This window comes from Heteronotia binoei, chromosome 7 (genome assembly GCF_032191835.1).
Source record: "Heteronotia binoei isolate CCM8104 ecotype False Entrance Well chromosome 7, APGP_CSIRO_Hbin_v1, whole genome shotgun sequence".
Taxonomy (NCBI): domain Eukaryota; kingdom Metazoa; phylum Chordata; class Lepidosauria; order Squamata; family Gekkonidae; genus Heteronotia; species Heteronotia binoei.
In genome coordinates this window covers 85433462-85721819 of record NC_083229.1, presented here as the reverse complement: position 1 = coordinate 85721819, position 288358 = coordinate 85433462, and the positions used below count along the sequence as shown (strand labels likewise).

The 288358-nt window shown below is 42.8% G+C and overlaps 4 protein-coding genes across 6 annotated transcripts; 1 reads left to right on the top strand and 3 right to left on the bottom strand.

Moving 5' to 3' along the window:
* Positions 1–19762: 19762 nt before the first annotated feature.
* On the bottom strand, positions 19763–21110 carry LRRC30 (leucine rich repeat containing 30). Its single transcript, XM_060242981.1, has one exon. The coding sequence runs from the start codon at positions 20868–20870 to the stop codon at positions 19974–19976; it is 897 nt and encodes a 298-aa protein (XP_060098964.1). The 5' UTR covers positions 20871–21110; the 3' UTR covers positions 19763–19973.
* A 638-nt stretch (positions 21111–21748) lies between these two features.
* On the bottom strand, positions 21749–22602 carry LOC132575309 (protein FRG1-like). Its single transcript, XM_060243977.1, has one exon. The coding sequence runs from the start codon at positions 22593–22595 to the stop codon at positions 21816–21818; it is 780 nt and encodes a 259-aa protein (XP_060099960.1). The 5' UTR covers positions 22596–22602; the 3' UTR covers positions 21749–21815.
* Positions 22603–61762: 39160 nt separating this feature from the next.
* LAMA1 (laminin subunit alpha 1) lies at positions 61763–229541 on the top strand. The gene is made up of 63 exons (XM_060243976.1): positions 61763–61879; positions 89731–89901; positions 90380–90492; positions 93580–93822; positions 94978–95157; positions 98011–98100; positions 105692–105809; positions 107595–107773; positions 108943–109048; positions 116113–116273; positions 118489–118629; positions 121021–121191; positions 122147–122248; positions 122612–122823; positions 126914–127025; positions 133747–133857; positions 134988–135115; positions 135735–135821; positions 138530–138741; positions 139946–140052; positions 144870–145050; positions 145755–145891; positions 150602–150838; positions 152851–152994; positions 153460–153639; positions 155133–155318; positions 155827–155954; positions 157196–157316; positions 157419–157556; positions 158486–158607; positions 159045–159131; positions 163417–163610; positions 164139–164281; positions 164896–164994; positions 165546–165657; positions 165767–165929; positions 167846–168056; positions 168261–168377; positions 168457–168620; positions 169413–169551; positions 170014–170107; positions 170815–170931; positions 174910–175092; positions 175515–175669; positions 176720–176863; positions 185296–185429; positions 185697–185847; positions 186515–186639; positions 187986–188136; positions 189690–189834; positions 196847–196988; positions 198595–198709; positions 198904–199074; positions 207216–207367; positions 207868–208053; positions 210686–210848; positions 212508–212620; positions 215607–215796; positions 216092–216250; positions 216992–217145; positions 217645–217778; positions 228300–228522; positions 229043–229541. The coding sequence occupies exons 1-63, from the start codon at positions 61807–61809 to the stop codon at positions 229201–229203; spliced, it is 9282 nt and encodes a 3093-aa protein (XP_060099959.1). The 5' UTR covers positions 61763–61806; the 3' UTR covers positions 229204–229541.
* Positions 229542–234356: 4815 nt separating this feature from the next.
* ARHGAP28 (Rho GTPase activating protein 28) lies at positions 234357–270772 on the bottom strand. 3 transcript variants are annotated; one of them, XM_060243973.1, is made up of 14 exons: positions 270559–270772; positions 260073–260290; positions 257428–257497; positions 255867–256024; positions 254099–254264; positions 253908–253999; positions 251205–251282; positions 243581–243743; positions 240374–240456; positions 239895–240092; positions 238252–238395; positions 236813–236937; positions 235403–235467; positions 234357–235259 (listed from the first exon to the last, which is right to left on the bottom strand). In XM_060243973.1, exons 1-14 carry the CDS (start codon positions 270725–270727, stop codon positions 235168–235170), a joined length of 1821 nt encoding a protein of 606 aa, XP_060099956.1. In that variant the 5' UTR covers positions 270728–270772; the 3' UTR covers positions 234357–235167. The 3 variants fall into 3 exon arrangements, with proteins under 3 accessions (XP_060099956.1, XP_060099957.1, XP_060099958.1); XM_060243974.1 differs by having other exon boundaries at positions 260088–260290; XM_060243975.1 differs by lacking the exon at positions 239895–240092.
* Between the last annotated feature and the right edge of the window lie 17586 nt (positions 270773–288358).

Here is a 288358-nt window from a genome sequence, read left to right as displayed (position 1 = left end):
GTGCCAGGTCCAGATTTTTTTGGGCGCAGTTAAACCGGCCATCCATTAGAAGATAGAGCTGGGTGTCATCAGCATATTGATGATACCCAAGGCTGTACCTCCGGGCAATCTGGGCAAGGGGGCACATGTAGATGTTAAACAACATCGGAGAGAGCGCTGCCCCCTGTGTCACCCCACAATCTAGCGAGTGCATCTGGGACAGTTCTCCCCCAATCACCACCCTTTGTCCCCAACCATCAAGGGAAGAGGAAAGCCATTGCAAAGCCAACCCCCAAATCCCTGCGTCGGTGAGGTGGTGGATCAGCAACCAATGGTCGACCGTATCGAATGCAGCTGATAGATCCAACAACATCAGTACTGCCATGCCGCCTCGATCCAGATGCCTCTGGAGGTCATCCACCAGGGCGACCAAGACTGTCTCCATCCCATGACCCAGGTGAAAACCAAACTGGTGAGGATCTAAGACGGAAGTGTCATCCAGAAAACTCTGCAACTGTAGCGCTTCTGCCCTCTTAATGATTTTATCCAAAAATGGTAAATTTGAGACCAGCTGATAATGCGCCAATTCGACCAGATCTGATGTCGCCTTTTTCAAGAGAGGGAGAACCACAGCCTAAGAAGTATTGGAAAATACCCTTCTGAGAGGGATCTATTTACGATGTCCCGTATAGGACATCTAAGCTACCTCTGGCAAGATTTAATTAGCCAGGAGAGACATGGGTCCAAATTGTAAGTTGTCGGGCGCACAGTAGAGAGGATTCCATCAACTTCCTCCAAGCTAAGTGTGTCGAAGAGATCCAGAACTGAACCAAAAGACAGGCACGGAGCCTCGAGTTCTTGTACTGTATCCAATGTGGCAGGAAGGTCGTGGCGGAGCAACATGATTTTATCTGCAAAACATTTCGCAAAAGCCTCACAACCAATCTCTAATTCCCTAGCATTTGGCTGCCTTGAGGCAATGTTGTAAGATTCCGAATTATCCTAAACAATTGTGCTGGGCGCAAATTTGCAGATACAATCTTGGCCACAAAGTAGTTCTTCTTTATGGCTTTGACTGCCATCTCATAGGACCTCATAAACTCTATAAGATGTTCTAGTTGCTTTGTCTTGAGTACGCCACCATTGCCTCTCTAACCATCTGAGCCCTTGTTTCATCTGTCACAGCTCCAGGGTATACCATGGAGCCAGCTTAACACGAGGGTGCAGAGGGCATCGAGGTGCAATCTTGTTGATGGCTCTGGATTGTTGGCCATGCCAAGACTCAACTAGATCATCAAGGGAATTGCCAGGAAGCCAGGGATCCTGCAGAGCCATTTGGAACCGCTCAGGTCCATCAGACTCCATGGGTTAGCCAAAATAGACTCTCCATCCTAAAGGGCTTGGAGTGGAGCATCCACATGAGCCTTGAGGGCAAAGTGGTCTGACCATGGCACCACCTCTGCAGTAATACCATCCACCAAAACCCCGGCTGCAAAGACCAAATCTAACATGTGCTCTGCCTGATGAGTGGGTGTTGTAACAAATTGGGAGAGTCCCAGTGTTGCCATGGATGACACTAGGTCCATCGCCTGACTGGAGGTCGCTTCATCGGTATGGACATTGAAATCACCCAGGATCAAAAGCCTTGGGTACTCCAATGCCCAGTCTGTTACAGCTTCCATCAGGGATAGTAAGGCGCTGGCCGGTGTCTTAGGCGGACGGTACACCAGCCAGATCGCCAACCCCTCCCCCACATCCCACACCAGACCGGCATATTCTATACCATTGATCATTGGGGTCAGGAGAGCCCGGAAGGAGTAATCCTCTCGTATGAATAGCGCCACCCCTCCCCCACCCGCTTGTCCGTGATTGGTGAAAGACTGAGTATCCTGGGGGAGCCATCTGGGAGAGAACTACAGTCTTCCCATCTCACACCCAGGACTTGGTCACGCAAGCCAGGTCCACATCCTGCTTCAGCAGGAACTCCATAAGAATTGAGGTCTTATTATTTATGGACCTGACATTACATAACACCAGTGATGGAGGCGAGCAATTCTGTTTGACCCCGCTACCTGTCACCGTCGGGATGGGACGCAGACTGGAAGGGGGCCGAGCACTATTTTGTCTTGGCCTTCTTCCTTTATAATTCTGCCTGCTCCCACCGTCATACCTTCCCTTCCCTAGGAGCACTGGAATCCCCAAGTCGGGCATCCTCACTGGTCTCCACTATAGCCTGAACCAACGTGGATATGTCCTCACTCATCACCCTATTTCAAATGTTAACCTTCTTAAATGTTAGAAGCAAGTGGAGGAGCAACAGGAAAAGTGTGGCCACCAATGCCACACATTTGAATAGCTGTGGAGTCAGGAGGCAGAGTGAGTGTAGAGGCAGATGGGGGACAGCGACCTCCCTTCTCCCCCAAACCTGTTCTCAGCCCTTGAAGGAAGTTCTCGGCCCTTGAAGGGGTTGTGGAAGGACAAAAAGCACCCATTAGAGGTCTCAAAAACAGCTTCTCGATTAGGCTTTCTCCTCAGCCCTGCCATATCCATGGGAAATGCTGGAAAGATGAGAACAAGTGGTGGGGGGATCTGGGAGAGCCAAGTTTGGACCTACCCACCCACCCCTGAGCCAGGACCCTGTCATCTGGGTCACTCAGGGCAGATTGCTCATCTTGGGCCACCTCACAGGGTTGGTGCGGGGGATGGGGCGGTGGAGGGGGAAGTCCAGTGTATGTCCTCAAGATCCTTAGAGGTAGGATGAGGGAAGACAGGAAACAGTGAAAAACTGATCATATCTGTGCTCAGCTGCTGAGGTTGGGCATACTGGTGTGCGTGTGTTGGAAAACTACATTATTTACTTACAAGGAAGATGACTCATCTCCTAACAGTGTTATATACACAAAAAGTAACTGATTTGTATGGAAATGTAAGATACCGCCAGTTTGGTGTAGTGGTTAAGTGCACATACTCTAATCTGGGAGAACCAGGTTTAATGCTTCACTCCTCCATGCACCTGTTGAGTGACCATGGGTCAGTCACAGTTCTTGAAAGGGCTGCTCTCTTGAGAGCAGTTTCTTGAAAGAGCTCTCTCAGCCCCACCCACCTACCTCACAAAGTTTCTTCTTCTTTCCACTCACCCTTGGAAAAAAAATAGTCTTGCATATGATTTATTGGGGCTTTTGTGGATTCCCAAGTTAATCAATTGATTTCATTCCTAAGAATTAATTGCTTTTGTTCATATTTTGAGTGATTAATGTATGCAAGACAGTCAGCACTCTTAGAATTCCTCAATACTGCAATGGTTAAGGATTAAGCTCCTTGAATAGCAGCAAAAGATTATATTAGTCTGTTCAGTTACATTCATGAGATAAAGTATAAACTGCAGGCCAGTCCTCTAAAAGACCCTAAGATTAATGTGTGCACATATACAGACAAGCAGGGATTCTTTAATTAATTGACTCCAAGGTTTTTGAAACATTTTGTAGTTTTGTTTTGGAATAAGACATATTAATACCACATTAAACTGTATTCTTAATATTTTTATTTCCTATATGGAAATGGATTAAGTGTGCATTGCAAGACAGACTTACTTGATTATGTGTATAGGGACAAAGCAGACGTCAATCAAAACTGAATTAATTTGCAATTGTGAGGAGATTATTCTTCTATCTTTACTTTCAGCATGATCAGGGATGGTCTCGCTCTATTTATAGGGCCATATAACAGCCTATTTTCACCAGGGGAGTGTGTTTACTTGCAAACAATTTAAGGACCTTCTAAAACTGTCCGACTAGTTAATTGGAACTGCTTCAGTGCACAAAAATATATCCCACTATTAAATGGATTGTAATTACTGTGAGTGCCCTCACCATATAGTTTGTTGGGGGCTGGATGATGAGCCACCTCTATGGGGGCTGGCATTACTGCTCATGAGTGCCTGGCAGCCAGGTGTTGGAAAGCATTCTAGGTCAGGAATGGGGAGTTTGGGGGAAACACTGCTTACTTGGATTCCCCATCACCCCTATTAAGAAACAGACTAGGAACTGGTAATAGGCCTTTCTAAATTTTTCTCATTCGCAGCTCATTTCCTATTAGCCATCACAATTAACTGAATGGCAAGCCTGCCTGGACAATTTTATGGGGTTTGAGAGGATCATAGTCCTTCAATATGGTTTTTTTTTTAATTATTGCATACTCTAAATAAAGCTGAGACTCTACTTTAAGCTATTCTCTATGTCCTGTGTTCATCATGATGTTTGCGGTCAAAGCCAGCAATGGGCTAAAACCCAACAAATCAGCAATGGAGCCATATGTGAACATGTTGCACATTTAATCCATGTGTGACGGAACTGGTCTGCTTTGACTTGCAGATCCTGGTCTGCCTACCCCTCTTTGATATTGCCAACTCTTGGAGGGGGTTACTTCTTCCTTCCACTAGAGTAACTTGTAGCTTCATTAGGGTTTGTAGAATCTTTCGGGCTCAAGTGCCGTGTTCTACTGGAGAAAGTTTTCCTTCCAGACGTTTCGTTCTCAGCTGCGGAGAACATCCTCAGTGGCGTTGCAGCCGGAGCAAGCGCTCTGACCTTCTTGGCTGCTGTGCGTTGAGTGGGGCTAGGGCTGCTGGAGAGCTGCTATTTCTAGGCTGGAGGGGGTGTGATGAAAGGGCAATTGGTTTGTGGATATGCCCATTGTTTGGTGGGGCTTCCTGGAAGGATAGTGATAAGGAAACTGGCTGTTGAATGCGACCATTGTTCTGTGTTAATTGCTGGGAGGGTTGGAAGGGGTTTGAAGATAAGGAAGATGGCTGTTGACTGTGCTGATTGTTCTGTGGAATTTGCTGGTTGTTCTGAGACTTTCTGCAATTTATAGTCTGTAGGGTGTTTTGCAGAGCTGGGTACCAAGATTGGTGGATGAAAATGCCTTCTTCCTTTCTGTTAAAATCGTGCTGGTGTTTGTAAATCTCAATAGCTTCTCTGTTCAGGCGGGTATGATAATGTGAGACCATAAAAAGGACTTCAGTTCTTTCAACGTGGATGACGCGGTCTCCTTCTTGAAGTGCATGTTCAGCTACAGCTGATTTTTCTGGCTGAAACAAGCGACAGTGTCTCTTGTGTTCGGTGAGACCGGTGTTAATACTGCATTGGGTAGTGCCAATGTAGACTGCACCACAGGAGCAGGGTATTTTGTAGACTTCAGGGGTTGAAAGTGGATCTCTCATATCTTTGGCCGAGCGCAGCATGTGGCGGATCTGTTGTGTGGGCTTGAAGACTGTGTCAACATTGTGGCGTTTGAGAATTTTGCCAATGCGGTCATTACCTCATTACCACAAGAGCCTCGTTACCACAGAGACCAATTACAACTTTGGTGGAACCCTAGAGAAATAGCCACATGCACAGACTGTTTTTCTCCCAACCTGGAGATCCCTCTTGAATTAAAACAGGGGTGTCAGACATGTAGCCAGAGGGCTGGATCAGGCCCCTGAAGGGCTCATATCAGGCCCATGAGCAACTCACTGTCATCTGCTTCCTTCTCTCTCTCTCTTGCTTCCTTCTGCATCACAGCTTGCTCTACCAGACTTGCTCAATTGTTTTCTTTACTGGCTGATCAACACATAGGGTTGCCAAGTCCAATTCAAGAAATATCTGGGGACATTGGGGGTGGAGCCAGGAGACTTTGGGGGTGGAGCCAGGAGACATTAGGGGTGCAGCCAAGATCAAGGCTGTGACAAGCATAATTGAACTCCAAAGGGAATTCTGGCCATCGCATTTAAAGGGACGGCACACCTTTTCAATTCCTTCCTTCCATAGGAAATCATGAAGGATAGGGGTACCTTCTTTTGGGGCTCATAGAATTGGACCCCCTGGTCCAATCTTTTTGAAACTTGGGGGGTATTTTGAGGAGAGGCACTAGATGCTATACTGAAAATTTGGTGCCTCTACCCCAAAAAACAGCCCCCCCCAGAGCCCCAGATACCCGCAGATCAATTCTCCATGATTTTCTATGGGAATAAATCTCTATAGGGAATAACAGAGTTCCCAGCAGACATTTCCCTTCCATCTCCCCGCTTTCTGACGACCCTGAAGCGGGGGGAGGGCCTCCAAACCGGGGAATACCCTGCCCGCACCTGGGGATTGGCAACCCTATCAACACATGAAGCAACTTGCATACAAAAACTCATGATGCCCATCCATTTCACGTTTTCAAAGCATTGACTATGAGATTTCTGTAATGAATGCCAATAAATCAAAAGAAATGCCAATAAATCTGTAAACTTAAATTGCAGTTTACAGACACATACCTGAACAACACCTGAATAGCATACTCAAGATTGCTGCAGATCAGACATTGTCTCCAGATTTTGATACAATAATTCAGAACAAGTGGTTTCAGTTATCAGAAATTGTTAAATAAACAAAATATTTCAAAAGTGATAATCTTTTAAGCATGTTTTAAGTTTTTTTAAAAAAATCTTTAATTGTGTTTGTCTGTGTCCTTTATAAATTTCAAATATTCACTACCTGGCATTACATTCTGAAACACATGGCCTGGTCTGACAAGGTCTCATTTATGTCAGATCTGGCCCTCATAACAAATGGGTTTGACACCCCTGCACTAGAGTGTTCAAGATGATGGTGGATCTTGGTAGTACATAGACTGAGAACCAATCTCCAAAGTAAAAAAATATTTATTGAATTTATTGGGGGAGGGACGGTGGCTCAGTGGTAGAGCATCTGCTTGGTAAGCAGAAGGTCCCAAGTTCAATCCCTGGCATCTCCAAAAAAGGGTCCAGGCAAATAGGTGTGAAAAACCTCAGCTTGAGACCATGGAGAGCTGCTGCCAGTCTGAGTAGACAATACTGACTTTGATGGACCAAGGGTCTGATTCAGTATAAGGCAGCTTCATATGTCCATCAGCAAACAGATTTCAAAACAAAATTGGTGATAAAAACAATTCCCTTTCCCTGTTCTAGGCATACCTTAACTGATGTTGGAGTAGAGCAGGCACTAATGATCTTAAAAAGTTACGTTCCTATCTACGTTCCATCACCTATGAGACCGCATGGTCAGAAAAAGATGGCTGCCTGCTAGCAGACCAGAGCACAGTGTCCTCTTCAGCCAAGCATCCCAAGCTAAAAGAGAGCAACTTCTCTTTGCAAGGAAGTTTTGTTAACCCCTTGTCTCCACTCACTTTACATCACTCCATCCATCCCTTTGACCCAGTCCACCCAGGTCGCAGGTCCTGGGAACCCTCCTTGAAGGCATTCTGGGAAATTTCCAGGAGTTACCTGGAGACTTCTTAGCATCAAATTCCTTAGCTGGATTCCCTACCAGGGCCATTAGCATATGTATAGATATTATCTAGCAGGCCATTGAACTGGGTCCCTGCCACTTTTTTTCCTCCAGAGGGGAAACCCCCCAGACTTTTAATGTAGAGCATTTTATTTTTTTTCCTACTGGAGCTCTTTTTGCTAATCTGTTGCAATCAGGATTTTCAAGATACTCGATCTGTATTGAGCCATTCCTACTGTGTGGTCCTTCAATGGGCTTATCAAGTGGGCTTATATTTGCCTAAAATTACACTACTAATGACCAACTACTATTAAACATGTTTTCATATCAGTAAGCGAGTTTCCAGGTAAATACAACTTCCTTTCTTCCACATATACATCTCTTCCTGTTTGTGGCCTCAGCCAAGGGGAGGGGTGAGGATGGTGTTGAAGACAAGGGGTTCCCCTTATCCAACATCCTTCTTGCTGCTCCCGTTGAAATAACACATGCACATACAGTTTTTCAGAAAAGTGGAATAAAATTGGCCACAACTTCTATTGGTTACAGCTGTAATACGTGTTGGCACAGCTTGGCATACTGGATCCTATTCTTCGACTGACCTGCATGCCAGTCGCTGATTCGCTGGTATGCGTCCCTTTCTGTTTCCATTAAACAAACAGAAACTGAAATAATTTAATCTTATACTTGTAGAAAGAGTAACATCTCATACCATGCCACAGCTAGATCCAGGCAGGCAGCTGTGTTGGTCTGAAGCAATAAAACAAAGTTGGAGTCCAGTAGCACCTTTAAGCCCAACAAAGTTTAATTCAGAATGTAAGCTTTCATGTGCATGCACATTTCATCAGATGATTAAATGGGGTACAATGAGAAGTGCTGCATATAGCTGGTGGGCAGTGGTTAAGCGTGCAAAGTAATACAAAGTTAGAATCCAACAGGAAAAATGTTGACATTAACAAATTGAAAGAGCACCAAGTTTGGTCTGGGTAGCATTATGCAGGATAACAACAAAGACAGTATATAACAAAGGCAATAAACATGTCAGAATTGAAGAATGATGGTGAGAGTTTCAAAGGCAATAAATGCAGAGTTCGTTAATTGCTCTATTTCTCCTCAAGCCTGGGTTAAACTGAGAACATGTTTTCTCAGAGGTGTTCCTGTCCACCTAATTTACTTTTTAACATGCAGCATACATTATAATCATCATTCCAGTTTGCCAATACAAAAAAAGAATACATTAGAATATAGTGGAAGATGGGTTTAGCATATGTAATAAGATAATCAATATCTCTTATTTAAGTTTGTCAATACAAAAAAGACATTATTCTTACACTATTCTAAAAGAGAAATATATTGGAATATTGTGGATGTATAGCTCTACTTGGTGAGAATGCGTCTAGCATATGTAATGAGATATGAAACCAATATCCCTGTTTTGTCCCAGGGAGGTGTTTGTTCCAAGTTTAATAATATTTTATAATTCATCAATTTCCCTTTCCATTCTGTTCTTGAAGTTCCTTTGCAGTAAAAAAAAAAAAACAGCTACCTTGAGGTCACCCATTGAATACTCTGGAAGGCTGAAGTGTTCTCCAACAGATTTCTCAATTTTGTAATTCCTGATGTCAGATTTGTGTCCATTTATCCTTTGGTGTAGGGTGTGTCCTGTTTGCCCTATGTAGAGAACTGAAGGGCATTGTTGGCATTTAATGGCATATATAATGTTGGAAGATGAACAAGTGAATGAGCCTGAGATGGTGTAGTTAATGATGTTAGGTCTAGTGATTATGTTGTCTGGGTGCATGTGGCAGCAAAGTTGGCATTTAGGTTCACTGCAAGCTCTGGTACCAGTGTCCATGCTCAAATGAAATGTTGTATTATTGTGGGTGATGAGTTGTTTGCCCCACAGCTAAAAATAGGAATTTCACAGTTAGAAAGAATAAACTTTCTACTGAGACACTGAGGTTCATTCTAATTTTGGAAGCATTTTATCTACAGGAAAAGATATTTCTGATCATTTTTAGTATGTATGTGCTGTAATGTACATTTACATTAATGGAGGCTGTATATAGCTTTAAAGGTGACCAATATTTCCACAGCTGTTTTATCACTATAAATACCTTTTCAATTTATGTACCGAAGAATTAGCAATCCAGATTTAGGATGCTCTGGACCTGGTGTCATCCATGGCAACACTAGGACTCTCTCAATGTGTAACAACTCCCACTCACCAGGCTGGACACATGCTGGACTTGATCTTTGCGGCGGGAGTGACAGTGGACTGTATTACTGCTGATGCAGTGCCATGGTCAGACACTATGCCCTGAAGGCCTGCATGAATGTTCCACTCCAACCCTGTTTGGGCGGTGAATGAATTTTAGCTCACCTGTGGAGCCAGATGGACCCTATGCGGCTTCAGGTGGCTCTTTGGGACCCTTGCCCCCCTGGCGACTCTCTAGATGAGCTAGTGGAGACCTGGCATAGCAGGCTCTCCATGGCCATCGATGATATCGCTCCCAGGCGCCCTCTGCATCTCCGTTCAAAGCTGGCGCTGTGGTATACCCTGGAGCTACGGCTAATGAAATGGAGGCTCAGATGGCTAGAGAGGCAGTGGCAGCATGCCCGCAACGAAGTGACAAGAACATCCTATAGGTCGTTTATGAGAACCTATAAGATGACAGTCAAGGCTGCTAAGAAAGTCTATCTTACGGCCATGATTGCATCTGCGAACTTGCGCCCAGCACAATTGTTTAGAACAATTTGGTCTTTAACTACCCTACCACAGGGTAAATCAAATGCTAAGGAAATGGATATTGGCTGTGAGGCTTTTGCGAGTTTTTTCACAGATAAGGTCTTGTCACTCCACCGTGACCTCCCTGCCACAGTTGAAACAGTAAATGAACTCAAGGCTCTGTGTACATCTTCTAGTCAGATTTTGGATTATTTCACTCCACTGAGCCTGGAGGAAGTTGACAGAAAGCTTTCTACTGTATGCTCCACCACTTGTAGTCTAGACCCATGTCCATCCTGGCTAATAAAAGCAGGCCAGGGAGAATTGTGGATTCCCTTGAGGGAAATTGTTAGTAGGTCCCTATCTGAAGGGACCTTCCCTCAACCTCTTAAGGAGGCAGTGGTCCGCCCTCTTTTAAAGAAACCATAATTGGACCCGGCTGTATTGGCAAACTATCGGCTAGTGTCAAACTTGCCTTTTCTGGGCAAGATTATTGAGAGGGCGGTAGCAGTGCAGCTACAGAGCTTTCTGGATGATGCTACTGTGCTTAACCCTTTTCAATCCGGGTTTCATCCAGGTCACGGACAGAGACGGTTCTGGTCGCCCTCACAGATGACCTCCAGAGGCATCTGGATAGAGGAGGTTCAGCAGTACTGACGCTTCTAGACCTGTCGGCTGTGTTTGACACAGTCAACCATCAGTTACTGACCCACTGCCTTGCTGACGCTGGGATACAGGGGTTGGCCTTACGGTGGCTTTCCTCCTTTCTACAGGGTTGGAGATAGAGGGTGGCGATAGGGAAGGAACTCTCCCGATGGCACTCACTTGTATGTGGTGTGTCACAGGAGGCGGTTCTCTCCCAATGTTGTTCAACATCTACATGTGACCCCTTGCCCAGATTGTCCAGAGGGTTGGGCTGGGATGCCATCAGTACGCAGATTGATTGAGTTGGAGTATGAATTGGAGTAAAGAGGGTTTAGAACTTAATTAGCTTAAGGGATTATTATTAGTTGATTGATTGAGGGACAAGGTTAAAGGTTTAGTATTAATCAGCCATTTAGGGGAGGTTAAATTGGCAGGGTTGATAAAGTGATTGAGGGGGGGCTCTTAGTTAGCAAGGGCAGTGGTGACAGAGACAGAACTAGCATAGGACTACTACAGGTTAACTGATACTGGTTGGAGGTGATTGTGGAGACCAGTGGGGGGATGACTGGCCTGGGGATTCCAGTACTCCTGGGGAGGGGAAGATATGACGGTGGGGACAGACAGAAATGCAATAAAAGGCGGTGGAGATGTGTGGGTGCTCGGCCCATCCCAAGGATGACAGGGGGTGGGGACAGGTTGAACTACCCACTTCCGTCATTGGTGTTATGCAATGCCAGGTCCATAAATAATAAGACCACGATCCTTCGGGACTTCCTGTGTGAACAGGATATGGACCTGGCATGCATGACTGAGACCTGGGTACGCGAAGGGGAGACGGTAGCTCTCTCCCAGATAGTCCCCCCAGGATACTCAGTCTTTCTCCAGTCACGGACTAGTGGGCGGGGGGGAGGAGTGGCATTATTCATATGGGAGGCTGACTCCTTCAGGGCGCTACCGGCGCCAGAGATCGACGGCATTGAATGTGCAGGTCTGAAGTGGGATGTGGGAGAGGGGTTGGCGATCTGGCTGGTGTACCGGTCGCCTAGCGCACCAGCCAGCACCTTACTGTCCCTGATGGAGGCCGCGACAGGCTGGGCGTTGGAACACCCAAGGCTTTTAATCCTGGGTGATTTCAACATCTATGCCGATGATGCGGACTCCAATTGGGCGATGGACCTAGTGTCATCCATGGCTACACTAGGACTCTCTCAATTTGTAGCCACACCCACTCACCAGGCCGGGCACATGCTGGATTTGATCTTTGCGTCGGGGGTTACAGTGACCCAAATTACTGCTGATGCGGTGCCATCGTCAGACCACTATGCTCTGAAGGCCTGCATGGATGTGGCACCCCAGACCTGTCTAGGCGACGAGCGTATTTTAGCTTCCCCAAGGAACCTAATGGACCCACTATGGTTCCAGAGGGAACTGAGGGATCCCTGGCCCCCTGGCGACTTGCTCGATGACATGGTTGAGCTATGGCAAAATCGGCTCACCATGGCCATTGATGAGATCGCTCCTCGGCGTCCTCTGCGCCCCCGTGAAAAGATGGCGCCGTAGTATAATGCGGATTTGCGATCAATGAAACGGAGGCTCAGACGACTAGAGAGGTGATGGCAGTGGACTCATGACAAAGCAACCAGAGCATCTTATAGAGAGTATATGAGATCCTATGAGATGGCAGTCAAGGCCACAAAGAAAATTTACTTTGTGGCCCAAATTGCATCCACGAATTCACACCCAGCACAATTATTTAGTATCATTCGGACTCTTACAACTCTGCCACAAGGCAGACCAAACTATAGGGAATTGGAAATAGGCTCTGAGGCTTTTGCAACATTCTTCACGGATAAAGTCTCATTGCTCCACCGTAACCTCCCTGCCACAATTGAAACAGGAAGTGAACTCAAGGCTCCGTGCCTGTTTTGGGGGTTGGCTTTAGGCAGTTTTGCAACACTCAGCTTGGAGGAAGTTGACAGAATCCTCGCAACTGCACATCCAACAACATGCGATTTGGACCCATGCCCATCCTGGCTGATTAAAGCTTGCTGGATGGAGCTTCAATATCTGTACGGGATATTGTAAATAGGTCCCTCTTGGATGGGCTTTTTCCAACACCTCTTAAAGAGGCAATAGTCCATCCCCTCTTGAAAAAACCAACATTAGACCCGGCTGAATTGGCGCATTATTGGCCTGTCTCAAATTTACCCTTTTTGGGTAAAATTATCGAGAGGTCAGTAGCGTTACAGTTGCAGAGCTTCCTGGAGGATGCTTCCGTCCTAGACCCACACCAGTCTGGCTTTTGCCCGGGCCATGGGACAGAGACGGTGCTGGTTGCCTTAGTAGATGATCTCCAGCGACAACTGGATTGAAGCGGGTCAGCAGTGCTGTTGTTGTTGGACCTGTCGGTGGCGTTCGACATGGTCGACTATCAGTTGCTGGTCCACCGCCTCGCCTTCTCTACTGTAGCCCCCCACTGGTGGAATCAACTCCCTGATGATGTTAGAGCCTTGCGGGACCTTGCCCAATTCTGCAGGGCTTGTAAAACAACACTTTTTCGTCTAGCCTTCAACTAAAGTACAGAGCTTTAGCACCAAAACTGTTTTAAAAATTTGTTTAATATTTAAAGTGCAATTGTTAATTTTAATTGATCTTACTGTAATTGTTTTTATTGCTTTATGGTTTTATTGTTCTACTGTGGATTTAATGTTGTTATTAGCTGCCCTGAGCCTGCTTTGGCGGGGAGGGAGGGATATGAATGCGAAAAACAAACAAACAAACAAATAAATAAATAAATGACACCCAGCTCTATCTGTTGATGGGTGGCCGGTCCGACTCCTCCCTGGAAGATCAGACCATGGCACTACAAGCTGTGGCAGGGTGGCTCAGTCTGAGTCAACTGAAATTGAATCCGATGAAGACAGAGGTCCTGTATCTAAGTCGTGGCAGTCCAGGAGTGGAGGTCTCATTACTGATCTTCAATGGAGCACCACTTGTGTTGGTGCTAAAGGTTAAAAGCCTAGGGGTATTCCTGGATTCCTTCTTAACAATGGAGGCCCAGGTGACAGCCACTGCCAACTCAGCCTTTTACCACCTGGGGCAGATAAGGCAGTTGGCCCCCTACCTCAAACACAATGACTTGGCAACAAGTGATCCATGCCACAATCACCTGGAGACTGGATTACTGTAACGCTCTCTACATGAGGCTGCCCTTGTCTCAAACCTGGAAGCTTCAACTAGTGGAGAATGCTGCAGCCAGGCTGTTAATGGGTCTCCCCTTATGGGAACACATTCAGCCTGTGCTGAAACCGCTGCACTGGCTGCCTATTGCATACTGGGTTCGTTTCAAGGTGCTGGTACTCACCTTTAAAGCCCTATATGACCAGGAACCTGTATACCTTCGTGATCTCCTTTCCCCACGTTCCCCAGAGAGCACTTCGGTCAGGGTCACAAAACCTGCTCTCAAAGAGGCCAGGCTTATGATGACCAGAGCCAGGGCCTTCTTTGTAGTAGCTCCAAGCTGGCGGAACAAGTTCCCTGAAGAGCTGAGGGCCCTGCGAGAGCTCACACAGTTCTACAGGGCCCGCAAGACAGTGCTCTTCCACCAAGCATTTTGCTAATTAGATCACAGGCTACAACAGACTTCGGAACATCTAGACCACCTCTAGCATGACCCTAAGAGCTGTTTTATATACAACATCCAGCTGGAACAGCAGAATAGTTAAATTTAATACAAAACAGAATAGGCAGCCATCCATTTTATTAAACAGATTACCATCAAGATCAATAATACCTCGAATGTTTTAAATAATTTTTATGGTTTTATGTTTTAATTGTATTTTGTGCTTCATGTGTTTCTTGTCCATACATGAATATGTAAACTGCCCTGAGCCTGCTTTGGCGTTGAGGGCGGGATATAAATAAATAAATAAACAAATAAATAAATAAAAATGCTATATAAAAATTTGCTTCTTTCTTTAATGCAATGTTGCTGCCTCAAAATCATGCACCTTTAAACCTTCCTCATGCCAGCAGTTATTTGTGCTCTCTGCCTTTTTATTCTTCCACATCTTTTACTTGAATGAGTAAATATTGATAAACACATTGGGATTATCTTTCCTGTATAAAGAAGGATTTGTCAAGAAATGGGATTTCAACACCCTAGACATTAGTTAGATCAAAACTTTTGAAATACGATGTTGGCTGATTATATGCCAAAGGGCACTAAACTTCCAAGAATCCAATCCTGTAAGTGGTTAGGCTGAAAACCACAGGAACAACTGAGTCAATGGGATTTAAACTTCACTGAGCAGAACTGTAGCCCATAAGGCAAAATATATCTAATTAAAATCTATGCTGCATTTTGCAGACTTCTGGGCAAATGTAACATCTATCATTTTGGAAATGAAAAACATTTCTATAAAATTTCTGATCTGGAGATAAATTTCCATTTGAACATACATTTCCCACCATTCATTCCAAACACATTTTTCTTAATTAAATATTCTTGCTATTTCTAGTTTTAGTGAACAGAAAGGTTTGAAAAACTCAGGAACTACACTGGTAGAAATGATTTGTTCAAAATGGAAAACAAACTGTATGATTAAATTTCATCACCATGCTTTCACTTAAACTGAAACTCAAACCCATGTGTGATTTAGCTCTTCTCCCTAATCCTAACACTTCCTACTCACTTTATGGTAAGGTAGATGGCACAGATTGGTGCACAAGGGAGTAGAAGAGCTGCCCACAGGAAAATGCAATGGTATAATATAGCTGTGTCATGCAGCCAGCATGACAGAGTCTGAAGCAGGATCCTAGTGATACAGAAAGGGGACTTTCCCCTTCCTTAAAAAGGCACTGGACCTTCACAGTGTCATTATCTGGATTGTCATTTAAGTATGTTTTGAAGAAAACAGGACTTTCAGTTCTAGTTCTTCATCTAGTTAAATTTTTTTACTGGAACAAGGGTGTTACCGTTGTTATTCAGCACCATCACCACTTTCAACATGCCTGTGTTCCACTTTATATTCTACTCCCTTCTCTATATGTGCATCTTACTAGTTTGCATTTATTTTCACCTTCTGTCTTGGGATCTTTTCTTTGTACCATATGTTGGTTTTCATTTGTGAAGTAGAATCCTAAATATTATGACAGTGCCAATTTATCTAAAACTTTCATACTATTTACCACGTGGCCCTATCATAGTTAAGCAACACCGCAGACTAATTACAGATAAATTGTAAAAAAAACTTTTCAGGTGGCTCATATCTCAGGCATAAAACATACTGAAATATCTCTAACACAGGACAATAATCAACTGCATACAAGGGCCACAATAAAGGCATTTAGCAAGGGTATTCATTTAATTATAGTCCTTGAATTTGGAGCTGTTTGTATACACACATACAAAATATCTATAATATTGCTTTTCTTTATGACATATTCAATGTATTATTAACTCAATGCTTATTTCAGAATATATAGAAACCTGAGTGCATTATATGTTTTGTAACAGGAGTAGTAATGGCCATGGCTCAGTGGTAGAGCATCTGCTTGGCATGCAGAAAGTCCCAGATTCAATCCCAGCATCCCCAGTTTAAAGGACAAGGTAATAGGTGATATGAAAGACCTCTGCCTGAGGTTCTGGAAAGCTGCTGCCAGTCTGAGTAGACAATACTGACTTTGATGGCTTGATGGTCTGATTCAGTATAAGGCAGTTTTATGGCCTAATTAAGTCCAATTAGTTCAGTGGGACAATTGGACATATGCTTTAATGTAATTACATCAATAGGACTGCAAAGTGTTTAACTCTGGCTGAACCCCAATATATAGCATGATTCAAACCCAGTTTTTTGGTGTTATATTAACCAAGTATTCAGCTGATATAGCAACAGCAGTACTTCTGTTGTCTGATATGTGGCACTGGGTTGGATCCAGCCTAAATCAGCAATTTCCATCAATTCCCCCTTCCCCCATCATGTCATTCCTCAAACCTCTGCTAATCCCCAAGAACAGCATTTCATGGAGATAAATGGACTGCAGCAGGAAGAGGGAAGCAGGAAAGTTCCAGTCTGCCACTGGAAAATCTAGTCTATATCCAACTCATTATTTATCTCTTTGTAGGTACTTTCCCTCAACTTCACACTTTTTCAGGAAGCAATCTTTCCTTAATTGTTCATGAGGAACCTGAAACTGCTGAAAAAGTGTATTTAGCGTTCTAAATTTTCTTCCTAAATAGTTACAAGTGAGATGCAAATCAAGTTTACATCCTCTAAAATCTGCACAGCCTGCTCACTCTTGAGGTATTGCATTAGCACAAAATTCTTAGGCATCATTCCCGGTTCTGCATCAGTACATCTGATATATGGGAACTGCTGACTGCACAGTTTCAAAGGCACGTTTCACAGATACACAAATTCCTGTTTCTGAAGTGAAGATGATATTTTTAATAGCTATCAAGATATTAACATTAATTTTGGTGCTTCTAGCACCATTCCACAGATCCTATCAGTTATATAGAAAAGAAAGCAAAAACAAGAAAATTTCATTTGCAATGACTGGCATTAGAATAGAATGATGAGGTGTTTGCTGCATTGCTTTTTTAATAGTGGAGGTATGTCCTTGAAAATTATCAATGGTAGAGGTATGTCCTTGAAAATGTATCATAATTTAAGAAAGGAAAGGCATATCACTTTTAAAAATTCTTGGAAATACTATTGTTATATTATGAAGATTCAACATGGTTCCATTTTGCTATTCATTAAGATCAGCTCAGATATCTGCTCATTGTTCTCCATGTGTAGAAACTGGCAGGTTATCCTGAGCAGGTTATTTTCACCAAATGGTATCTAAGTATCAGGGAACCAAATTCAGACTCTCTTCTAACAATTCCCTGGGTTTAAAGTGAATTGGACAAATGGGTCCCCATGAATAAAGTGCTCCAAGCATACTGGAGAACTGGCTAGTGGTTCTCTAGACTGGCTTTAAAAAAAATAGCAAAGGAACTTAGTAGTGGCAAGTAAAAGTTGTCTTTCCAGAGTATATGTCTAATGAGGTGCCCACCCACCCTACAGAGGAAAGACAGCCTACCTATTCAAATCTAAGCAGTGAAAAATGTGACATCACTAATTAATCTGCAAAAAAAGATGAAAGACAAGTAATTCACTAAGTGAAGGCAACCAGAAAAACTAACAAACCAAGAAAAAAGCCCACTATGAAGAACAAGAAACAAACTTTTCAGAAGCACAAAAAGATCAAACAAAACAAAACATTAAACCACAAAGAATCCAAAACAACTAAAACAATACCTCCCCCAAATGGCTCCTGAGTGACCAAATGTGCCCCTTACTAACCCTTCTCCAGGGGCAAAGGGTGGAGAAAAGACTAGCTAGTAGTAATAAATTAATCAGTTCAGTCTGTTGAGAGGCAACATCCAGGCAGGATTTGGCTGGAGTAATACAAGCATGGCTGCTCTCCTAAGGTAAAAGGAGCAGCTAGTGAAGCATACACATGACACAGAATGGACAATGTAATGGACAACTTCAATTTAGAATGTTGCTCCCCTCCAAGAAAGGCTATGTGATTGGCCATGGCAACTCGCCTGGTTGGTCTGAGGGCTAACACTGGGTGACACTATCTGACTGTACACTCCTATAATAACATGCATCCAAAGTTTCCTTTCAATTTATAGTTTTTCATGTCCCTTATTATTCAGATTCATATATTCCAAACTTTTCCTCACATCACCATCTCCCCAGGAAGATCAATTCCAGTGAAAAAAGAAACACATCCATAGCTAGCTTTCTATTTCTCCAGTGTGTATTTGACCAATTAAATAGGAGTGTGTCTGTATGAATTGGGGGGAGAGTTAAGTTGCCAACAAGCCTGCAATAAAATGTTCTTGTCCTTTTAATAAAAGATGAATGTATGTAAGTGGGCAGGTGAAGCTTTTCATGGCCTGAAGGTAAATAACCAGCTGGTAAATAACTCATTAATCTGCTGCTTAAAGGGAAAGAACATTATTTTCTCCAGGCAGTTGGCAACCACTTTCTACAAATTTTGGAGTAGCAGCCATGAAAAGTGAGTCTAGGAAGAATTACACAGACTAACACTTTTTACTTGCTGTCTATTTATACTATAATTATATCATAACAGAAAACTTTCATGAAGGACATTTATACAAGGACACTACATGAGACACGCTCTTATGATATCTGTTGGCGCCCAAAGGTTCAGAAAACAAGCATTTGATTTTGGAGTAGAGGCTCAAGCTTCATTGATTGAAGTGGTCTCTCCTGGTGGCAATATTTCTCTGGCTTATCTCTTTTATGCACTAGGACACTCAGAAAACTCTAATGCACAAACTGGCGAAATGAATGGGAGCTAGTAAGAGTGGAAAGCAGGGCTTGTGCCCTTGATCCTCTGTTAATACAACATGCAGTTCAAATTGCAGAGAAGTGTGGAGGGGTTATGAAGAAGGAGTGCAGTTGTTCCTCTAGTAATATTATCTGCATCATTATCATACAATTGTTATTGAGGCATGACCTCACTTCTCAAATAACCAAGTGTGAATTCAACATACTAGCAGCCAAATTTCTGTGATACACAATTTTTCAAAGTTTTGCAAAACATATGTTTATGTTTTAGAATGTTTAGTGGGCTGTATTGCAAACATCTGGAAGACTTCCTTCAGTGGTTGTAAACTTATTAATTCTTACTATCATATTTTTAAATAGCTTGCATTTCTAAGATCAAAAATATTTGAGAATTAATTATATTGAACCACTGCAATAATATAATACCTGGTATCTAGCACAAGAACAAGGCATGATAAATCCATTTGTGACTACAGCATTCTTTCTTCCTAGAAAGACTAGAAAACCACTTCAGTTTCTTGTTAACATTTTTAGTAGCAGTTGCTTTAGGTAGAAAATAGTGAGTAGTACTTAAAAGTGTCACAAACATCACAAAGAAAATTCATAGCACACAGAGTAAATTCTATGTATATTACTGCAGTTTGACTCATGGAAAAAGGTGCCCTGAAAAAGGTTATTGGCCCTAGATTAATCTGTTTACAACTGAATACAAATAAATGTACATCAGTGCTCCCCACCTACAAAGGATACCTCAACAGTCCTGAAACACAACATTTTTGAAAAAATAATTCATTGCACACTTAATACAAAGTCAATGTACTTGCTTTCAGAAAAGTTTATTGTAACTCTTTAATCTTCAAAATCTTGATTTTTGCAGTGAAAAAAAATACTGATTACAAGAATTCAATACTATGATGGAGGCACAGCTGCAGGGTCTATTGCAGATATACTGAAAGTTTAGAGGTGCTGATTTCTGTCTTTTAGATAGCTGAATAGCACATCCAGTCCCCCCTCTACCATCTCTGGCAGCGGTTTGGACAAGGGGTTGTGTGAAATATGGAGGCCTTTATCCACTGGATTCCAAGCAATTTTGGGCAGTCGTTGAAGCTGGTAAAGTTCATTGGGAAGCATTTGAATAGAATTGTAATCAACATTTAGAAGTTCAAGAGAAATGATAGAACAGATAGATCTCGGCAAAGCACGAAGGTTATTATAGTCAGCAATTAAGATCTGCAAGTTTACTAAAAACTGAATACTCTCTCCAATGTTTTCAAGTTTGTTGCAGCCCACGTGTAAAAAAACTAAATTCCTCAATGCAAAAACACTTAGGGGAATGTAGATGAACTGATTGTTGCTAAGATTCAGCTTTCTTAGGCTTGTTAGTTCTGTGATGCTTGAAGGGAGATGGGAGATACAGTTGTGTGAGAGACTCAATACTTCCAGCTTCCTGCAGTGTCCAAGTTCTGCTGGTATCTCAGTCAAGCAATTCATATTGACAAATAAAACCTTCATGTTCCTGAGCAGTCCAATCTCCTTAGGTAGAGACCTCAAGCGATTCCCATACAGATTCAGCACTGCCAGTCTGTCCAGTTTTCCCAAAGCTGAAGGAAGGGACACCAATTGGTTATGCGAGAGGTTTAGTTTCTGGACTTCTGGAAGTCCCCATAAAAAGTCAGGGACTCTTGTCATCCCCTTCATTATGAGGCTCAAATTGACATATTGTAGTCCATGCTTTAGTAAAGCTCTTGGGTCCTTTCCAGGGAGAAGAGCCTCTTCCCATGGAGGCAACTTCTGACTTCTTTTCAACAGCATCGAACTTTTCTTCCCCTGGCCCTTACAATTGTTTCCTCCCATACAGTTTCAGCCTTGCAGCTCCTGATGACTGGAAGTTTTGTTTCCTTGTCTTCCAAAACTACTATCTGACAAAAGGTTTCAGCTTTCCGTAGAGATCAAAATCAGCTCAAGTAGATACGCAAAGGCTTTGAAGAACACCTCCCCCCACCTGCACCTCCACTAAACAGCCACTGTGGTTGCTGGGAGAAAGTTTAACTTATCCAGGATGGGCTTCAAGATGTTTTCCTTGGTGTTACATGCTGTAATGACACGCTTGCTACTGGCGCTTCTGAACAAACCTGTTCCATTCAAGCTGAATGCCATAAGGCAGCTGTCACTGTCATTTTGTCTGGGCTTTATTGGATAGATACGCATCCTCATTGCAAAGAGGTCACTGCAATGCTGTATATAACTTTACCATGTCAGCTTTCTTGGATATCTGGTGCATGAGGTAGCAGAGGGACAATTAGGAAAAGTAACTATAAAAAAACATGGAGGGGGTGGCCCCCTCCCACTTCCAGCACTGTTTATTCAGCTGAGGAGCAACTTTCATATTCAGTGTCTATAGCACTTATTTATAAGGAGATGTAATTATTCATATAAACTTTTTTTACAATGAGAAAAACCTATGGAAATGTTTACAAAAGTGGTTTATTATATATCTCCATGCTGTTGAGGATGAACAACCAGCACAAACCATGACGTAGCCTCCACTTTATCCTTTGCTCACCTAAACTAACAGGAGCTGATTTATAAGTTTGTGGAAAGTGGAAGTTGATGATAGGGAGACAGTGGTTAGAGCATTGGACTAGGATCTGGGAGACTCAGGTTCAAATCCTTACTTGGACATGGAAATTTGCTGAGTGGTCTTGGGCCAGTCACTCTCTCTCATCTTAATTCAGAATATTCACACACATGCATGAGAGACACTAATAAAATAAGCAAAAAGAAGCTGTACTCTTTGGGCTATTTGCAGTATCGATCAGCTTTCAATTTTGATCTCCTGTCTAATAGGGCTTCATGAAAAGTGCCTTCTTTCCTAGCTTTTTTGAGAGCTTTACTGTCTTCCTGGCTTACTTTGAGTTTGCGGTCTTGAAAACTCTGAAATTTCTTCACATAGTTGATTTCACACTGCTTAACGTTTCCTTTGTCTTCTTCAGGAATGTCATCTTTTTGTTTGGCTTCTCTTTCCGCACATGTTCTGATCTTAATAATTTCCTCATCCCCTGCAGTTTTACTTTTGGCTTCTATATCACCTTCTTCATTACATCTGATAAAGCAGCTGTTAGCTGCTAACAGAGCAATTTTCCCCTCCTGAAAGACTGGTTCCCATTGCTCCCTTGAACCAATTGCTTCAGAACGTCCAATAACTAGTCCATCCGAATTGATACCAAAGTATTTGCCATAGCCTGATTTCAGTGCAATTCTTGTGTCTGACAGCTTCACAGCTGTAAATTGTTCGGGAGGACTAGGACCTTCATCCTTATGAGGTGCTCCAAGTGTAAAAAGGCCATTGCCAAGAGCGCTGATATAAGTTCCTTGTCCCATCTCAATTGCCACAGTTCCTGTGATTTCACCAAAATTTTTTACTGTCCACCAGCCTTCAACAATATCAAGTTGATCTTCTGCATTTTCTCCTCCTTTTCTTTTTTTGTCTTTGTTTTTCTTCTTATTCTTCAACTTCGTCCCCTTCAGAACCAATTTAGTCGACTTAACGCAAGAATATTCCGCCATGTCTGTATACATACGACAGAGCTGTGCCCTCATCTTAATTCACCTCACAGGGCAGTTGTTTTCAAGATAAAATGGAAAAGGAGATGATATTGTAAACCACTCTGAGGTCCCATTGGGGAGAAAAGTAGAGTATCAAGAAAATAAATGAATACTTTTTTTGGTGGCAGGAATGTTGACATTGAAGGGAGTACTTCCTAGCTGGGCCCAAACTTTAGGAAGTAAAGCTGAATTTTTTTTCCAGATGTATGAAATTGTTTTTGAACCCGAACACTCTGAAATTTCAGTACTGCTGCTATTTTTAAAAAGCTCATCATTAAATGACACCAGCAATGGGTTACTTTGGTACTTCTGGGCAACTCTTAAATCCTTGTAATAACTGGACAGCAAGGCTCAAAACAATCGGAACAATGCAAAGACTGTTTTAACCCATAAGAGTTACTGTACTGAGGTTATGAGGAACAATGACAAGGGAACAGAGAGAACAATAAGTAACATTAAGATTACTAACATATACCCTTTTTAAAGCAGATAAGCACACTGACTTAATGAGTTTCAGTGGAAAGGCTTACAAAAAAGGTCATATATGCACCACATATATCACCACTGCATCTCACATTCATAGCCAAGATTCATACCAAAGTCCTAATTGGTATTTACTAGGATGCCTGCTCACAGCATGAAGAAACAGAGCTGAGATCAGGATCCTGACAACTGGGTCATTATATGGTATCTTCAGCTGGCCTAAACTCACAAGGCCTAAACTACAGATATTCTCTGTCTTGTGTTGGATCCCTGAAATTGTTCGGCTAAAGGCTAAGTCTTCCTCTCTGGTGCCTGAAATCAATGAAGAAGCATTGTGTCTTCACATCACAACTCCTGGCACTGAAAGAACACTCTGCCATGAGAAAAACAGATTCATAGAATCCTGCTCATTATATATTTATTTACTTATGTAATTTATAATCTGATTTCTCACAGGGACTCAAGGCAGATTACAGATAGTAAACGTACAATCAATTTAAAATTGAGCACATCCCATTTATTTGAATGGGAGTATGGCGCACATGCTTCAAGCTTTTACATCAAAACTGCTTTGACTAGACAGCTGCTGTGAGAATCATGTCATGCTTAAAGTTCTGAATTATGACAATAACAGTTTTAAATATATGAACCATATACATTCAAATGCATTAATAGCTTATTTTGAACACATTAAAACAGGCCAAATTTTTGTGAAATTACATGGGCTGCTTCCACATGGGGACTTTCCTCTGGATGGAATGAAACAGAAGAAACCCCAATTTAAATAGAGCTTCTGTATGATGTCATGCTCATTCTGAGCATGGCTTGAGGTCCTCCTGGAGCTTTTCCTTTTAAACTGGATCAAAGGTAGGGTTGCTAACCTCCAGGTGGGCCTGAATATCTCCTGGAATTACAACTAGGAATGGGCGTGAACTATATGAAAGTTCATGATGAATTTTGGCCAATTTGTGATTGGTGAAGTAAAGTTTGTGGCAGGCTGTTAAAGGTGGTTCATAAATGGATACATTTCCAGACAGACTGTCTCCACTCAATCTAAATGTTTACCAAACTTCAAAGCTACATAACTTGGAGGGAATGTAGAGAAGCATCCGGCGGGGGGGTGGGGGTGGGGTCCCCTGTGACTTTAATGTCTCTAGCTTGTACAGGATCCATCTATACACTTAGGTCAAATGTCCACCTGTCATTTCCCCAGAAAAGTGCTCATGACACCATCGGGGGGGTTGTATCTTGGACCTTGTACATCCAATCCTCATCAAACTTGGAGGGAAGGTAGAGAAGAGTCAGCCGGAGATCCCTTGTGAGTTTGGTGTCTCTAGCACAACTGGGGAGGGGCATTCTAACAAGCCATGAGCTTCACAAACTGAACTGGTTTGTCCTTAAAAAATTGTGATTTGTGGCACAAACTCGGTGTGCCATGAGCCACACTGTACCACATATTTCTGGCTCATGCCCAATCCTAATTACAACTGATCTCCAGACTACAGAGATTAGTTTCCTTGGAGGAAATGGCTGCCTTCGATAACAGACTATGGCATTTTGCCATTCTGAGCTCTTTTCCCTCCCCAACCCTGACTTTCCTTGCCTCCATCCTGAAATACCCAGTTATTTCCCAACCTAATCACAGAGAAATCTCAAAGCAGGAAGTGCAGGGTGGCTGTAGGTGGTGTGTTCATGTGGAGCAGAGGGTATGGCTGCCTTTTAAATGGGGGAATTACGCTCTATGTTTGTTATCTTAACTATCTTGTGGTAAGAAAGTAGCATTCTGATCCTTCAGGATCATACTGCAGTACAGCAGTAACTTCTGGCCTACAGTTTGGTTTCCATTCCATTACTCTCAGCCACAGTTACTTGAGGGGCGAAAGGATGAAAAAAGAAAAGAAAATGAAATTTAATTGAGCAAATAAAATCTCTTTGTGGCTGTTATTAAATTTTAAACCATTGCATGTTTTGTAAATTGAAAGCCCCAAGATTTGATGCTCATTGCTCATCAGAATCTGAAAAAGCTGTGCTGCAAATCAATTTGACCTGAAGTGAAGAGAGAAGGGGGTGGGTTCAGCAAGATGCATCTCAGGTCCATTATAATAATGAATGCAAAAAAGAATCACCAAGCTAATTAAATCAAAGCAGCTTCAGGGGCTAAGTCCCAGATGCACGACTGCTGTACAAATTTTATTGATATAAAGCAAATTTTGCTATACCCAAGAAATGATAAAACTGAATCCAGTTAGAATCTCTTATGTCATATACATTTTATTGAATTACAGCTTAATCAAATGTACTGTCACATGAAAGGTAACATACCTCAGCTTTCTACTGAAGAAAGAAAACAAAAAATTGATACTTCCCTACTTAAACTATTAAGCTTTATTTTAAGGTGGGACATGGACACCAGAGAAGTGGAATGAAAATAAGTTTTCTAAAGGCATAGCTCTCTCTCTCTCTTTCTGCTCGGTATACTCAAATTTCTGCTCAGTATACTCAAACATTATCTGTTTATGGTGACTACATCACACTTAAGGGGAGTGAGAAACTGTTACTTGTCAGGATCTCATATCTGGTATTATTGTCTGACTATCTGGTACAGCAAAGCAAAACACAACACCTGCCTTTCAAAAAGTCCAATTATTCAGGACCTGCATACATGCTATATTTCTGGATTTAAATAAATTACTATATGTCAGGTCCTCATGCTGGACTGGACATATTTGCCTCTGTGGTCCAGCCATAGCAAAATATGCTGGCTAGTTTTCCAAATGACCCACTTTTCAGGATTTGCTGTTTTTATACAATGGAATCCTGCCACTTACAAGCTACTAAAATGATACATGGAATACATTTTTTTACATAAATAAAAAAGCAGCTGCATGTGAGGACATTAGGCTTCCCAAACCTCCCGCTCTGGCGGGAGACTTCTGGGTTCGCAGCCTCATCTCCCGCTCTTCAAAACTCTGGAAGCGGGGGTGGGGGTGGAGGGGGGGAGAACATACCTTTAGGCTTCATGTTGTAGAGCTCCTGAGCCGTTTGCAAAATGTCTGCCCCTTTAAGGCTGGGCAGGAAGCAGGAAGCAAAAAGGGCTTCTGAGAACGGCCCCTCCCTTTCTTTTGCTTTCATTTTCACAGGAAGTAGAGTTGTCCGGAGGAAGATCTGGTAAGTATGTGTGTGAGAGAGGGAGGGGGCAGGGGATTCCCTAGTTTGGAGGCCCTCCCCCCCTTTAGAAAGCGTGGGGGGGGAGGGAAATGTCTACTAGGCACTCTATTATTCCCTATGGAGAACGATTCCCACAGGGAATAATAGGAAATTGATCCGTGGGTATTGGGGGCTCTGGGGGGGCTATTTTTTGAGGTAGAGGCACCAAATTTATAGTATAGCATCTAGTGCCTCTCCCCAAAATACCCCCCAAGTTTCAAAATGATTGGACCAGAGGGTCCAATTCTATGAGCCCCAAAATATGGTGCCCCTATCCTTAATTATTTCCTAGGAAAGAAAGGCATTTTAAAAGGTGTGCTGTCTCTTTAAATGTGATGGCAAGAACTCCATCAATTGGAGTTCTTTGAATTGAATTGGAGTTCAATTATGCTTGTAACTTCCTTGTTCTTGGCTCCACCCCCAATGTCTCCTGGCTCCACCCCCAAAGTCCCCAGGTTTTTCTTTCATTGGACTTGGCAACCCTAGAGGACATGGCTTTCCTTTTCTTGTATTCACAGCAATAAGACCCCATTCCTAGATTAGGGCTGGTTTACACAAACATATTTACCACCTGTGGAGTGACAAATATAATAGGCCATTACAGATAATGCTTTCCTATGATCTCAAGACACAATTTTTTCCCAGTAAAGTCAGTTCACAATTCAGCTGAGAGTTATCAAGTGTATAATAATCTTTTGGAGGAATCTAATATTGTATAGGCATGTGGGAAACCATGCATAACTGAGGCTCATTCATTCTATTGAAAAACATAGTATTTGAAGCGATATAGAAGCTTTGATCTGTGATGGCTCATTTACACATGTAAGCTATCATTTGCAGTAATCAAGTGATAAAGTGTTCGATAGTTTCTTGCTCCAAAATAAAATGACTCTAGGACTGTCAGCAGCCTTGAGAAAAAAGTATATCTTTAAAAGTGTCCCTCTAAAAGTAGCATAACATGTGGAAACGGGCTGTTGAAGCTTTTCACGGCATGGAGATAACTTGGTAAATAACATCCTATTAAACTTCTAAGACATTTTTCTCCAGACTGTTGGCAGCCCTGGATGAATCTGAACTGTAGCTTGAAAGGGAAACAGAAAATGGTTGATGCTTTCCCTCCTCATGGTTTCCAAGATGCCTGCTGCTTCCTGATAAAGGTTTTGGAACAGCTGGATAGCTTTGGCACCTTTTGCTTCAGAGTAGGGGGCCTGTCATTTAAAACTAAGACTACTCAAAAAATTGTGCAGAAATTGGGGCACCATCTCTACATGCGTGGTGGGGTTATGAACAGGTATTTGCCTGTCAGTCACATATTTTTCATGTCCTTCCTCCTCTCAGTTTAGCCTAGTTAAGTTAGGATTACATATAGTTAGGGGCTCAAGATCATCCAGTGAGCTTCATGGTCAAAGGCCAACACTCTAGTCACTGCATCACACTGGCCTTCAATGTCACTGGCTCTGTGATAGGTTGCAAGATGCACCCTTAACATAGGATAAATGGAGCACTCTTTAAATTGGCTGCCCCTGCCTTTTGATTGCTGACTGACACTTGTGGGAGGAATTGCAGTGCAATGCCTCTGTAGAGAACAGATCGGAACTAAATTGGAAACTGAAGAGCTTGCTAAGAAGTTATATGGAAAGTAGACTTGTAATTATAAAAGGAAACACGAACAAAAATTTAAGAGGAATGGAATGCCCTTCTGCCCTTTTCTGTACTGTTTTCAGTGAGATTCATCCAATTTATAGATGAAAAGAAATGAGAAGATTTTGAAAAGCAAAGCCCACCAGGGTGGAAGAACTTAGTTTCAACTATTGCATCTCCAACTGGAATAGATTACTTGAAATCATATTTTAATGAGCAGTTCAGCTGGTTTTGTACATTAGTTAAATTTACCAACATTGCCTTTGCCTATTTGTATTAATTCCACTTTCTTATACATCATTCTCCAATAGCACAACATAAGGAGAAAGACTGAAATACAATGGGGCTCTCTGTGTTCTAAATCTCTTCATTTAGTTCAATTTTTAACATTTCTCCAGTGCTGATAATCACATAATGCCTTCTGGCATTGGTCAACAGAGTTATAGTTCCCTATGCTTCTACTGCTTATCTCTGCTGTTAGGATCCAAAAATTAATGTTTCACTTCTGCTTCCTCTTTATATGACTGAACTCACCATTCATTGTTTCTCAGGCTGTTCTGTTTTCTGACCCTGATATACCCCATAAAATGCATTAATAATATAATATACTATGTTATAGTTGGCACACAACATACACACAGACACAAGTAGGGGACCTATGAGATTTCCTGGGGGAGAGTCTCATTTCCTCATTCCTACTCTCTCTTGCTTTTCCCCAACAATGCCTGAAGCCTCTCCCCTTTGCTTCTTTCTGTCTTTTCTTTCTTCCCCCACAGCCTTTTTCCTGCTTCACCACCCACCACCTTTTTCTGTAACACTGCTTAGGATTTCATTGACCATCTCTCCCCCTTCCCCATGTGCCATGAACTAAGACTTGAAATATTCAGCAGTGTTGGTTGGAGGTTGCTAGGCAACCCCCAACATGGTCACTGAAATGTCACAAGGCACCCTGATAATGAAGCTCTGCTGTCCATCATAAATCAGTCACTAACTCAAGGCACCTTTCCCCAGTCACTAGAACAGGTGGTCATCTATCCACTACTTAAAAACCTTCACTAGAGAAAAAAGACATGGCCAGTTATCATCTGGCCTCTAATTTGCCTTTCCTTGGTAAAACAATAGATGGAGTACTAGCAGAACAACATTAGGTCTTCTTGAGTGACTAATCTGCTGTTGACCCCTTCTAGTCCAGCTACAGATTGGGGCGGATACAGTGCTGGTGGATTTAATTGATAACGTCTGTTTGAATGTGGATGACAGTCATGCTTCTCTTACACTTAGTGGATCTATCAGCATTGTTTGTCATGCTGGACCATGCCAACTTGTTGAGGTGTTGGAGGTAGAAGAATGAAGAAAGGTTAAAATGCTTGGGGCTCTTTTGCTTGGAGAAAAGTTGACTGAGGGGTGGCATGATAAGGTTTACAAGATTATGCAGGAGATAGAGAAGGTAGAGAAAGAAGTACTTTTCTCCCTTTCTCACAATATGAGAACTCATGGGCACTCAATGAAATTGCTGAGTAGGTTAGAATGGATAAAAGGAAATACTTCTTCAATCAAAGAGTGATTAACACATGGAATTCACTGCCACAGGAGATGGTGGTGGCTACAAGCATAGCAAGCTTCAAGAGGGGATTGGATAAACATATGGAGCAGAGGTCCATCAGTGGCTATTAGCCACAGCTTATTGTTGGAACTCTCTGTCTGGGGCAGTGATGCTCTGTATTCTTTGTGCTTGTGGGGAGCGAACAGTGGGAGGGCTTCTATACTTATACTTTATTTGATTTATATCCCGCCCTCCCCGCTGAAGCAGGCTCAGGGCGGCTCACAGTATAAAACCACAACAAACAATTAAAATCCATACATATTATAAAATTACACATTCAATAATTAAAACAATTGGAATAATTTGGTGCTAGTCTCTTAGATGTTATATAGTTTCAACGGCGACAGTATTTCTTCAATTTCCCTATGATGCAAGCCTCAGCGTTGGTTGAAAGCCAACTGGAAGAGAGTGGTCTTACAGGCCTTCTAGTGTCCTGGCCCCACTGGACTGCCTGATGGCACCTGGGTTTTTTTGGCCACTGTGTGACACAGAGTGTTGGACTGGATGGGCCATTGGCCTGATCTAACATGACTTCTCTTATGTTCTTATCCTGTAATCTGCCTTGAGTCTCAGCGAGAAAGGTGGACTATAAGTAAAGTAAATGCATATATAAAATTTAGTTTGAAATCTTGGCATTCTTATCTTAAAGAAACAGACACTGCTTCTATTGTTTTAGAGAGAGTTTAACACTACAATATAGTTCATATGTTTCTGCCAACCTGTGGCTTTGCCCCATGTGTAGATATTTTTGGTCCACAAGCTGAGACCATTGTTCAGAAATACATATAAGAGATTCAGAAATACATGTAAGGGAACACACAGGATTAAAAGTATCTTGTATCATAGAAAAGCTCCTTCTGAAAGGTGAAAACACTTCTGCTTGTTGAATAAATCTGCAGATCCAACATATTCTATACATTAAAAAACTACTCTCAAACCAACAATTGAAAGTGGAGAACTGACCATGGACAAAAATATGAAGACCATGGACAAAAATACGAAGAGAAAAAACATGGAACATTAGTTCTTTCCCAATGAAAGGAGTGAGAGAACTCAGCTGAATTGCTGGTTAAAATATTGTAGAGGCTAGCAATTGGCAAACCTGTTCAAGTCCAGTATCACTTAGATGTATTCATTATTTCCATTTAGAGTGAATAGACCATTGTTGTTCTTATTGAAGAAAATGCAAACTAAATAGTGTGTATTTCTTTTTATGTACTATTTTCACCCAGTAACTGTACCACCTTTTTTTACGAATTGCAATTTAAACTCTTGCTTTAGCAGTGCAAAGATCACCATCTAGTGGACATCTGAAGTTGATTTAATAAAAAAGTTTGCCTGCATTGTTACATGAAGATATTTAAATAAACTTCAAAGAAAATTGAGAGATTAGGCCGAGGAAGCAGAAATCTTATTTTAAAAACATCACTGCAATACAAGAAGTCATGAAATACAACCTTGCAAGAGTTCCCAAGATTGCAGCAATATGAAATGAAAGCTAAGTTACAGCTAGCTGGAGATATTTTTTTTCACATATGCAATGTTATGGTTGATGTATCCTTGTTTGATTACCATTACTTAGCTACTGAAAGCTAAGTGCATTATGGAGGAACTTCACTATACTATGAATAGGTCTGCCAAATTTTCTTATATATATATTTTCCTAGAGTGGAAGGGGTAGCCTCAGGAAAAGCATAAACATTTCCTTCTCACCTTGCTGTTTGTTATCTTTCCAGCTAATTATTTCCTCAGGCTGTAGTTTAAGTAACCCTTCCCTAAAGAACTTCTTGAGATAATCCTAGCAATCATGGTGACATGGTGCAAAGTAGGTTCACCATCAATAGTACATGGCACTACCAAGTTTTTACAGTGTGCGTCACTGATCATGACTAGCACTATCCTCCAAATTGGGTCACCTTTGTCTGCTGCCAATGGAGGCAGTAGGATGTAATATCAAACTGTATCAAAATTATGATAAACCTGCACAGGCTTTTCTGAAAGGATGGACTTATATTGCTTTCTAAACAGACATAAACTAGTATAGAGCTAGGATTGCCAATGGCTGGGGTGGGGGGGACAGGCCTGTAGCTATGGGAGGGCCAGGGAGGCAGGCCCCTTCATTTAATTCCCCTTCTTTCTGTAGGGTCCCTCCGTTGGAGGGCAGCCAGCGAGATCCTTCTTTCCCCACTGCTGAGCAGCTGCTTCTGAGAATGAAGTCAAGTGCCACAGCCACCGTGGAGCAGGCTCAGTCAACCAGTGCATGAAGGAAGCCCCCTCCCCCCAGCAGTGGGGGGGGAGCAGAGGAGTAGGCAGCAGTGGCAACTGAGAAGCCATGGGCAACCAAAAGCACCAAGGCACTGAAGGGCAGGCACCGACCCATGACAGAGATGTGTGAGCTGAGCCACCCCACAGATAGCTCTCTGCAAGGAGGCAGCAGGGACGGCTGTCCAGAGATATGAGCCTCTTGTGTGCCTGTGGGAGACTGTTTGCAGCAGGCTTTTGCTTGTGCCACTGGTGCCTGCTATGTCCTGATCAAAAAAGTGCCAAGGTAGCAGCCGGCTGAGGACCCCTCTCCAAAGCTGTCATGTTCCTTGGGGTGCTCTTTGTGTTTTGCCAGCAGGGAGGGAGTTATTTTGCTGTGGAGAAGGGGTTACTCGTGGCCCCCGGCCCCCTTCCAAACAAAAATATGTTCCTGTGCCCTCCCAAACTTTAAATTCTGGCTATGGCCCTGGAGGGGGGGGGGGAAGTTTAGTTCTTTTAATAGAGGTTGATCTTAAAAAGAGGGTGTATATATGGAAAACATTACAAATTTCTACAGCTAACAATGATCTTGGCTCCCTTAAAGATGAGCTTTTTAGTGAACTATGACACTGAATCTGATGGCATGCTTTAAGAAGACAAGACTATATAGCTGATTTAGTGTTTGAAAGTTTAAACATTTAGGAAAAGCAAGAGTCCTCAAGAATGTCAATACTCTATTTTAATGAAAAGAGGTGGGGTTTTCTGGGGGGTGTAAGTTTTTTACATCTACAACTAAAGAATATTTTTAATTAAAAATCACAGTCTAACAAAGAAACTATGTAGAAGATGAAGGATAATGAATTATCTTCCAGGAAAACCAACAGTTCAAATGCTGAGTCAGCAATAACAAGTCAAACATACCTGAGAAGTTTTTTGCTTGTCCAAACACAGTCTTATAAAAAACTTATCTTTTGAGACCAGTAATTAGGTTATGATTCCACATGTTTCTTGTTCTCAGAAATAGTCTTCTAATCAAAAGCCCTCTTTTACACAATAACACTAACTTCTTGAATAACTAAATCCTCCTAATTCAACCACAATTTATGCCAAAGAACATTTGCAAGTTTTCTTGTTAATCAGGTAAGGAGACAGTAAGTCCATGTTGTTAAACATTTGCAGCACACACACACAAGATTTGACCACCCTAATTGTATTGCATCTAGAGAGCTACCATAAGGCCCAAGACAATTATTCTCTCTGCCTGCTCCCCAATCCTGCCCAGATCCAAACCAAATGTAAGAAAACAAATTTGACTTGCTTTTAGCATGAAAGGGGTTGTCTGGCTTATTGTTTACCTAGCAAGTCATATTAAAGAACAAGAGACAGGTTTATCCAGGCACGTATATCACATCATTTTGTAGTAAATATAATCTAATCAAATCCAGGCTGCAATCATCTGCACACTTACCTAGGAATAAATGTCATGGAACACAGTGTGGCTTACTTCTGAGTAAACATGTATATGATTGCACTAAATCTGTAGAACACTTTGACCCATTTTAAGTCTACAGACTTCATTATATTCCCCCCTTTCGTTTTGTTTTGCCTAGCAGACAGGTAAAAGACCCTAAGGAACTCCAAAGCTTACTTACTGAGATTCTGCTTTGTTTTAGTTGGTCTTACTACCATATTGCCCTAACCTGGCTAGCCCAGGCTAGAACAATCTTGTCAGATCTCAGAAGCTAAGCAGGGTTGGCACTGATTGTACACATGAACGAATATCAGGGCTGCTATGCAAAGGCAGAAAATGGCAAACCACCTCTGAAATCCCTTGCCTTGAAAGCCCTTACGAGGGTCACTAAACGTTGGTTGGCTGCAACTTGACAACCAAACACGCATACACATATGCAAACTAACCTATTACTGTTCCTTATTTATTTCAGTTGTATAAGGTTCTTAAAGAGGAACAAGAAGGATCCCAACAGACATAAGCAATTAGTTGGATCCTGGCTATGCCCTTATGTGGGCATTGCCATTTTTGGGAAGCAAAGAGCAGCAGTCTATCACCTTTGGAGCTCTTTCAAAGGGTTAGGTTTCTAGTGCTGCATAAAAAGGTAAAGGTGCAAGCACCAGTCGGCAGACTTTTTACGGGGTGGTTTGCCATTGCCTTCCCCAGTCATCTACACTTTCTCCCCAACAAAGCTGGGTACTCATTCTACCGACCTCGGAAGAATAGAAGGCTGAGTCAACCTGGAGCTGGCTACCTGAACCAGCTTTCGCTGGGATCGAACTCAGGTCGTGAGCAGAGGGCTCTGACTGCAGTACTGCAGCTTTACCACTCCGCACCACGGGACTCGTACTAGTGCTGCATACCAGCATGTAATTCTGGTGTTTTGTCTGAAGAGGGCAATGTGTGTATTTTGTAGCTTCCTAGCCTATGGACATGTATCCCTGAAAAGCTGCTTTTCAAGTAGTGTAGATGAAGCTGCAAAATACATGCATTGCTCTTACCAGACAAAAATTTGGTTGCACATATTAAAAGGTTGTATGTTGAGCCTTTTCCTGCCATGCAAAATCATAGCACCAGGTTTTGTAACATTTTTTGGGAGATTTAATGCAGAAAAGAATATTGTTCTCCCAATATTCTGCCACTGGGGTATATGTATGGGGGGGATGCCATCCTTCCTCTTCTGGAAAGTACTAGCAAATAATTCATTTCTAAAGCATTGAGAGCACACAGGCCTCTAAGGAATTTTGTTCCCTCAGTCCTCCATCTTGGTGATTTCGCCTTGAGATTCATTTAGGCCAGAACTGCTCCTGACACTGGATACGAGGCTGTGATCATATGGGCAGGTTGCCATGACAATATCTCAGCTTTAAATAAGCTGCTTGAATTTGGAGCAGTTTCTGTCAATCAGGCAGCGCACCCCAATGGCCTATGGTTGGTCATTCACATTGCTAATGTGCCACAACCACAGACCCACAACTGGGTTGGTGGGGTTTTTAAATAAGTCCCGCTGTGCATGCACAAAAGCAGACAAGTGCACATGCACTCCTGGCTATGTTCTGTGGAGGCACTGAAGTGCATGTCAGAGTGGGGTTGAGAAAAAAAGGATGTGCTGGAAATGGAGTGGAACTGCTCATGCATTTCCATGGCATGCCCAGAAATCTGCCATGGAAGCGCCTCCCCAAGATAGCCACCAGAATTTGCCAGTAGCTATTTAATCCACATGGGAGTCATTTTAGAGCAATATAGGGATGAGTGGGGACAGCAGCCAGAGGGGAGGGATGGCTATGTCGGGCCAAACTGCTCATGTCGTGTGATCGCACCCTTTGTTTCCCTGACTCAGCCAAAGAGGATGAGGAATATGAGCAAGCATGAACAGTACAAATTTATCATAATGATGCCACTTTGGGCATCAGCCAAGTGTCCAGCATCACGTATTGTTCCATTCTTAAAGGTTTTTAAGAAGATTTCTTTAAAGTGCAACAACATTTTTACAAAACAGGCTTATATTAGCTGGAATTTGAAAGATCAGTCAACATACTTGATCTACTACATCTTTTCTATAGGCAAAAATCTTCCATCCCTCCTTGTCAACAATCCTTTGCTGAGGTATAAGTGTTTTTGTTTAATTAACTGTCTTACTAGTGAAATATTATATGAGTTCCAGTCCTCGGGTGATTATAGTTGCCTTTTGATTACAAACAGTTCCAAAATCTGATTTGCATACACTTTTATTTATTTCCTTTATTCTATACTTCATGCTCACAGACCAAGGGGTCATAAGCCAACAAATTCATTATGGTACATCTGCATATACTCTGTGGTTGGTTAAACTTTACAGCCCTCTGTATCATAGATTTGAAAGCCCACACTGCTGCTTGGGGAAACTTTAATCCTGCAGGAACTCTTAAACAGGTGTTAGCTCTGTTGTCTGAGAAGTTCTCTCTCCTGGTCTAAACGTTGCTAAATAAACACTGGGCGTAATTTTTGCTTCTTCCCAGAACCTGGAAATCTTACAGACATGTTCTGAACCTTGTTGGTCTCCTGTGAATGTATTGTAAAGATTGGGTTCCAGTGATAAATAAGTCTCCAAACTGAAGAAAGACAGATGAAACGTCTTGATATCTAGAACTGACATCTTTGGAAGGGCTTTTTTTAATTCCATGAACTAAATACTGGAATATTGTCACTCCTTTGTGATTGGAAAGACTGCTTTTAAACTGTCTTCTGTTAATTTTTTTTTGCTACATGCTATTTGAAGTTCTATGTGCAAGCTTTGTCAGAACACCACTAACCTAGTAACACTGTCTTGTTGTTTAAAATTTATGGTGACTTAGTGGTTTTTTTATTTACACATTTTGTGGCATAAGGCACAGGGCGAGCCAATGTTCATTGTCAGTGCGACTGTGTCTAGTGGTCCCTAAAATGGTGGCCTGTAGCAGCCAAGGGTTTGCGCATCTGGATTTGTTCCAGGGCTATTTTCACTTCCCGGTCTGCTCCTACCTTCTCCTTTGACAAACTTTTCTGTTTTCTTCATATGCTGTTACACATCTGAGCAAAAGGTGATTTCATAATATTGTTCAGAGGAATTCTTAAAATTTGGTTACCAGAAATGTCTATTTGAAATAACATTCTTACCCTCCTATGTCTGTGATTCTGGAAAAAGCATGTTGGTTGGGGAAGGTTAATCAAATACATTATTCCGTGGCAGGGCTTGATGTTTGAAAGTTATCTGAGAAAAATGCTTCATGATGATCAGTTGCTCCTCTGGTAGAACTGGCCATAGTACCGGGTGGTTGAAACACTTCTTGTGGTTTACTCATAGTGCTACTACACTGTCTTGAGTCTGAGAGTGGCCTCTTTATCCAAGGTTGGTGACGGACCTAGCTGCTTTCCCCACTGATGTTCATGATCAAATGAAACTTTACACACATTCTCATAGCTTACCCTTGTCTTATAATCTAATACCTGTTAAAAAAAGTTAATTCAATGAAAACCAAAGTCCAGTTTATCCCAGAGCCATGCTCTGGATTCTAAGGTTGAATATTAAGCTATTGTTTGAGGCCCCAAACAGGAGATGACTTAAAATCAGCAAAAGGTGTCCTCTTAGGTTGTTCAGCAGAGAAACTGTTTCTGCAGAGCAACCTAGAGTCTAAGTTCCAATTAGCTTGGCATGATCTAACACAGAGGCTAGTGCAGCAAAACGCTGGTGCAGATCAGCTGCATGTGCCCAAAAATCCACAGCTTTTAAAGGCTTCAGCATATCTCTTATCAAATAATATTGGGTCACAGCTGTTCCTTGATGTAAACAATTTTACAGCCAAGTGTAAACAATCAGAGTCCAGATTGTCCTCAGTTTACTTTCACCTTCAACCCACTTTGTAGCTAGGGTGGCCATAATGTCTGAAGGCCAGCCAGGGACACTTTTTTTGGGGGGGGGGGAGGTAGGGGTGCGCGCGCGCGAAGCGTGTGCGCCGCCGGAAACAGGAAGTGACGTCACTTCCGGTGACGTCACTTCCGGTGACATCATGCCGCCTGTCGGAAGCAGGAAGTGACATCACTTCCTGTGACATCATTTCCCCCGCGCCACCTGCCGGAAGCAGGAAGTGACATCACTTCCCCGCGCCACCTGCCGGAAGCAGGAAGTGACATCACTTCCTGTGACATCATTTCCCCCGCGCCACCTGCCGGAAGCAGGAAGTGACATCACTTCCTGTGACATCATTTCCCCCGCGCCACCTGCCGGAAGCAGGAAGTGACATCACTTCCTGTGACAGCACTTCCTGTGATGTCATTTCCCCCAAATATTACCACCCCCAAAATATACAACTTTAAAAAAAGAAGAAAAAGAAAAAAAGGCTCCAACAGCAATCCCTCTTGAGTCAGATTCACAGGAAAACAATCCACTATCCTTGATACCTGCTTGTGCTCACAAACATTTCAACAAGACTGTCCACAATATCAAAGGGTCTTGATCAACAAAGCAACCCTTATCTACAATCAAACTGAGATCACAACTAAAACCACCACTGCCAGTCTGTGCCCCGAAGCCCAGCCTGAAGGCAGGCGGATACAGGTCTAGAAAAGCAGGTCCTCCCCAAGCAGCACACAAAAAGAAAAAGGTGTTCAGGTGTCACTAAAATACTAAAAATTGCAAAAGAGAAAGGAAACCAAGTTCTCTTCATATTATTAAAGCGATGGAACGAGCTGTCAAGTCACAGCCAATTTGTTCCTTACCTTCTGTTGTGTGATGGAAGCGATCTACTGTTGTCTGTGGTTGCTAGTTTCCTGAATGGAGCTTATCTGGAAAAAAAAGAAACACACTGTCAGCAGTTTAAAATTACTTTGCATCTTGGCAGCTCTTCCAACACACCCAGGAGGTGGCTGCCTAGTGTCGTTTTTTTGGGGGGGGGTATCGCCATTAGCCCTAATCCCCAGTTTTGTTTTGTATTCATTTTATAATTACTATTACATTCTGGTCTTACATTAACATACGCCCGCACAGTGGAGCTTCTTGGACCTCGACTTCTCCCTGGACAAAGAACACGGCTGGTAGGATGGGACTTGCGTGCTGTGGGCCCAGGCGGTGGGCCTACAGGTGTGGGCCATCCCGACTCCCACGCTGGACGAAGGGCTGTGGTGTGGAAGGAGCGACACAGGTTTCAGTCTTTCGCTTTTTTACTGAATTTATACTTCTCTGATTTCCCTGAAGCCTTGAGGATATCTTTCTTCTCCTTAATAAAGTGATAAAATTGATCACAATCCATATTAAAATTCAATTTGACTTGCAGCTCTGCTTTCACCAGGTCTATGCTACAACGATTCCTGGTGTCCGTCCAGTGAGCTGACATGAGGCTGAATACCCTCTCCACAAAAGCGTTTGAGCATGGGATACTCAGGATCTTGCTTACAAGAAGTAAGAGGTTTTCGCACTTCTGAGACCGAGTTCCCATCTCAGAGAATATGGCCACCCACTTTTTATCCACAGTGATTTCTGGGTCAACACAGGCCACTTGCTCATCCAGCAGGCTCTTGGCATCAGTGTATTCACTGTATAGGTGATCCAGGTTTATTATTTTCTCCATTTTCAGCTGCTCAGCAGCACACCGCAGGTGGTCATAAGTCACACTTTTTTTAAGAGAAAATGGTGTCAAAGCACACAGGTGATTTTTCTCAGAGAAATCAAACTTTTCTTCCAGATATGTGGTGGTTCTTTCAAAGAACTTGAGGAAGTCCTGCTTCACTTTCCTTGCCTTCGAAGGTGGCATTTTGCGCAGCGCCTTATCTGTCTCCGTTCCAAAAAAGGAGTCAGCTTTGCGTTGCTTAAGGCTGTTTAGCAACCTGAGCATGGCCTCAAACAATTCAGGTGCTGTCAGTGCATCCCGCTCCAGAATCAGTACAGTCTCCTCAATAGGCGTCAGAGTGGTCTGGAGAAACATCATGTAAGTTTGCGATGTACTGTAGTCCTTTTCTCCAGACTCATCGTCAATGTGGCGCCATATCAGAGGAGGACAGTGATCTTCTCCCAGCTTTTGAAAGTATGCTTTAACGGCTGGCCAACACTTCAACATCTTGTTTATGGCAGGCAAGAAAGATAGCCATCTTGTGCGTACATGTCGAAGCAGGTGATCACCGTCCATCTCCAAGAAATCAAACATCTCCTGAAGTTCCTCTGAGCGTTTGGCAGAAACAGAAAAATGACCAAAAGCCTTCAGTATGAGAGACTCGATGTCGCAGGTGAGCATATCACATCCTTTTTTGGCAGCATTGTGCACAATGTGTGCAGGGCACCTGGCGGGCATGATGTCTTCACGGCCTCTACTCAGAAGTGTGTACACAGAATGGTATTTTCCAAAGTTTACATTCGCGCTGTCTGCTGAGTATGCAGACAGACGAGCTAAGTCCAGCTGGTATTTTGCCAAGACATCCAAAATCCTTCGTGTGACATTCTCTGCCGTTTCATTGGCATCTTCATAGAAATCAAGAAGACGATTTGAAATGCCGTCCTTCAAAGTGAAGTATTTAAGGCATAGGGGGAACATTTTCCTATTGCCATGATTTGATGCGTCGCTGGAAACGCTGTAGAAACAATGTGCTGTGTCAAGATCTAACAGAATCAGTTCTACAGAGTAAGGTGCCAAGACATCGCTTATCAAAGCTGCGCCCTTTGTTTTCCCACAGGTCATCTTGGTCACAGTCTCGGAATCAGAAAATGTGACTTTGCACAATTTGACACCGCAATCAAGAGACCGGTATGATAACCCATGCCTGTTCGTGTGGTATGCCCAGGTTAGTTCAGCAGCCGCAATTTTGGCCTGAGCAGCGGTGTCTTTTTGGTAGGCAAAAAAACTTGTGATGGATTTTGAAGTTCCAGCTTGGCTTGCCGCACTCCTGTGAGAGTCAGTGTCCTTATGAACTTTCAAATCATTCACTCCACCATGACCAATTCCTATCTCCTTAGAACACATTGTGCAGAATGCTTTGTTCTTGTCCTTTGTCTCTTTTAGCCAGGGGTAGGTGTTTTTCCATTCAGGATTGAACACAACCAAACGTTTGGGCTTCTTTTTTGGTGGTTCCTGGGGCTGGTGACCTTTGCCACCTCCAGCGCCTGATGTTGAAGCCATGGTCTGCTGTAAGGGCCTAGATGAAGAGGGCAGAAGAATCATAATTAACTCCTCGCCACTTCTGGAAGACGTGGGCCTTGGACTCCAAGCTGGGGAGAGAGGGCTTGTTCAGCCGGGGGCAGGATTAAACCCGTAGAGGCCCATAGGCAACTGAAATCTTGGGGTCTCCTCTCGCAAATTATCTCCAGTCCTAATGCATGGAGGCTGGGAGGGCAGCAAGCGGGGGGGGGGGAATGGGGGGTGAGGCAGCCTGGGGCATCTAAAGGCGTGGGGGCCCATAGGACGGTGCCTACTTGGCCTATGTGTTAATCCAGCCCTGCATGCAAGACTGCAATGAAGGGTATTGATGCAATAGGCATACACACACGTGTAATGGCAGTGTTTGTGCAATGGAAGAGGTAAAAGGGGGGGGGGGGGGCGCTGCCCAATGGGAGCCCCGTTCACACGTGCTTGGGGAACCCAAGCACAATGGGCGAGGCGCACACACGGAACCTGGTGCTGCTGCTGGCGCATGGAAGCAGGCCTGGGATTCAGGGTCAGGTCAGACGCCACTGCACCTCGGCAAATGGGGGGAAGGCCACTTACTGTAGTTTGTAGGGGAATCCTTTTCTCTTCTTCTCCCCTCTCTCTTCTCCCCTCTCTCTCTTCTTCTTCTTCTTCTCTCTCTCTCTCTCTCTCTCTCTGCAATGGGCAAGCAAAGCAGATCGAGTCCCGGTTAGGCCATCCCTCCACTGGAAATAATGAAGGATAGGGACACCTCCTTTTGGGGTACATAGAATTAGACCTCCTCTACCTCAAAAAACAGGCGCCTTCCCCAGAGACCTGCATATCAGCTCTTCATTATAGCGTATAGGAATCGGTCACCATAGGGAATAATGGAGAGCCCAGCTTTCTGATGACCCTGCTCTCCCCCGCTTTCTGATGACCCTGAAGCGGGGGAGAGGGCCTCCAAAACGGGGGATCCCCTGCCCCCACCTGGGGATTGGCAACCCTATCTCATGAGCCTTGGATAACACAGAAAGAGCCAGAAGTGCACAGTCAATGGCAGGGGGTGATTCCACAGTGCTGTAAGAAACAAAGCCAAATAAAAGATGTTGTTGCTAAAGGAAAACTGGTGCATGTTTGTTTGTCAAAGAGGATATAACATACTGTTTGAAGTACCACAAAGCCAAAGCTGAAAATAACACAAAAAGGGGAACAGGCAAGTATTTATGGACTTTGAGAATGGGAACATAACTGTCCAGTGAAGGAAGTACACTGAACTGATATTTACAGGTCCCACAGAAAAATGGTCTACAGTAACAGAACTCACTGCTGGGCAGAAAGGCAAAGACACTTGCAGGCCCTGAGATTTCAGTGGCATGAAAGAAGCCTACAGTGCTGTTTGCAAGATCTGAAGCACACACACACACCAGAAGAAGTCTGAGTACAGTCAAATGGGGTAGCAGAAAAGTATGTCCAGATCTTCAAAAGCATAAATGCAGATCTTCAGAAGTCTTCCAATGGGCACTCTTCGCAGTGGAGGATGGTAATGCATGGGATGGAGAAAGCAGAGAAATAAGTACTCTTCTCCCTTTCTCACAACACAAGAACTCGTGAGCATTCGATGAAATTGCTGAGCGGTCAGGTTAAAACAGATAAAGGGAAGTACTTCGTCATCCAAAGGGTGATTAACATGTGGAATTCACTGCCACAGGAGGTGGTGGCGGCTGCAAGCATAGCCAGCTTCAAGAGGACGTTAGATAAGAATATGGAGCAGAGGTCCATCAGTGGCTATTAGCCAGAGTGTGTGTGTGTGTATACAGTTCTTTTGGCCACTGTGTGACACAGAGTGTTGGACTGGATGGGCCACTGGCCTGATCCAACATGGCTTCTCTTATGTAGACATTTGCCTAAGACAGATGAGCTACAGAAGCATAACAATAGCGGAAGAAGCATTTGTTAAGGATCAGATGTGTTTGTGAAAGACTTAGGTTACAATGGTTGGCAATCCACTGGGAGGATTGGGGAGGACAGGGACAGGTGTGTAGTGTATCAAGAAATGTCATGCGACCCGACGGGGGGGGCAACTGGGCAGTCCCAGGAGCCCCAGCGCCGGGAGCCTGTCCCCGCCTATCTCCAGCTGTGGCGGGAAGTTCAACGGGGCTGGATTGGCCCAACCAACCCAGTAGGCTGTACCCGGGATTGTACATAAGCGGGACCCGGCCCGCGTGTTCTCTCTCTTGCAACGTGCTCCTAATAAACCATGTTGCCCTACTCTCGTCTCCGCTTCGAGTACGTTACACTGGCGACGAAGGTGGGATCCTAGCCGCAGCGGCTACGACGGAGATCTGGGCAACAAGCGACTGTCGCCGCCATCATGGCCAACCAAAGCGGAATCACCGGCTACCTCGAGCCCTTCGACCCAACCAATCCAGAGGGATGGGAGTCCTACGCGGAGCGGGTCGAGTTCTACCTCCGGGCCAACAAGATCACTGACGCCGGAGCGAAGAGGGACGTTCTCATGAGCGTCTGCGGGCCTGCCACGTTCAAGATCGCCAAGGGTCTCTCGGCACCCGCCCGTCTGGCAGAGAAATCCTACGACGAGATCATCCGACTCCTCACGGGACACTTCTCACCACAGCCTTCGCGGGTGGCTCGCAGGTTCCTGTTCCACAAACGGGACCAGATCGCGGGCGAGTCCGCCGCAGACTACCTGGCGGCCCTCCGTAAACTCGCCGGGAACTGCAACCTCCCCCAACTGGAGGAAGCCCTGGCGGACAGATTCACGTGGGGCCTCCGCGACGAGAGGCTCCAGCAGAAGCTCTTCGCCAAAGAAGAGCTTACTCTCCAGGCCGCCTTCAGCGAAGCGGTGGCATGGGAACGAACCGCACGAACGTTTCCCCGGGCCAAGATGGAAGCTGCCCACCACGGAGAGCTGGACCAAGACGGCCCCGAGGAGGAGGAAGCCCATCAGCTACGCCGCCCAGCCGGGCCACCCAACAGAGCGACCCAACGCCCCCGAGCGACCGACCGACCACCAGCGTCGGAGAGAGCCCCGGCCACCAAGTGCGCCAGCTGCGGCGGCCCCCACGAGCGGAGAGACTGCCAATACCGGACCTGGGACTGCAGGAGCTGCGGAAAGACCGGCCACATTGCCAGGGCTTGCCGAGCCAAGCCCAACCGCAGGAAGCCGACCACGTACCACGAGTCCGCGGAGTCCCACGCGGTAGACTCCACGTCCCTACAGGTACTGAACTTGCCCCACGATTCCCCCGATAAAATCAAAGTGGCGGTCCTTATAGAGGGGAACCCCTGCCAAATGGAGGTGGACTCAGGGTCCTCCATTTCCCTTATTGCGGAAGAAACCCTAAGAGAACTGTGTCCCCGCCAGCGGCTGCAACTTCGGCCGGCAGACTTCATACTCCGGGACTTCCAGAAGAACCCGGTGCAAATTGCGGGGTGGGCGCGGGTACAAGTCGAGCGGGGGTCCTTCCACGGCCCGCTGGACATCCTGGTGGTTAAGCGCCAGCTGGCCACCCTGCTAGGTCTGGCCTGGTTCAAACCCTTGGGAATCCGCGTGGAGGGGGTGGGCCAGACCATAACGCCCCGGGGGTTCGGGGAGATTTGCAAGGAATTCCCCGAGGTATTCGATGGGTCCCTAGGGAGCTACCGGGGGCCGCCCATCTCCCTGCCCCTAGACCCCACGGTCAGACCGATTCGGCTCAAGGCCAGGAGGGTTCCGTTCGCCTTGAAACCTAAGATCGAGGCAGAGTTAGACCGCCTCACGGCACAAGGCGTCCTGGAGCCGGTGGACTACGCCACCTGGGAAACCCCCATCGTTACCCCCATCAAGCCTAACGGGGAGGTGCGGATCTGTGCCGATTATAAATGCACCATAAACAAGGCACTACAGGACAACCCCTATCCAGTGCCGGTGGTGAGCCATGTCCTGGCCGCCCTAGCGGGGGCTAGGATATTTGGGAAGTTAGACCTGGCCCAGGCCTACCAGCAGCTCCCAGTAGACAATAAGACGGCGGAGGCCCAAACGATCGTGACCCACAGGGGGGCTTTCCGGGTAAAGAGGCTTCAGTTTGGGGTTAGCGTCGCTCCGGGGATTTTCCAGAGCCTAATGGACGCTCTCCTTAAAGGGATCCCAGGAGTCCAGCCGTTTTTCGACGACGTTTTAGTCGCCGCCCCGGACCCCGAGGAATTCGGCAACCGCCTTCGAGAGGTGCTCCGCCGGTTCCAGGCAGCGGGGCTCAAGGTCAAGAGAGAGAAATGCTTGCTGGGGGTTCCACGGGTAGAGTTTCTGGGGTTCGCCGTTGACGCAGCAGGAATCCACCCCACGGAAGAAAAGACCCGAGCCATCGTGCAAGCCCCGGCTCCCACTTGTAAAGCGGAGCTCCAAAGCTTCTTGGAGGTGCTCAACTTTTACCACTCCTTCCTCCCCCACAAGGCAGCCCTGGCGGAGCCCCTTCACCGGCTGCTGGACAAAAAAGCCCCTTGGGTTTGGGGCAAACGACAGGCCGCGGCGTTTCAGGCGGTCAAGGACGTCCTGGTGTCCAATGCGGTGCTCCACCATTTTGACGAGGCCCTCCCGGTCATCCTGGCCTGCGATGCGTCGCCGTATGGGGTGGGAGCAGTCCTGGGGCACCAGCTTCCGGACGGGAGGGAGGTTCCGGTCGCATATTACTCCCGCACGCTCACTTCAGCCGAGCGCAACTACGCGCAGATAGATAAAGAGGCCCTGGCAATCGTGGCAGGGGTCCGAAAGTTCCACGAGTATCTATATGGGAGAAGGTTCACCATTGCCACGGACCACAAGCCCCTCTTAGGTCTACTGGCCCCAGACCGACAAACCCCCCAGATACTCTCACAGCGCGTGTTGAGGTGGAACCAATTCCTCAACTCATACACGTACACACTGGTTCATAGGGCCGGCAAGGCTATGGGACACGCGGATGCGCTTAGCCGTTTGCCGCTTCCGGAGACGGGTCCGGACCCCGCACCCGCACACCAGGTCATGATGATAGAGAGCCTCCCAGAGCCGCCCCTCCACGCAACGGAGGTGGCCAAGGCCACCCAGAAACACAAGACACTGGCACGGGTGCTCGACTGGGTGGTGAGGGGGTGGCCAGAGGGAAACATGGGGGAAGAATTCAAGCCTTACAAGGCGAGGAGGGAGGAATTAGCCGCACACAAGGGCTGCATACTTTGGGGCAGTAGGGTAGTGATTCCACCTCCGCTCCAAAAGCGTGTTCTAGAATCCCTACACGAGACTCATCCCGGCATAGTGCGAATGAAGGCTCTGGCCAGGAGCTACGTCTGGTGGCCGGGAATGGACGGGGAGATCGAGGGCTGGGTCCGCGGGTGCCAGACCTGCCAGGAATCCCGGCCCGAGCCGCCCAGCGCCCCCGTCACTAGGTGGGAGTCCACCCGGAAACCATGGTCGAGACTCCATATCGACTTTGCGGGCCCATTCCAGGGGCAGACCTTCATCATAATAGTGGACTCCTACACCAAATGGCTGGAGGTCATCCCCGTAGGGTCCACCTCGTCCACAGCCGCGATCAGAGCTCTGCGCAGGGTCCTATGCACACATGGCATCCCGGACACCATAGTCTCTGATAACGGGGCCGCCTTCACCTCAGCCGACTTTCAGGCGTTCCTGCAAAGATACCTGATCAGGCACATAAGGTTGGCTCCCTTCCATCCGGCCACCAACGGCCAGGCGGAGCGGATGGTCCGCACAACAAAGGAGGCCCTCGGCCGAATTGTACAGGGGGACTGGGACCACAGGCTGGCCGCGTTCCTCTTCGATAATCGGATCACCCCTAACCCGGTCACAGGAGTCGGCCCGGCTGAGCTCCTCATGGGACGCAAACTCATAACCCGGCTGGACCGGCTGCATCCCGACCAGGCTTCAGACACCCGCGGGAGCCCCGAAGTCCGAGACGCCGCCCGGGGCTTCTTCGCGGGCGACCCAGTTTTCGCCCGAAACTATGCAAGGGGCCCCGATTGGGTGGCGGGGCGGGTACTGAGGGTAACCGGGTCCCGCCACTACGACATATCAACGGAGGGGGGCCAGGTACTACGGCGGCACATTGATCAGTTGAGGCGCCGCACCCTTCCGGAGGCCCCCACGGACACGGACGAGGCTATATCCAGCGAGGAGCCTAACGGAGACCGCCTAGATGACGCGATCCCAACATCCGTGATGCGGGCGCCGGAGGTACCGGAACCGACCGAAACCGAGGGATCCGCGGAACCGGACGGGCCGCCCCCGTCCACTCCAGGACCTACCGAGGCACCATCCTCGGCGGCCGCGCCGCCGCCACCGGGACCCCCCAGACGGTCCACTCGGGAGCGCCGGCCCCCCGCATACTTACAGGACTTTGTACATTAACCAGGGGGGGAGGGGTGTAGTGTATCAAGAAATGTCATGCGACCCGACGGGGGGGGCAACTGGGCAGTCCCAGGAGCCCCAGCGCCGGGAGCCTGTCCCCGCCTATCTCCAGCTGTGGCGGGAAGTTCAACGGGGCTGGATTGGCCCAACCAACCCAGTAGGCTGTACCCGGGATTGTACATAAGCGGGACCTGGCCCGCGTGTTCTCTCTCTTGCAACGTGCTCCTAATAAACCATGTTGCCCTACTCTCGTCTCCGCTTCGAGTACGTTACAAGGTGTACCAGTGTCTCACCAGTACACAAATACAATGCCATTGCTGACCAAAAAAACCACCCTGAAGTGATGTCATGATGTCAAGACAGTGCTCTAGGATACACCAAAGTTCTGTTTTGAACTATATAGTTTGAGGAAAAGCTTAGAGGGGCCCTCAGATGTCATTACTTCCCTTTTTCAGAGGAAGTGACATTGTACACTGGTGCACATGTTTGCACTCCCCCAACTCCCTGTTCCCCCCCCACACTGGTTTTTGTAGCAGGGGGAAACAGGGTAAATTGCTATCTGCCTAACATTTGTACAATTCAGCATCAAAAACCCATTAAGTATAAAATTACAAATATAAAAAGCAGCACAAAGTATATTGATCCTCCTTGTTTCGCAATGCATGTACTTGTGACAAAACTAGTAGTTCTACCACAAAGAAGCACAGTATGTATGTGTTTTGCAGAGGTAAACCTGCCGTGGGTCCTAACTGAAGGCCATTAGGAATATTGCTTTCTTCATATTCTGCTGTTTGTTTCTGCTAATCCCCACAGTCTTCCACAATTTCCCCAACCCATCCTCATAAGGAAATATCAGTGAAACATCCTTCATTCAAATACAAAGCTTAAAGACTAACGTTCAGCGGCCACAATCATCCCAGGGCCACTTCACTTTAAAGGATGCCTGCATGGATGGCACTGTCACATATTTCTTTATGTTGCTGCTTGTATTAAAGATTATTATATGCTTCTTATGTAAAGCATTTGCAGTTGCTTTATGTCTATGTAGAATGATTCAAAATGTTTTTTTGAAAGATGGGGCATTAACTAGAAGTAGGCTCTATAACAGGGGTGGCCAGATTTGCTTGTCACATAGAAGAAATGTCAGATGTTTGAGAACCGCAAGACATTAACATGAGGAAGAGAAAGTGATAGAGCAAGAGGGAGGGAATGAGGGAGGCAACTTTAAATGCGTTCTCCAAGCCCCGCATCTTGACTGGCTTGACTTGGCTTGGCTAAAAAGGAAAAGGCATTTTCTTCACCACATCATAAATCTTTCTACTATGTGCCTGATTACTTGAAAGTCCACACTTGCACACATAATGTGAAGGTGGACAGAGATATCTTTTTAAAGAATGTGGAGGAGGAACACACTGGAAAGTGAGTGTCTCAATTCACAGCAACTCAGAAACTGTAATATAGATTGAGCACAACTCAGCAGGCATGAAATGCACCCTAAGTTGCATATAAAATCCAACTTAAGATAACTTACAAGTTAAAATTTACAAATTATAACAAGATGGTAAAACATTAGAACATAAGAACATAAGAGAAGCCCTGTTGGATCAGGCCAGTGGCCCCTCCAGTCCCAACACTCTGTGTTGCATATAAAATCCAACTTAAGATAAATTACGAGTTAAAATTTACAAATTATAACAAGATGGTAAAACATTAGAACATAAGAACATAAGAGAAGCCCTGCTGGATCAGGCCAGTGGCCCCTCCAGTCCAACACTCTGCGTCACATAAGAACATAAGAGAAGCCCTGTTGGATCAGGCCAGTGGCCCCTCCAGTCCAACACTCTGCGTCACATAAGAACATAAGAGAAGCCCTGTTGGATCAGGCCAGTGGCCCATCCAGTCCAACACTCTGCATCACATAACAACATAAGAGAAGCCCTGTTGGATCAGGCCAGTGGCCCATCCAGTCCAACACTCTGTGTCACATAAGAACATAACAGAAGCCCTGTTGGATCAGGCCAGTGGCCCCTCCAGTCCAACACTCTGCGTCACATAAGAACATAAGAGAAGCCCTGTTGGATCAGGCCAGTGGCCCATCCAGTCCAACACTCTGCGTCACATAAGAACATAAGAGAAGCCCTGTTGGATCAGGCCAGTGGCCCCTCCAGTCCAACACTCTGCGTCACATAAGAACATAAGAGAAGCCCTGTTGGATCAGGCCAGTGGCCCCTCCAGTCCAACACTCTGCGTCACATAAGAACATAAGAGAAGCCCTGTTGGATCAGGCCAGTGGCCCATCCAGTCCAACACTCTGCATCACATAACAACATAAGAGAAGCCCTGTTGGATCAGGCCAGTGGCCCATCCAGTCCAACACTCTGTGTCACATAAGAACATAAGAGAAGCCCTGTTGGATCAGGCCAGTGGCCCCTCCAGTCCAACACTCTGTGTTGCATATAAAATCCAACTTAAGATAAATTACAAGTTAAAATTTACAAATTATAACAAGATGGTAAAACATTAGAACATAAGAACATAAGAGAAGCCCTGTTGGATCAGGCCAGTGGCCCCTCCAGTCCAACACTCTGCGTCACATAAGAACATAAGAGAAGCCCTGTTGGATCAGGCCAGTGGCCCATCCAGTCCAACACTCTGCATCACATAAGAACATAAGAGAAGCCCTGTTGGATCAGGCCAGTGGCCCATCCAGTCCAACACTCTGCGTCACATAAGAACATAAGAGAAGCCCTGCTGGATCAGGCCAGTGGCCCATCCAGTCCAACACTCTGCATCACATAAGAACATAAGAGAAGCCCTGTTGGATCAGGCCAGTGGCCCATCCAGTCCAACACTCTGCGTCACATAAGAACATAAGAGAAGCCCTGTTGGATCAGGCCAGTGGCCCATCCAGTCCAACACTCTGCGTCACATAAGAACATAAGAGAAGCCCTGTTGGATCAGGCCAATGGCCCATCCAGTCCAACACTCTGCATCACATAAGAACATAAGAGAAGCCCTGCTGGATCAGGCCAGTGGCCCATCCAGTCCAACACTCTGCATCACATAAGAACATAAGAGAAGCCCTGTTGGATCAGGCCAGTGGCCCATCCAGTCCAACACTCTGCGTCACATAAGAACATAACAGAAGCCCTGCTGGATCAGGCCAGTGGCCCATCCAGTGCAACACTCTGTGCAACATAAGAACATAAGAGAAGCCCTGTGCCACATAAGAAGATAAGGAAGGGAAGGGAAGGGAGGAAGGGAGGAAGGAAGGAAGGAAGGAAGGAAGGAAGGAAGGAAGGAAGGAAGGAAGGAAGGAAGGAAGGAAGGAAGGAAGGAAGGAAGGAAGGAAGGAAGGAAGGAAGGGGGAGGTAAGGAAGGAAGGAAGGAAGGAAGGAAGGGAAGGAAGGAAGGGAAGGAAGGAAGGGAAGGAAGGAAGGAGGGAGGGAGGGAAAAAAGGAAGGCCGCCCCCCCCCGCTTTCGGCCCCCTTACCTTCTTTTAGCGGCGACGAGTCCGGCGGCGGTGGCGGCGGCGAGGCCGGCGCTGGCTGCTGGAGGGCAGCGGCGCAGCCAGGCAAGCCCGGGGATTGCTCGGCGCCTGGGCCGGAGGGCCCAGCCGCCGAGCAGGTGACGGGGGGGGCGGGCGGGGAGCAGGAGAGGGCGGTGATTTGGGGTGGCGAGCCCCGTAGGCCTCGGCTGGCCAGCCGAGGTCTACGGGGGAGGAGGGAAGCGGCCGGCGGGCGGCAGGAGAGGGCGGGGGTGGGGGGGCGAGCTCCGTAGGCCTCGGCTGGCCAGCCGAGGTCTACGGGGGAGTAGGGAAGCGGCGGGCGGGCGGCAGGAGAGGGCGGGGGTGGCGAGCTCCGTAGGCCTCGGCTGGCCAGCCGAGGTCTACGGGGGAGTAGGGAAGCGGACGCGGGCGGCAGGAGAGGGCGGGGGTGGGGGGGGCGAGCTCCGTAGGCCTCGGCTGGCCAGCCGAGGTCTACGGGGGAGTAGGGAAGCGGACGCGGGCGGCAGGAGAGGGCGGGGGTGGGGGGGGGCGAGCTCCGTAGGCCTCGGCTGGCCAGCCGAGGTCTACGGGGGAGTAGGGAAGCGGCCGGCGGGCGGCAGGAGAGGGCGGGGGAGGGGTGGGGTGAGCTCCGTAGGCCTCGGCTGGCCAGCCGAGGTCTACGGGGGAGTAGGGAAGCGGCCGGCGGGCGGCAGGAGAGGGCGGGGGTGGGGTGGGGCGAGCTCCGTAGGCCTCGGCTGGCCAGCCGAGGTCTACGGGGGAGTAGGGAAGCGGACGTGGGCGGCAGGAGAGGGCGGGGGTGGGGGGGGCGAGCTCCGTAGGCCTCGGCTGGCCAGCCGAGGTCTACGGGGGAGGAGGGAAGCGGCGGGCGGGCGGCAGGAGAGGGCGGGGGTGGGGGGGGGCGAGCTCCGTAGGCCTCGGCTGGCCAGCCGAGGTCTACGGGGGAGTAGGGAAGCGGCGGGCGGGCGGCAGGAGAGGGCGGGGGTGGCGAGCTCCGTAGGCCTCGGCTGGCCAGCCGAGGTCTACGGGGGAGTAGGGAAGCGGCCGGCGGGCGGCAGGAGAGGGCGGGGGTGGGGGGGGCGAGCTCCGTAGGCCTCGGCTGGCCAGCCGAGGTCTACGGGGGAGTAGGGAAGCGGCGGGCGGCAGGAGAGGGCGGGGGTGGGGTGGGGCGAGCTCCGTAGGCCTCGGCTGGCCAGCCGAGGTCTACGGGGGAGTAGGGAAGCGGACGCGGGCGGCAGGAGAGGGCGGGGGTGGGGGGGGCGAGCTCCGTAGGCCTCGGCTGGCCAGCCGAGGTCTACGGGGGAGTAGGGAAGCGGCCGGCGGGCGGCAGGAGAGGGCGGGGGTGGGGTGGGGCGAGCTCCGTAGGCCTCGGCTGGCCAGCCGAGGTCTACGGGGGAGTAGGGAAGCGGACGCGGGCGGCAGGAGAGGGCGGGGGTGGGGGGGGGCGAGCTCCGTAGGCCTCGGCTGGCCAGCCGAGGTCTACGGGGGAGTAGGGAAGCGGCCGGCGGGCGGCAGGAGAGGGCGGGGGAGGGGTGGGGTGAGCTCCGTAGGCCTCGGCTGGCCAGCCGAGGTCTACGGGGGAGTAGGGAAGCGGCCGGCGGGCGGCAGGAGAGGGCGGGGGTGGGGGGGGCGAGCTCCGTAGGCCTCGGCTGGCCAGCCGAGGTCTACGGGGGAGTAGGGAAGCGGCCGGCGGGCGGCAGGAGAGGGCGGGGGTGGGGTGGGGCGAGCTCCGTAGGCCTCGGCTGGCCAGCCGAGGTCTACGGGGGAGTAGGGAAGCGGACGTGGGCGGCAGGAGAGGGCGGGGGTGGGGGGGGCGAGCTCCGTAGGCCTCGGCTGGCCAGCCGAGGTCTACGGGGGAGGAGGGAAGCGGCGGGCGGGCGGCAGGAGAGGGCGGGGGTGGGGGGGGGCGAGCTCCGTAGGCCTCGGCTGGCCAGCCGAGGTCTACGGGGGAGTAGGGAAGCGGCGGGCGGGCGGCAGGAGAGGGCGGGGGTGGCGAGCTCCGTAGGCCTCGGCTGGCCAGCCGAGGTCTACGGGGGAGTAGGGAAGCGGCCGGCGGGCGGCAGGAGAGGGCGGGGGTGGGGTGGGGCGAGCTCCGTAGGCCTCGGCTGGCCAGCCGAGGTCTACGGGGGAGTAGGGAAGCGGACGCGGGCGGCAGGAGAGGGCGGGGGTGGGGTGGGGCGAGCTCCGTAGGCCTCGGCTGGCCAGCCGAGGTCTACGGGGGAGTAGGGAAGCGGACGCGGGCGGCAGGAGAGGGCGGGGGTGGGGGGGGCGAGCTCCGTAGGCCTCGGCTGGCCAGCCGAGGTCTACGGGGGAGTAGGGAAGCGGACGCGGGCGGCAGGAGAGGGCGGGGGTGGGGGGGCGAGCTCCGTAGGCCTCGGCTGGCCAGCCGAGGCCTACGGGGGAGGAGGTAAGTGGGACGCGGCGGCGGGCGGGCGGCAGGAGAGGGCGGGGGTGGGGGGGCGAGCCTCGTAGGCCTCGGCTGGCCAGCCGAGGCCTACGGGGGAGGAGGGAAGCGGACGCGGGCGGCGGGCGGGCAGCGTCCGGCGAGGCCGGGGCGGGGATCGGGTCGCTGCGCGAGGGGGGAAGGGAGGCTTACCTTCTTCAGGGCGTGGATGGCCTCCCTTCCGGCGGGCGGGCAGGCGGGCGGGCGGGAGACTGCTGCAGACAGTGCTGCTGGCGGCGAGTGAGGGAGCCAGCGCCTTGTGCGTGCGCACGATGGTGTGGCGGGCCCTACGCATGCGCAGAGCCCGCCACCCCGCCGTGCGCACGCGCAGGGACGCTGGCTCCCTCACTCGCTGCCTTCCCCGCCCGCGCGGCCAGCTGGCTATACCGGGACGTTTTAATGGTCCCGGTATAGCCAGGGCGGGAGGCGGGAAACAGGGGCCAGATCCGGGAAAGTCCCGGGCAACCGGGACGGTCTGGCCACCCTATTTGTAGCAGACTTCCTCCATCTTGCTTTCTGCCATGCCAAATAAGGACCAAACCAAATATGGTCTTCCTGCCTGGAACTCTTATCTACTAACCTAATTTCCCCTAATACTGAAAGTAAATATAGATACTAGGTTGCTGAAAGACTTAGACCTCTAGTGGCCAAGTTCATAACTGCAGCCAAAATGATTGTGAGGGCCAACTCAAAGAGAGACATAGAGGCTTGAAGAGCTTAGTGCCCATTTCATAAGAGACCCAACCCAAAATTCTGCCACACACAGTTGTATAAATAATTTACTGTATAAAAGAAGAGTTCCTCTCTCTCTCTCAGCCCGGCTTCGCGAACGAAGATTTAAGAAGGGTGCAATAGTCCACGTCTGCTGCAGGCTCGCCGGTGGCCGACAAGACCAATGTGGGACAGGCAGGTCCGGCCACAGCGGCTGCAGGGAAAAGTCTGATTTAGGGCTGGTGCTGCAGCAGTGCGGTTCCCCCTCAATCCTCCCCTGTCCTCAAGACCAGCTATGCGTGCGTTCTCAAAGGAAGAGACAGCCTGGTGGATGGTGTGCCTCCATGCTTTGCGATCTGAGGCTAGGTCAGACCACTGGTGATGGTTGATGTGACAGGTGCTAAGGGATTTCTTCAAGGAGTCCTTGTACCTCTTCTTTGGTGCCCCTCTATTTCGATGGCCGGTGGAGAGTTCGCCATACAGGGCAATCTTGGGAAGGCGGTGGTTTTCCATCCTAGAAATATGCCCTGCCCAGCGCAGCTGCGTCTTCAACAGCAGTGCCTCGATGCTGGTAACCTCCTCCCGCTTGAGGACTTCAGTGTTGGTCACAAAGTCACTCCAGTGGATGTTGAGGATGGTGCGAAGGCAGCGCTGATGAAAGCGCTCGAGGAGTCGCAGGTGATGACGGTATAAAACCTACGATTCGGAGCCGTAGATGAGGGTTGTCATCACAACCGCTTTGTAAACATTGATCTTTGTGCCTTTTTTCAGATGTTTGTTGCTCCACACTCTTTTGTGCAGTCGGCCAAATGCACGGTTTGCCTTTGCCAGCCTGTTGTCAATCTCCTTGTCGATCTTGGCATCTGAGGAGATGATGCACCCCAGGTAGCTGAACTGCTGGACTGTCTTCAGAACTGATTCACCCACAGTGATGCAGGGAGGGTGATAATCTTCCTGGGGTGTAGGCTGGTGGAGAACTTCTGTCTTCTTCAGACTAACTTCTAGGCCGAATAGCTTGGCAGCCTCTGCAAAGCAGGACGTCATATGCTGCAGAGTTCCTAGTACATTGTTAAAGAACAGGTTCCATACCATTCCTTAATGCAAAGAACAAAAGAAAACAAAAACTAAGTTTCTGTTAATGTAATTTTTTAAAATGTGTATTTGAGAGTGGTAATGCTGCAGTACTGCAGTTGGAGCCCTCTGCTCACAACATGAGTTCGATCCCAGGGGAAGCTGGTTCAGGTAGCCAGCTCCAGGTTGACTCAGCCTTCCATCCTTCCAAGGTCGGTAAAATAAGTACCCAGCTTGCTGGGGGGTGGGGGAGAGTAGATGACTGGGGAAGGCAATGGCAAACCACCCTGTAAAAAAGTCTGCTGTGAAAACATTGTGAAAGCAACATCATCCCAGAGTCGAAAATGACTGGTGCTTGCACAGGGGACTACCTTTACTTTATACTTGAAAGATGGAAAAGAAGGATAAGAAACCATTAAGTACATTCTTGGTGAAGCTTCTAATGTCAAGAAATACAATTATTGCTCATTGAGGTTATCATGCCTAGCAGGTAAGCAAATGAGAAAATCAAGAGCCCTAAGAGGGAAAAGGAAGGAAAACTTAACTGATATGTGGTCACATCTGCCAAGCAAAGAAAAAAGCAGAGAAGAACCACCATTGGATACACCTTGCTGTTAGTCCAGGGGAAGAGGTATTATGTCCCTGGGAAATTTTAATGGAGGCTTAAGCCCAACCTCCAGGAGCATTTTATAAATGATTAATGCATGAATTATTTCAAGGACCCTAGTGGCAAGCTAACAAATAAAGTAGGATCAACTATCCCAGGGGTGTCAAAACATAAGGCCTGTGGGTCAGAACCAGCCCATCCAGGGCTCCTATCTGGCCCATAAGCAAGTGGTCATTATGTTTATTGTCAGATGATAGAGGCTGTGTTTTATGTCCCTGTATACTGTCCCAGTGCTAATAAATAATGGGCAGTGGAAGTGGCAGGGTGGGCATCAGGGAGATACTTTGAGGAAATACTATAAGAGTGTTAATGTTTAAAGCATGCTTGTATTTTGAGTAAAATAATATCATTACTTGGGTTTGTCTGTGTCCTTTATAAAGTTTATATTCACAGTACTGGCATTACATTTTATGGTGCACATGGCCCGGCCTGACAAAATGACATTCAGACCCAGCCCTCATAACATGTTAGTTTGACACCTCCGAACTATCCAGTTTTAGGCTTATTGAGGCACATTGCTGTTATAAATAAATACTATAGAAAAAAGGATGAAAAGATGAAGTAATTTTCACTTACTAGGATAAGGCTATGTCTCGCTTCCATAGACATACGAGTTCCCATGTTTTCTTTGCCAGTTTCAGTCTTTTGTTCTTGGTCTCCATCTGGGAGTCATGTTCCTGCAGAGAGGATTCTTTGGTCTACCCACTGACACGTTAATCTGTTGATTCTTTTTGTTACGGATGTTTTGCTTTCCTCCTTCAAGCCAGGATTGAAATTCAAGACAGCAAAGTGAACAGCCTTATGTCAGATATAGAAACAGAGCAATATACTTTGCTTAGAATCAGTTTGTTGCATATATAACAATTTTATGTTCATAATATTATTAAATTCACTTGCTAGATGGTAAGATTTTGCCACTTCTGTGTTTCTTAATCACTATTGGGCATACTTCTGGGCTATTACGCACAAACTCTATTATGAAAAATGTACTTGATGAATATTAATTCTGAACCTGAGGTATATGTTCAACATTTTCCTTAGCTGTAGCCTCCTACAACACTCATCTTTGAGTCCCTTTGCAAATTACTGCCTTCTGTCCTGCTTTCCTTTCCTGGTCATTTGCTTCTTCCATACTTCCTTTTCCAAACCGCTTGCTTCCTCCATATCTTCCTTCACTCAATCTGCTTATTGAATTCTCTGCAGCTTGCTTGCTCTCCCCCATTTCTTTTAGTCTTGCACAGCTAGGGCAGAAGTTTTGCTATACAATTCACTAAATTCTTTTGGCCAGGGTTAGAGCTAACAAACAAATGAAAGCTCCTAAATTGAGACTACCAGGTAAAGCACTGAGAAAATAATTAAAGCACTGAAATATATAACAGAAAAAGATCAACAAAGAGTCAGTATCAGTATAAGAACGCCTACTGTAAGTATCTCTAAGAAATCCACATCCTATAAAAATCTTTTGTCTGCCAATCCACGTCCTATAAAAACCTTTTGTCATGCTATTCCTGCTCCGGCGGGGAGGGCGGGATATAAATACAAAAAATAAATAAATAAAATATTGTTGTAATTTATTCTAGTTTTCCAACTGTCTCTCTAATATACCTTAATTTCTTATTAAGGGACATAAGCCTCTGTTTGGGCTGCAGAAACTTCATGGATTATCAGTCAACATGTCAGTAAACACTAGTGTGAGACACAAGATAAAGTTACAGTTGATTCTGCACTGAGCAACATATGGCTGCAGAGCCAATGGTTGCAGATCCCTGACATAGAAATTAGCATTGTTCATAAATATTGATTCTTATGACAATCCCAATGTACAATGTAATATTTAAACATTGAGTATAAAGAAAACTAGTTTTCAAACTAAATGCTACAGGAGAGAACATTACGTTCAAAGGATATTAACATTAAAGCCAGACACATCACTGTAACTATGTCCTTACACTATAAAAAGAGCAGCTGTGTAAAGGTAAGAGTGAATGCTTACATATTTATTTATAACCCACTTTTCAAACAACAAACAGACACAGACTCCTACACTCAGACTGTTGAACTAAAGAGTCTGGAGTTGCCAGGCTCCATGAGGAGTCTAGACATCTCTCAAAATTATAGCTGATCTCCAGACTACAGAGATCAGTTCCTCTGGGGAAACTGGCAGATATGGAGGGTTGACTTTATTGTATTAAATCCATGTTGAGCTCCTTCTGCTCCTCCAACTTCCCCCTACTCAGATTCCACCCCCCAAACTCTTCAAGAACTTCCCAAGTTGGAGTTTTCAACCCTACAAGAGACATAAGGAAAGAAGTGGGGAAAAGCCAGAAAATGAAAATCAGTTTGAGATTATTAATGTTTATATTCTGATGGGGCCAAGATGATGTCCCCTTACTGTTGTTCTTCCAAGGAGAGACCATATTAGCAAGGAGATATCCATAGGAGGAGGATGCCATATAACCACTTGACCAAAGTGTCCAAGAAGTACAGTGTGCTCCTAGGCCTCTCTACACAAGTGTAGAGGTCTCTGGTACATTGTGTGATTAGTTTTGTGACAAGAACACATAAGATGTTCTACTGGATTATACCAGTGATCCATCTAGTCCATCATCCTGCCTTAAATGGTGGCCAACCATTGGACCTGGAGGCCAACAAACAGGGCATAAAGACAGGGGTTTTTTTAAAAAAAAAAATCACTACTACTTTAGCCATGAAGAAAGTCATATATTTGAAACTTACAACAACATCTGCAAGGTGATTTTCATCTCTCTGATCATATAAACAGAGTATTAAAAATTATGGCCTGATTATGTTCATATAATAATGTGATATAACCTTCCCTAATCAAAAGAGAAGTAAAGAAACTGTTTCAGAACAAGGCCTGAAATTAACACAGGGCAAATTCCTCTAGATATTTAAAACATGGTTTTTCATAATCTTGTTTCTAAAAAGATTCTATTGCAGTGGATGATTTAACTTACAAGTATATTCAGAATAATCACACCCAATGAGTGCATGGAATGGGGAGTGGGATTGTGTCTGAAGGCCTATTCCTCATCAACCCTGAAGTGTTCAGCTACATCTAACTGTACAGCACAACATACATGTGTACAAATTGTTCACCTGATCTTGTATAATGAAGAATCCAGTCCGCAGTGCCCATGGACAGAACCAATCCACATACACTGCTTATTTATTTTATTTCTCACTGAGACTCAACAAGGCAGATTACACAGAGTGAGGCAATAAAATAAACAGGATGGGACATAAAATGAACAATTTAATAGGATTGCAGAAGTGTGGAACCAACCAGAAATCTAAAAATCAGAACTGAAATAAAGCAAATCAGAAGTGAAGCAAAGTATCAACACGACACATTAAAACAATGCCAAAATTACACACTAGTGTTGAGAGTCAACACTCAGCCCTGCCTCAACTCCAGCCTGGCTGCCCAAGCCACAGACAGCTGGGGGCCTAACTTACCTGTGCAAGGAGTACTGGGAGTGGGAGGCACCTGGGATACAGGCAGATTGCTCTTACCTGGCTGAGAACAAGGCTGGGAGCCAGGCAGTGGCAGGCTACAGTATAGCCAGAAGGCAAGGGTGAGGCTAGACCTGGGAAGGCTAGGATAGGAGCTTGGGCAGTAAGGGGGAAAAGCAGGGTAGGGAGTCAGTTATGGTCTCCCAGATGGAGTGGATTGGTCAGGTGAGGTGGGTGGGGCCTAGGGAGTCCCATAAAAAAGAAGGCATCACACCTGGCCAGGGAGGAAGGGACTGAGCTCCTAGAAGGAAAGGTAACAGTGAGCCAGTTTAGGGAGGAAAGTGGACCTGGGTACCAGAACCATCCCAATTCTGAGGCTGGAGTGAGGGCCTCCTCCTCATCCCCCCCTTCATCTAGGGAAACTATGGAGAGCAAAGAGCATACCCTACAGAAGAGCGGAATCTGACAAGTAGGATCTTACAGCAAGCTTTACACAGTAGTGTAGATCACAGTCCCTAATCATTTATCCAAATAACTCTAAACCATTTTGCAAAGTGCAATTCTATTACTTTACAGAAAAGTCTCTTGAATAATTTGGTTTCATATAGCTTGCTGAAAGCCAGAAGAGTGGGAATCTTCCTGACTTCCTCAGGCACCTGTGGCCATAATGTGGAAACAATTGAGAAACTATGCATGTGGGCAGTTGTTGATGTACCTCTAGGCAAGTAGTACAGTTCTTCAAGAAGACTATGATTCTGTGAAAGCAATGCACAGTTCTATACATTAACTCTTAGTGTAGCCAATAGGCAATCGAATGGCCCTTGTAAACAGGGGAATTGGTGAGATGCAGAATGTGCTTTGAAGGAAGGGCAATGGCCTGTTTGGAGAGCCAGTTTGGTGTAGTGGTTAAGTGTGCGGACTCTTATCTGGGAGAACCGAGTTTGATTCCCCACTCCTCCACTTACACCTGCTAGCATGGCCTTGGGTCAGCCATAGCTCTGGCAGAGGTTGTCCTTGAAAGGGCAGCTGCTGTGAGAGCCCTCTCCAGCCCCACCCACCTCACAGGGTGTCTGTTGTGGGGGAGGAAGGTAAAGGAGATTGTGAGCCGCTCTGAGACTCTTCGGAGTGGAGGGCGGGATATAAATCCAATATCTTCATCTTCTTCTTCTTCTTGTCCTGCCTCCATCTTAAGACTCAGAAGGCAGCATTAAGCCTTCATGTACTTTGCCCTATGCAAGAATGGTGAGGGTCTCGGAATGAGCTGCCCTTTCACCTCCTTCCTGGAATCCACATTTGGGGTAACAAGCTTATGTAAACATCGGTCGTCTCATTCTGCATGTTGTTAGTAAATGATTGTGTAAAGAATAATGTATATAAATAAAGCAATGCAGCTACTGACAGTCGGAAGAGCAGCACAGACTGGAAAGACTGGTGCGAGAACATCAACCCTGAGTTGTGTGACATTCCTACAGTGCTTCATTTGTAAAATGTGCTGATGCTCATCAGACAATCCCTTATGATCTAACCAGCTGCAAACTTTGATTAGTTCTGAATAAAATAAATCTCGCACATGCTCAGACCTCTTTACCTGAGCCCCAAATAATTAAAAAGGGGATGCTGAGCAGAAATGGAAACCATCTTCTCTCAAATGCTCAGTATTTAGTATTACCTCAAATACTCAGTGCCATTCATGTTAACTTGCATTTATTCAGATGTTTCTCTTCCTTTCCCTGCTATATTTTAAAAATATGTACTATATTAAAATATGTATATTATGTTTAAAATATGTGTATATATGTATACCTAGGCATTTTCACTGCATCACTTACCCTCCTCCAGAAAGATCAGAAACAGAGCAGTGAAGAACCAGGAAAACTTGTGCTCTCTAACACCATCCTGTTTCACACAAAGATTTTGCGGTCTTCATTTTAGCATGCATTTTGCCTCTCTGGGGAATCAATTGTCTCATCATTTGGTTTTTGAGGTAAAAGATAATCAGAAGTGGTTTAACATTGCCTTATCTGCATAGTACTAAGGTTAGGTGAACTGGCACTGCTGTTGTCTACAAAACATCCTCCATCCACGTCACCATCCACTTTATTAATCTGAAATGTGCTGGAGGAGAGTGTTCGGCATACCATGGACTGCCAAAAAGACAAATAAGTGGGTTCTAAGTTAAACTAAGCTTGAACTTTCCCTAGAAGCTGAAATGAGGAAACTCTGGTCACATTATGAGATGACAAGACTCACTGGAAAAAGACAATAGTCGTAGGGAAAGTTGAAGGCAGCAGGAAAAAAGGAAGAGCCAACATGAGATGGATTGACTTAGGCAAAGAAGCCCCGGACGTCAGTTTGCAAGACCAGCACAAGGCCCTTAAAGATAGGACGTTTCGGTGGTCATTAATTTCATACGCTCAGAATAAGTCAGAAACTACTTGATGGTTCTTCACAGAGAAAGACAGACTTGATATAGAATGAAAATCTGTGATGGAATACACTCAAGTAACTGTAATGATTTTCTCTGCTTTTCTTTTTTCCCCTTTGGGATGATCCACAGTCCCACTCTCTCTCAGAGACTCAAAAACGACCCCCCCCCCCCGCCCTCGTACCCGCAACTATTCCGGTCGACGCGTCCCTCGCTACCACAGCTATTGCTGGAACAAACCACGGACAGGGGTGGGGATGGCGGGGGGATTGAGAAACCACGTATCAATTGGGAATGGTGCCGAACTGTCAACAGATTGTTCTCGGTGCCTTTGACTTTAGTCCCCCAAAGCAGCCTTCCTCTGAAGGGATCCCTGAGCGGAAGTTCTGGGCCCTCCAGCTCCCTGGGCCTTCAGGGAATTCCCTACCCCTTTGAGAATGGCTTCCGCCGCCAGACCCTCTCTAGTTCCTAGGGATGGAAGGCTTCCTTGCGGCTGCCGAACAGAGGGCGGCAGAGATAAGGGCGGGTGACAAAAAAGGGGGTGGGGAGAAAAGAGAAAGAAAGAGGGTCGCGAGACGGAAAGCAGCGCTTTTTCGGCGTGGCTCGGCGAGCAGCAAAGACGGCTCTCCCCTCAGCCCGAGGCTTCCCGCCCTTCCACCTGTGGAGCCGCTGCTGTGCGCGCCGTGTGGACATGGGCTGCCGCGCGTGGCTGCGCGTGCTCGCGGTTGTGCTGCTCTTCGTCGCGGCCGAATGCCAGCTTCGAGGTGAGCATGCCGCTGGACGCCTCCCCTCCCCCCAGCTTAGTCCCCGGACCCCTCCACAATGCCCGGCTGGGCCCTTGAAGAGCACTTTGGGAGCCTGGGCTCCCTGGGCAGACCTCTCTCCCCGAGCTTCTGAGGGGGCTTTCCCTGGGTGGCTCTCGAAAGCAGTATCCCCCCAGAGCCCTCGCTCCTCTGAGCTAAGCGCAGCCAGGCGGAGGAGCGGAGGAAGTGGCTCACGGGCAATGCCGGCCGAGCAGCCTCAGTCTCAAAGGAATCGGCTGCGGAGCTGCAAAGTTCTTGTCCCGGCGGGATTCATTTCAGGGAGCTGAGGTGGGAAGGGGACGCGGGGGGCTTGTCGGTGCGGAGGAATGCCGTAGATGCCATCAAGCTCAGACCGGGGAGAGGAAACAAGTAAATGCCGATCAGTATTCTCTGGTGACCACGTGCAACGTTTGATCTGAAGGAAAGTTCATTGCATTCGAGATCCGGCTGTCTACATGGCTCAGTGAACGCTTTTCTTGTTGGATGTACTCTTTGGGAAGAAACAAAAGTGTGAAGTTCCCCAGTATTCCCTGAAATCAAACACCCACACTCTTTCCTTGATCTCCCTTTTCCTTGGCATCGCCTTATTTCTCCTACTCCTTCCTCTCCCACAGGGCTTTCTCAATTGTCCGCTTCCTTTCGGAGTCCCTGCTTGTAATTTACAGCCCCTCTTTTCTCTCCCCCGTGCCTGCTCTTTCATCTCATCTGCTGGCAGCGAAGGGGGTTCTTCTCTCCTCTTCTGGAAGACGAAGGGGCCGCCCCTTTGGCTTTGTGGGAGCTAAAATTTGGGGCGGAGGTGCTTTGAAGTTAGGGGAAATTGGCCGATTTAAAGGCTCCCCTACAGATTAGTCTGGAATTCTTCTCTTTGTACAATTTACCGTCTTCAAAACTTTTCCACCCTTGATATTGAAAAGTGTTAAGATCAGTTTGATGCTGCCAAGCTGTTATTATCCCTCTCCTCCCCACTGTTATGGTTTTTGCGTTGCGAATGAATGGGGAGGGAAAGCTCTTTACAAAGGCTCTCTCCTTGTCTCACAGCCAGACTGACAGCCTTATCCTCTTGCCTTCTCAAACTGTCTTGCTCCTCCTGGATTTGCACGCTCAGACATGCAGGACTTCTTTTGGGGACTGAAGATGCTGGCTTTCTTCCTATCCCAAGTTCCTTCATACTGGATTTTTGGCCACATCCACTTTGAGGATTAGATAGATCTGGCGCTCACACTCAGGCTGCAAAAGAGCTGCTGAATCGCAGACTAGTGATGCATGTAAGCGGTGTTGTTCCCAGGAGGGGATAATTTTTATTCAGTCAGACTGCTTTTGTGCGCTTTTTGAAGCACTCAAACTAGAATTCACAGTAGATGTAATTCTTGTGCTCACCTATTGGGGCTAGTGAGCAAGGGGAATGACAGCAGAGCAACATTCCTTAAAAGAAATAATCCACACCCATGAAGACTAGAAATTTTTAAACAAATATGATATTTTAGTGAAGTGTGTCACATATAGGAATTCAAAACAGTTTTAAAATGACAGATTAAATGCACGTATTATGTACTGCCAATTTAAAATATAATCCAATGGCAATTTAAAGACTAAAAATCCAGCACAAACTTTTGTGAATTAGAGAGATGCAGCTGAATTAAGGGAGTTCTGACTCCTGAAAGTTTATGATGAAATGATTTCTTTTAGTGCTTAAAGTGGCACTGAGCTTTGTTTTAATTTGCAGCGGCAAACGAACACCTGTCAGTCTGTTCTGATGTAATACTTAAAATTTCTGACAGGGTTTTTAAACCAGATTTACAATGCTGGCTAGAAAGGATATTCCAAGCCAAGATAGATGCCTATGATGTTCAGTATATGCATTTCAAATTGATGAAAAGCAAAATAATGAAAACACATTTATCTCCTGACTATAGTGTTAACCAGAAGTATATTCTGGCTGTTGACATCTACCGCATGATAACTGCTTCTGCTGACATAAACAGTATAATGGTGCATCTGGGGATCCCACTGACATGGAAAGTCAGTTGCCATAAATGGACTCCCCCCACAACGCCATGGGTTTGTCCTCTGACATTACACTGCCCATGTGAGTAGATTGTGTGCGCAATTAAATAGATAAGAGAGCCTGCTGAGGTAAAACACAAAATTGGCTCCTGTCACATTTGCCAGTGACAAACTGGTCCACAAGAATAGAGGAGAATTTCCTTAGGGCCTTTGTAAAGCCAAAGTTACTGGGACCATCCTAAGCAATATTAAATAGTGAGGGTTCCAGATGGGCACAGATACTACATGTATGGGGGGGGGGGGCTTTTCCAAGTGGATTCTGGGGGCCTTTGAGTATTTTCTGATAAAGGAAGTATTTCTGTTTTCCTGAGTAAGAGCATCACTTCACATAATGAGCATCACTGCAGATCAACAAGTCGTACATTTTTCTTTTCTGAGTGAATCTTAGTGCAATCTTGTGAGATCTGCACTCTGAAATTTATGAGGCATTTTTAAAGATGGCTAAATGTAGATGTTGATATTTTGAGAACAGTAAATGGAAATTTTCTGAACAAAGGATTAATTTGAAATAAAAATATTGGCCCAGCTGGAATAGCTGTTGGCATCTGAAGTATGTCAGCTGAACTCTTACGTTTGTTAATTAACATTGTTAATGTTAGAACAAAGTTTGAATTCAGTGGCATCTTTAGGACAAAGTTTTATTCAAGGCATAAGCTTTCGTGTGCAAGCACAATGTTAATGCTATTAGACACAGTATTGGGAGTTCATCCTGCACAGGAAATGAGAAAAGCAGTACTCTGGCTTCAGGTAGCTTATGTCCTTTGGAAATTACTGGTCATCCTGTTTATCTTAATCAAGCAAGACAAGAACAAATGTTTTATTGACTTAGTAAAATAACAAATAAACACTTTATTGAACTGTAAACAAGCAACAAGAATTTTACAAACATCAGTCTGCTCTTAAAAATACTGCATTGCTGAATTTTTAAAATTTATTTTAGGGAATGGGAAAGTCTCCTGGCTCCACCCCCAGTTTCTCTCGGCTCCACCCCCAAAGTCCCTAGATATTTTCTGAGTTGGACCTGGCAACCCTATGTATAGGTTAATAATATCAGTACCTTGAACTTTGTCTGGAAATCTAACGTAGAATATCCTGAGTATCAAAGAAACATGGATTACACATTCCCTCATATAGGCCACTTCATCTTATTCAGGGCCTAGTATATGCTCTGATACATAAATGTGGATATTTCCCATGCACTTCCGTGGAACAGAGCATAGAAAGAGTGAATAATGTGTATGGAGAACTGCTTCCTCCATAAAAGTTAATGGGGAAGACTTGTACATATATGTGAAAAAATAATAGCTTTGTGGGTACATTGGTAGGGTTGCCAGGTCCAATTCAAGAAATATCTGGGGACTTTGGGGGTGGAGCCAGGAGCAAGGTTGTGACAAGCACAATTGAACTCCAAAGGGAGATCTGGCCATCACATTTAAAGGGACCGCACACCTTTTAAATGCCTTTCCTCCATTGCAAATAATGAAGGATAGGGGCACCTTCTTTTGCGGCTCATAGAATTGGACCCTGTGGTAAATCTTTTTGAAACTTGGTGGGTATTTTGGGGAGAGGCACTGGATGCTATGCTGCGAATTTGGTGCCTCTGCCTGAAAAAAACAGCCCCTCTGGAGCCCTAGATACCCATGGATCCATTCTCCATTAGGAATCCTCCGTAGAAATAATGGAGCGCCCAGCAGACATTTCCCTCCCCACTTTCTGATGACCTTGAAGTGGGGGGAGGGCCTCCAAACCAGGGGATCCCCTACCCCCACCTGGGGATTGGCAGCCCTTTTCATTGGAGTGTCTGTAAGAGGTTAGAACAAAGTTTGAATTAATCAGCAGCTTTTAGATCAACAAAGTTTTATTTAAGGCAAAAGGTTGTAAGAGAAGGATTATTGTCTTTAAATGGAAACTATAGCTTCCTGGTTTGCTTCTGTAAAGGGACTGACTCCCATTTTTGGAAAAGATGTCTGCGCATTCATGGAATTGATGGCTATCAAAATCCTTTTTGGGATAACAGTTTATGGAACCTCAGTGCTCCTTTTTTATCTAACAGTGCTAATCCAAAAACAATCTCAAGAATGCAGGAAAAATCCAAATGCTCACAATAAATTTGCTGAACATATACACTGTTGAAGCTCTGCATATCTGCAGTTTTAAATACAATGAAATTAATAAAACCCACTTTCCTGTTTTGCTATACAATATACTTAGGCTGCAATCCTAGGAACATTTTTGCCAGGGGTAAGCCCCATTGAATAAAATGAAACAATAAAATGAAACCTGTTTAGGTTGCTTCCTAACTGAGATTATATTTGCTGACAGAAAATAAAGAACCTATAATATCAACGTTGTTGCCTTGTGAAAAATGCTGATCATGCACAACCCACAATAGCTGTGACCATATTTTGCTTATTTTTTGTTCTAATTCCACCTTGCAATTGTATATTTACTGCACTTACAAATATTTGCAATGGAATGGAAAAGTTTTGCCTGTCTGTTGTTATTCTTGCTCTAGCACTAGAGTGCAGATCCATCCTAACATTTTGCCCTTATATTCCCAGGCACTGAAATGAATTGGGTAGAAATCTCAGATGAGCGGTGAACTCTGATAATTAATGCATATAGTCTAGTATTACACTGTTCTTTCCCATGGTAAACATATAAAGCTGCATACATTCACCTGGTTGGACTGGGGCTCTGCAATGTGTGCACTATATACTTAAAGTTACTGATCTATCATTTAAATTAGTGTAGCTGCAACAGTGGTGTAAGCAGGGCTTTTTTTTGTAGCAGATTTTCATATTAAGCCACACACCCCTAATGTAGCCAATCCTCCTGGAGCTTACAGTAGAGCCCTGTAAACTCTTGGAGGATTGGCTACATCAGAGGGTGTGGCCTAATATGCAAAAGAAGTCCTGCTAAAAAAAAAGAAGCCCTGGGTGTAAGCTGTGTAAAATACTGTGCTGCTGTTATGGAGAACATAGATCTGAAAGGGCAATGGGGCTCATTTGGATGGGCTGCATTTTCCAATATGCACATAACTTTTCCTACATTTGCAGCAAAGTGTTGGCTAGTGTCAATGATATCACTGGCAGCTCCATCCAGTCTCCAGAACAGTTTTACAACTGTTCTGAAATGTTCATTTTTAAAAATAAGGTGGAGGTTGATTAAAAGAAAAGATAGGTGGGATAGAAAAAAATAAAACAGAGGAAGCTCCCCTGAAGCATGGGAGGAGAGGTCATACTTTAGTTTATGCAATGGATGTCTCTCATGCAAATTGTGCAAGGCAAAGAACCCCATGTGCCACTTCTTTAGAGGGAATGCTAAGAGTTTCCTTAATTTCTATTTTTGGACTGTCTTAGAGAGTGAACCTGAGCTATTTTTCAACTTGAGTTAGAGCAACAAAGTATTTGTTCTACACAAGAGTATAGAAGAATATGTGATACAGAAAAATCTTATGAATGCATTCTAAGGAGACCGAAGATTAACATAAAAAGCCCCTTGTCAGTAATAAATACTTTCGTTCATGTCCTCAAGCAAAATGGTGTCTCATATATACTGAAAGATTATCAGCATGTGTTGATTAGTTGTTGGTATTTACAGGGCTCAATACCATGGAAGGTTTTGTTGTTTTTTAAAGAAGACCCTTCACCCTTCTGGCTTTTGTTTTAAGGGTTTTGCAGCTGCTGTCCTCAAGGCACTCCATGCTGATTTCCTTCATGAAAGAACAAAGAAGTATAGAATATAGGTTAGGGAAAAGTGCTGGAAAGTGAGACCATTATATCATCCTTTGATGTACAAGAGTATTTATTTTGGTTTTAGAATGTGTAAATCAAATTGGGAAAGAAATGCTAAATATGTTATTATTTGTCATTGCTTCAATTTTTAAATCAGTATTTCCAGTGGAGTTCTCTGTTTTGTATGAGGAACAAATCATGGTATTTGGATATTATTATATGGTGGGTTTAAAGCATCAAGGAGACGAGGTAACAGTGATAACAGCTCTTTATTAGAGGCAGCATGGTAATGGCTGCTTCCAACAAAACTGACAAAGGGCATGTGGCCCAAACCTATATACAACTTTAAGCTCCCATGCAAGCTTGCCATTGGTTCATTCAAACAGGCAGGGTCTGTGATTGGTGTAGGGCAGCAGGTATTTGGATCCCACTCCCCATTGTTCTCCAGTCCCTAAGCTCTGCTCTTCTGGCTCCAATGAGGCAGCAGGAATCACATATTTTAAGGCACATACATAACAGATATCATTTCTTAGGGTTTGTAGAATCTTTCGGGATCAAGTGCCGTGTTCTACTGGAGAAAGTTTTCCTTCCAAACTTTCTCCAGTAGAACACGGCACTTGATCCCGAAGATTCTACAAATCTTAATGATGTTACCAGCCGTGAAAACCTGAATTCTTAGATATCATTTCCTTTTTCTGTTTTGACTTACATAATCTTTTGAAAACAATAGTTTAAAATAAGATGCAGGTTGAGTTTTCTCTTTGTGCTCATCAGTCCCAGAAGATGATCATGCCCAAGATTCTGGACCTGCCTTTATATCTTAACCACAGTAGCACAGAGGCTAAATTCAGACATCCAGGATAACCAAATGTGCATGAACCTGGATTGTGCAAAGATCATGAATCATCTGGTTCCTTCCTGTTCCTTGCCTCTTTTCATATGGAAACCAATGAAGCACAGGTGGTTTGGAATTAACTCCAATTATCTATGACATATGAAAGCAGGTGTTCGTTTAGCCCAGAAACCCCAGCTGGTTCAGAATGCAGCAGTCCAGTTACTGTTAGGTAATAGCCTACGGGAACATATTTTGCCTGCTAGTTTGCTTCTTAGTTCAATTCAGGGGGCTGGTTATGAACTTTAAAGCTTTTCATGATTTAGGGCCTACATATATTAAAAGAACCTCTTCCCAGGTGTTCACATGTACCAGGTATGGTCCTTGCTTGCATGCACAGATGTACCCTTTGCTTAGGGTAGCTCACCAGGTGTCAAACAAAGTTCATGCCTTTTTCTAGCATAGCTCCCACCTAGGGATGCCAGTCCCCAGATGGGGGCTGGGGATCCCTTGATTTCCAGGTTCCCACTAGAAGCTGGCCAGCTAGCGCTGGTCAGGGGAAATGCCACCCCCAACAGTCATCCACAGCCCCACTTTTAAAAAGCAGGTGCTGGGCATGTCTGCCCTGCAAGTGGCAAATTTGCCGCTTGCAGGGCAGGTGCATATGGTGCCTGCATTTTCCCCAACCGTCTAAAAGGAAGGTTCTTTTTAAATGGAAAAAAAGCAGGGTGCTTGCGTGTGGGGCACTGTGTCCCTGACAAGACGACATTGGTCTGCATGATGTCATTGCATCATGGATGGCCCCACCTCCTCCCAGAATATCCCCAAATCCCCCTGCTGGAGAGAAAATGCCAACCCTACTCCCACCCTATGAAATGGTCTCTCTGAGGAGATGAGGAGGACACTGAGTCTAAAGAGGCACTGAAAGTCTACTCTGCTTGCTAAGGCTTGAAATGAAGTGTGGGTTGTAGTGAAGTTTTAGATGGGGAGGGGATATGTGGTGATTTATTATGCTTTTCTAAAATTAAATTTGAAAGCTGCCTTTAGTTATGGGAAGGGCAAGATATAAATATTTAAATAAAGAATACACTGGTGTTTTCTTTCCATTGCTATCACTGGTAGCAGTAAATGGCTTAGCTTTGTACAATCAAGACTGGAAATATGTTTTCAACTAGATAGAAAATTGTAAACTGATGCACTCAATCTATACTATTTTAGCACATGTACCTATTTTTGCTATCTGGTTATAGACAACTAAGTTCACAATTAAACAGTTTTCTCTGAGGTTTGGATGTAGTTTCTGTCCTACCTCCTTCTGAACTTTTTTCTCCATCCAGTAAGGTAGGGCAATATGTTACTTTTTACCTAGTTTGTGGGTAAATGTCACAATAGTTTGAAGGAGAGGTGAAAAGGACAACCACAGCAGGTCAAAAGGACCACAGAAGGTTGAAAAGCAGTGAAAGCCCTGTATGTGCCTCTCATGAAGCTTAGGTATCCTTATGGGTGCAGAAATGCATCTTGGATTCAAGAGCTATGTAAGTCTACAGCATGCCCACCTTGTCTTGAAATGCTCTTCACTGATTCAAAAAGAAAATATTTCTTAGGAGTCTTTTTCAGTACTCCCTGAAATTTCCAATTTTTCCATTGGAGAAGTTGGAAAACTTCCTCAGGGAAAAAACAGGGTGGAAAAATGTGTCCCCCTCCCCCCCCCCAGTTTTTTCTGTACGCTCCCTGGGCCTTCACATCTCTAGTCACAGGTCACCATAGTTATCCTTAAACCACCATTCTGTTATCAAGCTCACCATGAGGAGGGAGGAGCCAGGTGTATACATGAGTCTGGCACAAATTGTCTTTGTGCTTTTTAAAATGTAAACTGGGTGTCTGAATTCAGTCCAAGAGATTTTACACTATGGATCCCTAGGAAGATCTTACAGCAGTTGAAATCCCTATAGCATTCCCAAGTAGAACTGAAAGATTTTTCTGTTTTATTAAGCATATTTAGAAAATAGACTAATACCAATAAGCAATATAATAATAAGTGTTTCCTTAAAAAGTATTATGTTTGAAGATAGGATTGCAAAACAAGATATATTCTTTTGACAAGTTGATAGTTTTGTGACTCCTTCATTTTGCACACTATGAAGTTGGCTTAACTATTTTTTTCTTGAAATGGACTTGGATTTCTCATCATTGTTGTGCTATCTGTCTGCAATTGCATGTATTATATTATCTCCTGGGATTATTTTGAAAGTCAGCCTACATACACCACTGGTTTGCCTCTTGTATATTAGTTTTTTCTTCTTCTCTGTATTGTCCACAGTCTGCAGTGACTGTTCAAGTGACAAGAAGAGCTCTCTGTGGGGTATCTTGTGGTCAGTAACTTGAAAGAGTTTAGGCTGTGGGCTTCAATGAGATCACCTTAATCTCAGAAATAGTTGAGTTGCCTGCAGGTTTTTTTGTTTTATTGCTTCCTCTTTGGAATTTAACTATGCCAGAATGTTGACCAAAGTATTGCATACTATTTTGCAAACCAGATGATGCGTGCTTTATGTTCACGTTGCGGATAAAAAATCTGCATAATTGTATCCTTTTGATCCTGATATATCTAAAATCATCTGTTTTCTATATCATATTCTTTTTAGCCTGCTGAGTATGCCACAGTTATTTCTTAGAATGTCTGGAGGGGAAGAGGTCACCCAGTTTTATTACAACCACATGTAAAAAGTGCATTGCAGCAGTTTCATCTAATAAAATTAAGTATTTACGTAGCACATTTTAAGAGTTCAAAGAATCTCCCATACATTAACTCAGTAAAGTTACTTATGTTTTATATAGGGCTTTTGTAAATAAGTATTTTGTGTCATGATTTCAGAGCTTTACTGATGATTTTTTAATGAAATGAAAATAATAATTGTGAAAGTGATTGTCCTCTATTTAACAGCCTTTCCATGACAAGAACAAACAAAACTTAATTTTTTTTTATTTATGTTAAACATAACGATTCTATAGCAAATCTCCGAAAGTGATCCTGATTTACAAAGACTGTGGATGCAAGACATCCATACATATGTGCGCATCTTTCTCCATATTTTCCCCAAAAACTGTTCCCTGTTTTAGTTTTTTTCTTTGTGTGAACTGTCAATACAACAGACTGGTTTTAGGCAAGATGATCTTCTGACATTACAGTTCTTAATAAATATACAATCAAGTGTCAGGAGATCCTTGCTGCTGCCTTCATGGATTTGAAGACGGATTTTGATATCCTACCTTATGCTTGATTATGGCAGAAGCGAAAACTAAAATCTATTGATGAGACTGTTGGCTTTGATTGAGAATCCTACTGCACAAGTCCACCATTGGTTAGATGGACAACTTTCCAACATAATTTCTCTGTAGCAGGGAGCTCATCAGGGGTGTTTGCTGGCATCTTTATTGTTTAATTTCTATATCAACAATATGATTTCTGCTGTCTCTTCCCAGGACTATGTGGGAGTCCAGTGGCAGCCTTAAGACCAACACACTTTTATTCAAAGTGTGAACTTTCCTGTGCAGGCACACCTCAGACAAAGTGAAATGAAATTTACCAGTCCATACATATAAGACAGAGGTTGAACAGCAAATTAGCATACAAGCAACACGGCTGCCCACCTGGAACTATCTGCCCAGGACTGTTAATTCTCCATCCATTGCTAACTTTAAAGTTCCTATCCTACTTTTTGCTGATGATGTGGTTCTCCTATTAAGAACAATATCAGGACTGTCCTCTCTGATAGAGGCTTTTGTCTCTTATTGTCTGGGAGATGCCTGAGAGTTAATGGTCAAAAATTGAAGATCTTTTTTTTTAAGTGGGGGGGGGGAATGCATGTACACCACAGGTGGAAAATTCACGGTAATGATAGTGAGGTCCCCTACTTGAAATACTTAGGGGGCTGGTAGGTTTGACCAGAGAGTTGCTTGGTCAGTGCAAGCTGCTCATATTAAAGGATTGGCTACAGTGGCATCAAATATGATCTGTCTTTTAAAAAATTCTTCTGGAGCTCAGTACATCTCAGCCACCACCAGACTGTTTAACGTCAAGGTGGTTGTGCACAGTTTATATGAGGCTCGTATCTGGATTGACAAAATAAGGGACTCTTATGTTTCCCACTGAGATAAACCTTCTCAGACTGGCAGTGGCTCTCCAGGGTCTCAAGCTGAGGTTTTTCACACCTATTTGCCTGGACCCTTTTTTGGAGATGCCAGGGATTGAACCTGGGACCTTCTGCTTCCCAAGCTGATGCTCTACCACTGAGCCATGTAAGCCGAAATGCCCTCAAAACGAGGTTGGGGAATTAGTTAGGTGGGCATCTGGCTCACTAGGAATCTTTTTACCAATATATACCAGGCTCAATAAAAGGATTCTAATTTAATAAAACCAATTGTAATTTATTTAGAATAATATAGTTCTTTCATACAAGATAAAAATACAATACAATCACACATTCACACAGTCCTAAGAAATACAGATAGATTGATAGGGGAACATATAAGGGTAGACAGACAGGGCGATATTACCTCTCGTAGTCTTCAAGGAAGGCTCTGGTGGCGACAATTGAGGGAATGGGGAAAGGACCCGAAACTGATCAGGAATCGGGGATGGATCTATGCAGCGGAAGGTGGGTTACTGATAGAAGCACACCTGTGGGTAGCTAGTCCACAGGTTATAAGGACTCTCTTGAGCCCTCAGGGGATGGGAGGTATCAGGGAGGAGAAAGGGGAGGCTCTGTGATGACCATGAAGGCTGGACATTAGCAGAGCCAATGGCGAGTCCCTTGGTGACACCTAATTGGGTGTTTGCTTTTGACCAATGAACTTCGCCTTAGTCCTGTGAACCTGGAAATTTCCAGGTTGCAACATGGCCTGAGGCGGCTCCAAGGTGTTAGACTGGGAGAAGAATGGGAATGGCTAGATACTTAAGGTTAAATGGGCTTATCTGGGAAGGTGACAATAGGGAATCAAATATTGACCTAGGTATCACCCGGGTTAGACAAAAGACTTGGTTGAGACAGGAGATGTTCTTCCTCTTTTCCCATCATCTTCTGGGCAGGGGCCTTTATCTAGGGCTTTGCCAGACAATCAGGAACATCAGTTGAGCTGTTAATCTATTCATGGGGCAGATGGGTTGCTTGCGAACCAAGGGTGACACAGGGTGTGTACGTGAGCTTCCCACTAAGAAGGAATGGAGTCCAGCCTGGCAGGGTATGCTTGGATAAGCTTATGCAAAAGCTGAAGCAGATGCTGGAGATGGAATCAGGAAAGCAAGATGGATTCTGGTGGTGTTAGCCCTTGGTTCATGGAAACAGGCTGGAAACTGTTTGCTTGTACAGTTCATGGTGGCATGGCTTCCTTTACTGCAGCGGCCAAGACTGGGCACACAAGGAGCAGAATGCTGCTGCAAAGCTGAGGCTTATAGTATCCACATAAGCCTTAGAAACTGTAAGCAAAGTCCACTTCTTAGAGCAGATGTGTGAGAGTCAAACTCCAGGCACCCTGGCAACCATACTGGTGATCACAATGTCCATATGTATGAAAAGTAGGGGGCTCTCCTTACAGCCACCGTCCCTTCCTAACAGTACAATCCGTAGAGTGTGATGTGCTTCTTCTACTCAATTTATTCTTCTTCTACATGGAGAGTTTTCTGATTACTGCTCATATTTGACTATACCTTGATATAGGTGTGTCTTTATGTTGGCACACCTTAATGCCCTACCATTTGAGTTTTGCCAGGGTGGTATCTTAAGACACCATACTCTGATAGAGTATGTGATTGTGGTTCAGGTAGGATAGACAATCTGTAATATGTGACTTTTGAATGTTGTTACTTTTCTGAGTCTAGAAATCTTCCTTGGCTCAAAAACATTGATCATTGTTAGACCTATCACTCTTATAGCTGCAGAATTTGTTGCATCTGTGATAGATTTTCGCAGCCTTTGAAATGGGGTCTAACTTTTCCTAGATTTTAGTAATCTTCTTAAAACTAAAAGAAGCAGTATGAGGTGGATAGAATATGATATTGGTATGCATGTAGGATGAGTTGCTAAAAACTGTTTCTTTGATGTTGTCTTGTACAAGTCATCCTGGCAAAGTCTGTAGAGAACTTTGATGTGTGCTTGAATCTGGTGCATAACCAAATGAGGAATTTTATCATGATTGCTGTTTTATTCCTGTGTAGGAATTGTGTATTGGCAGAATTTCTACTTGGCATCTGGCAATATGGCTGCTTAATGCATCAAGTGTGCATTTCAGGAAAAGAAAACCAGTCAGACTAATTCCTTCCAAATATTTGCAGCTATTTTAAAACTAAGATAGTGAGGCTGTAGGTTGAGCAAATATGTTCTTGCTTGAAAGGGTTGTAAGACTGCTTCATGTTACCAGTGCTACTTTTAACTCAAGCCACATTCACTGCCTAGACCAGTGTTTCCCAAAGTGGGCGATATTGCCCCCTGGGGGGTGCTGGAACGATCCAGGGGGGCAGTAGTAGCTTTGGGTGCAATTGGGGGGTGCTGAATAAAAATAAGGGGGCAGTGGAAGCATAAAGGGAGAAGGGAAGAGAAGAGTGGGAGGTGTCAAAACATCATATTTCTGGGAGGGCTCCAGAATTTCTAATTTAGAGAAAAATTCCAATTAACAAAAATAGAGGGCTCCTTTTTGTCTGCTACTTAGTCAGGTCCGGCGTGTGGGAGTAGGCCAAGTAGATGGCTGCCTCAGGTGCCCCCTGTTGCCTTTTGTCTCCCCATGCCCTGCTGGCCTCCATTCCCATATGCCCCACTGGCCTCCATCTCCCCGCACCTCGCCAGCTTTCCCGCACCTGCCAGCCTACGTCTCCCTGTGCTCGCTGGCATCCAATGACACTTCTTTGCGAGCGCTCAGGCTGCCCCCCCCTCTTCAAAGGGAGCCAGCTGGCTCCCTTTGAAGCAGGAGAGGGGCCGAGGAGAGTGCAAAGTACGAGCAGCCCAATAACGTCACTTCTGGTAACGTCATTGGGCTGTGCGCGCTTTGTGTGCGCAATAAGGAATAGGAGGGGCGGGGGAACAGGCTTCTGCCTAGAGGCGCCAGAACCTGTCCCGGACTTTACCTTGTTCAAGGTTCGAACAGTTTGGTTTGAAAATCACATGTTCTTTGGTTAAAACAATTTATTATAAGGTAATATATTGTAATGGTACGTTATCATTTGTCATTAAATGTTAATACACATATATCACATTTTCTCCATCCCACCCCCCCTTTTGGTGACCCCCAGCAGTGCCTTCCCCCTTAACAAACATCTCCATATTACTATTTAATTTAGTTTGTTATAACGTAATAAACTCTATCTATTAAAGAATCTTTCTCTAAAAAGCCCAAAGGTTATAATTATAATTCATCTTCATGGTATTTCTTCTTATTCGTTAACAAGTAAACGAAAAAGTTATAATCCAATAATTCTGTTTTTTTAAACTGTAATCCATATATAGTTTCTTTAAAGATTAACCATTGTCAAAGATCACCAAATGTCCTTTAACGTTCCATTGTTTTTCAATATATTTTTGAAACTTTCTCCACTCGCTTTTAAATTTCTCTAGATCTTGTTCTTTTAAGATTCATGTAAGTTTGTCCATTTCACTCCAATGCATGACTTTCAAAGTCCATTCCCACTTTTCTGGTATTTTGTCTTGTTTCCACATTTATGCATATAATGTCCGTGCAGCTGAAAGCATATACCAAATTATTGTTCTATCTTGCTTTTGAAATTTTTCCATTTGTATTTGATTCTCCATTAATTTACAGTCAGCTAATAATGCTTTCTCCTGCATTTTTTGCATAGTGGAATCTACTTTATTCTTGTATCTAGGTCTTTCACCTTTTCCTCCACCTTCTGCACTTTCTGTAGATTTCAGCCAACTGCAATGCCTGAGAAACAGTGTCTTCTGTAGGACCAGTGCGTGGGAGTAGGTGGGGTAGGCAGCCACCTAGGGTGCCACCCTGCCAGGGGGTAATGCTGGGCACTTCCTTACTCCCCCTTCCTATGTGGCATGATTGAGAGCCCGGGAAGGCACTGCTGTGCCACTGCTTTTCTTTGCAGGTCAAACTTTTTCTTTGCAGGGCAAACTTTGCCTTCCAAGGAAGCCTCTGAAGAACGCCTCATTTTACCGCTACCTGCTGCTTTTGGGTTGAAAGAGGCTGGGCGGTGGCACCTTCCCATTGTGCTAGTTGGAGCTGAAGATTTCCAGGGGGGCTCTGAGTGTTTTTTTTTTTTTCTGAAAAGGGGGCATTTGGCCAAATAACTTTGGGAACCTATTGCCTAGACACTGTCACTTTACTTTATATTGAGTAAATCTGGAGTGGTGCAATAAATGTGTGGTGAAATAATTAAACCTTTACCTATGTTATGTAAATGTTTTGTACTTTTTGAGGCATGCAGAGAAAACTTTAGGCCTGAGCTAACTGCTAATTTACTTTTCATCTTGTACCTTGTGTGAGCTGGTGGCCTGCTCCTTATCTCATCCCAGGTAGATTCTCAAGGCCAAAGTCTTAAAACAGAATGAGGTAAGCACCTATTCTAAGGTAAAAAATGAAGCCACATGCAGTAGGAATGTTTCAGAGGTGATATCTGTTTGGCAAGTGAAATAAGTGATATGCCAGGGAAAGAATCAAAAGACTTCATTGTTAAAAATGTATCTTCACTGTGGCAAGAGAGACAGTTTTGGCTAGAGAGTGATGAAGAAAAACAACAGATTTGTTTTATTTAACGAGACAGACATAACGATTACATTCTTCTCCAGTATTCTTAGAGAGTTAACAGCTAGAGTCAATGTTGTGCCTTGTATTTATGTGAACTAAATACAATCTTGTCAGTTTAAACATTTCTTCAACTATCTTTCCTTGTTTATGTAGCCCACATACACATCTGATGAAACCAGGGATGGTCTTAGTATTTCTGTGGCCCCAAGAATAATTCACGGATGGGCCCCTAGAATCACTCCAGGCAGGTTCACCACCCTCCCATAGGGGCAGGAAGAAGAAAAAAACCCAGCTGCTGAAGCCTACTTGTCCAGCCAGCTATGCACTGGTGTTTTCCTCACTGTGACTGCGATCACACATTTTCCAACTGGATTTTACTATGTGAACTGGCAAAATCCAGTTTCAAATCCAGTGCATTGAAAGTGGATTGAAACTGCATTATTTAGCATGTATGATCACAGCCTGTGTGGCTTAGGGCCATGGCAGGTGTGCTGATGCCTCATCCTCAAGCAGATTGCATGGCAAGGGGCTTGGCTATCTGGGCACCTCCTCTCTATATGGCTTGTATGGTGAAGGGCTTGGCTGGAGGGGCGTATCTTCTCCATGTGGCTAGCATGGCCAGGTGATTCCTCCCCATGCAGCTTGCATGGTGAGGGGGTTGGCCAACTGGGAGACTTCTCTCTGCAGAGCTTGGATTGACCGCTCACAGCACCTTCCCACCTCTCCGTGATTGCTTTCACCCACTGCTTCCTAAGTCTCAGGCAGCTCAGGGAATCATCCTTAGCCTTGTGATGCAGCTGCCATCACTTCAAGTTCTTGGTGGTGCGGGCTTCTAAGCAGAGCCTGCTGGCTCCAATGCCCCACCCCAGTGCAGTGTCTGAGGCAGCTACCTTAGACTGCTCCGTGATGGAGCTGAATTCTTCATCAACAGTTAAGGTACAGAATCATCTCTCTTCTCTCAAATCAGGAATCTGTCCATTCCCCATCAGCATCCAGCTAATAAAATTTTCTGCCCTTAGCTGGAGTTGGCTGATCAGAGTGTTTGGAGTAGCCTGTCACTCAAAGCTGTCCATTCTGTAAGACAGTTGTCCCCAACCTTTGCGGCACTAGGGCTGGCCCGCTCACCCCAGCCCTAGGGCTGGCAGGGTGGGGGCACCAAATTTGGCCCTGCCCCCCGCAGCTATGTAGCCCTGTTCCCCCATACCCTCATGGCCACACAGTTTTGCCATCCCATCCCCCTGCAGCCGCGTAGCCTTGCTGCCCTGCCCACCCCCTGTGGCGTCTTCTCCACTCTCCGTTTTTACGATTTTAAGGCCAGGGAAGGGGTGATGAAGCGCCACCTTCCCCAGCTCTTTAAAGGTCGACACCCCCTCCGCCGATCGGCAGGGAAAACATCCACAGCAGCAGCGGGTGACCCACTGAAGAAGCGCTGCCACCCTTGTCTTCTCTCCATTTCCTTCCCACCCCTAGGAAGGAAGTGGAGAGGAGGCAAGGGCATCAGCACTTCTTCAGTAGGTTGCTCGCTGCTGCTACAGAGGTTTTCCCCACAAATCAGGTGATTTGTGTGTGTGTGTTGGCCTTTAATGAGCTGGGGAAGGCAGCACTTCACTGCCCCTTCCCTGGCCTTAAAATAATAAAAATGGAGGGTGGAGGAGGGTTCGCGAGGGGGGGCAGGGCAGTGAGGCTGTGCAGTGTTGCGGGGGGCAGGCAGCCTGGCTGCGACCTGGTTGCTAACAGGCCGCTGACCAGTACCGGTTCATGGTCTGAGGGCTGGGGACCCCTGCTTTAGGAGATTCAATTCTTCACCTCCTGGTACTCTGATAGTGTAGCATTTTGAAGGAACTGACTCTGTAGCCAAAGTAGTGTGTAGAGACATAATATAAGAGCATTATTTCCAGAAAATACAGGAAGTAGGCAAGATAAGAAGGAAGAGAGTTCGATCAAGTCACTTAAAGGATAGCAAAGATGTGAAGAAATTGAGGAATCTATAATGCAAATAACAGGGAAGGGATTTGTCATCGCATCATCAGGCATGATACAGACCTGGCATGTCAAAGACATTCTGGAGTCTGGAGAGAGATTAACCCGAAGCTCAGTTGATCAGACTAGGAAGGTATTGTGAGGGATGCAGCTACAAAGGAATAGAGACTTCTGGAAGGCAGTTGATTCTGACTCAGCACTTTGGAATGTGAATCTATTGCTAAGGGGACAGAAACTTTGTGTGCAGTTTTTGTGCTTGTGAAACCTCAGGGAAAGCAGTAGGTAAGAGTGGTCACATAACTGTGCTTTAGCATTTGAACTGTATGGTACCAGATATTGTTATTAAAATCAAAGCCACGTCCTCCTCCTTTTGAAACATATTTATCTCCACTTCTTTTTGAAGCTGAAAATCAAAGACATTTTGTGGTTTTCTCAAGCACAATTTGCTTCAGTCCAGAGATGCAATTAAATGAAGTAATGGGTTTATTAAACATACAGATATTCCTGTTAAATTCAGTGATGAGGAGATTTATATACTTATATTTATATCCCATCCATACCTGTGCTTCTTCTAACTCCAGGCTCTTAAATGGTGTTAATTTGTTAGTCAGAGCTCTTAAATTAATTTCCTAAACATTCCTTCTTTGGTTATTGCATAGATTAAGTAGTTGCTTCACCATGGCATTATCCTCTGCTATTAAGATGGTTTGAAAGTTCTACAGAGCTAAAAGGAAGAGGCCAACATGACATTAAGACACACATACTGCCAAATGTTCAAATGTTACCATAGTAATATGGGATGTAATAGCAGAAAAGTCACTTATGAAAGACTCCTGAGTAAATGTAACAGCCATAGAATAAGAATATGCATTTTCTCATGCAGGGGTGGCCAACGGTAGCTCTCCAGATGTTTTTTGCCTACAACTCCCATCAGCCCCAGCCATTGGCCACACCTGTTATCATGGATTAGAAACCAATAAAGGAAGGATTTAGGAAGAATAATTGGACAGCTGTAATAATGGAGGAATGCTATGGGATACCCCAATTATCTGTCTTATTTATTTTGTTCATTTATTTACAAAATTTATATCCCAATTTTCTTTGCCATTATGGCTACTGGGATGACTAACAAATAAAAACAAAGCATTATAAAAACAAATTCTGAAATCAGTTAAAACCAACACTAAAGTCCACAAGGACACAAAAATAGCAATTAAAACACAGTGGTAAGATGGAAGGGTCATTGAGTGAACACCAGATGAAAGATCAAAGTCTTCATCCACTGGCAGAAGGCAATGATAGATGACAGATCAGTAGTCCTGGGAAGGGGATTCCATAAATTTTGTGCAATGACTGAGCAGGCCCTGTCTTGGGTTGCAACCTGTCAAACCTTAAAAGATAAAGGTTCCCAAAGTATGGCCTCAGAAGAAGACCAGACTGGTGTGTATGTTCATATGGAAGCAGGTGGTCTTTAAGGTATGCGAGATCCAAACTGTATAGGCCTTTAAAGGGAACAATTACATTTCATAAATGATCTGGAACTGGTGAACACTGAAGTGTTTGTAGATGGTACTAAATTGTTCAGGATAGTAAAACCAAAGTTTTAAGAGAATCTGTCTGAATTGGGTGAATGGGCCTGCAATATTCTTTCAATGCCAATTGTTTCTTCTTCATTACCAGTTCACAATTGGTATGGCCTTCCCAAGGGGTAATGGGGCATTGTAATACTTCCATAGTCAGCAGAGAATTACCAGATGCAATGTTCTTCCTTATTTGCCTCTTATTTGTCCACACAGGCTTCCTCACAAGCACAGTTCCTTTCACCTGCCTGTGCCCTTCTGAGCTCCAGGGGCTGAGCAGTGCTTCTGCATTGGGCAGTTCCACCAGGCCTGTTCATGTTTGGTAGCCTTATCTTGCTCCAGGCCCCAACTCCTCCTTCAGGTTTCTCTTTCTTCCTTGTTTGTACCTCCTCAGCTTTGCATTCCTGACCCCCCCTCCCCCAGTCTCTTCAGACCTTGTCCCTTTTCTCCCTAGGGCTCTGCTCATGCTGATCAAGTCCAGCAACCCCCTCTCTCTTTTCAGATCTTTATTGCTCTCTTAACTTTTCCTTTCCTTGTTCCACTCCAACTGAGTTTGCATAGGCTGCTACTGTCTTTTTGTGACGCACCTCACTCTGTCCTGAAGCACCTTCTGACTTTTGCCTTGTAACTGGAGCCTCTTCTAGCCCCCACACATGGGTACAGCTTTAATCCCTGACCTGGATAGCGCAGCCTAGTCTGATCTTGTCAGATCTCAGAAGCTAAGCAGGGTCCTGCCCTCCCCCTCAAGCAGGCTTAGAGTGGGTTACATTGTACCAGAAGAAGAGTAAAACAGTTGTACATAAATTCTGTAAATACAGTCCAGTAGTACAATTTCCAACTAGAGCTTTAAGCATTCATTGTGTCTCCTGATAATCCAGGGATATTGAACTCATTTGTTAGGAGGGCCAGATCTGACACAAATGGGATTTTGTGGGGCCAGGCCATGTGTGTCATAAAATGTAATGTGAGGCAGCGGAGATATAAGTTTTATAAAGGACATAGACAAACATAATTAAATATATTATTTTTAAACTTAAAATATAAATGTGCTTAAAACTCTTGCAATGTTTTGTTAAAGATGGAAAGGTGGAGGAATAGTGGGATTTGCAATGCAATTTTTTAAATAAAACATCAAGAAAAAAAACACAAGGATCACACCAGAAACTAAAAATATAAAATGCTCTGAGCTTGGGAAAACAATGAAATGGCATTGCAGCTTCTCTCCCTACCCCCTGCCCCGATCTACCCAGATTGGCAACATCTCTCCAGTCTAATATCCCGCTTTGGCTGTGCATTCCCAGGTTAGAGTACTCACTAGGTCAGGTCCATTCAGCAGATACAAGTTGGTTCAAAGCATCAACCCTTTATTTGCAAGGACACAATTCCAGGAAGCATGCTTCAGCTGGCTATAGGAACACTGAAAGTGAAACTTATCTCCACTTCATTGAAATGCATTGCAGCACAGAAAAAGTTACAAGGAAAACATGGAATGGATTTTCCATTAAGGTCTCTGGGCCCTATCTATCTGGGCACAGAGTCCTTTATGGAAAATCCTTTCTATGTTTTCCTTGCAGCTTTGCTTCCTACTGCAAGACAACGCAGAAGGAGCTGGGAACTTCAGCAGCCTTGGAGCATCAAACAGTGAGGGAGGGGGGAGAAAATTGCCATGGGTCTGATTAAAGCTCTGGATAGGCAGGTTCTGACCCATGGGCCGGACATTTGACACCCTTGTGATAATCACTGAGTGATTACAGCCAGCTCTATATATGTGACTTGCACATATGGTTGAATCCCACGTTTTAGAAATTAAGTTTGGGATTTAAGGCAAGGATTTAAGGCCTTGGGTGCAGAACAGTGCTTCTGGGGGCATAATCTTGCTATCCCCCCCAAGGCTGCAAGAGAAGTGCAAAAACAAGAACATTTAGCTCTGTGGGCACAAGTCCTTCTGACTATGGACACAGTTGTCTGCAGAAGCTATTGGGTGGATCCAGCCATCCTTAAGTAGCCATTTTCCAGTCTAAGGAAACTTCCTCCAATGGAAGAGCCACTTAATTCAGAGGAATCCTTAGATTGGAAGGAGGTGTAAAATATGAGCCATAAGGAAAGTGTATAAGTAATTAAATAAACTTTACTTGATGGAGTGGTAGGATAGGGGGAGGATCCACCCCATTATTTCAGCTTGGTAAAGCAACGCGGCTGAATGAGTGTTTTAAATGTGAATGTGGTCAAACAACTAAATAGCCTGTATTATGAAAAAAAAATCTTTGTGAAGTAAGTGCTTTGTCATGTTATTTCTTGGTTTGTTTTTGTTGCTGCAGTGCTCGGAAGTAAGTCTTGACAGCTGTCTGTGTACTGTATTCTCCTCCCCCCCCCCCTTGGGGACATCTGCCACTCACTGATGATGACTTTCAAATAGTCTGCTTATTATAAATTGCTGACTGCTGTACATTTTTAGAATGCTAATTGAGAAAAAATTAGATTAGAACTCTTCAAGAGCTTTTGTAGTTTGAAAAGTGACTGTATAAAAGTCTATTATTACTCTAGATAATGAGCATTTTCTTTCAATTTGATTGGCCCCCATTCATTGGCCAATTACCTTTACTTCTGTAACCACTAAAAGGAATGCTTTTGCTCTTTTGAATAGATCATTAAAATTGCGAGAGAAGACTGGGTGTGAAACTGATGTCCATTCTAGAAAGCTCTTTGTCAGCCTCTGATTCCTAGCAAAATTAGACATCTTCATCATTGCTTAATATCTTTTTTGTTCTGTCATTTACTTTCCAATTTAATTGTGTGTGAATAAGTGAGGTTTACTTTCCAATTTAATTGCATGTTCTTTCTGAAGAACAATGAAATTCATACTGTCAGTGTGAATTCTTCAAAATGCTTACTGTATATCAGAATGAATAATGCTATTTCAGAACTGGGGCCAATTCATGTGTACAAATTAGTGAGACAGATGTTAATGCTTTTTTCCTCAATTGGCAGAGGTTGCACCGCTGAGGACAAGGGGAAAAGGAGTAGAAACCTGATGGCCACAGACTGGTATGCATGAGTTAAATGGGGAAAGGGATGAGTGGCCTAAGGGGAACTGCCTGAAATGTGGGAACATATTTTCATAGCCAAGGGAAAAGAGCTGCCTGGGCAGGACATTAAATGGGCAACAATGAAAGAAATGGGACTGGACTAGTACAGTTATACAGTATGGTTATACAGAATTACACAGAAGAAATTAGCTTGGAGAAACGTCGACTGCGGGGTGACATGATAGTGGTTTACAAGATAATGCATGGGATGGAGAAAGTAGAGAAAGAAGTACTTTTCTCCCTTTCTCACAATACAAGAACTCGTGGGCATTCGATGAAATTGCTGAGCAGACAGGTTAAAACGGATAAAAGGAAGTACTTCTTCACCCAAAGGGTGATTAACATGTGGAATTCACTGCCACAGGAGGTGGTGGCGGCCACAAGAATAGCCACCTTCAAGAAGGGTTTAGATAAAAATATGGAGCACAGGTCCATCAGTGGCTATTAGCCACAGTGTATGTGTGTATATAAATTTTTTTGCCACTGTGTGACACAGAGTGTTGGATTTGATGGGCCGTTGGCCTGATCCAACATGGCTTCTCTTATGTTCTTATGTTCTAAATAGAATCACAGAAGAAAAAGCCCTCCCATGTATCAGCTAGAAGAAAATTTGCTTCTGTGTTACAGGGTCCCTATGCTTAATCCTAAACCATGCAACCACTTTACAGAATTTAGGTATGTTAGTAATTGCATTGCATGAATTTAGGCTCATTGGACTTTATGTAATTTGTTTACTATGTCCACATAAGGATGACTAGTGGACCCATGCACAGGATAAATACATGCACAGGAAGGGGAGGTGTGATCGTAGTCTTCCCATATGTATGTGTAACATGTAGGAGTTAATCTGAATAGAATCTACTGCTTGAATTATTTTAACAAAAACTGTTCAGAATAAGACAAAACAGTTGTATTTTTAAAAAGCCTGATTTGTAATGATCTTCATCCTCTGTTAAAAGTTCTAAATTGCTGGAGGGGGGAGTCCACTGCTTCCTGAAGGGTCTGGTATGATCCTAAGTATATTTTAGTGTACTTCCATGCATCAGTGGTGAACTCAGTGGGTAAAAGATTAATCCAAATAATAAAACTAAGGCATGGGCTATTTTGCCAGCTGACTGCAGTGAATCTAAATGAAAAGAAACTTCTATATAGTCTGCAATTGTTCAGGTTCCATGGAATGTTGTTAAAAGGAACATTTCAATGCATATTCCCAGTTTTCAGTAGTCACTGGCATTTGTAACTGCAGATACAGTCAATGAAATTTCGATATCTTTGGCTGTCTTACTATTCCTTGTGTTGGTGGGTGGCCTGGCTTAAGAATCAAACTGAACACTAAATGAAATGCACAAAAAGAACTCTCACAGAAGGAACTGATAAAAGCATAGTGGGAGGTAATGCAAAGAACATTACATACATTGTCCCTTTTTTCCTGGCACAAAAAGTGTCCTGAAGAAAGCTGTGTTTAATATTCTGATTGTTAGGATATAGATCACAGGCTGTCATATATCAAGTTGGAAGCCTTCACACATGACACACACAAATGCATGAACAGTTTTTTTAAAAAATCTAGGACTTGAAATGACTCCCAAATTAGCATTTATATTTTAAGATTTTTAAACATGGAGCAGTATAGTTCAGTATTATAAAATCCCTTAACATGGAAATTTCGTGTTTTGTGGCCCCAAATTAGGAGTCTGCAGTGGGAGGGCACAGTTCATTTGTTGGGTTTTCTCCAGTGCTTAGTACAAAGCAACTTGATTTTTAATCTTTCCTTGTCCTCGTAGTTCATGAAGCTTCCCACTTCTTTGGTAGGTTGGTTCTTCATGATAAATGTTCTGATTAAAAATAAAGCAAAAAGTAGCATTGAACACTCTTTGTGACATCCTTCTCCCATATACCATACTTGCCTGGGTGCTTATGAAGACTGTTATAAAATGCCGTACTATTGTGCCAGAAATCCAATACACAAATAACTTGAAGTTACAAAGTTTGCTATAATATTATTTCTTATACTTGACTGATTTCTTTGCTCTGTATATTGTCATTGTCTCTATCTGTATTCTGTCATAATATATGTTACCTTTTATTAATTAAATACATAGCTATTGCAACAAAATATTTCTGTCTGTAATAATGATATTGTCCTGCCCTGAACAGCCCTGGATAGCCTGATTGTCTCTGATCTGGGAAGGGAAGCAGGGTTGGTGCTGGTCACTATTTGGATGGAAGCCCCCAAGTTATATCAGCATCACTGTATGGAGGCAGGCAATAACAAACCATCTCTGAATATGATGATGATGATATTGGATTTATATCCTGCCCTCCATTCCAAATCTCAGAGTCTCAGAGCGGCTCACAATCTCCTTTATCTTCCTCCCCCACAACAGACACCCTGCCGTAGCAGAACTCTCACAGCAGCTGCCCTTTCAAAGACAACCTCTGTCAGAGCTATGGCTGACCCAAGGCCATTCCAGCAGGTGCAAGTGGAGGAGTGGGGAATCAAACCCGGTTCTCCCAGATAAGAGTTCACGCACTTAACCACTACACCAAACTGGCTCTCTTTTAAAAACATATGAGGACATAAATCATATCTCTCCTTTTAAACCATATGAGGCATAAGTCAGCTGTAACTTGATGGCAAAAAAGAAAATGAAATTACAATATAACTCCAATATAAAATAAGCAAGAGTTACAGACACGATTACGCTTTTTTTTTTAGTCTAACTAAGTATTTTAATACTCTGCCAATCTCCAGATGAGGGCTGGGGATCACTCAGAATTACAACTGCTTTCTAGATGGCAGAGATCAGCTAACCTGGAGAAAATGGTGGACTCTGTTTTATTTCTGTATTCAACAAAAGGAGTCCATTGGTGAATAAATAAGTTTCTTTGAAAATTCTTGTTTCATCACAGAAATCTTATTCACTAATATGATGTGTCAGTTTACAGATCTAGACATCTGTATTTGGCATTGTGTGCTGTTTCCAATTTGGAACAATATCATTCTAGCTATACCTACTAAAAGTGATACTAAATGCCACAGATTTTTTGATAGTTGGATTGTATTATACCCCAAATAAAGGTAAAAGTAGTTCCCTGTGCAAGCAGTGTTTCCGACCCTGGGGTGACATTGCTTTCACAGTGTAAAGGTAGTTCCCTGTGCAAGCAGCAGTTGTTCCAACCCTTTAATCATTCTAGTTGCCCTTTTCTGGACTTTCTCCAATGCTATAATATCCTTTTTGAGGTGCGGTGACCAGAATTGCACACAGTATTCCAAATGAGACCGCACCATCGATTTATACAGGGGCATTATGATACTGGCTGATTTGTTTTCAATTCCCTTCCTAATAATTCCCAGCATGGTGTTGGCCTTTTTTATTGCACTCGCACACTGTCTTGACATTGTCAGTGAGTTATCTACCACGACCCCAAGATCTCTCTCTTGGTCAGTCTCTGCCAGTTCACACCCCATCAACTTGTATTTGTAGCTGGAATTCTTGGCCCTAATGTGCATTACTTTGCACTTGGCCACATTGAACCTCATCTGCCACGTTGACGCCCACTCATCCAGCCTCAACAGATCCCTTTGGAATTCCTCACAATCCTCTCTGGTTCTCACCACCCTGAACAATTTAGTGTCATCTGCAAACTTGGCCACTTCACTGCTTACTCCCAACTCCAGGTCATTAATGAACAAGTTAAAGAGCATGGGACTCAGTACTTGGCCCTGTGGCACCCCACTGCTTACCGTCCTCCACTGCAAAGACTGCCCATTTATACTCACTCTCGGCTTCCTATTAATTAGCCAGTTTTTGATCCACAAGTCAAGTCTCTCTCAGATTGTACTCAATCTCCAGATGAAGGCTGGGGTTCACTCAGAATTACAACTGCTTTCTAGATGGCAGAGATCAGCTACCCTGGAGAAAATGATGGAGTCTGTTTCATTATAACCTGCTGAGGTGGCCCCCTGACCCCATGACAGCCAATGTGATGTAGCAGTTAGTGCTTCAGAGCAGGGTCTGGCAGACCCAGGTTTCTTGCTTTGGAAGCTGATTGGGTGATTTTGGACCACTCACAGACTTTCAGTCTAACCTACCTCACAGGGTTGTTGTACAGATCAAAAGGGAGAGAGGTGAATGATGTAAGCTGCTTTTGTCCCCACAGTTTCTGTGTGACCATCATCATGTCCCCCTGCACCCCCCCCCAATTATTCTTCCTTATCTCCATTATGAGCTTGTTTCAGGGTTTTGAGCCACCACAGGCACAGGGACACATACACACATGTGGGAGTGGGGAGCTATCATCTGTTTCAGTTGCGGGGTGGGTGGGAAGACAGCAATGGTGGGGGAGGGTGAGTGAATGCCAAGAGTTCAGGGTGGGAAGACAGCAAGGGGAGGGGATGAATGAAGGCCAAGTGGGGAGTGGGAAGACAGCAAAGTGTGGGGGTGAGTGAATGTCACAGGTGGGGGGAGTAGTGGAGTGTCAAGGTTGTGGGGGTAGTTGAGAGGAAGAGGTGGTTGGGGGGTGGGTGGGAAGACACCAAGGGGGGGAGTGAATGCCTTTACTTGGGTGGATTGGTGGGAAGACAGAAGGGCTGGAGGGCACTTGCCCATAGCCTCTTTCTAGAGCCTGTTGTATTTTTCTTCACAATGGGCCTTATTCCTAGTACAAATATAATGCAGTTTTATTCACAGATCCATTCTCAGTGTAGGGTTGGCTGTTATTCCTAGTGTCACTTTTATTCAAGGTCAAATGGTTTTGAACTTCCTGTTACCTCCTAGTCTCATGTATTATCTTTACTGTGGGAGCTTACCTTTTGTTTTGGATGCACAGCTGGCTGACCAAAGGCAAATTTTAGGTTGCTATGTAACAGAATAGGCAAAGATCACACCTTTACAGCTTGTTTAATTAACACTTAGTTCCTTTTTGTTTTCTCTGAGTCATAATTAGGATTTTATCTGCTTAGTGTTTTTTTACACCACCACCAAAAGATTTAAAGCAAGGTGAATAGAAAGGAAACTGCCGGGGTAGAGTTATAAAGCAACTCAATTTGTCTGAGATCTCCGTTCAAATAGTGAACAGTTTGCATTCTTAAAGTATTTACATTTAGTTAGTGATCTAACTAGCTTAATTGGGAAATGTTTTCTCCATACTGGATGCAGATCACAGAAAAACTTTAGCAAGGGTATCTTATTTGAAAGCCAAAAGAAAAAGGAAAAGTATAGTATTTAAACTTAGGGAGAAACTTTCTATGGGAAATTAAACCCCTCTTTCAAAACTTCAGGTATTATTTGGTATCAGTTCTCTTGGAGAAAAACAGTTCATCCATTTGAGCCTGCTTGTGTTTGACTAAATTGTTACTTGTGACTGATATCAGTTGTATAAGTAACATATAGAAATAGACTAATCTGGTAGTAAATTAAGCAGTATGTTAATCCCTTCTCTTTCTATGGACCACAGAAGAAAGGGGCTAGAGAAAATACAGTGAACAAGAAGCACACTGGATACCAGGTTATTGTGAACTACACATCATGAATGTCATTATTTCGCACCACTTGCTTTAGATTGAAGTTACTTGTGGAATTCTCTGTTGCATCAACAGCCCTCTGCAGGCAAAATGCAAAACTTAAGGTGCAAAGAAATTAGACTACAATTCCATATTTTCTAAGAAACTTGGAAGAAGTTAGCATGGTTTTTAAAAACTATCAAATTGCATAGGATGACATGCATAACTAAGATTATAATTATTGTATGATTATTTTTATATTTTCAGGTCTATTTCCTGCTATTCTGAATCTTGCTAGTAATGCTCATATCAGCACCAATGCTACCTGTGGTGAAAAGGGCCCTGAAATGTTTTGTAAACTTGTGGAACATGTTCCAGGTCGACCTCTACGCAATGCACAGTGTCGGATCTGTGACCATAACAGTGCAAATCCCAAAGGCAAGTTTTATTTTATTTCATGTTATTAAAATAGTTATACCCTATTTTTCTCAAATTTCAAGGGTGCTTCACATTAAGTGTGCAATATGTTTTTAGGCTGCTTCATGATATGGAGCTTGAAAATGGTTTTTCTACATACACATCATAATACAACTGTAAGGGCTACCTGCAAAGTTAAAGGGAGGGAAATTACACCAAAAGTGAAATTACACCAAGATCTCATTGTGATCGCTGGGGTCTAACAAAATAATTTTCTTCAGTCCTAATGATCTCAATGTGATTTAATTATGGATAATTTTGTTTGATTGCACCTATGATAGGTCTGCTACTTTTACTGTCTCTGAGTGAATTTTTTGTGGGATATTTTTTTTTCATATTTGTGCATTGTAAGAAAGCTGTATGGCACACAGCTTGAACATAAAAAGTTAAGGAAACAACTGGGATTATTTGGTTTTGTGTGTGTATATTTTTCCAACAGAGCAACATCCTATCTCAAATGCTATAGATGGCACCAATAACTGGTGGCAAAGTCCCAGTATTCAAAATGGAAGAGAATACCATTGGGTGACCATTACTTTGGATCTGAGACAGGTAAGTACTAGCAAATGAATAAAAAGTATGTCGCTTTAAGATATTTATTTTAATTTTGAAATATTTTAACTCACTTTTTGGTCACATGACCTCCTCCTCCCCCCGTAGCTTCTAATAGTAATTTTAAACAAATTAATGCATCAAGCTTTGCAATTAAATAAGTAAAAGAGAAAAGAACAAATGCCAGATATGTTAGTCAACATTTGGTTTATATAAACAAGAAAGGAACCGAGCTCATCAGTCTTGGCAAAGAATCAATGTTTATATTTGAACATAAGTCAACATTCCACTTGGAACACAAGTCTATGAAAACAAGATTGTCTTCTAAAGGCTAAAATGGAAGTGCAAAGCTTACATTATGGGGGATTAGTGTTTTGTATTGTTGATGCCACTACTGAGAAAAGCCCTGTCTTGAGTTATCACCCCCTAAACGTCTTGTAGTGGTAAAGCATGAAGCAGAGCTTTTCCAGATAACAGGATGTGGACTGTTAGTCCCCACTTCTTCAGAGGATAAAGGTAATGATCTGACCATAACAAAACAAGTTTCTCCACTCTCTCAATTTACTCTCTGGAATAAAATACCAAATCAAGAATATATTCTACTGAATATGTTGGGCCAGATAAAGTTTGAGAGAGAACAATGTTTGGCATAGTAACCAACAGTGCCATCATAAGGAGAGTTGCTACATTTCTGTGTTCATGGAAATCAATGGGATTAGAAGCATATAGGGTGTTTTCGCACTTACGTTTTACTGGCGCGAAGACCCTCCTCACGCCGGCGGATCTGCAGTGATTTCGCACTAGAAGCGCCGGCGCAGCCCATTGCGCCGGCTACTTCCGTCGCTAAGCCAGCGCAAACGGAAACCGCCAAGAAGCAGGAAAACGTTTGCGCTGGCTTAGCGACGGAAGTAGCCGGCTCTTTGGGCTGCGCCGGCGCTTCTAGTGCGAAATCACTGCAGATCCGCCGGCGTGAGGAGGGTCTTCGCGCCAGTAAAACGTAAGTGCGAAAACACCCATAGAAATTAAAATGGTATTGCAAGAAATCCTGAGTGTGCTAGATAATGAGCCCTTTGTATGAATGTTAAAGTTTTGGGGGGCATAAACTTTGAGATCTTCCACATGATTCCCAGATCATCTGTGTTATCAAATGGAGAGATTGTTGAGGACCAGAATAAATGGTACACCAGTGGAACACTAGTCTATCTTTAAAACCCAGCATCAGTCAGTATCTGGTAGGGGAGATGGAATTGTGGTAGACCAGTTACCCCGCCTTACTATTGAAATGTAAATAGGGTATACCATATCTAGGTTATTTATTTAGATATTTATGCTTTTCTCCCCAATGAGGTCACAAAGTGGCTTACACCATTGTTCTCCCGTTTTCCCTTTTCTTCTTACAACCACAGTCCTATGAGGTTGACTAGTCTGAGAGAGAATGACTGGCCCAGCAAGCTTCAGTGGCAAAGTGAAAATTCAAACCAGGGTCTCTCAGATCATAGTGGTTGGCCACTACCCCATGCTTGTTTCAATTATATTATTTGCCATAAGAAAGACAGTGTTCCGGGCATGGCTTGATGAGACTTTTACTGCTAGGTTGCAAAGGGATAGATTGGGCTTCCAACTCTGGGTTATGAAATTCCTGGAGATTTGGATGTGGCAATTGGGGAAGGCAGGTTTTGAGAAGAGGATGCACCTCAGTGGGGTATAATGCTAGAGTTCATTCTCTAAAGCAGCTATTTTTCTCCAGTGGAATGGATCTCTGTCATCTGGAGATCAGTTGTAATCCTGGGTAACCCTCAGGCCCCACATGGAGCCCCTGTTAATCTGCCGTAGCAGAACAAAAGTCCAGTGGCAGTTAAAAAACTAACATCATTTCTTGGTAGAAGCTTTTGTGAGTCAGGGCTTTCTTCTTCAGATAAATGTGAAGGAAAATTTTATATTAAATTGGATGATGGGCAGGTAGCTAGTGTGACTAGTGTTATTAGGTCTAACAGTACTATTATACCAGTTAAACTGTAGTATAATAAGGAGGCTGTTTTCTGTGTTATCTGTTTTAAACTGTATGTGAAGAGTCCTGAACCCACTGATTTATTGCAATTTTATATTTTATATATAATAGTTGTTTAAAATTATAACTAATAGGACAAGTGGGTATTATCTCTAATGAAGATTATTGGGTACAGAGATTGCAGAAGCCACATGGTTTCAGTATCTCCAAATATGTAATTTTCTTAATTTAAAAAAGCTGTACATCAATTATACACTAAACATACAACATCTGGAAGATTAATGTATACTAAGGATGGCAAAGTTTTGTTATACCCTGATCTGAATAGCCTAGGCAAGCCTGATCCCATCAGATCTTGGAGCTAAGCAGAGTTGATCCTGGCAAGTACTTGGCTGGGAAACCTTGGAATACCCAAGCCAGAGGCAGGGACAGGATTTCTTTAGGCTCCTCCATGCCCTCAGCAGGGGTCAGTCACCAGAGGTTGTCTTGACTTCCAGGTTTGGGCACATATGCACACACAACAAAAATACAAAAAAATAGCTTACAACACTATTTATTTATGTTTACTGTAACTCCTTATAGTAAATTTTAGTAGTTTTAAGAAATATAAAAATATAGTAGATAATGCAGTTTCTGAGAAGGAATGATTAATATGGGTCAAGAAAGTAGATGTTTAACATATGTTTTGGCAATGTCAAATAATTAAATAATTTTGGGAAAAGATACTTGATGAGATTACGCAAAAAACAGGATATAAAATCCCCAAACACTCAACATTTTTGTTTTTTTGTTAGGACTGTTATTAGAACATACTCCTAAAGTTCATAGATATATTGTACGATAAAGTTGGCAGAAATATGAAATATTAAAAAAGACATTTAACCCCCCCTCCCCCCCCAAAAAAAATAGAGGCAGTGGCTAAGCTTTCTGTGTGCAGCTTGGGATTCTTAACAATGCAGGACCTCCAATTGCATGTGGGAGGTCTATCCAAAAGCATTTGGGGATTTCTTAGAAAATTCAAAAGTTAAAACATGTTTCAGAGGTTAGCTCAGTGTTTTGCTTTATTGCTTATATTTTAGGTCTTTCAAGTGGCATATGTCATTATCAAAGCTGCTAATGCTCCCCGGCCTGGAAATTGGATTTTGGAGCGTTCTGTAGATGGCATTGAGTTCAGTCCTTGGCAATATTATGCAATTAGTGACACAGAATGCCTAACCAGATATAATGTGACACCAAGACTTGGACCTCCTACATACAAAAGAGATGACGAAGTGATCTGCACATCCTATTATTCCAGGCTAGTTCCACTTGAACACGGAGAGGTAAGTTGGAATTGGAAGCTAATACTGCAAACATCTGAATTTCTCTGTGCTGGCATTGTTTCAGTAATACAGCATAATTAAAACAGTCATTGATTTTGCAGGTCAACTGTTGATTGTTCTTTCTTTTAATCCGCTCTGTTCATAGTAGTTCTATAGTATGGATCAGAGAAACAGTCTAGTGTTAGAAGGAAATGGTGCATTAAAATCTGTGCCTGTGAATGTCTGTCTTTATGTTGCATTGAATAGAAATCTGACCTTTAAAAGTAGCTATAAAGAATCTCCATAATGAATTCCTTAGACAGAAATACATCAGAGTTCAAAGAACATTTGGGACTGAAGTACTATCAACATTATATTTTAATTATTTAAATTATTTCATGCTTCAAGTTCCCTATGCACATTGGAGCAAGTGAATCCTGTGTAATATGTTAGCTTTTAAAGGCAACATTATAATAATATTTTATTCTAGGAATGAACTAAAATTAATTAGGATTTGTTAGATCAGATTCCACAATTTTTAACTGATCAGCAGCAATAAAGTATGTTTGAGCTAAAAGGATAAAAACTAGAGATGGTTTTATGCCCCTGCAACTCGGTTGTTTACCAGAATGTTTTGTATTTGTGACTATTCATTTCTGTTTTAATTAATTTCTGAATGTTTAATGCAAGTCTTGAACAGTCAGAATGATAGGAAAATATTTTTAAAAGTCATGCTCCAACTGTTTTGGAGTCTGAAAATTTTCTCATATATGCTGTTTATTGCTCCCTAGTGTTGAAGACAACAGGCAATCCTTGTGCAGATTTTTTTTTTTAGTGTGTGTTTCTTTCTGGGATAAGAATCCAGCTGGCACTGCAGGACTGGTATGAAAGTTCATAAACTTTGGAGGGAAAGTACAATTTCCCCCTTGTCTTTCATGAAGTATCTTTTCTATGCCAGTACCATAGCTTCAGGCCCAGTAAGTTTTTGCTCCCCATACATTGACTGGAGAAGCTGCTTAAAATATAATTTCAGCATTTTTCTAAAAGGAGGCTTGGGGTAGCATATTCCCTTTACCTAAACCTTTTAACTGGAGACACCAGGGTTTGATCCTGGGACCTTTTTATTGTCATGACTGGCAACAATAAAGTGATAATGAATGTCGTCTCTGTCTTTAGATCCACACATCACTGATCAATGGTAGGCCTAGTGCTGATGACCCTTCAACAACATTATTGGAATTTACTTCTGCACGATATATTCGTCTTCAGCTGCAGCGTATAAGAACTCTTAATGCTGACCTCATGACCCTTAGCCATCGTGATCCTAAAGATGTTGATCCTATTGTTACTCGAAGGGTAAGTTAAAAATGCCTATTTGTTATTTTGATATTTATGGGGTATTAGTCATCTCTATTTTGATGAATTTTCTGATCTGATTAGGACAAAGAGGGCTATCAGATGTTAGGCCTTTGTGGTATCATAATGTTCAGTGCATAAAATCAACATGCTAAAATAACCCTTTGATAACAGTTTCAAAAAGTAATTCACAAATTAGGCATAGTAACATTCTTGTATATTTGTCTATTTCTACTGTACTGCTGAAGTAATTGACCTATTTAATTTGCCTGTTGCCCAGGGCCCAGGCCTGAGATTCAGTGGGAGCTCACAGGAGCACAGCTCCTGAACCTTTCTGAGAGTTCCCCCTTCTCCTTCTGAGAGTTCTACCTCCTTGTTCATTGAATAGTATGTGCAGTTGCATAACTATCCCTGGATGAGCTCCACCACCTATTTTTCTACAAAATGACCTCTACTGGTGCCTTTGATCCAAACTAACAGTTTGTAGAATTTATTGTCTTCTTTTTGTTCTCTGTTTCTTCTTGCTGTATCTTGCTTTATTATACTTTCCAAAGCAAGAATTGTATATGCTTTTTTAGCTTGAATTTTATTTTTTGTTGAAACTGAGCTGAACTTGCAGCGTTTGAATTGGTCATCTGAGTTACTTACCTTGAACATAGATGCAATCGGGGGGGGGTTGTAGAAAAAGCCCAGCAGGAACTCATTTGCATATTAGGCCACATCCCCTGACATCACTGGAAGTGATGTCACCAGTTCATTAGGTTACTTCCCGCATATTGTCTCAGAACAGTACAGTGCCATCAGCTGCACATCATGGATGTGTGTTCTCACACAGCCCAATGAGAGACCTTGTTTCACCGTGTGACGGTAATGAAGGAGTTAACAAGAAAAATAAGGATGCATAGAGCCTGCGTCAGATAACCTGAGGCTGAGGGCAGTTAGTGTCTGACAGAGTCTGAGGGAGACTGCTGAAGAGAGCAGTTGGTCTGAGAAGGAGCTGAGACAGGAGCTGAGGAGAGTCTTCGAGAGAAGCAAAGCTCACTGTTCACTCTATAAAGACAGCCAAGGGGCTGTGTGTGGCTAAAGAAGAGTCACAGTAAAAGACCTGCGAGATCACAGACACAGAGACACTTCTCTTAAGAGCTAAAGAGGTGGTTGAGGGAAAGATGTGGGTCTAAAAGTCTAAAGGGCTGGGAGAAGAGACACCAGTCGACTTAAGGGACTTGGCACATTATACCCAAGAGGCCAACCCAGAATAGTGTTGGAGAGTGAAAGCTGTATGATCTGTGAAACCTGAGAGACCTAAGCGAACTTGATATTATAAAGCCTGAACTACGAAAAACTGTTAACTGCTTGAGATACAATATAGCCCATGTATATATTTCCCATTCCCCAGTTGAAGACGGTGTGTGTACGTTAATAAATTTCTGTGGTTTACTTTAAAGTTCTCTGGTGCCAGTATATTGGGAAAACTATCAAAGTTGCTGTGGTCCCCTACCTACAAACTGAGTTTATATCCATCTGAAAGCAAAACAAAAACCCCGAAGAGACTAGTATTGAGAAATCCATATTACACCCACCCCTCGAGTTCTATAGTCGTGAGGTAAAATTCAAGAAGAAGAACTGAGGCTGAAGAGGGGCTGGGGTAGCCATACGCCGCATATAGAAGTGATCCAGTGAGTCCGCGAAGCATGCTGTTATATACCCCCCCCCCAAAAAAAAAAAAACCATGGCTGGAGAGAGAGCCACGTGTGGTGGAGCAGGCAGCAGCAAGCCCAACTTCTCCTGGGAAGGGATGCTTGTGGTCAGCTCTATGTCTCTTGCTCTCTTTACAAGCCCATTGCAGGCTGGAGGCAGCAGAATGGATGGAGCGTGTCATGGGCTGAGGCCAGGCGAAGTCCAGGGGCAGTCCAAGGTCTGTAGCGCATGATCTGGGAGCACATGGCTGCCTAGTGCCTTTCCTCTGCCAGAGACATTTTTTTGAGCTGGAGCTCTGGCCAAGCCAGCCAGAACTGCATTCCTGTGCATTCCTGCTAAAAAAAGAGTCCTGGATGCAGTAGTTTCCACTGTTCTTAGTTTTAGATTCATGTGGATTTGTTGATGATCTGTGTGATGTTTCAGATGTACAGATGGCATAAATCTATATTTTGGCATAAATCTGTATTGATAGACGGCATGCATCCATATTTAAAAGTATGTTTTACCTAATTCCTGAGAAACTTAAGATAAGTCACTCCTGAGTTCGCTAATTATTTCTTGTTCCTGCTTTTCTGATAGAAGGGAAAATTAATCTATTTGTTATTTTGATATCCTTTGGCCCAAATCAAGCTCTTTAGTATCCTCAAGAATGTTAGTAGGGCATTGTTGTAGTTTTGTAGTTAGTAGTTTTGTAGATGTTTATAAATTCGTTGATTTGTAACATGTATAAAATGTTAAATAAAAAACAGAATGTTAGTAGGGTTTGTGCAAGCCTTCTGTGGGAATCACATTATATACTGGAGGTCAAAGTTAGTTTTGAATTAAACATATATGCTATACTTCAGTTTTGAAACTCACAAATATACTGAGTTTTAGTTTACCCATATGATCCCTAGCTTAAAAATATAACATTGCTTCTTTGCTGCAACACTGAAATTGTCTCACCCAGGGTAATAAAAGCCATTGCGCTTCTCTGGGGTTTGTGTGCATGATTACAACACTGTCTTAATTTACATATACAACTTCTACTGAAATCAGTAATAGTTTATAGAATCATGCAAATTTTGTGCTTGTAGCTAGTTTGTTAAATATGAAATAATGTAATACTTGTATTCTGTTTTCCTATGCTAATACATTATTATTTTCTTTATTTAGTATTACTATTCAATAAAGGACATATCTGTTGGTGGTATGTGCATTTGTTATGGTCATGCTCGAAGTTGTCCTTTGGATAAAGTCACAAAGGTATGTTTCAATTTTTAAATTCTCCTCCCCTTTACTTAGGTAATTTAACTATCCCTCCCCTGTGATATTCTCAAGAGGACGCAACTGTGCTACTAAATAAAAACAATTTCTTAGTTCATTACGCTATTGTTTTCCACCTAGCGAAGTGATAAATGCCTGTGTCTTCTCCACAGCAGCTCTTTAAACCATATGGAAATATGCTCATTAATATAGCATAATTACATGGCCATCCAGGTTACTGCCACTTCATTGGCATAAATGCTTTGGGGCCCAAGTAAAGGATTACAAATTCAGCACTGTATTTTTCATGGCTTCTTTTAAGATGAAGAAATAAGGTTAAGAAATTATACCTTTGCAGATAAAAAAAATACACTGTTGCAGAATGCAATCTTATTCAAATAAATATTTTATGCTTGCTATTATGCAAGGTCTCCTAGCTTGATCTTCTTGCTGTTTGCATGTCCCTAAACATAGTCCTTCAAAGTGCATATATGCAAGAATGCATACTTGTCCATACTTGGATGCTGTACCAATCTTGAATATGCTGTTCAGGTGTTGTTCAGGTGTGCACATCTGCAAGTTGCAAACCTACTTTTGATTCATTGACATTCATTACAGAGACCTCATAGTTAATATTTTGAACCTAAGATTCAGAGGAAAACATGAAGCAGCTGGGCAGTGTGAGCTTTTGTACATGTTCTTGTGCTGGTCAAGAACATGTGAAGACTGAGGGCTATGTGCTTATCTACAAAAAGCTTATCTACAAAACTATAGTCTTCCCAAGAAAAATAACTACAACTCCTATGTGGCAGTGCAAGAACAGATAGCCATGTACATATGGTGGTCAGTATCAGCCTACTCAGGGCTTTTTTTGTAGCAGGAATTATTTGCATATTAGGCCATCCACCCATGATGTAGCCAATTGTCCAACAGGCATGCAGCCTATTTCTCTCTCTGGTTCCAATCAGGAGATTGACCTCACTCAGAGATTGGTTTCTTTGAAATCGACTTCTAAAGACGGTGGTGACGAGGGCTCGGCATCAGATGTCGACACCTCCCAGCCTAAGGACCTCCTGGCACCGAGAGCACCGCTAGTTCCTCCGCCCAACAGGAATGTGGAAACTCCAGATCCATTTCGTTGGCCGCCTCCTCTGCTCAGCTGGGACCCGTGCCCCTGGTCCTATCCGTTTGGGGGTTACCCATATCCTCCCTACCCTTCATACCCCTTCCAACAGCCTGACTGGGACCAACGCTCTGAGGTCTCTCACCACTCCAGAGTCTCAACTCACTCACCACCAGACTGACGGACGCCGTTGACACCAACCTCGACCCCAAGGATCGGAAAGAAGCTGTCTGCTACGACCTTGGAGGCTGAAGGAGCCCGTTACCAAATTCATCCCGGATGCCTCGGCGTACCTGATATGCTTGCAGACAGCTCTCCGTCTTCTCCCTCGGCCTCGAGTGAGGAGAGGGAAGAACGGTCGGACCAGCAGCCTACGGATTCTTCCCCGGATCCCAGGACAGCTGTGGATCTTCCGATTTCCCCCTTTGAGGACTTGAAATCATATGGGGAATTGATTAAGAGAATAGCCCAAGCTCTGTCACTTCCCATAGTACAGCCTCAACCTATCATCGACGACACTATCTTTGATATCATGCAGAAGGACACTTCCACAGCAGTAGCCCTGACGATAACCAAGGTGATTCTCCAAGCCATAAAAGAACCATGGCCCAAGCCTGCCTCAACCCCTGTCACATCCAGACAAATGGACCATATGTACCACATTCAGGAGCAGGGCGCAGACTTTCTGTTTAATCATCCCCGCCCTAACTCGGTGGTAGTTTCCTCCTCATCAAAGGCGAAGAAAACCCACTCTTCTCCTCCAGACAAGGAAGGAAAATGGATTGACAACTTCGGCTGATGCTTTTATTCTGCTGTTGCTCTTGAAGTCAAGATATTTAACTATTCTGCGTGTATGGCTAGATATCAGTTTGCTCTCTGGGAGCAGCTTTCCCCGCTTCTAGCCTCCCTTCCAGAGGACAAGTGGACTCAGGCCAAAAAAGTGCAGAAGGAAGGCATGTTGCTAGCCAAGCAACAGCTACAGGCTTCCAAGCACATGGTGGACACTGCAGCTAAAACTTCAACCTCAGCTGTTACCTTGTGTTGGCATTCCTGGCTCAGAGCGACCGCCCTTCAAATAGACACCAGATCCTGGGTGGAGGACCTTCCCTTTGAAGGGGAGGGACTCTTCAGCTCCACTACTGACTCCGTTCTGCAAGAAATGGACAAAAGTATTAAAACCTCACGAAACCTAGGGGTACCTTCTTTTTCTTCCTCCTGCCCCAACAGGCAGCGTACCTTGTCTAAGCAATGGCCCAAGAAGACATACCATGCCAAGTCGCCGGACAGATCCTGGAAACCGCGCACAGGACAGCATGACAGTAAAAGCTCCTATGCCCTGGGGGGCAAGTACAACTTTTCTTCTTTGGCCTCCCATGGCGGCAAGGCCAAGGCCAACCGGAATCCCAAGCAGGGACTTTGACTTTGGCTCTTCCCCCTTCCGATTCCCCCCCTCCTCTGGACCTACCCGCCTCCACAACCATCTTTTGGCCTGGCAGCAGATTACCACCGACAAGTGGGTCCTTTTTATCATAGAGGAGGGTTATGTGATAGAATTTCTCCAGATTCCTTCTCATTCCAAGGTGGTGGTCACCCCCCCCCCCATGGAAGTAGTGTTGGAAGAGCTCCAGAACCTTCTAGACAATAGAACAGGCAATAGAATTTGTCCCCGATCGTCAGAGTTTCTACTCCAGGTACTTCACTGTCCCCAAGAGAGACGGGGGGCTTGGCCCCATCATGGATCTGAGAGAACTTAATGAATTCATCACTTATCAAAAATTCAGGATGCTCACTTCGCAGAGCATTCTTCCTCTCATCAACAAAGGGGACTGGATGGCCACCTTGGACTTGAAGGATGCCTATTTTCATATCAGCATTCTCCCCAGTCACAGGAAATTTCTTCATTTTGCCATCGGAACAGTGCTTTTTCAACACCGTGCCCTCCCATTTGGACTGTCTACTGCCCCCAGGGTGTTTACGAAGACCATGGTCGTTGTGGTGGCATACCATCGCCTGCAGGGCATAATCCTATTTTCCTATATAGACAACTGGCTGCTGGTTGCAATGACAGAGCAGTCTCTGCGGGAGCACTTGCAGACAACTCTCAACCTGTTGACAGAGTTGGGCTTGCAGGTAAATGTAAAGAAATCACATCTGGTGCCAACGAGATAGGTGCAATTCATAGGAGCCATCCTGGATACCTCTCTTCATCTGGAGATCTTACCAGACTCTCAGCCCCAGGACATCATATCCCTGGTCAAGCTCTTGCAAGTGGAAGAATGGGGGTCGGCCTTACAAATCCAACACCTACTGGGACTGATGGCGGCCACTACGAACATTCTGAGATTTGCGAAACTGAGAATGAGACGTCTTCAGTTGTGGTTTCTCAGGCATTTCCACCCCACGAAACACCGGTCCTCGAAATGGCTGCACATCCCGCCTCAGGTGCAGGTGTCACTCAACTGGTGGGGAGCACAGTCCAATCTTTGTGTGGGAACACCGTTCCATGTCTCCCTTCCTTCGGTCACGGTGACCACGGATGCATCCCTGTGGGGGTGGGGAGCACATCTGGACAACCTCAGAATAGGGGGTCCATGGCCTCTGTTCTTGGCTCACCAACACATCAACTTGCTGGAGCTGATGGTAGTTCACCTGGCCCTTCAGTCGTTCCAACCCTTGGTCAGGGGTCGCACTGTGGCAGTTCTGTCGGACAACACCACGGCTGTCAGCTACATAAAACGTCAAGGTGGGACGGTGTCACGGAAGCTATGCATCCTGGCAATGGACCTTTGGGAAGACTGTTTGGCAATACAGACTTTCGTGATAGCCACACATCTGCTGGGGGAACTCAATGTGCAAGAGGACTCACTGAGCAGAGGAGGGGCCTCACCCCACAAGTGGGAACTGAACTGGTCTTACCTGCAACCCCTCTTTCTGAAGTGGGGCCAGCCGTCAATAGATGTGTTTGCCACTGCCCTCAACAGAAAGTGCAAGCAGTTCTGCTCCAAGGGAGGACAGGGGAGCGGATCCCTAGGAGACGGTCTCCTTCTACATTGGGTGGGCAAGTTTCTCTACATGTTTCTGCCCATGTTCCTTCTCACCAAGGTGCTCCACAAAATAGCTCAGGAGCATCCAGAGTGTATCCTAATTACCCCCTGGTGGCCGAGACAGAACTGGTTTCCCATATTCCTGGTGCTGGGACTACGGTGTCACCACAAGTTCCCTTCAGAACCCGACCTTCTTCTGGCTCGAGGGGGTCGGCTCTTTCACAACGTCCCTCATCTCTGCTTTTCATGACTTGGTGGAGGGTAAGTCGATCTTTATGCATCATCATACCAAGTGCTTCTTGAAGGGGCTCTTGAGACTTCATCCGCAGTCTAAGGCCCTTGCTTCTGTATGGGACCTCCCTCTGGTCTTAGACAGACTGTCAAGAAGGCCCTTTGAACCCTTAGCTACCTGCCCTATACATCTTTTATCTTGGAAGACAGCCTTTCTGGTGGCAATCACGACTGCCAGAAGGGTTGCAGAATTAGTGGCCTTGCGTTGTGATTCTCCGTACATTTCTTTCCATGATGAGGGAGTTTCCTTGACCCTGGACATCTCCTTTCTCCCAAAGGTGGTGTCTAGCTTTCACCTCAGTTTGGAGGTTCTGTTGCCAACCTTTTATCCTTCTCCTTCTTCAGACGAGGAGAGGCGTCTTCATTCCTTGGATGTCAAGAGGGCTTTGCTGTTTTTCCTGCATCGCACCAAAGCCTATAGAAAAGACCCTAATTTGTTTGTGTCTTATGCGGCCCCTAGATTCGGGTTGAAAGTCTCTGCCCAACGACTCTCCAAGTGGATCACAGAGACGATAAGACTTTATTTGCTAGCTAAAAGACCCCTGCCAGGTCCAATTTGCACTCATTCTACGAGGGCTATGACTACATCCATGGCCTTCCTTCAGGGTTCATCACTGATGGACATTTGCTCTGTGGCAACCTGGGCATCCCCTCATGTCTTCATGCGACATTATGCTCTAGACGTCAGGAGGTATAAACGAGCACAGCTGGGTAACCTGGTCCTGCAAGCCTCTTCTGCCTAACTGCCAGCTCCTTCCTCCAGGTAAGCCTAGCTTGCTAATCTCCCATGGGTGTGAAGCACAGAGACCACGAAGAAGATAAACAGGTTGCTAACCTGTAACTGATGATCTTCAAGTGGTCATCTGTGCATTCACACCACCTGCCCTCCTTCCCCACTGCTGCCAGTCATGTTAGGTTCTCAGGCGGCAGAGGAAAAGGAACTGGCGGGATCTCCATGTCCGCTTGGTGATCATGCACACTGGGGCTGTCACGCATGCCCACTGGGTCAGGACGCAAAAATTCCAGGCTTTGTAGTTACCGATTGGGGATCGGCGCTGGCGCTTCATCCCATGGGTGTGAATGCACAGATGACCACTCAAAGATCATCAGTTACAGGTAAGCAACCTTCTTATCCTCCTGGAGCTTACAATAGGCCCTGTACTGAGAGCCCTGTAAGCTCTTGGAGAATTGGCTACATCAGGGGTGTGTGGCCTAATATGCAAAAGAGCTCCTGCTATAAAAGAGCCCTGAGCCTACTATCTGGGAAGTCTTAAGTTCAAGATTCCCAATCAAAGGAAAATGTGAAAGAAAAATCAAGGGAAATTTGCTGAGTAAACCTGGACTAGACACACACTATCAGCCTAATCCTGGCTTGTTATTGCTCTTCTATATAGTTCATATGCTTTCCTATTGAGAAAGACTGGAAGGCATGAATACAGTGAAAAAGAGGAGGGGAACCCAGTGGCACCAGCCCAACAAAACTCTCTCTCTGTAGCAAGGCAAAAAGCTCATACCTTCAATGAAACGTTGCTAGTCTTAAAGTGCTTTCTTTGTATCTCTCCTGATGGAGGGAACTAGGCAAAGGAAGCTCTAGTTCGTTCCTTCCTTCCTCAGGGGACAAGGAGAGAGAGGAACCTCAGCCAATAGAAAGAAGAGAGGCTTGGCTCAGTAGCTCTGCAGTGTGATTGATTGAGCCTGGCAATCTTAATCAACACAGCAGAGCTCCCTTATTGGCTGAGTCTTCTCCTCCTCCCTCCTTTTTTTGGGAAAAGGAAGAGGGAAAGAGCAGGAGAGGTTGCTTTGCTGGCTAGCTGATTGCAGGGGAGAAACACAAAATGGCGACTGAACAAAGCAGGCAAAGAAGAAGGAAGCAGATGATGGCTACTTGCTGGTGGGCCTGATTGGAGCCCTCTGGGGGACAGATCCAGCCTGTGGGCCATATGTTTGACACCCCTGGAATAGTGCCTCTTTTACAACTATCACTAGCAGCTCTTCTGAATAACTATGGGTGTGCTATGAGGGAGCAGTTGAAAAGAAAGAGGAAAGACATGTTTTTCCTCTTTCTTTGCAACTGGGTTCCTATCCTCTTTCTTTCTAACTGGGTCCCTATCACTTTTCAACATTGGGAAGAACTTCCTGACCGTTAGAGCGGTTCCTCAGTAGAACAGGCTTCCTGAGGAGGTGGTGGGCTCTCCTTACTTGGAGGTTTTTAAACAGAGGCTAGATGGCCATCTGACAGCAATGAAGATCCTGTGAATCTACGGGGTGGTATTTGTGAATTTCCTACATTGTGTAGGGGTTGGATTAGATGACCCTAGAGGTCCCTTCTAACTCTATGATTCTAAGTCAAATTGTTTACAGTCCAGTTTATGACTGCATTCTTATAGGAGTTGACACTTATAATCTGTAGAAGTAACACTTTAGATCACGTAACTGACCACTAAATTCTACTTCTGTCCACTCCCTCTCCTGTCACTCGTCCCTTGTCTCACTCCTTCTATTGTTCCTCTCATGGACCTGTTTGAACTGTGGCTCCTTTGATTATATGTTTCACCAGATGCTCTTTCTGGATGGATTAATTTCTTTGGCATGACAAGGGCTTTTGCAGCCTCTTAATCTATATAAGGGTCAATCTAGCTGGTAATATGTAAATAATACTTCATGTATTCCAGAATTTCAGATAAAGAGGCAGTTTGTTTTTAAGGCTTCAGACAGCAGAACTCTGTTATATAATACATAGGTTTAATATGTAACACTAGTACCTACCAAGTATGCAACCTTATCAGCAAATAACGCAAGTTAAAAAAAGCACATAAAAGCAGTGCTCCAAACAAGGCCAGCTTTCTTAACTTAGGTAAATTTATGATTTTTAAACCCCCAAGGGAGAATCCTAAGAACTGGGTTTTTACCTACAGAGTAAGTATAAATTAACTCTTTTAAATTGGCTGTCAGAAGCCATTGCAAATGGGGAGAAAGGGCTGCCTTAAATTCTGAATGCCCCAAATTTGTCCTTCCCTAAGTTTTGAATGCTTCCAAAGATTTGTATATCACTCTGTGTTTGTGTCCACATGCCCATGTACGGTTCTCTTGAGGATCACTGTTATAACATTTTCAGAGTTTTCTTCCCCTGTAGAAACTACAGTGCCAATGTGAACACAATACTTGTGGTGAGAGCTGTAATGAGTGTTGCCCTGGCTACCATCAGACACCATGGCGACCAGGAACCATTTCTGCTGGCAACAGATGTGAGAGTATGTATGACAGTTCTATAAATGTTTGATTTTTATGTTCATTAGGTATGTAGTCCAGACATTATTGAAGCCAGTGGAAATATCAACTGTATAAAACTCTGTGATATTTAATGTACAGGTATTTGTAAAATTAGGGTTGCCAAGTCCAAGAAATATCTGGGGATTTTGGGCGTGGAGCTAGGAGATTTTGGGGGTGGAGCCAGGAGACATTGGGAGTGGAGCCAAGAGTAAAGTTGTGACAAACACAATTGAACTCCAAAGGGAGTTCTGGCCATCACATTTAAAAGGACCGCACACCTTTTAAATGCCTTCCCTCCATTAGAAATAATGAAAGATAGGGGCACCTTCTTTTGGGGCTCATAGAATTTGACCCCCTTTTCTTCCTCCTCGTTTTCTGATGACCCTGAAGTCATTTCCGTCCCCCTCACTTTCTGATGACGCTGAAGCAGGGAGAGGGCCTCCAAACCGGGGGATCCCCTGCCCACATCTGGGTCCCTATCACTTTTTAATCTTATCAGTCGTAAGTTTTTTGTGAATGGAACTTGTAATTATGCTGATTTTTAAAGAAAAGTTGAAATTATAATTATCAGTGGCTTCTAGTGACAAGTATAGCAGCCGCAGGCGCAGAGTGGTAAAGCAGCAGTACTTCAGTACTGTGGTCTGAACTCTCTGCTCATGACCTGAGTTCGATTCCGGCAGAAGCTGGATTCAGGTAGCCGGCCCAAGGTTGACTCAGCCTTCCATCCTTCTGAGGTCTGTAAAATGATGCTGGGGGGAAAGTGTAAAAGATTGGGGAAGGCAATGGCAAACCACCCTATAAAAAGTCTGCCATGAAAACGTGAAAGCAACGTCACCCCAGTGTCAAAAACGACTGGTGCTTTCAAAGGGGACCTTTCCTTTCCTAGTGACAAGTGGAGGCCCTAAAGCAGATGCTGCCCTGTTCTTTATTACCATTCAGTGGGAGCTCACAGGAGCGCAGCTCGTAAACCTTTTGAGAGTTCCACCTCCTCCTTCTGAGAGTTCCAGCTGCTTGTTCATTTAATAGTATGTGTAGCTGCATAACAATCCCTGGATGAGCTCCACCACCTATTTTTCTACAAAATGACCCCTGATTACCATGACTGCTTATATGACATTAGAGACCATAAAGCAAGTAGATTTTCAAAAAGGATTCTATAGGGCTTGATGAAGTTGAATTCTGTAGTGTAGAGAATGTAGAATTCTTCATCTTTAGCAGTGTGCCATGTTGGAGATGGAGAGGGGAAGAGTTGAGGAGAAGTGGAAGAGTAGAAGATGCCTGTCTTTCCTTATTGCACCTGGGCTGCCTGGGAAATGAGGCTTCAGGGAAATGAGGCCAACCGCATTGAACTTGGGAAATGGCGGCTTCTCAGGTCCCACATGATCATATTTAAGTGTGAATCCTGTCATCTCAGCCTTTTTCTCAGCGGTCACCTGATGTGCTAAGATGTATGCTCTTATTCAAGTATAATTAAAAAAAAAGAAATATAAAGTATAATGTAGTAACATAAGAGTTTACTGGCCTAAGTTTGTAAGCTTAGAAATGTTGGTCTTTTGGCTTTCAGGAAAACAAACAAAAAGGATCTATTATTAGCAATGATCTACTTTAATAAATTATGGTACTGCTGGGCCAGTGTGATCTATAGAATGTTGTATTAACACATAGAAGACACATAATGTTGCTATATTAGTACCACATATATTTGGCATAATTTGGCATATTGTATTGTATACAATAGACATTATGTTTGTATTGATTTTTCCTAGAATGCAATTGTCATAACAAAGCAGAAGACTGTTATTATGATCAGAGTGTGGCAGATCAAAAAAGAAGTAAAAACATTCATGGCCAACTTAAAGGAGGTGGAGTTTGTATAAACTGCACTCAGCAAACCACTGGAATAAACTGTGGTGTCTGTGTTGATGGATACTATAGGCCACATAAAGTAAGAACGTTTTGGAATGGTTCTCTATTGCTTTGAAATATGCAAAGAACTAACATAATTTGTTTACTTTTTATTGTTGCAAATATGGTGTCCTTCAAAACCAAAGTTGTACTACAAGAAAAGCTATTGGCATAAAAATGCCAAAGTAAACTGAATTGATATCTGGATAAAAGAACTGTGTTCACAGACATATCAAACTGTTTTGTGTGAATCAAGCTCTAGCAAGTTTGTGCAGCTGTTCAATTCAGATTGTACAAATTTAACATCTATCAAGGGGTCACCTCCATTTTATTTTATTTATTTTATTGCAGTTATATCCCGCCCTCCCCTAAGGGGTTCAGGGCGGCTAGCAACAGTTAACCATAGCATGTTAAAACAACATAATGTTAAAATAAAATCACAATAAATGATTTAAACATTTCATAAAAGTTCATATAGTTCAAGCATGTCAAACAGTTTCAAGTTCAGTTGACGAGAGGTTGGCTTCTGCCTTTACCTTTTGGCTTATTTTTGTTGTCTGTGAATTCTGTCCATCATAGTTTCTTCTCATGCTCACCTCACATCCCTTACCTTTATCAACATCTTCCCTGCTGTACTGGATTATACCCAGGCTGTAGGAACAGGGCTAAGCAAACTTTACAGCTTTGCAGTTCTTGCTCTGCTTCTAGTACTTTTCTGAGACCCCTTTGCAACTGGAATTGCTGTTTCTAAACTGCCCACAGCTGTCAACACTGTAATGTCTGACTAGAATGGCTTCCTTCCACTCCCCTTTATGAACTTTGGAAATCATAGTTGCCTGTTGAGGTGTATCAATTGTAATGCTATTGTTGCTTTCATCTCATTTGAAATGATAATGTTATGATTTGCTTTAATTAATGCTCTAACTGGTTTTTAAGGTTAAATTAATGCTCAGTTTTAATGTTCTTAATGTAATTGTTTTATTAATGTACCATTGGTCATTGTGTTGTTTATTACTGTTCTATTTATTAATGTACCATTGGTCATTGTGTTGTTAGCCGCCCTGAGCCTGCTTCGGCGGGGGAGGGCGGGATACAAATAAAATTTTACTTACTTACTTACTCATTTGTGCCTTTAGGTAAAAAACAAGTATGCATTTTCATTAGTATCTGACAACTATCTGGGGAATCTAAAAGCTTATCTTGTTTCAGGTGTCTCCCTATGATAATAATCCTTGCAGTCCTTGTGAGTGTGATTTATTTGGGTCTTTAGGATTTGACTGTGTTAAGGATGATGATCATGCTGAGCTACAGCATGGTAAGTGACTATAAAACTCACATTGACGAAATATCAATTTAGGGAACTGTGCATGTGGTAAAACACTGAAAGTTAAGGCCAATTCAGACACAATTAGACTTTCACTGTCGTTACATACCTGAGATTATAGCACACTAAGGAACCAAGAGAGCCAGTTTGGTGTAGTGGTTAAGTGCGTGGACTCTTATCTGGTAGAACCTGGTTTGATTCCCCACTCCTCCACTTGCACCTGCTGAGATAGCCTTGGGTCAGCCATAGCTTTCATAGAGGCTGTCCTTGAAAGGGCAGCTGCTGTAAAAGCACTCTCAGCCCCACCTACCTTACAGAGTGTTTGTTGTGGGGTGAGGGGAAGGTAGAGGAGATTGTGACCACTCTGTGATTCAGAGTATAGGGCGGGATATAAATCCAAAATCTTCATCTTCAATATAATACCAATTTATTAAAAAGAGGATCCAGAGTGATGAAGTAACTTGCTTAATGTCTGTGTTGAGCAAATTGATGTAAAGTATCGTTAAAGTTAGAATTATTTAAATTTATAGAAAAACAAGCCTTGCTGAAGAGAAACTGCTATGATTTGTGTGAAAGGAGGTTCTGCCTCACTAAGTAGAGATTTTTAAAGTATCAAAAAGCATGGTGCCTAGTAGGTATTATGCTTCTGGACTTCCAAAAACATTTTTTAAAGTACCTCAAGTGAAGACTTCTGAGGCTAGACCACTTTGTTTGAAAGGTAGCTAAAGGGCAGGGAATAGACATAGACATTTCTTGTAAATGTATTCCATCTATACCTTGTGACTAATATCCACTGATGGACTTCTGCTTCATATGTTTATCCAATATCCTCTTGAAGCTGTCTATGCTTGTAGCTGCCACCACCTCCTGCGACAGTGAATTCCACATGTTAATTACTCTTTGAGTGAAGAAGTAATTCCTTTTATCTTTTCTTAACCTGCTGCTCATCAAGTTCATTGAGTGCCCATGAGTTCTTGTATTTTGAGAAAGGGAGAAGTGTATTTCTTTCTCTTCCTTCTCTATCCCATGCATAATTTTGTAAACCTCTACCATGTCACCCCTATTTTCCTTGTGTTCCCAATAAGGTAAGTTGACCCTCCAGAAGGGGAGCCACATAAACAAACAGGATTTATTTTTAAAAAGCTATCATGAAGGTAGAATGCCAGCAGGAGGGTGGGGGCTTTCCAGTGTTTTGCACTGTGTCACATGTATGACTATCTGCCCACAGGACAGAAGTCTTGGATGTGTTCTTGATGCGAGGAGCTCCTGGTCCTCAGGGAATGAGTTCGTACCCTTGAGGCCGAGATGATTGACCTGGAGAAGCAGAGACAGTCAGTTAGGCACTCGAAGAAGACTCTTGGGGATGTATTAGATGAGCCCCACTCTGAATGTGGCAGCCCTGTTGCTGCCAGGGAGCATGAGGGTCGAGAGGGAACAGGACACTGTGCTGAGGATAAGGGGAATGCGCCCTCAGTAGGGACCTCTTCTTCAGTTGGTGATCGGGTATCCTTTCGCGCCAAGGAACCATCCCTGGGCAGGGAGAGGGGGGGGGTGTCTTGGTAGTTGGTGATTCGACAGCTGGGTGGCAAAACCACGTACTGACCATATGGTGACTTGCCTGCCTGGTGCGAAGGTAGCGGACATTACGCGTGTAGTAGATAGGCTGATAGACAGTGCTGGGGAGGAGCCAGTGGTCGTGGTGCATGTTGGCACCAACAATGTGGGGAAATGAAGTCATGAGGTCCTGGAGGAAAAATTTAGGCTGCTAGGCAGGAGACTTAAGGCCAGGACCTTCAAGGTAGGCTTCTCAGAAGTGCTACCTGTTCCACGTGCAGGGCTAGAGAGACAGGCACAAATTAGAAGTCTCAATGTGTGGATGAGACGATGGTGTAGGGAGGAAGGGTTTAAGTTTGTTAGGCACTGGGATGCTTTCTGGAACAAGCGGGAGCTGTACAAAAGAGACGGTTTCTACTTATCCCCAGATGGAACTAAGCTGTTGGCACTTAAAATCAAAAAGGTGGCAGAGCAGTTTTTAAACTAAATCTTGGGGGAAAGCCGACAGGAGATGAAATGTCTCTGGTTCAGGAGGACTCATCTCAAAGAGATGAAGGGTTAGTTGTTACTTTTTTACTGGGTAATGGATCAGAGTTGTCCACTGAGATGGTGACAAACAGTATGAAGGGTCTGCAAAAGTCTCGAGGCAGCAGGAGGAAGGTTACGGGCCTAACTTGCCTGGGAAATTATAGATGTTTGTATACAAATGCTAGAAGTGTCAAAAGTAAAATTGGTGAGTTGGAATGTTTAGTGTTGGGAGAAAACATAGACGTGGGAATTTCAGAAGCTTGGTGGAATGAGTAGAATCAGTGGGACGTGGTGAATCCTCGATATAAGTTATATCGGAAGGATAGGAAGGGGAAGGGTTGGAGGTGGGGTGGCTCTGTATGTCAGAGTGGGTATACAGTTCAGTAAGACTGAGGTCAAATAATTAGATTGCCTTCTAGAAATGCTTTGGGTTGAAATAGAGGGCCCAAAAGGAAATTTAACTATGGGTGTTTGTTATTGCCCACCAAATAAAAAGATAGAGGACGATTAAAGATAGTGGCTAAACGTAAAAACTGTGTTGTAATAGGTGATTTTAACTACCCGCAGATTGATTGGGTCAATATGTGTTCAGGTCGAGAGAAAGAGATTGAGTTTTTAGATGCTCTCAATGACTGTGCTATGGAGCAGAGGGTCACAGAACCTACCAGGGGTGGGGCGATCCTGGATTTGGTCCTAAGTAATGCCCAAGACTTGGTGAGAGATGTAAAAGTGATCTCAGCGCTTGGGAGCAGTGACCATAATGTTATTGATTTCACCATTTGTATAAATAGGGAGTTGCCCAAAAGACCAGCACAACCACGTTTAACTTTAAAAGGCGTAAATTCTCTGAGATGAGGAGGCATGTGAAGAGGAAACTGAAAGGAAAGGTAAATACAGTCAAAACCCTTGGGGAAGCTTGGAGGCTATTTAAAACTATAGTTTTAGAAGCTCAGACAAAATATATACCACAAGTTAGGAAAGGCACAACAGGTATAAGAAAAGGCCTGCATGGTTAACAAACAAAGTAATGGAAGCTGTAAATGGTAAGAAGGACTCCTTTAAGCGGTGGAAAGCTAGTTCAGGCTGTGGCAAATCAAATACAAGACTATGATCTGGCAGGCAAAAAGGGACTATGAGGAGCATATTGCAAAAAACATAAAGATTAACAATAAAAAATTTCTTCAAATATATTAGAAGCAGGAAACCAGCCAGGGAGGCAGTGGGGCCCTTGGATGACCAAGGGGTCAAAAGATTACTGAAGGAGGATAGGGAAATGGCTGAGAAGCGGAATGCATTTTTTTGCCTCCACTGTGGAAGATGAGAAGTGTTTGCCCCCTCCAGAACCACTAATTTTGGAAGGGGTATTGAAAGACCTGAGTTAGATTGATGTGACAAGAGAGGAGGTCCTACAACTGATTGACGAATTAAAAACTAATAAGTCACCAGGTGCGGATGGCATACATCCAAGAGTTCTGAAAGAACTCAAAGTTGAACTTGTGGATCTCCTGACAAAAATCTGTAATCTTTCATTGAAATCTGCCTCCGTTCCTGAGGACTGGAAGGTAGCAAATGTCACCCCCATCTTTAAAAAAGGTTCCAGAGGAGATCCAGGAAATTACAGGCCAGTCAGTCTGACTTCAATACCGCGAAAGTTGGTGGAAACCATTATCAAGGACAGAATGAGTAAGCACATTGATGAACACAAGTTATTGAGGAAGACTCAGCATGGGTTCTGTAAGGGAAGATCTTGACTCATTAAGTTGTTACAGTTCTTTGAGGGGGTGAACAAACATGTGGACAAAGGAGACCCAATAGATGTTGTTTACCTTGACTTCCAGAAAGTTTTTGATAAATTTCCTCATCAAAGGCTCCTTATTAAGCTCGAGAGTCATGGAGAAAAAGGACAGGTCCTCTTGTGGATCAAAAACCAGCTAATTAATAGGAAGCAGAGTGTGAGTATAAATGGGCAGTCTTCTCAGTGGAGGACGGTAAGCAGTGGGGTGCCACAGGGCTCAGTACTGGGTCCCATGCTCTTTAACTTGTTCATAAATGATTTGGAGTTGGGAGTAAGCAGTGAAGTGGCTAAGTTTGCAGATGACACGCCGGTATTGTTTCTTTGGATCAGTTAAAAAATCAAGAGGATGAGTTTATTGCACACTATGAACTTCCAACTCAAATAACATCTTTACCATTATATCAGTGGAATTTTATGCAAATAAAACAAGCCTTGCGAACTGTGTTCGGGCCTGATGCGTTGGCGGCATCACAGTGCCCGCCATTGTTTGGTCAACTGTCTGAGGCATTTGAGCAGAAGAAATCCAATTTAGTGTTGTATAATATACTGAAGGAGATTACAATACCTGACCTATCTGCACTAAATCAAAAATGGAATCTAGAGGTTCAATGTCACGTGAACTTGGACCAATGGGAAGATTGTTGTAATAAAATTAGGAAGTCCACTCTGGACATCAGGTTGATAACTATACAACAGAAAGTACTGCATAGAGTCTATTGGACCCCACTTCGTATGTTTAAGAGAGCAATGCTATCCTCAGCAGAGTGTTGGAGATGTAAGAGCAGAGAGGCGAATCTCACACATATGCTATTTAACTGTGAGGTGATTCAGAATTTTTGGCAACAGGTGTTATTGAAAATAAAGGATACAATTAAACGTCAACTACCATGGCAAGATAGTCACTTAATATTAAACTTTTTTCCGAAAGAATGGAAATTAAAGAAGGGGCAAAAATTATGGTTAGGAAGGGCTCTGTTGATAGCAAAACGCCAAATTCTTAAACACTGGAAACAAAATGGTGTAATTTCAATTCTTCTTTGGGAAGATGACTTATTGAAACTTGCAGCTTTTGAAAAAATATCGTTTTCTGGTCGTAGACAAATGTGTCGTTTTAATGAGATTTGGAGTCCATTTATGCAAATGATGAATGTTTAGCTGATTTGATTTGATTTGATATCGTTGTAAACTGTATCGCTTTACTTTTCTTGTATTCACTATATGAATGTTAGGTTGATGTTCTTCTTTCTGATATTTATTAATGTTTAACTTGAGTAACTATTGTAATTTTATGCACTGGGGTTTCACATGTGGGGTTTTTAAAACAATAAAATTTAAAAAATCAAAAAAAAAAAAAAGTTTGCAGATGACACTAAATTGCTCAGGGTGGTGAGAACCAGAGAGGATTATGAGGCACTCCAAAGGGATCTGTTGAGGCTGGGTGAGTGGGTGTCCACGTGGCAGATGAGGTTCAATGTGGCCAAGTGCAAAGTAATGCACATTGGGGCCAAGAATCCCAGCTACAAATACAAGTTGATGGATTATGAACCAGCAGAGACTGACCAAGAGAGAGATCTTGGGGTCGTTGTAGATTACTCACTGAAAATGTCAAGACAGTGTGTGATTGCAATAAAAAAGGCCAACGCCATGCTGGGAATTATTAGTAAGGGAACTGAAAACAAATCAGCCAGTATCATAATACCATAAATTGATGGTGCAGTCTCATTTGGAATACTGTGTACAATTCTGGCCACCGCACCTCAAAAAGGATATTATAGCATTGGAAAAAGTGCAGAAAAGGGCAACTAGAATGATTAAAGATTTGAAACACTTTCCCTATGAAGAAAGGTTAAAACTCTTGGGGCTCTTTAGCTTGGAGAAATGTCGACTGCGGGGTGATGTGATAGAGGTTCACAAGATTATGCATGGGATGGAGAGGGCAGAGAGAGAAGTAGTTTTCTCCCTTTCTCACAATACAAGAACTCATGGGCATTCGATAAAATTGCTGAGCAGTCAGGTTAAAACAGATAAAAGGAAGTACTTCTTCACCCAAAGGGTGATTAACATGTGGAATTCATTGCCACAGGAGGTGGTGGTGGCTACAAGCATAGCCAGTTTCAAGAGGGGATTGGAGAAAAATATGGAGAAGAGGTCCATCAGTGGCTATTAGCCACAGTGTGTGTGTGTGTATATATATATGCCACTGTGTGACACAGAGTATTGGACTGGATGGGCCATTGGCCTGATCCAACATGGCTTCTCTTATGTTCTTATGTGAGGTTAGCAGTAAGTGGTCATGTTTATACAGGGCTTCAAGTTACTCAAAATGCTGAAAACTGAAACAAAAAACCCCTTCAGGTATTTGTCTAAACTGTGAAACCCAGCAGAACTCCAAGTGGTATTAGCTGTAAGTACGTGTAAGGTGATACACTTGGGTGTAGGGAACCGTATTTCAGATATACACTAATGGGATGTGAACTGGAAGAGAAATTGGAGGTTATTGTGCGGAGAGCTTTCTTTTAGCCAGGTAAAGAGATAAGCAATTTGCTGGTTCTGATAGTGGTGGCCTTCCCCCCCCCCCCACAGGAAAGTGCTTTCTGGGGAAATGACAGGTGGTCAAAACATCACTGAATAGGTTACAAGGTAAGTGAGGATTTGAACCTGGATTACTCCAGTACCATGCTGTTTCAAATTAAGTCTGCAGCAATTTCTGTACTTCATGTTAATACTGCTACTGTACAGAACTGGAGCTTTTCCATTATGCTCTGAAACTCTTTTTTTATATGGAATGCTCAACCTGATTAATAGTTCAAGAGAACTCAGAAACTTTGGTTACTGATTAGGTTGGGATATTACTTTGCAATTCTTTTTGCATTGTTGCACTAGACTCAAATATCACAGTATTTTCTTATAAAAGGTTACATGTTTCCTGTTCTGTCTGGGCCTGAGAAGTCCTGTTACATAGTATGGAGAAGTGGGCCAAGTCTAGATTTGCCAGTGATTTTTTTTTTTTTTGCACTATTCAGCACCTTGACATGTTTGATAATGCTTTCTTCTCTAGCCCTGGCAGGACTGATGTTAATCCCTTGGGACCCAGACTTGACATAAGCCTGGTATGTGCTCTTGATTCCACCCCACTCCCCTTAACTGTTCATTCTTTTTTCTTCTTTAACTTTTCAAGGTGCTCACCCTGGTCAGTGCCAGTGCAAAGAAGGTTATGCAGGAGAAAAATGTGATCATTGTGCCTTTGGCTACAAGGGTTATCCAAATTGTGTGCAATGCAACTGTAGCCTGGTTGGCAGCATTAATGATGACCCATGCACAGAACCTTGCCTTTGCAAAGTAAGTGTACAGTAGATTCTCTGTTTGATTTATTGTGAAATTTGAAGTGGGATTTGTAAATGAATTTAATAAGGAAAAGTACTTTATTCGTGGCAGACATCCCGTCCTGTGACTAGCAATTAATTGGGGCTTAAGTGGAGCCTCTGTGGATGGAGATTAAATTAAGAATAATGGCATATCTTTCACAGCTTTCACAGCAAAGTATGTGAGCAAGATTGTAAATATGATTAGAGTTGGAATGGGGTGACTAAGAAATATTATTAAAGCAGTTAACGCGGCAGTCCTCTGCAGAGTTACTCTGGTTTAAGCCCACTGAAATTGACTGTGCTATAAAACTGAGGAAAATAATGTAGCTGGAACTGATGACAGCAGTGGAAATCTTCACTTTTTCCTTTTCTGCTTAACTCTCCAATTTTGAAAGCTAGAAGCTTGCTCTCCTTGCCCTCCCCCCCCTCCAAAAGAGAACTTCCCTTCCACTTGAGTTTCACCTTGCATCTACCGTATTGTCCTTTGAGTACCAGGCCAAAACAGTCCTTTTTATCCAGATCTTTAGCTGATGGATCCATTCTTTCTAAAGCTTTTTTAATGAGCTCAGGACTGTTTTATGAATTTCATTTTGGGTTCCTCACTGTTGTTTTATGCTGTTTTTATGTACCTAGCTTGTTTACAATGGCTTATTATAAATGGCTTCCTTTTTAGTATTGATAATTTGTCAGCACAGTCTTAAGCAGTTTAACCTCTTTAAGCCTATTTAAGTCTATCGAAAACAATGTTTCTTTATGATTTTATCATTTTGTTTTTACTTGTTAGTCTCCTTGGTCAGGTCTCTGGAGATGAGCCAGATAAATTGTCTAAATAAGTAGAAAATAAACTGACTTTCTTTTGATTCCATCAAGCTTGTGAATCTTCCTTTTTACCCAGTTCTAAATTAAAACACAGAACTGTCAGATGAAGGCTGAAACATGTAATTCAATTGAACACAATACTTTTTGTGTTTTTGTTAGACCAATTAAAATGCACACTGTGATTTTATGAAACTATTCAAAATTATTCCAGTGGGTAATAAATGTATCAGAAACTGATGGATTTTAATATGGGTTTTGGAAAAGACAGGATGATAAAAGTCTTGTAGTTGTTAGTGAACAGTAGGGATGGGCATAATCTGAGGAAATGTAGTTCAGTTCATGGTTTGTGGCATGCTTGGTTCATAAACCATGAACCATCATGAACTTTTAGCAGGTGAGGTTTGTGACCTGATAGAATGGCCCCCTGGCATTCTAGAAACACCAAACTCAGAGGAGATCTCTGGTTGACTCTCCTCTACCTGCCTTCCAAGTTTGGTGAGGATTGGATTTACAGGGTCCAAGTTACAGCCCCCACAGGAAAGTGCTTTCTGGGGAAATGACAGGTGGTCATTTTGACAGTTGCAGGTTTGGGAATGTATAGAACAGATCTTGTTCCTTTCTAGAGACATCAGAGGATCTCCTTCTGAATGCTCCTCTACATGCCGTCCAAATTATCTTGCTTTGAAGTTGATACACATTTCAGAGAGGGTCTGTCAGGAAATGTATCTGTTCACAAACCACCACAAACAGCTTGAAAGTTTGTGGAACTTCACTTTGTGAACCATGAACTGGCCAGAATTCATCACGAACTTTAGTTTGTGAGCCAGTTTGTGCCCATCCCTAGTAAACAGTCTTTTTAATCTGCTTTGTCTTCAGTTCTGTACCTTGGCTGGATGTGAATAGAGTGGAGTTGAGAATATGTCTGCTAGCTCTACCCCCAGCTGTTGCATATTCTGCTAAACCTCTGCAAGCCCCTATCTACAAGTGCTTCACATGATAGTGACCCTGACTTTTATATTCACATAAGGGTTTACTGTAGATGATTGTTTGAGTGTATGACCAATGGGGGTCATAACCAATAAAAGCACTCACTCCCTTCTGTGCTTATTTAGTGAATGCATGCATGAAAGTCTGAAGAAGCTTATTATGTGTTTTAATTCTTAGCATTTTCAGTATTAGTGGTATTGCAGTTTTATTATATTATACTGTAAATGGGAATGCTGAGCATGTATAATATTGATAGCTAAAAAGATGGTGAAGATGACAGCTTGTGTTCTCCTCAAACATGTTATGTGAAGACACCTTCTAATGTGTAGTGTACACTGGTTATTCAATATGGTGACCATAAACAAAAAATATGTTTTCAACAGGAAAATGTAGAAGGAGAAAACTGTGACCGTTGCAAGCCAGGATTCTACAATTTTCAAGAAAGAAATCCCCAGGGTTGTACTGAATGTTTCTGCTTTGGGGTTTCTGATGTCTGTGAAAGCCTTCCATGGCCTATCAGTCAGGTAAAATCCTGCTGACATCGCATTGATTTTATTTACAAATTGCCTTTATCATTGAGACTGAAGGCAGATCACATGATGTAGAACAGCATAAGTTATCTAATAAATGATGCAATAGGACAAGGATTAGAAAAGTTAGGAAAACAATGCAAAAAAAAAAAAAGATATGACCTAGCACTTCCATCAATTTTCTACAGGCCATCCCCACAAACATGTTATATATCTTTCTTTTCTTTATTCCTCTAGGCCACGGGTGCCCAAACTGTGGCTTGGGAGCAACATGTGGTTCTTTCACACATATTGTGCAGGTCTTGAAGCTCCCACCACCTTGTTGGTCGGCTTGGAGAAGCATTTATCTCTTTAAAATCATTACTCTAAGCCAAGCCAGCTGGAATCTTGGAGAATGCATTTAAAGTGAAAGCTGCTTTCTTTCCAGTTCTCCTTCCCCCATCTATTTCCCCCCTCCCCCCTTCCTTCCTTCCTTCCTTCCTTCCTTCCTTCCTTCCTTCCTTCCTTCCTTCCTTCCTTCCTTCCTTCCTTCCTTCCTTCCTTCCTTCCTTCCTTCCTTCCTTCCTTCCTTCCTTCCTTCTCTCAACCATCTGATGTTTATTCTTTGTGGCTCTTACATTAAGCAAGTTTGGCCACCTCTTCTCTAGTTTTCCTTTGCATAAACTATTCCATTCAAAACAGTTAAAATAGGCATGTAATGCCTGTAGCTCAGGGTGAAGCTGAATCCAAAGGCTCACAGTGTCAGGAGATGTCCCAGGAAGAAATTGCTTTTGCTTTAAGAGTGAAATATTGTAATCCAAGCAAACATTCGCTGATATGCTCGTGGCTGATAGAGCTACTATACAATTAATATAATGAAATTATCGTTCATGGTTAACTTTAGAGAAAGTGAATTTGGATTGGTTACAAATTATGTGTGTAGACTAACAAAATGTATTCTTACATAAGCTTTTGTGCATCAGACCTTTCTTTATAACACATATGATGAACTTAAAATGTTTTCTGCTGCAAGAAATTTTGTTAGTGCAACTGGAATTCTGTCTGATTATGCTGCAGAGGACTAACATTGCTACTTCTTGGACGTATATTCAAGTGGAGGACCCAACAGGACTTGCAGACAGCATCTCATTTTTCTCTGCATCCCCCTCCCCACACTATTTCCTTTTTTCTTACTCCTGAAAGTGCCCATGGACTCCCCCCTCTCCTTGCTGCCTCTTGTCCTCATCCATCAACCAAGCTACTTTTATCTCCTCCGCAGTCTTTGTCTCTCTGTTCCCTCTCTGCAGCAGCCTCTCCCCAAGAAAAGTTTGACTAAGTTCTAAAAGCCATGTAGTAGCTTGGGTAAATTCTGTAATGGCTCTTCCCAGGGCCTAGCCAAGTTGCATGATGACAAGTCACCATGAGTGAACTGCATGGTTATCGCTTCTACTACCCAGCCAAGTTGCGCAGCAGTGAGTTGCTTGGGTGAGTTGTGGGTAAATTGTGTTGCAGGGAATCACTCAGTGGCTGCTGTTAGGCCTGGGTTAATTGTACAAGATGCACAGTAGTGAGTCTCTTGGGCGAGTTTGTGGTGACCTGTGCTGTGGCCTGGTGAGTCTTGTGATAGTGAATCACCTGGGTGAGTTTTGCAGTGGCTACTGCCAGGACTGACTGAATCATGCAAGTTGCATGGTAGTGATTCACTTGATGGCTACAGCTGGACCTGACGCCAGCAAGTACACTCTCCTTCAGGGAATGTATTAGAGGAGGAGGCTGGGCCCTTTGCACAGCTGTTTTGGTATCTCCATACAATCCGGCTCCCATCTCTACTACCTGTGGCTGAGAGAACAAAGGTTCAGCAAAATTTTTGCCGCTGTTGCCACACGACCCCAAAACTGGACATCAAGATCTCAAAATATAGTCTCACAAGATCTCAATGGGCATCCATTTCTAAAGCTACAGATGTTGCTTCTGTTATTATGGGGATTTTAGCCTCAGTGTACTATTTTTATATATTTCAGATTTTTTTTTTTTTGCAAACCTTGTACTTCTTTCTGGTTCGTAGGAAAATAACCTCCTATCTGTTCCTGGCTCAGTTGTGGGCATTTTTTGATCCATACTCTGTGGTCCATATCAGAATTCAATATAATAATTTATGCAGAGGGAAAATACTCTTCTATTTATTTATTTATTTTAGTATATTTTTATTCCGCCCATTCCCCTTAGAGCTAAGGGTGGAGTACAACATATGATAAAACAACAAAATACAATAACAATAAAAACATTCTATAAACAGACAACTCACCAGCACTCAAGTCACCATTGCCACTGCCTCGACCCTTCTATCTGTGCATTTTGTTTATTAATTAGCTTTCTTAATCAGTTAAATAATGTCCTTTCTTTCAGGTGTCTTCTATGGGAGGATGGACAGTGACTTCTCCATATACCTCAAAAACTGTGCAGCCTCAAGAGCAGTTTGATGGACCTCACCAAATAAGTATTAATAACATAGCAGCTACAAAATTTCTTAAATCTCCTTATTACTGGTCTGCACCTCAGCCGTATCTTGGAAATAAAGTGAGCATCACTGTGTAACATTTTATCTACAATTTATTTCTTTATAATCCTGTATATTTCATGTGTACAGTACTATGAACATATGTCAAGATTATAAAAATCTGCTGTAAATTATCCTTGGATTTCTGCTCAGTCAGTGATGTAAGCATTATTATTCATCAATCTACCTGTTCCTCTTATTTACCACAAATCATGTTACTTCTGATTAGTTTATTCATTAGTTTATCCTCCTTTACTCTCTTATCTTTCTTTGCTTTCTTATCTGAAAACATAAGGATGTTGCCCATATTTCTTTCATTTTAAGTTATTACCTTCAAAATACTTCACTTTTGAAGTGAATTCTTCCAGTGAGTTTTCTTGGGTGGTGTTGGTCTGAGTATCTTAATCTCACCGTTGGTATAGTAAGGGCTGTAAATAATGGTTTATCAATTGTTTCATAGTTATTTTTGCCAGTTTATGCATAAGCAGTGCTTATGCTTTGGAAACACAGTAGGTGTCAACATACCTTGAGGTGGGGTAGCTGCCAAGGTCCAGGTGTTCTGATGGGGTCCATTGCCACTGCCTCGACTCATTCAAGTCACCTTCGGCCCATCTGCTTATTGTGAACCCTTCCTCTACCCACATTTCCAGCAGAGTATGCAAGCATTAGGAAGACTGGAAAATGAGCAAGTGGGTGGGGGAAAGACCGATGGCTAAGCAATGGAGAGAGGAATGAAGGTGGGTAGGGAAGTTTGAGTCAGGGGGCAGAAGAGCAAACATATGAGGGGAGGGAGCCCCTGGCCCAATGACACCTGGAACTGACCCTTTTTGGAAATCTTACTGATACTATAAGAATATGCGAGTTACTGTTCCATTTAATATATACATGTTTTATTCTTTACCATTATACTGCAAAAGCCTCATGTTTAGTGTTAATTGATTTTTATTTTTATTTTATTTTTTTTTGCATTTCCAGCTCACTTCTTATGGTGGTTACTTGAAGTATACTGTCTCTTATGACATTCCTATGGAGAGTACAGACAGTGACTTGGTGTCTAATGTGGATGTTATTATTCAGGTAATTTACATTTGTAGACTCTGTAGCTGGAAACTGAAGAGTATGGATGTTTGAAGTGGGGTTTTTTTGCATTTGGGGATTGTTTTTGTTGTTTTTATTTTTGGTAGCCGCTCATTCTGCTTCCTAGAATAGCCCCTGAAGGTTTGTTTTTTTTAAATGATTGCTGAGGGCTGACATTTAGAAGAGGAAGGGACTGAAAAGCCCCATACATCTACAGTTCTTTGGATTTTAATCTTTAATTTTTTTTAAGGGTACTTTGAAAGTTTTCTGAAAGAAAAATTCAGGACTGTGTGTAGCTATTTTAAATTATGAATACTGAATTTCCAGTTAACATTAAAATATCTTTTTTTCCTACCATTTCAGGGTAATGGTGATATTTTGTGTACAAGATCTGAAGGATTGTCTTTGCAACCATATGAGGAGTATTCTAATACTGTGAGGCTGGTATCTGAAAACTTCATTGATTTTAACACAAAAAAATTAATAGATCGAGATATACTTATGACAGTTTTAGCAAATGTTACACGTTTTCTGTTCAGGGCCAATTACAACATTGCAAAAAAGGCTGTATACAGGTAAGATGATGCAAGAATGTTCTGCTTAATTCTTGTGCTTATGTTATGCCATTTCAGTACGATTAATGAAAATAGAAAGGTTAGGAAAAGATTCTTAGTTTCTAGGCCTTATTTGTTCTCTTTATTTTCTATGAGCAAAGTTCTTTTCTAATTTTACATACCGTAACATTAAATATTTTAATGAAAAAATATGTGTTCAACTGTTTTGCACAGCGTCAGTCCTCTTCTTAGGAACTTCTTAGGTTGCAAGATTTCCCTTATTTATGTGGCATCCCATGAGTCAGAGCATTGTGCCTTGTTCTAAATTATACAGCTTCACAGGCAACTGAGTAGCTGAGAATACTAGTGTTCTGCAGAAATATATACCTTAAGCTGAAATTGTATTCCGTCAAACCTAAAGCTCTTTCCACACCACCTTCTCATATCTTTGTCCAAGAACTGATTCTTTCATATTGAAATAGAAAAAATAAGCAAAAGCACACCCTACTTGTGATAGTGCAAGGGATATAAAAAACTGGCTTGGCCTGGCATATGCAGTGTTGAAAAAGCAGCTCATTTATAAAAGACTACTTGCTGAGCAAGAAGGATGACCCTTCCTTTCTTGTCGCCTGGTAAGCCTTTTAAGTTGGAAAATCTGTGCTTCTGAATTCTAATGAGCTGACATTTTGTTTAATCATTGTTCTGTTTTAGACCTTGTGGAACAATGGGGCTTTCTATGATGAGACCTTTGAGTATTTTTTTTCCATGTGGGACAGGACTGTGGTGTACATCTGTTCAGCAGTCGTTTCCAAATATTGAAATTATTATGTTAATAAGAGTTTGCAATACAGAAAAAGCAGTAGAAGTGATGCGGTTGGGAGTTCCATACATCTGTGAGCTCCTTGGGTGACCATGCATTATACAGTCTGGTACAGAATTTTGTAAAGTCTTAGTTCTCACCTATAATACAAGCAAAACTTCATCTCTCATGAAAATCTTTGAAATGTTTCATCTTTACCTACTGAAGACTGTGAGACAATAGGCATGAAATTACAAAGGTGTGTTTCCAGTTGAAAATGAACAATGAGAATGTGAATTTACAAACTTTGTTAGGTCTTTGAAGGTCTTCTCATACATGATCCCACTCAATTACCACCGCTCAGTGTAGATGTCACAAATAAATTGAAAATCCAAGGCTCTGTGCTTTGACTTTCCCTCCCTCATTCTCCCTCGTCCCTGTCCTCCTTTTACCATAGCGATTGAAGAGATATATATTCAACAAACACCAGTTAGTTTTGACATCTAATTGCAGCTGCCTTAATACATTCTTTCTTTTTAATCAGGATTATATTCTGTTTGTTATTGTTATGTGTTAGGATACTTTCACACACTTTGGATAATGTTTGCAAGCACTTTAGCGATTGTTTGCAAGTGTCTGCAAATGATTGCTAAACTTCACTGAAAGTCTGTTATCCAGCATGTGTTAAAAACTTAGTAAATTGAGACTGACTGTGGTCTTTTATATACTGTGCAGTAGAAAAGTGGCGATCAACATCATTGTGCTGAGGTAGTAGAATGGACCAAACCTCTTCAGGCTTGGAAGTGAGAGATTGTGTTTTTGAAAGTTACCTTGTGTTATTAATTCCCTGTAAGTAGAAAGTACATGAGAGCAATAAAATGTGAAACCCCATGTGATGGACAGCTTCAGTTCTACCTCTCCCTGAGGGCAGCCATTGGGAACTAATGGAATGTTGAATGCAGAGACAGAGCCATTGAGAGAAGGGTTAATCAGTGGAAGTTAGAGAGCCGCTAGATAACAGCTGACAATTCTGAGCTAGGGAGAGCCAGAAAAGTAGCCTGTCACTGGTTGAGGAAATCTTGCAATGAGGTCCTAGAAGCATGAACTGATCAGAGTTCAAAAGTTTAAGAACTGAGAAATGTATATATATTTATGAATCACTCCCGTTGTGTCAAACCATCAATAAAAATTAACTCCTGTTTGTGTTAACTCTCCTGAATATTGTTTCAGGGAAAGAAACACAACATACCCACACACAGTCATCTGGAAAGCCTTGGTCATCTGTGGATGAATGATGGCAGCATAAAGAGAAAAACAATAGTCTCTAATCCCAACAACTCTGAGAAGTGTCAGAGTGAGGGGTGGTTGACATAGGGAACAAGGCTACCTCATCTAGTGACATCTTTTGGAAAGAGAGAGAGGGACCCTACCTGTGTTAAAGGATCAGGGCTCTCCACCTATTAAATAGAAATGAGACTGGTGGTGACTACTTTACATAACTGTAATCCTAAACCTGTGTGACAGAGGTTGTGGTGGATAGTAGAGTTGCTGACTGAGTGAAAAAGATGTCACATTCCACCTGTAGTCTGAAGTATCTGACCATTCTGCCTCCTCAGAATTCTACTTCCTCTTTCTGTTGCTTGTATAGACAAGACCTGTGACTAATCCAGAGACTCCAATATCTAGCTATCTTCTTCTGGGTCCCTGTGCAGTCCCACACTTGGGTTCAATGCCCTGCATGAATCTGACCTTGGTGATTTTCAAAGCAGTGTCAGCGTCTCTTTTCTTTGGCGGCCCTCCCCTCCAGCCCCGGCCGGAAGTGATCGCTGCACATGACTGGGTCTGGAAGGAAGGACTGCCTCCCACTCAGTTTCTTTTTTGCCGCCGCCCTGTATGGACCTCGTGTACCTCGCTTATCATTTCAAAACCTTCAATTCTTCCTCTTCTTCTCCTCATCTTCATTCTCGTCTTCGTCGTCTTCTTCATCTTCGTTCATCTCATCTTTATCTATAGGATTATTAAAGCCATGGAAAGTAATTGGTCCTTTATGATTGAACATAAATCAGTTTTTGCCTGTATTTTCTTATTTTTGAGAAACAGGCAAAGGATTTTGCTTCTCATGAATGTTAGTTGTTGAAGTACTGCAGATATTACCTTTTCAAATTATAGTTGGGCTACATGGGCAGCCCAATCCAGACATAAGTGGCCGTGGTGTAGCTGCCGCGCTGCTAGTAGACTTCCTGAGGACTTCGGCACGCTGGAATGTGGGGGGGGAGAGGCATAGCTTGCCGCGAGGGAGACAGTCGCCATGGCAATGCCACTGGCGTAGGTACGCAAGGGAGGCAGAGGCAGACGGAGGGGAGGGCCAGCCCACCCCCCCCCCCCAATTGGCCAGTCCTGGTGCATGCACTGCGGCTCATGACAGTCAGGGATGGGGAGAGGTGACCCCAGACAGGCTGATAGCCATCCCCAACCTGCCCCCAAACAGAGAATGGAGCCAATGATGGGCAGACCATCAAAGGCAAAGGAGAGATGTCCCACCAACACGAGTGAGGCTGGGCATGCGCGCACGAGAAGCCTGGCTTGGTGGTGAGGCGGGAGTGGGAGCAAGACAGGCCCAAACAGGACCACGGAGAAGCCATCAATCCCCTCACATCCTCCCGCTGTCAGAGACTCTGCCAATGGCAGGCAGACAAGCAGGAAGTACCAAGTGCAGGAGTTCGCTGTCATAGACAGCGGCTGGAATGTGTGTCTGGGAGTGAGCAGCCCAGCAGCAGACACCCCCCCACACCTGTGTTGCCCTGATGCCCCCTGCCATGTGTATGGAACACCTGGCGTAACATTGCGTCTCTCGAGGGGGCATGTCATGGGCCAAACTGCTCAGGAAGCCGCCTAAGCCTGGCTGCGCCCCCCAACTTCACCCCCTCCTCTGCCTGAACACCACACTCCGCCTCACTTCTGTTCACGCTTGGACGCAGCCCTCAGGCGCCGCTGCCCTCAGGCGGAGTAGCGCTCGGGTGGCCCCCCCCGTTCACATAACTCCCCTTTGCTGTGGTGGTGCTGGTCATACGTCGGTGCAAACCCTTCCTGCTCCCATGTAGCGGCTCATCTGCTCCCAGAAGACTTTCCGCCCCCCCCCTTTTGGATTGTGCTGTTACTATTTCAGAATATTTATTCAGAATATTTATTCCCAAATAAATATATTTAATTTATAAGTGTATGCATACGTAGTTAAAATATAGTTTTCGTCTTAGCTATATGTATATTCAAAACAGATATTAAAAAGTAACTTATGATGCTGTTTTGCTATAGATTGGGTGCTGTCACTTTGGATACAGCAAATACTAATCTCATAGATTTGACTTCAGCTATGGATGTGGAATATTGTGAATGTCCTCAAGGTTACTCTGGGATCTCTTGTGAGGTAATCTATCATACTTTCACATGTTTGGCTAAGCCTTTATTGATATAGCTTCCAAATACAAAGTTGTCTTTTAGGGTGCAGTTTTTAAAAATGTAAATAGTGGAACAAAGTTTTCCAGTGATTTTTTTCTGTTGCATATTTCTCACTTACTGCAAAATAGTTTCCCCCACATTTCTACTTCAAATAATTAATGGACATGGAGTCATTGGAAATTGTCCTGATTATTTTTATAGCTGGAATCTTACACTAATTGGCCATTGTTTTTCTTTGTGAAGACTGCAGTGACAAAGTATTGTTTCTTTATGGGCTATTGACTTTATCAGTTACATTTTTTGAACTATTTTTGATATGCCATGAGACAATTCTGAGACTTTTGAGTAAATTAACATCTAGGAACATTCTTGAGAAGCTTTTGTAAATAACAAACAACAAGAATATCTCAGCTAGGGTCTCTGGTGATTGTCAGACTGTGTACATCTCCATTGTTTGACTTCTTAATGGCAAAGATATACAAAATAAACTTCACAAGCTTATTCCTGGTAGAGAAAGGCAACTTCCCTCTCTTTATAATCTGACTTCAGCCTGTATTGCCCCTACTCCCAGTTAGCGGATACCCCCCTTCCAGTATCAGTGGGAAGGGTAAAATGGAGGATCTGCACAAGGAGAGGTGAATTGGCAGAAATCACCCTTCCCTTCTCTACCATCAGTGAGCTGAAAATAAGGACACTTATTTTCTCTTTCAGTGGGGGAAGTCAGCCAAGATGGTTAGGTATATAACAGAGCTATATAAATTTTTGTGCAACTGTCCTGGGGCATAGATAGTGTCAGACTACCTGTCCAGTTTGGATAGCCCTTCAGCTCCAAGCAGAATATGTCAGCCTAGGTTCCACATGTAAAACAAACAACCAGAAAGGGACCCAACATTGGCAGCTGCTGGTATGAGCAATACAGGGCTGTCCAAAGCTTTGGATCTTTCCCTTACCACCAGACACTACAAAAAGGTCGCAGCAGTATGTAGCAGCCCACATAGAGCAGGCCATCGCCAAAATTGCCCAGTGAGTCTCGGAAGCCTCAGGATCAGCAGGCAGAGCACTAAGTGGAGAGGGAGGTGAGTGACCCACACAGAGAACATCAAAGGCTGAACATAAGTGAGGTGATGGCAGGAGCTGGAGGCAGCAGAAGCTCCCCTTCCACAAGTTCAAGCACCCAGGAAAAAGCAAGCACAACAGCCAAACAGCACAGGCAGCTGATGAAGAGCATAGAACCTCAGCCATCACAGTGGGATCAGGGGTGGGAGCAATGACTGATGTACACCACTTGTAAACAAAGGCACCAGCCCCAAAGCACAGGGGAATCAGGCTCAGAACCTGAAGTCGAGGAGTGCTACCCTGAAGAGGTCTCTATAGTACTCAGCTCAGAAAGAAAGGAAGGAGAGTGGTCAGGAGGGGACTCTGATAACCAAGATAGTTAATCTAGGCTGTTCCAAGCCGAGCACTTTCAGAGACTCCTAAACAAAATTCTATCTACCCTGAATTACAAGATGGTCAGACCTAAAAAAAACAGATAATCTGCATTGGCCAAATTTATTCTGAGTTTTTGATGGAGCCTTGAGGACAGAATAGGTTGTTTCCGGCTATGTACCCCGCCCCCATTAACCAGCATTGCAACAAAAAAGAAGGCAACCGTGGAGGACCTCAGAGTTCCCCTAGTAGACACTCTAGTAGTTGCCCTCCATTTGGGTGCTGTCCTTTCAAAAGATAGTTACAACACTCTGAAAGACTCGGTGGGCAGGAAAAATGAGCCAGCATTCAAGAAACTGCATGAGGCATCCTCCTTCACAATCAGGGCATCAGTGGTTCTGTCAAACTTTACCAGAGCCATAATTATCTGGGCAAAAAATCTACTTTAGAACATAGAACCTGATCCCCTGATTTTAGGAAATCTAAAGATTAAGAGGGCAGCAGATTTTTCTGTGGATACATCCCAGGATACCACACAGTTCTGTGCAAGGGCACAGGCAGAAAATAGTAGTCAGAAGAAATCTCTGGCTAAAACACTGGAAGGTGGACCCTCTATAAATATCCAATTTGTTTGTGGAGAAATTCTCCAGCAGGCTATTCTTTGTGGAGGGAGCCTTAGACAAGGTCCTAGTAGAAATGAAAGAAAAGAAGAAAGCTATGTCCTCTACCTCTGTTATGTATGTGGACTCATGTGAGAACTGAATTGGGTGTTCCTGCCTGGCTTATTGGAGCCAGACGACCTGAGCTTGGGGACTTGGGAACAATGGGCAGCAGGATCCTAATTCCTGCTGCCCCGCTCCAATCACAGGCCTCCTGCTGTGTTTGTGCAGGACCAATAGAGTGTTTGTGCGGGAACCCTGACGTGTATATAGTTGGCCCTGTGGGCCCAGCCTTCTGTCTTATGTGTAGCCTGACTATATAATCAATAAAGAGTTGACGTTTCACTACCACCTCGACTCATCAATCCATAGAACCCACTATATTATAACCTCAAAGGGAAAAGACAACAAAGGGAGAATCTACAACTTTTTGTGGGGAAGGCAAGGATTTCAGGAGCAGCCTGGCCTTTACTTACCAGCCAAGGTTCCAAAACAGACAGTTTCCACCCAACAAGCTGGACAGGGTCAGAACAGCATGATAGGGAGTTGCCTCCAGAACCTTGCCTGCACCTGGAGGCAGCCCACAACAGACCAGTGGATACTTTCCAAACAGAGTTTGTGTACTCACCACACTACAAGTTAATTCCATCCCTGGTTCCCAGACCAAAGCTAAAGCACCAATTACTACAGGAAGTAGTAGAGCATCTTCTGGCCATTGGGGCGATTGAACCAGTTCCTATCTTGCAGAGGTTCCAAAGCGTCTACTTGGTTCTCTTCATGGTGCCAAGTAGTCAGGAGATCGGAGGGCAATTCTCAATCTAATGGAACTGAACTTGTGGGTATAAAAGTGGAAATTCTGCATAGAGCTGCTTTGTTCAATTATCCAAATCATACAGCAGGATGTATGTGTCTCTGGACCTCAAAGAGGCTTGCCTGCATATCTTTATCCACCAATCTTCCATGTAGTTCCTCTGTTTTTCCCAGGGGAACCAACATTACCAATACACAGCCTTACCCTTTGGTCTGTCATCTTTGCCAAGAGTCTTCACCAAGGTCCTGGTGGTGCTGAGACAACAAGGATCTACATGTACCTTTACCTGGATGATTTACTGATCAGGGCCAGGGCCAGCGGGCCAGCAGCAAGGGACTCAGAAGTGTCCATTCAGTTGCTTTGGGATCATGGCTTCCTGATAAAGTTGCAGAAGAGCTAGCTCACTTTGTCCAGGGACCAAGCCCACCTGGGAGCCTGGATAAACTATGCCAGCGATGGTCTTCCTCCCACTACAGAAACAAAAGAAGATCATGGACAAAATCACAAGGACATGCAAATGAAAATCACTAGACTTTGTGGACCCTTCAATTTGGACCTCTTCAATGTGACAATAGACCTCATTCCATGGGCCCACTTTCACACAACCTCTTCAGCGGGTGCTACTACCAAACCAGAGGGTCATCAGCAGGAGGTACCACAAGCAGGTTAAGCTCCCCTCTTCAGTAATAAGACCACTAAGATGGTGGTCTTCATGAATGAAACTAATCAAGGGAGTATCCTTTCTGCAGCCATTCCACATTATGCTGACCACAGATGCAAGCAAAAGCAGAAGAGGAGCACACTTCTTGAGCCAAGTAGCCTAAGGCAGGTGGTCCCCCTTGGAAATGAGGAACAGCATCAGCTGTCTGGAACAGTGAGCAATCAGGCTGGTCCTACTTGCTTTCCAGGACTCACTGAGAAACATGTACATCTTGGAGAGGACCAACAACATGACAGCAAAGGTGAACATCAGCTGTCAGGGTGCCACCAGAACCATCGCCCTTTACAGCCTCTTCCTATGGGCAGAACAGTGCCTAACAGGTTTGAGTGCCCAGCACCTACAAACAAACAGATTGACTGAACAGAAAGGATCTGAATCCAGGTAAATGGGCACTAAACTGTGATAGTTTTTGAGAAATCTCTGCCTGATGCAAGATTCCAATAACATGTTGTCATTGTGACACAACCACCAGGTTCCAATGAAGTCCCTAGAATCACAAGCCAGAGGGTGAGGATGTGCTGCACTGGTGGCCAAAAGGCTTATGATATGACTTTTCCCCAACCCCTGTGATCCACAAGGTTCTGGACAGAAGATGTAGAGTGAGAGCAGAGGTGATTTTCATTGCTCTCTTTTGGACAAGATGTCCATGGTTTTTGGAGCTGGGCAAGATGTCTGTGGTTGCTCCATGATATCTCCCAGTGAGGAAGGATCTTTTGTTACAGGGACCCAGCCTGGCTTCAATTTACTGCATGGAGGTTGAGCGGTGAGGGCTAGAAAAGTCTAGGTTCCCTAAGGAGGTGGTAGATGTCATGGTTCAGGCAAGGACACTAACAACCAGACAGATTTGCAACTATACTTGGTCCACATTCAGAAAGTGGGCCAGAAACTTAAAAAAAAATAGTCAATTTAAGGATTTCTTACATGGATTTCATTCTCTTCTTGCACCAGGGTTGGAAGCAAGGACTGTGACCAAATATGCTAACTGCTTTGGTCGCAGCTAACAAGTATGTTCAGAGATTACTTAAGGGAATGGTGCAATTAGCACCCCTGATGAAATAAAGGCTGTGATCACACACACTAAATAATGCACTTTCAATCCACTTTCAATGCACTTTCCAACTGGATTTTGCCAGTTCACATATTGAAATCCAGTTGGAAAGTGCATTGGAAGTGGATCGAAAGTGCATTATTTAGTGTGTGTGATCACAGCCATAGATTCCCTACCTGGAGGCTAACTAAAGTGCTCACCAAAATGCCATTTGACCAACGAAAATCCATGAAGTTAAAAGTTTTTAACATGGAAGGTTGCCTTTATGATGGCGGTGACTTCTGCTAGGAGAATATTGAATATAGGGACTTGGTCAGTTAGATGGTAACTATGTGTTCCATACATGTGGGGGATTTTTTGTTAGCTGTCCTGAGCTTTGCTTGCAGGGAAGGGTGGCCTATGAAATCCAATTTTAAATAAATAAATAAATACATACATACATACTCCATGGTGCTTAGAACAGAGCCATTCTTTGTTCTGAAAGTGAACCCAGTTTACCACTTAAACCAGGAACTAGTCCTTCCCTCTTTTTGCCTCTTCTGAAGGAAAAGCACAGGCATAAGCTGGATGTGCACAGGACCCTGTGTGTATATATTAACAGAACAGTACAACTGAGACTGGCAGCCTTTTTGTGTCACATAGCACAGTCAACCTGGGGAGGAAAGTTTCAGAGGCCAGCCACCATTGCCCTTTGGGTAAAACTCTGCATCCAAAAAACTTATGAGGTTATGGGCTTATGGACACCACAGAGCATCACTATCCACAGACATTTTTCTCCACCAGGACACCCATAGATGAGGTTGGTAGGGCAGCCACCTAGTTATACTTAGCTACCTTCATCAGGCATTACAGGATTGACCAGCAGGGGTGGCCTTTGGAAGAACAACATTACAGCAAGTAGAGGGGTGAGACAGAAGAATGCTGTGGCAAATACATCCCACCCATTAGCTAGCTTTGGCATATAAAGTACCAGTCTCCAACCCACTGAAGGATAACAAAACATTGGATTTACCTGAAGGTTTCTTCTCTTCAATGGGGAGAAGTCATCCATTTCCCACCCACCCCAAAAAGAGAGGGGGCGAGTGGGGGTAGACGAGGTCTGCAGCCATTAATAGGAAGACTAAATGTGCATATGAAGGCAGGTTATGGGATAACTGGAGTGATGATATGGCACCCCAGGTCAGTATCACAAAAAATTGCATTGCCCTGGCCGGAGCTAGAGGAGGCTTGATCTAAACAGCTTGGATGACTTTTCCCTGCTGAAGAGAAGAAACCTTCAGGTAAGTCCAATGTTTTGTTTTCTTCCTAGTTTTTTTTTGTTTTTGTGTATGCTTTTATTAAAATTTCTAGTGAATAAATAATAAATAATTTGTTGTTGTAGGCAACAATCCATAGAAGTATATAGACCACTCCTCTTATCCATTGGTACAAATCCCACGTCAGACAATAGTTCTGCTCAGGAATTTGGCGGGGGGGGGCGCTAAAGCAACTATATAGATTGAAACAGGGAAAAGTGTATGTTTTTGAAATATAGGAGTCAATAAAGGACTCGGTGTCCATAGATTTTAAAAATATTCAGACAGGTTGAATTATTTTAAGAAATGATTTATGACAATTAATGTATGCTTTATGCTTTATGGGATTATGCATGGGATGAAGAAGTACTTTTCTCCCTTTCTCACAATACAAGAACTCGTGGGCATTCAATGAAATTGCTGAGCAGTCGGGTTAGAACGGATAAAAGGAGGTACTTCTTCACCCAAAGGGTGATTAACATATGGAATTCACTGCCACAGGAGGTGTGGTGGCTACAAGCATAGCCAGCTTCAAGAGAGGGTTGGATAAAAATATGGAGCAGAGGTCCATCAGTGGCTATTAGCCACAGTGTGTATATATATGTATGTGTATATATATAATTTTTGGCCACTGTGTGATACAGAGTGTTGGACTGGATGGGCCATTGGCCTGATCCAACATGGCTTCTCTTATGTTCTTATGTTTTATTTTTTTCCTCTTTTTCAGTCCTGTCTTCCTGGATACTACCGAGTTAGTGGGATACTTTTTGGAGGGATTTGCCTCCCATGTAGCTGCAACAATCATGCAAGTGAATGTGATATTCATGGTGTTTGTTTGGTAAGTGGACTCTTCATTTCACTTCTTTAATAATATCATATAAGATAGGTTCCTGTGGATTTCTTCTGCTACCAGTGCCACTTATTCTGGTGCAGAGAGTTTTCTGCTGATGCCAGAAGCTCTTCCATTATGAAAGAACCTCTGCTGCTGGAGAAAAGCTCTTCATGCTAGAGAAAATGTCAGTCTCCAACCTAACATTCGGAAAACAATTCATATTTTTGAATGTAGGGCATTTTCATAATCTATTGGAAATAGGCAGAGCAGGGACATCTTCTTACCCATCTCTGTTGCTTTTTTTATAGCTGCTGGATAAGACGTATTACAAAAATTAAATGTGTGGCATGAGTAACTGAAGAATTAATGTAAACCAGAATTTTGTATTAAAAAAACTGTTGGAACCTGTAATCGTTTTCATTCAAGTTATGGTAAAATTATTAAGGATCTGAACAGGGAAAACATGACACAATCACAGTTCTTTTACCTATTGTGCTGCAAGTCCATTTGACTCCTATAGCAGAAAATCAATCTTTTATAATTTTTTTAAAATGACAGTTATAATGTTCTGAATTCTGTTAATTGCCAGTGTCTAACAATAGCGCAATTGATTTAGTCTGAGGTTAAAGTAATGCAACTAATGCATGAAGGTATATCTATTAATTGTTGCTCCTGACTTGGAAAAACATATTGTTAGTGGTCTTAACAGCTTAAGCTTAAGAGAAGCCACGTTGGATCAGGCCAGTGACCCATCCAGCCCAACACTCTGTATCACAGAGTGACCAAAACTCAGTTGCCATGAGGAAGTCCGCCAACAGGGCCAAAACTCCAGAAGCCTTCCCAGTGTTGCCCCGCTGAGCACCAACAGTACAAATCATCACTGCCCCAGACATAGTGTTCCATTTCTACCTTGTGGATAATAGCCACTAATGGACCTCTCCTCCATATGTTTATCCAGTCCCCTCATGAAACTGTCTATTTCTGTAGCCGCCACCACTTCTTGCAGCAGCCTTCTTTGTTTCTTTGTGTCTGTTCTTTGAATCCTAATGCTGCATGTCGGTTCATGCTGAGCTTGCTCTGAGAATGAAAATTCCATCCAGAATTAAGTCTCAGAATGTGTCTTGCATGTTTCACAGGGTTGCAAACACAACACCACAGGGCATTCTTGTGATCAGTGTTTGCCTGGATTCTATGGAATACCCTCCAGGGGAACTCCAGAGGACTGCCAGCCATGTGCCTGTCCATTAAAAATTTCTACGAACAAGTAAGTTGTTAATTGGAAGTATCACATTGTATTTCAGCAGTATCAAGCAAGCATGGTTAGTAAGAAACAGGAGGAAAAATAATCTGTATAGAAGGTGACACATGATGAAGATTCTGCTCAGCCCTTCAGAAATGAGAATTCTTGTTTGTCCTAGATTAGGAACTGGAAGTTGTCTAGTATTTCCTGAATATAAACTATCCCCTAGGACCTTCTTACAAAGGCAGTTTTGTTCTAGTATTATAATTGGTGGGTGTCCTAGTATTAGAACTGGTTAGTATAGGCCATTTATGTTAATAAAATTAATTCAAGTTTAGCTATTGTCCAGCTGTTAGTTTCTAGTGCAGTCCAGTGAATGCCCACTTAAAGGACTGTATATACCATATTTTACAACATGTCCCAGAGGAGCTCTTGTTAGGAATAAACATTCTTTGGCTAAGTATGTAGCACTAATTGTCTGGTTCTCTGTGGTCCCCATCACCAAGTATTATAATTACTCTCCCATAATCATGATCATTAATGACAACAATTACTGCAATAAACGCAAGGCATATGTGTGAATTTGTGCTTGTAGCTGTGAAAGTAGTGATCTTGAAAATAATCCTTGAAACACTGATTTCAGTTTCAGTCCTACCTGTCACTTGGATAATGAAGGTGAAGTTACCTGTGATAAATGCCCTGCAGGCTATGCAGGCACCAAGTGTGAAAGGTATGAAAACTGAACACAACACCAATTGTTGTTCTTAGCCAAACTTCTTTGTGTCTGATCATAAATGTGTGTGTGTGTGTGTGTGTGCAGGAAGGGCATGCAATTCAGGGGTTTCTTTGTCTTTTGTTTTAGGATTTGTTCTCAAAATATACATGTCAGTCCCATTCCAGCAATGGAGTCTCATGATTAGAGCTGAACAGAAAAATGGAATGGGACTTTGAACAGAAATAGCAGTTTTGCATGTACACGTAAATGAAGTTTTGTAAATTTGTTGTGCTTAGACAGTTTCAACATAGAATAATCAACTTTAAATATGACATATCTTGAGTCAAAACACCAGAAGTCTACATACACTCTTGGAAATTATGAGATATTTTAAAAAGCTATTTTATTTGCTCCCTGTTCTCCATCTTCCAGCCTATATTTCCATTACATATTCCAATTTCATTTCCATAGGGTCTAACGATGATTCAATCAGAATCTCAAAATAAGACAGCACTACATCTCTTCAAAATAAATAAGGGTTAAGCTAGATGGGAGATATTCCTGTTCAGGATTTTCCACAGTATTTATTTAATTTAAAATAAAAAGCAGGAGCAGGGGAACTGGATTGACACAACTGTACTGGGGATGGAGAATAAACCTTTCCCTACTTTAAAATGTTCCACCAACATTGTTATTGCCATTTGGGACAAATTGTTTAGACACCATACTCTTTGATGTACTGGATTCTTAGAAGTCAACACTTGTTGCCCTGTACCACTTGATGTTTAAAACTTAATTTGAGAACTCTAGAAAGTGGAATCTTAACAATTCCTAAATTTTCATTCTGGGAATTATGATTTTAGTCAATCCATAATCTCATGACAATGGTGACGCTGCTGTACTATTTATTTACAAAAATTATACCCTGCCTGCCTTTCTTTCCTAATAAAGCCATCAAGGCAACTAACAAATTAAAAATATGCATCTTAAAATCATATCTGGAAAACATTAAAACCAAGCAAAAACATCATTAAAACCAAGCAAAAACACATCAGAGTAGTGCTGGGAGAGAACTAGGCACACACTAGTATTTGAGTTTCCTCAGTGGGCAATCTTCTCCCTGATGTTATTTCATATCTACATGTACCCGTCACCCAACTGGAGGCTCAGAACACACATATTGCCAGATTGACATTCTTCCAGCTGCACCAAGTCAGGCAACTGACCCCTTATCTGTCCTGCCCTGCCCTAACTATGATAATCCATGCAACGGTCACCTCCAGGCTAGACTACTGTAACTCCTCTATGTAGGACTGCCCTTGGGGTTGACCTGGAAGCATCAATTGATCCAGAACATGGCTATACAGGCCTTTATTCAGCCTGTGTTGTGTGAGCTACATTGGCTTCCATCAGAGCACTGGCTCAGATTCAAGGTTATGGTATTAACCTTCAAGGCCCTTAATGTCTTGGGACCCATGTATTTTCAGAACTGCCTCTCCTGGTATAACTCCTGAAGAGCGTTATGCTCAGGAGATAAGAACTTACTGGTGGTCCCTTGCCCAGGAAACATCTGGCTGTCCTCAGCCAGGGTCAAGGCTTTCTTTGCCATGGCCCCTACCTGGTGGAACTCTCTACCAAACAACATCCTTGCCCTACAGGACTTGTTGCTGTTCCACAGGGCATGTAAGGCAGAGATGTCACTCCAGGCATTTGGTTGAGAACAGTGACAGTTTCACATATTGTCTGTCACCCCTCTTTTCCCACCTCCCTCCTCTATGAGGCAATAGCACTTTTTTGGAATTCTTAAACTGGCTTAGGTTGCTGTTAAGCATATATGTACTCTTTTAACTTTGTACACTGCCCTGAGCCCTGTTTTTCAGGGGAGGGCAGCTTAAAAGTCTAACCAAACAAACTAGAACCAGAGCTAATATATACATCCAAAACTATATAACCAACAATAAAAGCATTGGGCAGGAAGGAGAGATGATTGAAGGAATGCCAATTTATTTTGTAAATGTCTTCATCTGCTGGTAAAAGATGGCAACAAAAGGGGAGTCTTTTTGGGGAGAAAGTTTTGGTCCCACAACTGAGATCTCCTGAGTTGCTTCCCATTTAATTAAAGAAGTCAGGACACCCAAAGAAAGGCTTCAGAAGATGACTGCATTGGTTGGGTAGGTTAATAAGGGATTAGGCGGTCTTTCAGGTATGTTGGCTGTAAACCATATAGAGTTTAAAAGGTCTACACCAGCACCTTTAATTGTGCCCAGAAACAGATTGGGAGCCAGTGTAATAGGTCAAGACTGGACTGATATGGTCTCTATGACCCACTCTAGACAGCATCATGGCTGAAGTATTCTGAACACATTGAAGTTTTCAAACACATTTCAAGGTCAGCCCGAGATAATAATGTTATATAGATGTAACCATGGCCAGGGCATTCACCACAGTGGCCAGATCTTTTTTGCTCAGGAATAGCGGCAGCTGGCTAACCAGTTGAAACTTGTAAAAGCACACTCCTTAACCAATCACATTTAGTTTTGTAACAACTCAATAAAACTGAGGGCAGAACTTTCTGTTGACCTCATTATATAGGCTAACACTTTTGCACTCCCTTCACAAAGCACTCAGAAAGGAGATCACCATGTGCACTTTAGACTAATGTTGTGTTTGTAATTCTGGATCACAGTTTTCTATAATGACATCATTTTCAATTCTATGTGCAGATGTGCAAATGGGTACTATGGGAACCCTTTGGTTCCTGGACAGTCATGCATGCCTTGTGACTGCAATGGCAACGTAGACACAATGGAAGATGGCTACTGTAATTCACTCACAGGAGAGTGCTTGAAGTGCATCAGAAATACTGCAGGGCATCACTGTGAAAAGTGTGCAGATGAGTTCTTTGGGGATGCAGTAACCAACAAAGAATGTTATGGTAAGTTGATGCTGTTAAATTTACCTGTCAAGAATTTGTGTATATAGAATCATAGAGTTGGAAGGGACCTCCAGGGTCATCTAGTCCAACCCCTTGCTCAATGCAGGAAACTCACAAATACCTCCCTCTATATTCACAGGATCTTCATTGCTGTCAGATACGTAAAGTAGTTTTTTAATACAGGTTCCCAAAATAATACATTGGGTTTGAGAATACTTGGTAAATAAAATTTACCAAGCTTGGTAAATAAAATTAAAGAACTGATAATCTGACACTAATTGTATCTGCTGTAAGGAGTGTATAGCCTCATGTTTTGTGTTGTTCATCTGGTAAACTTCTTGATCATATTGCTCTGGTGTGCATGTTAGTTCACACTTCTATGAGGGCCTCTAGGATAAAGGACTGTTACTTAAACTATTTGTTTAGAATCAGTGAATGATATTTTCTTGACTTTTGTAGTCACAATTTGGTGCTATGTGTATAAACATGCAAGGGAGAGAAGGTCTTTGGTCTCATGATTCCTCTCGCTCCCTGCTGTTCCTATTCACTGCAATGAAATGAGTAAACTCTTGATTGTCATTACAATCAGAAATGGCAAACTGTGGCTTATTCAGTCCTTCTCCACTTGAATATTTGATCCAGAGATCTTACATTGACAGTTGACAGAGCAGACCCCTAGGTGGTAAAGATGGAAAGATCCTGCCCCCACTCATCCATTTTTCCAGCCAGTGTTTACTAATATGGCCACTGGGGAATGTAATCTCTTATCCAGACAGTTAACCATTTCTATGTGCCTATATAAAGTCTCACAGCTCTCAGAAGTGAGGCAGGTACTTAGAGATACACATTTCTGGGCGTTGAGACTCTATAAAGGAATTTGACGCCAGGCCCATGTCTCAGCTTTGAACATGGCTGGAGATGTCTAGGAATGGGATCTGATGATTAATCCAAGAGAGTGAGCACCCTGTTCTGATTGTAGAATCCAATAAGAAATTAGTTTCAAGAGTCTTTTGGGGATTCATAGAGTGTCGTTAATTTTCTCAGTACATGTCTGCATGGTAGAACCAGATGTGTTTTAATAATATAGAATATGACCATTTAGATGTGGACCTGAAGCCAAAGAATGTTCTACACAACAACTAAAAATTACTTTGCGTCAGTAACGTTCAGTTTTTTCTTCATTTTGTTTTTTTATATGCATAAGCTTGTGAGTGTCATCCGAACAGCTCTGTTTCCAGCATCTGTCATCATGAGACTGGTTTGTGCCAATGCAAGCCAAATGTGATAGGACAAAAATGTGATAGGTGCTCGGTAAGAGATAATAAACCTTTATAAACACTGTAATTTCTATTTATACCATTGTCAAAGTGCTTTTGTCCATTGACCTGCTCGCCATGTTGACGTAGTATACCTGTAATGCTGGTGGGGGGGGGAGGAGGGAAGGCGGCATTGCATGCTTGATCTTGTCAAATATCAGAAGCTGAGAAGGTCCATACTTGGAAGGGAGACCACCAAGGAGGGCTCTGCAGAGGAAGGCAATGGCAAACCATATGTGATTTTTACTTGTCTTGAAAGCCGCTTGCTGAGCTCATCGTAACTCGATTGCGACTTGATGGCACTTTACACACAAACAATACTGTCAGGAGATGTACATTTAATGCCGCTCTTATAATGCCCCATCTTACGTATTTTTAGGAAACTTTCCACCATTCATATCTGGCTGGGAATAACATGTCTAAATTTTGCATTTTTCCTAGTTCTGTTAGACAAAAATTGGAGGGTAGTTATACTGATCCACAGGACTTTTTTTGTAGCAGGAACTCCTTTGCATATTAGGCCACACATCCCAGATGCAGCCAATCCTCCCAAGAGCTTACAGGGCTCTTACTACAGGGCCTACTGTAAGCTCCAGAGGACTGGCTACATCGGGGGATGGGTAGCCTAATGTGCTAAGGAGTTCCTGCTACAAAAAATGCCTTGCTGGTCCATAAAAAAATTCCAAATACGAAGTGTATTAGGGCCTGTCAGGACAGGGCAGGCCCTTGGGTTAATTTCTGAAATATAAATGCAAGCACTCGACACATAACACTGTGCTCGAATTTAAAAATGTCCCTTTAATTTGTGATTATAAAAAACCTCTTTTAGGTTCAACAGAATGTATACCGGGCAGAAACCATTCCAACAGTACAGGTAATAGCAAGTAATAAAAATAATAATAGGCAGCTAAAGATAACTAAGGGCTAGCTTATTAACCAAAAAAAAGTTTGCTTTTCGATTGTCAGCAGTTTGTTAAGATCAGTTCATTGTCCAAAGCCAGAAGAGAGGGAGTTGCTACTGTCTTCTGAGCTTTTATTTGGCCATTAGTTCTGTTGGCCAGTCAGGGGCATAGTGTTGTTAGCTGCCAACAAGATAATGTTTTATGCCAGCAGGTCAAGGCCACCAGGTGCATACAATTAATAAGCTGACATTTCTTTCAAACCAGGGACCAAACCTGTTAAAACTTACAGCCCGAACACAACTGATCAAAGCCATGAGACCTGTAGGCCCGATAACAGCTATTTCTTACAGGGCCAGCTGTCATATCAGAAAAATGAGTACTGGCTATTGAGTCCCCCAAAACTCTTATTCAGGCTGGATGCAGATTTAATTAGATTATGAGTTTTAACTGATGCAAAAACCTGTCATATAATTTAATAATAATATTTAATAATGGCCATTTTATAATATAAAAGCTACTAGTTAACTGCTGACTTTTATTATTTTGTATGGACTGTTTTTTGCTTCTCCATCATAGTAAACTCTGAGGCATCTTGAAAATTGTTTTGCATCCAACATTATGTAGTAGTCTAATTAACAGTGCAATTCTGAACTAAGTTACACTGTTCTAACAGTGGGTGTCGACTTGTGTAACTCTGCATAGGATTATGTTTGAATCCAGTGGCACCTGGAGAGCCAGTTTGGTGTAGTGGTTAAGTGTGCAGACTCTTATCTGGGAGAACCGGGTTAGATTTCCCACTCCTCCACTTGCAGCTGCTGGAAAGGCCTTGCAGAGGTTGGCCTTGAAAGGGCAGCTGCTGTGAGAGCCCTCTCCAGCCCCACCCACCTCACAAGGTGTCTGTTGTGGGGGAGGAAGGTAAAGGACATTGTGAGCCGCTCTGAGACTCTTTGGAGTGGAGGGCGGGATATAAATCCAATATCTTCATGTCAACCGGTTTTTGGAGCGATGCCCCTTCTTCCAGATATCAATTACTAGGCAGAGACATGTGGTTCAGAGAAACAGCTTTAATTTTCACTTTTGCAAAAGTGGAGAGGAAGACCAGGTAACAAGGCTGTCTCCCTCTGGCTAATTCGTGGTCAAGCCTGGGCTTTTATAAATTCCCGACGTCATGGGGCCCTCCCTTCCCCTGTGGCAAACAGCCAATCGAACGCAGGGGGCACAGTCTAGCTTCTACGTCCGCTGGCTCAGGCTATGACCATATCAGATACAAACATCCTATAACCATATAAGGTACAAACATCCTGTAGCATCGTTTTCCCCTTGTTTTATTCTATTAAATACAAAGTCCTAAACCTAATATAACTCTACAACTAATACCTGCCCTAATGGCCTATTTGTTAAAATCATACTGATTTGGCTTACTAAGATTCTAAAAATGCTTTTACTAATATATTTTAAACTTAACCCATAAAGAATAGAAAGCAATTAAGACAGATCTTTAGCTCTCATTTCAGAGTTGCTATGAAGCTTCAAGAGGAAATGGCCTTGCCGCAAACCACACGGACAAAGGCCGGAAATTGCTAGCAGAGATAGGTACACACTGTTTTCAGAGGAGCGGTGGGGGCTCCTCTTCTGGGTCTTAGACTTAGCGTCCCTGCTAGTTACTCATTTATCCTTCTGCTCATGCTAAATATTGATCATGCCTTCGTTTCCTAGCAAGCCTTAAAGCAAATGAGAAGCAGTTTTATTTATCTTGGATTAAAAGGGCTAACATCTATAAGGGAACAGCGAGAGGGGCTGGATCTGCAACAGATGTTATACTAGCTATTGACAAGTTTGCAATAGGAAGCAGCTTGCCCACAAACCACAGTAGGAAATTAACTTGCAGAGCCAGCTCAAATGTCAGGCAGGTGTGCTATGTTTGCGGAAAGCATGGGGGGGGGGTTCTTCTTGTTCTAAGTCTTATCTTGTTTTATATGTTTGAACATGATTGAATAAATGAAATCTTCAAATGTCAAGAAGAAGGTGGGGGCTCTCTGACTCCTAGTAGCTGAACAAGCTTCTATAGGAAACTGCTTACCCGCAAACCACAGGTGGGAGGGGGACTTCTTGCTGCCTCATCTAGTGTTGAATATATGTTTTATATAGAGGAACATAATTGAATAAATGAACATTTTAATCATCATTATTAATTTCCTAACATTCATCTTCTACTTTAAAACCAAAAAAGTTGGAAGACTCTGAAGTAGGGTTGCCTGGCTGCTGGTGGTGGTGGTGGGGGGACTTCCCTTGTGTGTGCTTTGTGCCACAGTGCTATTGCCTAGAAGTGACATAATTGCACTGGGCACGTCGTGGTGCCATAGAGTTTTATATCAAAATGCTACAGGATCCCCACAAGACGTGCCCAGTGCGATTATGTCACTTCCTGGTGATGTAATTGTGCTGGGCATGTCAGGAGCAGTCAGAGTTCTTCGGGGGTGGGACTGCCTCGGCCAGCCAATCCTGTGCTGGTGGGTTGGAGGCCCCAAGTTTGGAAGAAACCCCACCCCCAACGTGAGGTTGGGAACTCTGTGAAGAAGTGTGCAGACAGACAAAAGCTTATACCTTGAATAACACTTTGTTGGTCTTAAAGGTGCCACTGGATTCAAACTGTCTGCATAGGATTGTACTGAAGCACACATACCACACTCTCCTTTTCAAGAAGGCTACAGAAGCACAGTGTGGCTTTTTTGTGATGCCTTGAAGCATCTGCCCCACTCTTCTTCTTTGTATTCAGCCTGATAAAGTATTCTAGGAAACCTGAACGCTTGTGTTATTTTGTGAAATTTTGGTTGGTTGTGATTAAGAAAACTCCAGCTGTTGTTCTTGGCTCTGTGGTCACTGAATAGACCATTGCATGGAAGTAATTTATATGCAAATATATATTGCAGAGGTTTTATTATTTCTGACCCAAGTCTGCTTCTTTTCCCAAAGTTTATTTTTGTGAGTGTTAGCATTTGATATTTTTTCCATTAACAAATGGAATGTTTTAATGTTTTCATTTTTTGACCAACATTAGTAGTATTTTTGTCTTCTAAAAGGGCAGTGTTTCTTTGTTTCTAAATGTGCACTGAAAATTCCCAGTTGACCCCATTCAACAGTGAGATGATGATGATGTTGATGATGATGATGATTACTTTCAATTTCTACCCCGCCCTCTCCGCGAGCAGACTCAGGGCGGCTAACAATCAATTAAGTTCAAACAATTATAAATTACAATTTAAAATCAATAAATACAATTACAATACAATAACAATTTAAAACATTCTGTGGTGGTGTACATATCAATATAGGTGGGTTCTTCTATCCTGATGGTGATCTTCTAGTGAACAGTAGCTCTTTGGAGATGTGGGGTGGCAGTCCTCTACCGGTTTAGCTGTCAAAGGCCTGCCAAAACAGTTCCGTTTTACAGGCCCTGTGAAAGCTAGAAAGATCCCACAGGGCCCTTATGGCCTCCGGGAGGGCATTCCACATTTCTGGTGCTTCCACCGAGAAGGCCCGAGCCCGTGTGGAGCTTAACCTGGCCTCCTTTGGCCCACGGATGGATAGAAGGTTTTGCATCCCAGAGATGAAACTCATTTCCATTTCAATGCACTATGGTTGTGCATGCCTTGTAGCTGGAGTGAGTAGTGTGGAGAGATGGGAAGGGACTACGGTCCTTTAAGGGACCGCAATCCACACGTCTGGAATGGAGGGATTTAAGGGCACATGCATATGGACAAGGGGGCTGTACAATGAACGACTCTCAGCTCTGGACTGCTCGATTAATCGACAGGTAGCATACAATTATGAAAAAGAAAATAAGAAAGAAAGGTTTTTGTTTCAATCATGTATCAAATTTTGCTGAAGTACTTTCCTTCCTTTTGAACAGGTTAGCTATTATGGCTTAAGTACTGGACTTGGCTGTCTTCCTTGTAACTGCAGTAAATCTGGCTCAGTTGCTGAGGACTGTAGCGATGAAGGACAGTGTCGCTGTCTGCCAGGAGTGGCTGGGGATAAGTGCAGTCACTGTGCTTATGGTTTTTATGCATTCCAGGAAGATGGTTGCACACGTAAGTTGTAGCTCGTTATCTGGTTGTGGTTTCTGAAATTGCACTAGTTTTCTTTTAGCAGGGTGCTTTGTATTACACAACAGGAAAGATCACATGAGGTTGTTCAACATGTATTTGTGAAGTCCTGTCAGAAGAGTGTTATCAAAGTATATCATATACAGTTTTGTCAACAGAACAAATGTGACTATTTCCATTAATGAAATCAGAATTTGGGCTGCCAGACTGTAACTTATTCCTTTTGATTTAGAAACTATAGGACAGAGATGTCGAACTCATTTGTTATGAAGGCCAGTTCTGACAAAAATGGGACTTTGTTAACATTATCTGTTAACATTATTTTGCTAGTGTTTGAAAACAGAAAAGTAGTTGGCTTAGTATTGCTCAACATGAAAATAAGCATCAGAGGAAGTGGGGGGCAATAATGGGGAAGATAGTTAAGCCAAATGACATGCTGAGTTTGTTCACCTACTTGCAAGATAACTTATGGATGTGCAGAGCAATGTGTCTAATGGCTTAGGAGACCACATCTAATATCTGTGCAGATACTGTAAGGAACTTGTGGAAAAGTACTCATTTTTCTATGGAAAAACTTGGAAAAGGATCCCTAATTAAGGTCACCAGGGATAAGGAACAACGTTATTAGAACAGAGATGCCTTTAGTCTAATAACCAATGACATAACATGTTTCCTGTTTCCCTTTTCAGCTTGTAACTGTGCTCATACTCAGGACAATTGTGATAGAGACTCTGGGCAATGCATTTGCCCACCTCATACTGAAGGAGAAAAATGTGAACTCTGTGAGGAAAATTTCTGGGGTCTTGATCCAGAAAAGGGATGTAAGGTAATATTGCACAAAAGGATGCATAGAATTGTGGACATTTTTCTTTAAAAGACTGTAGCATGCTTGCTGTGTTTCCAGTTGGTTCTCCTGAGTGCAGGAAAACAAAAACGTTTTCTTTGTATCTAGAGCAACCAGTTGCCTTTTCATAATTTCATTTAACCACTGATCAAGCCAAGAATGTATTAAAGTTCTATATTACATAACGCATAGAGAACTCTGGTAACTCCAAGTTTTGCTGTGAGATGTTTACTTGGCTTTTCCTATGTAAGTTGGTGTTACCTTCCAGGGCAACTTATTTAGTAAGAATCTTATGAGAATTCAGTTTAGTCGTGGATGAGATTTGGTTACAGAGACTTGTGGAGTAGGAATGGGCACAAACTGGGAAAACGTGGTTTGGTTCTGTTTGTGCTTTGTGGTGTGCCTGGTTTGTGAACCATGGACTGTCATGAACTTTTTGGTGCTAAATGAACCAGTTTGGTTCATGAGGTATATGGTGCTGTAGAATGCCACACCCCGCCTGACATGATAGAGACACCTAGCTCAAAGGGAATCTCCATCTGACTCTCCTCTGCCTGCCATCCAACTTTGGTGAGGATTGATTTACAGAATTAAAGTTACACCACCTCTCCAGAAGGTGCCCCCAGGAAAGTGCTTTCTTGAGAAACGACAGTGGCAGGTTCAGAAGTACATAGAACAGATCCTGTGCAAGCTAGAGACACCAAACTCACAGTGGATATCTGGATGACTCTCCTCTACATGCCATCCAAGTTATGTGGAGATTGAATTTATGGGGTCCAAGTTACGGTCCACAAAAGAAGTTGACCTCATCTTCCATTGTTTCCAGTGGAGGAAATAAAACACAGCAAAAATGCAAGGACAACAGAAGCCTAGCAGAACAGAATCAAAGTCCCCGAGAATCAATGCAGTAGAAACTGAAGGGGAGCATTTTTGCAAGCCCAGCAGAATCAATGCAATATGCCCAGCAGAGCATTGTAAACACAACAGGACTAAGGTGAAGCTAGGAAAGTACTTTGGGGGAAATGTCAGACACAGGTTCAAAAGTGTATAGAATTGACTTCCTGCAAGCTACACAAACCAAACACACAGAGAACCACACCCTGTTGCCTGCTCCTCTACAATTTCTCCAAGTTGGGGGGCAGATTACATTTCTGGGGTTCAAGTTATGTACTTCCAAATGCTTTGTTTGAAAAAACAGCAGCAATTACAGGAGTCTATGGAATGCCTCAGGAATAAGCCAGTAACACCAAACTCACAGGGAAACTTCACGTGGGCAGACCCGCCCCCCTTTCCCCCAGTCTCTGAAGGCAGACTTGGAATGACATAAAGGCAGACATGATGAGACTTCTAACAGGGGCTCATCAAATGGTGCAGAAGTGTTTCCAAAGTGTGGCCCCAGGATTGGATAACATGGGAGGAGGGACAGCTGCTTTCTGACACTGGGCTGGGAGGGGCCACAGAGGGGTGTACTCGAGGCAGGAGCAGCAACAGGAAGTTATGTGGAAGGGGAGGATGCTTCCCTCCTCTATATCACTGCTAGTCTCCTCCTCACTGAAGACTGTTAGTTGGTCTCTGGGCATTGCTAACAACTTTTTTTTACCTCTGTGGGGAGCCCCAGGAACAGATCAGAGAAAGGAGGATCTAAGATCCCTGGTAATGTCCTTCTAGGGACAGACTCCAGTGGACTGGCAGGATGGGTTTGGTGCTTGGGGATGAGGGCCTGCAGTATGGGGAATGGAGGACATCTTTCCCTATGACAGTACCCAATTTTACTCTCATGGCACAGAGGGGTCACAGTCAGAGGAGTGAGAGGGTATAAAATGTGGGTCCTCAGCCAAATTACCCAGCAGCTATAAGCCCCTCTGATCAGCATGAACAGAGAGACAGGGTGGCTCAAAGCCCTGAGTCTACCTAACACACCCAAACCCCAACAGGGGAGAAGAGTTCACAATTAAAATGTGGGTTCTCAGCTGAGGAACCCACTAATTAAGCCCCTGTGAGCAGATAGATGAGCTAACTCAGAGCCCTTAGTCCACTTAACACCCCTTCCATGAACTTCATTTTGGGAATCATGAACTGGCCAAGATTAATGACAAACTTTAGTTTGTGAGCCATTTCATGTCTGTCCCTACTGAGGAGACTTGTGGAGAAGTTGCGTGGAGACCTTACCAAAGCCTTGGCAATTTTGACTTACTACATTTTGCTGAAGGGGATTGTCTAGTAAAAGCAGTGTTACCCAAACTGAATCCAAAGAAGCTTTAAAAAGTGGTCTAGAAAGGAATAGCATGGGACCTTGACCTACGTATACTAGGGTGGATTTCAGTAGTGGTACCTCAAAGTAAAATTACAAAGAAAGAGAGTGAGAGTGATTTTAAACAAAAACAAATAGCTTTATTGCATACAAAATAAAGTAAAATAAGTAAAAATGTAAAACTGGGCACGTGAGAATTCCCAAAGCAACCACATACACACACACACCAACAAGAGGGCATGCTTATAAAAGGTAGGAGGAAGGAAACAGGGAACATTTTTTAGGGAAAGGACATACAATATGAAATCTTGGGCTTGAGAGGTCCAAGGAGCAGAATGAGGAGCCAGCTAATAATTTTAAAAAGCCTTCAATACAGTTCCAAAGGTGTTCAGGTCATGGGAAACCTGGCACACTTTTCATTGACCTGGAATGGGCTTTTTTAAATGGGGAAGAGTCCCATAGCTGGATGTGGAAACCCACTTTCCCAGGAACATGATTGGTCCAAGATAAAAAGTTCAAATCTCATTGGCCAAGTGAACCAGATTTGCAGTGCCATAAAAGTTTGGGTGAGTCAAGATAGCTTCTGAAACAGGATGGAGGGTAAATTAATGACTTGAGTGCCCTTCTTGATTGAGTAAAAAAGGCAAAAGAGAAACTGGTCATTGGTTAATGTAATAGCAACTTCCTTGGGCAGGGCAGACACCTCTGGGATATGCTATGATATTCCAGTGTTGAAAAGTCTTTTGTTACTGAGAATGAAGTGAGGTCTTATTGTTACTGAGAACCCTGCGTTGGAACAGTTTGTGCTTAACCATTGTAATGACAGCACACCCTAACTCTCTTGGGCTTTCATAGATGTACCCAGGTGCCTGTCAGAGACTTTCCAGGTTTCAGGTTCCCTTGACACTTAGGCAGTAAAAGGCTGTGCCTCTAAAAACAACCAAATCCAAAATAATATGGGGACTCCACTAACCAAGGGGGTCTTGGCTGGAGTAGGAGGCAGGAGACCCCAACCTTTGTAAACCTGCAGGCACCTTTGGAATTTTGATTGGAGATGGTAAGTGCCACCCCAAAATGGCTGCCATAAGAGGCTTCCTCTTCATTTTGCAAAAGAATTGTACTGCAACCATGCTGAATACATGAACCTCTCTTATTCAGAGTCTACCTATTGGTTGGTCAAGGTTATCTGTATTCTGGTTGGAAATGTGCTTCAGCCTCTCTTAGGACAGCAAACCTGGAAAAGAAAGCGTGGAGTTTTCTCCTGAACACTTATCAGTATCCAAATCCAAATTTGGGAACATTTACCAGTATATTCAATTATGCTACAGTCCAGCTCCCCAGACTCTTAAGGCAAGAACAAAGCTCCTTTTCTGTGTGTTTGGCATAAGAAGCTCATGGCAATAGCTGATTAGGCCTGAAGCAGTAATGGAACTACATACTAGCTAAGGAAAATCTAGGTACTTACCAGTTCTCCTGATCCTCCAGTGATGGTATGGTTGCCAGACCCCTCGTCCAGCCAGGGGATCCCAGGTGGCCAGCAGGGGAAACCCCATCCCCAAATAGGGATGTTGTCATGCGATGTCTCTGAAGTGATGACATCACTCAGAAGTGAAGTTATTGCATCACTGATATTGCATGACAAAGCTCTGGGTTCTGGGCAAACTTTATGGTTCTGTAGCAAAACCCCCATGTTTTTGCCCAAACCCTACAGCATCACATGCAATGTCAGCAATGTGATGATATCGCTTCTGAGTGACCATATGTGACAGAAGACTGCTGGACTAGGTCCAGAATCCCCCCACTGGCAGCGAGGTGGGACCTGGCAAGCTTAAGTGATGACATCCAATAACAGCCCTTGCCTTGCAGTGGCCAACTTTGTGAAAAGCTTGGCAGACATCATGGAAAGTAGTGGGTGCAATGTTGGGGAACCCTGAATTAAAGTCAGGAAGTACCTATGTTTTCTTAGCAAGGGGAATGGTTGGATTTTTTTGAAGGAGACCCTTGCTAATTAAACTCTCTGTACTGAATGATTTTAACTATTATGGGCCTGTGGCAAATATGCCCCTTGGACAAGATGCTTTGATCGTGGTGGCTGTACAGCTTCTCCCCAGGAAGGCCTTGTGTCTGGTCAGTCTTGAGAAAAATACACTGGCTGCTGATTATTGTTTGGGTCCGATTCAAAGAGTTATTTAAAACTTTAAACAGCTTTCAGTCAGGATACTTCTATATAAACGTGGCTTCTATATGAACGTGTTACAATTTCTGTTTTGTAACCCCCCCACCACCATTCAGAGTTGAGATGGTCCTTTTTTTAGCTGTAGTACCTCAGCTTTGGAACAGCTCTCTAAAGGTGTATTTTTGGCAGCTGATGACTTTTTAAATAGCTTCTAAACTTGACAGTTAGAAAAATTTAAAATTTCTTGACATTTTTCTCTTCTCAGGAATGCAGTTGCAGTGCTGTAGGCTCATTCAGTCTTCAGTGTGATCTGTTGACTGCTCAGTGCCAGTGCAAGGATGGCTATGGAGGAGACAACTGTTCTGTGTGTGCCTTGGGATACAGAGACTATCCAGATTGCGTTCCTTGTGACTGTGACATACGTGGAACCACAGCAGACACATGTGATCAAAGTCAGGGAGTCTGCAGTTGTGAAGAGGACACAGGTGTCTGTGCTTGCAAGGTAGAGCTTTCAGATAAAATAATTGCTTATTTTTCTTTGTACATTTTCCTTTCTTATGGTATAGTTTCCACCTATGTGTGATTGTGCATCAGTTATCAAAACTCCTGCAAAATAAATGGATTTTTAAAATGTGCAAGTTTAGTCAGGCTTCCTGAAAAAGCTAGTGCATTTAGATGAAAATTATCACATAAATGTGAATAAGGTCTTTCACACTTCACCCACCTTTGAGTTGTCCCTGCTGTTATTGCAGTTTTGACTATCATACTTTCTTTGCATCCAGTTCACACTCACTTTTGCACTTTTTCTCAGGTTTTCCCCATCATGGTTCTTTCCATTGCTCACAGTAGATTAATTTTTCCAGGTCCCCTCCCCCCTTTTTGCACATGTGCTGGGGGCTGAAGTGAGCCAGCAAGCTCAAAGGGGCTGTGTTAAAGACCAGACACCTCCCCTCACTTGTCACATGAGGCTTTTACCTGTCTCTATACTGATTGATGCTCTCTTTTCCCATGATAGAATGGAACCTCTGATTGGCTTTCCCTCAGATTTTGATTTCATTTACCTGTCTTGCATTAGATGAGCAACCAACTGCACCATGCCACAGCAAGGATAATGTCTGATCAAACTTACTTTACTCTGGTAGCTGATGCTTGTTTTTGAAAGCAGCCTAAGATTGTGCATTACTTATCAAGGAAGTACCCACAGGAGGTATTGCCTCTTGTAGTAACACTACAGAAATTCAAAAAGCAAATCCACACACTGCAAAAATGATTTTGAAAATGCCACCCAAGTATCTGCATACTCTCCCTGTAGGCATGGATTTGTTGGGATGCCTGGAAGGTTGTGCTGGAGGCCATCCATATCAGTCAGCCAGTGACTTTCACTCCAAGTTAGTATTTTGAACCTGGGTCTGTCCAGGCCTTTTCCAGACCTAGTTCAACACTATTCCACACTGCCTCCCAGAGCATAGTAGTTTATTCCAGGATTAATTTCAATATCTTTCTGTATTGTCTGCACTCCCTACTCAGGGAGAAGTAAGCTTCTGTTTAGCAAAGTAGGTTTGAATGTACCCTTAGATTAAGCAAGTATAATATTGTTGTGTTGGTGTAGTGGAGGTGGAGCGGCAATCAGGCCAGATAATAATAGGGTAAGAAGATTTTGACGGGGTTAAAAAATGAAAGATGACAGAAGATATGAAGTTACATCCCAGAAGGTTGGATTTTAGGATCAAGTTGAGAGTGCTGTGAACCTGTGGTAGTTACAGCAAACAAAGGTTGCAGGCAGTGATGAAACAATTTCTTGTACATGGGTATGCTACCTGGAAGGTGTATAACATTTTACTGAGGCCACCATGGGCTAATTATGAATGTCTACAGATGACCCATTCAGCTCCATGACACTTACTAGGATAACTATCCAGTGACGTACCTAGAGTATTTGACACCCAGAGTGTGTGTGGGGCTACAGTGGGTCTTTCTTCTAAGCACACAAAGGATCTAGGCTGTTAGAAAGGAAGGAGTATCTGTCAAAGGAGGAAGGAGGGGAGAGAAAGCTTTGATTGGGATTTTTTTACAAAAGGTAGGGAATGTGTTTGAGATTTGGTAAAGGAGACCTGTTCAGCACCTGGCTCAGAGAGACGGTCGGGGTGTTTCACAAACCCCTTCCAACCCCAGGAACTTCCCCAAAGAAGAGCAGACTTTAAAAATAAGAACATTAAGAGGAGGGGAAGCTAAATTGAAAGAGAAGATACTGTTTATGTTATCTAAATGGCAAGTCCTGGGTGCCAGAATGCATTACCTACATTTTGTTGGTGGGAAGGAGTGGGGGTTTTTTTACGCCACGATCCCCATGCCCTCTTACTCTAGAGTATGTACTGCCTTACTGCCTGCACCCAGTGCAGACCACACCTACTGACCTGCCCATGGTATACTGCTTTAGTATCTTAGCAATGAACACTATCTGTAAAATATTCAGATCTGAGTCTAAATATTCTTGATGATTTATTTCATTACCAGGACAATGCATTTGGATTGCACTGTAGTGAATGCAAAACTGGAACCTTTGCTCTCCATGCTAGTAATCTTTTGGGATGCATTCCATGCTTCTGTTTTGGGATGTCAGACTTTTGTGTAGAAGTGGAAGATCATGTGAGAATTCCGGTTAGTAAAGCCATTTCACATTCTATGTCTAGTTATTTGTTCTGTTCCATTTTCATTTTGTTTCATTTGGTCTACAAGCTGCTTGATCTCATTTTATTGGCCCAAACGTTAAAACCTTTTATATAAACTGCCTTCGCCCTTGTGAGTTTACACCATTCTTGCACACCTTTTGTGAGGACTGGTGTAAAAGCTTCTCTCACTTTTCTCCTATCTTGACCTTGTGACTATCCCCATCTGAAACATTATCTTGCAGGCAAACAGAAAAGTGGACAGAAAACTGAGCACAAAAGAATAACCATCGACCTTCATGAAACATACATTATATTTTTCTTTGACTATAAAACACTTTATAAAATTGCTTCCAAATATTACCTACCAAGAAATTTCTTGAAATCTTGCTGAATTTGAAAATATAAAATATGTTATACATTTTATAATGTTAGATGGTTTACTTTGGCATTACAGATAACAGTAACTCCAGAGCAAGATGTTTTGTATGTAGTCTCTCAAAGTAACTTCACTGGAACGAGCGAAGGTGTGTTTTCCCAGTTTCCTGATATTTTGATGGATGCTGCAACAGTCCGACAACATTTGAATACAGAGCCATTTTATTGGAAGTTACCTGATCAGTTCCAGGGAGACCAGGTAAGCATACGGAATATTAGAGATCCCCCCCCCCCCCTGTATTCTTTGGTGAAGAGTCTAGCACTTAGGTTAGGAAACTTGCTGATTTTTGGGTCCCAAAGAAAAAGTATATCAGAAAATTCAGTAGAATGAAGGATGAGCACAGTTGCACCTTTAAGATCAACAAAGTTTTATTCACTGTATGAGCTTTTGTGTTCATGCACACTTTTTCAGACCAACATGGTACACACCTTAAAAAACAAACAAACCAATGTTCATTATTTAATATTTACAATAATTTGCCTCATATGTTTGTATGCTAAATCCTAAAATGTTTTAAATATACTTTAAATTGTGTCTTTTATAACTAAACAGTAGATATGAGTCTGCTTGCATGATATTTGATTAGAATGAGCAGGGAACTCAGAAGGACTTGTGTGGTCACTTCATTTCTCCCAGTGCCCCTATCCCACACTATTTTCTCTTTCTCTTATCCTGGCATCCCCCTTTTGCTACTGACTTCTCTTCTTCCCACTTTCTTTTATCTGCCCTAAGCTTTCAGCTTAATTATTCACTTCCTTTATAGCCCATCTTCCCAAAGCATCTGAAATCATTCTTGTCTTCTCTACTTTATTCTCACAACTCTGAGAAGTAGATTAAACTGGTAAAGAGTGATTTGTCCAAGACCTCTCAGAAAGCTTCCATGGCAGTGGGGGTTTGCTAGTCAGATATGTTAGCTACTATACCACACTGGCTCTCAAGTTTCCTTCCTTCCTTCTGCCGGCAGCCTATCCTTGGGAAAAATCCAGCCAAGTTGCAAAAGTCATGTGTGATGGCTTCTACTGGTCCTTGTCAAGTTAAGCAAGTTGTGTGGAGGTTATTGCCAGTTTCAGGCAAGTTGTGTAGCAGTATCAAAGCAAGGTCTCCCCCCCCCTTTCTTTCCAAGAGAGGAGCCTCAACCAGTGGAGAAAATAGAGGCTTTGCTCTGTAGGTAGGTAGGTAGGTAGGTAGGAAGGAAAGAAGGAAGGAAGGAAGGAAGGAACTTTAAATACATTCTTCAAGCCACTGTGGAGAAGTGATTTAAAGAAAGAAATGCCTTCTTCAAGTCAGTTGATGGGGTGGTGGGGACTTCAAAAGCCACACCATATGTGTGAAAGAGCTACATGTGGCTCCTGAGCCACAGTTTGGCTACCCCTGGTATAACTGGTCCAAGGTCTCCCAGTGAACTTAATTGCAGAGCATTGACTCAAATCCGGGTTTCCCAGCTCCCAGTCTGAAACTCCTCTGATTTCTGCTCTTTCTGCTCTTCAGTTCGTGAACTTCAGTTCAGAACAAAGACAAAGTCTGAAAATCAGTTTTCAAAAAGAAAATAGGAAAATACAGCTTTCCTAACTTTCAGCAAAGCCATAAGCTCCTTTTGATCTAGGTTTTAATGAAATTATTTAAAGAAAGGACAGTGTATAGTGTGTGGGTTATTTTTTGCCAATAAATGTTATAATTAATTATCCGAGCAGCTCATGGCCTATGGTGGAAAACTAAAGTATGCAGTGGCTTTTTATGCTTTGGATGGCACTGGAACTTCAAACCTTGAACCACAAGTCTTGATGAAGGGGGGTTTCACCAATAAACAGATCATCTATGTGGACATTCCTGCTCCAGGAAATGGTGTAAAACAAGAGGAAGAAATACTAATGGTGGAGGTGAGATAAACTGTATCTGTTAGATGTACAGTATCAAGCTCTTTGCATAAAAGCTTCTATACATTAATTTCTTTGTTTCTGTCAAGCCTTGAAACTCACTGAGCATTTGTACCCTGAACCATTTACTGCAGGGGTTCTCAATGTGTTGCCAGTGGGTGCCATGGTGCCTGCTGACACCTTTCTTGGAGCCCACCAAGTGTTGTAGAAAGTGGGTGGGATTAAGTTGGGCTTTTTGAATTCTGAGCCATTGTGACTGGGGTAGAAGCGTAAGACATGTCTCTTCTCACATCATCTTCTCCCCTCTCCAGCCCAGGTAATGACATTATAGCAAGGTATGGTTGAGACCTTGGGTTACTTGAACAATCTTGATCTTCCTGTCTAGGATATGAGCTAACACACATTTAAAGAACTGTGGGAGGTTTTGTTTGTTTTGCTATGAGGAGGAGCAGTAAGCTAATACTGTTTTTTTCCATTCATAAAGTTATTTACATTGCTTTTATTCCTTTAGAATGTCTGGAAGTACTTTAATTCAGTGTCGTCTGAATCAGTTTCACGTTCTGACTTCATGCTCGTGCTTAGCAATGTAGAATACATCCTTATCAAAGCTTCATATGGCCAGGGATTACAGCAAAGCAGGTAAAAAATTATGCTTATTTTGTTTAGGAACTTATTTTTTATTAAATGTGTTACAATAATAAGGATGTTGATTTAGTATAGATGGGACTCAAAGGCTTGGATTCAGCATAGGATTTCTGCAGTCAGAAGGGGCTTCTGTCTGCGAAACAACGTTTTGTCTCCTTCCCACTGCTCCACCAAGTGCCCCTTAAAATGCTTCTCTCTGAAAACCACTCTCAGGAGCAGCATAGGTGAGAGTCAGGGGTCTGCAGTTGTAGAGGGGAATCAGCTACAATTGCACCCTACCCACAGAAATACTCCATGGAGCCCCAAGGAATGTACCTCAGAAAAGCCATCCCTGAAAATCTGGGAACTTTTCACATCAGTTTTCTGTGAAGCAAAAAGACCTGCATTTGGAAATGGAAGTTGGTAAAGCTTTTATACATGTGAAGGACTACTTATGTCTGTGTGGAAGTTCCCCTGGTATGTACCTTAGATAGTTTGCTAAGAAATTGGTGACTATATTAGAAGAATTATGACCCTTGGCTAGAGAGTGGCCAGTTGCTTGTTTTATCCAGATATTGACATCACTGTGTATAGATCATCAGTACAGCTAAAATACATAGGAAATTAGTATATACAGAACTCACATATAGATGGGACTTAATATAGATTGTTGTCTGTTTTGCGGAGCCCCTCCTGAATGCTATCAAGATCACCTTCATGACATTTCATGGCTTTGCTTCTGATTTAAAAGTACAAAACCTAAGCTTTGCAATTGAGATCTGCAATATAGTTTGGTTAGTGCAGAGTTGGATAGAGATGCTCTTTGCCCCCTTTCTTTCTGTGTCCCCCTCCCCACTCTGGAACAGTGTTCCTGAAAGTCAGATATTTTTGGGAACAGTGGGCAATGCAACGTGAGCAGCTGCAATGTAAAAGGGGAATCAGCAGAATTTACTGCTTTTTTCTTGCACAAATGGAATATAAGCTCATGCTGATGGGGGCAATTTTTTGTGATTTCCCCATTTCAACAGTCCATTTCCACTGCGCCTCATGTAATGCTGTTTCCATCTTGTATGAGCAGTTTGGGGGATGGTTGTACAAGGGGCTCATGATTGTCTGGATCTTACCAATCTAACCTGTATCTAACCTTAGCCCAAATATTTGGATAAGGTAACATGACCATTTGAAAATACCCAGTGTTGTAGCCTTGGGTCACTTCTGATTTATTAATATCCTTGTTTAATGCAACTGTCTTGTAGAATATCCAATGTTTCCATGGAAATTGCCATTAAAGCTGATGAAATGACTTTGGTTAGGGAAACAGCTCAACTTGTTGAAAAATGCCTGTGCCCTGATGGTTATGCAGGACTCTCATGTCAGGTATGTTATTTCCCTTTACGTAAATGGTTTAATTCTGATTCCTGAAAATGCTTTAAAAATGCAAGTATTCCTTCACTTTTTTTTCCCTTTCCCTTAATCTAGGACTGTGCACCAGGGTACTACAGGGAAAAATATGAAGACAAAACATTAAAAATATCCTCCTTGCTGATCCCACCCTGTCTGCCATGCCAGTGCAACAACCACAGTGAGACCTGTGACCCACAAACAGGAGAGTGTTTGGTGGGTACCCCCCCCCATCTTGTTTGGTTTTGTTATAGTACCTCCCCATTTAAAATAAAGAAGTGAAGTGAAATCTTGAATAATTACTTTTTACTCACAATCAGTGACATTTTGTATTAAAGCCGCTGTATACTTTGTTATATTAATTGGTGGGATTAATCCACTAAAGCTTTCATTTGAGATTTTGATTGTACATGGGTTAATCAATAACAGGGGTGCCTTGAATTGCCCTGAGAAAATCCATGGCCTTTCAGAAGCCAGAGAGAACCAGTGCTGCAATCTAGAATATCCTTGGCAATAGGGGAAAACTCCTGCTTCCACCTTCGTTCCCAAAAACATTAGACTCTGTGGTGGGGTATCCCTATCATACATCCCAAGGATTTTTCAGATTTCAGACACTTTTCTTTTTCTATATAGGTTCAAAGGAATCGATTAACCTGAAAGTTGGGCATTCAGTTTTGATGACAACTCTAGTCTCTTAGCATTATGAAAGTTTTGTTCTTTTGAAAAGGATCTTTGCTTGAGCAAAGAAATATAGATCTCAAATAAGAACGGCCCAGCAGTATTAGTGTAAAGATGTTCAGCAGGTATTCAAGGCACAACTCTTAACTGTTCACTGTATGCTTGAATAGTGGTGATGGAAAGTGCTATCAAGTCACAATTGACTTATGACAACCTTGTAGGGTTTTCAAGGCAAGAGACATTCAGAGATGGTTTGCCATTGCCTGTCTTCACGTTATGACCCTGGTTTTCCATGGATGTTTCCCATTCAAATGCTGTCTAGGGCTGACCCTGCTTAGGTTCCAAGATTGGGCTAGTCTGGGCTATCCAGGTCAGGATCTGTAAGGGTGTTATGTGTTTGCTGGATGGAGTGCATTTATAAGCAGCTTGTTTTTCTATTAAATTATGTCTGACTTTCTGTTTACTAGGGTTGCAGAGATAATACAGCTGGCGGTCGCTGCAATGTTTGTGCCACAGGCTATTACGGCAAAGTGACTGGTTCTATCAATGATTGTTCTCTATGTGCTTGCCCAAGAATTAGCCCTGGGAGGTATCTAAAAATGATTAACTTTGATTACTTTAATAATTACTATTGTTATCCTTGTTTATTGCCTGGTAGTACCCCAGCAATGATGAGAACTGTTCCACTATAGTTCTAGGGATTTCATAATTTGACTATTTAAGGAATTATTCTTTTATCAACCTTCATGTGAATAGTAAAGAAGATAGATGGTGAAATGGATAATCTGGTGGTTAAACACAAAGATCATTCAAGAAAATGTTAATTGTGAATTGTACTTGTATACAGTCTTCAGGTGGAGTCCTCATGCTTAAAACTTTCTACAATTGAAAAACTAGCATGTCAGAGGTTAGGGATTAGCCTTGCCTAATATTAGCCTTATATACCAGTTTTCTGGATGAAGTTGACTGTTTCCATGGGAATGTAGGAATTGCCCCTAATTATTTTTCATTTGTTGTTTGTTCAAGTTTTAGTCCAATATGTGTTATGAAGGATTTCAATGATTTCCACTGCAGTGCCTGTATCATGGGTTACGAAGGACAATACTGTGAAAGGTGAGCTGTCTAGACCCCTATGGAGTTTGATAACCACTGACACTGTGATTTGAGCTCTGAACAGTTTCTGCACACCCCTATTTCTATTTTAAATTGAAAGAATAAATGGCATAATGAGATAATGTATCATGTGGTAGGGTCCTAGCTTTTTTATTGGAGTGTTTCAGGACACTTAAGGCCATGCATGGCTTTCTTGGAAATAAGCCCCATTGAATTCAGTGGAATTTCTTGTAATACATCTTATTGCACTTCATGATACTGAAGCCAGTTTTTGAAATGGCTATCTGCTGGCCACTTAGAAAATAGCCAACATTGGTTCATTGCTAATGCATAGCTAGTTGTTTCAGTTCTAATATAAACCTTGTTGAATAGGCTTTTCTTCCTGTGGTTTTTCAGATTCTTTCCCAACATCTTCAGGATAGGCTACAGTACAGTGTAGGGTTATTAGAGGTGTGCAAAAAAAAAATAAAATTGGAAAAAATCGGATTCAGAAATATATGGGGCCAAAAAATTCAGAATACCGTATATTTCTGAATACCGGTACTCGGAATAGCCGCATATACAGTAGATGTGCAGCTATTTCCGAATATACGGCCCCATTATACCCTATGGCCATTGAAATCAATGGCAAAAAAGGGTGTATTGGAAGCCGCCTGGAGGGGTTTGAGGGAGAGCCCCCAAGTTTGCAGGGGACCTGCAGGGGACCCTCCCCTACAAACCCCCCAAGTCCCAAAAAGATTGAGCCGGGGGTCCCATTCCAGGGGCACCCAAAGAGGGTGCCCCTATTTCACCCTATGGGCCATATATGAACATATATGAAGCTGCCTTATACTGAATCAGACCCTTGGTCCATCAAAGTCAGTATTATCTTCTCAGACTGGCAGCGGCTCTCCAGGGTCTCAAGCTGAGGTTTTTCACACCTATTTGCCTGGACCCTTTTTTGGAAATGCCAGGGATTGAACCTGGGACCTTCTGCTTCCCAAGCAGATGCTCTACCACTGATCCACCGTCCCATCCCCATTGAAATCAATGGCAACATAGGGCATAATTAGAGGCTACTGGGGGGCAGGGGGTTTGAGGGAGGGCCCCCAAAACTCCTGTACCAAACCCCCAAGTCCCAAAAAGATTGGGCCAGGGGGTTTCTGTCTTTGGGCTCCCCAAAAGGCCCATTGCCACCAATTCTGGGGAAAGCCCAATTAGCCACTTCCTCCACTATAATTGCTGTGGGGAAAGTGGCTCTGGCCAGAGGGGGGTTTGAGGGAGAGGCCCCAAAACTGCAGGGCAGCTTCAGGGGACTCCCCCGCATGCAACCCCCCTGGCCCAAAAAGACTGCACCCATCTGTGGGCACCCCAAAAGGAAAACTGTTCCCAATGGTGAGAAAAAACAAATTAGAGCCACTTCCCCCACTGTAATTGTCGTGGGAAAAGTGACTCTGGGGAGCAGGGAGTTTTGAGGAGAACTCCCCAAACTGCTGTGCAGCTTCAGGGCACTGTCCCACACAAAACCCACAAGGCCAAAAAAAAATTGGACCAGGGGGTCCAATTCCTGGGGTACCCAAAGCCAAACCTAACTTCACACCAGAGAATCTCTATAGGACCCAAATGCACTACATCCATCTATCTACTCTATGAACCCTGCTAGCCTGGAACCAATATAAACCCAGTTGCCAGTGTCACTGCCACACAAAACACAATCTGCTCAAGGTCTGCGCTGCAGACCTGGCTGCAGCAAACCTAGATGCCAGCTCTTCAGCCCTGCCCCAAACAACACAACTCTGAAACAAGAGAAGCGGTGGGCCACACCTAGCTCCACATCATTCTGTATCTGACACAAAGCAAGAAGCATTTAGACTTACCTTGAGTGATGGATAGTTGGCTGGTCCGGGCTCTTTTGCATTACCCAGGGTGCACCACGAGGAGGCGAGCCAGAGTTGCACCCCAAATGAGGAAGATCGCTGGGAGGGCCTCAGATTGTGTGAGAGGAAGAGAACCATTCCTTCTCTCTCAGCTCAGCAGCAGTACGCCAGCTATCACTGTCCCATTAGAGGGATCTCAGCATTGGTATGGCTGCTGGCTGCCTGTCATCATCACTGGCACCTCCCTCTTTCTTCCTCCTGCCCCTGAAAAAAAACCTGTCGGTTACAGTTGGGGGCTGCAATGACCCTTTCACTATTATTAGGCATGTGTGGATAGGGACTGGGGAAATTTGGATTGCTTTGCAGATTTTAAACCAGCATTCACTTTTGGTTTGGGGATGGATGGTGGGTGGGGGGGTGCACTGCCAATCAATTTGTGAGTGAGTTTTTGGGCTGTCTTTGGACTCTAGTCTATGTTTAGTGGGAGAGCGTTTTACAACCACCTTCCAAGTGTGGGCCAAGAGAGGATGCAGGCACAAGTAGGTGCTCACTTCATTCACTCTTGAAGTTTACGATTGGTGAGCTGAACGGAGGCAAGTTGACCTTCAGGAAGACCAACTGCTCAACTGTCCAGGGTTGCAGGCGATTGCGATGTGGGCAGACAATGTTGCCCATGTGCAAAAAGACATGCTCGCTCTGCATGCTCGTCGGTAGGCATGAGAGGAACACCTTGGCCACGGAGGAGAGGACCAGCCAGACCCCCTCCTTCGTACCCAGTAGTCCAAAGGAGACGTTTCCTGCGACTTGTTGGGCTCCGAAAGATAGTCCCTCACCATCGCAGCACCCGTCTCCGCTCTCAGGGGCCTACCACTCCCAGAGTGGCCAACGAGCCACCCGATGAGTGTCATCTCAGGACTCTTTGTGGCGTGAGGCTGGTGGGAAACACTGGCTAGCTGGGGAGGTTGGGGATGAACAGCAGTGGAAGTGGCAGATGAGCCGCTTCCACCCCCCTTCTCCTCAGCTATTGGCACTGGGCCCACCCTGAGTCTGCAGCACTCGACCTTCTGGAAGAGCTTGTCTCACCAGCGATTGAGCTCGTTGGCTTGCTTGGCGATCGTGCCCTTAAGGCATGGGTCTAACATGGTCGCCATCATGTAGACCTTATACTGGGTGAAAGTCTGAAAGCGGACCTTGAGCACTTCCTGCAGCCTAACAACCAGGGCCACACCACTGGAAGAACGTCTGCACGGCCTTGTGCTGGCACTAGAAACAAGGCCAGGTCCTCACGGGCCATGTGAACCTTGGGGACTACCAGTGAGATGCTCGCTGTGTCAGATGAGAGCATTTCTGTGTGGGCCTTGAAGGCCCAAGAACCTCTACAGTCTGAGAAATGACCACCCAATCCTCTTAGGTGAGATGGTTCTCATCCCAAAAGACCCTTGTCTCAGAGACAAAGCATCCAGGGCTGCTCTCTGCTCCATCATGCGCTCCAACATGGCACAGGTGGAGTTCCAACATGTGCTGATGTCACCGATCAGGCAGTGCCCTGGCACGCCTGTCAGTGTCTGTTTCTCAAGCAGCAGATATGAGTCCATATTGCTGCATGAGAAGTGACCCGTGATGTGCCGACACTTTTGGAGCAGAAGTCGGTACTCATGGGTCGCGGCTAGATACCGACGATCCTGGCTTTTCGTCTGCCACCCCCACCCTGCAGCTCACTGGGTTGCCACCAATGCGCAGTCAGGGAGATACCCCTCAAACGCATGTTGGGAGCTCCAGATATCTGAGGTGAAATGAACAGCCCCCCCCCACCCGGGCAGCACGGGACAAATGCGCCTTCACCACAGATCTGGTCACCCTGAAAACAGATGGCACAATGATCCTGCTAATGATGGTTCTAGCAGGAACTTTGTACCAGGGCGCCAGGTACTCGAGCAACCCTAGCACCCCAGGATTCTCGACCACTGAAAATGGAAGCCCATGGGCAACTGACCTGGCAAGGTTCCAGGCGATCACCCTCCTGCCGTACCTGATTCCTCCTCTTGGCACACAGGCTTCCGAAGGCGGGAAAGGAGGCAAGCAGCTTCCCTGAAGCTGCAGAAGCTCCTTTCCCGCCTTTTCCATGGAGTTCCATATACAGCTCCCATATTATGGCTGCAGATTGGATTCAGTTTAGTTTAGTTTATTTATGATTTAAATCCCGCCCTTCCCACCAAGTGGCTCAGGGCGGCTTACAGCATATACGGCGCCGTATACTTCCAAATCGGGTGATTCGGTGGTTTCTTCAGTTTGGCCGAACCGAATGCACACCCCTAGTTATTGGTGTCAGTCAGCTATGTTGAAGGCTGCACGGAGCAATGGAGAAGGTAATAATGATAAACTTGGCTGTAAGGCTGGGCTTTCAAGAAATGTCTCTCATTTCTCTGTAGGTGTTCTCCAGGTTACTATGGAAATCCCAAAGAACCTGATGGTGACTGTAAGCTGTGTCAGTGCAAACTAAATGGTTCTGTCCACAACATTTGTGATCATCTCTCTGGGCAATGTGTCTGTAAGCAAGGTGTAAGAGGGCAGCTGTGTGATGAGTGTGAAGCAAGGCACATTCTTGTGGAAAATGAATGCATTTGTAAGTACAGTTTTTTGATTTAAAAAAATTGGAGAGGAGGTTGTAATGAATTTTTAATGTTCTGTGTGTATTAATGCTGGAAACCTAGTACTGGCATCTAGATACATCAAATAAATAGTAAACTGGTAGAATTTGATGCCATACTTAATAGGAAGTTAGGTCCACTGGAATCTATGGGACTTTCTTCTCAGTAAGTCTGTTACAAGTTGCCATGCCTCCTTACTGTAGCAATTTGTTAGTACCATTTAAAGAATGCTTTTTGGGAGTAAGTCGCCTTTAATAAAATGGGACTTCTATGTAGATATGATTAGAATTGTTCTCTGTGTGTTCTTTTTTAGGCAATATGCTTTTTGTTAAAAGTTGGGGGGGTATTTTTCCAAAGATCATGTTATTGCGTATATATTTATGTGGACGTTGGTTTGATTTCAGAATGGGATTTTAGAATAGTTCTTTTCTGAGTTAATGTAACAACATATGCATATCTTTCTTTTTTTAATAACGCATCTTCTAATGCTGTTATTTCTTCAGCTTGTGATGATGCTTGCACAGGTTTATTGTTAAATGATTTGGATAATCTTGACAAAGCCATGTTTCTGGTCAACCTCACTGGTGCTGTCATAGCACCCTATGGGCTACTATCTGATTTGGAAAATGCAACAAAACACTTAAAGGTACATAAGAATATTAAGAAATAATTGAAATATATTTAGTCTTTTGTGGCAGAATTCTGGACTGTGACAGTAGTAGTTCTGTTTAATTACTACATTTAATATAGTCTGCTCTTTTAACTGTGTAGGTAACAATAAAGCCTGGGAGATCTCCAAGAGTAGCTTGGGGGAGGGGGTTTCAGAGGTATCCTGCAGGAAGGGGAAGCTGGCAAAAATTGCTCCTCCCTTTGCACCCACGGATATTCTAGGGGATCCAAGCTAATATTAAATAGTTGTTAATTTTTTAAATTAATAACATATTTTACTCCTGGACTGTACTTAAGTACTATTAGAACAAATGAACAATTACTGGAGTGAATTGCATTCAGATTAGCAACCATAAGAAATGGTTTTTGTGTATCATTCCTAGTCATTCATTCATTCATTTATTTATTTATTTATCAATCAATCAGATTTATATCCCACCCTCCCCCAACAGGCTCAGGGCGGCTAACAACATTTTAAAACATTGGCAATTTACAAACATATTAAAACTAGATATATAAAAACATTTCCATACATATTAAAAATCTGAGATGTCATGAACACAAGGCTAAAATATCTACTTCTGTTTTTAGGGATCCATATTATCTAAAGAAGCATCTGTCTACTCAGTGGAAACAGTGTATGACCAGGTTGTAAAATTAACAAGCGATACAGACCAAATGCATAAAGAGGTCAGAGATGTTTATTTCATATCTAACCCTTGAAATACAGCAGAAGTCTTATTAGTAAATAACCGATAGAACTAGTAAATTAGCATTTGTAAGGATATATCTTAGAGTTTACTAAGATACTTTTATAAAGCAAAGCCAACATACTAACTTCTGCCTGGTACACTGTGATATTTTGTTTTAAAAGTTACAGAAGATTCCCCCTTGCATGTGGTTTTTAACAGATTCCTCTCCCTAACTATGCTATCTCTAAATAATATTGTACTAAAATCTTGAGAAATGTATGTCGTTGGATTATAATTAGGTTGCACCTCCCAGTGGTCATGACAAGCTCATAATTCTCATGGACATTCGAGGTTAGAATTTGCAGGTTACTCTTGCTGCTGAATCTGGTTGATGGAAACTAAATTTTAGAAAAGTAATAATGTCATTTTATTTCACAAGGAAATGTGTGTTAGTTTGTATGATTCTAGGTTCACTTTTTTTAAAAAAATTGTAAAATACTCTTTAAGCAGTCCAATTTAAATAAAACCACCATTTTGCGTTTATGCTAGTCATCTAGAATATTACAAAAAGGAAGGCATCTCAGCAGTGCTACAGAAAGGACTTTGAACAAGAGTCAAGAGTTGACTGTGTTTATTGAAACATTACTGGCAACTGTTAAAGGTAATGTGATTTGTCACAGGTGGCTATATTTTAGAGATAATAGTTTTTTCATGTGGAAATGTTGCTTATAAAATTTTTTGCTGTGTTTGTTCTTCTTCCTTCTACCTAGTACTTGTGGAAATGGCCGCATCTCTTAATGAAACTTTACGTACTGATTTGCCATTTGCAAACCGGACATTTCAGGATCTGCAAGATGAGATTCCTGTGATGCTGAATGTACTGCATGGAAGATATTTCAAGAAGCTATATCAAAAAACCACTCTTGAACTAAAGTATGTATACTGGTAAACTGGTGTTATGGTGTGCTGACCTTAACAATACATTCAGGAAATTTGCAGATTGAAGATTGTAGGCTCCATAATGCACTTTTGTAGCAACATACTACATCAATGAGTTGTGACCTAGTCTTGGAATGTGTGTGAATTTTTAAATGAGAGTAAAATGACTTATTGGTTTTCAGCTGACCTTTAACATCAGGTGCTATATCCTTTTCTGCAAATTGTGCAGGCTGTTCTCAGCAACTTACTCATTATGGATGTCAATAGGTTTAAAAGTTGTTATTAGAGGGCCTATAATGTGGAGTGGTTGAGGGGCCTCAAGCAACCATTCAGTTATGTGGGATCAGGCCTCGGATTCAGTGGGAGCTCACAAGAGCACAGCTCCTGAACCTTTCTGAGAGTTCCACCTCCTCCTTCCCACCTTGTCCATTGAATAGTAGGTGCAACTGCATAACAATCCCTGGATGAGCTCCACCACCTATTTTTCTACAAAATGACCCCTGTGTGGGATGCAATGAACAGAAAAAGGCAAAGTTCTAACTAAGTTCCCTGCAAATGGCTGATATTTTGAGCCAGCTTTTCTCTGCTGAATGGATCTGAGAATGGGTGCCTAAGTGTGTCCTCTAACCTGGGATCCCACAGCCAAAGGGAAACATTACACCTGGAGAAGCATAGGCACTCTCAGTAGATGGGGAAGGGGAGAGAGAAGCTTGCAGTTTTTCTAGGCTCAGAGCATTTTATATTTTTTATTTCTGCTGTGCTCATTGTGCTTTTTCTTGATGTTTTATTATTAAATCACATTTTAAATCACATTGTCAAATCCCAGTATTCTCCCAGCTCTTCATTTTAGGCAGGCATCTTTTAAGGTGTGGGGAGGTTTGGGGCCAACCACAGTTAAGATATAGAGTTCTACAAACTCAAGGAACTCCAGTTTTGGAGATAAATATTAGTTTTATCACACACACCTTCCTGATATGGGGGTCCAATGCAGAACAAATGCTGAAGAGGACAACCAAAGTTATTATATCAAACCAACCTGTAAAAAACCGTGAAACCTTGGACAGCTACAGCCGTTCTGAGAAGTCTTGGGGGGAGGGAAGCTTGCAATGTCCAGCCATTTCATATTTTCCTGGGCTCAGAGCATTTTATATCTTTAATTTCTACTGTGGTGCTTGTGCTTTTTCTTGATGTCTTGTTTTAAAAATTGAATTACCAAACCCCACTATTCCCTCACCTTTCTATTTTAGGCAGGCTTGATGTAGTGGTTAAGTGTGTGGACTCTTATCTGGGAGAACCAGGTTTAATTCCCCACTCCTCCACTTGCAGCTGCTGGAATTGCCTTGGTTCAGCCATAGCTCTCGCAGGAGTTGTCCTTGAAAGGGCAGCTTCTGTGAGAGCCGTGAGAACTCTCCCAGCCTTACCCACCTCATAAGGTGTCTGTTGTGGGGGAAGAATAAAGGAGATTGTAAGCTGCTCTGAGGCTCTGATTTAGAGAGAAGGGCGGGGTATAAATCTACAATCTTCTTCTTTTAAGGGTGGGGAGCTTTGCAAGGAGTCAGCAATCTAAGACTATCAAATAAACCAAATATAGCAAGAGCATTATTGTTTTAAGCAATAAAAAATTAAAAAATAATACTTTCTTATTGTGTTTTAATGTGTCCTTTATAAAGTTTATGTATATGTTACTTGGCATCACATTTTATGAAACACGTGCCCAGGACTGACAAAGTCTCATTTATGTCACATCTGTCCCTCATAACAAATGAGTTTGACACCCCTGAGCCAGTGTTATTTGTGTATCTGTGCATTAACAGCAACAAAGTCTGTGTTGTATATAGCTGATGTTTTGCATGTTCAAACTTTTCCACTTTTAGTAAGATTCCCATTTATTTGTTGTTTGTGTTCACTAGAGCTGCAGAAAGAATATTGACACGTATTCAGAAAGAATATAAGAGGCCCCAACAAGAACTTTTGGACTTGCAAAAAGCTGCAAAATATTCTTTATCAAACCACAACACCAGACTGCAAGAACTTAAGGATCTTGTGAATGAGGCTAGTGCTAATACCAATGAGACCAAACATCTGCTGTTTCTTCTTAATAATAACATCATGCAGTTCAATGTAAGAAGATTAGTACTATATATCATGTGGGGTTTTAAAAACAGCTATGTTTGTGGGAAAGTATTCTTAGAGCAATTGTATTTGCACTGGTAAAATATATTAGATGTTAAGTGATCTTTTCTGTATAAAATGGTAGGTATGTGCATTCTATAAAAGCTGCTTTTATGGAGCATTAAAGACATCATAATTGCATTTCCATCATAGCATAAGAAGCTGAATACTCTGGCAGACATGGAGCTCTCTGTTATGCTGACCAAGGAAGGAAAAGCTCATGTGGATGCTTCTGCTGGCCTTGCTAAAGATGTAATTAACTCTACATCTGTAAGTTACTGAACATTTTGATACTCATTTGATGCAGTTAATTACCTGTGATTCAGTACTAATTTTTTTTAATATTTAGACCCTAGAAATCCACCAGGATGAACTGATCTTATGGAATGGCAAACTAAGGCAACATGTGGATAACCTGGTCATGGAGATGTCCACCCGGGGAGCCCTTGATCTTGTTTACAAGGCAGAAGATCATGCTGCTGATTTACAGAAACTTGCTCATGCATTAGACAGGTGCGAGCATTAACTCAGTCATGGTTGTTCACCGTCATGCCTAATTTAAATGGAGGGCTGGTTGCTTTAGACAGGCTGTGTTTGCTAGGGGGAAATAATTATGCCTGTCTGATACTTATATGGCATCTGTCTCACCACTGGGCTTGACTTGGGTATGCATGGGGACTTCAGGAAAATCTAAAGTGTGCAGACTCATATTGTACAATTGATATTCTATATATGATCTGAGAATCAGTCACACAGTTTGGACTGGTGAATGTTAGATTGTAAGTGCATAGGCCATGTGGGAATACAGTGCTCACCCATGGTTGTCAGGCAAGGCAAAAAGTGAAAAGCAATGCAGGTGGGCAGGATCAGCAGACATGATTCTGCTTTCCCTCTTTAGTTACTCTAACAACAATCCACAAATGTTCAAGCCCATCCAAGTTTGGCTGTTTCTTTCATATTAAGCTATAGCACTTTAAATTGCCATGATATTGCTAGTGCAGGGCAAATATAACAGTCTTGATGTTTCTATGGTTTATAAGGTCAAAGAATATGATGGCAACTTAATTAAATATAGTGCAAAAGGAAGCTGTGTCATTTAGTAAGACTGCATAGGAGACATACTGGAAATGTATTTTCCAGTTAGTCAAGTGTGTTTTGACTTTGTCAATTTGCTGTCTTTGGTCAAGGCAGTTCAAAATACAACAGTGAAGCATTATGGAAGAAAAAAAAAATCTTCGGAACACGGTGTATATCCAAGTGCTGGTTTACATTTTGTGAAACAATATGATTTTTCTTCTGCTGCAGTGGCCTCTCAAATGTTAGAAATGTCTCTCTGAATGCAACAAATGCCATTCATGCCTACTCTACCATCAAAAGTCTGACTGAAAATGCAGAGAGTCTGGCAGATGATGCTGATAGAATTATAACTGAACAAATGATTTTGGTAAGTTTTTATAATTAAACTAAATATGCTTTTTTAAATTATTGGCTATGGACTCTGTAGTATGTTTTTGTCACTGAAATGTGTGTTACTATAGCCATGACATCTAGCTGGGACATCTGTCTTATTGCTGGCCCTCAGATAAGAACATGTGGCCTCATTGGCTTGCTCATCCAAGATAAATCAGTAACATGGGTGAGCAGTCTTTGAATTTGTGCAGGTTAACTCAGAAGTCCTACTCAATTCAATGGGGCTTACTTCCAAATAAGTCTTTATAGGATCAATCACAAGAAAAAAGGCAGTTCAAACAGGGTTAATGCAGATGTTGATCACAATTTTTGTGGTGTCCTTAGCATCTTGATTATCTGTCAAACCGAAAACAAAGTTAAATTACATTTGGAAAACGTAACTGATTAAAGATTGTTTCATATATAACTGTGTTTTGTCACGTGATTCTTTTTTAAGCCAAAAGAAGACTTTAATTCTACTGGGAAAAGAGTCCTCCAGTTTAGCTACACAGTCTTAAAAGAAGCAAAAAATTTGCACAAGAAGTATCAAGGTATATACATGTTGTTTTGAGAATTTTGCTTGTTGCACTGATGATGATTAGAAGAAAAAGCATGTGTAGAACTCAGACTCCTCCACTTGTCTGCAGCAGTGATATGTGCACATTGGCAAACTTCTTTTCAACCTTCTGTATTTATACGTTTAGATTAATCTTGAAAGGATTTGTGGGAAGGTGCTTTCACCTCACATGAAGAAATCACACGGAGCATGAACTGCTAACTATGAATGAATACTGAATGATACTTATCCTTCCATCAGATATCTCTATTTCAGTAGGAATTACATTTCATCTAATGTTGTCTTGGATTTTGATATTGGGCTTTTGATATCAGGGAGACCCAGGTTGGACTCCGAACAAAGCCATGAATTTACCACATGACCAGTCCTTACAAAACAAGGAAGTTGGAGGGTAACATGAGCCCTAAGCTCCTTGGTGGAAGGATCGGATAAAAATGTAACAAATAAAAATCAGATACTTATACAAGGCTGAAGTTTGCCATATGTTATTTGTTTGGTTACTGCCCTGTCCTTTTACTTTCTACAGTGTAGCATATTGGCATCTAGATTGTGTGGGCCAATTGAGAATAGTGATGTCCTGCATAATATCCTGCAATGTATCTGTGCATAAAATCTGATGGCTGCTGAGTACCTTCCAGCTAGCTTCAAGAGACACACATTATTAGTTTTTTCTTCCCATAGGGCTTGTGTCTGGATTAAAGGAAATGAACGTAAAAGTGGAAAAATGTAAAGAGAAAGCTGATGGAATTGCTAAACAGCTTAATGGCTTATTGTTGCAGATGACATCATTGCCAAATGGTAAGTGAAGGCCATCAGGCATATGCTTCTTTTTTATATAATGCATGTATATTTAACACCATCACTATTTAGTCCTCTGTGAACCAAAACAGATGTAAGGAGAACAATGCAAGCTGTTCTCTTCCCATTGGGAAGAAAAGCAGAGTATAATTTTTATTTATTTTATTTTTGCGGATTTATAGTCTGCCCTTTCCCTAGATGGACTCAGGGCGGATTACAACACAGTAAAACAGTTAAAATTACACAATAAAACAGTTAAAAATTAAACCGTTAAAACCATTAAATCAAAATGAAATAAGGCAGTGTCCGTGGTATAAACATCATTCACAGATTGAGACACAGGATGCAGTCTCAATGCAGGGAGGCCGATTAGATGGTGTGAGGACACCCGCCTGCATCAGCCAAAAGCCTGGTGGAACAGCTCCGTTTTACAGGCCTTCTGGAATGGTAGTAGATCTGGTAGGGCCTGAATCTCCTTGGGGAGCTGATTCCACCAGGTTTGGGCCAGGGCCAAAAAAGCCCTGACCCTTGTCGAGGTGAACTGGACCAGGGATAGTCAGAAGATGTTGGTTGGCTGATCCTAGTGGCCTCAGGGGCTCGTATGGGGAGAGACGGTCCCGAAGGTATGTAGGTCCCAGGCCGTGTCAGGCTTTAAAAGTCAATACTAGAACCTTGAAATGGATCCGGTACTCAATTGGTAGCCAGTGCAGACTGCACAGCAACAGCCGACTGCCTGCCACTGTGTGACACAGAGTGTTGGACTTGATGGGCCGTTGGCCTGATCCAACATGGCTTCTCTTATGTTCTTATGTTCAGTTCAGTTAGCAATCGTGCTGCTGCATTCTGCACCTGCTGGAGTTTCCAGATCAGTCCAAGGGCAAGCCTGCATAGAGTGAGTTACAGTAATCCAACCTGGAAGTGACTGTTGCATGGATCGCTGTGGCTAGCTCCCAGGGAGCCAGATAGGGCGCTAGTTGTTTGACCTACCGGAGATGGTAAAAGGCAGACCATGCAACTGCTATGACCTGGGCCTCCATAGAAAGGGTGGCATCCAGCATCACACCCAAGCTCCTCACCTTCTGAGCTGGCACAAGAGGTGCACCATCCAGCATGGAAAGTTGGATACCCAATCTTAGCCCCCCACGGCTCAGACACAGGACCTCCGTCTTAGCTGGATTAAGCTTCAGTTGGCTCAACTGTAACCAACCAGCCACTGCTTCCAACGCCCTGGTCAAATGGATTGTGGCAGAGCCTGAATGGCCATCCATCAGCAGATAGAGCTGGGTGTCATCTGCATATTGGTGACAACCCAGCCCAAAACCTCTGGCAATCTGGACAAGGGGGCGCATATAGATGTTAAACATCATTGGCGAGAGAATAGCTCCCTGTGGAACACCACATTCTAGTGGATAATGCTGGGAGGTCTGCTCGCCAATCGCCACCCTTTGTCCCCGACCACAAAGAAAAGAGGAAAACCACTGTAAGCTACCCCCTGAACTCCACTGTAAGACTACCACCCCGAATGTCAACAAGGCGATGGGTCATTAGATTGTAATCCACCATGTCAAACACTGCTGTAACATCTAAGAGCAGCAGATGTGCTGACCCGCCTTGATCTAGATGCCTTCTTAGGTCATCCGTGAGGGTAAACAAAGCAGTCTCCAGCCCGTGACCAGAATGGAAGCCGGACTGGACAGAATCAAGGATAAATGAAGTAAATAAAGGAATGACTAAAAGAAAATCCAGCAATAACATCCTTGCCTTGAATTTCCTGAAAATAGATTAAACTGTGATGATTTATAAGGTCAGAATCTTGTGGTGGATTTAAAAAAAAGATTGGCTGTAATAAGGCTACATTCTAGTAGTTATAAAACTAGGCATTAATTCTAGTAATCCCACTGTATTAATCTCTGCCAATTGCATACCTTGTAAAATCTTCTCTCACCTTGCTAAGAGAGAACCTAAGATGGCAGAGTGATTCCCTTCCACTAAGTGAGAAGCCTTCCTCTGATTGCGAAGGTCACCCACGCAGCAGAAAAAAGTAATTGGATTGAACTGTCTTGCTCCATGCCAGGAAGGAATTTGACTACTGATGCCATGCCTTTTCAATACTTTACTTTTGAAAGAAGATAAAACTGTTTTTCCTAACTGACACTAGTTAGTTATATGCTAGTTCTATACTATTCTGAAACTTTATTTTAAAAGCTTATAAATACTTGCAAATAATAAAATACCCTGATTAAACCAAAGAAATCCTTGATTCTTTTATTTCTATGGCATCAAAAAGATGAAGGTTTACTGAGTTTTCCAGTATGTCTGTATTCACACAGCTTTTGTTTTTTTTTTTAATGGCAGTTTTTATATTTACTGTATTGTAAAATATCTGGTGGCACAGCAGGAGGTGGGGAGACAGTTGCTGGGCAATGACTAAGGAAACTCCCCGTATGGATGCTCCTTGGCTACTTCCAGTACCTTTGCTTTTGCAGCAGCAGAGAATTCATAAAAGAGAATCATTGCTGTGTGGGTGGAGAATAATAGCCTAGAAAATCTAGGAGAAATAGGAGATGAAAAAAAGAGATACCGATTGTAATGCTTCTTCATCTGTAGCCTCTGCTTGTAAATTTTTTGTAATAAAATGCAGAGTCTGCTTTTAATGGCCCAGATGTCATATAATTGCTGATTAAGCCAACAGTTCTGTTAACATTAGAAACAATCCTTTTCACCATTTAGGATATTGCGGCGCACTAAAATGTAGAATCAGTTCTAAGGTGCATACTTTGCACATACTCTGTGAAGAACCAAGGTTGTTGATGGCTTTTTAATAATAAGGGTTTGCAGCAAATTTGGATGAAGATACTTTGTTCTGTAATATAAAAGAGATCAGTTATTTAAAATATAAAATATTTATAAAAGAGTTATTCCGTAATAGAGATCAGGTTTTTTGAGTTGTTTTGTTCATTTTACTTATTGTTCTATTTTTAGCAGGTTAAAATATTAAAACAAAATTTATTTTGCTTGTGTTTTGTATAACTAACTATATGCATAACTACTAAAGAACCCTTCTACCATGTGTTCTATTATTCTCTGTTTCTGCAATCTCCAGTTTTTCTTTTGCATTTGTGTACTGCCTTGATTCTGGCTTTTTTCAAAGATAGTCACGTAGGTGATGATTTTCTTTAATTCAGGTTGAGCTATCTATGTAAACATATTTGTTAGGAGATACGTGTCAGATGGCTGAAGCTGACATAAAAATAAGTTGTTATACCTGTAACTGCACACATCGTCTATGAATGTTACACTTGGGTAGGGCGGATGGTAGCCTGTGGCTAATTAATTAATTATTGTATGGCATTGTGTGTAGTATAGCCAGGAGATCCTTAGATTGTCTGGCAGCCTGAAGTTCTAGCTCTTTCAAGTATTATGTACCACTAGGTGGTGAACTATTCTTATTTTTTGGGTGGCAGGGGCTGAAAGAGCTCTGAAAGAGCTGTGACTGACCCAAGCTGGCTTTTTGTGGAGGAATGCAGAATCAAGCCTGGTTCTTCAGATTAGAGTCCATCACTCTTAACCACTATAACACCTTGGCTAGCATGCACTGGCATCATTAGCCAACATTCCTGTAAAAACTGAGATTGACCAATGCTACCCAGAAGATTGAACTGGAAGTCTCGGCCTGTTGGAGTCCAACCACCAAATCCCCTGACTTCTCAACTGGCACATTATTTTTTGTTTACAAGATTGTAGAAGCCACCTTGGATGTGACTTCACATGCTTAGCATGGTCACAGACTGTGTGCTGCTTAAACCAGATAGTGACTATGTTGAACTATTTCAGTGTTATAAGAATTCCTGACAAAAGTAATGTGAAAAAACTTATGAAGACTTCAGAATGCAAAGACAAGCAAAGATTTGAACGCTTTGTGTTTTCTGCCAAATAAAGCAAAATAGGCAACTTTGTTGTGTTCATTATACATTTCAGATACCAGTGGAAATACCATTGCAGTGAAAGAGCTGGCTGTGTCTGCTAACATGACTGCCGTTAATGGTTTAAACCACACTGGGAATTTTAGTGAGAAGTTACTGAACACTTCATCTGCATTGTCCAAGGTTAATGAGACGTTGCAGAAAACCAGTGAACTTATAATTGACTCATCAAAAGCTGGTAGGCTTGCTGCTTCATTGCTCTCTGGAAATGTCAATGTGTGCAAAACCAGGGTTAATTTTTAAACCACATATCTCATACCTTTATGTAGGTAAAAGCCAGTTTATACCTCTTTGTACATGTACAGGGCCCCCTAAAAGGAGTGCAAATGAAATTTTGTAAAGTCCTTTCCTTTTACACTTATGGTCTTGAAAATGTTGCACTAATTGAAGTAGGATTAATATTTTAGATAAGAATAGCACTCATAAATGAAAAGGCAGCAAAAGTAGGACTCTGCTCTCATAATTGAATACGAAGTGTATATTTTTTCATTGTGATGTCTAGTATTAACAAAAAAGTTCTGTTTTCCCTAAATACTGATTCAAGTACTTTCTAGGAAAATTCCATCAGTACTACATTTCCTTAACTTCTTATCTTGACAGTAACATCAGCTGAAAGAAAAGTCAGCGAAGTTGAAATCCAAGCCGGCCTCTTGTTTGGGAGACTGAAACCCCTGAAAGTGCTAGAAGAGAATCTGAGCAGAAACATCTCTGAAATTAAAGAGCTCATCAGTCAGGCCCGCAAACAGGCAGCTTCTGTAAGCAGTTTGTTCTAGTCTAAAATAAATCTTTATTCCCCTTATGAGGTTCTCAATGAGGGAAAAAATGTCCCATAATTCCAGTATTGCATCTAATGAGTAGACTGCTTAGATGTGTGTGCGTATTGGAAAATGAGGACAGGCACAATTCAGAGGGTTGTATGTATACCAGTTTTCTTTCTTTCAGCAACAATCTTCTATGCAGTGGTACAATTTAGGAATGTGTACTTTTTTAATAAAGGGTTTAGGTCTATTGGACATGGAAAAATTTCAGGATTTTCAAAAAATCCCAGATCCAAATACCAAACTGGTATTTGGGATCTAGAATTTTCCAGAAATTGAGAATTTTTTCAGGTCCTGTAGACTCGAGAAGAATAATAGGGGTTTTTTTTTAAGCCAGCCTGATCCTGGATACTGGCTTGGCTTCTCCTGCAGCCTGGTTTAAACTTTAAAGGGACTGCAGTAGAAGCCCAACAAACAGCTGAAAGGCAGGAACAGATTGCTGTTTTCAAATCTACCTGGTAATTCCCAAATATATCCAGGATTTTTCTGGGGATTTATTTTCAGTTTTCCCAAGAAAACCTGGATACACTAGGGAAGCCGAAATATACCTGAAAAATACCGTTAAGTTATTTTCTGTGCTATACATCATGGATGGCCACCTGACATCCTATCTGTCACTCTGTGGATATTTATTATTTTTTTGCCACTATATTGGCAAAATAAAAAACTTCAGTAAGTGCTTCAAATTATAGTGAATAAGTACCTCCTTCTTAGGTTTACTGTTTCTCTATCAGAATATAGCAACATCTTTTTTTTTCTTTATTGCATATTTAAAAGCAATATTTTGGTTTGGTTTTGTATGGCTTCAGTGATCAGGTTATTGATATATGTGAACAGTTTATCTCTTTCTCAAACACATACACACTCACACATCTTAACAAATATTTAGCACATATGACCCTTCTGTGTAGTTCACATTTACTAGAAAATGCCTAGATCTGAAGTATATATTCAAAACTTACCTTTGCATTTTCCCCCTTTTTCCAGATTAAGGTTGCTGTGTCAGCAGAAAGGGACTGTATTCGTGCCTATCAACCTCAAATATTATCTACTAACTACAACACATTAACATTAAACGTTAAAACAACAGAACCTGATAATCTCCTATTCTATCTAGGCAGCAGTGGTAAAGTAAGTAGGGAAATTCTGAGCATTTTCTATCCAGTTGGTCTTGATTTTTGATGGAAGAAAATTATTCACCATGTATTAAGTAGTTTGAACCTGCATTGGCTATCTCTTAACAGTTTTTTTTTAACCAGCCACTGCATTTGCAGACATGCTAGTTAATCTGTGGTAAATGGGATAGATTTTCTACCTGTTCATCCCCACAAGTACAAATTTTGATCCACATTAGTGATTTGTGACTGAACCAAATGGCAGAAAATATTTTGCAGAATAATGGTAACATCCGGTGTGTAAAGGTGGGAGTGAAAAGGATGCCTGACTACTTCAAACATCAGTGAGAAGCAGATGGCTGAACATGTAAATGTGCCTTATGCAGCATCAGAACATTCATTTGTCTAGCTGGAATTAAACCAGGAACCCAGTGAGTGCAGCAAATGTGCTCTATTGCTGAGCCAAAGCCTGTCTTATAATGCTCCTGTGACATGCCTTTTCTACCAGTTGAGGGGACCTATACTGCCTCTTTTGGAGAACCAGGTTCGTTTTAAACTGTAAGGCTTCCCCTCAGTTATAAAATGTTCTTAGGGTAGCAAGTGTAAAGGCGTTGGGTTCGCTGCTATGAGTTATGTTTTGTGGAAGCAAGTAGAACATGGAGTTCACTGAGGCAGGAGCTGTATGTAAATATTGTTTTGTTCTGCTTTGTGAATATTCTTTCAGAGGCTTTACAAGTTTTACAAAAATTACAAGAAAAAGATATCATTAATGACATTAGTTACAAAGAGAGAATCCTTAAATCCATTCTCATTCTCTCTCTCTCAAATACAAAACAACCAGTTCTCAATTAAAACATTCCATACAATTTAACACATTGCAGACCTTCTTAGCTGCACAGCAGTGTGTATTTACCTTCTTCAATCAACAATAATGGAACAATTAGATATATCTTGATATAGCTTCTTTGACCTGTTCTTTTTAATCGTATTAAAATAGAGTTCTTGTGACTTGCTGTACCCTCTGTGACATTAGTAAACTCTGAATTCATGAGAGAGACCAGGGTAGCTAAGCCAGTAGGAGAGCGCTCATGAAACCATTACAAGGAAATACCTCGATTGCATAATCTTCAATTTTCTATATGGAGAAATGGTTGGTACTTGAGTTATAGATGTGAGGCAGCGTGGGGCTGGATGCATCTCTGCCGGCCAGATGAAGCAAGAGTGTGTAATGGGTGAGAGTAGTGCAACTGGATGCAACTAGGAGAAAGGAAAGTTGCTAGTGGGCCAGTGACCTGAATGAGACATTTATCTATGCTCATATATGGGCACTGATGTCTTGTTCATGAGAGCAGCTCTTCATTTCAATGGAGGAAGGAGCAGATAAGGAATGTACAAAGGAATATGCTTACAGATTAGCTTCCTCCTTTGAACTGGTAAGCTGTTGTGGGGAAGGGATTCTGTGCACACATATTCAAGGGGACTCAAGGAAACATCAGTGAGGAAGGTCAGTGGGAACCAGTCAGCAAGTAAAAGGGATACATACCACAGTCTGCTTCCTGGAATGCAGCGATTCTGAAGTTGAGCTTGGATTTTATTTACATCATTAACTTCCACCAAAAACTGAAATGATTCTCCTGCAGACACTAGTATTACCTTTGTGAGTGGAGTTATTTAATTTGGTTGGGTTTTTTTTGATAGGTTGTATTTACCTTAGAATAATTTGTCCATTAACTTCATTGCTTATATTTTCTGAGAGAGCCAGCTTTATTTTCTATTAAATAATCCTTTATATAATTAAGCTTGGATAATTTTGCATTGTCTGCAAATCTTGCAAAAGGTCTGGTGGTCTTATTTTTTCCTTGAGTGCTTATGCATGTGGAAAGTTTAATGGCCCCACCAGTTCTTCAGAATTTTTAGTAGATGTTGTTACCATTCTCTGTATGAGTTTAATTCTTTGGCTAACTTCTCAAATGTCCTCCTAAAGCCAGTTTTTCATCCTGTTTTTCATCCTGTCATCCAGTTTTTCATTCTTCAGATGTGATTCATATCTTACACAAATAGCATGGTAGTGACTTGAACATGAAGTTATTAGGTTTCCATTCTGCTTAAGAAGTTGTTTGTTTGGACCTCCTTTTTGTGTGCTTTGGCCAGATTTGGCCATGCCAGTGGAACTTCTGATCTTCATCGTGGTCTCTGTGCAGTCCCACATATGGGTAATCCGCAGGATCGAGCCCATCTCGGAGAATTCAAAGCAATCCTTAAGCGTTATTTTTGGCGCGGCTTTCCCCTCGTCCCGGGGAGGGGGCAGCGACTGCGCATGCCCAGACAAGGGGGAGGCGGCCAGCCCACTCAGTTTCTTCTTTACCGCCGTCCGGAAAACACCTATCTCGCTGATCTCCCGCTTCATTGCAGTCCTTTCCTTGGTCTACGTTTCCGTTTCTAATCTACGTTCTTCACCGATTCCTCTTCTCTTCATTCTGGTATCGTAAAAAAAAAAAAATCTTTCTCTTTACTTCGTTTTTTCGACCCCCTCTCCCCCCCCCCTTTCCGGGCAGATGGAAGGGAAGGAAAAAGAAAAAATTACCTTTAAGAGGTGCGTTCGCTGTTCAGCGAAGCTACCATCTACGGACGGGCACTCTCTTTGCCTGTTCTGCCTCGGGGAGGCTCACCGAACAGACTCTTGTGTGCACTGTAGCCAGTTCGGCAAGCAGGCGAGGAAAAACCGCGCGGCAAGACTCAGAAGCCATTTGCTAGAGTCGTCTCTCCGCCCGGGAATGGCGCAAGCCGCAGCCTCGCAGTCATCGCCGTCTTCCCTACTTCTAAAGGGAACGACTCAGCCGGTTGCTTCCGTGGCGCTGATTCCCAGCAAGCATAAATCCGGCAAACACCACAAGAAGTCTGACAACTCCAAGAAACGGCATCGTACCGAGTCGACCCCGAGAGACCCTTCGACCTCGACTCCGAAGGACACTTCGAATCCAAAGTCTCCCAAGAAGCAAAAACTTGCTCATAAGACTCTCGAACCCGACGCCGCAATTCGACTTCCTCTCGAACCCGTCGTCATAATTAGGCCTCCTACACCTCGGCCCGCCATGACTGCTGCTGCCTCGACACGGACTACCCCAGCTTCGATATCCACTTCGACTCCGGCCATCACGCCTTTGGAGATTGTGCGCATCAGTTCTAGATTACCATCGGTACACGAGTCACCACCAGACCAAATCTTAGGTACCGAGTCCCCGACTTCGACCAGGAGCCAGCGCCTGATTCCTCTCGAGGACCGCTTCCGTGAGCTCCCTACGCTACAACCGATCACTTCACCGTTGTTAACGAGGAACCCCTCGACCCCGAGAGAACCCCCTCGGCTCCGAGATGATAGATCCCGAAGTGGACGTAGGGACCCCTCGACTCCGAGATGATAGATCCCGAAGTGGACGCAGGGACCATTATTACTATTATTCTCCTTCGAGGTCTAGATCACCATCTCCTCGCAGATACCACAGATACTATAGATCGCCCTCATCCGGCTCCTACAGACATCGCACCCGAGAACACTATCGGTCCCATGAAGACTCCAGACTCCAAGAGAGGCCTTATTACTCCCGCGAGCGCGACCGCCCTCGGTACCGAGACTGGTCTCCTCATCAGTTCCGTGACCCCAGGCCTAAATTGCCATCCCCTATCAATCCGACACAACCGCCTGCACTTGAGCCTCCTGCACCTGAGCAGCTCAGAAAAACTCCAGAGGTTGACACCATGGACGACTCGGAGGCTGAACAATCTGTATCATCCAATTCCTCAGCTTCAAACCTCCACTCTCCGGATTCTGACATAGCCAAGCCGGCAGACCTCTCTCCATCTGAGGGCCCTAAGTCATACCTTGACCTTCTTTCCAACATGGCTACATCTCTTAATGTGAAATTAACATCAGACGTCCCAAGAGTCTCTGACGTGGTCTATGACCTTGTTCATGCGGACCTCCCTATGGGATCATCTTTCCCTATGCTCCCAGTCCATTTGGAAACTCTAAAGGAAGCCTGGGACAATCCGGCCTCTGTTCCGCCGACGTCCAAGAGAGTTGAGGCGCTATACAAGGTGCATGCGCCAGAGTCCAAGTTCCTCTTCAGTCACCCAGCTCCCAACTCTATGATCGTCTACTCTTCCTCAAAATCCAAACAAACCAGGCACCCTGTTCCCCCGAGAAAGAGGGTAAAAAACTAGATACCATTGGGAGAAAGATTTACTCCCTCACTACTGCTACTACCAAGATACATAATTACATGGCATATTTTTCAGCTTACGCCTACAACCTTACAACACAACTCAGCTCTTTGGTCACGGCCCTTCCGGAAGCTGCCCAAAAGCAAGCCAATCAGGCCCTGCAAGAACTTTCTAGAGTGAGCAAGCAGCAGATAAATACTGCCCGTCATGCAGCCCAATGCTCCTCCAAGACATTAGCTTCGGCCATTGCCCTGCGCAGGCACGCCTGGCTCAGGTCTTCTTCTCTGCAGCCGGACATCAAATTCAAAATTGAGGACTTGCCGTTTGATGGTCTGGGACTGTTTAATGCTACTACGGATGACATTCTCTCCAACGTTGACGATAGCAGAAAACGAGCTAAGCGGCTAGGAGTCACCCAGCCACAATCCATCTCCAAACAACGACCTTGGAGGCCCAATTACTTCAAACGGTCCAGATCCCCACGTCAAAATGAGCCCTGGAGACGCAGGCCTGCCCAGACTAAGCAGCCATTCCAACAAAGGGCTCGCCCTCAGACCTCAAAGAAGACAACACCCACCAATAAGCAGTCTCTTTGACTCTCCTGCTTCCCTTCCAACACCTCATTGCTCGGACATCAGACTGCAGCCGTTCTTCCACAACTGGGAAACCATAACATCCGACTCCTGGGTACTCTCAATCATTCTAAACGGGTACTCAATAGAGTTCAATTCGATCCCAACTCACCGCAGGTTCATCTCTACTCCTCCGTCACCCCATCTTCTCCAGGAAGTAGCAACCTTGCTGGCCAAGGGAGCTATAGAGCCAATTCCCCCCTCATACCATCGCATGGGGTTCTACTCCCGCTACTTCCTCGTTCCGAAGAGGGACGGGGGCCTGCGTCCCATTCTAGATCTCAGAAAACTCAATCACCATATTCATCACAAGAAATTTCGGATGGTCACACTCCAATCCATCCTCCCATTGCTCCCAAAACAAGCTTGGATGGCCTCGATAGACCTCCAGGATGCATACTTTCACCTTTCCATCAGCCATCATCACAGGAGATTTCTCAGATTCGCCATAGGGGATCAACACTACCAATTCCGTGCCCTTCCTTTCGGCCTTTCCACAGCCCCGAGAGTGTTCACCAAATGCATGGCGGTAGTAGTAGTGATTCTGAGACAACAGCGCATCTCCATTTACCCTTATATAGACGACTGGCTGGTCGTCTCCCATTCCAAGGAACAGCTCCAGTCCGATGTCTCCACGACACTGTCCCTCTTGGCCACTCTGGGCCTTCAAGTCAACGCCTCCAAATCGAACCTAACACCTACTCAATCCATTCAATTTATAGGGGCTCATCTTTCGACTCTGTCATGCAAGGCATATCTACCAGCAGACAGAGCACAACACATCATGTCTCTGGCCAGAGACATTGTCCTACATCGTTCCCAGACAGCTTTCACCTTTCAGAGGATGCTAGGCCTCATGGCCGCCACCACCTCTGTGCTCCTGTTTGCCAAACTACATATGCGCCCTCTTCAGCTTTGGTTCGTGAGGACCTTTCATCCTCAGCGTCAACATCAGCTCACTGTGCTCACTGTCCCGGCTCACATCATTCTGTCTCTCAAATGGTGGACTGTGCGCCATCACCTTCTCAAGGGAATGTCCTTTATTCGAACTCCTCCATCGGTGATTGTCACTACGGACGCTTCAAAGTGGGGATGGGGAGCCCACTTAGAACAGCTCACCGTACAAGGCCAATGGACAGAATACGAACGCTCCCTTCACATAAACTGTCTGGAGTTGATGGCAGTCCACAGGGCTCTGCGGTCCTTTCTTCCATCACTTCACAACAAGCATGTCCAAGTCGCATCGGACAACGTTGCAACTGTCTTCTACATAAACCGACAGGGGGGCACTGCTTCCATCAGACTGTGCAAGAGAGCTTTAAGCCTATGGCACTGGAGCATTGCCCAGGACATTTTCCTATCTGCAGTGCATCTACCCGGAGTCCAAAATGCTCAGGCGGACACTCTAAGTCGACATCCCATCAACGATCACGAGTGGTCCATCAACCGCAGTTATCTCCTTCCCGTGTTTCAGAGGTTCGGTATGCCGGACATAGATGCCTTTGCAACGCAAGAGAACACTCAGTGCCCACACTTTTTCACCCGCGGCCAACTGTCTCCACTGTCAGCAGGGGACGCCTTCCTGCAATCCTGGAGCAGCCCAATGCTGTACATGTTTCCACCAATTCCTCTCATTACCAGAGTATTGCAGAAAATCATGACGGACAGTGCCAATTGCATCTTAGTGACTCCTTGGTGGCCACGTCAACCGTGGTTTACCACTCTCCTCCTGCTGTCTCACGGTCTCTTTCACCGCTTCCCGCAAACTCAGGACCTCCTCTCTCAGCAGAGGGGCAGGGTTCTTCATCACAACCCTACTCTCCTCCGCCTTACAGCATGGAGAATCAATTCCTAACTCTCACACCAGAAGTCCGTCATATCATCCTCAGTGCTAGGAAACCGGCTACCAGGAAAGCCTATAACCTCAAATGGAAACGTTTCTCTAAGTATGCGGAATTACATTCCTTTCGACCTGAGTCAGCCAATATCAATCAGATTTTAACTTACACCCTGACTCTCTCCAAGGCTGGTCTCTCTCACTCCTCTCTGAAAGTGCACCTGGCAGCTATCTCTGCATTCCATCCATGCATTGATGGCTCCACTGTTTTCTCGCACTCCGCCACTAAGGCCTTCCTGAAGGGAATCCTTCACCTTCACCCTCCAATTCACAAAATACAACCTGCTTGGAGTCTATCTTTGGTCCTCAGTCAGTTAATGAAACCACCATTTGAACCTATGGGTTCCATCTCCTTACAACTTTTGACGTGGAAGACTGCCCTTCTAGTAGCCATCACTACTGGCAAACGAGCAAGCGACATCTGCGCTTTCAGGTCGGACCCTCCGTATACTATTTTCCACCATAACAAGGTGGTGCTGCGCCCTGATCCCGCCTTCTTGCCTAAGGTCGTATCGCCTTTCCATCTTGGGAAACCTTCCGTCTTACCTGCGTTTTTTCAAAACCCTACAGACACAGCCTAGCACACCCTGCATCACCTAGATGTACGTAGAGCTCTGGCCTTCTACATCGAAAGGACTAAGCAGTTCCGACAGGACAATAGACTCTTTGTCTCTTATGCTACCCATAATCAGGGTGCCAGAATCTTGACTCAAAGATTCTCCAAGTGGATTTCCTCCACTATATCTTTATGCTATGAACTGGCTAAGCAGCCCGTACCTGAGCACTTGCGAGCTCACTCCACCAGAGCGGTCGCAACCTCAACAGCCTTCTGTAAGGGCGTTCCGATGGAGGACATTTGCTCTGCTGCGGTCTGGTCGTCCCCATCTACCTTCGCCTCGCACTACGCTCTCGACGTTCGTGCCCGGCGTGACACATCCTTTGGGCAGGCTGTGCTGAGATCAATCTTCGACTGAAGTCATCTGCGGCCTTTGTGAGTACAAAGTTATTCTGCTTATTCTACTCTAACTTGCAGACCTTCTTTACAGATCCAGCACCCGCCTCCTGCAAGGTAGCTTGCCAGTCACCCATATGTGGGACTGCACAGAGACCACGATGAAGATGGACAGGTTTCTTACCTGTAACTGATGATCTTCGAGTGGTCATCTGTGCAGTCACACATACCCACCCAGCCTTCCCCGCTGCTGGACTTTCACATCATTGCATTTTATACACCTATCTGGCGGCGGGAAGAAACTGAGTGGGCTGGCCGCCTCCCCCTCGTCTGGGCATGCGCAGTCGCTGCCCCCTCCCCGGGACTAGGGGAAAGGCGCGCCAAAAATAACGCTTAAGGATTGCTTTGAATTCTCCGAGATGGGCTTGATCCTGCGGATTACCCATATGTGTGACTGCACAGATGACCACTCGAAGATCACCAGTTACAGGTAAGAAACCTGTCCTTTTCCAAGTGAGTCAGGTTCACCAAATGCCATAGGAAAATATGATTTTCTTCTTGGGAGGGTGCCCATATGGTTGCATTTTCAAACTGCTACCATGCTGCCTATTCCATATGTGCGCAAGGTCTTATCTAGATTGGAAAGTTTTCTTTTAAAAACTATTTTGTATAACTCCTATTGTAGTTCTTTTGGCCATGCTGGCATTGTATTTATCACCTAACCTTTTATTTATTTATTGTTTCAGACTGACTTCATGGCGGTAGAGATGCGACGTGGTAAGGTGGCCTTCTTGTGGGATATGGGCTCTGGATCGACCAGACTAGAATATTCTGACTTTACTATAAACAACAACAAATGGCACAGAATACATATCACAAGGTGAGATGCAGTGGGAGTCTTATTTATATGTCTTAGGGGAACATCAGATTCACACAGTTATCTACTAAATTTGAAAAAAATGGTAACTTAAAAGAGAGCCATTTATTGCAAATTGGAGTTCATTTGTGCAACTGGATGGAGAGAAGCTGCTGCCAACTCTGTATAATGCAAACTATCTTTAGTATCTTTCACCCTTTTCATTAGGTGTAAATATATAACACAGTTCTGTAGTAAAATAACAGTTTCTTATTGTCTGTGATAAATCAGGTTTGGAAAAACAGGAACCCTAAGTGTAGAGGAGACAAACTCCTCTCAGAAACCCTTTATAAGGTCTGCCATGTCTCCTGGGACAGCTACAGTGCTGGATGTAAACCAATCAACTGTAATGTTCATTGGAGGACTTGGGGGACAAATTAAGGTGAGAAAACGAATGATCTATGCTGTAACATCTTATAGTTAATTTTTATTTTGGTTAATATATAATGTAATGTTCTTAATTTCCCTGTGACAGCTGAACAAGATTAGTCATGCTTTCAGAAAAGAAAGTAGATGTGCTTCAGTGTGATATCTAAGAGACTGATGTGTGCATATGCATATATGTAAAACAACTGAAAGCTATTATGTGTTTTTCATTGGAAGGCAGGATATAATTGGAATATAAATGAATACAGGAGTGTGATTTGCTACAGCCTCTTCCATTAAGCTGTGCATATTGCATATAGAGAACTAACATAACAGAATGTTATCAGTAAAAGCTGTTCTAGTTTTCATGTGATAGTCAATAATATGCAGTGGCGTACATCATGATTATTTATACCTCACTTTTTTATTTCTTTTCTCAGAAGCTGTCCTAATTATCAGTTTAACTGATCAGTTTACGTTAGTTATGTAATTTCTATCTTTTTATTAAATCAATATGTGCAGGATTGTATATTAGTGCAAATACCTTGGTTATATCCTTTGTTGTTCATGTTTATTTATGCATAGCATCAAGTTTAATCTTGCTCAACTTGAACACTAATAACCTGTATAAATTCCAAATTTCTTTGTAATTTTATTCACCAAATATATTTTCTCTGTAACAGAAATCACCTGCCATAAAAGTGACACATTTTAAGGGATGTATGGGTGAGGCCTCATTGAATGGCAGATCTGTTGGACTTTGGAACTACATTGAAAGGGAAGGCAAATGCAATGGATGCTTTGGAAGGTAAGAGCCGGAAGCACTTTTGAAATATATAGCTGAAATTAGGATTTCATAAGTACAGCTTTAATGCAGGGACGGAGAACTGGTGAACCATCCTCTCCCTCTGGACTTCTATACATTATTTTATTATGAATTATCAACAGAGTATTATGTACAACATAAAAGTTATAATATGCCATATGAAGACTTTGAAATTACATACCACTGTTCAATATACGCAAAGTTAGAAGTGAGTACATACACACATATTCAGCTTTAGTTATATCATTTACAGAAACCACATGTAAATTTGCAAGAGTGTGTTTGTGTATCTGTTTAATATAGTGACATAACCGTGGTTTAGCCATAAGACATGTGCTTCTGATTTGGACACAGTCCCTGGTTGCCCTGTTTTAATGCCACAGTAATTGTAGTGAATGAGGAAGTAAAGGAAGTGCTTCACACGAGATTGGACTGGGGGGTGGTATTTAGAGGAAGCACATGTGTGTCTTCTACATAGTTCTGTTAGCTAAATTGTGATTTGTCTAAACCAGACTAGGGTTTAAAAATTCAGATCGTTTTGTTATTTAATTCACATGTTTTTCTTTCTTGCAAGTGAAAGGCTTCAAATATTATCATGTAAGTTATTCTCTGTGACATTCAGTTTTTAATAGGCATAAAGAATAAACATCATGTATGAGAATAAATCATATTTTGAAAAATTATTCCTAGTTTAAGAAAGTTTGAGTCCAGTGGCATCTTTAAGACAAACTTTTATTCTGGGTATAAACTTTTATGTGCATACACACCTCTCAGATTCATTGAAACAGAAATCACCAACCCTTACGTATAGGTAGACGGAGGGTGAGAAGGCTCTTGCCAACTCAGCTACTCACCTGGATCTGTTCCTGGATAAGTATCATTTGTAGCCACAAGAGGGAGATACAGGATTATTTTATAAATGTCAGTCGCTCTACCACAGGAAAAAAGAATAAGTATGGCTTAATTTACAAGCTGCTTTGAAATATTTTCATTCAAACATTGCAGAAGTACTGAAGATTTTAGGAGAATAACGTTCTAAAGTGCATTCTTAATCTGTTTTGGATCGTCTTGCTAATGAAAATGACAGGAAAATTAAGTTAAATTTGCTGCAAATGCATTCCCAGATACACCCATCTTGAAAACATGCCTTCTTGGAACTATAACTTAAACCTTTTAGTGTGTGGCATCTTGTCATTATGGCCTCTACAGAATTATACCAGCAGAAGCCCATGCTTTTCAACCACCAGTAGCACAAGCATTGATAGTAAGCAGAGCCTGTTTAGGAAGAAAGCTGTTATTTAGCTCTTTTGTTTCCTTTGCTTTCCTAGCATGCAGGATGAAGACACTGCATTCCATTTTGATGGCAGTGGATACTCAGTAGTGGAGAAGGCGCTTCGCTCCACTGTGACTCAGATAATCGTATTTTTCAGGACTTTCTCACCCAGTGGACTCTTAGTATATCTGGCTTCTAACGGCACAGTAAGAAAATTGGTTTAGCTTTAAGGGGGTGTATAAGCTAGTTAGTCAGTCCTATAAACAACCTAACACATTTAAGATCTGCTGTGGCTAAAATAACGTCCCTAAACTAAAGCAATGGCATACAATAAAAACTGAAACATCATGAATAAAGGCTAGAGAGTTTAGGTTCTTGGCAAGGGGGGCATGATAGAGGTTTATAAAATCATTCACAGAGTAGAGAAAGTAGACAGGCAGAGTTTTTTCTGCCGCTCTCATCATGCTAGAACTTGGGTACCTAGTGAAGCTGGTTTAAAGTAGGTTCAGGACAGACAGTGAGCTCTGACAACTACTCAGTGGGTAATTAAACTGGAATTCACTGCCAGTGGAGATAGTGATGGCCACAAGCATAACTGTTTTTAAAGGGGGATTAGACATATGCATGGAGGATAAATCCAGCCATGACAACTAGCTGTGGTAAGGTAAGGGAACCTCCACAGTCAGAGCCAGAAAGCATCGAGATACCAATGCTAGGAGATAGCGTTGGGAGATGGCCTTGGCTACTGTGTCCTGTGTATTGGGTCCTCTGTGGCAACTGGTTGACCACAATGTAAATGGAGTGTTGGGCTAGATAGGCCACTAGTCTGATCTGTCAGGCTGTACTTATATTCTTATGTTTAAACTTGTCCATGTTCTTTTATTCTGCTGACTATAATGTTATGAAGTAAGGTTTTCTAAAAATATAAATACTGTCTGTATGATTAATTAACAGTGCAATCTTATGCAGAATTACTTCAGTCTAAGGTCACTGGAATGGGTTTATAGTGGAGTAACTCTGCATTGGATAGGAGTGCACTATTTATTTCTATATTATTTTCACACTCCTATATATCAAGTGGTTGGTAGGTAAATGTCATTTCTAATTCGGTAGGTGCCTCTTCCTTTTACCATTTTGTGTTGCATGCTTCAGAGCATCTATAGCACTGTGGGTAAGAGACTGAGCTATGAATGAAGAAATCTGTGCCATGAATTAATGAGCTTCCTGTAAGAGCCACATAGGGTTGCCAAGTTCTCTTCATCCCCCAGTGTGGGCCAGCGGGTTGAGAGCCTCCTGGGCGGGAGATTCCCCGCCTGGATCAGGGGGGGTTGGCAGCCCTAGAGGCACAGCCCCCAATTCAGTGAGAGGAAAATGGTAATACAGACTGCCTTACAAGGCTGTTGTATGGATTTTAACAAGATAATCTGTGTGGGCACTGTAAAATACTAAGTGCTATAAAGTGGCTTGTTGTTAAAGGCTTGTTCTTTTAACCTTAGAATGAAAATAATAAATTGCCTTGAGCAGGGCTCTGTAGATAGCATAGAAATCTCTTAAAGAAATAACTACACTAGTCACCAAGGGCAGGAAATTCTCTGGGGTTTTTTTCTTTAAAAACAGGCATTTAAAACAATACCTTAGCATAAAGAAAATCTTTTCATACTTTAATTTGATAATACACTTGTTAACTTATAGGGCAAATTCCCTTTTAAATTCCTGAAATTGTTTCTTTGATTTGCTAACATTGTTTCCTTTTTTGCAGAGGGATTTCTTGTCTCTGGAACTTGTTGATGGCAAAGTTAAACTAACTGTTGATCTGGGTTCTGGTCCTCTTACCCTTAAAACAGAACGTCGTTACAATAATGGAACCTGGTATAAAATTTCATTCAGTCGAAACAAAAAGGAAGGTAAAGTATGTTAAAAGTTATAAAAATAACAGATCTATACTCTTTTGCAATTAGATGTCCAGGTGTGCATTATTCCCTTGATTTAAATGAAATCTATAGGATTTAAGGTGCTTAAACTTGTAATTAAAGGTTGTTATTGTGGGGGGGGGGCATGCACTCAATGTATTGCTAAATTGTTTAGTACACAAACAAACCTTATTCTGTAGAACTAGAGCTATGAAATAGTTGCTACTTGTAGTTAGTAAGCTTCATAAGTCAAAAGGAAAATCATTGAACATTGACAGAACTTGCTAATTTAAATAATACAGAAAATATTCTTGCTGTAGTTAGGGACATTTGACAGAGTTGAAAGAATCAGTATGCACTTCCTTAAGAGAAGGAGCTACAAGCTGTTGTTATAATGAGACCATAGTTAGGTTTTTAATTATTCTTAGGTACAAAGTATGCAACACAGATATTTAAACACCTTTTCAGATTTGGAGAAATTATGCTAAAAGTTCATTGCACTTTGTTGTACACACCATGCAAATCACGGCTTTTTTATAGAAAAAGCCCAGCAGGAGCGCATTTGCATATTAGGTCACACCCCCGTGTCATTGTCGTTTCACACAGAACATTTTTAAGGAAAAAGCCGAGCAGGAACTCATTTGCATGTTAGGCCACTCCCTGATGCCAAGTCAGCTGGAACTGTGTTCCTGTTCAAAAAAATCCCTGGTACAAATCAATATGGCCAAAATGGCGACAAGGCAGGAGCTCTGGTGCTAGGGCTCCTGAAACAAACTATTACGCCTAGCACACGCCTGCAAAAGCTGCTCTAATGACGGACCTAGTAATATGCTGCTAGGGGAAGGTGCGGGGCGAAAGTTTAAGAACTTGGTGGGCTCCAACTCCCCAGAGAGACAAAGAAACGTAGCTTACCATATTGGTGACTTGGGCCTGGCACCGATGTGGAAGGCTGCCGTGACCGCAACCTGGTGTGGGGGTGAGGCCGGGTGGAGCCAAATGGTGAGGGGGACCAAGTGGGGCCCTGTAGTGAGCGGAGCATCAGGCACCAGTGGGGTCGGACACCAGAGAGCGGGGCATCAGAGAGGAGACATCGGTGGCAGCTGGACCACCAGACGAGGTGCCAGGAAGGCAGTAGAAAACACCCGTGGATGCAGCATTTCTGCTCGCTGCAATTCGACCAGCGCTTCCTTCGGTGGTGGTGGTCGGCTACTACTGTGTCTCTGACTTGGGCTGAGAATATTATAAACAGCCGTCCTGGGCGTCGACCACGAGCGGAGCTAGTGGAGTTCCTGGAGTCCTTGTTTGCGTGGCAAGGAGGCTCAAGGGGTGGCGGCCTTTACCCCCCCCCCCCAGGTCTGCTAAGCTGCGCAGAGGGGTCAACGGGCTAAAGACTGCGCTCGAAAGGACGAAAAAATGAAGACCTCACTCTGCACCTCTCTGCATGACCGCACTTTGGAGAACTGGGGACCCTGCTTTCGCACAACCGCACTTTGAGGATATTTTGCACAATCTGCACTAAAGAAGTATAGCAGCACTTTATTTTGTTACAACATCTACCTCCAATTATCTCCGAGCTGCTAATTTATAATGATTGAATCTAACTGCTAATCGATGAATTGTTTGAGTTAACTAATTTATAGAGAAATTTATTGTTGAATTGATTGGCTTTCAGATAGAATATATATTTTTGGCAAATTAATTAAGGGTGTTTTTGTTGGGGAGGGTTTCTATTATTAGTAATGCCATTAGAATTAATTTAAGTATTTTAGCTAATTAATTTAAAAGAGAGATTGTGGGTTGGGCTTAATTGGTTGGTTAACTTTTAGAATTGGCAGGTCGGTAAATTAAGGGAATTGATTGGCAAGGACAGAGAGGATTGGGGAGTTAATTAATTGCAGGGTGTGAGTTGTGCTTTCTACATTGGTTGAGGCTGAAGTAGAGACCAGTGGGAGATGACAGGTCTGGGGATTCCAGTATTCCTGGGGAGGGGAAGGTATGACGGTGGGAACAGGCATCGATACAAGGGAAGGAGACCAAGACAAGGTGGTGCTCGGCCACCTTCCGGTCTGTGTCCCATCCCGACAGTGATAGGTAGTGGGGCCAGGTTGAATTACTCACCTCCATCATTGGTGTTATGCTATGCCAGGTCCATAAATAATAAGACCTCAGTCCTCCGAGAGTTTCTGCTCGAGCAGGACGCGGACCTGGCTTGCGTGACTGAGACTGTGGCCTTCTCCCAAACGGTTCCCTCAGTCTTTCACCAATCACGGACTAGTGGGCAGGGGGGAGGGGTGGCTGTATTCATACGAGAGACTCCTTTAGGGCTCTCCCGGCCCCAGAGATCAACGGTATTGAATGTGCCGGTCTGGCGTGGGACGTTGGGGAGGGGTTGGCGATTTGTCTGGTGTGCCATCCGCCTAATACCAGCCAGCACCTTACCATCTCTGCTCGAGGCCGTAACAGGCTGGGCATTGGTGTACCCAAGGCTTGTGATCCTGGGTGACTTCAATGTCCATGCTGACGATGCAGTCTCTAGTCAGGTGATGGACCTAGTGTCATCCATGGCAACACTGGGACTCTCCCAATTCATTACATCGCCCACTCACCAGGCGGGACACGTGTTAGATTTGATCTTTGTGGCCAGGGTTTTGGTGGACGATATTACTACGGAGGCGGTGCCATTGTCGGACCACTTTGCCCTCAAGGCTCATGTGGATGTTCCACCCCAAGCCCGTTTGGGCGGCGAACTTATTTTGGCTCACCCGCAGAGTCTGATGGACCCTGAGCGGTTCCAAATGGCTCTACGGGATCCCTGGCGATTCTCTTGATGATCCTGTTGATTCCTGGCATGATCGGCTCTCCAGAGTCATTGATGAGATCACACCTTGACTCCCTCTGTGCCCTCGCATTAAACTGGCCCCGTGGTACACCCCAGAGCTGCGACAGCTGAAACGAGGACTCAGATGGTTAGAGAGGCAATGGCGGCGTACTCGAGACGAAGCAACTAGAACATCTTATAGAAAGTTTTTGATGTCCTATGAGATGGCAGTCAAAGCCACAAAGACTTACTTTGCGGCCAAGATTGCGTCTGCAAATTTGCACCCGGCGCAATTGTTTAGGACAATTCAGAATCTTACAACACTGCCACAAGGCAGGCCAAATGCTAGGGAATTAGAGATTGGCTGTGAGGTTTTTGCAAAAATTTTTGTAGATAAGTTCGCGTAGCTCCGCCACAACCTCCCCGCCACATTGGATACAGTATGTGAACTCAAGGCCCCGTGCCTGTCTTCTGGTCCAGTTCTGGATTGCTTCGACATACTTAGCTTGGAGGAAGTTGACAGAATCCTCTCTATTGTATGCTCAACAACTTGTGATCTGGACTTGTTCCCCTGCTGGCTAATTAAAGCTTGCCAGAGGGAGCTTAGGTGTCCTATACGGGACATCGTAAATAGATCCCTCTCAGAGGGACTTTTTCCAGCGTCTCTTAAAGAGACTGTGGTCTGCCCTCTCCTGAAAAAGGTTACATCAGATCCGGCTGAATTGGCACATTACCAGCCGGTCTCAAATTTGCCCTTTTTGGGCAAAATTATTGAGAGGGCAGTAGCGTTACAGTTGCAGAGTTTTCTGAATGACGCTTCCGTCCTAGATCCTCACTAGTCCAGCTTTCGCCTGGGTCATGGGATGGGGACATTGCTGGTCGCCCTGGTGGATGACCTCCAGCGCCATCTATTTCAAGGCGGTTCAGTGGTGCTGATGTTGTTAAACCTATTGACTGTGTTCAATGCAGTTGACCATCAGTTACTGAACTGCTGCCTTGCCGACGCGGGGATTTAGGGGCTGGCCTTGCAATGGCTTTCCTCTTTCCTTGATGGGGGCAAAGGGTGGCGATTGGGAGAGAACTGTCCCAGAGGCATCCACTTAATTGTGGGGTGCCACAGGGGGCAGTGCTCTCCCCAATGTTGTTTAACATCTACATGCGCCCCCTTGCCCAGATTGCCTGGAGGTATGGGTTGGGCTGTCACCAATATGCTGATGACACCCAGCTCTAGCTACTGATGGATGCAAGGCGCGCAAGGTTAAGAGCTTGGGAGTGCTATTGGAGCCTTCCTTATTAATGGAGGCTCAGATAGCAGCTACTGCTAAATCCGCCTTTTTTCATCTTAGGCGGGCGAGGCAGTTGGCCCCCTTCCTGGAGCGTGACGACCTGGCAACAGTGCTCCATGTAACGGTCACCTTGAGGTTAGACCACTGTAATGCCCTCTACATGGGGCTGCCTCTGTGTCGAACCCGGAAGCTGCAGCTAATGCAGAACACAGCAGCCAGACTGTTATTGGGACTCCCTAAGTGGGAGCACATACATATGAACATATGAAGCTGCTTTATACTGAATCAGACCTTTGGTCCATCAATGTCAGTATTGTCTTCTCAGACTGGCAGCGGCTCTCCAGGGTCTCAAGCTGAGGCTTTTCACACCTATTTGCCTGGACCCTTTTCTGGAGATGCCAGGGATTGAACCTGGGACCTTCTGCTTCCCAAGCAGATGCTCTACCACTGAGCCACCGTCCCTCCCCTGAGGCTGAGGCTGCGGGAACTGCACTGGCTGCCAATTGTGTACCGGATTCATTACAAGGTGGTTATTACCTTTAAAGCCCTATATGGCCGAGGACCTGCCTACCTTAGGGACTGTCTCTTCCCATATGTTATCCAGGGGTACTGAGATCTGGTTCGCAAAATCTATTGACAATCCCTGGGCTGAAGGAGGCCAAACTGAAAGCTACAAGAGAAAGGGCCTTTTCGATCACAGCTCCCCACTGGTGGAACCAATTACCAGAAGAGGTGCGGGCCTTGCAGAGCCTTACCCCAGTTCCGCAGAGCCTGCAAGACTACCCTCTTTCAGTTGGCTTTTTCTTAATGTGGAACTTACTGTACTGTCATCACGTAAAATTGTAAGATGAGTAACATCGAGACTGTAGCACCAAACTAATTTGCTGGAATTGAATTTAATGGTTTTAATTAGATGGTTTTAATGTAATAATATATGTGAATTGTATTATGTAGTATGTTGTGTAACCAGTGTGCTTTTATTATTGTAATGTTGTATTTTATCTTATGCTATGAGCCTCCCTGAGCCTGCTTTGGCGGGGAGGGCGGGATACAAATTAAATATTATTATTATTGTTATCTCCAGCATCACTTTTCATAAATATAGAATAGCCTTCACATCTGTAAATTCTGAGGGTATGCCAATGGCCATGTTAATAGTCTCTGACACCTGAAAGTCGGTCACCCTGTGCCTCTGTGGAGCATTAGAACTGGAGGACCTGTCCCATTATATCCTATTCTGTCTTCTTATTCAGAGCCCAGATCTAAATTCCTTACAGCTATTTTAGCCATTCTCACTTGTGTCTGTATCTCACTTACCTGGAATCATGGTGTGCATGGGCTGGCATGGTGTGCTAGAGCTGCATTTGAGGCCTAACTCATTGTATTATGTCTTAAGGTTTGGTCTCTTCTATTATATTTCAATTTAATTTTGATTTGTTATAATTATAATATAATATTGGCCATATGCATAAACTTCTCTCACAGTGAAAATTACTTGATAGGCTTATACTTTGACATGGATTGAACTTGAAAGAATCCTTGAGAGGGGGTGAGCCTTTGCACTTATTCGTTATTGCCACCTGGAACCATCCAGCCATTCACAAATTAAAAACATATGTTTTCATACCAAACTCACCTCACTCACAGCTCCTCCAGCTTTAGCCCTTCTGCTGTTTGTTGTATTCACTTACAATACGCTGTCCTTCACTCTTAAAAACCAGGAAGATGTTTGTTCTTATGATGAAAGATAGCTTGAAAATGCATAATTGTCATACAGTTTGCTATGAATGTTTCAATGGGTGCTTTCACACAAGTTGGATAATGCATTTTCAATGCACTTTAGCAATAGTTTGCAGATGGATTTTCCAGTTTAGTGTCAGTCTCACCACAGTGTGAAATGGCAGGGTGTACACTACAAGACACTTTTATTCATGTCTGCTTTGATTGGTTCTAATTATATCAATTCCATTGCCTAAAGCAAAGTTCTTAAGGGGAGGTCATCTTCTACTGCACCCACATAGGCTTGTTTACCTTAACTGAATTTTGAATAGCTCTTTTATCTTCTGCATTAGTCTGAAAGAGTCTAATAGTGCAATCCTAAAAACACTCTCCTGAGAATAAGCCCCATTGAATATGCTACAGTAGGATTCCTAGCAGTCTAAGCCCGCTGATTTCAGTGGACTGAGACAGGGGTAATTGCATAGGATTGCAGTATAAATGTCTAAATCCAAGTACTTTGATTTACTATATGGTTGCATGGACTGTGAATGTCAGATTATGGGACTGTTGCAAAGCAACAGAAGTTTAGTGATTTTCAGCAGAGCTCATTTACATACCAACTAAGGCAATAGAATGGTTTAGTTTAAGGTCCCATTCTGATTCAAGAGTGCAGTCTGGAATTGAAGGTACGTGGCTAGCAGGAGGAAATCAGAGAATATCCGCTGGATCTCATCCAGAAGCTTTTATCTAGCTGTGGTGCCTAAAATCCATGACTCACAATTAAATTGGTTTGTGAAGCATGAATATTAACAAAAGGAATTCTTGATAATAGTTTATGGTTTTTGAACCATTAGGAAATATGCTAAGTGCTTTTAAGACTTCTGTTTGCAAACCACAAAGGCTAAAAAATGTGGGAGGCTTTTTAAAAGACTGTGGAAAGTTGAAATATCCATTACCTGTTGAAGAGGGAAATAGTTTCTGAAATAGCAAGTAGGCCATATGCTACATATTATGGCTTCAGGGAAAAGAGGCTTTGTGAAAGAGGTGGAACAGCTTAATAAAAAAAGATCTAGACTTTCTTTAGCAGTTTAATGAATCACAAAAAAATGTATGTTTTAGTATGTTGACTAACATCAATATCATTCCTATGTACCACTTTTTTTTTTATTTCATTACCCCTCAGGGATCTTGACAGTCATGGATGCTCAAAACCTCAGTTCTAAGGAATCCAAACAAGGAGAGTCTCCTGGTGCAGCCTCTGACCTGAATCGTTCTGATAAGGATCCAATTTACGTTGCCGGGTTGCCACGATCAAGGGCAGTAAAGTATGTTAAAAATAATTTTCTTTTTCACTTGCTTAAAAGTTTGATCTTCCATACATAAGGTGAGTTCAGACACAATGTGAAATGACTATAGTCAGTGAAACCAGGAATGGTCCTGCAGACAATCACTAAACCCTGGCTTGTCTCAATAGTTCCTACTTTCAGCAGTTTCTCCTGCCCCCACCTCCCCAGTAGGCACATGGCTGTTTTGCATCATCCAACCATAGACTTTCTTATTAATGGCCAGAGAAACATGAGAGTGGGCAAGCTTGTCTTGAGAATCTTTAGCCACTCTTAGAATGGCATTTAGACACAGATCCATAACTCCATTCTTTGAAGCCTGGATTTCCCTCAACTTTTTCCTCACAAAAATAAACATGCTGCCAGTTTCAGTGTCCTGCTCTGTACGTAGAGTCTGCCAGAAACACTTTCAAGCATCCCATCAATGTTGCAAGCTTTATAAGATGCTCACAGCAAATAATGGGTGTCCCCGACTACTAATCTGAACACCCTTTTGGTGACCTGTGGAGGGGGAGGAAACAAATATATTGGGAGGGCCAAATGGGAAGAAAAGGTTGCTTGTGTATGGTTTGTAAGTTGTGAATAGCACACAAAACTTCATTGTGAATAGTGGTCGCTGTACAGTTGTGTTTGCTTGCTATTGTGGAGTGCTCATTGTTTTCTGTGATTGGATGTGTATTCTGCAGCCACTGCACAGGAGCTGGTGGTTCAAATTGTGTAACCAGACAGCTGTTTCTTTTCTGACTTAAAGTGATCCTCAGTGCCATCCTAAGAAGAGACACCCTTCTAAATCCATTGTTCAACTTTGTCCCAAAGTACAACTTTTAATATGCTGTGTTTTTATTATGTTTTGTTTTGTAAGCCAGCTCCAACAGTTACTCTGGAGAGACAGCATAGAACAGGGGTGTGGAACTCATGACTTGAGGGCCGAATCTTGCATAAATGAGACCTTGTCGGGATGGGCCATTTGTGCCATAAAATGTAATACCGGGTCGCAGAGATATAAACTTTATAAAGAACTCAGACAAACACAATTAAAGATTTTTTAAAAACTTAAAACATGATTAAAGTATTAGCACTTGTTGGTCTTAAATGTTCTGTTTTTGTATCTCTCCCATGAGATCCAGGGAGCTGGACAAAGAAAACTCTGGCTCTTTCTTTCCTTCCTCAGGAAACCAGGAGGAGGAGCCTCAGCCAATAGAAAGAAGAGAGGCTTGACTCAGTAGCTCTGGCAAAGCAAACTCCCCCTCCCCCTCTTCCTCCTCAAGGGAGGAACCTCAGCCAATGGAGAAAATAAAGGTTTTGCTCTATATCTCCTGTATGATGGAGCAAGTCTGACAAAGCAAGCTGTGATGCAGCCGGAAGCAAGAGAAAAGGAAGCAAAGAACAACCAGTTGCTCAGAGGCCTGATAGCTCTCTGGGGCCTGATTTGGCCCCTGGGCTGCATGTTTGACACCCCTGGACCATAGAAATTTTCTAAATAAAAAGAAATAGTGATGTGAAGAGACTTAGAAGAATGTAATCCTGTTTAGTATGACACTGCCTGTGTTTTTCCCAGTTTATTCTTGTTTACTAATTTCTCTTTTAGGAAAGGAATTACCAATAGAAGATATGTGGGATGTATTAAGAATTTAGAAATATCTCGTTCTACCTTTGACTTACTTCGAAATTCATATGGTGTGAGGAAAGGTTGCATCCTAGAGGTAGGACATTTTAGCAATTTGATTGGATAAATCATTGCTGCTTGTTGCTGAGAAGTTAATCAACAGTGTATAATGACTTTGTGTGATATATTATTAGCCTGTTGATGAATTGTCAGGCCATTGATAGTTGCCTCGCCATTGCCAAGTACATAATGAACTAATTCACTTATTATTTCTCTTCTTTTGCAAAACAGCCTATACGTACTGCTAGCATATTAAGTAGCGGTTACATTGAGTTGCCACCTAAGCCTCTTTCACAAGAATCTCAACTTATGGCCACTTTTATGACCAAGGAAGCCACTGGCATTATCCTTGTGGGGCTTGGTAAAGGTTCAGAAAAGAGAAGACGCAGACAAGCTCTTCTGGTATGTATTTGGCCTTCTTGTATGTTAAAACAGCTTTATTTAGTAACATATGGTAACAAGTTATATTTCTTACATCATTAATAACTTCTTTTATCTATCCCATATATTACTTTCTACCCACCTCATCCCCCTTTACTTGACCCCCGCCGGTGTTATATACTTAAAATCTTAATATTTAAAGGTACCCTTAACTAATAAAAACAAAAATTAATATTCTCCTTTTTTCTAAGACTTAATCATTATCAAAAATTGTCCAATGTCCTTTTACTTTCTACTTTTTTTCTACATATCTTCTGAACTTTTTCCACTCCATCTTAAAAACTTCTAAATCATAGTCTCTTAGAATTCTTTTTAATTTGTCCATTTCACTCCACATCATAACTTTTACAATCCAGTCCCATTTTTCTGGTATTTTTTCTTGCTTCCACAACTGCGCATATAATGTCCTAGCAGATGAAAGCAAGTACCAAATTATAGTTCTATCTTCTTTTGGAAATTTTTCCATTGTAATCCCAACAGAAAAGTCTCTGCAGCTTTCTTAAATTCATATCCCAAGATCTTAGAAATTTCTTGTTGAATCATCTGCCAATACTTTTTTGCTCTTTCACAAGTCCACCACATATGGTAGAAAAACCTTCATGCTTTTTACATTTCCAGCATCTATCTGGCATCTTGTTGTTCATCTTTGCCAATTTTTTAGTAGTCATATACCATCTATACATAATTTTTAAACAGTTCTCTTTAATACTATGACATGTCGAAAGCTTCATAGAATTCTTCCACAAATATTCCCAAGTTTCCATCTGTATTTCTTTATTTACATTAATTGCCCATTTAATCATTTGAGATTTCACTACTTCATCCTCCGTAGACCATTTAAAAAGTAATTTATGTATTTTTGAAATTAATTTTTCATTGTCCCCAAGCAGAACTTTTTCCAATTCTGTTTGTTCTTTTCTTATTCCTTCGGTTTTGATATCACCAAACTCTTTATTTGTTGCATTTGAAACCAATCATATTTATTGTTCAGCTCTTCAGCAGTTTTCAATTCTATTTTGCCACTTTGTACTTTTAATAATTGATTATATGACAACCACTTTTCTTCACCTATCTCATTCGTTATTTTTATTACTTCAGCTTGCACTATCCATAGCGGTCCTCTGTCATCCCCATATTTCTTGTATTTCATCCATGTATTTAACAAATTATTTCTTATATAATGGTGAGAGAAAAAAACGTCCATCTTCTTTTTTCCATAATACAAATATGCGTGCCAGCCAAATTTATTTCCGTGACCTTCCAATGCTAAGAGTTTTTTATTTAACAGCATTATCCATTCCTTTATCCACACTAAACAAACTGCTTCTTGATATAATTTTAAATTTGGTAATTGAAATCCACCTCTCTTTTGCAACTGTCAAAATTTTAATTTTGATCCTTGGTTTCTTCCCAGCCCATACAAATTCTGAAATTTTTCTTCACCATTTATCAAATTGTTTATTATCTTTCACAATAGGAATAGTTTGAAACAAATACATTATTCTTGATAGAATATTCATTTTAATTGCAGCTATTCTACCCAGCAATGACAAATTAAGTTTATTCCATTTTGACATATCTTCATCCATTTTACGCCATAACTTCTCATAGTTATTTTTGAACAAATCAATATTCTTCATTGTTATCTCCACACCCAAATATTTTACCTTGGAGGTAACTTCACAGCCCGTCAGTCTCTGCAAGGCCTGTTGCTTGTTTGTTTGCATATTTTTACATAAAAATTTTGATTTTTCTTTGTTAATAAAAATTCCCGCAAACTTCCTATATTCTTGTATTTTAGCAAACAACAAAGGTGTAACTTGTATGGGATTTTCATTTATAAACATATCATCTGCAAATGCTCTGTATTTGTAAATAAATCCTTTTATTTTTAGTCCTATTTCTTTATCTTCTTGAATCTGCATCAATAATATTTCAAGAGTCATTATAAACAACAATGGGGAAAGTGGACAACCTTGTCTTGTTCCTTTGCTAATTATATATCCTCAGTAAGATCTGCGTTTATGCATAGCCTTGCACGTTGTTCAGTATATATTGCTTTTATCATTCTTATAAAGCTTTCTCCCAACTCCATTTTCTCCATTACTGCAAACATAAAGTCCCAGTTTAAATTGTAAAAAGCTTTCTCTGCATCCGCAAAGAATAATGCTACTTTCTTTTCTGGATGTCTTTCATAATATTCTACAGTATTTACAACAGTTCTAATATTGTCTCTTATTTGCCTTTTGGGGAGAAACCCCGCTTGATCTTCCTTTATAAAATTTATCAAATGTTGTTTAAGCCATTCTGCCAAGATTCTTGTATATATTTTATAGTCATTATTTAACAATGAAACTGGTCTGTAATTTTTTACATTTGTGACATCTCTATCTTCCTTTGGAATCAACGAAATAACAGCTTCCTTCCATGTATTTGGTATTTTCCCTTTTATTCTTATCATGTTCATCAACTTCTGCAGTTTCGGTATTAACTCTTAAAGGTTTTAAAGTATTTAGCTGTATATCCAACTCTTCTTTAAAGGATTTAAAGTATTTAGCTGTATATCCATCTGGCCCAGGTGCCTTTCTATTTTTCATTGCATTAATTGCTGCTTCAATTTCTATTTTTTCAATTGGATCATTCAAAACTTTTTGCATATTTTCTGTTAAGGGTTCTATTTTTATCTTTTGTAAACACTCATCCATCTTTTCCTTCTTTATTTTAACACCTTTAAACAACTTGGCATAATATTTTAAAAATTCTCTTTTTATTCCCTCTTGGCTAACCACTTCTCTTTCATCTACCACAATTTTATTAATAATTTTATTTTCTCTCTTTTTCTTCAGTTGCCAAGCCAAATATTTTCCAGGTTTATTTGCACCCTCAAAAGATTTCTGCTGCAATCTTTTCAAATTCCATTCCAATTCTTTATTTAACAAATGTCTCATTTGCGTTTGTAGTATTGTAATTTCCCTTGTAATTTTTCTTTTTCCCTGGCCTTTTTTTCAACTGCCCTTCTTTCTTCTTTATTTCATTTTGAATGTCCAACATGTTTTTCTTTTTCCCTTTTATCTTTGTTATTCATTGTAATCAATATTCCTCTCATTACTGCTTTATAAGCATCCCAGACCGTCTGAAATTCTATATCCTCTTTGTCTTTTATTTGGAAGAAAGCTTTAGTTTCATTTTCTAGATATGTCACTAGATATTCTGTAGTAAATCTTCATTCAATCTCCATCTTCTCATCTTCTTAGACAATTTTATAATCCACATTATTGGGTTATGATCAGCCCCAATTTTAGGTAGAATCTCTATTTTCTTTGTTATAAGGCCTAAGTCTTTAGTACCCCACAACACGTCAATTCTGGAAAAACTTTTATGTCTTGCTGAAGAAAAGGTATAGTCCCGCACTTCAGGGTTAAATTTCCTCCATATATCCTCCAAATTTTCTTGTTTAACCAATTCAAAAAAAGACTTTGGCAATTTTCCTTCTTTATTGTTATTTTTTTTCCCCAGACCTATCCAGTGTATTCTTAATTGTTCCATTAAAGTCCCCCATTATCAAAACTTGGTCATAAGTCAGTTCATCAAATTGTTGTGTAATGTCTTTTTGAAAAGCAGCCTTTGCACCATTTGGTGCATACAGTCCCAATAACAACATTTTTTTTTGCATTTAATATTATTTCTACTGCTACAAATCTTCTATCTTTATCTTTAAATACTAATTTCGGCTCCAATTCTTGTTTAATATAAAAAATCACTCCCCTTTTCTTCTGTTCAGCCAATGAATAAAATTCTAATCCCAATTGTTTATTCCATAAAAATTTGTAATCCTTTTGTTTAATATGCACTTCTTGTAAACAAACTATATTACATTAGAGTTTGTAGAATCTTTCGGGATCAAGTGCCGTGTTCTATTGGAGAAAGTTTTCCTTCCAGACGTTTCGTTCTCAGCTGCGGAGAACATCCTCAGTGGCGTTGCAGCCGGAGCAGGCGCTCAGACCTTCTTGGCTGCTGTGCATTGAGTGGGGGAGCCACAGCAGCAGTGGGGGAGCACAGCAGCCAAGAAGGTCTGAGCGCCTGCTCCGGCTGCAACGCCACTGAGGATGTTCTCCACAGCTGAGAACGAAACGTCTGGAAGGAAAACTTTCTCCAGTAGAACACGGCACTTGATCCCGAAAGATTCTACAAACTCTAATGATGTTACCAGCCGTGAAAACCTGAAATCGTTGATAACTATATTACAATTTTGCTTTTTAATCCAATGAAAGGTTGCCCTTCTTTTTTGTGGTGAATTTAGTCCATTTACATTCCAAGGCAATAATTTGTAATCCATCATGGTGCAAATTCTTTATGTTCTTCATGCGCAGTTCCTGTGCATTTGTAATTGTGTTTCTTTTCACCTGAAGTTCAAAACTCAAACCTTCTGGTATTATCCATCTATGCCTCATTTCATTTTCCCATAATTTTTCTGTCAGTTTTTTATATGTTCTTCTATCATTTATCACTTGTCTTGGCAACTCCTTCATAATTCTTACTCTGCTGCCTCCCACTATCAATGTCTTTTCAAAGTTTTTGTTCATGATCTTCCCCAACATTTCTTTTGTCATATATCTTATAGCAACATCTCTTGGTAAGTTATTTTTCTTGGCATGGAGTTAGTTCACTCTGTACATATAATCATACATATTCTTAGTCTCTTCAGGATCTTCCTCCAAAAATTCTGCAATTACTTTTATTATATATTCTTTCAAATCACCTTCTTCCTTCTCAGGTACTCCTCTCAGACGTATCTGAGTCTCCATCAATTTGCAGTCATGGATTGCCATTTTTTCTTGTATCTTCAACAAGGTGGATTCATGTACTTTCATTCCCCCTTCTACCTCCTGCACTTTCTTAGATGCTTCTTTCGTCTCGTTTCTGAGATCTTCAATATTTTTTTTAATCTCTTCTATAATTTCTTTTTTAGATGCAGTTATCATCTCTTTCATGCCTCTCATCATTCTGGCCTCCATTGTCTCTAGTTGGTCTTGCATTTTCTCCAATGAAGTAGCCCTTGCACGGGTTTGCTTGTGTTCTGACATTTAAAAACACCGAAAATTTTGATCTCACCAATTTCAAATTTGACTATCAAGTTCAAAAGATTAGAGCTTGCTCTTTACAACAAGCCTAATTTCGCTATCCTCAGAGCTTCCCAGACCGAGATATTAATTTTAAAGTTTTTAAATCTTTCAAAATGGCGGTTGCGACTTTTTGCATCTCTTTAAAAAAAATTTTCCTTTTTCTTTCAAAGGCTTCTAAAGTCCATTATAAACAAAATGTCCAATAATATTTATCTTCTTATCATCACCTCAATTATTTCCAACAATTTTTAATGTCCCGAACACTTTAAATATATTATTTTATTTATTTATTTATTTATTACTTTACATTTATATTCCGCCCTCTCCGCAAGCGGACTCAGGGCGGCTTACAATATCATAAAAACAATCAATTCCATAAAACATATAAAACCATAATATACTTATCAGTTTAAAACTATTTGCGCTGTCTCAATCCAGTCTGGCGGTATTGGGTTCTGACTATGATCGCCAGCTTCTGTAGGATGTCCGGTGGCAGCCCATTTTCAATCAACCAGAAAAGCCTGTCTAAACAGTTCGGTCTTACAGGCCCTGCGGAACGCCGACAAATCCCGCAGGGCCCTTATAGCTTCTGGTAGGGTGTTCCAAAGTTCTGGTGCTGCCACTGAAGAAGCCCTAGATCTTGTTGCGCATAGCCTGGCTTCTTTTGGGCCAGGGGCAGACAGCAGATTTTTTGTCCCTGATCGCAGTGCTCTCTGGGGGATATATGGGGAAAGGCGGTCCCGTAGATAGGCAGGTCCCTGACCATAAAGGGCTTTAAAGGTTAGTACCAACACCTTGAAGCGAACTCGGAACACAACAGGCAACCAGTGCAGCTCTCTCAGCACTGGCTGAATGTGCTCCCGTCGTGGTAGCCCCATTAACAGCCGTGCCTCAGCGTTCTGCACTAGTTGTAGTCTCCGGGTTAGCGTCAGGGGTAGCCCCATGTAGAGAGCATTACAGTGATCTATTCTTGAGGTGACCGTAGCATGGATTACCGTCGCTAGGTCGCTGCGCTCCAGGTAAGGGGCCAGCTGCCGTGCTTGCCGAAGATGGAAAAAGGCAGATCTAACAGTGGCTGCCACCTGAGCCTCCATTGTAAGGGAGGACTCAAGGAGCACGCCTAAGCTCTTGACCTTGGGGACCGGTATCAGTGGCACCCCGTCAAGAGCCGGCAGCTGGATCTCTCTCCCCGGACCGCCACCTCCCGCTCTATGACCTTACCCAGGAAGGGAAGGTTTGACACCGGCCGATAGTTCGCCAATGTGGCCGGGTCTGCTGATGGTTTTTTTAAGAGGGGACGGACCACTGCCTCTTTAAGAGGTGTGAGAAAGATCCCTTCAATCAGGGACCTATTGATGATGTCCTGTAGTGGTTCACGTAGCCACGTTTGGCTAGCCTTTATAAGCCAAGACGGGCACGGATCTAACCTACAGGTTTAATTTCAACCTCCTTGCAATGGCCACCGATGTTTCTCTATGGTATTATAATCCTAGAGTAGGCTTTTCATTTGCTACTTCCTGCTTTACTTGCCACCAAATCTCGTTTTCACTGGTAGAGAGATCTCACAATACTTGACGTACTTCCTGTGTTGATTGTATATGCTGCAGGTCTGTAATGATGGTGCTCTTTTTTCAAAACCGCAAGTAGACAAAACAATAAATTCCTTCCCACTTTTTAGCACTGTCCTTTAAATTTACAAAGTTCAAATTTCACCTCTTCCTCCCTTCTTCTTCCAAGCTTTCTAGATTTCCAATTCCCACCTTCTGAGTTTATTCTGTTTAACTGTAAATAGTCCCGGAATGAAAGATAGTCATCTGTACCTTTTCTGCCAATTATCCAGATCCACACCGGTCTTGTGTAGCTTTAGATGTTTAGTAATGTCCAAGAAGGTTAGGATTCTGTCGAGCTTATGTCAAATAAATGACTCTGAGAACTTCTGATGATGAAAATGCAACTCTTCCCAGAGACCCCTCAAAGGAGCCCCCCCCCCGGGACTCCCTTTTAGCCAAGGTAAATCTCCTCAAAGTTTTCTGTGCATATCTTGGACTAATCTCTAACTGAGAATAGTAGGCAGTAGGCATTAATTTGCCTTCTGCTACGCCAAACAGAAGTTCCAGCCTGCTCCCATTATGGGAAGCAGCTCAGCTCGGCATTTTCCTCCCCCCGGAAGTCTCTGTATTTGGCCATTCTTGTTTGGTTTGGATCTAGACTAGACATTCTGGTATGTACAAGGATTTCCACCCATGGAGACTGACTTCTCAGTCTTCCCCCTCTCACAGCAGCCTCACATGCCCCCTGAAATCCTGTTCTTGGGGGAGAGAGGAGTTCAAGGAACAGGTTTTCAGGTTGGATTTTGGACTGCTGCCCATTCCATGAAAAGACTGATGATTCTATTTTGAAAACTTGGTTTTTCTTCTAGATCAGACTAACATGTATTTGTCCTCTCATATTTCTGGCATAGTTAATCTATTTGGACTATTTGGGAAGATTTTAAAAAAATCAATGTACCTAGAGTGAATGCTCCATTCCATTCCATCAAATTTGTGCTTTTGACATAGAGCAATACATTTTTGGCCCACTTAATCCAGATGCTATGAAAGGCTTTCTGAATTTAAACATTTCTGTCTTGAAGTGGTTGAGCTAGTTTGTCTTTTAAGCTGTTTTAATTTATTTCATGTCTTCATTTCTGTGTTGTTGGGGTATCCTCAGTGACCAGTGTACCTTGTGGAGTGCGACTTTCCCACTTTTCCTTCCTGCTCAAACCTCTGCATTTCCTGAAATCTCTGGACCATCAGGAGTAGCATAGCAAGCAAAGGGGAGGGGTGTAACAGAGGAAAGAAGGAATCAATGGACACGAATGCCCCTTCTACCTAAGACTTAATTACTCTTTGCAGCATCATAGTTGGATACATACTTTTGTGATCATGTACAGGTAAAGAGAAAGAGAAAACACTGACATGACTATTAACTTGTTGTTAGCCCTTCTTCTCCATCATGTTGTCTGATGGTCACCTGGCAGTGCACATTAATCCTGGGGACCGAGGAAGTACGCGAAAGGTCATAGTCCAGTCTACTAATGGAAATTACAGTGATGGGCAAGAACATTCTGTCATCCTGACTCGGAATAAAAGGTACAAGCTGAAGCACTTGTTTTAATTACAGAGTGTTGCTATCAGTTTAGCATATTCCCTGCAGAACTGACTTTGCTTAGCTCATTTCAGTGCAATAATCACAGTTGTGTTTTTCTGTTGTTCATGTAGGAGTCCTGATTTATATGGTAATTGTGTACAGCACATCAGCTACCGATTAAGTTGCACATGAAAGCTCTCTTAAAATCTCTAGACACTTTGGGTCACTAGAGGAAATCACACCAAACATTGATAGAAAAAGTAAACACAATTAGCTGTTTTTAATATTTATTAGGCTGAAAAAGACATGCCACATTTATGTTATTTGACTGTAAGATTAAAACTAGAATATAATTATAAATATATTCCAGAAAACCTCAGTTATTTTTCAGTGGCTTCATGTAAATTATAAAATCACTGAATCTTTGTAGTTTCTAGCAGTTATTGTCCTTACAGCTGATAGTTTCGTCTTTAATAGCTTTGCATTTCCTCCCCTCTTCCAGAATAATAACAGTTCAAGTGGATGAAAACAGCCCTGCAGAAATCAGACTTGGACCACTGGCAGAGACTAGTCCAATGAATATATCTAACTTTTACATTGGTGGGATTCCTGCTGGAGAAAGCATTTTAGGGGTCAAGATGACTGGCTCTTTCCATGGTTGTATAACCAACTTGATATTTAATATGGCGTAAGTTAAATGTGTTCTTAAGTTTTAAATGGTGTAGTTTATATAAAGTTGGAATACAGTTTTGGAGGTCCAGTTTCAAATCCCTGTTTTGCTGTGAATCTCAGAGTGGCTCACAATCTCCTTTACCTTCCTTCCCCACAACAGACACTCTGTGAGATGGGTGGGGCTGAGAGGACTCTCACAGCAGCTGCCCTTTCAAGGACAACCTCTCCTCATATGTTCCGCCACAATAGCTTTATTCAAACTTCCAAGCGTAATGTACTTCTTGGGTTATTGTGAGGATAAACAGTCACAATACATCTCATGTTGGTTCTTGCTGTTTTCCTGCTGCCTTCAATTTTTCCTAGCATTATTGACTTTTGTATTCCTACATTGTGCCCAAAGTATGTACTTTAAGCTTCTAGGGAGAGTTGAGGCTTGATTTGATCTAGGACATACTTATTTGTCCTTTTGGCAATCCATGGTATTCATAAGAGCAGGGCTTTTTTTTGTAGCAGGAATGCCTTTGCATATTAGGCCACACATCCTTGATGTTGCCAGTCCTCCTGGAGCTTATAGTAGACCTTGTATTAAGAGCCCTGTAAGCTCTTGGAGGATTGGCTACATCAGGGGTGTGTGGCCTAATATGCAAAGGAGTTCTTTCTACAAAAAAAGCCCTGCATAAGAGTACATTACAATAGCCTAATCTCAGTATTATGGTTGCACAGATCCAGGTGGCTAGATTGGCTGAATTAAGGTGAGGAGTCATCTTCCAGACTAGACAAAGTTGGAAGAAAGCTTTGTTTTGGTTTTGGTTTTTTGCAGCTGCATTAACTTGTTTCATCTGAAATACAATGTTCTTCTCAACTAGCCATGCTTTTCTTTCAGGAGACACAGTTCTGCTTCAGTCATTATTGGCATTGCAACAGGTTGGCACACTAATTTTCAGTGAAAAATATATAGAACTTTCCCCACAGAGATGCAAGTGATGAAACAATGCAGTCTGTATCCATGTAGAATAATGGCTAACACCAGCTTTAATTTTAAAACTTTATGTTCTGAACGTGGCAGCCCCGTTGCTGCCAGGGAGCATGAGGGTTGAGAGGGAACAGGGCACCGGGCTGAGGATAAGGGGAATGTGCCCTCAGAAGGGACCTTTTCTTCAGTTGGTGAGCGGAAATCCTTTCTCGCCAAGGAACCATCCCTGGGCAGGGAGAGGGGGGGGGGTCTTGGTAGTTGGTGATTCGATCCTTAGGCAAGTAGACAGCTGGGTGGCAAAACCGCGTACTGACAGTATGGTGACTTGCCTGCCTGGTGCGAAGGTAGCGGACATTACGCATGTAGTAGATGGACAGTGCTGGGGAGGAGCCAGTGGTCGTGGTGCATGTTGGCACCAATGATGTGGGGAAATGCAGTCGTGAGATCCTGGAGGAAACATTTAGGTTGCTAGGCGGGAGACTTAAGGCCAGGACCTCCAAGGTAGCCTTCTCAGAAGTGCTACCTGTTCCACGTGCAGGGCTGGAGAGACAGGCATGAATTAGGAGTCTCAATGTGTGGATGAGACGATGGTGTAAGGAGGAAGGGTTTACAAGATTATGCATGGGATGGAGAAGGTAGAGAAAGAAGTACTTTTCTCCCTTTCTCACAATACAAGAACTCGTGGGCATTCAATGAAATTGCTGAGCAATTGTGTTAGAACGGATAAAAGGAGGTACTTCTTCACCCGAAGGGTGATTAACGTGTGGAATTCACTGCCACAGGAGGTGGCGGCGGCTACAAGCATAGCCAGCTTCAAGAGGGGGTTAGATAAAAATATGGAGCAGAGGCCCATCAGTGGGTATTAGCCACAGTGTGTGTATATATATGTGTGTGTGTGTGTGTGTATATATATATATATATGAAAACCAGATGCTGGACAAACATCCTTCTTAAAATAGCCCCTCTCCCTTATCTAGTTCCATGTATACAATTCAATCTGTCCATACAAACTTTTCTTGTTCTTAATCCTTAGTTTCTTTTAAACCTTTTCTTTGCCAGGTAATCTTGCATGAAAGGGTGGCTGCCTGCAGGACCTCACTTGCTTTAACAGTTGCTTCTTGGTGGAGACGTGTGTCAGTAGGTGCTATGTCACCAAGCAGGCCAATCAGTGCTGAGTTATGCATTTCTCCTAGATGCCTCGTGAGCATCCATAGACAGCTGACTGCTGCAGACAAATTTATTTATTTATTTGAAACATTTATTAAATCTTAACACTTTATAAGAACTCATGGCAGTTTACAATGTTAATAATAATAAAATACATAATTGACAATGTAAATAATAATAAAATAATTGTTATTATTTACAATGTAAATAGTAAAAAAAAATATTAAAACTGCTAGTTAAAATCAATAATTTCAAATTGCTGGTAAGCAGGAGACGAATCACATGCCATCACAAATAAAGTCTTTCGCTCAAGATTTCTAGCTGTTTCATGATTTATATAATGTGCAGAGTGGTAAAAACCAGAGTGAGGATTGTTCAGATTTTGGTACATAAGATTTTGGTGGGTGCGCAGAAGTTCTTGAAAAATTACCCCAGATTTTATAATACACAAGAAAGCACCCATCCACAGTATTTCATTTCACTAAGTTCTTCTCTCTTTAAATCCCAGACTTCTGGATTTCACCACTGCAGTAAGGTATGAAGGTGTTGATATGGACAGCTGCTTCCTTTTGGAGAAACCTAAATCCACCATACAGCCAGAAGATACTGAGATTCTGTCTGAAATGCAGATGCAATCAATTTTTGTAAGGCCGCTTAACAACATCAAGGAAGTATGTTGTACAACTCTAGCCCAATCCCCATTGGGTTTTAAATAACATGTAGGGGAAAGTGGGAAGGACCAACTTCAGGTTTAGGTGACTAAACAGGGCAATATATTTCCTTTCTGTACTTTGGCAGAAATAGATCTAGAGGAATCTGGCGAGTAGTTCTAAAATGTTTCTGAATGAAGCCTTGTAACATTAATTGTATGCTGTTTTGCTTTATGCCGTGGAGGGCACATAATAAAATCTAGCTTTGTAGGAAACTACACATAAGAGGCGTTGCAATGTGAAGCCGTCTCCCAGTTGTCACTTCTATGCCCACCAGTGTCTGTGTCCTCTACCTCTGTTCAACTATAACTGTGTCCACTTATAGGCCATCTTGTCATATTCCTTATTGACTTGGAAAGTTATTCATTTATTTCTTACTCACTTATTCTTCTCTTTCCTGGAACTGTGCAGTCTGGTATTTTTCTAATGGTTCTAACACTACAAGGTGAATCTGTGCAAATGTATTCCTGGACCTTGCAGTACTTTTTAATGCAGCATGCTGGAAAAATGAACAATGGGTTCTTTATCCAATACGTAATAGTTACCAGTTGCTGGGGGAGTAGAGGACATTGGTTTAAGACAAAGTGTATTTTTCTCACTTGAGGGTATGTCCAGATTGTTATTTGTGCTTTGGCACCCTGGTGTTTGAATTCCCTTCTTGCTGCAAAGTTCCCATCCTCTAGAGTTCCCATCACCAAAGTTTCCCCACAGTTGCATTGTGTTTGTGTGTTTAGTATATCTAACATTATTCTTGGAGATTTTTGCCCCATGCAAGGTACCCTATCATCACAGCTGGTTGTTCCCTGGCTGTGATTTATGTAGTGGGTATCCGAAGCTACACAGTGACTGTGAGACATGGTAGGAGATAGCAGAGAGTCCAGCTGTTTTTTCCCCACATCCATTGAGTTCTGTGGGAATTTTATGGGTATTCCAGTGTTTTCTACAGAGATACATTGTGGGCTGAAGAATGTGGGTTTAGGAAATTGCCTGTAAATCCCCAACCCCTCCTCCCCCAGCACAATCCTCGTACGACCCATTACTAGCAGAGGCTTACACTGGTGTGGAGTTGGTGCACTGTTGCATTGGCATACCTTCAGGCAATCTGGCATATGTTCAAGATATACTAGTATAGGACTTGGTGTACTAAGCAGTTTACCAACTTTATTTAGGACTATATGGTTAATATTTATTGTTCCTTGGAAGAGAGCATATGGGATTTGCATTCAGCCCACTGTGAGCATACATTCAAGAAGAAGGGGTAATAGTTGCTACATTTGTGCAGTTTTTGTGGCAAAGAAATATGGTTATTGTATAACAGAAGCATCTCTTCATTTGGATGCATAAGCAAACATAACTTGTTTGTATTATTGGTGCTGTAATAGCAGCCAGAAACTCCACGGATCTACATCTTGAAGATGAATATCTGTAGTATTTGGAAGAGAGGCATGCAGTACTTGTTAATAAATTAGTTTACATTATATCTGTCTGAATTATGATGATAGAGCTTGTGTTTGATATTCTTGTGATCTGCATAATGAGCCCTCAGCAAGTGGTCAAAACTCTGCAACAAAATATTGTGGTATACCTGGTGGACTATTATGCCATTTCTTTCATTAACAGAAACAGTGTGCAGAAGATGATTTGCTGAAACAAATATCTGGGGCTCATCAATTTGGTCTTGCCAGAAGCAGTCACTTGGTGCTCCTTTTCAATCAGACTACAGTAAGAAAGAAGTAGGTATTTCAGCGTCACTGATTATCATAATAAAATTACATAGTACTTCAAATTTGAAAAATTTCTGTGCAATGTTGTTTGCCTTCAAGATGACAGATGATGTTATTGCATTTTTACTTTTGAAGTGGACATGCAGCTTAGGGCACCATCATATGCAACTTCAGCATTTTCAAATGCGATTTGTTTGTGGAGAAGTTCAGCACACATTTATGTCTCTCTAGAGCTAAGCTTAAAGTGCTTAGCTAGATGTGTGTGGGGGGGTTGTTCTGATGGGGTGGAAACCTTTTAGTTTATCATCAGTTTTGCCAGTGTTCCTGAACACTTTGATTAATAATTCATCCACACTGGGGTAGATGTTACCTGAGATGTTTCCTTGGGTTTAAATGAACACCCAAGGACTGCTCATGTTTTGAGGGACCATTCTGCAGTCTATGAATGTAATCTGAAAGGTCGTGGCAAGGGAGCCGTAAGCATGTGTTTGTTTCATATTATTTATGCAAAGAAAAGCTCCAAGGCTGAAAATCAAAACAGTAATGGAAACATAGATTCATTCCACCCACCATTGGGCTGTCTTGCCCTCAAGCTAGAAAATCTCTGTGTGTAAATTCAGATGACAGATGTTATTGCATTTTTATATTTGCGGTTGACATGCAACGTAGGGCACCATCATATGCAACTTCAGCATGATTGTTTGTGGAAGAGTTCAGCACACATTTATGTCTCTACATCGATGTAGGAGTACAGGGGTTGCCTTACAGTGGTTCTCCTCCTTTCTCCATGGTTGGGGACAGAGGGTGGTGCTTGATGACCAGGTCTCTTCGTGACACTCACTTGAATGTGGTGTGCCGCAGGGGGCAATTCTCTCACCAGTGATTTTTAACATCTACATTCACCCCCTCACCCAATTAGCCCAAGGGATTGGGCTGGGTTGTCACCAGTATGCAGATGATACCCAGCTCTATCTGTTGATGGATGTTTGTCCAGACTCGGCTCTGGATCATTTGGCTGAGGCATTAGAGACCATGGCTGGATGGTTGCAGCAGAGTCATCTGAAGTTTAATCCAACAAAGTTGCAGGACCTGTAACTGAGCCAGGGTGGAGTAGCACAGGGTATCAGGCTACCAGCCCTGCATGGTGCACTTATTGCGCTGACCCAGAAGGTGAAGAGCCTGGGAGTTATCCTGGATGCCTCACTTTCTAGAGGCCCAGGTCACCACAGTTGCCAAGTCCACCTTTTATCATCTTCAGAAGATTAGGGAGCTGGCACCCTACGTCTCCCCTTCAATGGTCATTTCCAGATTGGATTACTATATCTCACTCTTCACGGACTTGCCCTTGAGGCTGATCCAGAAGCTTCAGTTGGTGCAAAATGCAGCAGCATGCCTGTTGATGGCATTGCCTATATGGGCATGTATTCGACCAGCAGTACATCATTTGCACTGGCTACCAGTTGAGTACTAGATTTGCTTCAAGGTTTTGGTTCTGACCTTTAAAGCCCTGCGTGACCTGGGACTAACATATCTGAGGGGTCATTGTATGTGCCCCGAAGGGCTTTACGCACAGAGAACCAACATCTGCTGGTTGTCCCCAGCGCTGAGAATGTCAGTTTGGCCTCAACTAGGGCCACGGCTTTTTCGGCCCTGGTCTGGTGGTACATGTTTTCATTGGAGGTTAGAGCCCTGCCAGATCTGTTACCATTTTGCAGGGCTTGTAAGATGGAGCTGTTCCACCAGGCAGCAGATGTCCAAACTAAATCAACTTGGCTTTCCTTGCCGTAGCACTCTGCCATGTCCAGAGTATACTGGAGTGTGCTGAAGAGTCTATCTGATGGCCTAGTCATGATATATTACTTGATTCATCAGTCAGCTGTAAATTTTGTAAATTATTTTTGTCTCTTGTTTATAACTATGAGGTATATATACATTTATGTATATATAGTTATATATATTCCATGACTGCTGTATCTCCTTCCCTCAGTCTCCTTTCCTTAGACTTTTCTTCTGCTATTTTCCCTTACAGTTACTGTACCTTCTTGTACATCCCTGCCCTCATATGGCTACTCTATCCCTTTAGCCTCTACTTATCCCTTTCTTGTTTCCATGGGCCTTTATAGATAGGAAGTTCTCTCTCTTTCAGGACATAACATGACATATGTTATAGTGGCAACACTACATGTAAGAATAATTGTTCACTCCTTCAATGACATTGAAGGGCCACTTACAGTACAGGGGTGGGAGGTGGGGCAGAGATGGAAGCCAAACCATCTCTCTACCTGTTCATGTTCCCTGAACTGTTTTTGACCCTACAATTTTGGTTCTGTTGAGATTGCAGGACCAGTTGTGAACAGTAGCAGTGGGTGCAGGAAGAAGGTTCTACATGTGACTCCTGACCACCTATGCTGCTTTTTATATATCACTTACCTCTTGTTTTATATTAATTATGAATTAGATTGTATCTCTGTATTGTCTAATTTGTTAAAGTTTTCTTGTGATTTGTTTCCTTCTACATGTGACTAACTGTTGCTATCATAATTGCAATGTTTTGTAATGTTCTCTGACATTATATCGGTCCAACCAAAAACTGATGGAATGTAAGGAGGGGACTTGAACACAAATGACTGCCAGTTTTCAGCCAGTATTAGAGTTTTCCAAACCTGATTTTTGGTTTCTAAAATGCAACTACTTAGTTTCTCTTGTTCAAACAGTATGTGAAATGTTTTAACATGGCAAGTATTTTTAGATTTAGTTATTCTAACAGTGCTATTTATGATTTACGTTTTATCTTCTTTGAAACTGATTGTAATGGCCTTTGGCTGTGTGCAGTAAATGTCATCATATATCATACTACAATCAGTATGTGCAATGGTGTTCCATTTTATTTGTTGTTGTATGTTCATTACACTTTCCTGGAAATGTCAAGTAGCTTAGATGGGGCTTTGAGGGGTCTCCTTCCCAAGCTCTGATTAGACCTGTATTTTATTTTTAGGTTTTCTGTGCAGATAAACCTTAGGACCTTTGCTTCTAGTGGCCTGATATACTATATGACGCACCCCAAGCAGGTTGATTTTGCAGCTCTTCAGTTACACGGAGGCAAGCTTTATTTCTCATTTGATCTTGGGAAAGGAAGGGCAGTAGCCTTTCATAGTGCAATCATCAGCGACGGAAAGTGGCATATGGTGAGTGCTCCAAGTACTTTTTCACCAGTCCAATTTATTGTATAATGACAATGCAGTCCAGCAGTCGCACCCATCTAAGCATATTAACTTCAGCTGACTTAGAAGAATGTAACTGCTTAGGATGCACTTTCAAGCTCATTCAAGGTAAATTTTCAACAACAAAAATGTAATAGTAGCTCACACATTCTTATTCATGGGAAGTATGAAGAAATTATCCAGTGGTCATATAAATCTAAAACAATATAAAGGATTGTTTTAATGTGGTGACTTACAAATACTGTAACTTATCTTTCAGGTGAAGACAGAATATGCTAAAAGGAGAGGTGTAATCATAGTGGATGGAAAGGAATCGGAAGCTGTAAATGTTCCAGGAGATGGTATCACACTGGATGTGGATGGGAAGCTGTATCTAGGGGGCCTGCCCTTAGATTACAGAGCCAAGAATATTGGAAATGTAAAAAAAAAAAATCTTTTCATCTTAAGGGACCTTATGTGCTGTTTTTTCATGCAGATCAGACTGAACTCTAGCACCCTGAGAGAGAAGGATTTACAGTGATGTGCTGAAATGCACAATCCATGTAGAGAACTGTGGGATGCAAATATTTTACCTTGAGATAATAGCCAACATGAAGAAAGATTTAAAATGCCCTCCTTGTCTTAGCTTACTTTGAGGGTGGACATTAAAAGTTGGTGCCTCCATAATTTTGCTTATCTCTTTTGCTTTATTGGAAAATGAATGTTAGTCTTCCGAGTCTATAATTTAGGTCCCCTTTCACACCAAGACCGTTATCCCTTTTTAAATAAATTGTTGGTGCCTCGCATTTGTCTGATCTGATTGCGAACAGTGGTGAAATAATAGTTGAAAAAAATGATGGTAAGACCAGTGATTTCTGTCTAAACTTAGATACTGCTGTGTCTGAAAGAATCAAGGACAACATCCCCAGTCTTCATAATTAACAGATTCCTGTTTGTCGTCATAATCAAAGCACTGTTAAATTGCATGGTGCCAGGAATATCTCTTTTTACTGTTTGTGCATATCTTGAATGCATGCACCAGTTCTTTATTTTCTCTGCACTAATAACTGTGTAGATTGCTCAGTCCGTGACCGTGTCTACAGAGAATTATTACTCAGAAGCAGTGTGGCTTTGTGTGTGTCTATAACGTAGTAACCATGGTATTGAATTGCTTTTGCAGATTACTCACAGTATCCCTGCATGTATTGGTGAAGTAACTATTAATAGCAAGCAGCTGGACAGAGAGAGTCCAGTCTCCAGCTTTGTTGTGAATAAATGCTATGCAACAGCTCAGGAAGGAACCTTTTTTGATGGAAATGGTTTTGCTGCTCTAGGTAAGGAAAGGGTTGTCTTTAGGAAACAATGTGAGGCAGAATGGATTTAGAGAATGGTGGAAAGTTGGCCTGATGGTGTTTTATAGCTTTTTAAAATAAACGTGAAGTTGTATTGTTTTGAGCTATTATTCCTTCATTGGGAAAAAGTAATATACATATTTATTTTAAATCATAATATGGAATAAACATGTAATAAACTAGCATTTCATTATTCCACATTGTATTGATTATCTGCTCCCCTTATGTGCAGTTCTGTCCTTTAGCTAATTATTCGCTGTCAGGATGGATGGGACACTTTTTGTCACCTAACTGTTGTCTAGGTGAGAAATATAACTACTGCATTCATTGCATGTATGCATATGGATCAGAAAAGGCTAAATCAGTCTTATTTTAAAAGAGGAGCAATGCAAAGTTACAAAAACGTAACGTAAAAAAGATTGGATGTTACTTTAGTTTATTCTTTATTTTAAAAACCAAATCATGTTTTATTTTGTTTTAGTTAAAGAGGGCTATAAAGTTCGTTCTGATGTTAATATCACATTTGAGTTCCGCACCACTTCTGCAAACGGAGTTCTCCTTGGAATCAGTAGTGCTAAAGTGGATGCCATTGGGGTGGAGATTGTGAATGGCAAGGTAAGTTAAAAAGTGAGTGTATAAAACTTGAAAAACCTAGCAGATAGATATATGGATATATAATGTGCAATGTTTGAAGGAAACAATAGCAATGATTAAAGTTTTACATCACAGAAGATCGTGATCATGTAAAATTTAACTTGCTATGTTCTGTGAAGTTCAGTGTTCCTGTCCATACTTTTACATATTTTTGTGATGAACTGAAGGAAATTGTCTAAATTTTTAAAGTAGGGTGCTATCAATATGTTAATGACACCCAGTGATACATATCTTAAACTAAACCTCCAGAATCAGCCATCTCTTGCTCTTGCTGTTTTGGCTGTGATCAGGGGGCTGAGGGACAGCACACTGAAAAACTGAAGCAGGTGGAAGTGTTTAAGAGAATAATGGAGAACACACCAGTTCTGTATTTTCTGGTAGCAACTGGTGTTTTGTTTTTATAACAAGTATAAATTTGCATTGTTTTGTTCATTAGCCACTTTGAATCCTTCATTGAAAAAGGCAGGATGAAAACAACTTCAGTAAATAAATAAACTGCTCTGTGCTCATACTATTATGAGTGAGGCGTTTTTCTGTTAACGAATCTGATTTTATGGTGTAGTATGTAAAACTGATTTCAGCCTTCTCTTTAATTGTACAAGAAACCAACCATAATACAAGGAACAATTCCTTGGGGGCTTTAAGAGGAACGGTGGGTATCAGAAATGATAAAGGGTTAAAAATCTGAGAAATCTAAAAATTAATTGCCTTATTTAGAACCTTTCAGCTAGTTTGCCTAATGATACATTGCTGATGAAGGAAACCATAAACCATTTTAAAAATAATCTAAACATCTCTAAATATTATTTCAATCAAAGCATCTTCTAAATGCTATTTTTGGTTACTTGGAATATTTTCCCACTAATTGAAGCTTTCATGGAATTTAACTACCTCTCTTGCTTCTTTTGTTATCTCTGGAGGGAAAGAATATGCTTTTTTGACATATGTTAAGAAGGAAAGCTTTGAATCTGTCAGGATCATTCATAGAATGGGCCAGAAAAGAATCACTTCATGATTTTTCCCTCCCTCAGATTTCATGGATATCTTTTGGAGATATTTCACTCTGTAATCTGCTTTCCGCATCAGTGAGAAAGGCAGATGATAAGTAATGTAAATAAATAATTATAATAACTTAAATTCCATTTTTCATCCTGGAAGTCAGGGGACTGGGTAGGAATTTTGGGGACTCCCCAACTGTGTGATACCCACCACAGGTCTACTACTAGCCTGATTAATTAGTAATAATGTTTTCATGCTCCCAAGCACCCACTAGCCAGTGCTAGATCCTTTCATGTACAAAAATACTCAATAAACTTTTCTAATCAGTGACTCTGTTTCACAGGTTTTTAGATGGAACATACATAATACATTGTTGCTACTAGGAAGTCACAATTTCTGGGATGGCAGGAGACAGGATTAAGATGTTTCTGTTTTGGCTTGAAAAAAAAGCTATAAAAGGGGCCCTTTCCGCAACAAACAAACAAAATATAGAAAATGCAAGACATTATTAGAGATTGACGCAAACCAGAAAAATGTAGTTCATGTCAGTTTGTGGTTCATTGCTGAACTATGATCCAAATTCAACCAGAAGGCTTATTCATGAACAAAACTAGTTCGTGGTTCATGCCCCCACAAACCCTGTTGAAAGGGATCACAGTCCCTTTAAATGGGGTGTGCAGAAAGCCCCTCCCCCTAAAAAACAGCTGAGCAGTGGAGAGTAGCCTGCACAAGACAGCGCAAAACAGCTCAGAATCCCTTTAACCCCTGTTTTCTGGCGTATCCACAAACTTCCACTAACTGCTTTAGAAGTTCATGGAAGTTATTGAGAGTAAACCCATCATGATCTACAGAGATCACTTCCCCTTATGGTTGCATATCAAGGTCAGGAAAGCCCTCTCTCAGCGCCACAGATGTGTATCACTATAGCATGCCAAGGAAGGTGGGTAAAGACATATGCAGGCTCTCTCTGATTAAGCAACTTTTTTTCTACAATGTACAAACTCAGGGTCCTACAAAAAAGATCTAGGTGCTCCAAGTAAAATAAACAAAAGGAAAGTTACTAACTAAATATTTCTAATCTATGGTATATCTGGTCTTTGTTAGCTGCATATCTTTAGCATCATTTTCCCTCAGTCATTCTTCATGACAAAATACACAGGAGAGACAGCTCCCCTATGCATCCCAAAATGAATGAACGCTAGACAAAGGACAGATACTCTTTTAAGATTCCACCCCATGTGTACTGCAGGGTCCTTAAACAATCTGGGTGCCAGGTCCTAGTGCTCAAGCTGACCAGAACATTAACCCTCCAATTCAGAGGTGTTAACACATCAAAAGGTTAGTTGTTCTCCCTGTCAGTTGAAAAGGATGCTTGCTATCTGGAGAAAAACACCTTTATCAGTCAGAGACACCAGTATTTCCCCTTCTAGCACCATAAGTGTCACAGCATTTCTTGCCTCCTGGGTCTTATCCGTCACAGTTCAGTTAGAACAGTGTTACCCAAAGTGTGTGATATTGCCCCCTGGGGGGCGCTGAAACAATCCAGGGGCCTTGGGTGCAATTGGGGGGCGGTGACTAAAAATAAGGGGGTGGTGGAAGCATAAAGGAAGAAAAGGAGAGAAGAAAGTAAGAGGTGTCAAAAGTCTTGTTTCTAGGAGGGGTCCAGAATTTATAATTTAAAGAAAAATTCCGATTAACAAAAAACAGAGAGTTCCTTTTTGTCTGCTACTTAGTGTGAATTCACCCAATTAAACTAGTACTGAGAACCAGAATTCCTTCCAATTAAAATATAAGAAGGATGCAGTTTATTTATAAGACAGAATTAACTTCTTGTTTAACCCTGTGGACTGGGTATGTATGGTCTCAGAGAAAGAAACACACAAGATATCAGCATATATATGTTAAAAATATAACCAGGTCAAAAATTATAATTGCTTGACCTGTGTGACAAAGGCTGTTGAGGATGGTAGGATATGCAAGTTGCAGATGTGAACCCTGGCTTTTTATGAAGTCATCAGTCTGCTTTCTGTGTATCATGATAAGTATTTAGGTAGTTCACCACTGAGCTACTTAAATTAGTGGAGAAGTACCAAAAGGTCCGGATGGCATACATCAGAGAGTTCTGAAAGAACTCAAAGTTGAACTTGTGGATCTTCTAACAAAAATCTGTAATCTTTCATTGAAATCTGCCTCCGTTCCTGAGGACTGGAAGGTAGCAAATGTCACCTCCATCTTTAAAAAGGGTTCCAGAGGAGATCCGGGAAATTACAGGCCAGTCAGTCTGACTTCAATACTGGGAAAGTTGGTAGAAACCATTATTAAGGACAGAATGAGTAGGCACATTGATGAACATCGGCTATTGAGGAAGACTCAGGGTTCTGTAAGGGAAGATCTTGCCTCACTAACCTGTTACATTTCTTTGAGGGGGTGAACAAACATGTGGACAAAGGAGACCCGATAGTTATTGTTTACCTTGACTTCCAGAAAGCTTTTGATAAAGTTCCTCATCAAACGCTCCTTAGAAAGCTTGAGAGTCATGGAGTAAAAGGACAGGTCCTCTTGTGGATCAAAAACTGGCTGAGTAATAGGAAGCAGAGAGTGAGTATAAATGGGCAGTCTTCGCAGTGGAGGATGGTAAGCAGTGAGGTGCCGCAGGGCTCGGTACTGGGTCCCATGCTCTTTAACTTGTTCATAAATGATTTAGAGTTGGGAGTGAGCAGTGAAGTGGCCAAGTTTGCGGATGACACTAAATTGTTCAGGGTGGTGAGAACCAGAGAGGATTGTGAGGCACTCCAAAGGGATCTGTTGAGGCTGGGTGAGTGGGCGTCAACGTGGCAGATGCGGTTCAATGTAGCTGTCACGGCTGGGGCCGGGTCAGGCAAAGTCCAGAGGCAGTCCGAGGTCTGTAGCCAGTAAGCAGGAGGGTCCGAGGCGCCAAATCCGAATCACTGTAGAAGTATCGCAGGTCTGAGGTCCAGAAGCCGAGGTCAGGGAGTCCAGAAGTCCAAAGCCAAAGTCAGGGAGTCAGGAACCAAAGTCAAGCCGGAGTGGATGCTAGAATGTCAGGGAGATGACTAGTTGCTTCCACAAAGCTTCCTCCCAAAGCCCACAGCTATATAGCCCTCTGCTGGCTGTTGCCCGTTTGGGCTAATTGCTGGCTCAGGGAGGCAGCCAGGATCCTGTTACCACTCAAGCATCCTTGCTCTTAGAAGGGCCAGAATCCTCTCAGAACTCAGGGCTCAGGGAGAGTCTTGCTTGTGAGCGTGCCGCCCTCCTCCGATCCCTGAGGTCCTGCCGGAGGCGGTCACGCACACGAGCCACCCGAGAGGGCGAGGCAGGGGGGCTGGGATCTTCTCCAGCAGGAGGCAGGGGCACTGGTGCAGGTGGCAGGGGCACAGTTTCCTCATGAGACTCAACTTCCTCTGAAGGGTCCCCAGCACCCATGACACTATCCCCCCCCCCAGGGCCCCCCTCCGTCGAGGGACCTGGAAGGTCGGGGTGGTCGTTGTGGAACTGGTGCACCAAGTCCGGGGCATGAAGATTGTCCTCGGGCTCCCAAGACCGGTCTTCTGGGCCGTATCCCTCCCAGTCCACCAGGTACTGGAGGCCTCCACGATGGTACCGGGAGTCCAGGATCTGGCGCACCTCATATTCTTCCTCGTCATCCACCAACACTGGTGGTGGCGGCGGTGGGGAAGGAGTCCGAGCTGGGTCAGGGGGTGCAGCCGGAACAAGGAGGGAGCGATGAAACACGGGGTGAATGCGGAGGTGGGGTGGCAACTGGAGCCTGAAGGCGACGGGGTTTATTTGTTCAACGACGGGGTAGGGTCCAATGAACCGTGCATCCAGCTTGTGAGACCGACCAGGCCGGCGCAGGTAGCGAGTTGAGAGCCACACCTGATCCCCCGGCTGCACTGGAGGGCCTTCTTGCCTCTTTCGGTCCGCAGCCCGTTTATATGCCTCCTTGGCTTGCTGTAGCTGCTCTCGGAGCAAGTCTTGGCTGGCACGGAGTTCTTGCAGGTAGGCATCGACGGCGGGGACATTCGTGGGTGGTAGGATCGCTGGGAAGAACCGAGGGTGGTACCCGTAGGTTGCAGCAAACGGGGTCATTTGGGTGGATGAATGGACCGCGTTGTTGTATGCAAACTCCGCTAGGGGCAATAGAGTGGTCCAGTCATCCTGCTGGTAACAGGTGTAACAGCGGAGATATTGCTCTAGCGTGGCATTGGTGCGCTCTGTCTGGCCATCTGTCTGTGGGTGGTAGGCCGAGGACAGGTGCACTCGAGTACCCAGGCTGGAATGGAGGGCTTGCCAGAACCGAGAGGAGAACTGAGGGCCCCGATCGGAGATCAGATGGGCTGGGAGTCCATGCAGACGAAAGATGTGTTGCAGGTAAAGCTGGGCCGTCTCCTGAGCTGTGGGGAGTTTCGGGCACGGAACAAAGTGGGCCATCTTGGTAAATAGGTCGACGACCACCCAGATACAAGTCTGACCCTTGGAGCGTGGAAGTTCCGTGATGAAGTCCATCGAGATGGTATCCCAGGGTCCTGAAGATGTGGGCAAGGGCTGCAGCAACCCCGAGGGTTTGGCTGGGATGTCTTTGGCCCGTCGGCAGACGTCACAGGAGCTGACATAGCGGGCAACATCAGCGCGAACTCGTGGCCACCAGAATTCCCTTGTCAGCAAGTGGGTGGTCTTATGCTGTCCAAAGTGCCCGGCGGGTAACGAGTCGTGGGTCAGGCGTAGCACTTCTGCCCGCAAGGGCCCGGGCGGCACATAGAGGCGTTCGCGGTGTAGCAAGAGGCCGCCTCGAGTCGTGAACTCCCCTGTTGGGTCATCTTGGAGAGCCTGGAGGTGTTGCTGGACCCAGGGATCATTGGCCTGGCTAGCCCGAATGTCCTCCACGAGTGCTGGTGAAGTGGAGGTGGCTGCAAATACTGAGGGCGGCAGGATTGGAGCAGCGGGCGCGGTCTCAGTTGAGGCAGGGGCGTATTCCGGTTTCCGGGAGAGCGCGTCTGCTTTCCGGTTCTGGGTATGGGGGATGTAGGAGATTTGGAAGTCGAAGCGAGAGAAGAATAGGGACCACCGGATCTGGCGCTGGTTGAGACGGCGGGTGGTCTGGAGGTGTTCCAAGTTCCGGTGATCGGTGAGCACTTGAACAGGGTGGCGAGCCCCTTCGAGGTAATGTCGCCAAACCTCAAACGCCGCCTTGATCGCGAGCAACTCCCTCTCCCAGATGGTATAGTTCCTCTCTGCAGCAGTGAGCTGCCGCGAGTAATAGGCGCAGGGCTGTAGTGGCTGGGACGGCTCCTCGCGCTGGGACAGCACTGCTCCCAGGGCCACGTTGGAGGCATCAGCTTCCACCGTAAAGGGAAGCTGGGGGTCGGGGTATCTCAGGAGTGGCCCGGTGGCAAAGCGAGTCTTCAGGGTGGAGAAGGCGTTATCGGCCTCTGGGGACCAGTGGAAGGGTTCTTTGGGGCGGAGTAGTTGAGTCAGGGGTGTGGTCAGGGATGCGTAGGCCGGGATGAATTGCCGATAGTAGTTGGCAAAACCGAGGAACCGCTGCAGGTCTTTGCGATTCTGAGGAGCCTGCCAGGTCAGGACCGCTTCTACTTTTTTCGGGTCCATGAGGATCCCCTGCGGTGACACGATGTGCCCAAGGAACTCGACGGAGCGCAGGTCGAAGTCGCACTTCTCCAGCTTGGCGTAGAGACCATGGGCTCGTAGGCGCTGCAGGACCTGGTGGACGTGCTCGGCGTGCTGGGCAGGATTGCGGGAGTAAATTAGGATGTCATCCAGGTATATGATCGCGAAGCGGTCGAGCAGGTCCCGGAATATGTCATTCATGAACCTCTGGAAGACAGCGGGGGCATTGGTCAGTCCGAAGGGCATTACCAGGTGCTCGTACTGCCCGTATCGGGTCCCAAACGCGGTCTTCCATTCGTCTCCGGGCCGTATGCGCACCAAATTGTACGCTCCACGGAGGTCCAGCTTGGTGTAGATTTGGGCCCCCTTTAAACGATCCAAGAGTTCAGGGATCAGTGGTAGAGGGTACCGGTCGCGGATGGTGATCTTGTTCAGGGCCCGGTAGTCATTGCACAGCCGGAGCTCCCCACTTTTCTTCTTCACGAAGAGCACTGGAGCAGATAGGGGAGAGGTTGAGGGTCGGATGAATCCGCGTTTCAGGTTCTTGTCCAGGAAGTCTCGCAGAGCTGCCAACTCCGGCTCCGACATTGGGTACAGACGCCCCACCGGGAGTGGTGCCCCAGGCACCAAATCAATGGCACAGTCGTAGGGCCGGTGAGGGGGAAGCTGATCAGCTCCTGTCTCTTCGAAGACATCAGCAAAGTCCACATACTTCTGAGGGAGCTGAGGACCACCACTCGGGATGCCAGCTGCTAGAGTGGTGGGAGGAGTCAGATGGGGGCATGGGTCTCGGAAGCGTAGTTCCTGCTGGGCCCAGTCCACGATGGGGTTGTGCAGCTTCAGCCAGGAAAGGCCTAGAATCAGCGGGAAGCGAGGCATGCGGGCGACATCAAACCGCAGCTGTTCTTGGTGCTGCTGGACGTGGAAGGTGATGGGACAAGTCTCCTGGGTGACGGGGCCAGAACGGAGGAGGCGCCCGTCAATAGCCTCCACCAGCGACGGAATCCCTTTTGTCTGCACAGGGATCTGGTGCTGCTTCACAAAGGCGGCATCTATAAAACAGTGGGCCGCTCCCGAGTCCAGCATGGCATACACGAACAGCCAGCGTTCGTCAGGCAGACGGAGTTTGACTGGTAGCAGGAATGGCCCTGGGGTATCAGCCCGCTGTTCGGAGGACCCAGCTAGTCGCCCCAGGCTGGGGGGTCCACTTACGCCTGGGGCTGCCCTTTTGGCGGCGGTGGCAGCGAAGGTCCAGGTATCCGATGCTTAGCAGGGCAGCCAGAGGCATAGTGGCCTGCCGTGCCGCAGTAGAGGCACAGATTCTGCATGCGGCGTCTGGTCTTTTCCTCTGGGGTCAGGCGGGGTCGAGCAGCTCCAAGCTGCATAGGCTCATCCTTGGTGCTGGTACTAGCTGGGGACGGGCGAGGAGCCAGGTAGCACGGCGCAGGGAGCTGGCGCCCTCTGGTCTTGGCTTGGCGGCGACTTTCCAGGCGGCCATCGATGCGGAGGCAGAGGGTGATAAGTTCTTGGAGCGTGGGTGGCTGCTCCACCCTGGCCAGTTCATCCAGGACCTCCTCTGCCAACCCCTCAGTAAACTGGTCCATCTGGGCAGCCTCATTCCACGCCAAGTCCTGGGTCAGGAGCTTGAATTCAGTGGCATATTGAGCCACCGAGGAGTTGCCTTGTTTCAGTGCCCTGATCTTCCGGTTGGCTGTGGCTGCTTGGACTGGGTTTGAGAAAGCAGCAGACAGGTGGGCCTCAAACCCCTGGTAATCAGTCAGTAGGGGAGAGGACGCGACCAGTAAGGGTGTGGCCCATTTGGCCGCCTGCCCCTTTAACAGACTGATGACGAAACACACCTTGGTTTTGTCATTGAGGAAGTCCCGTGCTCTCAGTTCAAAGTACAGCCGACACTGTGCTAGGAAGGCAGGAAATTCTTCCACGGCACCCCCAAATCTGTCAGGTGGGGGAACTGGGCACTTGGCTGGAGCACTGGCCGCAGGTTGTTGCTGCAAGTGCACTACTGCCTGTGTTAGCTGCTGTACCTGGGCTTGGAGCGCAGCCAGTAGTTCTGTGGTTTCACTTGCTTCAGCATCCATCCTGTGGAGTGGGTGTTTGTCGGTGGAAGCAATCTGTCACGGCTGGGGCCGGGTCAGGCAAAGTCCAGAGGCAGTCCGAGGTCTGTAGCCAGTAAGCAGGAGGGTCCGAGGCGCCAAATCCGAATCACTGTAGAAGTATCGCAGGTCTGAGGTCCAGAAGCCGAGGTCAGGGAGTCCAGAAGTCCAAAGCCAAAGTCAGGGAGTCAGGAACCAAAGTCAAGCCGGAGTGGATGCTAGAATGTCAGGGAGATGACTAGTTGCTTCCACAAAGCTTCCTCCCAAAGCCCACAGCTATATAGCCCTCTGCTGGCTGTTGCCCGTTTGGGCTAATTGCTGGCTCAGGGAGGCAGCCAGGATCCTGTTACCACTCAAGCATCCTTGCTCTTAGAAGGGCCAGAATCCTCTCAGAACTCAGGGCTCAGGGAGAGTCTTGCTTGTGAGCGTGCCGCCCTCCTCCGATCCCTGAGGTCCTGCCGGAGGCGGTCACGCACACGAGCCACCCGAGAGGGCGAGGCAGGGGGGCTGGGATCTTCTCCAGCAGGAGGCAGGGGCACTGGTGCAGGTGGCAGGGGCACAGTTTCCTCATGAGACTCAACTTCCTCTGAAGGGTCCCCAGCACCCATGACAGTAGCCAAGTGCAAAGTAATGCACATTGGGGCCAAGAATCCCAGCTACAAATACAAGTTGATGGGTTGTGAACTGGCAAAGACTGACCAAGAGATCTTGAGGTCGTGGTAGATAACATAATAATAATATAATAATAGATTTTATTTATATCCCGCCCTCCCCGCCTAGGCGGCTCAGGGCGGCTAACAACATTCCATACATTAACATAAATAACTCACTGAAAATGTCAAGGCAGTGTGCGTTTGCAATAAAAAAGGCCAATGCCATGCTGGGAATTATTAGGAAGGGAATTGAAAACAAATCAGCCAGTATCATAATGTCCCTGTATAAATCGATGGTGCGGTCTCATTTGGAGTACTGTGTGCAGTTCTGGTCGCTGCACCTCAAAAAGGATATTATAGCATTGGAGAAAGTCCAGAAAAGGGCAACTAGAATGATTAAAGGGCTAGAACACTTTCCCTATGAAGAAAGGTTGAAACGCTTGGGGCTCTTTAGCTTGGAGAAACGTCGACTGCAGGGTGACATGATAGAGGTTTACAAGATAATGCATGGGATGGAGAAAGTAGAGAAAAAAGTACTTTTCTCCCTTTCTCACAATACACGAACTCGTGGGCATTTGATGAAATTGCTGAGCAGACAGGTTAAAATGGATAAAAGGAAGTACTTCTTCACCCAAAGGGTGATTAACATGTAGAATTCACTGCCACAGGAGGTGGTGGCAGCTACAAGCATAGCCACCTTCAAGAGGGAGTTAGATAAAAAATATGGAGCAGAGGTCCATCAGTGGCTATTAGCCATAGTGTGTATATGTGTGTGTGTGTATATATAATTTTTTTGGGCCACTGTGTGACACAGTGTTGGACTGGATGGGCCATTGGCTTGATCTCTTATGTTATTAAAAGAAACTTCGTTCTGTAGCAAATCTTTTTAAACTATTTGAACCAGGCAACATTAAATGGGTATGAACAAAATAAAAGGGTATGTTAATAGGAAGCAACACGTTTTAATTGCACTTTCATTTAATCTTTTGCAGCATCCTTTAGCAGTTTGTTAGGTTAAACATTTGTTTCCCTTGCCTCAGTCTTTATTGGAATTTGGTTATTTCACATAGGTTTTATTTTGTGTCAACAATGGAGCTGGAAGAATAACAGCCACTTATGAACCAAAAGGCATGGCTAGTTTGTGTGATGGGCAATGGCATAAACTGCAAGCAAACAAAAGCAAGCATCAAATTGCTTTGGTTGTTGATGGAAACTTGGTTCAGACAGATAATCCACATATGCAGTCAACTTCTGCAGATACAAACAATCCCATTTATGTTGGGGGCTATCCTGGTATGTAATTTGTTTTCCTTACCTTCAGAATATAAAAAAGGAAAGGTTCACACCCTCTTTCCTTCTCTTGCTCTTGTTTCACTGACTAAAATGTCAAGTCAGCATAGACGGTTCTCTGGAATGGAGAGGAGTGTGATCTGTTTTCCCTCTCCATGGAACCCAAGGCAGTCCACTTCAGGCTTTGAACAGAGAAAGACATGTTGAAAGAATAACCTGAGGATTAAAATGGCCCCAGAGTGAGGTCACTGGATCCGTGGCTATATTTCCTGCTCCATTATGTCCTCTTATGTTTTCAGTTTGATTGGGGTTTCCCTAATAGCAACTAGTTTTCTAAAATTTGCAGTCCTAACCCCTCCCCCCAATTCTATTGACTCTAAAGAAACAAGGCTAGTAGCATCCTCTGTATTTGCAATTTATTTTTAAAGAATTGTAATGTTTACAATCCTTATTTCATTTGCCTAGTTTTAATTGTCTTAAAATACTAAACAAGCTCACCATGTCCTTTCAATTTTTTTTCCAGCTGATGTAAAACAAAATTGCTTGGCCAGTAAGAGTTCATTCCAGGGCTGTTTGAGAAACCTCCTGCTGATGAAGAGCCAACAGGTGGAATCTTTTGACTTCAGTGAAGCCTTTGACCTTCATGGAGTTTTTCCACATTCCTGTCCAGGGGCTAAACACTGAACAGCAGGGCCATGTGTCTCTCTTGAGAGATGTTTCATCTGTTTGTAATGAAAACAGAATTTTTAAAAAGCTTGGTCTCAGTGATTGCTATGTATCTTCCAACTCAGGACTCATCATTTTAGCCAGAACTTCTATGATGGCATTTTTAATTAAAGTCTGTGTGTACAACACATACCTCAGCTAAAACATTAACATCATTAACTTAGTACTGTCTTTTATGGCTGGTGAAAGTTCTCTTTTATTAGATCAGCATTTACAGTATATCTTCTGTTGAATACTTGACAATATTTCATTCGATGTATATGGGTATTTTAAAAAATAATAAAGTTGTAAAATTGGGGCCCCACACACAGTAAAACATGCATTCATGGTTTTGTGTCTATATTGTAATGGTTAAAAAGTGAGTCAACAAATGTTCAGCTAAGGATGCAATGCAGAGGAATTCAATAGGGAGTTGATACATTTTTAATATATTCAGCCTATACTATTGCAGTAAAATGTGCCTGATCAAGATGAACCATTAGTAATGTTGCTGGTATTGTATTCAACACAGAAAAGCAGCTCAGCCACTGTGTTTGATCTAGACTTAAAGCCAGAATACATTAAAAACATGTTATATGGGCATGGATGGTATAACGATTTCTACAGTATCTACAGATAATGGGAACACAGCAGTCATAATGAGAGGGCTAATAGTGATGCTATGGATGAATGATTATTATGATCAAAGACCAGAACAAAACTGGATGCAAAATCAGAAATGTTTGCATTTTAAAAGTTACATAAATGGTATAAAAATAGCAAATATAGTTTATTAAATTAATACAGAACTCTATCAGCTGCACAAAATTAGGCAATTCTATCCATAATGGTCTAGTAGAAGAAGGGAAATTATTCATCATGATTTTTGGAAGATAGGAGAAATGGAATCCTATCAAAGAATGCATAAAAAAGGGCAATACGGTAGATATGGCCAGCAGTTTGAAATTACTCACTTGCATAAGGCCATATATGTTCACTATGATGTCTCCCTTCCAAAAGTGCAGAGAGTAGAACAGTAAATCAAGCCAAAGTAAAACCTTTTCTGTGTTTTGAAATTAGTAAATTAGCCAGTTAACACAGACTTTTCCTTGAAAATCATGGTACTGTGTATTTCCATGTCCTTTCTTACAGATAAGTGAAAAAGGAGCTTATTTTACTTGATCAGTAAATTCAGGTGGGTAGCCATGTAGGTCTGAAGCAGCAGAACAAAGTTCAAGTCCACTGGCACCTTTAAGACCAGCAGGGTTTATTCAGTGCATACTTTGAATAAAACTTCGTTGGTCTTAAAGGTTTCAACACAGGGCTGACAAAGGTGTCAATGGACTCAAAATTTGTTTTGTTGATCAGTAGAATCCATGTATCATTCCACATAAGAGAAGTGTGCCAGAACAGTCCTTCTTACAAACTTTCTGCAACTATTCTGGGCATTTTGGAAAGCTGGAGAGAAAGCCAGTAAAGAACCCTTCTCCCAGTTTTTAATCAAGGTCATTGATAGTGTTCTGTTACAAGTGGTTTGCAGGCAGATGTAAGGAAATACTTTATAGCAACTGAATGAGGCCATCAGCATAAATCTATGATGTGGGGTATAAATCTCTGATCTTATGACCTGGTGTTATTGCTGTGTGACATGGACCAGAATTTACACAAGGCAAGAAATTCATGAGGTGAACCATTTAAACACGTCAGAGCCAAGACACAATGAAAAAAGCTCAAGGAAAGAAATATGACAGCTGTTCTAATTTTGCCTGCTGAGAATAAATTTCTGAAACCAAGACATTCAGTTTGATAGCTTGCCTTAGACTTACTTCAGCAGGCCAACCAAACTCCCAACTGAATTTTTACTACTGCACAAGCATTGTTAAAATCAATATAGATTTTTAACAACAAAGGGGATAGATTGACATTTTACTTTATTTTTGTAAGCATATATTGAGCCACAGCGCAGTCCATCAAGTAAACTTGGTGAAATGAATGTATCAGAGGGTCTCCAGGTCCCCCCTGGCAGGGAATGGAGGATAAGATGGCCAGATCCAGGATGGGAAATTTGGCGATGGAGCCTAGGGAGGACGACCTCAGTGGGGTACAATGTCATGGAGGTCACCCTCCATAGCATCCGTTTTCTCCAAGGGAACTGATTTCTAGTCTGGAGATAAGCTGTAATTCCAGGGGAACTCCTGGTCCCACCTGGACGCTGGCATCACTAGTATCAAGCATACACACACACTTCTTTTCTCACTTCTAAAAATCTTTACACTCCAAGTTCTTGTTTGGTTTCAGAATACAGATTTAATCCAATTACTCAGTATTATGAACACACATTAGCTTGTACTGAAGTAATAGATTTAAAAGGATTTACATACTGTACTTTTATATCATACTGTTTCAGGAATCTGTGTTTTTAAAAATATGAGTAACAAAAGATGGAAGATAAGGTTTTCATTTTTTGTCCTGGATTAGCTACATAAACCATCTGCTTCCGAAATCATCTCACTTTACTTCCTGTAATCACACCATTCATGACAGACAGTCAATTGAGATAAACACAAAAAAAATTCACTTCCACAGCTGGTTCTAGTTGGTGCGAATACAGATTCCACCCCCCCCCAAAAAAAATGCTTTTAGCGGGGATTTACTTCCAGCTGTATTCAATATACACAGAAAGATAACCACAGAGGAAATTTTTGTCCTGTCCAGTACAATATATGCAGACATCAATTCAAGGACAACTGCTTGTGGAAAAGACATGTTAAAAACTCCCAACAAGTATGCAACTATTACTCCATGGAATTCTGTGAGAAGGAAGGGAGCCAAGGAGGAGCGGTTTGTTTAGGGCTATGTTGGATGATGAGGGCAACTGCTCTTTCAAAACTTAACTGAAGAGGCGCTCTGCATGCAAATGTTGGCAACATGCAGACAGTGCACTGATGCAAATCCTTAGCTATATTAACTGCAAGTTACTCTGGAAGGAATAAGGGACCAGCTTCTCCATTCAGGCTAGGGCTAAAAGATAGAGAAATTTGGGCTAAATGGATGCACAGTGAAGCACTTTTATCTGTGAGCCCAAACATAGATTACATCTTTGCAAGTTTTATACAGAAAAATGCAACTTGATAGTTGCATTTTCTCATCCCATCTCTCTACCTGTGTTGGGTCCTTAATGTAGAAAAGGGAAGTTGACTCCAATACCTTAAAAGGAGTGAATTGCCACCTGGTTGTTCACCCTTCCCAGATGTACCAATCTCCCCAAACTTAATGATCCACTGAGTGAAAGTTTGCACACTCTAATGCAACAGCTGAAGTAATATACCTGTTTAGTCACACCCCGCCCAAGCTGTGCTACTTCCCTATCCAGTTGGAAAGAAATTTTTACCTAACTTCCATACTGGGAAACAGTTGTTCCCAGGGTGGGAGGAGATGGTTCTCAATTCCTACCCACATTAGATGGATTAACATGATAGCATTCTAAATTTTTTGCAGATGGTTAAGGAAACAGCAGCACTAAAGTGAAATTTTTGGTCATGCACAGAAGGAAAAATGATGACAATGAAGTTTAGACAATAAAGCATTGCAACAGTGAGACATGGCTAAATCTGAAAATCACAACTAATCTTTCACAATCACTGTACCTTTTGTAATAGAATCACTACATTTTTAGAACTAAGGAAAAAAATAGGTTGGAGGTAACAGTACAGGTACAATCGACAATGAAAAACCCTGTAGTCATGCAGAATGCATGGATGGAGGCAAAAAATTTACTTTGCTGTTATTTGCCCTTCTCACTTTTGTAACATTCTGTCCCTAGTCCCAATAAGAAAGTAAAAATACAGTAATAATTGGAAATAGCTGTAATGGAAATACATTTTGATCCAGGCAGTAAAGTCAAAGCGAAGATGGTTTTAGGATACTGATCCATTTAGCTCAGAAGCCACACCAGAAGAACCCTGCAAAGTGTGAGAGTCCCATGACTGTATCCCACATCTAAGATTCAAGGCTGCATGTTTGCTTCCAGACATGGATTGGGACTTGAGCCTGCAGCAGCCAACTGAAAAGCAGCACTGTTTGCACCCTTCATCAGCAGTAGGGTTGGAGACTGAAGACATTTCTGCAATAAGCTGCTGAGTGGGTTGATTATCTGACAAGTGGGCAGCCAAATGCTCTGGATCAATGCCAAAAGCTTGGAACATGCATGTGTTTTGAAAGGAATGACGGTGAGGTAGTTTTTAGTATTAAGACATTAGTAATATTAAAAAGAATGTTCCAGTATTGCCTTTGTATTTAAAGGTATGTTTTGAACAACAAGTGTATATTAAGACAATTCTTTTCTTTTGGAGTGTAAAATTTGTGTCATTTCTACTTTATATGCCACTCAACATAAACATTTCACCCATAATTATATGGGTGCATTATATTGAATTCAGCCAAACTACAGGATTCTCTCCCAGTGATATGTGAAACCCAGACAAAGTTGGGGTGCCTGTGAAGCTGTTAGTGACATTTTGAGGGCATACTGCCCCCAAGGTTTTTCTTCCTTTCTTTCTATAGATTCACAGGATAAAGCATAAAACAAGCTTCAACAAATCAACCATGCAGTAAATGTTTCCAATATCCACTTTGCACTTATAAGGATTTTTTTTTTAAAGTGTCCACAGAGATGAGAAGTTTAACAGGTATGAAAATATAAGTCCATGCAGTAAAACTAGCCTTTGCCTTCTGTCGAATTCAGGTAATGTCCAGTACTAACAATACCATGAGCCAGCCAATATTCAGCATTTTTAAATCCTACTGATTTTGATTGGAGACATTTAAGTACATACCGAACTTCCTAATTTTAACCAACTGGATTAAAAGTGTTTGTGCCCACAATCTATAAAGTCTCTGTTTCTGAAAACACTCTCCCTTATATCTGTGACGGAGACAAAATTCAAGATCCCCTCCATGTTTACATATCCTTCATCCTCCAATGTCATCCTTTACATATCAAGATGAGGGCATTTTCAATACTGTTAGATCAAAATTAAAATAAATAATAAGGAAATAATGCTTTGAACAAAAAGGGTGGTTCTCATCTCTTTAAAAACTCATGTTTTACAAACAGCAAATGAGTTAATGTATGGCTATTAAGTAAAAAGACCAATTTAATGAATTCAGGCAACATTCCTCTGGCTAATCCTAATATCATTCAGTCCTCTCAAACTAGAACAATTAAATTACAGTGGTACACAGTCTGAAATGCATGTGTTACAAATTAACTTGTGTTAATTGTTGCAGTGTAATATCATAAAAGAAATATCACTAAAATGCTCATATGCAGTTGTGTATATATACATGCACAGTACATTAACAGTAAAAATACCTTTTATGGTAGTTTTTCCCTCTCATTGGCAGCCAGTAACATACAATGAAACATAACTACTTAATAATTAACATTTGACAATAAAAAGATTTCCTTTGAACAGGAATGAGTAGTCATAGAGTTTTGGCACTCTCCATTGTTCATACATGCTCCCCCCCCCCAAAAAAAAACCAAAACCCTTTGCACCTTATGATTCCTTTGCAGTATTTCACTACTGATGACTAGGTCCTTAGTCATCTAGAATGCCATTGCAGTTTGTTTGGTTTTCTTATAAATGGTACAACAGGAAAAAACTTCTGTGTTCCTTCACATTGGTTGAAAACTGGCACAAGCAAAACCAGTGTTAAAGTGTACACATTGCAAAATAAATTACAACAAACAATTAACTGAAGTAACAGTTCTCAAGGTCTAGGATGTGTTTGGAAGGCAAAAACTTTAAATTATATTGTGTAGACCCACACACAACTTCTTTGGTTTTATTCTTGGCAATGTGGTTCTTGATAAGGGTTGTTTTTCTTCCATCCTTTTGGCATTTTCCAAAGTGCTTTGCCATATTGTCTTTGCGGGTTTCAACTTATTTTTGGTTTAATCACCCACTCTGCTTGAGGATTTGCATGGTAAACATCAAGCATATAAGCATCTGGGTCCAAACAGTGCTGTCCTGAAAGGTAAATATGAGGAACATTTAAAATACTGATTTCTTTGATATTATCATTTTTACATGCTAAATTAACATCATAGGTTAATCCAGATCTAAAAATTGGGAAGTACCAAGACAGTTATTAAATTTGAACAAACACATACCTATATTTCCTCCAATCTCATGTAAACTTTGGATCTGCATTTTCATGCTCTCTGATGGTTCATGGCTTCAAGTGGAGAGAATAAAACACCAGGACATTATTTCACTAAAAGTTCCTAAATTAAATTATGACATTTATAAATTAGCTGATATATTGTATATATTCCTCTTTCTATTGTGTTAGGATAATACCATATAATCCTAGAATAAAGACACGTAGTACCATGAAGTCAAGGCTACGGTCACTATGACCCACCTCATAAACAAAAGCAACTAAGTTACAGCATTCACAGGTCCAACCCTTGAATACTGATGCCATTTATAAATGCTGCAAGGGTCCCTTCACAGTAAGACCAGGTAATCCTGTCCTCCCCCACACATTTTCAAGTGCCAAAACAATAATATTAAGTTTGGTCCATTGATTAAAGCCAGTTTGATCTCAGACATTTTAAATTCACTGAGTTTAATTTAGCCAGGCTGTGGATAAGAAAACACATTTGTGAATCAGAGGCAGTTCCTGTGACCAGGACTCTTTTTGTAGCAGGAAATCCTTTGTATATTAGGCCACACACTCCTGATGTAGCCAATCCTCCAAGAGCTTACAGGACTCTTCTTATAGGGCCTACTGTAAACTCTTGGAGGACTGGCTACATCAGGGGGGTGTAGCCTAATATGCAAATGAGTTCCTGCTAAAAAAAAGCCCTGTGACTATTGACTGTGACATATGATAAACCAGTTTGGAGATTGTTTCACCACAGTTTCAGCTTGCCATTCTATGCCTGATGTCAACAAACTATTGGAAGTTGTTCTATGGTCTAGCAGTGGTCCCCAATGTGCAACCTGTGCATGCCATGATGCTCCCAGACATTATACTGCTGAGTGTACTGAGAAAGTTGGTGGGGCCATATGGACTTTTGCCCAGCAAGGCTTCTAATTGGCCACTGGAGATGTGATTGGCTTTGCAGAATTTTTAAATCTCAAGGATCTTTGATGTGTGGCTGAAGATAACCTGACAGACATTTTTTCCAGACATTTTTCCAGAATAACTGTATTTTGCAACCTCGCTAGAAAGTCAAGACCTCTGATCGACTCTGGGATGTTTCACAAGCAAAGGGCAGCCACTAAAAAGCCTGAGTCTGGACCATTGAAGAATGTGCCTCAGATAAAAGAACAACTGACAACAGATATTCAGGAAAAGATGACAGACTTTAACCCACATATACTTAAGACTGTAACATGGGAACCAGTCAGTGTGCTGGCCCAGAATGAAAGAATAAACTGAAAACTGCTTTGTTTTTCAAACAAATAAACCAACTTGAGATTAATGTATGAAAAAGTGATGTGTGGAAATATCTGTTCTGTCACTGAACTATAATCTGTGAGCAACATACCCTATTTGTGCTTTTACTCACCTGTTTTCACAATAAAATCGTGCCAGAATATCTTTGACTTTTGTTTGATTGTTCAGCTGTATTGCCATAGAAACTTTTGAATGCAATGGAGCATGAACTCTTATGACTCCCTCAGGTATGTCAGACTGCAAACAACAAACAAACAGGAAATGACTATCTGCTCAAGTCAGCATGGGTTATAAAATCTATGTCATAGAATTTGTTTTACACCATTTTGGGATTATCAAATTACAGAATAAGCTCTTTGCTGAAAGACTGAGATTATCTTTTCAAATTTACCTTCCCCACCCCAAAGAAACCAACATATTGGCTAATTGGGTGTGATGTCACAGAAAGAAAAGACTGGGAGACAAAATGGAAGGAAGAAACTGAGGAAAAGGAAGCATGAGAAGTGGACAGAATGGAAGTAAGGAGGCTTAAGTGCAGGAACACTGCATAGAAAAGCAGATGAAGAGAAGATAAAGGAGGCAAGGATCTTAGAACTAATCCTATACTGGATGCCAGAGAAGGATTCAATATAAAAAAATCTCACTTCCAGTCCCAAACCAGCTAATATTACTCAGAGGAGAGAGAACAATGGAAGATGTATTAGTGCATCTCTTTCATAGCTGCATAATTCAGAACACATGAAAGCAAAATTTATGCAGAGTCCTCTAAAAATTAGCTCACTTATTCAAACCTCATTTCCTGACAGTTTCTTATTTCATCTTCATGTTTGGTATTTTGCTCCGCAGATATTTGTTGTAAGCACTCAAGCAACTTGTATTGCTAAAATCTATCTGAAACACTTGTATAATGGACCATTTGAGCAAACTATGGATTTTTATTCCTGTGGGGTTTCTCGCTTAGGGTTTTTTTTTTGGTTGGGGGCAGGGGGTGGAAATTGGTAGAACTGAAGTTAGGGTTTTGTTGGGAAAATGTTACATGCACACTATGGGATGGGGGGGGGGGAGACTGGAGATAGTTTTCAAAGACACAAAAACACAAGATTGTTGGTAGGATATGAATTTTGGATGGAAATGAATTTTGTAGGGAAATATTTTAAGAGGGGTTAGGAGTAGAAATAAGAGAAACTGAAGCAGGATGGTATTTTATTCTGGTTTCTCTTCAGCCCTTTGCTTGCCAATGTAATTGTGTCTGTTGATAAAGCATTATAAGAATCCACCTAAGGAATGCCACTTACTGTGTGTTCTGTGTTACTCTGGCCCCAAGCACTGTTGGGAGGTTTAATTTGTATCTTAAATGTGGGGAGGGGGGAGGGGGGGACAATCAGAAAAACATTGTATGTAATTTATGGATGACCTTTCTAAACACAATTCAGTTGGTTTGGTCTTACACATCCTTACACATGCTCCCCTACAGCACATATCTATCTGTCTGTCTGTCTAAATGGAAAATCAATTGAGTTTTTTAATAATCATTTTCTGTTCTAAATATACCTCTGTTCTTTCTGGCCGCTCCCTTTCCATAGTTTTTCTTCTCAGCAGCCTTCGCACACCCTTGTCAAACATCAGCTGCCTCTTGGTATTGTTCATTGCAGCCTCATTCATCTTCCTCACCTGGGAAATCAGAAAATTTGGAACCTAGATAGAAAGAAAAAGAGAATATATGAACAATAACTTCCTAAAAGCCATTTCTCCCAGAATTCGTGACACGCTATTGTAGACATTCCCAATGTAAGACCTTGGAAACAGAGATCTTCTTTCATCTCCCAGAAAAGAAGAATTCTGGTGGTGTTTTCTATACTACCCCATCAATAGTAACATTCATCCCTGCAACAAGAGCAGTAATTCAGTTTATAAACCCAATAACTTCTGTTATTGTTCAAATTTGATCCAATCCTTCCTCCAAGATCAGACAGCACACTTGGTTCCCTCACCACATTTTAACCTTATAACAGCTATCTTATCAGCGTTAGGCTAGGAGAGTGTGGCTGACTCAAGATTCTCCGACTGCTTCATGGCAGAACAGAGATTTGAACTAGGGCACAGTTTCATTGGCCCCCTTCCTGGAACGCCGCGAACTCGCAACAGTGATCCATGCAACGGTCACCTCAAGATTGGACTACTGTAATGCCCTCTACTTGGGGCTACCTCTGTGCCGGACTCGGAAGCTGCAGCTAGTGCAGAATGCGGCGGCCAGGCTGTTACTGGGGCTCCCGAAATGGGAGCACATACAGCCGGGGCTGCGCGGACTGCACTGGCTGCCAGTTATCTACCGAGTCCAGTACAAAGTGTTGGTTATTACCTTTAAAGCCCTATATGGCCGAGGACCTGCCTACCTAAGGGACCGTCTCTCCCCGTATGAACCCCAGAGGGCACTGAGGTCAGCAAGTAAAAACAAAATAAAACAAAATAAAAACAAAAACATCCCTGGGCCGAGAGAGGCCAAACTCCAAAACACCAGAGTACGAGCCTTTTCAGTTGCGGCACCTGCACTGTGGAACCAGCTCCCGGAGGAGGTGCGGGCCCTGCGGAACCTCGACCAGTTCCGCAGGGCCTGCAAGACTGCCCTTTTTAGACACGCCTATAATGATACGGACTGCTGAGTTGCAATGAACGAAGAACCGCCATCTCTAACACCATTTAAACTGGCAGATTCAGCGCCAGAACAGCTATTACTGCCAGATATATATATAATGTAATGTAAAATTAAGTATTTTAACTGAATTAACGGGTTTTTATATGTGTAATTTTAATTGCTAATCTAATGTTTTACTATTTATGTTAATATATTACTTACTGTTAGCCGCCCTGAGCCGCTTTGCGGGGAGGGCGGGGTAGAAATAAAATTTATTATTATTATTATTAAAGGTGACCAAAGCTACTGTAGCATTTTTCCCTACAGTGAAAGCTGCATATATATGCCAATGGGACAAAATAGTGCACATCACAGATAGCATAAAATTTCCAACGGTAGCTAGGTGAAGCCACAATCTTTTTTATCTGAACTCAAATCTCTGCCATTGCATTTCCATGTTATGCAACATTCACCTATGTTTCCAGGTACAAGATATTAAAGGAATTTTTAAAAAAACAATAACCCCCCCTTAACTCAAACATTAACTATAGCTTCCACATACCATCCACAGGATATCCTGGTATTTAATTAAAAGTCTCACAATACGTGCTGTGGTGGCTGCCGCTAACATCTCTTCTTGGTTTGCACGCTTGCCTTTGTAGACGAAGAGGTTTGGGGCAACTATCATGGAAACATTCCACAGAGTCATTTTGTTTTTCCCTTCATTACTAACCACCTTCTTCAAAAACTGCAGAAGAACCTAGTAGAAAGAATACTACTCAAACTCAGAGCATGCAAAATAATTCATACATGTCAAACAAACACTTGCCACACAAATTACTAGAACTTTAGTGTGCTTACATCACTGCCACACATGTACTTCAAATAAAGTCAGCTTGCTAAACAATCCACTAATCATACATAGGATTCCACTATCTTTACAGATGCAACTTTCCTGGGTCGGGGGGGGGGGGGGAGGCCTTTTTCAGCCTGAGGATGAAAAAATGACAAATTGACAACCTCACTGGAAAATATGCCTACCTTGGCTGCATCCCTGCTGGCATCAGGCAACAACATGATCAGCAAATGCAAAGCTTGCAGCTGTAACTTGACTTTGGGAATTTCTAAGAATAAAGTGATAAGAAAAGAACTGAAACTGAACCATCTGGGAAAAGGTCAAAATTTTAGATTGACATCATGTTTTTTTTAAATTAGCATTATGCACCATAGCGGGACATGAGGTACTGAATTCTTGTCTGATAAGAAACATAAGAAAAGCTGAATCAGACCTAGTTCAATATCTTGTTTCCAACAGTTATCAGCCAGATACATCTGGGGACTCCAAAAGCTACTCCATAAAGGCAGTAGCTTTCTTCTGCTGCTTGTGCCCTAGGCACTGCCAGTCAGAGACAGACCTTCTCTGAATATTGGCAGTGGGCTCTGTTTATCATAACTTAGCACCACTCAGCAGAATTTTTCTTAAAAAAACCACACACACAGATTCAGGTGTGTAGCCAGGTTGGTCTGAAGTAGTACAAAAAGTTTGAGTCAAGTGGCAGCTTTAGAACCCACAAAGTTTTATTCAAGGTATTCTCACCAAGAAGGGCTACACATCTCCTTTATTTTAGTGTATTTTTAATTTGGAACGATAGTGATTATAATGCAATCCTATGAATATAAGAATGTAATATAGTTTAGAATGCATTTTTTTGGTCTGGTGACAGAGAAGACATAACACTGCACAACTAATCACCCCACCTCAAAGAAAAGGATGCTGTTAGTTACCTCCATGCTTGAGAGGAGACGGATGGAGTGCAACAACAGGGTCTCAGTTGATTGCTCTCAGCTTCCCAAAATTAAGAAAGTCTCCAATTTTGAGAGATTTATTTGCTTCACCATGTTCCCTCACCCCCCAAATTAAATCCAAACATGTAAACCTAGCTTGTTATTCCTATTTGGTCCTTGCAACTGTTAAAACATCTTCCTTATTTTGTATGCTAATTTGCTACTCACCTTCTAATTATATATATGGTCTGGTAATTTCCATTTCAATGTATCTGAAGAAGTGTGTGCGCACAAGGAATCTCATACCTTGAATAAAACGTTGTGGGTCTTAAATGTGCCACTGGACTCAAATTCCCTTAAAAACATTTAAACTAATCCCTTATTAATCAATCACTGTGTGAAAAATGGTGGTTTGTCTTACCCAAACAACTTCCTCATACCCTATGATCATTCAATTCACTTACAGTGCAAGTGTAAACTGAGTTACACACCTCTAATCCCATTGACTTAAACTGATTTAAAAAGAGTACAAGTGAGGTTGGACTAGATGGCTTTTATGGCTCCTTCTGATTCTATGATTCTATAGAGAACCCTCAAGGATTTGCAGATGACATCTCACTTTACGATATTCCTCTTCCCACACTTTTTCTTCTGTCCTTCCTTCTGGCAGGTCTGTATTATCATCCCTTTCTCATCTTCATTCTCTCCTTCCCACTCACCAACCAACCTACTCTCCCTCAAAATCCAGAATAGCCTTGAAAAGGGCCTTGCCTTTTACTGACAGAAAACAGGGTTTGAAGATGGCCAATGCTATTGTGGTTACCTGGCAAGCCCCACAACAGCCACTGAGACAGCATTCATTTCTTAAAGCTAAAGGCATTGCTTTTATTTATTTGACCATTTTTTGCCCAAAATTGTTTATTTGTTTCAGGTTTTTCTATGAACCTGAGACTTTCCCAGGTTTATAGAAAAATCTGTCTTGTCTGTTCATGGTCTCCACTCAAGATTTAAATTTCCACAGACAGGGCCATGAAGATATAATGGTATCATGAAGATATAACAGTAAGTCTGTTCAGGCAATATAAGCAACCTTTGGGGAACTTATTTTTTATGATGTCGGAATGCAGGTCTATGAGATTACCCTTCTTTTAGTATATACTGATGTTGGATTATTAGAAAAGCAGTAGTACGCATATTAGTAATATTGTTGAGTACTGTAGTGATCAACCATAGAAACACTAGCTAAAGCGTAAGATCTTAAACTGAACAAGATCTGTCTGTGAACTTCTCTAAGATTCCAGAGGAAATTGTTTTGTCCAGTTGTTAAAAGCGGCAATCCTTGGCATCCAAATCCCATCATAGTCAGTGGTGCTATCAAACAAAACAAAAGACCATTCATACTGAACAGTCAAGTTTAAGCTTCCATGGACCAATCATGTTCCTCAGAAAGTGAGTTCCTATGTCTAGCAACATGGCTTTTTCCCACTAAAAGACCATTCCAAGTCAATGAAAAGTGTGCCAGATTCTCCCACTACCCAAACACCCTGTATTGCACACTCCCTTTTTGAAATCTTCACTCTGCTCCTTGGACCTCAGCTGTGTTCACCCTGGACCTCTCCAGATTTCAAGCCCAGAATTTCAGGTCATATGTTGCTTCCCTAAAATTCCCCAGTTTCATCTCTTCTGCCTTTTACAAGTATGCTCTCTTGTTGTGGGGTGTGTGTGTGTGTGTGCGCGCGCGTGCATATGTGATACAGAATTACCTCTCATATGCTTAGTGTAGATTCTTTACATTATTACTCTTTTTATTTTATTTTGTATACAATAAAGATGTTTGTTTGTGTTTAAAATTACTCTCTCACTCTCTTCCTTCCTGATTTTATTTTTGTGTATACCGTCTGAAATTCACCCTAGTATACAGAGACAACGGTCTTGTGTTATTCTTTTCCAGAACTCTTTTAAAGCTAATTTCCCCTTCTCTGAATCCAGTTTGAGAAGCAGTCCAGAGTGAAGAACTAAACTACCCTTTGCTTGGTAGTTTATCTAATCCTGTGTTTCCAACTCTATCCTGGCTCATAGAAGTCACAGCTTTGGGCTGCAGAACTGCATCCTGTATGGATACAAGTATAATGAGTAGCTCAGGGAAAGACATTGCAATAATAACTGCTATCCAAAAACTATTTGCTTTCACAATCCACTAAAAAGTATAGTGGATAACTGGCTGATAAGTATAAGAACTAGCCATAGATGCCTGATTTAAAGAAAACAAATGCCTGTGGGAGTCTAAAGCAGGCCAATGGATTGTGGACCACTTCTACACTCTTAAAGCAGATAGAGGATGCAGGTGAAGTTGTTGAGCAAAAGCACCAAACTTCATGGGTAATTACTCTCTAACATTTTTAAATTGTGGCAACTGGATTAAGAAGCTGATATTAAATAAGAGATTGATTTCTCTTTACTTACTTTCCACTAATGTGATGAAGGCAGGGAGGTATTCCACAGTGAAGAGGGGGCTTGGAAGTTCCCGTATAAACATCTTCAGGAGTCCTGCAGCATCATTGTTGCGTACCTGATTCCAGTCAAATGTATCTTCTTCAAATTTTGTCTCAATTTCTTGGCGAAGACTCTGCAAGACAAAATAAAAATGACAATAATGAGAATTCTACTGTTTTCTCTCATAATCCAGCAATGGAGGAAGTAATAACTTAAAGTAATTACTTGAATATCAGTGGTCATTGCATGATAAATCCGAACCTTTTTTGGGAGGAGGGGGGAACCTTACCTTTAAAGATAGTTTTAAAAACAAATCTCCAGAAACAATCCTGAGTTGTAATACAAGCCAGTTGGTTGATAAAAGACCTTGCAGTTCAGCGAGGGGCAACACAAACTGGGGAAATTAAACAACTCAGAGCCACAACGCAAACCCTGAGGCATCCAAACCATCAAATAGACTCTCAAGAAGCTTTACAATTGATGTTTCAGTACTAATTATCATCACACTATGGGTTGTTATGCTGGTACAAAAGAATATTAACTCTATTTTAAACCTTTACTTGCTGTTTTAGGACATCTTCCCACTTGGCTAGTCATCACAGATATAATAAAAATTCAATGTGGTGGCTCGATCCTCAATTTTTATTGGAAGTTGTGGCAACCGTAGGAGTGGCTTTTCACTCTGTCTGTCACCACTCCCCCCTGCCATTGGGTAGCCTCGCTGTGACCCACCTACTGCCGGCCCTGTCAGGCCAAAACCCCATCAGAAGGCTGATGACCTTTGATCAAGACAGTTTTCTGCTGAGATGTTCTCCTGGAGCCTTACTGGTTACTACTGCCTCTCCTCAGTCCATCTCCTCCCCGCAAACAACACAGCCACTATTTTGCCGCCTCCAACTAACACTCCCCACCAAAATTGCACTCACCCAGTACACCGCTACAAATTAGGCTACAGTGGGCTGCTTGCTTTAAGAGGCTTGTAAGCTCTTGGAGGATTGGCTACATCTGGGGTGTGTGGCCTAATATGCAAAGGAGCTCCTGCTAGAATTCCACCCCTGCTTGCTTCTGGGTTCTATTGTTCAAACCCCCTGTGAGAATTTTGCTGAACTCTTAAGTTTTAACAAACTTTAATATTTCCCCCCCAAAAAATTGGGGAAATAACCAAAACATATAAAGCAACAGATGGAAATCTTCATCATGCCACACAGGAGAAAGTAATTTTAAAAGTATGATGAGAGTAAGATGACAATTATAATTCAAGAAGCATGTTAAAGTAGATGCTGAGCTAATGTCAGGGGTGTATGGCATATGGAAAGAGTTATGCAAATAAGTTGTGCTAATGAGCTCTGGCACCTCTTCTTCGACAAAATGATCCCTGCTCTCACTCCTCTCCTTCCCTCATTTTTCTACCTTCCTTCTGTTCTTTCTCTCATTCTTTCTCCGTATCTGTCTTTCTGTCTTTTTATTTCATTCTGGCTGTGATCACACACACTAACTAATGCACTTTCAATTAGGGTTGCCAGGTCTAATTCAAGAAATATCTGGTGACTTTGGGTGTGAAGCCAGGAGACTTTGGAGGTGGAGCCAGGAGGCATCAGGGTGCAGCCAGGAGCAAGGGTGTGACAAGCATAACTGAACTGTGAAGAGAGTTCTGGACATCACATTTAAAGGGACCACACACCTTTTAAATGCCTTCCCTCCATTGGAAATAATGAAAGATAGGGATACCTTTTTTGGGGCTCAGAGAATTGGACCCCCCTGGTTGAATCTTTTTGAAACTTGTACAGTTATTTGAGGAATGGCACTGGCTGCTATACTGAAAATTTGGTGCCACTACCTCAAACAACAACCCTGCTGGAGCCCCAGATACCCACAGATCAATTCTCCATTATACCCTATGGGAATTGGTCTTCATAGGAATAATGGAGTACCCAGCAGACATTCCCCCCCACCCCACTTTCTGATTACCTTGAAGCAGGGGGAGGGCCTCCAAACTGGGGGATCCCCTGCCCCCACCTGGGGATTGGCAACCCTACTTTAAATCCACTTCCAATGAACATTCCAACTGGATTTTACTGTGTGAACTGCCAAAATCTAGATGGAAAGTGCTTTGAAACTGGATTGAAACTGCATTATTTAACGTATGTGATTGTAGCCTCTGTCTGTCTACCTTCCTTCCTTCCACTTCTCTCTGACTGTTTCTACGCTTGGCAGAAAATCCTGTCTTTGTGTGTATTTAAAAGTAATTGTCTGTATTGCATATTGCTGTTACTTCTGCCTTGCTTTGCATTTTCTTAAGTCTTCTACATTTATTTTTTTGAATGGGCAACAAAAACGCTTTCATCCTGGAGTTGCCCTGCAGTTCTCAAGAGTACTTTTCAACACAAGTTTTCCTGAATATGTGGATCTAAACTTGTAATTGTAGAACTTTCCCTCTGAGTTTTAAAACTTCTCCCCAAAGCTCTGTCCATCATTTACTTGCGAGAGCACTGATTCAGGAAGTTGCTAAGTGTGCTGCTCAGAGATGCGGTGACATGTGATCTCCTCCAAGCAGGGCTTCCCTCACAAGGAAAGCCCAGCTCAAAGGAGAATGTGCTCCGCCCAGCTGCTCTTGCCTTCAAGCAGCCAGGTGAGGCATCAGCACAGTTTCTCTGAGCACGACTCAGAGGAGAATGCTTCCGCAGTTCTGCACCTCTGAGAGCACACTGCGCAGGTCTGGCTCTGCCGGAGCCTTTGCACCCCTCCTTCTTTCTCTGTCTCTTTCTCTCATTTTGTTTGTCTATCTTCCTTCCACCTACACATTCATCACCCCCCTCCCAAATATTTTTTCTAGGGCCTGTTTTATTTCTTCCTACAATGGGCTTTACTGCTAGTAACCACATAATGCTAATTGGGCAAATTACATCAATAAAGCAGTGTAGTTATCCACTAGCTATGCCACAGAGTCTCTGGCTGTTGTTTCTCAAATCACGGTTTTGTTATCATTCAGCAAAAGTAACTGCACCAACTGAAAGGTCTAGAGATAAAGATGCAAAATAGTACATAATGGTCAGCCTTAGAGTTGGTAAAGTTAGTAATTCCCAGATTCAAAATACACATTTGCCTTGCTCAGATGTAATCACAGTTCACACAGAAAAACAAAGACATCCAAGGGATGATTGCTAAGGGTTAGCTTGATGAGGAACTTCTGGCAAGCAAAAGGAAGCTTCCCAGTCATGGAGGGAAGTGCAGACTTGTGCAGTCTCTGAGCTTGATGGAACACACTCCACAATATTTCCCAGTACAGGCAGCCTGCATCTTTATGAAGGCCTTTAATTATGTTCCCTGTAATTTCTATCCCCATCCTTTATTTTCCTGACCTTTTCATGGTGAAAAGGCAAAAAGCATTTATCCCACATTAAGAGTAGAGTGAGAAAGAAAGGCACAAGGACTCCACAAATCCAGTGTTTTCATCCACTATGCCAAAAACATCTAGATGCAGCCTTGCCCTGCCCTTAAAGCAATCTAAGATAAATTAAGAAACTAACAGTTCCAGTTGTGTATTTCTAACAGATGAAGGTTAACTTTCTAATTAAATTTAATTCTAAATTAAATCTGAATGGAAAACTAAAAATGAATGCATTAATTCCCCCCAGCTAATGACATTCTCTAGCTAATTTCTCTAAACAAAACCAGGAGACATTTATCAAAGAGAGAAAGGAAGGACTAGGTTGTACCTTTTGAGGGAGAAAAACAAAGAGTGAATTGATTACATCAAAACATAAACATTTATATAATGGGTCTGGCCCACAAACGTATTTGGAAAGTAATTTGTTCAAAGCCAGACCCTCACAATCCACTCCAAAACGACATAAACATAAATAATAAAATTAACTATATTTCTCATTCAGCTTACTGACAAGTTAAAGAAAAAAATCAAAGGGTAAAACTTTATCCACTAATCCCATTCATAAACTTAAAACACAAAAAGCCTGAGATTTTACTGAGGGGGGACTTTTGCACATGAAGGGTTTCAGTAAGACTATATGAGCAAGGTTAGATTTCACATTTTATATGTGGGATTTATATAAAGATTTTGTTAAATATGCATTACTGCTTAACATGAAAACCAATTTTTAGGGGAAAGTTTAAAATACTACATTGCCATGACTCTTGAATATAGAGAAAATAACTCAACTAAATCATTATAAAAAATTCAGTGAAATAATTCAGGATTGTGCCTTGATCCAACTAGGCTTATATAACACACATAAAAAGGCTTTGCCTCTATCTGAAAGAGGAGCCACATATGCAAATGAATCCCAGATACACAGGTCTCCTTCTCCTGTTCAGCAACTTGGGCTGCAGATGTGGTCCCCTTTTTTAAAAATAGCCAAATTCCTACTAATTTCCTATTTGGAACACATATAAATGTATATATGCATATGCAGATTTAATATCATACTGCACCCCTTCCCTGTCAAGCACTGGATCAGCAGGATTTTACATATTTAGCTGTCATTCATTTCTGCATGAAACCGGCAAATTTGATAGTAATGAGCAGCTGGCCAGTGGGGAAAGTCCAGCCCCTACAGTCATGATGTGCCTTTAGATTTTGGCAGGTTTAGAAGAAATTTGCAAACTTTTTGTGTTTTGGAATGTGTGTGTGCCTTTAAATCTCAGCAGGACGCAAAAGCTGCAGGGAGGAGTGAGCAGGTAGAGCCACCTGGCTCTTTCCTGTATGTGAGAGAGGAAGAGAGCACAGCCCCTCTGTTTGTTTTGCACATTCATTTCAGAAGTCATTTGTATAGTAAAATGGATAGTGAAGAGTTAATTAGAACCTGATTATGGGATGGAAGAAAACTTCACCCCCTAGACCTCTCCCTTACTTTTATTTTTCTGTGTTAATCTGAAGAAGTTGGTTGAAATATAGTAGATTGTTACATTCAGCAACTTCTGTGAGTAAAGCCCCAGTGAAAACACAAAAGGGTGGGCTTACAAACTGTTTATTTTGGCTGCTTTGTTTAAAACAATTTATTATAATGTAATATATTGTAATAGTATGTTATCACTTGTCATTAAATGTTAATACACATATATAACATTTTCTCCACCCATCGCCCCTTTCGGTGACCCCCAGCAGTGTCCCCTTAACAAACATCTCCATATTACTATTTAATTTAGTTTGTTATAAGGTAATAAACTCTATCTATTAAAGAATCTTTCTCCAAAATTTTGGCTGCTTTGTGTGTGTGTGTGCGGTGCGCGCGCATGTGTGACCTTTCATTTAGTGGAAGTGCGGCTGCTGGGGAATCCTTTGAAGGCAAAAAAGAGGATAAGGAAATGGACTGTATTCAGAGGAAATGCACTGCTGTATTTTTATATATTTATTTTAGGGAATGGGAAAGTCTCTGGGCTCCACCCTGAAGTCCCCAGGTATTTCCTGAGTTGGACCTGGCAACCCTAGCTTTTGTACAACAAACAGAAGTTCTTTCTAGTCAATGATGGCTGGGATATCTGCGGCTCCTTTAACCATTTCCTCCCATTCAGAAATGAATGATGCAGAATATCACAAGCTGGGCCTGGGTAGCCCAAGCTAAATGCAACAAAGAGTGTGTAAAATTTTGGTGTGTAGAACATAATGCTGCATAAGGAGACTTTTTCTGAGGTCCTCTTCATACACAACATCAGAATTCTAAACTGGAAGTGCACAAAGTTCCTATGAGATTGTGACCCTGTAAATGTTCATAGAGTGGTCCTGGATAAGAGTAATAAAAGAGGCACTTTATTATATAGTGACATATGCATAAACACAAATATTTGAGTTAACTATCAATTTGACTCTGCAACAAATGTTTATATCTTCTGTCTTTCACAACTGAATCACCTCTAAGTTATGCTGAAATGCAAACAATATATACAGTATATGATTGGAACTTAAGGGACAGGGGAAGTCTTATACTGTTTATTCACTGTTACATTCAAAGGGTTATATTTAATTACAACCATATGTGCCTGCATTTAAAAAAACCTGAAATGCTTTCAAATGCTAATGTCAACATAATACATTATGATTCAAAGTGGCAAAATCTGGATCTGCTTAGGAAAAAAATGTTTCTCTTTGCCCTTACTGGCAACATTTAGTCAGACTGAAATGATCCAGTAAATGAAAACTAAAAATATTAAATCTTTCATGTGGATGCTCAGTTTTCTTTCCAATACAGAAAAATATAACACACTAACACATATCATGAAATATTTCACAAAATACAGAAATAGAAATGGTTAAAAAATGAAATAGGGGAGCATATGTGTAGAACCTAATGTACAACCTAATGTACCTTATAAACAGAGGCTGAATGGCCATCTGACAACAATGTGGATCATCTGAATTTAGGGTGCCGGCAGTGGTATTTGTGAATTTCCTGCATTTTGCAGGGATTGGACTAGATGACCCTGGAGGTCCCTTCCAACATCCTAAATATGTGCTTTGTAGAAAAATATGGCACCATGATATATAATCTAATACTTGCATGCGCAAGCTTAACCAAATAAAATTTCCTTTAGATAAAGTGAACTTTGGATAAAGTGAATTTATTGTTGGTGAAGACTGCGAACAAATAATCGTCACAGGAAACTGTTAGCAATATTGTCCACTCTACCAGTGCAATCCTATTTAGAGTTACTACAGTCTAAGTTTACTGAAATCACTCTGCATAGGATTGCACTCTAGAAATGACAATTACACATGAAATGACAGCATAACACAGTGAATGGAACACATTAGAAACCTTGATATTGGGTGTATTTTTTAAAATTGTACCAGTTATTCAGCATAATTGCTTGTTTTACTGCTCAGCTATATAGAAAGGAAATCTGGTTGCCACAAGTAAAACAGCAAAAACAAATCCAGGAAAAGGATAGCTTTAGAACAGGTTTTATAAACATTTTAAGATTAATGGCCAACAGAGCTATACTTTCTACCTTATTTGCAGTATATTATAAGCTATGAGTTCCTAACCTAATGGACATCACCACAGCTAAACAGTTCTTGTGCATGTTTTCTCAATCATAGTATTTTTGCACTAAATATTATTCCAAATAGACAAGGTCTTGAATTACCATAGAATCATGGGTCTGGAAACCCATCTATTTCCCATTCTGAAGACAAGAGCCTCCACATAAAAAGTTTAACATTCCTAGCAGAAGTGGCTCCATTAACAGTAGAAACTTGTAACCTGTGACCATTCTAAGCCCATGGTTATACGACACATGAACTTGAGATATGCTCACACTTTGGGCTTGTGGAAGGTCCCAGAGTGAAGGAAACATGCAATAGCCATCTTCTAATAGAAACTGCCATCTTGCATTTCAGTGATTTCCTGATCACACAAATCTTATCTCCTGGATGTTGCACATTCACTTTCTTTGCCATTTTGGCTAGTGATTACATAGATCAGTTCAACTCAATCCTGACTTAGAAATGTCAATGTTTGAGTTTAAGAATAGACAACATAGGTGGTTAATTACAGTGTCTGCTGTTTCATATATGCATTTACAGTCTGTCTGCAACATCATTACCAGTCTGGGAGTAACATGAAGAAAAGCTACGTACCTTAACTCTTGAAGCAGATCCAGGCACTCGAAGAATCCCTTCTGTTTCCAGACCAGTTTCCTCAAGTTTGAGCAACAACTAAACCACAACAAACAAAAGAATGGAACATAATGTAATTTGTTAAAAACCACTTACAGCAGCAGACCTACCATCCAGCACAGAACTATCCTTAATCCTCTTGGCTAGATTGTGTCTCATGTTTTTATATCAGTAACTTATATATATGCTCTGACCTGGATAGTCTCATCAGATCTTGGAAGCTAAGCAAAGTCAGCCCTAGTAAGTATTTGGATTGAGAGACCACTAAGGAAGTCTGGGGTTGCTAACAAGGGTGTGTGATCAGGATAAACCAAGTTGAAAAAATTCCACATAAATACCTTATCACTATTTATTGGGTATTTTCTCAGCTAATTACTGAGGGAGGTAGTGATTTGGCTAGCCAAAAATGGCCACCAGATAGCTGCAATTAAAAAACATGTAAAGGTCTCTCAGTCCCTTTAAATGCCTCTGAAATTCACTCACCATGACATGGAGTTGCACCGCAACTTGGAGAAGGAATTTAAAAGGAATGTGTCACTTTAAATATCTTTTCCTCACTCCACTGGAAACAATGGAGTATGGGGGCACCTTCTTCTGGGGCCCACAGAATTGGACCCCTGGTCCAATCTTTTTGAAATTTGGGAGTTAAGAAGAGGCACTAGCAGCTTTGCTGCAAGTTTGATGCCTCTATCTTATAAAAACAGACACACACACCCCACCCCAGATACCCTCAGATCGATTCTCTATTATAGCCTATTGGGACCATTGATTATAATAGTCTCCATAGGATATAATGGAGCCGGTAAAATTTGGCAGTCCTGAATATTTCCCAAATCCCACTGCCATACTGATATTGGGTTCTGGGAATATCAGGAAGTACTGATATTCTTCAGCTTCAGTATACCCAAACCTGAAAAATACTGATTTATTTATGCACACCCTGTGCACACCCTGAGCAGAGCCAGGTAATGGCAAACCACTTCTGAATGTCTCTTGACTTGAAGACCATATAGGGTCCTCATATGTAAAACAAACTATACATATACCACTTTCACTGTATATCTATTACACCAGGGGCTCCCAACTCTCGGGCCATGGACCGGTACCAGGCCATGGCCTGTTAGCAACCGGGCTGTGGAGTGAGGCACCGCACTACCCCTTTTGCCTGGCCAGGTCCCAGGCGGACAAAAGAGGCAGTGCAGCCTCACTCCAAAGCACTGCCTCTTTCATTCACCCAGGTCTTGGGTGGGTGGAAGGGGCAGAGCTGCAGTGACCTTTGCCTACCTTATTTAAAGACCCCCATGGGTGGCAGAGATGAGGTGTGGGCCTGGGGGCAGCCTGGGGCAGCAAAAACCCCAGCACCCCCACCGGCCCATGGAAGAACTGTCTTCCACAAAACCAGTCCCTGGTGCCATAAAGGCTGAGGACCACTGTATTACACAACAGGAGCCTAACTGGGAAGGAACATAGTGTCCTGGTCACCTGGTAGTGTCCTGGCCCCACTGGTGGATCTCCTGATGGCACTTGGGTTTTTTGGCCACTGTGTGACACAGAGTGTTGGACTGGATGGGCTATTGGCCTGATCCAACTTGGCTTCTCTTATGTTCTTAACATCATACATCCCTTCTGACCCTGAGATTCTATAAAGTCCATCTGCCTGACCTAAGACAGGAAGGATATCTTGTGCCTGCAAAACCAGCATTTCCACTGAATTACACTGAAAAGCAACATTTCAAAGGAAGTCATTAGTTTGCTCATTTGCAATAAAGTATCTAAGAAATTCTGCTCAGTGAAATAGTTAAGAAATTCTGAGTGAGTTATGTGGACTTTGAAAGCAGAATTACTTTTCTTTATGTATATGTATTTTTACCTAGCTTTCAGGTAGATTACTGCAGTTTCACACCAATGCATTTTAGTTAAAAACAATTGTATTCAACAATATAATAAGGAAAATACACTATTTTATAATTTCAGACTAGTCAGCAAGTCCATTTTACTTTATATAACAATGCTTGTCTACAGATGCCTCTAATGTAGCACACCAAGAACTAATTCATCTAATGAGACCGGGTTAAAATGTGGTCCTGGTGAGACACAAGTTACCCATGTCCTCAGCCACCATATGTGCAGTGTTAACATGGCAGAGTTCTGTAGCCTAGGCAGGCAGTCAATGGTACCCTAACGTTGCACATGTTAATAGCAACCCCATTTATATAAGATGGTAAGCGTCTGCAAAGTTCCATGAGAAAGTTCTTCTGCTTGGGGAGGGATGGTGGCTCAGTGGTAGAGCATCTGCTTGGTAAGCAGAAAGTCCCAGGTTCAATCCCTGGCATCTCCAAAAAAGGGTCCAGGCAAATAGGTGTGAAAAATCTCAGCTTGAGACCCTGGAGAGCCGCTGCCAGTCTGAGTAGACAATACTGACTTTGATGGACCAAGGGTCTGATTCAGTATAAGGCAGCTTCATATGTTCATGCTTGATAGCATTGTGTTGGTATCAGACCTGAATCATACGACGAGGCTTCCTATGTTTACATCTACAAAGCACTGATAGAACTAAAATAACTGCATATAATCTGCATTTAGACAAAAAGGAGGATGGCTATTCTGAGCATTGACACAGACAGTGATGAACTGAACTTTCATAACTCATTTTGTTCTACTCACTTTCTGAAAGATGAGAGGGACTTTTATTCCAGGGATCTTTTTCTGATCACTTTCCAGCAAGATTGTTAGGGGAACTCCAAAAAGGCCATTTTCTTCAGAAAACAAAATAAAAGGGACTCTTAATAAGTAATTCCTCACTGAATACCAAACACCACAGAATATCTATCACCATCACTGGCATATGCACTTACCTCGTCCTTTGACTCTTTCTGTTCGATTCCTCTTCAGTTCAATGCCTAAAGCATCATAGAAGGCTGTTAACTCAATCAGAGACAAATAGCGAATTTTCTTCATGTCATCAAGAGACAAATCTCCAACTTCCGTCAGTCCAAATCGGCTTTTCCTAATCATAAAGTTCTATAATATATTTAAAATAATTACTTTTTTTTTTTGGCAAAATGTTTGTTGTGACATACTTTGTATGAAAACATGCTTTGTAGGAAGTAATCCTGCTCACTGTTATTTGTGTTGAAATACTATTGGGACTGACTTCTAAGTAAACAAATGCAAGACTTCATATCTCACATTAAAGCAACCATACATTAGTATGAAGCACAATATAAAAATGTTGTTACACAGTAAAATGGAGATATGTGAGCTTGTAATTGTTTTCACACAACCCCCCCCTCCAAAAAAACCAAGACCAGATAATGTCTCATAATATTGCCACGTGTTTGTAGAAAGCTTCATGTACCTTTTTTTTCAAATCCTGCAATCACTTGCATACTGGATCAGGAAGCTCAAGAATCACACAGAAATAGACTATCCAGATGAGCTTCAAAGATAATAGGCCTATATGTAAGGTCCAAAGATATTAGGCCTATATGAAAAGCAAACACCCTATATATAACCTGCATTATGATTTTCTCAGTACCTCTGAATCAAGTATATGATATGCATACTACTTGATGAATTCACAGAAAATCCTGGGGGACAGACAGCATAATGGCTTGTGTATAGCACTGAGTTGCAAATTGTTTTGAACAGATGCTATTTGATACAGTTCTTGCTTGCATTACTCAACTGCAATCAACTACTATAATGTGAAAGGCCGATTAAAAACTCCAAAAACAGAATTTATGTATCATTTACACACATTAAAACAATACAACATGACAGGGTGATACAATCACACTTTAATGTTTTATTTCAGTGTGTAAAAAGACCTGGTTACTCATGCTTATGTGGGATTTTCTCAAAATTTCTAGAAACCTTTGGGGATCTGTGAATGAAGCACAATCTTTGCGATGCACTTACATTTTGATCCAAATCCTGATTACATTTAAATAGACTCATAAACCATTCTTAGGGTTTACCAATATCATTTGGTTGGACAGTATGAAAACACCGGGTTGGACTCTAAGCTTTATTCCACTCCTGTAAGTGGCACTTCTGCCCTCATGAGGTTTCTGCCAATCCCCTTCACTCATCGCAGATCTCCTATGCTGGAGTCTATTGTGAAAGCCCAGAGATACCCCAGGAGCAGCATTTTTGGAACCACAGCAGGCTACAGTGATAATCAGAGGATGAGAGAGTTTCATGAGCTAATCTTTGGTCACAGGCAGGATCCAGGGCTTTTTTTGATCAGAAATGCTCAGGAACGCAGTTCCAGCTGGCTTGGTGTCAGGGGGTGTGGCCAAATATGTAAATGTTTCTGTGGTGCTTTTTATATGAAAAAAACCCTGCCAGGATCTATCACAGAGTGACCACTACAGTACAAGGCAACTTGCAGTCTGGGTTGGTTATCTTAAAAGGAATCTATGGCTAACTGTTTCAGCCATACAATACTCAACTGAGCTGGTCAACATCTGCTGAAACAAATAATTATTGTTCCCTGAGTGAGCAGCAAACTGTACTGCTTTCCTTGTGAAAAAAGTATTGCTCTATATTTTAGGATAATGTGCTAGTAAGCAAAACACTAATAGAAGGACAAAATAAATATGGAGAACTTCAACTCACCGGCAAAACAGATTCTTCCTTTTTAAAACTCTGATTACTGTGCCATTCTCTGTGCTTTGGAATAACTGTAATGGATTCTGAGAAAGAGACCTCAAAGGACAGTTCTTCTGTAACGGATTGGTTGTCCTTCTCAAATTCACATTCTAGACAGCTACTAGCTGAAATCAAGGAAGATTATATATGAATGCTATCTTCTCTGCAGATAAATATTCCTGGGAGACAGAGGTGCCTGCCCATCACTGAGAAATTGGCAGCAACCAGTGCACAGTTAAATAATCACCACCTATACATTGTGGCCAGTATGGGATTCACGTGAGATTTACATAGATTTTTACTGATTTATTCCATCTCAAATCTTTACTTAGTCATTAATAAACTGAGTGGCTTCCCTCTCCCTCTTTCCTTGAAATGCCTGGAGGCCATGAATTGTTGGAGAACTACTTTCACTGTCACTGGAGTCAGATCCTGCAAAAGTCTAGACACCAAGTGCCTGACAGTAAAGAAGGGCTGGGCCATCTGAATGTATGTGGAGTGAAAAGGGCCATTATGTGCTCCCACATGGCACTGCTCATGTTGGAACTCTCAGTACAGAACTGCAAGGGCAGACTGGATAGCAGATTTCTTTTTTAAAAAACAGGTCTGCAGGAAAGCAATACAACTCTCTGTGCACCTCCCCCCACAGCCAACTCCAGGGGCGCTGCCAGAAAGCACCCCTCCTATCACAATGATTTCTCTTGTATTGCCTTGATTTCTCTTGTATTGCCTAAGGAGTAACTATGGGCAAGTTCCAACTTCTTGTGGGCCCTGGGTAATAGGGTATAACTGGACCCCCTTTTCCCTTGGTACAGTACCTTTCTGCTCTAACCACAGGTCTTCCATTTGCCCCCCTTTGGCTTTACTTTTTTATTTAATAACTTCCTTTACCATTTCAGTTTACTTACTTCGATAAAGAAAAGTCATATACAATTTTGCTTTCTTGGTTACCTTTTATTACTGTCTATAAAACCAGAGAGAAGAAAATATGTCTTTCATTATTTCATTTGGAATGCTATTCAATTAAATTAGTATATGGCCTCTACCTGGCCAACACTGTCTGCAGCATGCACCAGCGTAAGTTTCCAGTTATGGGAACAGCAAAGTACAAAGCACGCTTGAGGTTTTATTGTAGCACAATGGCTTGCACTGTTTTGGAACTATTATCTTGCCATGCAAGACACATTTTATAGGGAAATTTTAGGCAGAAGTAAAAACTGGAGCAGATTCTTTATCTATTATTATTTGTTTCTGTTTCTCCTACTGACATCAAAACAACTTAAAAGCACTCAACTTTGAATGAATTGTGCCTTTACTATTTTTAAAGTATATTTGGTAATAACTGGAATCACCTATAAGCACTTGGTAGTGGTAGACAAAACCAAGGCAATACTGGCTATTTAACGCACAATTATTATTACTCATTTAGACCACTTAAAATAAAAGGCATTGCCAACATGCCAAAGAGTTCATTCAACTTTGGTTCAGAATCAAGCTACATATTCATATGTACTCACAGCTAACCAACCTGGTTTGTGCACAGGAAGCTGGATACCATTAGTCATTGCTGGTGATACAGGTATGGCCTCAAAAGTGGGCTGGAGAACAAGAAAGTCATAATTATCATCATCTCTCTCTGATGCAGTGCTGCAATATTATGTTTCTATGAGAGATTTTTGATCCAGAGATTTATTGCAATATACTCTTATGTCACTGCCTTTTTTCTTAGTTTGAAACGCGTTTGAGTTAGACATTAAAAAAATATTTAAAGCAAAAAGGGTATGTGCTGAATCTAGCCAGATTTTTCATTCAGTGTCTCCAGTTCCCCTCTTTACTAAAGCCCATTTCCCTTGTGATTTTTTAATCCCACGATCCCGAGCATATCTCTTTCTTCCTTTTTCACAAGAATACTTGGTTGAATCTAAGTCAACATAATGAGATCACAATAAAAAAGTTCACATATATAAATGCTTCTGTGGCATTTTTGGAAATAAATGCAATCAATGCACTTTCCACTGAATTCAGTATTTTTAGGTATTACCAATTTATTGTTCCTAGGCTCATCAATGACAACTAGCTGCCTTTGATAATTAAGAAATTACTTCAGCTAACCAGGATTGAAATTTTATAAACAAAGTTGGTTCCTTTCATTTGTGCAGCTACAAATGACAAACATGCCTTGCCTGGTGGTCGGGAGACACTCTGCAGGATGTTCTACCCAACTGCAGTACCAGAGGAGTTGTCAAGCTGGAAACATCCCCTTATGCTAATGAAGATAAGTTCTGCTTACACAAGGCCCCTTTGAATCTAACCCAATATAAACAATTAACAAAACATAAATAATATAAATTATTCAAACTGCAAAATATTATGAGTACAAAAACTATTTAGATTCAGACCAGTGGTCCATTTAGTCCAACAATATTTTACGCTGTGGTCTACCAGGTGCCTTGGACACAAAGGCTTCATAACACAGAAACACTTTACTGTTTTCTGAAGGACAAGATATGAGGTCATGATATTTATTTTATAAAATTTATACTCTGCCTTTCTGCCTTTGTAAGGTTCACCATATATAAGAGGAAATTCCGGTGATCCTCAGTTATCTTTTTCTAAGCCTATTTATTTATTTGATTTATATCCCGCCTTCCCTGCCGAAGCAGGCTCAGGGAGGCTCACAACATAAAATTCCACAAACAATTAAATTAATAAGTATTAAAATTACACATTCAGTAATAAAATAGATATGCAATGATTAAAACAGTTAAAGCAGAATATCACTCTTGTTCACTTTAACTAATACTGGATTTTCATCTTCTACAATATGAATCTTAAGCATTCACTTTTCTTTTTTGTTCTGGCAAGGAGGTTTATCAAAATACAAGACAGGCAGGCAAAAACTCTGGTAAATATGACTTCTATCATAGAGTTTTTGCTCAAATACCAGAGCGTCGCCCAATGTCTCTGAAGTGATACTGTCACTTCCAGGTCATGTGGAATGCATGCAGGCATGTCACTGCACCTTGGAGAATTTATCCTCTTTTGGGGGGTAAATTAACCTCTGCCAGCCAGCTGATTGGTGGTGGGAAGGTGCGGCCTGGAACCGCCCCTCTCCCCACTTCACTGCAGGGTCTGGCAACCCTAATACCTCATCAGGGACACCATTTCTGAGGGTTGGGGCAGCCACAAAGAAACCTCAAGAAACAGCTTGCAGAGCTGAGTGTGTTTATTATTTTATTTTACAAAATTTCAACCCCACTTTTCTGTCCTCAGAAGAGTCACTGAGGTTAAGAAATTAAAAACATACAGAATAAAATCACATCTTAGAAGAAAAAAAATTAAACCAACAAAAACACATGATTAAAACAAAGCCAGAGCTAAAAAACGTTAAACCAAAAAAACTTGGGGCAGGAGGAGGGATCACTGAGAAAACACCAAACAAAACAAAACAACAGGGGTGGCCAAACTGCAGCTTGGGAGCCACATGTGGCTCTTTCACACATATAGTGTGGCTTTCAAAGCCTTCACTACCATGTTGGCTGGCTTGGAGAAGGCATTTCTCTCTTTAAATCACTTCTCCAAGCCAAGTCAGCCAGCAGCTTGGAGAATGCATGTAAAGTTAAAGTTGCTTTCTTTGCACCATCCCCAGTTGGCAGGTCTGGTGTAGATGGCAAAATCACAGTCTTGTCACCAAGGATATGTGTTCGACCATGGAGAGCAATGAATTGAGCCCTACTCCCAAATTTCAGAGTCAACCGTAGAAAGTTGGACCCCCATCAAGGATCAGTAGAAGAGACCACCCCAGAAGTTTGGGCTTCCCCAGTCACATAATCTCTGTCTTAGATGGATTTAGCTTGAACCAACACTCATGTAGTCATTCTACCACTACAACAAGGCAGGAGACCAAGACCAGAATTCCAGCTACCAGTTGCTCCTTAAGTAAGAGCTAGAGTTGGGTGTCATCTGCCTATTGATGGCACCCCACTCCAAACCTCTTGACAATCTCTGCCAGAGGACACAAAATTCTTCATTTTTCAGAAGTAACTATCACAGATTTTAGAACCCAACGAAATGCCAAGATGTCACTTAAAATGAAATACTTGAATATCAATTTGGTAGATAACTATTAACAATAACCCTGCAAATCTCCAAATAGCTGAACATTTTACTTACAGAATTGTCGCTGACCCCAAAGATGTCTCGTACATCTCTAACTTGGTGTTTATTCTTCTTTCTCATAGTTTGAGTGTAGGTGTTGTATCTTTTTTGTACTGCAGCTGCTTGTGTTCGGGTCAGAGTGGAGAGCAATGCTTCTCCATCCTCCTCTTCAGACCCTGATATTAACGTAGACAGACCTACATCATGCAACCATTCCGCTTCCAATTCTCCTTCTGTGGGAGGGAAAGAGTGTATTAATAATCAGTCAGCTTGTTAATGGAGTGAAAGAAGGGAGCGCACTGAACAGTAAAGAATCACAGATTTAGACATCAAAGAAATCAAAACCCAAAAAGAGAATGCCTCATTCAACATAGGGTATAAAGCACAAGGAAACTTGTTGAAAGTGCTTATGGGATCATCTTTTTTCTCTCTCCCAGCAGTCTTTTTGGACCCACTAAAAATGGTGTTGGGGCTTGTTGGGCAAATTCTATGGGGCATGGCTGCATGGCAGCTGGGGGCATCAAATTTCCTCCACTTTCTTCTTTTTCAGCAGAGCTTCATCTTGTGCAAAAGGTTATGCTGGGCAGGAGAGAGGTTTAGGGATGATTTCACATGATTCCATTCCCAGATTAGAAACTGCTCCCCCTTAATGAGCCATGGGAGCCTTGTGGGAGGGGGTAAACTGTGGGTGTCAGGGATGGTGCAGGATTCCAGCCAGAACAAACTGACAGTGATGGTGGGAGGGTTGTGCTGTGGAGGTGAAGTGTCTAATTCCATAGTGTACTACAAAGAAAAACATTCTGTGGAGCCCTAGTTGATCTGAAACTGTTCGCTACACTCTGCCAAATGCAGTCAGGCAATCAGAGCTGGATGAACCACTGAAAGCACATTGGCATCTGCTTGGTGGGGGCAATGGGGCTTATCTCAGTTTGGAGAGGAAGGAGCTGCCTGCATTACCAAAAGGCATACATAAAACCAGGTTCAAAGTCCTATAGCTGGGTAATAACCTCTGCATTTCAGGATATATGGTCAAGAAGGCCTTCCAAATTCCACTGAAGTCTTGGGATATACACACAGTGATGAGAAGAAATGACAGGCAGTAAAAATGAAAATTAGAAAATTAGCACTCCAGCCAAGTTCTGGGCTAGCCTGGAAGACATTCTGCTAATTCTGCAGACAAAAAAGCAGAAATTAAATAGTCATTTGCTCTCAACCACTGGCACAATGCCTCATGATTTTTATCAACACCATCTGTACATCGCTGTATGACCAATTCATTTATTTAGTCCCTGAGGTCAATGGAACTATGAGTTTTCTGAAACTTTTTTGTAAGACCACAACTGGAACTAATAATTCATCCTTCTTTCTTCAAGAGCACATCTAAGCTCTCTCAAAGGCACTTTCATAGTACTCTATATGGAATAAATACAAGCTTTTTTTGTAGGATATTTTTAAAGAGTCAGATTATGAACCAGCCATATTAAGGACATTAAGCAACAGCTCTAAGCACCTTTACTAGCAACTGAACTCAGTGGAATATATACCTTCAGGGCCTTTTTTGTAGAAAAAAGCCCAGCAGGAACTCATTTTCATATTAGGCCACACCCCCTGACATCACCATTGTTTAGCATAGGGTTTTTTGTAGGTAAAGCCCAGCAGAAGCTCATTTGCATATTAGGCCACACCCTCGACACCAAACAAGCCAGAACTGCGTTCCTGACCAAAAAAAGCCCTTTATACCTTAGCAAATATGTTTAGAATCCTCAGAAGATTTATTCCACTTGAAATAAATGGGACCTTTAAGTAGGAAAATTTTGCTGTAACTTTTAAAAAACAGTTTCTGAACTTTGTGGAAACAAATAGTTCCCTAAGTATCTTCATTTAGCAGTTGTGTGTTTCCTCCTCTTTTTTTTTAACCTCAGAATTATATTTTTCTGCTAGGGATGCCAGCCTCCAGGTAGGACCTAGGGATCTCCTGGAATTACATCTCATCTCCAGACTATAGAAGTCAGTTTCCCTGGAGAACATGGATGCTCTGGAAGGGGGACTTTATGGCAGTGAACCTCACTGTCCAACCCAGGCTCCAGCCCCAAATCTCCAGGAGTTTCCCAAGCAGGATCTGGCAACCGTATCCCCAACATTCCCCACCAGTGGCCAGAGAGGACCCAATTTTCTACCTCTTTACTACAAAGATGAGTGGATTAATGGTAATTTATCTCTAAAACACTGGTGTTTTAGCATGTTACATTAAGTAAACTTGACTTTCAACAACTAAATATGTTGTTATATTGACATGGTTAAATTTATTGTATCTTTGTAGTCCTGTATCTACCAGAATGGCAATGAAACCAAATGATCTACAGACATTATATGGGCTTCAGGGGGCTCTCCAGGCACATACAGAAGTAATAAATTTTAAAGGGATTTATTATTTTTATTTATTTATCCTCTTTCACAAATGATGAAGACAGCACACTCATTGTTTTTCAATAGGGATATACTTTTAAGGGCAGCTGAATAACTATTGAAGAAAAACAAGGACAACAGAGAGGACCGGAACAAACTCCTAACTGCCATCTTTAACACTGTGAGGTGCATTTCTTCCTGGTCCAAATTTATGCTCCCTTCCAGAGCAATGTCTGCTTTCAAGCTAAAAGAATCAGTAGGGGAATTAATTAGCACCAGAGGAAAAGTAAAGGGGGCCCCATGAATAATTAATTAATACCCCTATAATAATTAATACAATGAATAAGAACATGCTTTGCCTTCAAACTAGGGTGTCTGATGTAACTTTCTGTTGGAGCGCTGATCACCACCCAAGTGGGTGTGTGCTCGAGCTGGCTGACTAGATAAGGGGCCTCCTAAGAGTGTCTCGCTGTAATAGCTAAAGTAAAAGAACGATGTCATGGAATTTTACCAGAAAGAACTCTGCGAAGGCAGGAACGTTTAAATCAGATAAGCCTGTTCGCCTGCTTGCCTGCTAGAAAACTGTGTATTCTGAGTGATTCTACTTAGTTCCCTTGAGCTGCACTGCCTGGCTGAGCCCGTTATTTTTCTGCTTCATCTACCTGGTGCCTTGGCCGGAAAATAACAAGGTAGGACATTTCCTTCCCCTTGGGGTGGCTGCATAACCGTCCGCCTGACGAGAAGATCAGACTAGGCACCACGGTCACATGTTTGATCACGTTCAACTCTCTCCGTCCTGGGTGGGGAAGGTGTCCGGTCTGCCAACCAAGATCCCGCGTACTGGAAACTGGGACGTGTACAGGGAATTGAAAGATCTTCAGGATTGTATGAACTGTCTGGGAATTTGGATTACCTCTCCTTAGGAGAGAAGAAGGATCTGATCACCCCTTAAGCCCTGTTCAGTAGGCTCCGCTCTGGCGCTGAAGCACAGAGGTTAGGATCTGGGAGGATTTCTGTAGGGTGTATGTGTGTGAATGAGAGGAGGCATAGCCTCTAAGCGAGTCTGGACTCTCTATTAGTGCATTTCCCAGTGGGGCAACCCAACTGGGTCAGGAACGAGAGGAAGCGAAAACCCCCAGGGCTCCCTGGCTGTCCAGACCCCTTACTGGCGGCGGCTGTTTTTCGGTTCTCCTTAGAAATGTCTTGTCTAAACGTCTGGTGCCATAAGTGGAATTCAGTCAAAAACTCCGCTAGAATACAAGTGTAAGAACTTTAAGGATCATTTATGTGATGATTATGGAGTCAAACTGACTCCCGAAACTCTGAAAGTGTTATGTCAGGAAGACTGGATGGCCTTACATGTAGAATGGCCGTCAAAGGGTAGCTTTGGCCAAGGCTTGGTTCATCGAGTTTATAAGAGTGTAGTACAGTCCTCGGGTCACGCAAGTCAGTTCCCCTACATTGACAGTTGAGCAGCAATGGTGCAGAAGTCCTACTAGTGGCCAGAGAAGTTACAGAGGATGAAGAAGAAGTGGGCTCAGAGTGAAGCTGACAAAGCTGTTTAAACTGCAAGTCAAGTTATGGCTTTGCGTTGGGGCGTGCTAACAAAAACAACAACCTTTCCAAGGAAGGAAAAGCCTCCAGTGTTACATGCCGGTCCCGAGGACCTCTTGGCTAGTCCTCTGCCATATGTTACAGTGAGCCCACCTCTCCCAATGCTGCCAGCTGGAGGAGGTGCCAGGGCAGTGGAAGGCGATGCTGATGACAAGAATCAAGCGCAGCCAGCTAAAGGCGCTCTAGAGTCCTTTGATGAAGAGAGCCAGGAAACTGAGACGAATGAGGGAGCCAGAGTCACAAAGCGGCGAGCAAGATCCGTGCGAACTCTAAATCCAATCCAGCAGCTGTTTTGGAGTAACTGCTTCTTGCAACAGCCCCTCATTACTCCACGCCTGTGTCTAACAGCCAGAGGTTAGCTGCAGGTCTTAGTTTGCCCCTTGAGCTTTCCTCCAACACTGAACTCTCTCCCAGTACTGAGCAAACTTCCAGCTCTTCCATGGCCTCACCCTCAACTTTTCCGGGTTTTATATCCAGCACAGAGGGCTCACTGCTAGCTCCCCTTTGGGAAGTCCACATCCCTCAACAGCCTGGCCCCGGCATTGAGACCCAACATATGTATGTGCCTTTCACTTCAAGTGATATAGTAAATTGGAAGACCCATACTGTAGCATTTTCTGACAATCCCATCCCAATGTCTAATCTGCTAACCAGTATTATGGCTACACATCAACCTACCTATGCAGATTGTTAACAGCTTTTACTGGCCCTCTTCACAACTGAGGAGAGAAGCCATATCCTGTATAATGCCTGAAAACATGGAGAAGGAAAAGTTCCTCAAAGAACTGCAAATAGAGAAGGGTGGACAAAGGTCCTATTTCCTGCAACAGACCCAAATTGGGATCCCAATGCCCAAGTTTCCAAAGAGCATCTACTAGAATACAGGCAGGCAATCTTAGAGGGGATGAAAGAAGCAGGCAAGAAGCCCATTAATATGTCCAAAGTCAGCGAAGTTCTCCAGAAAACAGATGAAAGCCCCAAAGTCCGGTTGCAAGAGGAATCGCAAGGCAGACTTGACAGCAAAGGAAGCTGCACTTAAGCCTTATCAGGGAAGTACAGAAGTTCTGCCTGTCTTTCAAGTTTCCGTCTGGATGGAGCCCCCAGTATTCGTTAGCTGAGGAGCAGTGGGTTCAAACTCAAGGGGCAGTAACCAAATGAAGGGATGGCTGGTATGTTCTCCCCAATGACAGAATCTATATTCCAGAAGCTATAGTGTGGGCATTAATCCAGAACCTACATGAGGGAATGCACTACGGGAAGACTGCACTAGAGCGCTCTGTGAGTCAGTGGGCATGTATCAACCACGTGAATTTGCTGACAGCCCAAGCCTCTGCACAGTGTGTTACATGTGCAAAGAACAATCCAAGGTCGGGCCCCACACAACTCCCTGGAAGCCAGCCAGTGGGAGCAACACCTTTCTCCTCTCTAGTAGCGGATTTCATTGAGATGCCCAAAGTTGGACATTACTGTTACATGCTTTTACTCATTTGAATTGAATGGATTGAAGCTTACCCGACCTGCACTGAGAAAGCCAATGAAGTTGTAAAAGCTTTATTGAAAGACATTGTGCTTAAATTCGGTTTACATGTAATCATCAAGAGCGATAACAGGCCATAATTCATTAAGAAAACTGTACAAGGTGTATCTATGTTGCTTGGCATTACTTGGAAATTGCATGCTGCTTACCGCCCACAGAGTTCAGCAAAAGTTGAAAGGGCTAACAGACCTTTGAAGAATGCCATGCCTGAACGCTGTCAAGAAACCCATTTGCCATGGACTACAATGTTGCCGATTGTGTTGTTCTGGTTGGACTGTCTGCCACATAAACGACTTAAACTGTCACCGTTCAAGATTGTCTACAGAAGACTATCCCCTATAGTTCAAGGAGTTCAGGGCGACCTCTCACAGTTGGGGAGTCTCATAACTTGGGAGGAACTGCAAGCCTTGGGCAAAGCTGTGAAAGATGTTAATAGGTATGTGTTTGAAACTTTGCCATATCAAATTTATTCTCCTGTACATGCTTACCAGCCAGGAGACAGTGTGTGGGTTAAAAGCTGGAGGGCAAAGACCTTACAGCCTAAGTGGAAGGGCCCATTTACTGTCCTTATAAGTTCTCCTGCTGCCATCAAGGTCCAAGGAGTAGCAGCGTGGATCCATTGGTCTCATTTAAAGCAAGCTGCAGATCACTGGAAAGAATAGCCAGTTCCAGGGAAGCCACTGACTTTGAAACTTTGTAAAGACTCTATCTGACCTTATGCCATCCAGTAAAGACTGTTAGGAGTCAACAGCTTATAGCCAGCGGGACTTTTTTGAAAGCAGGTCCAGCGTATCAGAGTTTCATCGGCAGTCCTGCTCCAGCCTAATCCAGAGGCTGGCTGGTCTACATACGGCCGAAGCTTTGAGAAAGCCTTCTGGAGCCACACAAAGTTAGATATTCCCTTGTATTAGCTTTTCTGGACTTTTCCAAAAAATTTTACTATTTTTCTGCATTGAATGTATTATCGCAAAAGTGCTATTTCATTGTAAGCTTCTGCTGTAAGTCCAAAGAATCATGCATGCTTCAAGTGCTCTTATTGCTGCGCTTTTCTGCTGTGTTTTTGCCTGTGTGCCAATATATTGTACTCAAGTTGCGAGATGTACTAAATGCTGGGAAGGAGAAAGTTCTAAGCACATGTTGTGTGTCCAACCTAGGGAACTGTATGGAGCCTGCATAGAGCGTAAACACTCAGATAGTTTGTGCAGAATGTGGAGTGTCTTATTATCTGGTATTGTCCCAGATCAGGCAGGACAATACCTTTTAGAGGGAGTTTCCGCTGCTCAACTTTACAGTGGGTATGCTGGTCGGTCAATTTAAAGTTTTACCAGGTAAAAGAGCCTAACCCTAAGCCTAAGCCACCTGTCCAGGAGACTAAGAAAATTCTGTATAAGGCTGTGTTTAATGATGCTCAGGATGAGAAATTTGTTATTCCAGAGCCCGGAAGCAATCTCTTCATAGCTGAGCAGATAGCTGAGCAGATAGCCGCCTCCCTAAATATTTCTAACTTTTGGGTGTGCGGAGGTCCACTGATGAGTGAGAGATGGCCTTGGGTTGGCATGTAGGTTTTGCCTTCTGACCTGGTTTGATGAAATAAACCTAGATCGGAATCAGTTAGAAGAGAGGAAGATCTGGGAATTGCAGACAGTGGTAAATGGAGAATTGTGTGGACGAATGGAAAGCATGTTGGGCACACTTTGTGCTGCTGAACCCTGTTAGTCAGCTCCACTAAGGAGAAGCAAAATGGGTAGAGGCAGATGGCACTGTTATAGAGGATTTTCAACCATGGGAAAATGTTAGCAGCATAAATAAATATTCTAATGCTGCTTCAGATTCTTCCAATCAATGGATGGCTCCGGAAGGTTTACATTGGATTTGTGGTAAAATGACTTATACTCTCCTGCCCAGGAGATGGCATGGGACTTGCATTATTGGAACAATATGTCCCAGCTTCTTTCTTTTGCCTTTAAATGTTGGTTCTGCTTTGGGAACCCCAGTATTCGATGACTATGTTAGATCAAAGCATTCCTTGGACATTGGAGGTACACAGTGAGGAGACGAATGGCCCCCACAGTGGATCATTGAGTACTATGGCCCAGCCACATGGGCATGGGATGGGTCTTGGAGCTACTGTACACCTGTGTGTATGCTTAATCGTATTATTAGATTGCAAGCTGTGGTAGAAATTATAACAAATCAAACAGCCATGGCTTTAGAGTTGTTAGCCAGACAGCAGACTCGGATGCGTGCAGCCATATATCAGAACCACTTGGCTCTGGATTATCTGCTGGCCGAAGAAGGTGGCATCTGTGGAAAGTTTAATCTTACACATTGTTGTCTCAATAGTGATGATAATAGGGAGGCTGTGCGGAATATAGCATCTGAAATTCGTAAAATTGCTCATGTACCAGTGCAAACATGGAATAAATTGGATGTGTCATGGTTTGGACAAATTATGGGAGATTGGAAGCATATTTTATTCTTAATTGGTATTTCCTTAGGAGGTTTAATGCTATTGTCATGTTTAATTCCTGTTATGAGGTACAGTGTTTATACTGCCATGAAGACTCCCACTCCTCCTAAGAAAAATGTTAACATCATGTACATGTCTCCAGAGGAAAGGAAACAGTATTTTATTAATTTGTTTGATGATGGTCAGTCTCTTTCAGACTTTAATAAGCTTTCAGAGGCTGAAAGGGGGGAATAAAGGGGGGGTCTCTGAATAATTAATGAATACCGCTATAATAATGAATACAATGAATAAGAACATGCTTTGCCTTCAAACTAGGGCATCTGATGTAACTTTCCGTTGGAGCGCTGATCACCGCCCAAGTGGGTGTACACTGAAGCTGGCTGACTAGATAAGGTAACAGCCTCCTAAGAGCATCTTGCTGCAATAGATAAAGTAAAGGAACGATGCCATGGAATTTTAACAGAAAGAACTCCACGAAGGCAGGAACGCTTAAATCAGATAAGCCTGTTCGCCTGCTAAAGTAAAGGAATGATGTCATGGAATTTTACCAGAAAGAACTCCGCGAAGGCAGGAACGTTTAAATAAGATAAGCCTGTTCGTCTGCTTGCCTGCTAGAAAACTGTGTGAATTCTGAATGATCCTACTCAATTCTCTTGGGCTGCAGTGCCTGGCTGGGCTCTGCTTTGGTACCAAAGTAAAACCTCTCTTCATACCAGAAATTCTGTGCGGATCTCGTTATTTTTCTACTACAAAAGCATCAATCATTCTTCCTACCTAGCACCCAACAAATGTTTCAGATTATTATTTGTTTGTAAAGCACTGACAATCAACTGACAATCACAATACTGTTAATTTCTCACACAGCAAAACCACATCAAAATGCTCTGCACATGCATGTTCTCACATTTCTAAACCCCCAGCCCCCCCCCCCAAAAAAACCTGACCGGTGCTGAAAAAAGTAAAAAATAAAACATGGTATGTGGTTTGCCTTCATCTCTGTTCTAGCATTGCTTATTTTGCTAGTCTGACTCTTCAGTGTGATGATGTTTTATAAAGAAACAGTCACATGAATTATTTATATTTAGTTCAAATGTCTACATTTACAAATCAACAAGGCTTTTTAAAAGAAAAGGCCCAGCAAGAATTCATTTGCATATTAGGCCACACCCCCTGGTGCCAAGTCAGCTGGAACTTCATTCCTGTACATTCCTGCTCAAAAAAGCCCTGCTAATCAATATAAATTAGTAAATACACTAATGTGTATAAATAATTAATATAATTTTGATTATATATAGCAATTTATAGAAATGTATTGAGCACATTTCAAAAATTTATCATTTCTAAGGTCGTCCCACTGTTTTTGTATAGATTAGAAATTTTGGACCATGAATTTCTGAAGGAATTAGGGAAAAAGAAACTGACTCAAAGTATTAATTTTAAATTTATTCATGAGTTTATCTGCTTAAGCAAGGATATGAAATAAAATCAGAGGATATGAAATACCGCATCAGCGTAAAATGACTAAATACTGCCTTGTATCTGTACCACAAGCAGATACACTAGAAAGCCAGCATTGTGTACTGGTTGGAGTGCATCACTGGAAGACCCAGGTTCAAATCTCCACTCTGCTATGGTATCTTGCTGGGTGACCTTGGACCAGTCATACACTCCCAGCTAGGAAGAAAGGCAGTGTATAAGTGAAGTAAATGAATAAATAACTGGAGTAAAGATCAAGGATCAGCATTATGTTCATGAGGAAGGATGTTAAAGATCTAAAACATATATTAATATTTAAAGTATGTGTGAGTAGGCTTGCCAATCCCCAGGTTCTGGAGGGGGATCTCCTGGTTTTGCAGGCTCCTCCCTACTGCCAGCTAGCTGGAGAGGGGGAAAGTCCTGCCCCAACAGCCACAATGTGTCTTTCCACTTCCAAAGGCTTAGAAAAGCCTGTGTGTGTGCCTTTAAATCTCAGAAGGAGCAAGGCTGGATGAGAGGGGGTGAGCCAGCAGAGCCTTGCGGCTGTTCACACTGAGTCTGTGAGAAAAGAAAAGAGCCCAGTTCCTCTGCTTGTTTTACATTCCTTTCAGAAGTCATTTGCATAGTAAGGAATAAACGAGAACCTTTTGCTTCCTGTTTTAGTCTGAAGAAGTTGGTGGAAATACAGAAGATGGTTACATTCAGCAACCCAGCAAAATCACAAAATTGTCCCAGTGAGATCACAGAAGAGTGGGCTTGCAAACTGTGTTTATTTGGCTGCTTTGCATGTGTGAGTGTGTTCACTTTCATTTAGTGGAAGTGCAGCCAGCTGCTGGGGGACAAGGAAGTGAAGACTGTATTCAGGGGAACTGCACTGTTGTGTTTTTATTTATTTATTTTAGGGAATGAGAAAGTCTCCAGGTTCCATCCCCAAAGCCCCCAGGTATTTTCTGAATTGGACCTGGCAACCCTAGGTGTTAGGATGTATTGGAACTCACCATCAGGAGGCTTGACTTCTAACACAGCTTGGTCATCTTGTCTCTCCTCAGTGATTTCTTTGATATTTTCCACCTCACACCAGAAATCTTCCATGGAAGTGCTATCAACAGATGCTTGGGAATTGGAACGGCTATACATAGGAGGATGTAAAGATTCACTGGAGAGCATTCTGTTGATTCTTTGGCAGTGAGGAAGAGATTTTCTAAAACAAAAGAAGAAACATGTGAATTAAACTACATGTGAATGTTGCAGAAGCTCTCTAGACCACGTTACTTTTGACCAGTAATACATGCAATCAGTTTCCTGTACAAGAGGCAGTTGAGGACTAAAGAGGCTATAACACATAAAAATGGCTTGCTTGGATTAGATTGTGTTAGTCACTATTAAGGAATTTAAACATTTTCTTTCTCCCAGAGGAGGAAATACTGACTGTGATTCTTGTCCTTCCCAAGCATCACATTCTGATTTTAGCTTCTTTGCCTCTTCAGCTCCGTTCAAATGATTGCTTATACCAGCATATTACGGAGAAAAAGGGATGATTTCAGCAGAAGGGTTTCATTTGCATTACAGAAAAAGAAAAAGCAGATTGTGGCATACTTGCAAAATCTAATTTGACAGGACCTATCCAAAGTTGTAATCAAAATTACCTATTTTCACGTTATATAACACACTTTCAAAGCAGTATTCAAAATGCAAAATCAAATCTAAGTGATCTGTAGAATATCCCTGAAAGACAAAAGAAGCTTTAAAAAAAAGTTTGTTCTAAATAAAGGTCAGATGGGAAGTTCAGCACATCCTTCTTATGAATATCAGCCAAATCGTCTGCTACACTATTTCAGTTGTTCTGACCTTGTTCACAGAAACACAGATGTACTAATGTCACTAAAAATTGTATTGTCAGAATGACCTATATTCCTAGAAGGAAATGCTGTTGTGGTATTTGCACTCATTTACAGTTTCATGCTGCAAATTTTCATTTAAAAAGCCAGGCAGAGGCGATGTTGTGAGCCGCCCTGAGCCTGCTTGCAGAGAGGGCGGGATATAAGTCGAACGTAATAAATAAATAAAGAATCCTTATTCAAAGTGGTGTTGCCATTAGGGTATGTGTGTTCAGAAAATCTAGACCAGGCACTGCAAGCCGTGGCAGGCTGGCTCAGGCAAAGTAGGTTGATGTTGAATCCAGCGAAGACAGAGGTCCTGTGCCTGAGCCATGGCAGCCTAGGAAGGGAAATTCCCCTACCGGTCTTTGATGGTGCGCCACTGAGAACAGTGCACAGGGTCAAGAGCCTGGGGGTGCTACTGGAGCCTTCCTTGTCAATGGAGGCCCAGATAGCAGCCACTGCTAAATCCGCTTTTTTCCATTTGAGACGGGCAAGACAGTTGGCTCCCTTCCTGGAGCGCGATGATCTGGCAACAGCAATCCATGCAACGGTCACTTCGAGGCTAGACTACTGTAATGCCTCTACATGGGGCTGCCCTTGTGCCAAACCCAGAAACTGCAGCTAGTGCAGAACGTGGCGGCCAGACTGTTAATGGACTCCCTAAGTGGGAGCACATAAAGCCTAGGCTGCGGGAACTGCACTGGCGCCAATTGTGTACCGGATTCGTTACAAGGTGCTGGTTACTACCTTTAAAGCCCTTTATGGTCGAGGACCTGCCTACCTTAGGGACCGTCTCTCCCCTATGTTCCCCAGAGTACTGTGCTCCAGCTCACAAAATCTGCTAACAATCCCTATGTAAAGCTATATTATATCTGTAGCACCAAACTAATCTGTGGTTTTAAATTTTGGTTTTACTGATGTTTTAATGTTCAATTAATGAAAAATTGTAAATTCGGTTATTTTATTTTGTTTTATTATTGTACTATTGTATATTGCATTTTATACTATACGAGCCGCCCTGAGCCTGCTTCGGCGGGGAGGGTGGGATATAAATTAAAAATTATTATTATTACCCAAGCCAAAAATATACCCAAAATATCTTATCTGTATTTTCCAGATATATTTCAGCACCCCAAATGTATCTGGGATTTCTCAGGAAAACTGTAAAAAAAAATCCCAAAAAGCTTCCAGATATATTTGGGGATTACCAGGAAGATCCAAAAACAGTAGAGCAGCAAGAGCAGATTGCTCCTGTCTCTCGGCTGATTTTTGGGCTTCTACTGCAATGCCTTTAAAGTTTAAAGAAAATTAGAAGTCGTGTGCAGAAAGGGCCAGTTTTTGTCTAAGGGTTGCCAATCCCCAGTAAATAAAAAAAAACACTAAGTTTTGCTATAATTCCGAGTTGGGAGCAGGGAATCCCCTGGTTTGGAGGCCCTCCTCCTGCTTCAGAGTTATCGGAAAGCAGGGGGAGGAGTTTGAATGTTCACTGGGCAGTCCATTTACCCTATGGAGACTGGTCCTCTAGGTATAACAAAGAATTGATCTGTGGTTATCTCGGATTTAGGGGGGCTGTTTTTTGAGGTGCCTCTCCTAACCCCCCCCCCCCCGCAAGTATCAAGAAGATTGGACCAGGGAGCCCAATTCTATGAGCCCCAAGAGAAGGTGCCCCATCCTCCATTATTTCCAATGAAGGGAAGGCATTTAAAAGGAACATGGTCCCTTTAAAAAATTCAGAGTTCAATCATGCTTGTCCTTGCTCCTGGCTCCACCCCAAAGTCTCCTGACTCCACCCCTAAAGTCCCCAGATATTTCCTTGAGTCAGACCTGGCAACCCTAGTTTGTCTTAGAGTCGGTCTTCAGGGTAAGCAGTCTGATAAAGTGTGTTATCCAAAAAAGATTTACACTTAATGTTTAGTTCACCACCTTTAGTCTTCCACTGCTGAGTAATAGAATTGCCAGGCACTAGTGGGAGAAGGGCATGGCTAATGAGAGCATCATGCAACACACTGACATCACTTCTTAGTGAAAATCCAGAAGTGACAACATGCATCAAGCAATACTCTAGAGCAGGGATCCCCAACCACATTTATTCATATACAAGAAGATGATCAGCAAAGGCATCTCATTTTCCTCTATATCCCCTTCCCCCTATTTCCTCCTTCTCATTGGTATCAGCCCCCACATATTTTCCTACTCCCCCCGCCCCGCATCACACCTAGGGTTGCCAGACCCCTGCAGAGGAACCTCCACTTCAAAATGTTTGGCTTATACCATTGATTTAAAATGGCTTTAAAATGGCTATGAATTTGTTCATAGCCAAAGTAAGTTCTAACAGCTCATTATGAAACTTCTGGATCTGATATAAAGCCAATAAAATAAGAGTTGCATGACTGCCATGGATGAGAACTCTACCTAATGTACTATCCAGTTGTCATTTGCCAAGTGCTTACTAAATATGTAAGGTATGAAGCTGATTTCAAGGTGTTTGAAAAACTCCATGTAAAAGTAGTCTGTTTGTATTGGATAATAGGTTTTAAAGGTCATTGTTGCCATTTAGAATCAAATAAAACCAGGATTACTTCTGCACACAACAGATACAAGTAAGGTATCTATAATATCTCTGCAAAAGCTAGTTTCACACATTGATTTTAGTAGACTTTATCAACCTAATAAATAGCTACAATCACATCCTCCTGGGCTAAATAAATCATTTTTCATAAATTACTTTGGTGAAACATAATCATTTCTTAGATGCTGAATAATGGTTATGAAACTCTGTGCTTTCCATTTAATTAAGGGATGTATAGTAAGAAATTCATAAAACAAACAAGCAAAAAAGCAGCAAGACACTTTGTTCTTTAAAAGCCACATTTAATTCTTATCTTGAACAAGGATTTTGGATAGCAGTGGTTCATTACGTCCAGGCACCAAGCACAATGCATGATAATTAGTCTGGGTAAATATTAATTGGAAAAAGCATTTTAAAGATGAAATCCAAGATTTTCTTACATTTACTGTAAAACCACATCTATCATTTTACACAGATGAAAAGCTCTCATAATAATGTCTACAGATAAATTATTGGAAAAAACCAATGAGGGAGTATCACATATATGCAACACCCAAAACCAATATAACTACCATGAAATTTTACTAAGAACAAACTATTAAAAATGCTGTTTCTAGCTTTGGTGGGTCCTGGACAGAGAATGCCCAGGATCCTTCTCCTGCCTTTGACTGCTGATGTGCCCCCTGGGTTCATACTTCCATTGTCTTCCCCCACAGCCTTCCCACACTCATTTGCTCATTTTCCAGTCCTCCAAGTGCTTGCACACACCCTTCCCCAACTGTGCTGAGCAGTGTGTTCATCTGGGAGCACTGCTACTGCTAATACTGCTGCTGTTCTTCTCTGGCACACCATTCCTCCAGCATACTGGGCAGTGTGAGCAGATGGGAGTATGAGTGGTGGGAGAGTTCACAACAGCAGATGGGAAGCAGAGAAGATGAAAGGGTGAGTGGTAGCGGCAGTGGACCTCACCAGAAGACCTGGGTTTTGGCAACTGCCCCATCTGAAGGTATGCTGCCACCACTACTGCTTCTCTTACACCCATTTAATTCAGTTAAGTAGTAAATCTGGGAATTCTGGTAAAGCCCAAAGGTTTCACCCCCTACTTAAAAAACACAGTGCTGGTCTGTAAGGCAGTGCTTCCTGTGTTCAGAAGTATTGTGAGATGTGAGGACATACATGCATACACACTATATTGTGAACCTACAGTGGCATTACAAAACTCAGGTTGGAATTCTAGAAGGGCTCCTTTGCATATTAGGCCACTCACCCCTGATGTAGCCAATCCTCCAGGAGTTTACAAAAAAGAGCCTAGTAAGCTCTCAGAAGATTGGCTACATCAGGCGTGTGTGGCCTAATATGCAAAGGAGCTCCTGCTAGAATTCCACCCCTGACAACACGCAATGAACCTACACTTCAGTTCCCCTCCTATAAGTTCTGCACAGCAGAAGAATGAAAATGACTGCATGCTCCAAATATTTCAAAGCTTGAAGGAAAAGTAATAAATAAACAGCACAGACCGTTTTCAAAATAGAGAAGGACAATGTTTTGTTCAATCACCGGCATCTTGAGTTTAAAGGAGCTCAGGAACACGGATGGAAAAACCCTCTGCTTAGAACAATGAACAACTTTATCCCATCAGAAGAGATAGACATGCTTCTTCATACTTCTCTTTATTTGGAAAGAAGGGGAATCCTCAGTTAAGATGGTGCTGCTGCCTACAATAAGTACCCATAGGAGAAATATGTAATTTTTAAAAAATCTACTACCCGATTAATTGGAAGTAGTCAGTTAACTCACATGTAGAGACAGAGAAAACTATTATAATAACTAGTGGAAAGAAGTAGAAGACAACAACAAAAAAGGAAGAACAAGCAATCTGTTCCACGTGATAGAAATCAGAGTGAAATTTAAAACACTGTTACAACTGGGAACAATACACTGAAGAACCATACAAAAGAGATGAAAAGATGACAGATTCCTACCAAGAACTCTTTTGAAAATGAGGAGCCTACAATTTTAGAAAGTGAAGTGAAAGCTGTTAGGACCAAATATGGCCAAACAGGATGGTTTCCAATTGGCAAAGGTGTTAGACAAGGGTATATCTTTTCAATTTGCACATTGGGGCCAAGAATCCCAGCTACAAATACAAGTTGATGGGGTGTGAACTGGCAGAGACTGACCAAGAGAGAGATCTTGGGGTTGTGGTAGATAACTCACTGAAAATGTCAAGACAGTGTGCGTTTGCAATAAAAAAAGGCCAACGCCAGGCTGGGAATTATTAGGAAGGGAATTGAAAACAAATCAGCCAGTATCATACCATACCATACCATACCAAACCTTTAATGGCATAATAGATTCAGATAAAAATACACAGAATATAAAAATTTAAACATTGGAGATAAAATCAAAATAAAACCGAGCTTACAGATACATTCAAACATGGTCAGAATTAAATTTAAGGATGTCAGCCAGAAATTTTGCCACAGCCTCACTAACCACCCCCTCAGTATCACTCAATAAATAATAACAGGGTGGCAGAATAGACAAATCTGGAGAAAAAGAAAGCTTGCCAAATAAATCTTTACGGAGGTTATGGTAAAAAGAACAATCAAGCAATATATGCTGGATTGAGTCAGGGGTATTCGCTCCACAGGAGCAAAGTCTGTCGGCTAAAGGGACTCGCTGATATCTCCCTTGTAAAACTTTGGAGGGAAACGCGTTTAGTCTGGCCAACATAAATGCCCTGCGATGACTTGGAGTGGTTAGGTCTGATAGATAATTGGGCATTTTGCCACAAAAAGCATAAAGACCTAAGGAAGCTGGAGAGCAAGTATAAGGGAGAGTTGGCCGTAATTTCGTTTCCTCCAATTCCCACAGTCTCAGTTTAATACATCTGAAGATATATGACTCTTCAGAGGTAGAAAAATCATCTACCTCTAACCCCAATTGATTGAGTTTAGACAGAAGCACTGCTGTCCAGGACGAAATATATGGGTCTCTTTTCATACAATCAAGAAGGCTGTTGGGATCTGTTCTAAAATGAATTTTGAGCCAGAATTTAAACACTGCAATCCAGGCTTTTGTCTCCACCAAAGACTGACCCACTTCAGAGCAGAGAGCAAAGTAGGACACACATTTTGGCAAACCAAGAATTTGTCTAAAGAATGAGGCTTGAATGCCCTCCACTTTCCTGGTAAAAGCTGAGATCCATATAGGGATACCATAGAGGATTTGGGCAAGCGTTTTGGCTTTGAATACTTTAATAGCTGCTGGAACTAATTGGTTGCCCCTTGCAAAGAAAAACTGTTTAATTTGAGCAGCTGAACACTTAGCCAAGTTGATGGTGTTGTTACGATGTGAAACCCAGCTTAACTTGTGGTTAAAAGTGATCCCCAAGTATTTAAAATTTTTTGTTTGCTCGATTGTTGAATTGCCAATAAACCATCTCTGTGGGCCCCAGCAATTTGAAAAGACAACTACTTTAGATTTGGTATAATTGATAGTAAGTGAATTACAATTACAGTAGTCATAAAAGGCGTTCAAATACCTTTGCAGGCCCACTCTTGTACAAGAGAGGATGGTAGTGTCATCGGCATAAAGTAATAAGGGGACCGCTCGGCCTGCAAGTTTAGGCGGATGACCATTGATAGGGGTCAAAAATTGTGCCAGGTCAGTTAAAAATAAATTAAAAAGATGTGGGGCCAGCACACAACCTTGTTTTACCCCCTTTAACACTGGGATTTTACTAGTCAAGTCACCGCTAGAAGAAAATTTCACTTGGCAAAAGGTATTAGAATGAAGTTTCCTCAAGAGAAACAGCAAACGAGGGTCCATTCCCAGGTAACCTAGCTTGATCCATAGTTGGGCTCTATCTATTGAATCAAAAGCACCCTTCAAATCGATGAAGGCAGCATATAATTTTTTTGACCCGGTATGCATATATTTTTCAGCAAGGAAGGCCAGAGTGCAGCAGTGATCCATAGCAGATTTGCCTTTGGAGAAGCCAATCTGTTCAGGACCTATGATGTTGCCTAGGCGCATCCAGTCAGTTAATCGGAGTTCTAAATGTTTTGCATACAATTTGCCCACTATAGATAATAAACTAATGGGGCGGAAGTTTTCTGGTAACTCCAACCCCCCCTTTTTGTATATTGGGATAATTATAGAGTCAAGCCAAGAGTCAGGGATGGAGCCATGCAGATCGATAAAAGAGAACAATTTTGCAAGGGGCAAGAGCCACCAATCGGCAAACTTTGTGAATACCTCAGCGGGAAGGCCATCAGGGCCAGGTGCTTTACCCGCTTTTAAATCCTTCAATAACTCACTGATTTCCTCTAGAGTTACTGGAGGCCAGACCGGCATATCAGTAACTGAGGGGTTTGCTAAGATAGGAGGGGATACACATGGGGCAGCAAAAATGTTAGAGAAGTAATCAACCCATGTTTGCTCAGAGATATTTGGGTCAGTAGCAGAATTGTTTTTTAGATTACCTGAAATGATTCTCCAGAAGGCCTTATTATCGTTAGATTTTATCGAGTGGTAAAGTTGGTCCCATTTATTCTGAAAGAAAGCTTTCTTTTTGGATGTAGTAAGCTCCAGGTAGGCTGTCTTGTAAGCAATGTAGGCCTTAATTTTTGATTGGTCTTTGGAGTGACAAGCCTCTTTAAAATGAGCTCTCAGTTCTTGTTTCCAAGCTAAACAATCTGTATCGAACCAGCTGGAGAAACTAGACCTAGACAAGATCACCGGTTTAGCTTTGGCACTACAATAATCAATTAATAATGAAAATCCTGAAAGGATTGAATCATCTGAATTGGAATTTATGATTGAATCCCTTAATCTGCATAGCGCTTCAGAGCCAAAGAGGGAAGAAAACTCCCTTTCTAGGGCCGGGGACCACTTGATTTTTTTTAGAACATTCTCAGGGGCCTTCATGGATTGGGAAGGTGATACCATATTAACCTCCAGATCCAATCGTAGGGATAGAGTTAGGGGCAGGTGGTCACTTTCTGTGCGCGGATCGATGTAAAAGTTATCGATAGATGACAGAAGGTTGGGTGAGCCCACACAAAAATCTATCACACTGCAACCCCTTGTGGAAAAAAAAGTAAAGTCATTTGCAGCTGGAAATTTGGAGAGACCATTAAATATTATAACATTGTGCGCTATGCAGAATTCAATTAATCTAAGACCCGCCTTATTGGTTAAAGTATCTTTAGAACAACGGGGTAAACATAGTTGTAGTGGAGGGGATTCAACCGCTTCAAAGCCAAAATGAGAGATCCATTTCAGCCAGTATCATAATGCCCCTGTATAAATCGATGGTGTGGTCTCATTTGGAGTACTGTGTGCAGTTCTGGTCGCCGCACCTCAAAAAGGATATTATAGCATTGGAGAAAGTCCAGAAAAGGGCAACTAGAATGATTAAAGGTTTGGAACACTTTCCCTATGAAGAAAGGTTGAAATGCTTGGGACTCTTTAGCTTGGAGAAACGTCGACTGCGGGGTGACATGATAGAGGTTTACAAGTTAATGCATGGGATGGAGAAAGTAGAGAAAGAAGTACTTTTCTCCCTTTCTCACAATACAAGAACTCGTGGGCATTTGATGAAATTGCTGAGCAGACAGGTTAAAACAGATAAAAGGAAGTACTTCTTCACCCAATGGGTGATTAACATGTGGAATTCACTGCCACAGGAGGTGGTGGCGGCCACAAGCATAGCCACCTTCAAGAGAGGTTTAGATAAAAATATGGAGAAGAGGTCCATCAGTGGCTATTAGCCACAGTGTGTGTGTGTGTGTGTGTGTGTATATATATATGTATATATATATATATATATATAAAAATTTTTTGACACTTTGTGACACAGAGTGTTGGACTGGATGGGCCATTGGCCTGATCTAACATGACTTCTCTTATGTTCTTATATGCAGAACATATCATAAAGAAAGCTGGGTTAGATTTACATGAAGGGCAGGTGGAATTGGCAGAAGGAACATTAATAATTTGAAATATGCAGATGACGCCATATTTCTGATACCATATTCCTGTTACTATGTATAGGTGTTAAAGATTTATTTATTTATTATTTTATTTATTACCTTAAATTTCTATCCCGCCTTCTCCATAAGCAGACTCAGGGTGACTAACAGACATTTGGATGGACAGTGAAGGAAGGTGACATGAAGAAAGTTTGATTTTTTAAAAAACTGAGTTGGAGGAGGATATTATGAATACCATGGACTGCCAAAAATTAAAAATTTGTGAGTTCTTGATCAAATCAAGCATGAACTCTCCCTAGAAGCTAAAATGATTAAACAGAAGCTATTTAGAAAACCCCATGGCGCAGAGTGGTAAAGCTGAAGTACTGCAGTTGGAACCCTCTGCTCATGACCTGAGTTCGATCCCAGCGAAAGCTGGTTCAGGTAGCCGGCTCCAGGTTGACTCAGCCTTCCATCCTTCCGAGGTCGGTAAAATGAGTACCCAGCTTGCTGGGAGGAAAGTGTAGATGACTGGGGAAGGCAATGGCAAACTACCCCATAAAAAGTCTGCCGTGAAAATGTTGTGAAAGCAGCGTCACCCCAGAGTTGAAAACGATTGGTGCTTGCAGAGTCGAAAACGACTGGTACCTTTACCTTTTTATTGTACTTTGGTCACACTATGAGAAGACAAGAAGTCCAATAGAGAAAAGTCACTGGAAAAGACAATAATGCCAGGAAAAGCTGAAGGCAGCAGAAAAGAGGTAGACCATGAGATGGATTGACTCTATAAAGGAAACCACGGCTCTTGGTTTGCAAGACCTAAACAAGGCTGTTAACAATAGAATGTTTTGAGGACATTAATTCATATGGTCATCATGACTCAGAACCAACTGGATGGCACTTAACACATACACCAAAGTCAATGAAGCTGCCACATGAGATCACTTATTTAATCCATTTATACCTTTCATTCTCTCCAATGAGGACCCAAAGCAGCTTACAGAATTATCTTTTTAGGGTTGCCTTTCTGATAGTCTGAAGCAGGAGGTAGGCCTCCAAACCACGGGGGCCCCTGCCCACAACTGGGGATTGGCAACCCTACCTCTCCTCCATTTTATCCTCACAACAACCTTGCGAGGCTGAGTTAGTATGACTGGCCCAGTTCCTCCCAGTGAGCTTCCATGGCATGAGTGGGGATTTGAACCTTCCAGGTACTAGTCTAGCACTCTTAAATTAATTACTACATCACACTGAGTGACATTACATTTATCTAAAATAGTGGAATACCTAATCCTTGGTATCAAGGGGCTTCTGATGATATGCCAGTGTCTTCATTATATCTGTTACACTACTTAACACTCCAGACTATTTTAGTCATTCCTGTGATATCTACTGTGAGTGTAGCTCCAAGGGGAGGGGGAGCAGCCAAGATCAAGTGAATTCATGCTATACTATTCCCCATTACTATGTACAGGCGTGAAAGAAGGACAGTGAAAATTATTCTCCTCAAAGAATGTGAAAGTGGGCAGGACATTGCCAGCAACTCTTACATTGGCTTACAAATTATTTATACTGCAGAAGATACAGTTGCAGCTAACACAAACTTAAGAAACCTGGAGCTCAGGGGAGGCTTAAATAATTAAACATGCAAAGATGGAAACGAAAGAAAACATGTATGCCATCTACACAGCTAGTTTTTCAAACTGAAATACTTTGGTCAAAAAAGGAAATAAGAACATTCTGAAAACTCCCCAAAAAGTGACATAGAAAACATGTTTATACATTGTCAAAATTAGGCTTCTAGTAGTGTTCAAAGAAATATTGTAATTTTCATCCTACCAATCACCTAATCAGGTGCAGGATTATGAATGAATGCCACATCCCTGATCTAATCTGAAATGCTGGGGAAGTTCTGGAGATGTTCAAGGCTGGCCCTAGAATATTTGGCATCCTAGGCAAGGCTAACTTCTGGCAATCCGCCCCCCCCCCCCACACACACTGATATCACCACCAAGTCGCAAGGGGGGGAATGCCCAATTCTGCTCCCCAGAAGGCAGGCATCTTAGGCAATTGCCTAGTTTGCCTAGCGGCAGGGCCGGCCCTAGATATGTTATAACATTCGTGTCTCCTGCTTCCTTAGCCAATTAAACAGTTTTGGCAAAGACAAGCAGGGGGATGGAAACAAAGCTTTGTCACCATTAATATATACAGGAAGGCAGCAGTGGAATGGCTTGGGGAAGAAGGAGAAGGCATTTAAATACCATTCCCTCCTTTCTCCAGCCAGGCCCGGGAGTTGCACTGCAGCACGACCTCTTCATTTATAGGGGCTACAGGGTACAATAAGGACCATAGGGTACAATGAACATTTGTGGCACAACTTGAGAGAGAAGAGGTTTAAAGTTTAAACCCCTTCTATGGCCCCACAGGATACAATGAAGAAGAGAAGGGGTTTAAACTTTTAAACTCCTTCTCTTTTCACTTCCCCAGCCGATGCCTTGGCAGGTTTTCCAGCTGACCCACCTTTTCCAGCTGGCTTGCTGTGGGAGGCCAACTGGAAAAGAGTCAGGGAGACATGTTTAAATGCCTTCTTAGCAGGCAGGATGGCTGGGGAAGGTGTGGAAAGGCAGTTAAAGATGCCTCCCCAATCCCGGCAGCCTTCCCCAGCCTACCCGATGCGGAGGCACTCTGGAAAAGGTGTGGGGAGGCATCTTTAAATGCCTCACTGATCTCTCCATCCTTCCCCAGACTGCTGTGGCAGGAGAGCTAGGAAGGCACAGGGAGACTTTTAAAAGATGCCTCCCTGATGCCTTCCCCAGCTTGCTCACTGTGGTGGGTGGGCTGGAGAAGGCATGGGGAATCCCTCCAAAAATCCCCAGACTGCTGCCACAGCAAGTGAGCTGGAAAGATGCAAGTAGGCATTTAATCTCCCCAATCTTTCCAGCCTTCCCAGACTGCATTCAAATGCCTCCTTATCTCTCCAGTCTTTTGCAGCTGGCTCATTGGAGAAGGCCAGCTGGAGAAGGGATGGGGAGACATGTTTAAATGCCTACCTGATATTTTCTCCCTTCCCAAGGCTGCAGGCCAGCTGGAGAAGGGAGAAAAGATAGTGGAGGCATTTAACCCACCTTCTCTTGAGTTGTGCCAAAGCAGGGCACACTCCCTTCACTGAAAGGAAAGCAAATTGCCTTCCCTTCAATGATGGGAGCCTGTTGTCTCAGCACAACTCGGGGGGGAGAATTATTATACCCTATGGAGATGGTCCCCATAGGGTATAATTGAGCTGAATAAATCTGGCAATACCATTAATTCCCGAACCCCAGAATCATATTGATACTGGGATTTGGGAATATTAGCAGATGCCAATATGGGTGTGTGTGTGTGTGTGTGTGTGATATAGCTGAACCCAAAAAATACCAATTTTTTTGTGCACACCCCTACTGCTCACACATAAACACATAGAGAGTGTCTGTATCACATGGAGAGGGTCATATGAGAATACATTCCATATTCCATATACACCCCTATATTCTAATTAATATTGTTAGGTTTTGGGTGACGCTTATCACCATTATCTCCCTTTACTTATTGCGCATTTGTTCCATCCACAATGCACATTAAGAAAGGGCTGATAACAAAAACCTATAGGATAGCAATAGTTGCCATTTTTTAAATTTTCAGAACCTGTGGAAGAAGAACACATATGCACCCTATTGCATTTTAAAAGGGTATATTATTTAAAAGGAGGAGGGAAATTAAAAAAAATTCAACTAGGGTGAACATATTTTCTTTAAATACTTCTTTAGATACTCTTTCTTAAAATTGAGTAATTCCATAAATTTGGACATGCGTAACTTGCCCAGTTATACACAAAGGAGAACCATAGATAATCTGTACAAACCACTGCCTGCACTGCTAAAACTATGAATACTGTTAGGTGTGGATTTTAATCATACAGATGTCAATCAGACACAGAATTAGTGCTTAAATCCACTGAAATCTGAGATCATAGGGAAGTAAAACACTGTGATGATTAACTGACCACACACCTGTACAATATTTATAGCTGGTTAGCAAACTGAATAAAAGAATACTTTCAAGACGGCCAAAATCATCCACATATATACCAACTTGAATATTCACTCCCATGACCACCCATTCAATTTATGACTGAGCACAGATTTCAGCAAGGTCTCCATAACTGAAGCCTAATGACTGAATAGACCATGACAGATCTTTTCTACACATTTTGCTAACTAATAGAAAATTCATGATTCACAACCACAGTGATGGTTTCTTTAACACGTTCTTCTTGAAGAAGGAATTTTGAACGCATTTTGTTATATGTTTGATTTCATTTAGTTAATTTTCCAGTTCTCTGGCTAGGCAAACCTTGAAGCATTCTATGCTTTCAAACATAAAGGTCAGATTATGACAGAATGAAGTTGCAGATCATGGTAATGATTTAGTAATTATTTAAAAATAACACCAGTGCTCACTGAGAATTACTGGATTTATTAAAATGAACTAAGCTTATGTAAGAGTGACAAAATACAATAATAAAAGCCATAATTTGACAGATGCAAAACGATGAAGTTTTCAGTGCAATCCTAAATAACGTTATATATTTCCAAATCCACTGAAGCTAAGGGATTTAGAAGGGTGCAACCCTTACATACACTTACTTAGGAGTAAAGCTCAACTGAAGACAAAGAGCTTGCTTCACAGTAAACAAGTATAGAATTAGGCTACACTTGCATGGTTGTATATATAGTTGTGAAGATACTAAAGAAAGAAGCGCAATACATTTCAAACATAAGAAATCAGTTGAACAGATTTACTGAGTAGCTGCACATAAATGACACTACAGAGTTGGAACTCTAGACTTTTCTAAAGGTTTTATCCTTGATTTACACTGACTTTCTCCCCCACCCAAGAACATCACACATAATTTTACTGCCATTTTCTATTTCAGAATATAATTTTCTTTCTGCAGTGGGTAATTCTACCCACACCCTTGCTGGGAAATTCCACTATTATTCTCTTTGATAGTTTGCTCATGCACTCATAATACTTTGCTAAAGAAAGCAACAAGAATGATTGGGCATATTGTTGTAAATCTTACCTTTAGCAGACTGGAGCTGCAGTAAAGATATCCTAAAAAGAGAAGGGAGGCAGTACCAGATTTTAACCAAACATACATTCAGAAGCTTTTCAGAAAGGGGGTGATGAAGCTTCTAGGCATATAGTAATGCAAGGTCCAGAAGAATAAAGAACAAGATAATTGATGGTACTTGAGAGAAATAGAATCTCACTGCACAGTAACTATTTAAAGACTTAATGCCTTCAGGACAAATGCTTGCCCTGTGCTTTCCTGTTTGTGTCAGACTGAAAACCTTTCATGCTTTTCATAAGAAAAAAAATAAAAAGCTCAGTCAAGCTTCTAGTAGCCCATATGATTCATAAAAGCTGCTGGTGTGAGAGTGAAACTAAGAGACAAAATGAATTGCTTATTTTCCATTAAAAGATATTAGCCATTAACTGTTCTTAAAGAAAGAATAATGTACCACAAAAAATGAAAACTATGTAGTAATGTGGACTTGTGTAGAATGCCAGTACAAAACCCACCCCAAGGCTAGGCTTGCCAATCCCCAGGTCCCAGTGGGGGTTCTTCTGCTTTCCCAGGCTCCTTCCCGCCCCCCCCCCCAGTCAGCTGGCTGGCGCGGGGAAGCCCCACCCCCGGAGGACCATGTGCCTTTCCACCTCCAGAGGCTTCAGTCTCCGATTGAAAGGCTTCCTCTTGGGGTGGTGTGTCTGTGTTACTTTGAAGAAGTTGGCAACAACTCGTGTGTAGAGAGGCCAATCCCTTGCTTCAGAGTCGCCAGAAATGGGGTGGGGAGGGAAAAGTCTGCTGAGCACTTCATTATTCCCTATGTGGAGAGCAATTTTCATAGGGTATAATGGGGAATTAATCTGGAGGTTTCGGGGGCTCTTGGGGAGCTGTTTTTTGAAGTAGAGGCACCAAATTTTCAGTATAGTATCTAGTGTCTCTCCCCAAAGTACCCTCCAAGTTTCAAAATGATTGGACCAGGGGGTCCAATTCTATAAGCCCCCTATCCTTCATTATTTCCTATAGAAGGAAGACAATTAAAAAGGTTTGCTGTCCCTTTAAATGTGATGGCCAGAACTCCTTTGGAGTTCAATTATGCTTGTCAAACCCTTGTTCCTGGCTCCACCCCCAAAGTCTCCTGGCTCCACCCCCAAAGTCTCCTGGCTCCACCCCCAAAGTCCCCAGATATTTCTTGAATTGGACTTGGCAACTCTACACAAGACAGCAACATTGCCATGCAACTTCACAGACACAACATCACACAGAAGTGATGTCATCATGTTGGGGATGTTATGTGGTGATGCTGTGGTTCGAAGGCAAAACTCTATGGTTTGAGGGCAATGAAATGTCACTGCACAATGTCCCTGATGTGATAACATCATTTCCAAGTGCCATCACTGCGTCAGTGAAGCCCTGCCCCACTCCCAGATTTCCCCCTCCCACCCACTCTGGCATATGGTAAATATCTGGAAACCCTAACATCATCACAGTGCCAGCAATATAAGGACATACAGGTATTTGGCCTTAAACTCCATAACAGAAGTCTTTTTTTACCCAAATATCAGAGTGTCCTGTGTCACTAGTGACATCATGTCACTTCCAGTGTGTACTAGAAGTGATGTTGCTACATTGCAGATGATGTAGGCCTAGGCTGAGGTGGCCAAAGTGTGACTCGGAAGCCACATGTGGCTCTTTTGCTCATGTTGTGTGGCTCTCAAAGCTCCCACCACCCCGTCAGCCAGCTTGGAGAATGCATTTGTTTCTTTAAATCATTTCTCCAAGCCAAGCCAGCCAGTGGCTTGGAGAATGCATTTAAATTTGAAGTTGCTTTCTTTCTACCTCTCTTTCTCCCCCCCCCCAATCTATTTGCCTTCCTTCCTTCTTTCCTGTCTTGCGGCTCTCAAACATCTGACATTTATTCCAATCTGCCACTGGGAGGATCCTTCACCCCCAGGGTAGGCCTGGCAAACCTATTCTTGAAAGGGATCATCAGATACTCAGGCTTTAACTATTTATGACTATTTCTAGAAATCATGTCACACTAACTGCATTTTTTAAAAAAACTATAAACACATCAGCAGCAGCAGCATACAGAAATGCAAACAATGTGATGGTCATTGAGCACATAGTGTAACTTTTTAATCTGAAAATTATACATAAGTGGCTCTATAATATTTGTAGGAAGCACAGTTCCTGCCATACAGATTGACCAGGTAGCCGCACTTACCTACCACCTATCCATAAAGCTGCAAGGGGGAAGTAGTGTGGAAACAGACATAGTGCCAACACCACAATGTTACTTCTAGCAGAAACCCAGAGGTGATTTCATTGACTGGTCAGTATGAACCCAGAAGTGATGGTGACAGTGTAATACCAGTTAGCATGTGCTCATCCACTAAACCTCTCACTGGTTGCAGTGCTTGGCTGGCAACCTTATTCCACAAGAGTCATCTGCTCTGCTTCAGGTATTCCTACAATCTGAGGCTAGATGAGTGGCAACCCATGAAAGGATCTTCTTGGCTGTTTCACTGCAACTCTGCAGCTCTCTCTATTGTCTCCCCCTATTGTTCTCATCTGACTGCAGGTGAAGACTTTACATATTTTGTTTGGTGTTCCATCACTAACTCTTAGCCTTCCTCCCTGTTTGTGTGTTTTATTGTTATGTGCTTATGTGCTTATATTATGTCTGTTTAATTGTTTAAAACATAACAGAAACTAAAGACATTATAAGTCAAAGGTGTGTAAGGAAGCTGAATGTTACAAGTGTGTCTAACAGGGCCCCTATCAATTGACAATCCCAGATCTAAGAAGAGCTTTTACTTTGGTAAGAATGAACACTCTTCCCATGGTGGTTTTGGAGGGCAGATACAATAGAGTATCATACTCTAACAGAACATGCAGATGCTTATATGATAAAACTGAAACTATCAAATATATGATTATGGACTGCCCTATAGTCAATGAGTTGAGGGCTAATTTAGTCACCCCTTTATTTAAAAAATAAGAGCCCCGTGGTACAGAGTGGTAAAGCTGCAGTACTGCAGTCCTAAGCTCTGCTCATGACCTGAGTTCAATCTCTGCGGAAGCTGGGTTTCAGGTAGCCGGCTCGAGGTTGACTCAGCCTTCCATCCTTCCGAGTACCCAGCTTGCTGGGGGGAAAGTGTAGATGACTGGAGAAGGCAATGGCAAACCATGCCGTAAAAAGGTCTGCCATGAAAACGTTGTGAAAGCAACGTCACCCCAGAGTCGGAAATGACTGGT

Bases quoted from the DNA above. Each gene is read 5' to 3' on its own strand.
- LRRC30 (XM_060242981.1), bottom strand. From the start codon at position 20,870: ATGGGAGGAAACAATTGTAAGGGCCAGGGGAAGAAAAGTTCGATGCTG.
- LAMA1 (XM_060243976.1), top strand. From the start codon at position 61,807: ATGGGCTGCCGCGCGTGGCTGCGCGTGCTCGCGGTTGTGCTGCTCTTC. The intron at 121,192-122,146 runs GTGAGCATCACT...TTGCATTTCCAG, and splicing joins AGCCGTATCTTGGAAATAAA to CTCACTTCTTATGGTGGTTA. The intron at 164,282-164,895 runs GTACATAAGAAT...TTCTGTTTTTAG, and splicing joins ATGCAACAAAACACTTAAAG to GGATCCATATTATCTAAAGA.
- ARHGAP28 (XM_060243973.1), bottom strand. From the start codon at position 270,727: ATGCTCTCCAGTGAATCTTTACATCCTCCTATGTATAGCCGTTCCAAT. The intron at 251,283-253,907 runs GTGAGTAGAACA...GTTGTGGTTTAG, and splicing joins TCCCTCTCATCTTTCAGAAA to TTGTTGCTCAAACTTGAGGA. The intron at 243,744-251,204 runs GTACGTAGCTTT...TTTGTCTTGCAG, and splicing joins GATCTGCTTCAAGAGTTAAG to AGTCTTCGCCAAGAAATTGA.
- LOC132575309 (XM_060243977.1), bottom strand. From the start codon at position 22,595: ATGTATACAGACATGGCGGAATATTCTTGCGTTAAGTCGACTAAATTG.